The 288,358-nt window shown below is 39.8% G+C and overlaps 2 protein-coding genes and 2 non-coding genes across 6 annotated transcripts; 3 read left to right on the top strand and 1 right to left on the bottom strand.

Moving 5' to 3' along the window:
- The first annotated feature begins 28,691 nt into the window (after positions 1–28,691).
- Positions 28,692–35,767, top strand: SPINK1 (serine peptidase inhibitor Kazal type 1). Its single transcript, XM_061423908.1, has 4 exons — positions 28,692–28,819; positions 30,524–30,555; positions 32,082–32,188; positions 35,643–35,767. The coding sequence occupies exons 1-4, from the start codon at positions 28,765–28,767 to the stop codon at positions 35,686–35,688; spliced, it is 240 nt and encodes a 79-aa protein (XP_061279892.1). The 5' UTR covers positions 28,692–28,764; the 3' UTR covers positions 35,689–35,767.
- An 11,926-nt stretch (positions 35,768–47,693) lies between these two features.
- Positions 47,694–47,765, top strand: TRNAC-GCA (transfer RNA cysteine (anticodon GCA)). The gene has a single exon. It is a non-coding gene; the product is annotated as a tRNA-Cys (tRNA).
- A 33,482-nt stretch (positions 47,766–81,247) lies between these two features.
- JAKMIP2 (janus kinase and microtubule interacting protein 2) lies at positions 81,248–276,043 on the top strand. Of its 3 annotated transcripts, XM_061423905.1 has the most exons (22): positions 81,248–81,502; positions 204,156–204,431; positions 216,720–217,217; positions 220,670–220,879; positions 222,702–222,800; positions 225,198–225,344; positions 226,262–226,402; positions 228,486–228,542; positions 229,803–229,922; positions 231,157–231,285; positions 234,401–234,484; positions 235,161–235,223; positions 237,728–237,826; positions 239,027–239,125; positions 241,242–241,295; positions 242,368–242,433; positions 245,658–245,726; positions 248,585–248,662; positions 251,092–251,295; positions 259,696–259,761; positions 263,139–263,209; positions 270,347–276,043. In XM_061423905.1, the coding sequence occupies exons 2-21, from the start codon at positions 204,303–204,305 to the stop codon at positions 263,187–263,189; spliced, it is 2,463 nt and encodes an 820-aa protein (XP_061279889.1). In that variant the 5' UTR covers positions 81,248–81,502; positions 204,156–204,302; the 3' UTR covers positions 263,190–263,209; positions 270,347–276,043. The 3 variants fall into 3 exon arrangements, with proteins under 3 accessions (XP_061279889.1, XP_061279891.1, XP_061279890.1); XM_061423907.1 differs by lacking the exon at positions 235,161–235,223; XM_061423906.1 differs by lacking the exon at positions 263,139–263,209.
- Positions 207,883–207,954, bottom strand: TRNAA-AGC (transfer RNA alanine (anticodon AGC)). Its single transcript has one exon. It is a non-coding gene; the product is annotated as a tRNA-Ala (tRNA).
- Positions 276,044–288,358: the final 12,315 nt, after the last annotated feature.

Below are 288,358 nucleotides of genomic sequence, written 5' to 3'. Positions count from 1 at the left end.
ATGACTTCATAAAACTGTTAACAGAAGATCAAGATCAACAAGAATTAGTTACATAGGGCCAAATGATAATTTTTATGACTTTTTTCTTAAAATATTACTGGCTTTAATATTTGTTTTCCAGATACAAGGAAATATTTCTCCTTAAGCTAATTATGGTTTATAGCAATTTGATAAATTATATCTCTGTGAGCAGAACTAAAACATTTATCTTTTCTCTCTGATTCCTCCAGAATCTAGAAATTCTTAGTGAGATTCTTATTTTCATGACAATATAATTATTTGCATAAGTTTAATGAGAATCTGTTTTTCTTGTAACAGGGCATAATTAGAAATTCTGGTCGTATTACCATGACTTTGACTGGAATATCATTTTTGACAATGCACATAGAATCAGATAAGACCAGAAAGCTTTAAAAAACCAAGGTGGACTTTATGTGTGTTAGTTGCTCAGTCGTGTCTGACTCTTTGTGACCCACCAGGCTCCTCTGACCATGAGATTCTCCAGGCAAGAATACTGGAATGGGTTGCCATTCCCTTCTTCAGGGGATCTTCCCTACCTAGGGCTCGAACCCAGGTCTCCTGCATTGCAGTTGTACTCTACTGCCTAAACTTTATGAAGCCATAAAGGCCCTTGGAAAAACAACCTGGTACCTTGCTTACAGGGTTCCCAGAACCTGAGTGATAAATTATGTAATGATTGAAGTAAATAATGAAGGTCACTTTCTGGCAAGTACAGAAACCTCAAAATAGTTTGAGAACCCCAAGAAGAGATGAACTGATCACAAATCTGTGGATATTGTAGGTGAAATCTGATGACAAGTCCTTGATATGCTTCTCCATACCTTGAGAGATCTTTTAAAAGTTCAGTCTGAAATATCTTATGAAAAGTTCCAGCAAAGTCAATTTAAAAGAGCCTATATTGAGACTTCCATCACAGTCCAGTGGTTAAGACTCTGTCAAAAACAAAACAAAAAGCAAAACACAAACAAAAATAAATAAAAGAGCCTATATGATCACTTACACTTACATATATCATCAGGCCAAGTTTATTAAAAGCTAGAATTATTTTGCAAACAAATGAGTCTTTAATTGGCTATATTTGGTAGAAATGATGGTGGTAATTTAAGAGAGAAAAATTTTACATTTTGTATTTATTCTAAGCTTCACTTTCTATTAATAGATGGGTCCTTGTTACTATGTTGCATTATTACAAAGCTTAATTAAAATTTTAAAAGATACCCTAAGCTTCTTCCTAAAGCTTATCACACTAATATATTTTTGAATGAAGATCAGATGCTCCATGACCTGAAACCAGGAGATTACGTGCACTGGGAAAAGCATCACTTAAAGGACTGTCTTCCAACTATTAACAGACAGTTGACTCCTTATCAGGTACTCTTAACTAGCTCATGAGTAACAAAACTGAAGGGAATTAACTCACAAATTCATATTCTTCACTTAGAAAGGACTCCTACATTGGACTGCTCTATGGAGAGAACTGCTGATCTTGAACTCATCTTAATACTCTGAGGAGAAATGACATCAACATCAGCATGAGAAGAAGATGATATTAGAAGGAGACAGCTATCCCAAGATGCCAGACATGACCAGTAATTATTCAGAATGTTTTCTTTATTTCATGGACTTCTGCATATGAATAAAAATGTTTTTCTATCTTGAATATAATCCCATGCAAATTTGAGAAATCAATTCAAATGTCAGGTTTGTAATTAATTACTTACATCCAGTACTTCTGGTTTACCCTGGTGGATTTTTTTTATTGACAAAGCTCTGATTGGATGACCCTTAGAAAATTTATTTTAGAAGAAAGAAATTGTAGTTTTGTTCAGGCTGCTATTGATATTGCTAAATGGGATTCCCTCATTTGTCCAATCAACCATACTTGCTCTAACCCTGTCCATAAATAATAATTTTCTTTCAAGTTATTCAAGCTCAATCAGAGCAACCAGCTAATTTCAGTCAAAGAGTATAACTAACCAATTATCAGGAGGGACCCACCCTCAGTTATGGGATGGATTTATATGGCTAACATCAAGCTATAGTCAGTTAAGTTTAAGGTTCCCCTATGTTGGGAACAATTCAATCATACTGAGATACCCAGCATAATAAAACTAGAAAACTAGGCTATGTGCCTTATGAAAAATGCCAACATGTTTCCCCTAAAGAGAGAGACTGATATGGAACAAACTGGGTCCGGCAACCAGAAATATACTAGGTCACACCTAATGGAACTCACGGAGAAGGCAATGGCACCCCACTCCAGTACTCCTGCCTGGAAAATCCCAAGGACGGAGGAGCCTGGTAAGGCTGCAGTCCATGGGGTCGTTAAGAGTCGGACACAACTGAGCGACTTCACTTTCACTTTTCACTTTCATGCATTGGAGAAGGAAATGGCAACCCACTCCAGTGTTCTTGCCTGGAGAATCCCAGGGACCGGGGAACCTGGTGGGCTGCCGTCTCTGGGGTCGCACAGAGTTGGACACGACTGAAGCGACTTAGCAGCAGCAATAGCAGCAATGGAACTCAATGGCTTTCAGCATCAATCTGTGGCCCTAGCTTCCTCCAAGATGGAAAGGAAAATATACCCTAGGATTCCTTTTGTCTCAAGGCCACAAGAGTGCTAATTTAGATATAACTCTGGTGTAGTGGTAAAGAATCTGCTTGCCAGTGCAGAGGACACAGGAGATGTGGGTTAGATCCCTAGGTTGGGAAGATCCCCTGGAGAAGGGAATGGCTAACCACTCCAGTATTCTTGCCTGGAGAATGCCATGGACAGAGGAGACTGGTGGGCTACAGTCCATGGGGTCACAAAGAGTCAGACACGACTAAAGTGACTGAATACATACTGGGAAATATACCATTAAGTAATACCATTGATATGGCCATTTAGCACCTGTTTTTGTGCCTTCAGTAAGATTGGAAGATGTAATTGCCCACATTGAAGCCTTTATAAAATTCACCCAACAGGCCTTAAATAGTGATCAGGCTATCAGCCTACTGAATTCTGAGGTGACTTTGACTATAAAAGTGGTCTTACAAGATCATACAGCCCTCAATATCCTTCTAGCATCTCAATGAGACATCTGCACCATAATTCAAACTGAATGCTGTGTTTTTATATCAGATGAATCTTCTAATATAAAACATTTTATGACCCATATGAAAAATCAGATTTCTGCTTTAAGTGATCCACTTCCTAATATTGGTCATCTTCTAAAAAATTTGTTTAATTCTGGAAGCTCATGGCTTAAATCCCTACTTATGACCTTATTAATGCTATTAGCTATATTACTCATAATCCTATCTATTTTATGATTGTCATTTTTTTGCATGTGTAACTAAGACTCTGACAAAATTAATGATCACTAAATATCTTAAGGCAATTGATCACATATATAGCTCTGCTACTGCTACTGCTAAGTCGATTCAGTCATGTCCGACTCTGTGCGACCCCATAGACGGCAGCTCACCAGGCTCCCCGTCCCTGGGATTCTCCAGGCAAGAACACTGGAGTGGGTTGCCATTTCCTTCTCCAATGCATGAAAGTGAAAAGTGAAAGTGAAGTCTCTCAGTCGTGTCTGACTCTTTGCAACCCCATGGACTGCAGCCCTCCAGGCTCCTCCCTCCATGGGATTTTCCAGGCAAGAGTACTGGAGTGGGGTGCCATTGCCTTCTCCAATATATAGCTCTACATAAAATTAATTGTACTGGGGACTTCCCCGGGCAGTAGAGTGGTTAAGATTCTGTGCTTCTACTGCAGGAAGAAGTTCAATCTCTGGTTAGGAAACTAAGATTCCACATGCCATGTAGTGCAGTGAAAAAGAAAAAGAAAAGAAATTCTATGATGTACCTCTAGATATAGGAAGAAGCAATAAGGAAAACATTTTCTGGATCATATAAACTAGTAAGACATATGATTTTTCCAGTGGTCATGTATGGATGTGAGAGTTGGACTATAAAGAAAACTGAGGGCCCAAGAATTGATGCTTTTAAACTGTGGTGTTGGAGAAGACTCTTGAGAGTCCCTTCGACTGCAAGGAGATCCAACCAGTCCATCCTAAAGGAGACCAGTCCTGGATGTTCATTGAAAGGACTGATGCTGAAGCTGAAACTCCAATACTTTGGACACCTGATGCAAAGAGCTGACTCATTGGAAAAGACTCTGATGCTGGGAAAGATTGAGGGCAGGAGGAGAAGGAACAACAGAGAATGAGACGGTTGGATGGCATCACTGACTCAATGCATGGGTTTGGGTGGACTCCGGGAGTTGGTGATGAACAGGGAGGCCTGGTGTGCTGTGGTTCATGGGGTCACAAAGAGTCAGACATGACTGAGCAACTGAAGTGAAGACATATGATCCAGAGAATTTACAAGTTATTAACAAAGCCTAATCTAGATACAGGGGCTTTCCCAATGGCTCAGCAGGTAAAGAACCCTCCTGCAATGCAGGAGGCACAGGAGATGCAGGTTCAATCCCTGGAGAAGGAAAAGGCAACCCACTCCAGTATTCTTGCCTGAGAAATCCCATGAACAGAGAAGCGTGGTAGGCTATGGTCCGTGGGGTCACAAAGAGTTGGATATGACTGAGCATCTGAACACACACACACAATCTAGATATAGTACATGAATAGCCTATTGACAAAATCATCACCTGAACTAGGAATGAGCCTTCAGAGTGAAAGTTGTTCAGTTGTGTCTGACTTTTTACGGTCCCATGGACTGTAGCCTGCCAGTCTCCTCTGTTCATGGGATTCTCCAAGCAAGAATACTGGAGTGGGTAGCTGTTCCCTTCTCCAGGGGATCCTCCCGACCTAGGGATCGAACCCAGGTTTCCTGCAGGCAGATTCTTTATCATATTGTGGAACAAACCAATCATAAAATGTCTACCAAACCTTAGTAGAATTTATGACCAAAAGATAATAAGCTCTAAACAAAAAGAACAAAGAATGTCCTCATCATCTCCTTATACAAAGGGGTTTTTCATAACCCACTGCACTCACCGATCAACACTGATTGCACTCTGAGGGGAATTCAGGATGAAAAAACAGGAAGCTTTCTGTGCTTTGGATACAGGGCCCCTAGATACTTAAGATGCATAGCTAAGAAAGAATTTCAATGACCTCAGATTGTTACATCTTACTGGACATAGAAAGGGACTAAAACCATTAACTGGAGATGTCTGTTTTAATGATTAATAGTAATCCTTTAATGTTCAACTACATTTTTTCCAGCAAAAACTGCTATGTTTCCTAGTTCCTCCCTTACCTCTTTAGAACAGTTCCTCAGAGCTATCTAAGAGCCTGTCTTCCAGGCTATATTTCTCAGTAAGACCCCTGAATAAAACTGAAACGCACAATCTCACATAGTGCTTTTTTATTTCAGTCAACACTCTCCTATTTAAATACCTTTAATATATCCACATTAAAACACAAACTTTTGACCAGATAGCCAAGTAATATCCTTTCAAATCTGGGCTCTAGGATTTTGTTTTAGTTTTTACTAAAGGATTGTATATGTTCCATTTAAGCAGCAAAACTTGGTGAAAGGTGTGTCTCATTCATTTTCACATTTTCTCCATACTCAGTAGATGTTCAAATGAGGGAAAAGCAAATGTTTGGTAAAGAAATACTTACTGGAACATGCAGAGACAAAGGGACACAAAGAAATTTTAACAAAGACTTTGCTAGGTTCCTCCTCATTTACACACATAATTCCTAGCATAGTTACCTATGGTGAGAGCTCCCTTGCTGAAACAGATCCTCCATCTATATCCTTTAGGCAGTTATCGGAGAGATCAAAGTGTCTTCCTGAGTCTTTTGAGCCTTGAAAATAATCAGCCTAAATTAACTCTCATGTTAAAGAGACACAGTTTGGGGGAGCATATTTTGCTCCCATTAGTTCAGTTCAGTTCAGTCGCTCAGTCGTGTCCAACTCTTTGCGACCCCATGAATCGCAGCACGCCAGGCCTTCCTGTCCATCACCAACTCCCAGAGGTCACTCAGACTCACATCCATCGAGTCAGTGATGCCATCCAGCTGTCTCATCCTCTGTTGTCCCCTTCTCCTGCTGCCCCCAATCCCTCCCAGCATCAGAGTCTTTTCCCATGAGTCAACTCTTCACATGAGGTGGCCAAAGTACTGGAGTTTCAGCCTTAGCATCATTCCTTCCAAAGAAATCCCAGGGCTGATCTCCTTCAGAATGGACTGGTTGGATCTCCTTGCAGTCCAAGGGATTCTCAAGAGTCTTCTCCAACACCACAGTTCAAAAGCATCAATTCTTCGGCGCTCAGCCTTCTTCACAGTCCAACTCTCACATCCATACATGACCACAGGAAAAACCATAGCCTTGACTAGATGGACCTTTGTTGGCAAAATAATGTCTCTGCTTTTGAATATGCTATCTAGGTTGGTCATAACTTTCCTTCCAAGGAGTAAGTGTCTTAATTTCATGGCTGCAGTCACCATCTGCAGTGATTTTGGAGCCCCAAAAATAAAGTCTGACACTGTTTCCACTGTTTCCCCATCTATTTCCCATGAAGTGATGGGACCGGATGCGATGATCTTCATTTTCTGAATGTTGAGCTTTAAGCCAACTTTTTCACTCTCCACTTTCACTTTCATCAAGAGGCTTTTTAGTTCCTCTTCACTTTCTGCCATAAGGGTGGTGTCATCTGCATATCTGAGGTTATTGATATTTCTCTTGATTCCAGCTTATGCTTCTTCCAGCCCAGCATTTCTCATGATATACTCTGCATATAAGTTAAATAAGCAGGGTGACAATATACAGCTTTGACATACTCCTTTCCCTATTTGGAACCAGTCTGTTGTTCCATGTCCAGTTCTAACTGTTGATTCCTGACCTGCATACAGGTTTCTCAAGAGGCAGGTCAGGAGGTCTGGCATTCCCATCTCTTGAAGAATTTTCCACAGTTTATTGTGATCCATACACACACTATTAAATATTTGTTTGATTTTCTCCTGAAAATCTCTCCTACATGCTATTAAATATCTGTTTGATTTTCTCCTGTAACTTAATTCTCAGACAGGAAGAAGAATTCAAAAGGGCAGAAGTATACACAAACTTATTTACAAAGCAGAAATAGAGACACAGATGTAGAGAACAAATGTATGGAGACCAAGGGGGAAAGGAGGATACGGGATGAATTGTGAGATTGGAATTGACATATATACACTATTGATGCTGTGTATAAAATAAATAACTAATAAGAACCTACTGTATAGCACAGAGAACTTTACTCAATGCTTTGCGTGACCTGAATAGGAAGGAAATCCAAATGAGGGGATATATGTGTACATATAGCTGATTGACTTTACTATATGGTAAAAACTAGCACAACAGTGTAAAGCAACTATATTCCAATAAAAAAATTTTTAATAAAAAATGGTAGAGGCAAAATTTTTACCTCCTCCAAAAAAAAGCTTTCTTTTGAATAAGGTTAAGGACTCTGTACAGTTCCTATTGACCCATATCACACTCTGAATACGGATGTGCACTTTTCATAACAGTAAAAGAAGCTGTGTTTTTTGACAAGAGGCTAGTCAAATTTTCCTGTGTAACCAGAGCCTGGTAATACAAGGCATTACTAATAAAAGTTTGAGAAAGGGTAGGTGCAATACCTGTCAAGTTTTGTCAAACAACACACTCAAATGGTCACATCCCAGGCAGCCTTAATAATAAGATTGAACTGAAGTTTCCTCCTTCCTCTGTTAATCCAAATCTTAAGTGCCTTTCAAGGCTTACCTCAAAAACTTTTTTAATGATGTCTCAAAAAAAAAAAAAAAAAAGAAACTCTGGCAAGTATTAATTTCTACACTGTGCTGATCATTCATACGAGCTAATAGCTATCTTATTCAACACAGTTCTTCATTTTCTTCTAACATATCATTTCTGGGTCTAAGTCTTATATGACTTTATCTACCCTGAGGACCCATGAATATGGTTTCATAGCAAGTGATTTGTATGTTTTCCAACATAACGACTCAGTCCACGTTTGATTTCAATATGAACACTGCAACGACCAGTTTTGTGCACACTGACATCTCACCTTAGAACAATATTGTGCCTCTCGGTCTTTTGGCCTCAGAATCTTTTCCTTCCTCTAAGGAGCTTAAAAGCCAAGGCAGGAAAGTCCACTCTTCTGGAACCAACTCTTTAGCAATGGGAGTCAGAGTTCCATAGATAAATACTCTGGCTTCTGATTTTATATATGTTCTCCGAGACCTTTCAGTAGGGATTGAGCACCGATTGCCCTCTATGGTAATCAGGCCAATAATGCATCCCTTTTCTACTTTTTTTGTCTTACACATTCAGTTCCTTTCCTCCTGCTTACACCAAGTAAACTTCTTGTCTTAGAATCTGTATTGTCAGGGGGAGGGGAGGGTTTCGAGGATAGAAGTTTCATTATTTAATTCTTTATCCCTATTTTCTAGCCTAATTCATATCTGTAAGTTGATTAAAACTCACATAAAATTTTCATAAACCTATTTCATTACATTCAAACTAATAATGAGAAGCCAGCCTGCCCATTTTTCAAATAAGAACACAGTGGTTTGTTGCTATTATAAAGATTACAGTATTACTCATTCAACACAGTTTACTCACAGCCTCTCACTATACAGTCAGAGCACTAAGAAAGCACACAGAAAAGTTTTCTAAATCCATGTTTGGGGAGAGGGGCACTGATGAAGAATGGTTTCCCAGAAGAAGCGAAATCTAAACTGAGATGTGGGTGAATTTGGTCCACAAAAGCAGGACAAGTCCTAAAGGACTGATTATGCCATGTTGAGGAATTTTCATTTTATCGTAATTGTGAAAATGGAGTCAATGAAAAATTTTAATTGAGGGAGTTACATTATCATTCTGCTTCCAAGCAAAGAATAGATTAGATGACTTAAAAACTGGCAGGAGAAAAATAATTGATTCTAGGACTGAGGCAGGAAAAATGCAAGGTAGGTTTCAAGCATTTTGTAGTGACTGAAATTAAGTAAATACTCAAAAAAAAGAAAAGAAAAAGAACATGCCCAGGTGGCTCAGTGGTAAAGACTCTGCCTGCCAATGCAGGAGATGCAGGAGATGCAGGTTTGATCCCTGGATAGGAAGATCTCCTGGAGAAGGAAATGGCAACCCACTCCAGTATTCTTGCCTGGGAAATCCCATGGACAGAGGAGCCTGGCGGGCTCTAGTCCTGAGGTCGCAAAAAGGTGGACACGACTGAGCATGCAGGCATATACGTAGGGCTATAGGAACCAAGTGGAAATTACTCCCGATGGCAAAGCTGGAAGGGTTTTTGACCGACAAAATAAATTGCATAGTATTGGCTTATTTTAAACATAAATATTCATATTTAAATGAATATTCATTCATTAGACTTTGTACTTACTTATGTCAAAATCTAAACTGTTGGGGTTCAGGTGACCCATCACATTGCTTATTTTGAATTAAAGTGACTTAAGAAATGCCCAGTGTAGCAGGGATACTTTGATCCTCCTCTCTGTCTCCCTGAAAGTAGGAAATAAACCTCCCATGTGAAATTTCCCTCTCTGCATCTGAAAACGTAAGGACACCTGTATGGCCTTATCACCAGAGACAGAGAATTGGCACCAAACTGCCTGTATAAATAAAACTTGTCACCTCTTTAATTTACTACCCAAAGCCCAGACTCTCTTTAGAAGATTCACTAATTGAGCACCCAAAACCTAAGTTTCTTTGCCTTGTCAATTGCTCATAAATTTATTGTTTCTTTGTTTAAAAAATATAAAAGTTTCTTGCTTTGGCCACATTTTAGGCTCCACTTCTATGAGAACTTCATGCACACAAATTAACTTTTCTCCCGTCTATCAGTCTTCTGTTAAATTTATTACTGGTCCACAAAAGAAAGCAGGAGTAGCAATACTCATATCAGATAAAATAGACTTTAAAACAAAGGCTGTGAAAAAAGACAAAGAAGGTCACTACATAATGATCAAAGGATCAATCCAAGAAGAAGATATAACAATTATAAATATATATGCACCCAACACGGGAGCACCACAGTATGTAAGACAAATGCTAACAAGTATGAAAGGAGAAATTAACAATAACACAATAATAGTGGGAGACTTTAATACCCCACTCACACCTATGGATAGATCAACTAAACAGAAAATTAACAAGGAAACACAAACTTTAAACGATACAATAGACCAGTTAGACCTAATTGATATCTATAGGACATTTCATCCCAAAACAATGAATTTCACCTTTTTCTCAAGCGCACATGGAACCTTCTCCAGGATAGATCACATCCTGGGCCATAAAGCTAGCCTTGGTAAATTCAAAAAAATAGAAATCATTCCAAGCATCTTTTCTGACCACAATGCAGTAAGATTAGATCTCAATTACAGGACAAAAACTATTAAAAATTCCAACATATGGAGGCTGAACAACACGCTGCTGAATAACCAACAAATCACAGAAGAAATCAAAAAAGAAATCAAAATTTGCATAGAAACGAATGAAAATGAAAACACAACAACCCAAAACCTGTGGGACACAGTAAAAGCAGTCCTAAGGGGAAAGTTCATAGCAATACAGGCACACCTCAAGAAACAAGAAAAAAGTCAAATAAATAACCTAACTCTACACCTAAAGCAACTAGAAAAGGAAGAAATGAAGAACCCCAGGGTTAGTAGAAGGAAAGGAATCTTAAAAATTAGAGCAGAAATAAATGCAAAAGAAACAAAAGAGACCATAGCAAAAATCAACAAAGCCAAAAGCTGGTTCTTTGAAAGGATAAATAAAATTGACAAACCATTAGCCAGACTCATCAAGAAACAAAGAGAGAAAAATCAAATCAATAAAATTAGAAATGACAGTGGAGAGATCACAACAGACAACATAGAAATACAAAGGATCATAAGAGACTATTATCAACAATTATATGCCAATAAAATGGACAACGAGGAAGAAATGGACAAATTCTTAGAAAAGTACAACTTTCCAAAACTCGACCAGGAAGAAATAGAAAACCTTAACAGACCCATCACAAGCACGGAAATTGAAACTGTAATCAAAAATCTTCCAGCAAACAAAAGCCCAGGTCCAGACGGCTTCACAGCTGAATTCTACCAAAAATTTAGAGAAGAGCTAACACCTATCCTGCTCAAACTCTTCCAGAAAATTGCAGAGGAAGGTAAACTTCCAAACTCATTCTATGAGGCCACCATCACCCTAATACCAAAACCTGACAAAGATGCCACAAAAAAAGAAAACTACAGGCCAATATCACTGATGAACATAGATGCAAAAATCCTAAACAAAATTCTAGCAATCAGAATCCAACAACACATTAAAAAGATCATACACCATGACCAAGTGGGCTTTATCCCAGGGATGCAAGGATTCTTCAATATCCGCAAATCAATCAATGTAATACACCACATTAACAAATTGAAAAACAAAAACCATATGATTATCTCAATAGATGCAGAGAAAGCCTTTGAGAAAATTCAACACCCATTTATGATAAAAACTCTCCAGAAAGCAGGAATAGAAGGAACATACCTCAACATAATAAAAGCTATATATGACAAACCCACAGCAAACATTATCCTCAATGGTGAAAAATTGAAAGCATTTCCTCTAAAGTCAGGAACAAGACAAGGGTGCCCACTTTCACCATTACTATTCAACATAGTTTTGGAAGTTTTGGCCACAGCAATCAGAGCAGAAAAAGAAATAAAAGGAATCCAAATTGGAAAAGAAGAAGTAAAACTCTCACTATTTGCAGATGACATGATCATCTACATAGAAAACCCTAAAGACTCCACCAGAAAATTACTAGAACTAATCAATGATTATAGTAAAGTTGCAGGATATAAAATCAACACACAGAAATCCCTTGCATTCCTATACACTAATAATGAGAAAACAGAAAGAGAAATTAAGGAAACAATTCCATTCACCATTGCAACGAAAAGAATAAAATACTTAGGAATATACCTACCTAAAGAAACTAAAGACCTATATATAGAAAACTATAAAACACTGGTGAAAGAAATCAAAGAGGACACTAATAGATGGAGAAATATACCATGTTCATGGATTGGAAGAATCAATATAGTGAAAATGAGTATACTACCCAAAGCAATTTATAGATTCAATGCAATCCCTATCAAGCTACCAACAGTATTCTTCACAGAGCTAGAACAAATAATTTCACAATTTGTATGGAAATACAAAAAACCTCGAATAGCCAAAGCGATCTTGAGAAAGAAAAATGGAACTGGAGGAATCAACCTACCTGACTTCAGGCTCTACTACAAAGCCACAGTTATCAAGACAGTATGGTACTGGCACAAAGACAGAAATATAGATCAATGGAACAAAATAGAAAGCCCAGAGATAAATCCACGCACATATGGACACCTTATCTTTGACAAAGGAGGCAAGAATATACAGTGGATTAAAGACAATCTCCTTAACAAGTGGTGCTGGGAAAACTGGTCAACCACTTGTAAAAGAATGAAACTAGAACACTTTCTAACACCATGCACAAAAATAAACTCAAAATGGATTAAAGATCTCAAAGTAAGACCAGAAACTATAAAACTCCTAGAGGAGAACATAGGCAAAACACTCTCCGACATACATCACAGCAGGATCCTCTATGACCCACCTCCCAGAATATTGGAAATAAAAGCAAAAATAAACAAATGGGACCTAATTAAACTTAAAAGCTTCTGCACATCAAAGGAAACTATTAGCAAGGTGAAAAGACAGCCTTCAGAATGGGAGAAAATAATAGCAAATGAAGCAACCGACAAACAACTAATCTCAAAAATATACAAGCAACTCCTACAGCTCAACTCCAGAAAAATAAATGACCCAATCAAAAAATGGGCCAAAGATCTAAATAGACATTTCTCCAAAGAAGACATACAGATGGCTAACAAACACATGAAAAGATGCTCAACATCACTCATTATCAGAGAAATGCAAATCAAAACCACTATGAGGTACCATTTCACACCAGTCAGAATGGCTGCGATCCAAAAGTCTACAAATAATAAATGCTGGAGAGGGTGTGGAGAAAAGGGAACCCTCTTACACTGTTGGTGGGAATGCAAACTAGTACAGCCACTATGGAGAACAGTGTGGAGATTCCTTAAAAAACTGGAAATAGAACTGCCTTATGATCCAGCAATCCCACTGCTGGGCATACACACTGAGGAAACCAGAAGGGAAAGAGACACGTGTACCCCAATGTTCATCGCAGCACTGTTTATAATAGCCAGGACATGGAAGCAACCTAGATGTCCATCAGCAGATGAATGGATAAGAAAGCGGTGGTACATATACACAATGGAGTATTACTCAGCCATTAAAAAGAATACATTTGAATCAGTTCTAATGAGGTGGATGAAACTGGAGCCTATTATACAGAGTGAAGTAAGCCAGAAGGAAAAACATAAATATAGTATACTAACGCATATATATGGAATTTAGAAAGATGGTAACAATAACCCTGTATACGAGACAGTAAAAGAGACACTGATGTATAGAACAGTCTTATGGACTCTGTGGGAGAGGGAGAGGGTGGGAAGATTTGGGAGAATGGCATTGAAACATGTGAAATGTCATGTATGAAACGAGATGCCAGTCCAGGTTCAGTGCACGATGCTGGATGCTTGGGGCTGGTGCGCTGGGACGGCCCAGGGGGATGGTATGGGGAGGGGGAGGGAGGAGGGTTCAGGATGGGGAGCACGTGTATACCTGAAATTTAAAAAAAAAATAAAAAAAATAATAAAAAAACAAAAAAAAAAAAAAGAAAGAAACATGACAGCTGAATGCAAAAAAAAAAAAAAAAAAAAATTTATTACTGGTCCAATCAAAAGAACTCAAGAAGGGTAGAGGGGGAAATTTCTCCCTCCCTGAGAATACTGATATAAATTAATTATTGGACACAAAAACAAACAAATAAAGGAAAAGAGACAAGTATCTCTTGCTGCTGCTGCTGCTGCTAAGTCGCTTCAGTCGTGTCCGACTCTGTGCGACCCCATAGACGGCAGCCCACCAGGTTCCCCCATACCTGGGATTCTCCAGGCAAGAACACTGGAGTGGGTTACCATTTCCTTCTACAATGCATGAAAGTGAAAGTGAAGTCTCTCAGTCGTGTCCGACTCAGCGACCCCATGGATTGCAGCCTACCAGGCTCCTCCATCCATGGGATTTTCCAGGCCAGAGTACTGGTGTAGGTTGCCATTGCCTTCTCTGTAATAGACTGTGAAAAGGGAGGTAAAACGTAACTCTGTAGTTGAGGAAACTGGCCTACACTACTTGAACCAGGTGACCAAGTTTAACATCATCAGTGGCAAGTTATGTTAACAGCATGTTTCCGTGACATCCGATGAAAAGAGTATCTCATCATCTCTGTGATGTTTTTCCCCAAATCCATAACCCCAGTCTGATCATGAGAAAAATAAAAAACACAAACAAACCTAAATTGAGGGACATGCTAAAAAACACGTGATTAGTACTTTACAAAACTCAGGTATAGGAACAAGGGATATCCCTGAGGAGCCATCTCAGGTCAGAGGAGACTAACGAAACATGACTACTAAATGTGATGTCATATCCTGGATGAGATTCTGGGACCAAAAAAAAACTCGGCAGCAGTGGGAAGAGTAGCAAAATCTGAATAAAATCTGAAGTTCAGTTAATAGAAATATTCCAGTGTTGGTTCCTTAGTTTTGACAAAGCTACCAAGATAATGTAACAATATGGAAAACGAGGTGGGGGGTATACACAGACTCTGTACTATCTTTTCAATATTTCTATAAATCTAAAACTATCCTAAAATAAGAAGTGCACTGGGACGACCCAGAGGGATGGTATGGGGAGGGAGGAGGGAGGAGGGTTCAGGATGGGGAACACATGTATACCTGTGGTGGATTCATTTTGATATTTGGCAAAACTAATACAATTATGTAAAGTTTAAAAATAAAATAAAATTTAAAAAAAAAAGAAGCTCCCTTAAAGAAACAGCAGGATGTATTGAGAACAGTTTAGAGACTCTTTCAATGACTTGATAAGAGTCTGAATTAGAGAGACACTGTGTCAGCAGAGAAGAGAGTCAGGATTTTTAAAGCAGGTCGAACATGACTTGGTAACTGTGTTAGGGAAAAAGGGAATCTGGTGTATAGAGACAGAGGACAGAGAGAACCTTTTTGGTGAGTGGATGAGCCAAGTCATAAATCCAGGTCCTCTGCCCCTTTAAAACCATTAGATGCATAGCATATAGTATATAGGAGAGCCCACCTGAACATAGGGCACTAATCCATGCATGGAGCAGAGTGATAGGATGAGACTAGAAAGAAGGATGTGGATAAAAGATGAACTAGGAACATTGCAGTTGATTAGACTGAGTACCATGGATAAGTAAGGACCAAAGATGGCTTTCAGCCTAAGATCTGAAATGAGGATGACACTCTCAAGAGAATAAGAAAAGTTTAGAAAAGGAGGACTGACAAGAAAGATTATCATATTTGTTTGGTACAGTGTTTGGCAGAAAGCAAAGAGGAACTAAAAAGACTCTTAGTGAAGGTGAAAGAGGAGAGTGAAAAAACTGACTTAAAACTCAATTCAAGAAAAAAAGATCTTAGCATCCAGTTCCATCACTTCATGGCAAATATATGGGGAAACAATGGAAACAGTGACAGACTTTTTCTTGGGCTCTGAAATCACTGTGGATGGTGACTGGAACCATGAAATTAAAAGATGCTTGCTCCTTGGAAGAAAAGTTATGACAAACCTAGACAGCATATTAAAAAGCAGAGACATCACTTTGCCAACAAAGATCCATATAGTCAAAGCTATGGCTTTTCCAGTAGTCATGCATGGACGTGAGAGTTGGACTATAAAGAAGACTGAGTGCCGAAGAATTGATGCTTTTGAACTGTGGTGCTAGAGAAGACTCTTGAGAGTCCCTTGGACTGCAAGAACATTAAACCAGTCAATCCTAAAGGAAATCAACACTGAATATTCATTGGAAAGACTGATGCTGAAGCTGAAACTCCAATACTTTGGCCACATGATGCAAAGAAGTGAGTCCCTGGAAAAGACTCTGATGCTGGGAAAGATTGAAGGGAGGAGGAGAAGGGGAAGATAGAGGATGAGATGGTTGGATGGTGTCATTGACTCAAAGAACATGAGTTTGAGCAAACTCTGGGAGATAGTGATGGACAGGAAAGCCTGGTGTGTTGCATTCCACGAGATCACAAAGAGTTGAACATGACTAAGTGACTGAACAACAACAAAAGTGTTTGAAAATGATGTCAGGGCATCAATGGAAATTCTCCAGAGTAGAACGAAGCCACATAGAGTCTGGAGACATAAACCATAAATCTAGAGATGTGAGAAAGACTAAGAAAAGATCATTTGAATTGGCAAGAATTCATTATTAAAATGCAAGAGGTTAGTTTAACAGAAGTAGGACTAGAAGCCAGAATCTACTCCAATTGTTTTCATTTTCTTCACATTCTCTCTCTTGCTGTGCTTGTTCCACACCCATCTACATTTCCTTATTTGAAATATGGTTAGTCATCTATTGATCTTTCAACCTTAAATATACGCTTCTACCTTTAGCAATGGAATTTTTCTTGGTTTCCTTACACCATAAAACCATTTTGTTTTCTTCCAGTAAACATTTACATGTCTCAACTAGACTGTTTCCTTCTCCCCTATTTGAGCATTTAGTTAATCATTGCTGGAGAGGAATCACTGCCAGGTTGGGAAAAGAGCAAAGCTGCTGAAAATGAGGCTCAGGTCTCTGTCAACAAGGAAAGACAGAAGGGGTAATCTCCAACACTGATGGCTTGCCCCCTTTTTTATATATAATTTTTTATTTGGCTTGGGACACAAGAACCATCCCCCCCCCACCTTTAAAAAAAATTAATGCAAGAGCAGTTCAGAAGTTTCCTATTAATTAGATATACAGTGAAGAAAGATTTTACCAATTAGAGAAAAGAGAAAGGGCAGGAGGTTGATCCCAAATTTATCATAAGCTATAGTGTGTCAGTATTAGTAATAGTAACCATGTACTAAGCCCTTAGTGCCATGGGCTGAGCCATGAGCTTTACGTGCATCATCTTCTTTATTTCTCATGACAACTCCATGAAGTAGGTGTAGGTCCACAGTCCCTAATTCATTATACCAAACCATGCAGACTTCTGAAAACCAGAAATTTCTGTTGTTTTATTTTGTAACTCATTAGACAGAAAAATCTGTCAAGAGATCATGTAAGGCTATTTATTTTCTTTACATGTTTTGCTGCAGAATTACTAGTGCAGAATTACTAGAATTACTAGTCTAGGAAGTTGCTAAGAGCATAAATCTTTTTTTTAATTTAAATTTATTTATTTTAATTAGAGGCTAATTACTTTGCAATATTGTATTGGTTTTGCCATACATCAACATGAATCCACCACGAGTGTACACGTGTTCCCCATCCTGAACCCCCCTCCCGCCTCCCTCCCCATACCATCCCTCTGGGTCATCCCAGTGCACCAGCCCCAAGCATGCTGTATCCTGCATTGAACCTGGACTAGCGATTCATTTCTTATATGATATTATACATGTTTCACTGCCATTCTCCCAAATCATCCCCCCACCTCCCTCTCCCACAGAGTCCAAAAGACTGTTCTCTACATCTGTGTCTCTTTTGCTGTCTCGCATACAGGGTTATCGTTACCATCTTTCTAAATTCCATATATATGTGTTAGTATACTGTATTGGTGTTTTTCTTTCTGGCTTACTTCACTCTGTATAATTGGCTCCAGTTTCATCCACCTCATTAGAACTGATTCAAATGTATTCTTTTTAATGGCTGAGTAATACTCCATTGTGTATGTGTACCACAGCTTTCTTATCCATTCATCTGCTGATGGACATCTAGGCTGCTTCCATGTCCTGGCTATTAGAAACAGTGCTGTGATGAACATTGGGGTACACATGTCTCTTTCAATTCTGGTTTCCTCAGTGTGTATGCCCAGCAGTGGGATTGCTGGGTCGTATGGCAGTTCTATTTCCAGTTTTTTAAGGAATCTCCACACTGTTCTCCATAGTGGCTGTACTAGTTTGCATTCCCACCAACAGTGTAAGAGGGTTCCCTTTTCTCCACACCCTCTCCAGCATTTATTGCTTGTAGACTTTTGGATCTAAGAGCATAAATCTTTAAAAGTTCTATTACAAAGAAAAATATGTGCAACTTTGTCTGGTGACACATGGTAACCAGACTCACTGCAGTGATCATTTTGCAACATATAAAATGTCAAATCACTAAGTTCTACACCTGAAACCAATATAATGTTGTATGCCAATTATACTTCAGTAGAAAAAAATCATCTCAATTGATAACAATACAATAATTTTCCTTTATTACCCCAACGGCAAATACTTATCACTTGCCTTTCATGCATTGAATACAGAAAGGCTCTATAGAGGGTTTATGACATTATTTTCTTGCTACTCTGGTAAATGATTAAAAGAACTAGGAATTTTGAGTTTGCAGAAATTAGTATTTAAGAAATAGACTCACAGATATAGAAAACAAACTTATGGTTACCAAAAAGGATAGCAGAGTGGAGAGGGGAGAAATAAATTAGGAGTTTGGGATTAAATATATACAAATATTTGCACACTACCATATATAAAATAAACAACAAACTACTGTATAGCACAGGGAACTATACTCAATATCTTGTAAAATGGAAAAGAATCTGAAAGAGAATAAACATTTAAATGTATAACTGAATCACTTTGCTGTCCACCTAAACCTCAGTACTGTAATTTAACTGTCCTTCAATTTAAAAAGAAAAGAGTGTGTAGATTGAGCCTGATAGTTGTCTTCAAAAGTCTATATTTGAAGCACATTATTTCCAATCTTAAGACCCTTTTTGAACTCACGTCTACTTTCAGGAACCTATTCCCTACTCTCTTTAGAGCAAAAGTTCTTCAAATGTATGTCATTCTCTTCATTTCCATTTTCTCACATTCTCTTCACTTTCTAACTTACTTTGAATGTAATTTATATAATCCCTTCTACCAGCACCTAACACATAATAAGTCTGCATAAGTATTTGGTGAATTAAAAAGTACATCAGTTGTAAAACTTCAATGTACTAAGGAAGTGGTGAGGTTGAGGCACTTCCCCATCTGGTTCACCCCACATGAACTGATACGCTGAGTGTCAGCTAAAGGATAGGTACAGCACAGTGATCCGGTTTACATACAGTGACTTGCATGCTAAGTCACTTCAGTCATGTCTGACTCTTTGCAACTCTACAGACTGTAACCCACCAGGCTACGCTATCCATGGGGTTCTCCAGGCAAGAATACTGGAGTTGGTTGCCATGCCCTCCTCCAAGGGATCTTCCCGACCTAGGGATCAAGCTTGGGTCTCTTAGGTCTCCTGCGTTGGCAGGCAGGTTCTTTACCACTAGTGCTATCTGGGAAGCCCCAGTTATACACATACATGTATCTATTCTTTTTTCAGATTCTTTTTCCACATGGGTTATTATAGGACACTGAGTAGAATTCCTTGTGCTGTATAGCAGGTTCTCATGAGTTATCTCTTTTATATATAGTAGTATGTATCCATTAATCCCAAACTTCTAAGTTATCCCTCCCCCTACATTTCCTCTTCAGTAATAGGTTTGTTTTCTAAGTGTGTGAGTAAGTATGTGTGTGAGTGTGTAAGAGCGTGTGTAAGTTTTCTAAGTGTGTAAGTGTGAGGACAGAGTTTTTTTTTAAAGAAACTTTGGAATATCTCATGACGGGGGGTAAGACAGGTAAATTTTGTGTAGCAGAGTAAGTAAGAGTATAACTTTGAGTTGGAAGATAATTAACAAGATTTTAGACATGATTATTAGAATTTAACACATGGAGTGAGAGAAAGGTAACGATCCTCTAGTCCACTGAAGTGGTTAAACCATCCTGCAGTAGCATTCCAGATAATTCCCTTTAAAAAGCACAAAGACAAAATGGAACCACCCTGAGGAAGAAAAACTTGAAGCAATATCAAGTGCGAATAGTTGACAGACTGGGTTGGCTCACAGAAGAGGACATTCAAAGTGAACAATAGTCATTATTAACAAACATTTGGAGGATCAGGATGTGGCAAAACAGAACTGACCTGAGGTCAAGCAGTAGGATAAATAGATGGAAATTCCAGAAAAGGTTTCAACTCCATAGAAGAAACTGCCAGTCCCTGTCACCTGAAGTGTTTAAACATTGGCACATGCCCACTGTCAGACAGATGAGATTTAAACATCAGATAAAGAGTTAGAACAGATGATTCGTGTCTTCCCCAATCCCGTGGAGAACATGATTATTCTAGAGAACAGTGACAAACCCTGGAAAGTCATGTTGCGATAGCTAGCTGACATTTAGTTTGCCCTACAACTGTACTGTTACAAAACAGCATTCAGGTTCCCTACTTTTAACTATGAAACTTTTATGATGTGGATCTGCTGATGATGTTAAAACAACCAGTTGATTGGAATTCTGAGGAATATGTGAGCTCAGTACCGTGCTGACACCTATAAAACAAGGGTGCAACCCCACTGCCTTCAACATTCTTTGACGACAAAAAAAGAAACCCAAGAAAGAGAAGAATATTTTAACTCCAGTTATATTCTTAGTGGTAACAGATAAAGACCTATTTCAGTGAGACCAAAGTAATTGGAGAAATAGCTCAGGGTGGATTTTCCATGGCCACAGGATGGGCCTGTACAAAGTCACGAAACATTAGGCAATAGGAGAGATAAGAGGGGAAGGCTGCCATCTACTGCCCACCACAGTGAACAAAGGTGTGCATCTGTGAGGGGCAAGCAGGTATTGTAGAGAGAGAAGAACACATTAGATAAAAAATTCAGTATGGTATCTAAGCAAGAACAGACAGAAGATAATAGGGACCAGAAACTTACCCACAGTGGTTTCTGGGCAATGGTTTGCAACAAGGGTGATATGGCATGTGAGGGGAAAGTGCTGATTTCAGTAATTGAAAACGGATTGATTATCCACAAATCTATGTTAAAAAAGACTGAATCTTGACATCTATCTACATCATCTATAAAAATTAATTACAGTAGATTGTAGAACTTCTAGAATTATATAGAATATCTTCATAATTTTTCAGCAGGCAAAACTTTCTTAAACAGGAGACTCTCCCCCCAAAAAGAACACTAATGATAAAGGAAAAGATTGCTAAGTTGGAACCTGTTAAGATTAAGGACCTTTGTTCATCAAAAGATATCACTGAAAAGATGAAAATGTAAGCCACTCAATAGAAGAACATATTTGTAATACATGGATCAAAAGGAAACTGAAGCTGGAGGAGTAAAGAAACTTGAGGGTTGTCAGTGGCAATATTAAATTAGGAACCCAGGCCTCCTAAAGCTTAAGCTAGTGCTAACCATGTCACTATACTCAAATGCTCAAGCAACTGTTTCAAAGTGAAAAGTGGTGGGACATAAAAAAGTGCATTAGGAAGAACAAACAGGAGATTTGAAGTCATTTGTCAGATATACACTGCGTGTGTGCTCAGTCGCTCAGTGTCCTACTCTTTGCAACCCCATGGACTGTAGCCTGCCAGACTCCTCTGTCCATAGAATACTGGAGTGGGTTGCCATTTGCTCCTCCAAGGGATCTTCCCAACCCAGGAATCAAACCCCATTTCCTGCATTGCAGGTGGATGCTTTACCACTGAACCACTGGGGAAGCTCCAGATATATATTATATAAATATACATATGTATACATACACACATAGATATATAAATGTATGTACACATACACACGTGTATATATATCAGTTCAGTCACTCAGTTGTGTTTGACTCTTTGTGACCCCGTGGACTGACGCGTGCCAGGCCTCCCTGTCCAGCACCAACTCCCAGAGCTTGCTCAAACCCATGTCCATCAAGTTGGTGATGCCATCCAGCCATCTCATCCTCTGTTACCCCCTTCTCCTCCTGCCTTCATTCTTTCCCAGCATCAGGGTCTTTCCCAAAGAGTCAGTTCTTTGCATCAGGTGGCCAAAGTATTGGAGCTTCAGCTGCAGCATCAGTCCTTCCAATGAATATTCAGGGTTGATTTCCTTTAGGGTTGACTGGTTTGATCGCCTTGCAGTCCAAGGAACTCTCAAGCGTCTTCAGAACCGCAATTCAAAAGCATCAATTTTTTGGTGCTCAGCCTTCCTTATGGTCCAATTCTCACATCCATACATGACTACAGGAAATATGTGTATGTTAGTATTTGATCTCTGTGGTCAGAAACATGATAATTGAAATCTTTGTGCCTTAGTTTCCTTACTTGTAAAATGGAAATAATAATGCTATAGGGTCTTTAAATGATGAAAATAAAGTACCACAGTGCCTGGCATAAAGATTTGAAATTTTTTAGCCACAATGATTATAATTATAGTAATGATGATGATCTAATTTTTTTTAACTATTAAGTGATAGGTTTATGAACTTCTATGAGAGATTAAAGAGGAGGGGGAATTATAACTAATTGAATCAAGGACCATAGATATTTTAGCCAAGCTTTAGAGGATGGGTACAAAATCATTGGTACCTTTTAACAGAGTAAGCAGTATAAAGAAAAGAAGAGATCATTTAAGAAAAATCAGAAAAGTCCATGAGTTTTGAAAAATGAGATTTAACAGTTAAGATGCAGCTAAGTCAAAGAAGTCTTCAAGTGTCAGGTTAAATATATGAAGCTGAGTCTCTCCAATTTCTGTAATTTTTATACCTGTCAAACCTTGAGAACAGGATGTGAAAATTAACAGGTGTTCAACCAACATCCCCATTCCAGCCAATACTCTCAGCACCCATTACAACAGTTCTTTTAAGGTTTGTCATCGTTCTTTATTCAGGTGCATAATTAGTCCTTGACACAAAGGACAGTAGGTCATAGTACATTTGATTGAGTTCCTGATAATATACTGATGGATATGTATACAGAGAAGTAAAGTGAAGGAGGGACTGACACAAGGCTAGGCCATGTAAACACATTAAATATGACTAACAGTCTAGAACAGTAGCAGAATTGTTCCAACCAGTGCTCATCCCATCCTCTAGGGCACATAGTATTTATTCTAACAGTATTTATTCTGTCAAAACATTGATCATAAGAAGCTTAAATGTTTTACCATTATTCCAATCCACGGAAAAAGAGTGATATTATTACCAGTTAGCAATTATTATTCCAAGGGAGATGAAAGAATATTTTTGCACAATATTTATTTTTCTAGGTTTATTTTTACTCAAACCAAATATCTTATGAAATACATTTTTGTAGTTAAAGAAAATAATTTCCCCAGAGTTCTATCACAGTTGAAACAGCAGTGTTGTAATTAGAGCCAGGTTTGTCTCTTCATGTCCTCTTCGATTTGTGCCTCCAAAGAACCATCTCCTATCATAATTTAGGGCAGTTTCTAACTAGAATTTTACCCAGGTTCTTTTTTTTTTTTAATTTAAATTTATTTATTTTAATTAGAAGCTAATTACTTTATAATATTGTATTGGTTTTGCCATACATCAACATGAATCCGCCACGTGAATTAGAAAACAAGATTGAATGGAGTCCATGGGATTTCATTGTAGTAAAATGTTTTTCAAATTGCAAGTCAGGACTGGTGAACTATGAGATAGGACAGAATAAAATGTACCAAGAACCATCGTGTATCATAAGATTATGTTTTATTTCTTAACAGTCTTACTTGTCTATGACATACATGTGTGTGTATGTATATACTAGGCCATAACACAAAATCTGTGTTTTACTTTGGGTCCAGAGTCAAAATGTGTATTAATCAGTGTTTTGGAAAGAGCCTGGGCTTTGGCATCAGATGGTTCTAAATCTGAATGTTTTAATACTGCTATTATTATCTAAAGCGTTTCTGTCCCAGGGGATCAGGGTTGATGCACTGGATGACCCTGAGGGACGGGATGGGGAGGGAGATGGGAGGGAGGGGCAAGATGGGGAACACATGTACACCCATGGTAATTCATATGAATGTATGGCAAAAAACACCACAACATTGTAAAGTAATTAGTCTCCAATTAAAATAAATTTTTAAAAAAGAAAAAAAGAGTTACTGTCCCAAGTCAATCCTCTGTCCTCAGACTACTTGTGAAACCAAAGAAAAATTCCTTTTCCAATAAAATTCAAATATTAACAGCCCCAACCCTTTATGGTGGCTATTGGAAACTTCTTATTAACAATAAAACTAATGTTTAAATTATGATTTGAAATGAACAAAACTTTACTCATTCAGATGATATTTATAAATGCTTAGCCTAAACTCCATGAGAGCAGAAATCATATGGATTTCCTTTGCACTCAAGCCAGACTTTTTAAATAGCAAGGCTCTATGAATATTCAATTATAATAATGGCTGAGCAAATAAAAGACTAAAGAAGCCAGTGAAGGACTACTCTATTGCAGACACTGGAGTAAAAATGAACAAGGCATAAAACTGAGTCTTTAGGAAAATCAGATTTATACATGTACTACTCAACTTACGTTTTCAGTAAATATTTATTTAGAACCTACTCTTTTCCAGGTACTTTGCTTGCTACTACAGTAAACAAAACAACAAAATTTGCTCCCTAAAGGTGAAGAGATATTACATAATAATCATAAAAACAGCTATAGAATGGAAGTTAAGTGCTATGCAGGGTATCAGGAAATAATAAAATAACAAAAGTTAATATAGACACAGAAGAGAATTAGGGAATGCTCAGAAAAGCAGCTCCATGAGAAAATGTAGCCTGAATCTGAAGCTTAAAAGCTAGATGCTCCCCCACGCCGCCCCCCTTCAAGAGAGAACAAAGAAAAGACCAATGTAGACTGAGAGACTGAACTAGCAGGAAACTGATGGGAATAAAGTAAGAGATGTAGACAGGAGCCAAGCCGTTCACATCAACCTTTCCTAGGATGCTGAACCATGGGGAACTGGAGCACCGCATGATCACGCATACACTCTATAAAGATCACTGAATTATCCTATGGAAGGTAGCTTGGAAGATGAAATAACAGATGTTGTTGGGAAACTACCTGAAAGAAATTTCAGAGTGTCAAGGTGGAAATGATTGCATCATCTTAGATAGGACCGTGTAAGGGAATGAGAAGTGTCCAGAATTGAGGTTATTTTGGACACAAAGTCAAGAAGAGACCTTGGAAATGAATTAAGAGTGGAAGATGGCACATCAGGTGAAGGTGGAGGAAGGCATCAAGAAGAACACTTAGGTCTTGACCAAACAACTGGAGGAAAGAGAAGCAATTGGGAGGCTGAAGAGACAAATATCTGTGGTAAATGATTAAAACAGTAGTATAACATTAAATTTGAAGTGTCTATAGGATGTTCAAAATTTTCAGGAAGGCACTTAATATCTGGTATGAAGATCAGAGGAGAGATCTAGCAAAGAGATACATATATGAGAAATATATACAATTTTACATATGCAATTTAAATAAGGTAGATAAATGTGCTCACCTCAGTTCAGTTCAGTTCAGTCACTCAGTCATGTCTGACTCTTTGGGATCCCATGGACTGCAGCATGCCAGGCCTCCCTGTCCATCACCAACATCCGGAGCTTACTCAAACTCATGTCCATCAAGCTGGTGATGCCATCCAACCATCTCATCCTCTGTCGTCCCCTTCTCCTCCTGTCTTCAATCTTTTCCAGCATCAGGGTCTTTTCAAAGGAGTAAGTTCTTTGCATCAGGTGGCCAAAGTATTGGAGTTTCAGCTTCAGCATCAGTCTTTCCAATGAATATTCAGGGCTGATTTCCTTTAGGATAGACTGATTGGATCTCCTTGTAGTTCAAAGGACTCTCAAGAGTCTTCTCCAACACCACAGTTCAAAAGCATCAATTCTTCAGTGTTCAGCTTTCTTTATAATCCAGCTCTCACATCCATACATGACTACTGAAAAAACCGTACCTTTGACTAGATGGATCTTTGTTGGCAAAGTAATGTGTCTGCTTTTTAATATGCTGTCTAGACTGATCATAGCTTTCCTTTCAAGGAGCAAGCATCTTTTAATTTCATGGCTGCAGTCACCATCTGCAGTGATTTTGGAGCCCCCAAAATAAAGTCTCTCACTGTTTCCTTTGTTTCCCCACGTATTTGCCATGAAATAATTGGACTGGATGCCATGATCTTCGTTTTCTGAATGTTGAGTTTTAAGCCAACTTTTTCACTCTCCTCTTTCACTTTCATCAAGAGGCTCTTTAGTTCTTCTTCACTTTCTGCCATAAGGGTGGTGTCATCTGCATATCTGAGGTTATTGATATTTCTCCTGGCAATCTTGATTCCAGCTTGTGCTTCTTCCAGCTCAGCGTTTTTCATGATGTAGTCTGTATACAAGTTAAATAAGCAGGGTGACAATATACAGCCTTGACGTACTCCTTTCCCGATTTGGAACCAGTCCATTGTTCCATGTCCAGTTCTAACTGTTGCTTCTTGACCTACATACAGATTCTCAGGAGGCAGGTCAGGTGGTCTGGTATTTCCATCTCTTGAAGCATTTTCCACAGTTTGTTGTGATCCACATAGTCAAAGGCTTTGGTGTAGTCGATAAAGTAGAAATAGATGTTTTTCTGGAACTCTCTTGCTTTTTCGATGATCCAGCGAATGTTGGCAATTTGATCTCTGGTTCCTCTGCCTTTTCTAAAACCAGCTTGAACATCTGGAAGTTCATGGTTCATGTACTGTTGGAGCCTCACTTGGAGAATTTTGAGCATTACTTTACTAGCATGTTAGATGAGTGCAATTGTGCAGTAATTTGAACATTCTTTGGCATTGCCTTTCTTTGGGATTGGAATGAAAACTGACCTTTTCCATTCCTGTGGCCACTGCTGAGTTTTCCAAATTTGCTGGTATATTGAGTGCAGCACTTTCATAGCATCATCTTTTAGGATTTGAAATAGCTCAACTGGAATTCCATCACCTCCATTAGCTTTGTTCATAGTGACGCTTCCTAAGGCCCACTTGACTTCACATTCCAGGATGTCTGGCTCTAGGTGAGTGATCACACCATCATGGTTATCTGGGTCATGAAGATCTTTTTGTATAGTTCTTCTGTGTATTCTTGCCATCTCTTCTTAATATCTTCTGCTTCCTCATGCCACCTCTGCTTAATATCTTCTTTTTCTCCATAACATTTAGTATAATCTGATATACTTTGTAATTATTTGATTACTTTTTTATTCCCTATCTCTCTCAAACTAAAATGTCATGGAAGCTTCATGAGAACAGTGATCCATCACCATAGATTAGTACAGTTATTTTTTTTCTTTTGAATACAGTTAACATACATCATTACCTGGGAGGGTTTAAGATTTCACCCTGGTTGGAAGCTGACACGTTATTCTGCCACAGTTAAAGGCAGTCTGACAGAAAACACAGACTCCTGACTCAGAGAAAAGAGATGTAATTACTCAATAGCAATAGCCAGAGTCCCAGCGTTTGCTCTGGTTCCCCAGGCCCAGCCTCCATAGCGTGACACGAAGAGGGCCAAGGAAACATACAGAGAAAGCACAATGTGCTACAAGGGAAGGATGCCCAGCTTTTAAAAATCCCTAAATTTTTTCAAGGGCACTATGCCTGGAAATTCCCTGGTGGTCCAACAGTTAGGACTTGGTGCTCTCACTGCCATGGCCCAGGTTCAATCCCTGCTTGGGGAACTAAGATACCACAAACCATGTGATGCAGATACACAAAAAAAGCATTATACCTGCCTAAACTTTGCCCTAGTGAGAGATACTATCTTATACCCAATGGCAAACAAACCTCTCCTTTACACCAGAGAGAGAGACTATTCTACATTCCAAGGCTATTTCCTGTAGAAACACTCTTGAAAAGATTGTTTGAAACACACGCAGTCGATGTCTCTACCCATAAGACATGCAGAAAGATGAGAAAGAATTGAGAATTATCTCCCCAAACCACAAATCGTTCCAAAATATACACAAGGCATATTTTGGAATGAAAGATCAATTCTTTGAGGTAGGTACTGTTATTATTTCCATCCCCAGGTGAACTACTTGTCCAAGGACATAGAGCTGGTAAGAGGCTCTGGTGAGCCCACTCTACCTTGGAGTACACACACACACCTTAGGAAAGAGAGTCCTCCTTACCTCTAACCTGGCCCTCTGTCAGCTACTTTAGGCTTTGTGAATGGGTGGCAGAAAAAGACAGAAAACAGAGAAAGAATTTTAAAAGCTGAAGAAAAAGAAGCAAGAATGGAATTTTTTTAGATATTCATACCTCTTATACACCTAGAATTACAGAGGACAAGAACTTTTGAGTTCACCTTACAGATGAGAAAACCAGAACTTGACCATGGGCTTTCTCTCCATAGTCAGAGGAAGTTAGGGCAAGAACCAAGTAACCACTAGTAATCTCTTCCTGACAGTCTTTACCTTGCACGTTTACCTAGGAAGGCCTAGGGCATTCCTCTCCTACACCTTTCTTACACTGGTGGTGTGCCCCAAACCTGGAGGACAGGCTATACTACGGAGTCAATCAATAACCAAGGAGATCTGTGACGCAGAGCAGGAGGTGGAGACTGGAAGCCCACGCACACTATATGACCCTTCCAGTCCCAGGGTTCCAGAGCGAAGTGTAAGTTCAGTGCAGTTTTCGACTGAGCTCTAGAACCAGCATTTCAGCCATGAAGGTAGCAAGCATCTTTCTCCTCACTGCCTTGGTTCTGATGAGTTTATCTGGTAGGTGTCGTTGCTTATTTTTCTGATTTGAGTAAAACCTTTTTGACCTGTTGCCTTATTGAGCACATTACTTTCAAGACTTAGAGTCTACTCTTGGACAGATCTTTTGGTTCTAGGGAGGTGAAATAAGATCAGTAGATGAGAATTATATATCGAAAGAGGGATTTTAACATAACACAGGAAAACAATTTTACTAGTGCTCAGACATGAAATTTTTTTTTTTCAGGTAATGAAGCTGACTCTTCAAGAGATATGGTAGAAAAATGAAGGGATTATTTCAACATCAAGTACCCTTCTAACTCTGTACATGTTTAAGGCCAATTTACAAATTTTATGTTCTCATGGAATTGTAGAAATAGGTTACAATGGTTTCCAGTTATTCAGTGTACAGGGCAGAGTTTAAGAATTTGACTTTTGACCTACAGAATAATTTTAGAAAAAATATTCTTTTTGAATAGATGGTATGTGTATATCTTCAAACTGTCTTGATAATGCTGAGAGACGATCTGAACCCCCAGAATCGGCATCAGCTTCCTTTTTGTCTTTGGAAATGGATAACGTGTTAAATTTTTTATCAGATCTAGCAAAGAAACCAAATCAACACTTTATGAAAAAAGGAACAATGCTTGTTTGTTGTATTTGCTAAATATTTATGGGAGTGGTGGTCCCTTTTCCATTTCTCATGCATATCAATTAATACAGATAGATACCTGTGTGGCGATCACCTGCTCATTAAATCTTAGACTCAACTAGATTCTAAAATCCAGTGGGATTCTCACCACATCAGGTTCTGACTATTCCAGGGACCTTCTTTTCCAGGCCTGTGAGTGTCTTATGCCTTTTCAAAACATTTAGCTCAGGAAAACTACCTCCTTACCTAGTTGACCTCAGAGATTGTTAATAACAAAATCAAATCTGACCAACATTTCTTCCTTTAGAAGAAGTGACTAATACTATCAAATTAGTCCATCTTCCCTACAATGAGCTCACCCAGAGTCACCATATCCTACATAAACGTGATGTCATCAAGACCTGCTATTTTCTGGAAAATGCAGCATGACAATTTTAAGTATCTACCTGTAAATTCAAAAAATGTGAATTAAACTAATAGCACAATGCAATGGACGAAAAGAGGTCTTTGGGAACCAAAGTTTGAGTTGTCAGAAGATTCCACTTTTTTTAGTATCACTTACAAAAGAAGACTTATGTATAAATATAAAAGTTAGTTTTGCATCATAAGACCTGGTAATTGCTAGTGTTAACTGTTTTACTGGTTATAGAAACTCTCCATATCTTTATCTATAAACTTAAGATAGATACTTACATTTCCTACATCAATAAACAAGTTGCTAACTAGAATGTCAGTGAGTATTCAGAAGGTATTTGCTCTGTGCCTGAGACATCTGAAGCAGTAAGTACATCGTTTTTATTTTCAAGGAAACAAGTCAACTTGTCTTAAATATACAAAACTTTTGTCCTAATCAAATTTTTGCTTAATTTTTTTGAGGTTTCAGAAGGCAGGCTGTGAGTGAACAGCAGTGAGATGTCCTTGAGGAAAAAAGATGGAAATAAGAAGGGCTAGGTGGTGAAAGAGGCCAGCAGAGAAAACATAGACTTAAGTGCAAGCAGAAATTTCTGAATGAGAATACATCTGTCCTCTCCCATTCAAGACTCAACTTCACATGTCTGATTTATGTTTTCCAGGTAACAGTGGAGCTAACATCCTGGGAAGAGAGGTAGAGACAATTTTGTAATTTTTTTTACCTCCGGGGCTAAAAGTGTTTGTTCCAACCAAAGCATAGTCTAACTCACCTTTCAATTTAGCCTCAAGTTAATACAAGGAGTTTGAACGCTGGCAAGGCTTAACCTACTAAACGTGGGTAGTGATTGTAGTTCCCCACAGGTGCTTATGTTGAGGGACAAATTCTCAGATACACAGGCAATTTCTGTGTAGTCGTATTATGTTTGCTGTAAAGGGGTTTTTATATATAGTGGGGCTATCTTGTAGGACACGAATTTTAAGTGGAGACCAGCGGAAGAAGTGTCCTCTTTTCATTACATTTATATGTAGTGAGAAGGCCAATGACAAACCAAAAGTGCATGAGTAAATAAATTACTACATCTGTGATGTATTATAAAGAAGCTCTGATTCCATTAGCAACTTACCCTAGAGTTTCCGTGGTGGCTCAGTGATAAAGAATCCTCCTACCAGTGCAAGAGACCTGGGTTTGATCCACGGTTGGGGAGGATCCCACAAGCCGCGGAGCAAAAAACATGTTTGCCAAAACCATTGGCAAATGGGTTTCATGCTCTAGAGCCCAGGAACCGCAACTACTGAGCCCTCAAGCTGCCACTCCTGAAGCCCATGGGTCCCTAGACTCATGCTCCGCTACAGGAGAAGCCACTGCAATGAGAAGCCCACACCCGGTAACTAGAGAGTAGCCTGTTCTCACTGCAACTAGACAAAGTCTGTGCAGCAACAAAGACCCAGAGCAGCCAAAAATAAATAAATATTAGAGTCAAGTGGTGAAGAGCTAAAGTTCAGGACCTGGATTGACAGGGTTTAAATCCAGGAACCAGTAATTATTAGGTGTGTGACCTGGGATGATTTACTCCCTTTGTACTTCATTATCCTTACTAGAAGGAAAGTATGATAAAAAAGTTCATAGGCTAGTTGTGAAGTTTAAATATAATAATACATAAAAAGCATTTTGGACAGTGTCTGCCCTGTGAAAGTCATTTCATAATTACTAGTTCTTACTGATGGTAGAGAAAACAGGCTGTGCAAAAACTCCAAAGGTGGAAGGCACTGCACGTCTTTAAGTGACTTGGATAAGACCAAGGGAACAGGACTACTGTGTGCAAGAAAGAACATGCTTCAAGGTATGGCTGACCTGAGAGAAGCTGGCACTTGTAGTGACTGTAAACTTGAACATTCTCTCACTCACCCTATTCAAACCTCACAACACCACGATGAGACAGGTAGGAAAAAGGACAACATCATTCTTGTTTGGCAAATGAAGTGACTGTGGTTCAGAGACACCAAGAGATTTCCCAATGTCACACAGCCTGTAAGTAGCAGAGGCATTACTTAAAACCAGGTTTTCTGAACACAAATTTTGGATTCTTCCCTTTAGAACACTTAGTATCAGCCTTCCAATCCATTTTTAAGGTGATCAACTCAGGCAGATTTTAGAGACTGTGCTATAAATTCAAAGAATGAAAAATGATGGGAAATGATTCTGTTTCATTCCATTTATAGGCCAAGTGCACAAATGAAGTGAACGGATGTCCCAGGATCTATAACCCTGTCTGTGGGACAGATGGAGTTACTTATTCTAATGAATGCTTGTTATGTATGGGAAATAAGTGAGTACAAGCTTGAATTTCTTTTAAAATATATATTTTAAGCTAGATGTCTTCAGATTTTTATATATCTAAGACTCAGTGAATATGCCAATAACATGAATTTCACCATGTGAAAAACAAAATACCTAGTTTTCCCTCAAATATTCTTGATCTTTTTCTCATTATATATCTGTAAAGATTATATAGAAGTGTGTGTGCATTATGATAGAAGAGTATACATTGTGTCAAGCATTGTGCAAGGTATTTAATATTCATAATGACTCTATGAGGTAAATAATACTAAGCTTATTATGTCCAGGAGAAAATTGAGATTTAGTTAGTTTAAATAATGCTTAGCAATGAGTGACAGATCTGGTACGAAATCCTTGCTCTTTCCATGATAAAGTCAGGTACCAGCCTAAGTACATGTGAGATACAGAAGAAAATCCTCCAGGTTTTGTCTCCCAGTTTGCTTACGCTCAATGCTAACACAGTGGGGTCAGTGGTCGTGTAAGCAAAGTGCTCTGAGAGCACAAAATCAAAAAGAATTAATTATGCCTGCTAGGATTTTGAGAAGTTTGGAGGCTTTCTCTAGGACATTCTAAAGAAAGAGAGAGAAGTATTCCAATATGAAGAAAAAACTGAACAAAAGCCAGAAAGTAAGTAATAATATGGTGCAGTATAAAAGGTGTTTAAGAAATTACCAAGCAATAGAGGAGGTGAATGGCACCCCACTCCAGTACTCTTGCCTGGAAACTCTCATGGATGGAGGAGCCTGGTGGGCTGCAGTCCATGGGGTCGCTGGGAGTTAGACACGACTGAGCGACTTCACTTTCAGTTTTCACTTTCATGCATTGGAGAAGGAAATGGCAACCCACTCCAGTGTTCTTGCCTGGAGAATCCCAGGGACCTGGGAGCCTGGTGGGCTGCCGGCTATGGGGTCACACAGAGTCGGACACGACTGAAGCGACTTAGCAGCAGCAGCAGCAGCAGAGGAGGTGAAGTGTTTGAATGCTTCTTTCAATTATTTTTTTAAAAAGTCAGTTCTATGATAAAAAAACTCCAAGGTTAGTATAGTATGTATAGTATAGTATGTATAGTATATAGTATAGTATGGATTTTTTAAAGCTCACAATGTACCCCAAATTCCCTTATACTTAAAAAAAAACATTCTTTGCAATAGTAATCATCGTGTTTACTAAAGTCCTAAAATATGCAAAGGTGAATTATATTGATTAGGTGACCAAAAACATATTTTGGTAACACTTTTTTTAATGGATGTGAGAACCAGCCTCAGTGGAGTTTCTGAACTGACTGTAGGTGGCTAGTGATGGGAATCAGACTCACGAGCTCAGAGAAATAAATTTGCCACAGATATTCTGTCTTTGCTACTGAACACTTTCTGCCAAGCATTGTGCTAGTCTCCTCCACTTGTGAATATAACTAAGAGAAAATAGCACAAATAAGGTAATTTCTTGTAACTTGTGACAAATGCCGTTACATGGGTGTTAGCAATGTGCTATAGGAATGAAGGAGAGAGACAGATTGCTTCTTACTGAAAGGGTCAAGAAAGGATTCATGAAAAGGAAGTCATTTAAACAGTGGTCTGTTTTCATAGTATCACAAAAGCCTTCCAGGTTAAATAAAGATGTAGAATGGTCAAACAAAAGAGATTCCGCAAGGAACCTAGAAAATTCTGTTATTTTGGAACTGATGTGGTGTTAAGACTTTGATTTAGGCTCAAATGACTGCATGCACTTCCATCATTCCACTGCTCTAATTCACTGTATCATGAACCCTCTCTTTGATCTGCTTTAAATCATTTCAGAAAATTCTTGGTATTTAACAAGGATTGTGGAAATAGGTTCCCAGGGAGAAATATTTAATATCCTAAAGTTGTAGGCTGAAAACATTAGATTCTCTGCTTTTAAAAAAATCCCACGTTAAAAACTTATAAAAGAAAGTTGAAACCACCTGTTAATTTTCTCAAGGCCTATGTTATTGATGTTAAAGTCAAACATCATATTTCTGTCCAAGGGGAGGGGAAAGCAGTACAACAGCCTTGAGACTTGGGCGACTTCCAAGTGCCAAGATCAAACGGCCTAACATTTAGAGTGAAACACTGGAAAAATATAAGCATAGGGCTGGGACGCCCTGTTTCTTTAGATTTTAAAAATCTATCAGTCCTACCTGTTTTTTCTATTCTTCTAAAAATATGTAAATAAGGGGGCAATATTTGAATGCCCAAAAAAGTACTTCTATTCCTATAATTCCTATATTTCTCTAAGAAAGCAAGAGAGAGAAATGTGGCTTTTTCAAAAGTACCATTTTTTTAAAAATACTTTTAGCTGGAGGATAGTTGTTTGACAATGTTTATACAAGAGTGTGAATCAGCCGTAAGTATACATATGTCTCCTCCCTCTTGAACTGCCCCCACCTCGTCCCACCCCTCCAGGCTGTCACAGAGGACTGCATTGAACTCCCTGTGTTGTTCAGCAACTTTCTATTAGATATCTATTTTACATGTGGTAATATATATGCTTCAATGCTACTCATGTATCATTTCGCTTTTCTTTCTACTGCCCATCAAAACCACCAAACAAGTGTTAATATATTGTATGGTTAACTAGATCCAGGTTCTGACCCTAGTTGTTGAGTTTTGAGATGAGTAGAAGAACAAGGGCTTGCATCTCCTTGATCACTATGCTCCTGGCAGATATATTCAGTAAGAACTTTTTTTCTAATTACTCTATATCTTCTCAGGCAACCTACACTGGCAAATTCTTTTCTATAAACTAGCATTCTTCTGTAAGAACCTTTAGCGATGACGGAAATGCTGTCCAATATGGAGGCCTCTAGTCATGGCACCAGCACTTAAAACGTGGCTACCGTAACCAAAAAGCTGGACTTTTAACATTATTAAACTGATTTAAATTTAAGCAGCTATATGAGATCATGTTAGCTGTCATGGACAGCATAGCTGTGGAAAATAAGTCCAACCATGGGCTCTGTCTAGATGCTAACTAAAGCAACTATCCTACGAGATAAGGATATGATTTCCCTTTGCAAAATCTCACAGATGGGAATCCCCAGAGTCCTAAGGCAAAGATCCGAAAGTAGCCTGGGCACCTGCTAAGCTGGAAATCTGGTGGCTAGGACAATGACGTCAGCAGGAAAAGCAACAATGGATTAAAGATTAATTCCAAGGCTTTTAATGATGCCCTGCTAGATCTGTCAACTCTATAAGGATGAACATTTTTCCCTTCTGTTGTATTCTCAATATAGGTAGTAGTTCTCAATCAGTATTTGATGACTTAATAAGTGAATGAATATATGAATAAGAGAAACAGAAATGGAAGGAAATCTCAAACCTCTCATTTTAAATAAAGCTGAATTTTTTCCTTGTTTTCCCCCCATAGTCACATTTTCTCAGCAAAGTTTAAACTAATTTTTTTTCCCCCAATCTCTTCTACAGGGAACGTCAGACTCCTGTCCTCATTCAAAAATCTGGGCCTTGCTGAGAACCTAAGTTCTGAAATCCCATAAGTACACTACAATGCATGGCTGGCCTGATTGCTGAATAAAATGCATCTAAATACGTCCTGTTGCTCCTATATGCTTTTTCCTCAAAGGCATGTTTGATTATACCAAGAACAGAGGCTGGAGGCAAACTCAAAATAAACCGAGTTTTACAAAATACAGCAATCCTATAATTTTGGACAGGGTTTCTTTCAGGATGCTTTTCCCTTCCCCATCCTCCTCACATTCTGAGGACTCTGTCTCAGGAAATGTGACTGCAGACATTAAATGACAGGATGCAGTCGATCACAAATATCGTAATCCCATGGGGATTAGACTAGCATTTTAAGAAACAATTGGAAAGCTCTCAGTCCAGAAACATGTTGCCTCACACCATTCACTGACTGAAATAATTTCTTTAGGGTTCCTTGGAATTTAACTGAGCATCTGTTGTGCCTGGCACTGGTCTAGGCACAGAGGCATACGATTCTGAAATGCTGCCTGTCCAGTGGAATAGAGTTCAGTCTTAAGATTTTCCATATATCTCACAGTAGATTTGAGGTGAGGCACGACTTTCTCAAAGAGGCTCTAAATCATTGAGGAAACCAAAAGAGTTACATTTTCTCAGCTGTGTGGTGGAGGAGCCTTTGCATTCAGCCTTAATTCTGCCCCAGCAGAGGCTATTCCCCACTAGTTACTGAGATGAGTGGCAGTGATGGAGACTTCCCCATTTTCTCTGGCAGCCCAAGGACTCTATCTCTGGCTTGACTTGGAGATTTGCTTTTTTGGGTCTCACGGGTTTGCGCTGAGATGAACAAAGAGGAACTAAGACCTGATTCTGATTTAACTTTTGCCACCAAAGCACTCCCAAGAGATGATCTGCTGTGAAAAATAGGGACTTCAGACCTACAAGACTACAGATGAAATGGTCATGAGGCCTCTGTGTAGTTCACTTTGCTTTACCTATGAGCCACAATAACCCTGTGTAGTTAACCTTATCTCGTGAGTAAACTTAGCAAAGTTAGATAACCTGACTAATATCACCACCAAATAAAGTGGCAAAATTGGGCTTGTAATTCAGGACAGACTCCAAATCTAATGCATTTTAGTCGAAACCACAATCACCCCAGGTAGACTATCCCTTCCTGATTTCTACAGAAACTTTAGGTAACATGCTCACATTAAATGGCATATGTAGAAATAAGAAGTGCCTCAAAAGGAAAAATATATCTATAATCACAAAAATAGAGAAGGAAAAGCAGTTTGAATTCCTAAGCTCAGACAAAGAAGTAGCCCAGAATGGAGAAGTAGATAGAGGGTAAGATGACCCTGAGATGCATCAGGTTCCCTGATAAATAATGGAGAATTCATCACCCATTGAACCAAGAGTAGCCAATAAAATCTGTCCCACACTTGCAAAACACAGTTGTATGACACTTAAGGTTTAGGTTAATTTCTTGTGATATTCAGAATATACATGGCTTGAGGTTTAAATCTGACCACTAGGGGATGCTGTGGTCTACTAAGTGACTCAGGCAAACACACCTCACAGCTCACCAGGTTAAATTATGGATGCAAGATGGCTTCCAGCATCTTGTCTGTGATGCTAGAGGACATTTGAAGGGCAATGCTAAGCGTAAGGAACTTTGCTCTAGTAAACAGATTCAAACATTGAATGCTAGAAATTGTCACGGTCTGGAGAGAAGAGATTTGAAGATTACAGGCAGAGGCAATACATAAACCTAGATTGTCTACATTTAATGGTTCTGCTCACTTTCTGACTTGTTAAAAAATAAACTTAGGCAACCCACATTTCTGTCTGGCCATATTTTTGAGACCTCCAACCTAACTGTTGCTAGGCCAAATTCTTGGGACACAAGACACAGGAGGAAACAGCTGCCCCTGGAAAGAAAGGAAGGGCAACTAATGGCACCTGAAAGCAAATTTATGAGTCACATGATTCAAGGATCTGAAACAGAGGGATCCTGGAGGGCCCTCCTGGGTAGGAATCCTTTCCCTGTCCCATATTTCTCATTTGCAGAAAAAGGGCTTCAGCCTCCTAGGCCTTCCCTGAGTTCCAAATAGCACATTCAATCAGGAAAGTAAGAGAATGCAGAAACAAAGGAAGAATGATCAAGAAACTATAATTCAGTGATTTAAGCCGAGTCCTGGTTCTTCCTCAAGGGGTGTTGTTGCTGTTCAATTGCTAAGTCATGTCTGTGACCCCACGGACTGCAGCACACCAGGCTTCCCTGTCCTTCACTATCTCCTGGAGCTTGCTCAAACTCATGTCCATTGATTTGTTGATGCTATCCAACCATCTCATCACCCACTTCTCCTCTTGCCCTCAATCTTTCCCAGCATCAGGCTCTTTTCCAAGGGATACACTTAATGATATCTTTGAGTTCTTCTGAAGGAACTAAGGCCCACACCAGGGTGGAGGATGGTAACTTCAGGCTGAGCACAAAGTTCCTGGAACCACTCTGTTATCTCACCCACCAACCAATCAGAAGAGAATCACACACACTATAGCCCTCACCCCAAATTTTACCTATAAAAATTTCTCCCTAAATGGCATCAGAGAATTGGGGTTTTTGAGCGTAAGCCACCTCATGCCTGTTGCTTGGTCCTCCAGTAAGTTTCTGCTCCACACTCTGATGTTTTGGTTGTTTGGCCTCACTGTGCAATGGGCACATGACCTTATCTTCAGTAACAGACTGATTTCTTACAAATGATTTTTTCCTGCCAATCTGGATTTGGAAAGGAAAGGACAAAATGAAACCTACCTTCCTATCTGGAGCAGGCACCACAGATAGAAACAGTGATGAGCCAGCTGACTTTGGTATCAACTACAAATTGGCGCTTGCCATCTACCTATCTACTGCTGCAAGGATTAAGTTATATGCTGCTACGGGTGCTGACCTTCAACATCCCCTGAAAGGAATTCAGGGTGAAGATCAGAAATGAAGCACTCAGTTGCAAGGGTGGGGGATGGCAGGACAGGTCTTTCAGATAGATGATTTCAGGAGCCCAGTTCTTGTATCTCCCCATACCAAGAAAAGCACTAAAATCCTTCATGGTAATGACTGTTCCCTGTAATTAGCAAAGGCTTCACGAGACTAGTAGAAACTTTCTGGAAAAACATGTGCTTGATTGCATGTATTCCCCCTTCACCAAAAATCATGTATATACTGACCATTCCCCCCACCAACTCCTTGGAACAGTTTCTCAGAGCTATCTGAGGTGCTGTTTCCTGGGCTGCAGTTTTCACTCTGCCCCAAATAAAACTGAATTAGCAATTCTCACATCATGCCTTTTTTTTTTAAGTCCACATAACTATTCTTACAGGTTTCCCATGCTGCTAGTGGTAAAAACAAACAAACAAACAAACAAACAAAAACCCATCTGCCAATGCAGGAGACGGACAGGGGTTTGAGATCTGATTCGGGAAGATCCCCTGGGGGGAGGGCATGGCAACTCACTCCAGTATTCTTGCCTGGAGAATCCCATAGACAGAAGAGCCTGGTGGGCTATATAGTCCATAGGATTGCAAAGAGTTGGACATGACTGAAGCAACTTAGCACCACACAAGTATTCTCATCTTTGGCCGGCTCCTGCCAGATTTCCCTGGATCCTCTCTGCAGGTTCTGGAGAGAGTAGTGTGTCCCAGTGGCCATCAGGAACTTTAAAGAAGGAAAAAGAATTTTGCTTCTATCCTTTATGGTGAGTGTTGGCTGAGAAAACCCCATTTTCTTCAGGACACATCTTCTCAAAGGCATGTCATACATGGATAAGCTTTTCTAGCTTAAAAGTTCTCCACTGTGGCCGTTGTAATTCATAATTATCTTTGGGAAGCTTAACTTGCTTGTTCAGCCTTCAAACAAAATTTTACTTGCTGGAGGCCTTACTCTGGACCCAATCCAGCGTAAATTGGACCCGGTCTGATCTTCCACCGGGTCTGGTTTAGGGGTCGGACCAGGTCTGTCACTGGAAACAGTTCTATATCTGTGTCCCATGCCACCCAACTCAGGCCAGTTTGGGGATCCAGGCCGTGGGGAAAAAAAAAATCCTCAAAACGAAAAAAATGCTCACAACAGTGAACACTCCTAACACACAATCTATGGATGGAGGATTAGAGGGAACTTACCCACCACCTCCAGAGGCAGTGAGGAAGCAGCGACTCAAGGGACTCCTCAGGTACCTTCGCTGCTGTTGCTCGCTGCCGCTGAGGGCCGTCAAAGGTCTCCTTGTTTCTCTCTTCAGTCACCAGACCTGTGTTAATATAAACCGAGGCATATTAAAAATTCTGTTTGAGCAAAAATGGATTCAAATTGTGCAGCATCCAAATTAGCAGTTAAGAAGGAGCCCCAGGGGTCAGTGCAAAGTGGCATTTGCATTCAGAAAGGAGGCGGGACAAGAAGTTACTAGACAAAAAGCAGATTGAGTATTGTAGGGTTACTTTTCTTTAGGGGATGGTGGGGGTCTATCAGGCAGATTACTTAACTGATGCTGATTAGGCAATTTCTGATCACTAGTTTAAGATTCTATTTCTGGGAATGGAAACTAAAGTTAATTCAGTTGGTGACATGGGTCTTAGCCTAAGAAACTCCATTTGGGGCAAGTTGCCTTATTTTTAACAGACCCATCAGAAAGCATGTGGATTGCTATTTGATTTGCTGTTTCATGTCTGGTTGGTTCAGCAGCTCACGGGGGGAGACTCAAGAAGGAGGAGATATATGTATACATTTGGCTGATTCACAGTTGTCCTATAGCAGAAACTGACACAACATGGTAAAGCAATTATATGCTAATTTAAAAAAGAAATTTACAACTGAAATGTGTTTAGAGGAGAGAGGCTACCATGATAGGGAAGAATTTGCAACTTTGTGCTATGACAGATGGTTGAAAGAATAGGAAACTTTGGTCTGAGGAAAGGCAAACCTTTAGAAATCTGGTGGCTGTTTTCAAACAATTTAAGGGAGAGAGTGTTAACACCATGAAAGCAGAAACTCTCTTCTCAGTGCTGTATTACAGGCTGCAAGACAGTATCTATCATCTAGAAGGTGCCTGATTAATATTCTTTTTCTTACAAACAAATGAATGAAGAAGAGAAATTAACATGCTCTTTTTGGCCCCAAAGGGTAGAATTTAGACTAATTGAATAGGGATTAAAGGGAGGTTGATTTGGATTCAGTAGAAAATCAAATAGTATAATGGTTAAAATCAAGGACTCTGGGTTAGAGTCCTGGGCTGGAATCTAGTTTCACCACTGTTTAACCATGTGTCCTGGAAAAAGGCAGAGAATTATGTCTCAATTCCTTAATCTCTTATATAGGGTTAAAAATAACAATAACAAGTACATCTTAGGGCAGTCAGCACAATGCCTACCTTATAGTTAGGTGATCAAGAAGGATTAACTATTGTTGTTGTTGTTGTTATTCATCTCATAACCCTTTGAGCTCACTAAAGAGGTCTCCTGGTACATGATAGGAGGAGAAACAATTCACTACATCATTAAATTGTTATCTTACAGAAGAGATTCTTTAACTGGATACAAGGTCAGACTAAAATCTCTCTGCTTTTAACTGTAGAAAAATTCCAGAACTATAAACCACACCCCCAAAACAAGAACTCTAGAGTAGTGGCTGGGAATAAGTGTTGCGGAAGGAGAAGGTTTTTTTGGCCCTCATAAAAGATAAGGTAATAAACTCAACTTCCACTATTATAACGTTCCCCTTCTCTGGAGAAATAAGGAATGCAGGACGGTTTCCCTTAGTATTTGAAATTTAAAGCTATCAGACAAAAACAGTATACAAAAAAAATTTTTGTCCATTGGAGAAGTAAACTTGTTTGAAATTAAACTTTTTTGAGTATTTTTTTTATAGTCAATGATTTCTTATAGTTTATGGAGCCTCCTGAAGAATAGGAACATGAAAAACATTGAACATTTTATTTCCATTTCTCTTGCCCAGTTTAGCCCCTAAAAACCTTTGCTTATTCCAACTAAGTTAAAATAAAACGTATTTGCATAATAAAGGAGGCAATTACATAAAAATGTCCTAAGCTCTACACTGCCAACAATTTCCTTTGTTTTCATTCATTATGTAAGCAGTACCTAACTTTTAGCTAAAAATGTGAAAAATGGAGGTAATAAAATGATGTTCATGAAAAAGGAGTAATACAGATTTTTGCTTTTCAACAAATAGACACTCACTGGAAAGCCAACAAACATCAAAAATAAAAATGGCTATTTGGAGATCAGGTCAAAAAACAGATTGGAGGAGCTCCATTTGTGGCCATGCATTTTTTAAAAAGATGATAATATTATATGTTGCAGGGACAGGGACCCCTTCCAGGGCCCAGAACTGGGCTCTTGTCTAACACTCGGAAATGAATTGTCCAAGGAGACACGTGTGCTGACAAAGCAAGAGACTTTATTGGAAAAGGGCACCCGGGTGGAGAGCAGTAGGGTAAGGGAACCCAGGAGAACAGCTCTGCCACGGTGGCTTGCAGTCTTGGGTTTTATGGTGATGGGATTCATTTCTGGGTTGTCTTTAGCCAATCATTCTGACTCAGTGGGCTGGAGAGAATAGCTGCTGCACTGGATTCCCCTGTGGGACATCCCTGGTGGCTCAGACGGTAAGGAGTCTGCCTGTAACGCGGGAGACCCTGGTTCAATCCCTGGGTTGGGAAGATCCTCTGGAGAAGGAAATGGCAACCCATTCCAATATTCTCACCTGGAAAATCCAATGGATGGAGGAGCCTGGCAGGCTACAGTCCATGGGGGTTGCAGAGTCGGACATGACTGAGTGACTTCACTTCTTCTTTTGACTCAGAGTCCTTCCTGGTGGTACACGCCTTATTCAACCAAGATGGATGCCAGAGAGGATTCTGGGAGGTGGCTGGACATGTGGTGTCTCCTTTTGACGTTTCCTGAACTCTTCCGGTTGATGGTGGCTGATTAGTTCCGTGTTCCTTACTCAGACCGCCTGTCGTAAAACAACGCATGAAAATGGTTACTATGGTGCCTGGCCAGGATGGGCAGTTTCACTCAGTGTGTTTCCCCTAACGTTATAGATGACTGTTCTACTTATTGCATGTGTAGTGATGAATAAGGCATGTAAAATAAATTTAATACTATTTGGGGGGCTTTTTATTGTTCCCTGTTGAAGGAAGAAAAAGACTAACAGAAAGTGGCAGATTAGGAATCTAGTTGTGTTGTCAAACAGTTGTGTTAGAAACAGAAAAATAAACACAAAGAAAACAAGTGGGAAAATAAGAAAAATGCATACCTGTGGAAATTAGAGGAGCAAAAAGCAGAGGAAACATGTGTAGTATAAAAACAATAATAATAATAATAAAGATAAGCACCTAAATAGAAAGAGAATGAGAAGCAGAGAGAAAGACAGTGAAAATTTAGGAAGTTTCATACTGAATGTAATTCTTTAAAGCTATATTCAGAGTAAGTTATTATATTTTGAACTGCTTATGCTAAATATCAGGGCTTTTTAAAACTCTTATTTACTGAGATATATGTGTTTTTCTTTAAACTTACAGCTATATGTTTGAAATAAATTTTTTTTGGTTTCTGAAGAACTTTAAAATACTCAAAAAATGGCTGAATAGAAATCAACTTTCAAATCTTAACAATGTAAATTAGCCCTTAATGTCTTGTAAAGTTAATGAAAATTAATAAAGATAAGAGAAGCTAACTTGTACTGAGTAATAATCCTATGTCCCAGACCCTATGTTAAATGCTTCCCTTGCATTGTCCCATTGAATTCCCACAAGAACCACCCCCAACCCCCCAACCCACCCCCAGAGCCTCATTTTAGGAATGAGAAAACTGAGATTCTCATTCACTCAGGGTTATAACTAGTAAAACTGCAGAGTTCCTTGGCTTATCTGTCATGTTACACTCTATCCATCTCTCACTTATAACTGCTACTGCCTTGATCTATATCAGCATTTATAGCCTCCCCTTCTTTAAAAGTAATTACTCCAGGTTCCCTGAACCTACCATGCTCTCTGGCCTCTGCATTACATCTCTGAATTATCATTATTGCTCAACTCCCCACCACCACCACCACCATTCTATTTCTCTCTCTCTCACACACACATATTATTCCCACACCCTCCATCTGTCTCATTTTTTTCTTGGCTTATCAGATGAAGGTATGACCTCTGAGAATTCTTTCTTCATACAACTCTTCTTAAGTGTCCCCTCTTTTTGTTCCTTTTACGTGCTTGCCAATTTCTCAAACATTTTTTCAAGATCTCTGCCACTGCAGAAGCCCTGGTCTCTCCAAAGTCTTCTAACCTTTCCTCTTTTCTTGATTTTCTAGGCATCTAAAGCACTCTCAGGTATTTGAGTCAGGTCAGTGAATCCATTTCATAGCCAAACACACATCTCCTTCCCCAGTGCATGCTCACCAAGAAAATCAGTGGTATCTAGTAGAGGTAAAACGTGAAGACCAACAAAATTTTCCATAGAATTTGGACAATGGAATCCATCCCTAAAACACTCTCTCAAGTCTAACCCCTCTTCTCCATTTCCTCAAATACCACCCTCTCGAAGCCCAGCATTACTGCTGATATGACTGAATATAACTCACTAGGTGCTCTACCTGCCCAAGGTTATTCAGCCTGTCTTCCTTCCAATATATCCTCCTACTCTGTACACTTCATGCAAACATATGTGCTTAGTTGTTTCAGTCGTGTCCTACTCTTTACAATCTTATGGACTGTAGCCCACCAGGCTCCTCTGTCCATGGGATTTTCCTGGCAAGAATACCGGAGTGGGTTGCCATTTCCTCCTCCAGGGAATCTTCCCAACCGAGGGACTGACTGAACTTGTGTCTCCTGCATCTCCTTCATTGGCAGGCAGATTCTTTACCACTGTGCCACCCGGGAACCCTCGCTTCTAGACCACAAAATAATTAAAGTAGTCCTTTAATGAAAAAGCTGTAATGGCTACACATTGTCTACTAAAGAAGGTCCCAATTTAGCCTGGTGGTTATAAGCCCTTAATGTCTTTCTGCATTCCTTTTTTATCTGTCACTTTTACCTATTTAATAAACATCACTTAAGATATTGGTTCTCAAATTTTAGACTCAATGAGAATCCCCTGGAGAGTTTCTTTACAATTTTAGTGGCCTAACCTCACCTTGCAGATATTTCGAATCAGTGGAGTTGGGGGTGAATCCCCCAAATTCCTAGTTTACCTCAGTTTTTAAGCCTCCCATGAATTTTTTCCTGCTCTCCCAAACTGTTATCTTCCACTTTCCCATAAAAATATGTTGGTTCCTTTCTTATTATAACCACAGTCAATCTTGAATTATAAGAAAGTGTGCTAATCTTTATGTGTTTGTTGGAGTTTCCTAGGGGGAGTAATTGAGGCCTAAGTATTTCTGTATTCTGTATTACATAAACACAGCACTTTCTCTAATAAATGAAAGTTAATTTATATCAAGAATGCTGTGGTGACCAAAATTTTTAAAGAGTTGGGGTTCCTGCTTTCATATTATCTGAAAATTGAGATTTAAAAATTGACGTGTGGAGAAAGACAACTTTTCTTTATCCAATTATGTTCAGTAACTGGAGTCTACAAATTAAACTGATCTATAATGGCACCCCACTCCAGCACTCTTGCCTGGAAAATCCCATGGACGGAGGAGCCTGGTGGGCCGCAGTCCATGGGGTCGCTGAGAGTCGGACACGACTGAGCGACTTCACTTTCACTTTTCACTTGCCTGCATTGGAGAAGGAAATGGCAACCCACTCCAGTGTTCTTGCCTGGAGAATCCCAGGGACGGGAGAGCCCGGTGGGCTGCTGTCTATGGGGTTGCACAGAGTCGGACACGACTGATGCGACTTAGCAGCAGCAGCATAACAGATTGACAGGAGAAAAATGACTGATTCATATCCATATAAAAGCTAACAAAAAAGTCACTAGCTTATTAAATGGTTAAACTTAGAGGTGTATATGCTTAACTCAGTAGGGGAAAAGGAAGAAGAAGAAAAGGGATCTATGGGAAGAACAAAGAGATACAAATGGGTTTTTAGGAGAGCTGCTGCTGCTGCTAAGTCACTTCAGTCATGTCCGACTCTGTGAGACCCCATAGACGGCAGCCCACCAGGCTCCCTCGTGCCTGGGATTCTCCAGGCAAGAATACTGGAGTGCAAAAGATGAAAAAGTGCGTGATGTTTGTCTATGCTGGTGGGAATGGTCCTTCTGTCTTCTTCAGTGACTTACTTTCATTTACTATAGGTTTACTCTTCTTTCTGTTCCCTGTAGAGCTGCCCCAGAAAGGGAATGACAGCAGTCTTATCTCCCAGAAGTTGCCTGAATCTCTGGATGAGCTGTTGCTTCTGTTCAGTAGATAAAATCCTGCACATTTAGGATGGGAGAAAGGGCCACTATCCATGGAAAAAAGAAAGCCAGACCTTCGGAAGGTTAAGACTAAAAGACTGGGGGTTTTATGCCTGCTGCCCTCCTCTCTCTGCTTCCAGTGTAGGAGGCAGTGAGAACAAGGCTTCTTAGGGGTGAGAGGAAAGGAAATTGAAGCACAGGGAGATGGACCTAAGCATCAAGGAGGGTTATCTTCAAGGAAAAGATGATCACTGCTCTCGAGAGTGTCGTCCCCATGCTTGATTTGCCACTTGTTTCACACCAACATTCTCCCAAACCCCTGCCCAGTGTAAATGATGCTCTCATATCTTGTTCCTGCCTTTACCTATCTTGACCACATTTAGTTCTAGTTCTATTGGAAGACAGTGAAGTGTATCATGCTTACAAATTGTGTCTATGGGAACAAAAATGGGCATTTTGCACACCTAACTAGGAAGAAGGAGCTGTACTAATTGATAATTTTGGAAAGCAAGACAGAGTTTTCCTCTCAGACATTCAAAAACTCAAAGCCAGAAGTTACTTACCTGATAAAAAGTACTTTCAAGCAAACATCATTGAGAGAGACTGGTATCAATGATGTTAAGTTCTGAAAGAGAGAAGAGGGATAATTTGGTTTGTTCTGAGGAATCTGGGTGAAATACTCTATTTGAATGTTACTGGAGAAGAAAGAGAATGAGGCTGGGACAGAGCAAAGTCCCCTAACACCCTGCATCTGCTTCCTCAAGACAGCATTGGCTGGAAGTCAGTTCAAGTGGTAGGCAAGGAACTAAAACTTACCACTGTGAGAAAACTCACCACTGTAACAGGATCCTTTTAGCAGTGAGAGATCTGCGCTTTGGTCCCAGGAGAGGAAATTGTGAACTTCCCTAGAAGGGATAGAAGGAGAAAGCAGGAGCAGGTAGCTCTGCCCTCTGCACTCTGATCTGTGTGTCCTTGACAGTCCTGTACTGTCAACACATCTGCACTGAAGTGATGTTCCTCTTAGAACCCAGGATACTGAGGCGGGAAGACCTCAGCTAGGTATGATTCCCAGTGTGGCCCTGACACTTGCCCATGAAGTTGCTGTGTAGTTATCCACCCGTCCTTTCAGAACAAAGGGAATTTCAGGGGTCACTTTCAGAGGTTATTCCTTAAAAAGGAAAACAGTGGGTTGTGCATCAGATGGAGGCATCTGCCTCTGTATGCCTTGATTTCTGATTGCTACCATTAAATAGTCATCAAATTCCCCACCTAAAATTCCCCTTTAAAAACACAGAGTAGAGATGGTGTATATGTCAGTATCCCCTCTACGATGCATCCATGCCTCAGAAGCCACTGAAGTGTGCTCTACCACAACCATTTGAAATTAGTTGTGAGTGAGCAAGGTTTGCAAGGGTAAGTTGTTCCCCCTGAACTGGGAGAGCACATTAAATGTAAAAGAAGGGGAAAAACAGCTATAAGGGACATTGAGGACAAGATTGGCCCAATTGTATAAAGTAAGGAACAGAGTGAAACCAAATCAGGCATTAGAATAGGATTTCCCAGGGCTCAAATTATGCCTATATCATATTAATATTCAAATGATTTTTAGGGCTCCTTTCCCTTCATCCCTGGATTTCCCTGGTGGCTCAGAGGGTAAAGCATCTGCCTGCAATGCAGGAGACCCAGGTTCAATCCCTGGGTTGGGAAGATCTCCTGGAAAAGAAATGGCAACCCACTCCAGTATTCTTGCCTGGAGAATCCCATGGACAGACTGTCCACGGGGTCGCAAAGAGTTGGACACGACTGAGCAATTTCACTTCACTTCCCTTCATCCCAGCTAAGGTTTTCGGTTCTCTCTGCTAAGTCTCAGGTAGACCTAGGCCATCACCTGACCCAGCTTCTAAATCTTAATCTTCACCTGTTCATCCTACTGTTCTCGCCTGGTTGTATCTGCTGCCCAGGGCAGGCTCGGTGTAAGTCATGTCCATCAGTCTCCAGAGATCAACTTAATTTAAATGAGCATATCCTTGTTGTTGCAAACAAGAGGGGGTTTTGTTGATGTTTCTGGAAAACTGGGAAGGAGTCATTCTCCTACAAAAGAAGTACTGCCTTTATTTACTCAAAGCCACTGGAAAAAAAAGATTGATGGGCCAAGGTTTGCATTATACCATATGTGTAACACAAAGAGTCTGTATTCAGTGTTGCTATGTCTTGATGTGTTCAGTTCCGTTCAGTTCAGTCACTCAGTCATGTCCGACTCTTTGCGACCCCATGAATTGCAGCACACCAGGCCACCCTGTCCATCACCAACTCCCGGAGTTCACTCAAACTCACGTCCATCGAGTCGGTGATGCCATCCAGCCATCTCATCCTTTGTCGTCCCTTCTCCTCCTGCCCCTAATCCTTCCCAGCATCAGAGTCTTTTCCAGTAAGTCAATTCTTCATATCAGGTGGCCAAAGTATTGGAGTTTCAGCTTTAGCATCAGTCCTTCCAAAGAACACCCAGGGCCGATCTCCTTTAGAATGGACTAGTTGGATCTCCTTGCAGTCCAAGGGACTCTCAAGAGTCTTCTCCAATACCACAGTTCAAAAGCATCAATTCTTTGGTGCTCAGCTTTCTTCATAGTCCAACTCTCACATCCATAAATGACCACTGGAAAAACCATAGCCTTGACTAGATGGACCTATATTGGCAAAGTAATGTCTCTGCTTTTCAATATGCTATCTAGGTTGGTCATAACTTTTCTTCCAAGGAGTAAGCATATTTTAATTTCATGGCTGCAGTCACCATCTGCAGTGATTTTGGAGCACCCCCCCCCAAAAGTCTGACACTGTTTCCCCATCTATTTCCCATGAAGTGATGGGACCAGATGCCATGATCTTCATTTTCTGAATGTTGAGCTTTAAGCCAACTTTTTCACTCTCCTCTTTCAGTTTCATCAAGAGGCTTTTTAGTTCCTCTTCACTTTCAGAGAAGACAATGGCAACCCACTCCAGTACTCTTGCCTGGAAAATCCCATGGATGGAGGAGCCTGGTAGGCTGCAGTCCATGAGGTCACTAAGAGTTGGACACGACTGAGCGACTTCACTTTCACTTTTCACTTTCATGCACTGGAGAAGGAAATGGCAACCCACTCCAGTGTTCTTGCCTGGAGAATCCCAGGGACGGGGGAGTCTGGTGGGCTGCTGTCTATGGGGTCGCACAGAGTCAGACATGACTGAAGTGACTTAGCAGCAGCAGCAGCATACTGATTCGCTGGCCTATAAGACTATTATAAATGCTAATGGGAGATTCAAACTAAAGGGCTTCTTTCCAAAGATTCTTATGGCATTTGCGTATGATTACCCAGATTTTGCAACAAATGTACCCTCATGTTTAATTTGCTCTTGTCATCTCTGCTTACCTTTTCACCTGGGGTTCTCTTCCCAAATGCTTAACTGCAAGGAACCCTTTCCTATTCCAGAGAATATATTTCTAATGTGCTTTATTGCACCATATTTGGGGCATTTCCTTTTATTTTAGACTGGCAGAAAATTACATCAATGCCAATGCAGTGAGGTTTGGGGGCAAGGAGGCTGGAGTTTGGCTGTTTTTAAACTCTCTTACCTAAGTAGGTTCTGCAGAGTGTTTGAACTGTACTTCCTTGAAGAATAATTTTGTTTATTGTAAAATTGGTTAACAATGAAAATTGTTACTAGACCATGTACAGGCTAAGACCATCATTTAGCCATTCAAAATCTCAGGGAGCACTCCTGTCAAGGAGAGCCATAGAGCAAGACCTCAGGAGTCAGAGGGAGGTGACAGAAGGAAGGTTCTCTTTCATTTCCTACCTCTTCTAACTTCTGCTTTACTCATTTGCTATAAATGAAGTGTGCATTTCCTATATTCACTCACTTGTTCTTTGGCATCATTATCTTCACTTCAGTTCAGTCTCTCAGTCGTGTCTGACCCTTTTCGATCCCATGAACTGCAGCACACCAGGCCACCCTGTCCATCACCAACTTCCCAGAGTTCACTCAGACTCACGTCCATCGAGTCAGCGATGCCATCCAGCCATCTCATCCTCTGTCGTCCCCTTCTCCTCCTGCCCTCAATCCCTCCCAGCATCAGAGTCTTTTCCAATGAGTCAACTCTTCACATGAGGTGGCCAAAGTACTGGAGTTTCAGCTTTAGCATCATTCCTTCCAAAGAAATTCCAGGGCTGATCTCCTTCAGAATGGACTGGTTGGATCTCCTTGCAGTCCAAGGGACTCTCAAGAGTCTTCTCCAACACCACAGTTCAAAAGCATCAATTCTTCAGTGCTCAGCTTTCTTCACAGTCCAACTCTCACATCCATACATGACCACTGGAAAAACCATAGCCTTGACTAGATGGACCTTTGTTGGCAAAGTCATGTCTCTGCTTTTCAATATGCTATCTAGGTTGGTCATAACTTTCCTTCCAAGGAGTAAGCGTCTTTTAATTTCATGGCTGCAATCACCATCTGCATTGATTTTGGAGCCCCAAAAAATAAAGTCTGACACTGTTTCCACTGCTTCCCCATCTATTTCCCATGAAGTGATGGGACCGGATGCCATGATTTTTGTTTTCTGAATGTTGAGTTTTAAGCCAACTTTTTCACTCTGCACTTTCACCTTCATCAAAAGGCTTTTTAGTTCCTCTTCACTTTCTGCCATAAGGGAGGTGTCATCTGCATATCTGAGGTTATTGATATTTCTCCCAGAAATCTTGATTCCAGCTTGTGCTTCCTCCAGTCCAGCATTTCTCATGATGTATTCTGCATATAAGTTAAATAAACAGGGTGACAATATACAGCCTTGACATACTCCTTTTCCTCTTTGGAACCAGTCTGTTGTTCCATGTCCAGTTCTAACTGTTGCTTCCTGACCTGCATACAAATTTCTCAAGAGGCAGGTCAGGTGGTCTGGTATTCCCATCTCTTTCAGAATTTTCCACAGTTCATTGTGATCCACACAGTCAAAGGCTTTGGCATAGTCAATAAAGCAGAAATAGATGTTTTTCTGAAACTCTCTTGCTTTTTTGATGATCCAGCGGATGTTGGCAATTTGGTCTCTGGTTCCTCTGCCTTTTCTAAAACCAGCTTGAACATCTGGAAGTTCACGGTTCATGTATTGCTGAAGCCTGGCTTGGAGAATTTTGAGCATTACTTTACTAGCGTGTGAGATGAGTGCAATTGTGCAGTAGTTTGAGCATTCTTTGGCATTGCCTTTCTTTGGGATTGGAATGAAAACTGAACTTTTCCAGTCCTGTGGCCACTGCTGAGTTTTCCAAATTTGCTGGCATATTGAGTGCAGCACTTTCACAGCATCATCTCTCAGGATTTGAAATAGCTCAACTGGAATTCTATCACCTCCACTAGCTTTGTTGGTAGTGATGCTTTCTAAGGCCCACTTGACTTCACATTCCAGGATGTCTGGCTCTAGGTCAGTGATCACACCATCGTGATTATCTGGGTCGTGAAGATCTTTTTTGTACAGTTCTTCTGTGTATTCTTGCTATCTCTTCTTAATATCTTCTGCTTCTGTTAGGTCCATACCATTTCTGTCCTTTATCGAGCCCATCTTTGCATGAAATATTCCCTTGGTTATCTCTAATTTTCTTGAAGAGATCTCTAGTCTTTCCCATTCTGTTGTTTTCCTCTATTTCTTTGCATTGATTGCTGAGGAAGGCTTTCTTATCTCTCCTTGCTATTCTTTGGAACTCTGCATTCAAATGGGTATCTTTCCTTTTCTCCTTTGCTTTTCACTTCTCTTCTTTTCACAGCTATTTGTAAGGCCTCCTCAGACAGCTATTTTGCTTTTTTGCATTTCTTTTCCATGGGGTTGGTCTTGATCCCTGTCTCCTGTATAATGTCACGAACCTCAGTCCATAGTTCATCAGGCACTCTATGTATCAGATCTAGTCCCTTAAATCTATTTCTCACTTCCACTGTATAATCTTAAGATATTTGATTTGGGTCATACCTGAATGGTCAGGTGGTTTTCCCTACTTTCTTCAATTTATGTCTGAATTTGGCAATAAGGAGTTCACGATCTGAGCCATAGTCAGCTCCTGGTCTTGTTTTTGCTGACTCTATAGAGCTTCTCCATCTTTGGCTGCAAAGAATATAATCAATCTGATTTCGGTGTTGACCATCTGGTGATGTCCATGTGTACAGTCTTCTCTTGTGTTGTTGGAAGAGGGTGTTTGCTATGACCAGTGCATTTTCTTGGCAAAACTCTATTAGTCTTTGCCCTGCTTCATTCCGTATTCCAAGGCCAAATTTGCCTGTTACTCCAGGTGTTTCTTGACTTCCTACTTTTGCATTCCAGTCCCCTATAATGAAAAGGACATCTTTTTGGAGTGTTAGTTCTTAAAGGTCTTGTAGGTCTTCATAGAACTGTTCAACTTCAGCTTCTTCAGCGTTACTGGTTGGGGCATAGACTTGGATTACTGTGATATTGAATGGTTTGTCTTGGAAATGAACAGAGATCATTCTGTCGTTTTTGAGATTGCATCCAAGTAGTGCATTTCAGACTCTTTTGTTGACCATGATGGCCATTCCATTTCTTCTGAGGGATTCCTGCCCACAGTAGTAAATATAATGGTCATCTGAGTTAAATTTACCCATTCCAGTCCATTTTAGTTCGCTGATTCCTAGAATGTTGATGTTCACTCTTGCCATCTCTTGTTTGACCACTTCCAATTTGCCTTGATTCATGGACCTGACATTCCAGGTTCCTATGCAATATTGCTCTTTATAGCATCAGACCTTGCTTCTATCACAAGTCACATCCACAACTGGGTATTGTTTTTGCTTTGGCTCCATCCCTTCATTCTTTCTGGAGTTATTTCTCCACTGATCTCCAGTAGCATGTTGGGCACCTACTGACCTGGGGAGTTCCTCTTTCAGTATCCTATCGTTTTGCCTTTTCATACTGTTCATGGGGTTCTCAAGGCAAGAATACTGAAGTGGTTTGCCATTCCCTTCTCCAGTGGACCACATTCTGTCAGACCTCTCCACCATGACCCGCCCATCTTGGGTGGCCCCACCAGCATGGCTTAATTTCATTGAGTTAGACAAGGCTGTGGTCCTAGTGTGACTAGATTGACTAGTTTTCTGTGAGTATGGTTTCAGTGTGTCTGCCCTCTGATGCCCTCTTACAACACCTACCGTGTTACTTGGGTTTCTCTTACCTTGGATGTGGGCTATCTCTTCACGACTGCTCCAGCAAAGCGCAGCTGCTGCTCCTTACCTTGGACGAGGGGTATCTCTTCACTGCCACCCCTTCTGACCTGGAACATGGAATAGCTCCTGTGGGCCCTCCTGCGCCCGCACAGCCACGGCTCCTTGGAGGTGGGGTTGCTCCTCCTGGCCGCCGCCCCTGACCTCGGACGTGGGGTAGTTCTTCTCGGCTGTTCCTGCACCGTTGCAGCCTGGCACTCTTGGCCGCTGCCCCTGAACTCGGACATAGGGTAACTTGGCCGCCTCCTCTCGGGCATGGGGTCCTCCCGGCTTCTGCCCCTGACCTCAGACATGGGGTAGCCGCCTGCGCTAAATGTGCTGGTCACAGCCGCCCGCGCTTAGGGAACTCAATCAATTAGAGGAAAGAAACACTGAAAGAAAAGGGACAGTTCATTGATATTTTGGAACCTCTTTAATCCAGAACCTTGAGAGGCAAAGAAAAGAGAGCAAGGCAGCTCTTTGAAAGGTGGATTTTGATTTACTTAAGAGGACTGGAGGCAGAGCCCAAGAACACTGTTGTAAACCTCTTGCTGGGACAATCATTAACTCTGGACTTAAGTATAAAAGACACTTCGAGCAGTTCAGCTCTGAAGACTAAGGAGAAAAAGATAGTCAATAATTGCAACTGATTATAGGGACTCAGCTTGAATTTTAGGTGTACATTGTTTGGTTTGTTTTACATCTCAGTTACCTGACACACTATTACCCCCACCCGCCTCTGCACCCCCCCCACCCCCCCACCCCACCCCCCCCACACACAAATTAATGAAGAAATAACTGTAAGATGTGTTCCTTGAAGGAACACTAGAGACGTATCCAGAGAGGGACACAGAGTGAGTGTCTCATTGGACTCAAGTCCCACCATCAGCCTTGATTTCTCAGATAGGCTCTGGGCCCCAAAGACAATGCCTGGGCCATGTGGGGAACTCCAGAGAGGCTTCACAAAGTATCTCCTTTCACTGTCTTTCAATGCCCACCTACACCAAGTTCCTATAACAAAGAAAGGGTCTGAAATAAAACCCAGCCTTCTGGTATACCTGTCTATGACTCCATACATGCTGGGACTGAGAGCTACAGGAGAAGAGAACAAGTACTGGAGGTGCCTAGGAGACCACATGCCTTCTGATTCTACTTGAGTTGACTTGTTGCCCTTGGGAGCCTGTGATCTACAGTCACTGTTCAGTAGCTGAGGTGCTTATGAGAGACAGTAGAGCAGAGACCATAGAGGGCTCACATACTTCTGGGTACAGGAAAATGAAGATCTCTCTTCAGAATTATTTTTTTTTTCCTCTGGATCAAAAAGACTATTCTTAGACAATTCTTGGGGAATAAGAAAAGACTGCTTAAAATTGTCATTTGATGGCATCTTCTCATGCTTATCTATGGTCCTCTGCCATGAAACCAAAGAACAGGAAACTCTGAAAAGAGAGAATGCTCCTTCCTTTGGTTCTTTCTTTTTCACTGTGTCCCATGACTTGAACTTGAGTGAGTAGTCTGAAGAAGGCAGAATAGTTTAGGATATACATCTTGAATTTTCATTTCTCCTTATTTCAGCTAATCTTTTCCCATCATGCTGACTGTTAAAGCATCTCCAAGGTTTTCATTGAAAAGACTTTGCATTCATGCTAAGACATTAGAACTAGCCCACCCAGGAGGAAAGGATAAAATTATTCACGCTCTAAGTGTCCATATGTAACTGAGGAGGCTCTGACTTGCCATGGCCACCCACACCACAGTGGTGATGTCTGAGTGAAAATTTGGCAGATAATGACAACCACAGTGATGGTGCCTGAGGCCCAGGGGTCTGATAGGACAATTTGCCTCCTTTAATTTAGCAGTGGGAAACTTGGATGCATATAGCTTCTTAAAGTATTCTTCACAAATGGTCTCTCGTGCTAAGAACTGATTCATGAAGACTCTCATAGATAGCTCTGATGGGCTTAGAGGAGCCTGTAAGAAGCAAGCCTTTCCCTGCCTCATGACTCTGCCTTTAAGCATGAGTGTAAAGTAGACAAGAATCTCAAGGAATGAGGACATTAGTTGAGGCACAGAATGCTGTTTTTTTTTTTTGTTTTTTTCCCTTGAGGGTCTTCTCTATATGTCAGGGCTTAAAATAATGGAGAACAAAACCTGGGAATTCAGGAGGCATAATAGAAGATGCAGTTTAAAGTTTTACTCCTCCTAATTCTGCAACAATGAATTTGTCCCCAAATTCCAGCTATAAAAGCCCACTCCCAGAGTTCCCTTGTGGTCTGTCCAGTGGTTAGAACTCAGCACTTTCACTGCCATGGCCCAGGTTTGATTTCTGATTGGGGAACTAAGATCCCACAAGCTGCATGTGGTGTAGCCAAAAATAAGTAAATAACTAAATAATTTTTTTAAAAGCCCACCCCAGTTCTATGGTACTAAACATAAAGCATATCACACAGTTTACTGATCTAAAATTTGATGGTATTCTTCCAGAAGGCAGATTTTTAAAAATAAGTAAATAAACATAGCCTGAAGGTCAAATTTAGAGAGATCTGGTTATGCTCTTGGATGGGAAAGATGCTCATTATGCAATGTAGGGATCTTACATCTCATTAAGGCTGGAAGAGAGAGGTAGATTGTCTATAAATGTTCTTTCCTGGAGAGGGAGCTCATAATAATTGATTCTCACTGAAGATCCCAACACTAGTGAAAAATTTGCTGAGAATTTTATAGAAACTTCTGACCACAAGAATAAAGCATATAGCTTACTTCCTATGGAATAAAAGTGCCCCCTTTAAGAAAATGACACCAGGAGACATGAATACTAATGAGTCAGCATCCTGCCCACCTAAGAGGCAACATGAAGTTTCCTCTCCAGTGCTGAGTCTCTTATCCTGAAGCATGTCATGAAAGCATCTCCTAGAAAGCTCTGAAGGGTTGAGAGACAAGGGAGCATTGTCTCTCAGCTTCCGTTTCACCCTTCACTACTTTGTTTTGTATTATTAGGGCTGGGACTATGCAAACTCCACTGCTACTTGGCCAGTAAACTCTGCCAGTAGCCAGTGCCAAAGGGAGACTGGAAGATCATCATAAGAAGGGACTGGTTCTCTCCCACTTGCACCCTGTGTACTTGAGGTTCCTGTGAGCATCATTGTAGCAATCTGGGAGGAGCAGGGAGGACAGGGGAGAAAGAAAGAAATGAGGGGAAATAAGGGAGGAAAAAGAGAACTTACAGAGAAAAACTCAGACATTATGTTTGTTCATCTAAGTACCGTGTATATTTTCTAAAAGCAAGGATAATTTCTTTCACAAGGATTCAATTCTCAAAATCAAGAAATTAACAATGATAAATTCTAATCTATATACTTCATTCAAATATTGCTAATTATCTTCTTAATGTCCTTCATGGCAAGTTGCTTTATTTTGTTTTGATTCCCCAGGATCCAATCCAAGATTCCAAAGCATTTAGTAATCATGTTTCTAGTCTTCTCTAATCTAGAAGATTTTCTCAGTCTTTGTCTTTTATTACCTTGACATTTTTGAAGCATGTAAGCCTTATTTTGCAGAAGATCCCTCAATTTGGGTTTATTCACTTGTTTCCTCGAGGATTAAAATTGCTATAATCCCACGGACCGAGGAGCCTGGTAGGCTGTAGTCCATGACGTCGCTAAGAGTCGGACATGACTGAGCAACTTCACTTTCGCTTTTCACTTTCATGCATTGGAGAAGGAAATGGCAACCCACTCCAGTGTGCTTGTCTGGAGAATCCCAGGGATGGGGGAGCCTGGTGGGCTGCCGTCTATGGGGTCGCACGACTGAATTGACTTAGCGGCGGCAGCAGCATCATGTGTCTGGCAGAGATTTCTTGGAAGAGATGTTGTGATCTTTTCAGTTCATCATGTTAAGGAGGCACGTGAGACCTATTTGTCCTGTTCTCAGTGCTGTAATCACTTGGTTAGAGTTATCTACCAACTTTCATCACTACAAAGTTATTATTTTTGTCTTTGTAATTAAAGAGGGTCCTTGTGGTGAAACAGTTTGAGGTTCTGTAAATGTCCTCTTCCTCATCAAACTTTTACTCATTACTTTCAGCATCCATTGATGATTCATGCCTAAAAATATTGCTATGATGTTGACTAAATGACAGTTTGCCAAGTGATAGGTGATTCCTTTTACAGTTATTAACTGGCATCCTACTATAGAAGGGAGCTTTCCCTTCTCCCCTATTTATTCCATTTTATTTATTTGTCTATTCATGATGGCATGGACTCATGGGATTCCAATTTTATTCAGTATATTATATTCCATTACTACAATTATTCATTTTTATGCTGAAACTTTCCCAGATTTTGCTAGTGGGAGTTCTTTCAAGTTGGCTCCTTTGACTTTCTAAGTATCTCCATCATTCTTTGAATACTTCTTTATTCTCAATTAAGAGTAGAAAGGAGTATTGGGGAGATAAGTATAAGACATGAAGCAAAGCATTCCATGACTGCTCTTTGGCCTGCTCTCAGTGCTAACATTCTTGGCCATGATAGAAGGTGACTGAAAACAGGAATAGGATAAAAGAGTTAGCATGAATCTCTGTCCCAGTTGATTCTCCTATAGCAAATTTGTTCACCAAAGTATACATGTGAAAACCAGTCTCAGGCTGTTTAATAACATAAGACATAGGATATACCTATGACTGCCCTACAGTTTAGATGAGGTCCTGCCAAAAGGCATAACTGGAAAGATCTTGATCTTGGTGATTAGACTCAACAACTTCTGGGGATGGTCCTGGGAGGAGTGAGAGTCAGTGTTCTATTGATGAATTTTTAATCAAACCAAGACTGGAGGAAAAGTGAAGTGAGATGTATTCTAAAGGCCTTTCACTGGAGAACAAAAGTCCAGTGCTAGTTTCCAATTGCAGCTCCTATGCACAGTTACAAAGACTGAGGATTTTGCAGGGACAATCACGGAATCACTCCTCTACTGAGAGGTGAAGGTAGAGGGGAAATGTCCATATTAAAAGGACACTAGCAATGCTGGTGACATGTCACTCAAATATTTGTTAAAGGAAATGAAAAGAAACAATATCAGGATTCCTCTTCACGTTTTGGTCTCTCAGACTAGACTCTGAACTAAGAAAAAACCATATCATGTACTTAGAACTGGGCTTTCCTGGTAGCTCAGTGGTAAAGAAACTGCCTGCAGTGCAGGAGACACGGGAGACCTAGCTTGGAATCCTGGGTTGAGAAGATCCCCTGGAGGAGGGCATAGCAACCCACTCCAATATTCTTACCTGCAGAATCCCTGGACAGCAAGCCTGGTGGGCTATAGTCCATAGGGTCGCCAAGAGTCAGAAATGACTGAAGCAACTTAGCATGCATGCATGTACTTAGAATTATTAGTTTCAATCCTCTTCATTTTTTCATCCTCTATTTTATACATGAATGTGTCTGACTTGAAAACAGGGTGCCAAATGGAGGAAAATATGAGGACTGAGGATATTGCTTCATTCAGTTTTGTGGTATATTAGCTAAAGTTTATATACTAAAGAAACCTGGAAATCCCAGGAGATGTTGGTAGCCAAAGTATAAAGCTCCTTTTTCTTTATCTCATACCATCTGCTTCTAAAATCCTATTTATAGAGCCTTACCCACATTGATCTGAGAAACTGAGGCTCAGAGACTAAATTTAATATCTGTTACAAGCTTTGGTTTAAGAGGTAAAAAGGATTGTCATTATCACCTATAAGAGACCAGGACTTTGATTTCGTCTGATTTAGGTCACAGAAGCCACTGTAAGGCCTAAGTGTTCTTTCTGGGCTTGATATCTCATCCTGAGGTTTGGTACATGAAATAAACCTACTCTTGTTCTGTAATATCTGCATTTACCAGTCTCTATATAATGTCAGACCCAGGACATTTTCCAGAGGAAATGAGGACATTGCATGATCCAAAGCACTTGGCTCTTCCTCCTTGACATCCTCACGCTGCCGTGTGTCATCCTTCAGTCACTTAGTTGTGTCCAACTCTTCATGGCACCATGGGCTGCAGCACGCCAGGCTCCACTGCCCTCCACTGTCTCCTAGAGATTGCTCACATTTATGTCTGGTGCTATTGTGTTTTAGAGCCAAAATAGAAATGATGGGGGAAATGGAGGAAATATTAGAGACTCCATCACCTCTGATTCACTTAGGCTCTTTAATCCTACTAATTTTCTTAAAATATGATAGTCAATAGTCACTCCATGTATCAAAAAAAAAAAAAGATCTTCTCTCAATTATGAAAAAAGATCTTCTCTCAAAAATTCAGTTAGTAGGAACTATGAATTCCTACTAATTTTCTTAAAATCAGATAGTCAATAGACATTCCATGTATCAAAAAAAAACAAAAAAAAGAAAGAAAGAAATCTGAAGAATTACAGAGGAATGTGCATGAAGCACAATATGCAACTTCTCCTTTTGCATTTGTGTGTAAAAATTATTCCTGGTTACAGAGGCTGGGAATCTAGGGACATAATCACAAAGCAATGTGACCTACTCCTCCTGTCTGAGTGTCCAGTTATAGAGTGACTAAAGATTTAAAAAAAAAAAAAAGAAGGCTTGGAAGCTGAGATGTTTGGAGACAGAAAGAATGGACATTTTTTCTCAGTGTTTATTTGCTCCTGATGCAATGACTTGTAAAGCCTCCCCTAGGGCAATAGAGTAGCCTGAAAGTAGAGGTTAAGTTCCATACTCAAGGCATTCTTGTGTATCAGACCTTTCAGGAGATAAGAGGATGATCTAGTAAAAGAACAGTCTTGAATTCTACCACTGATACTCTGCTCTCATATTGAAGGCAAAACACCCCAAACTCTGGATAAGTTCCTGGCCCAGTTTCCCTTACTATAACATAAAATCTAAATCTGCCTGGGGTTGGCATGATGTAAGTGACCCCTAAGGAGACCTCTGTGGTGTAAAATTCATTGACTCTCTGCATTGCCCAGAAGCACAGCTATAACTCTATAGGGAATTGTGGCTACATGGTGTTAAGCTTTCTAAGAGGAGCTTTCTTTTGAAAGGGAGGCTAAAGAAGTAAGGTCCACAGAGTTTATACTTCTATTGAAAAGCAGAGGCATGAAGTCCTTCCCCCAGGCTGGATTTCTCATACTGACTCCGAGCCAGGAAGGCCTCTGCCAGACATTCTAAATAAATCAAGGGAAAGTAGTGAAACAAAATTTCCTCTCTTCTTGTGCCCTTCAGGAAACTCTCTTTTATGAAGACAAACAGTGAGATTAATGGGAATTTGGGGCATGAAAAAAATTACACAAGTCAAAATGTCTGTGTTTTCTACTGCTGCCCTACTCTAATGTGGAGACCGTGACGCATGAAAAGCCAGACAGATGACAGGGTGCAGCATGTGGCTGCACTGCGTTTCTGCAGCTCACTCTCAGTTTACCCAACTGAAAAGGGATGTGAGAGATTGGAGAAGGAACCTAAAAATAACTATTTGTTGCATAACCAAATTATCCTGACCTCTGATTTGCCTGGGTGAGTGAATGAGCCCCAACCTACTCACCCTGAAAGGTCACATTCCTGCCAAAAGCTCTCAAAGAGATTATTATATGAGCTCAAGAATTGGTGCCGCAGCCTCTGGTCTTTGCTTCTCAGGACCAGGTCTTCATCAGAGCCCATGAAGATGGAGACCCTGCTGCTTCCAGATGTCCTGCACACATGGTCTGTTAGGCTTCTACCACCCTGCACAGGTCTCTTCTCCTCCACACACAGTGGTTGCCTAAAGATGCCCTGGATCCTTGTCAGGCAGAAATGTTTAGCACCTTTCAAGGTAAGGAAAATTCACTCTCACCTCTACCTTTTAGGGAAGGAAAAAGCTCTTTCCCTTTATACAAAGATTTTTTAGTGAGTTGAGAACAATTCTCTCTGCTTTTCACAAAAGTGTTGTTCAGGCAGGAATACCTGGGCCCCAGTGTGTGAAAGTGTGAGCAGGAGGGATCTTTCAGTTTCCACACAGAGCACATCACCCCCGTGATAGGTCAAGACCGGTTCAAGCACCTGTGCCACGTTCTACCTGGAAACATTGCTGTCATCCATTCTTCTTTTTCATTCTTTATTTCAGTTACTTCTCTCTCTGCCATAAATAGAGTTGTAAAATGGGAGGATATTGTGAGAGACAAAGACATTGCATGAAGCGAGAACCCCCAGATTTAACTCTGGGTGTGTTGTGAGTCAGTGGATGAGGCTAAAAAATTATCTGGCAACACCAAGAAATGTTAGGAAGAAAGATATGAAATTCCATTTTTCCAAGTTCAGTTTCAGACCATTGCACCCTTATCCTGTGTGAGGTTTCTCCCATGAACAAGAGATTAATATTCATTCCATCTGTTGATTCAGGTGATACACGGGTTGGCTATTAAGACAGACAAAAAAACTAACCACTAGCTTAGTTTATTCAAGGTCATAAAGATCATTCCTGTGCATAAAATGTGCATCTCAACAGATGCTTCTGCTGACAGCATAATAAAAACTACTCTTTTCCTTTAATTTGTATATTCCCTATAAATATTTAGCTTCTCAAATGCTCTTTGGGCCAGTTTTAGCATATTACAGGGTCTCTGATTTAATAAATAATAAACACATGAAATCACTGATGTGTACATTTTGCATTTGCCTAAGGATCTTGATTTTACCTTTATCAAAATTATACTTCAGTAAGAGATAAGAGTTTACAGATTTATTTTAGAGCTTGATTGGGATTTTGTTAAGATCTGAGTAATATATCAGAAGAGAAATAGATGCTGAGAAAAGAGAAGGAATTTGGACTTAGGGCAAAAGAAAAGAGGTTTTAGTAGAGTTAAATAGAGAAAAGCTGTTTTCTTGAACTTTAACTCCCCTCTCTGGGTTTGGTCCTGCCTTAGTTTTGCCATCTCCATTCAGAATCAAACCCATTTGGTTCCCAAAAGGAAAGGCCCTTCAGCTTGTCACAGGTGCTAGAGCCAGGGACACATTAAAGAAGAGTACTACGTTGCCGGGGGGGCAGGGGTGCAGGGATCAGGTGTAAGCAATCTCAATGATTTCCTGCAAAATCTCATCCTTGGTGTGGGGAGGAAAAAAATCCCATGAAACTCAGATTTCTTCACTGTGCATTTCTCTAGCATGGAAGTGTTAGCAAGCTTCAAGTTTCCAATTTCACACTTCAGATCAGCTATAAGAAACAAATCAAAAAGTAATAAGATGTAAACACAAGGTGTAAATATTTAAAGAAAGTTGGCTCATAAATACGTGAGACAGAGCATGAATGCTATAAGTTTCATTTTTACAGACTTTCTCTCCTTTTGGTCCCTCTGCCCCCTGCCCTGTCAGTGGAAAGTAAGTACTTGGCCATTTAAGGGATATAAGGAATAGTACGGGGGTCAGGAGGTGGGAAGCATTAGAGAAATTGTCCAAGAATTTGGGGGCTGGGAGGAAAAGATTGGGGCTTTAATAAGAAAGGTTCAGGTGTGGAGGAGGAGATAATATAATAGAACAACTGGGACTTGTAGAGATCTTTCCATCTGTCAGGCACGGGCTAAGGTTTTTACAAACATAATTCATATGACCTTCATTCAGTAAGTCAGTAGGTTCAGTCACTCAGTCACGTCCGACTCTTTGCAACCCCATGAACTGCAGCACTCCAGGCTTCCCTGTCCATTGCCAATTCCTGGAGCTTAGTCAAACTCATGTCCATTGAGTCAGTAATGCTATCCAACCATCTCATCCTCTTTCATCCCCCTTTCCACCTGCCTTCAATCTTTCCCAGCATAAGGGTCTGTTCCAATGAGTCTGTTCTTCCCATCAGGTGGCCCAAATATTGGAGCTTCAGCTTCAGCATCAATCTTTCCAATGAATATTCAGGACTGAGTTCCTTTAGGATTGACTGGTTTGATCTCCTTGCAGTCCAAGGGGCTCTCAAGAGTCTTCTCCAGCACCACAATTCAAAAGCATCAATTCTTTGGCAGTCAGCTTTCTAAATGGGCCAAGTCTCACATCCACACATGACTACTGGAAAAACCATAGCTTTGACTAGATGGACCTTTGTTGGGAAAGTAATGTCTCCTCTTTTTAATGTGCTGTCTGGGTTGGTCATAGTTTTTCTTCCAAGGAGCAAGCCATCTTTCATGGCTGCAGTCACCATCTGCAGTGATTTTGGAGCTGAAGAAACTATTTGAAATAGCTCAACTGGAATTTCATCACCTCCACTAGCTTTGTTCGTACTGATGCTTCCTAAGGCCCACTGGACTTTGCATTCCAGGATGTCTGGCTCTAGGTGAGTGATCACATCATCATGGTTATCTGGTTCTTTAAGATCTTTTTTGTACAGTTCTTCAGTGTATGCTTGCCACCTCTGCTTAATATCTTCTGCTCCTGTTAGATCCATACCATTTCTGTCCTTTATTGTGCCCATCTTCTCATGAAATATTCCCTTGGTATCTTTAATTTTCTTGAAGAGATCTCTAGTTTTTCCTATTCTGTTGTTTTCCTCTATTTCTTTGCATTCAGTAAGCAAGGGCGGTTTTCACCCTGGCTTTGTGTATGAGGCAATGGAACTAAGAGACGATATGATTTCCAGGTCTCATGATTAGAAGGTGTCAGAAAGGAGTCAGCTGTTGTGGAAGAGAATGTAGTTTGGGAGGCTCAGAGTAGAGGAAGGCCATTTCTTATTGGCAATCTGCTTCTCAAGGTTTGAGGATTATCTGAGTTAGAATCGTTGCTTCTTCCAGGCCTCATCTATCCTATTCCAGCTAGACTGCTTCCACTAGAGTTGTCTAAGCTCAGTGATGATTTACCCAACATACCACCTGGTCGTTAATGCCTAATTCTCAAGGACATCAAGCCTGAGGATGGAGGGAGGAGGGACCCCTGGCAGTCAGGCACTCAGAACCCCTTTAAGTTTCCCCACACTTTTTCAGAGCCAGAGCCTTGAGGCCTTTCCCCACCACAGAAGGTAAAAACCAAACCTCTTCCATTTCTTCAAAATGGGGACTTTGTTGTCTACTTAGATGTTATTTGATATTCACCTCTTCTTCAGCCTCAGCTTCCAGAGCATCTGCAAGTCTTTGCAATGCCATCTCTAAAATGTACTTGTTTGATATAGTCCAATTTTCTCCATATCCACTGTGCTGTGCTTGTGCTTGTGGTGTTCTCAGTCACTCAGTCGTGTCTGACTCTTTGTGACCTCATGGACTGTAGCCCTCCAGGCTCCTCTGCCCATGGGGATTCTCCAGGCAAGAATACTGGAGTGGGTTACCATGCCCTCCTTCAGGTGATCTTCCAAACCCAGGGGTTGAACCCAGGTATCCTGCACTGCAGGCAGATTCTTTACTGTCTGAACCACCAGGAAAGCCCATGAATACTGGATTGGGTAGCCTATTTCTTCTCCAGGGGATCTTTCATACCCAGAAATTGAATCAAGGTTTCCTGCATTGCAGGTGGATTCTTTTCCAGCTGAGTTACCAGGGAAACCCATATCTACTACCACCACTCTAATCTAACTGCTCTCATGTTCAGCCTAGATGACCACAGCATCATAACTACATCCTAACTACACTGTTGCCCAGAAAAATGTCACTTCCCACAGTGCTTCAAATCAAATTTAAAGTCTTCAATGATTCTTTCTTGCATTTAAGAAAAACTCCAATTGCCTGACAGGGGGTAACTGCTGTTACCCCCTGTCAGGCAATGACAGGGGATGCTGCATACGTTGGTTCCTCTCTGCCTTTCCAACTTCCCCTCATGGCACATTCCCTCAGGGTTACCATATCCAGCTATGCATGCTTGTGAGTGCTCAGCCATATCCGACTCTTTGCAACCCCATGGACTGCAGCCCATCAGACTCCTCTGTCCATGGGATTTCCCCAGCAAGGATACTATAGTAGATTGCCATTTCCTTCTCCATGGGATCTTCCTGGCCCAGGGATTGAACCTGTGTCTTCTGGGTCACCTGCATTGGCAGACAGATTCTTTACCGCTGAGCCACCTGGGAAGCCCATCCAACTATGGTGACCATCAAACATATTTCTCCTCTGTGCTTTTCCTCTCGAAAAGAGCTCATCTTTCCATTGGAAACTCTCTTTTCTTAGCTTTTACTGGGCTGGTAGAATCCATACTTCATTTCTAAGTTTAAATGTCATCCCATAGTGAGTTATTCCCACTCTCTACTTCTCCATCCTTATCTTCCCCCAAGTCGTTCATTGCTTCATAGCACTTGTGAAATTTCGCTGTTTGTTTAGTGGTTGGTTTTCTTATTCTTTGGCTGCACCACCTATCAGACCCTTAAATTCTACCAGGACAGGAACTAAGACTGTTTTGTTCACAGTGGGGTACAGGTACTTACTGTACTACTTGGCTAAAGTCCTCTCAGCGCAGTAAGTAATGACATTTTGAGTTCCTAAGCACTGTAGAAATTCTGACAATTATGGTGCCTCCCATAGTAAAAATTAGAGAAAAATTAAAATAAAACTGTACATATACTGAAATGAAACTTGTAAATTTTTTTTTTTAATTTTTATTGGGGTACTAAGCTAGGTACTCACATAGAACAAAAACTGAGTAACATGCTGTGTTCTTTCACACCTCAGGACCAGCATGCACTTCCTTTTGTCTGAAGCCACCTGCCTCCACTATACTCCACAATTCCTCCAGGAATGGCTTTTCAAGGCTCTCAAATACGTTTATGTTTGGTTATGTTCTCCCTTTATATGCCATCAGAGTTTCTTGTAGTTCTCTTGTTTTAGCCCTCAATATCATTTATTTTTTAAAAAATTTGTAGTCTTTTTTTCTTTTTGGAGCAGAGAAAGGCTTATTACAAGGCCATGCAAGGAGAGAGGTGGCTTAAGCCCTGAAAAGCCTCAATCTCCCTGAAGCATTTTGGCAAAGCATTTTTAATATGTTGGTTGGGGGCAGGGGTTTCAGGGTACTTGATCAGCTTATGCACATTCTTTGAATGACACTACACTTCATGACAAATAGATGGGGAAACAATGGAAACAGTGACAGACTTTATTTTCTTGGGTTCCAAAATCACTGCAAATGGTGACTGCAGCCATGACATTAAAAGATGCTTGCTTCTTAGAAGAAAAGCTATGACAAACCTAGACAGCATATTAAAAAGCAGAGACATTACTTTGCCAACAAAGGTCCATCTAGTCAAAGCTATGGTTTTTCCATATAGTCATGTATGGATGTGAGAGTTGGACCATAAAGAAAGCTGAGTGCTGAAGAATTGATGCTTTTGAACTGTGGTGCTGGAGAAGACTCTTGAGAGCCCCTTGGACAGTAAGAGGATCCAACCAGTCAATCCTAAAGGAAATCAATCCTGAATATTCATTGGAAGGACTGATGCTGAAGCTGAAACTTCAATACTTTGGCCTCCTGATGGGAAGAACTGACTTATTGGAAAAGACCCGGATGCTGGGAAAGACTGAAGGAGAGAGGAAAAGGGGACGACAGAGGGTGAGATGGTTGGATACCATCACTGACTTGATGGACACAAGTTTGGGTAAGCTCCAGGTATTGGTGATGGACAGGGAAGCCTGGCGTGCTGCAGTCCATGGGGTCGCAAAGAGTCAGACATGACTGAGAGACTGAATTGAACCGAACTGAACCCTGAGGCAGCAGAGTGGCGTCACAGGGGGTTAACATTATCAGTCCTTAGTCTCCAGGAGGCCTGGGGCTAGGTGCTCATGGTCATCAATTAGTTCTTTCATTTGTGTGTGGTTGTGGGGAGGATTCACATCTGCTAAACAACTCCTATGGCCAACCACCTTATGGGTGAGTCTACACTGCAGGTGGATGGCCATAGGAAATTTGCATCCAATACTGTTGTTATTGTCTGCTCAAAATTCTCCAAGCCAGGCTTCAGCAATATGTGAACCGTGAACTTCCTGATGTTCAAGCTGGTTTTAGAAAAGGCAGAGGAACCAGAGATCAAATTGCCAACAACCGCTGGATCATGGAAAAAGCAAGAGAGTTCCAGAAAAACATCTATTTCTGCTTTATTGACTATGCCAAAGCCTTTGACTGTGTGGATCACAATCAACTGTGGAAAATTCTGAAAGAGATGGGAATACCAGACCACCTGACCTGCCTCTTGAGAAACCTGTATGCAGGTCAGGAAGCAACAGTTAGAACTGGACATGGAACAACAGACTGGTTCCAAATAGGAAAAGGAGTTCGTCAAGGCTGTATATTGTCACCCTGCTTATTTAACTTAGATGCAGAGTACATCATGAGAAACGCTGGACTGGAAGAAACACAAGCTGGAATCAAGATTGCTGGGAGAAATATCAATAACCTCAGATATGCAGATGACACCACCCTTATGGCAGGAAGTGAAGAGGAACTAAAAAGCCTCTTGATGAAAGTGAAAGTGGAGAGTGAAAAAGTTGGCTTAAAGCTCAACATTCAGAAAACCAAGATCATGGCATCCGGTCCCATCACTTCATGGGAAATAGATGGGGAAACAGTGGAAACAGTGTCAGACTTTATTTTTCTGGGCTCCAAAATCACTGCAGATGGTGACTGCAGCCATGAAATTAAAAGACGCTTACTCCTTGGAAGGAAAGTTATGACCAACCTAGATAGCATATTCAAAAGCAGAGACATTACTTTGCCAATAAAGGTTCGTCTAGTCAAGGCTATGGTTTTTCCAGTGGTCATGTATGGATGTGAGAGTTGGTCTGTGAAGAAGGCTGAGCGCCAAAGAATTGATGCTTTTGAACTGTGGAGTTGGAGAAGACTCTTGAGAGTCCGTTGGAATGCAAGGAGATCCAACCAGTCCATTCTGAAGGAGATCAGCCCTGGGATTTCTTTGGAAGGAATGATGCTAAAGCTGAAAGTCCAGTACTTTGGCCACCTCATGTGAAGAGTTGACTCATTGGAAAAGACTCTGATGCTGGGAGGGATTGGGGGCAGGAGGAGAAGGGGACGACAGAGGATGAGACGGCTGGATGGCATCACTGACTCGATGGATGTGAGTCTGAGTGAACTGCAGGAGTTGGTGATGGACAGGGAGGCCTGGCGTGCTGCGATTCATAGGGTCGCAAAGAGTCGGACACGACTGAGAGACTGATCTGATCTGATCTGAACCCTGAGGCAGCAGAGTGGCATCACAGGGGGTTAACATTATCAGTCCTTAGTCTCCAGGAGGCCTGGGGATATGTGCTCATGGTCATCAATTAGTTCTTTTATTTGTGTGTGTGTGTGTGTGTGTGTGTGTGTGTGTGTGGTTGTGGGGAGGATTCACATCTGCTAAACAACTCCTATGGCCTTACTCCTATGGCCATCCACCTTATGGGTGAGTCTACACTGCAGGTGGGTGGCCATAGGAAATTTGCATCCAATACTGTTGTTATTGTCATTGTTCAGTCGCTTGGTCCTGTCCAACTCTTCATGACCCCATGGACTGCAGCATGCCAGGTATCCCTGTCCTTCACCGTCTCATGGAATTGGCTCACACTCATGTCCATTGAGTCAGTGATGCCATCCAACCATCTCATCCTCTGTTGTCCCCTTCTCCTCCTTCTTTTAATCTTTCCCAGCATCAGAGTCTTCAGAGAGGAGCTAAAGCAGAGAACATAAAGTTCTTTGAAAAGTGTGCATAGCTGTGTTCTTGGTACCTAGTACATCATTAATGTATCAGTAAATGAATGAATGAGCAGTATTTCTGACCTCAAAATGCTTACAATCAAATAGAAAAGACTAAGAAATATTTATGGTTCAACATCATTACCTCCCTGTGCACGCATGCTCAGTTGTGTTGGACTCTGTGACCCTTTGGACTACAGCCTACCAGGCTTCTCTGTCCATGGGATTTTTCAGTTTAGAAGACTGAAGTGGGTTGCCATGCACTCCTCCAGGGGATCTTCTTGACCCAGAGATCAAACCCCTGTCTCCTGTGTTTCCTGCATTGCAGGTGGATCCTTTACCCAACATCATTAGCATATTAATAAAGATGTGACAAGGGACTGCAGGAATCTCATTTCTAATGCTAATCTCATGCTAATCCTAGTATCAGTGAGTCCCTGAAGGAGGTGATGGATAAATCTTGAAGGCTGAAGAATTAGGGTAGAGAAGGGACTTTCAGAGGTTATAGGGTGAGCAAAGGCAGAGTGTAGAGTCATCCACAAGGTGGTTGGCCATAGGAGTGAGGAGTTCATGGGAGAGTGCTTCTGATATACTTGCTTGCTGGTGGTGTTGATAAAGGACATGCAGTGAGATCAGAATGATACCTTAATGACCTCAAGAAGATCCTGGATGCTTCTGTTAGGTAGGTAGAATAGGGAAAAGGAGTCCAAAATGGCGGTGGCTAAAAGACAAGGAAGGTCGGAGGACCAGAGTGAAGACTTCAGGCAAAACAAACAGAACAAACAGCACTCCTGGCTAAGCCCAATTTGTATAGGGCAGGCCCAGGTGGAGGAAAAACATATAAAAGGAGGAGCCAAAGTGCTTTCTCACAGACTCTCTCTCTCCCGCGTGCGTGTGCGCGCGCTCTCCCTCCCTCTCTCTCTCTCCCTCCCCCCACCCCCCCACGCACTCCTCCACTCTCTTCTCTTTGAGTCTTGGATTCTTCTGCTATCTTCTAAATAAAATGGAGCTGTAACACTGATTTGCCTAAGAGCTGTAACACAGTTTGTCTAAGACCCGAGAGCTGTGATGCGCCGAGGGCTTTAATGTCCGTTGCTCCAAATCTTTGTTGTGATGAGACAAAGAACCGAGGAACATACACTCGCATGACATCTATGGTGCCGTGACTAGGATATAACCTGGCTGAAACAACCTCCACGTGGAAGAGGCCAAGCACAACAGGAGCCCAACTCAGTGAAGCTCCCGCATTAGAAGCGGAAGGCGAAGAAACCCATTGCAGGGGAAGGCCCATCATGCTGGAAACCGGGACAGTGAAAAACAAACTCAGCAGAAAGCTCACGCGGCCCAGTCTCAGATTCCAGAAGACCTCCGGTTAAGGTAAGAGGTCCTTGCTCCTATGGCTGGAGGAACCTTTACAATCTCTCGTTTCTTGTTTCCTTGAACCTCCCGCAAACAGGCGGGTGGCAGGGGCACAACTGAGGGACTCTGGAGAGGCTACTCCTCAGCATGTCCCAAAGGCATTCTGCTGAGCCCCAGTAGCTGTTACCCAAGCCGGTGGGGGTTCTTCTGTCCTTTCTCTTCTCTGTGCCAAAGATCAGACCAATGAAACTGTGAGCACTGGTCAGATATTTAGCAAATTTTCTGGCGGGCTATGAAAGGGATTCCTTGGCACGTTTTTCCCACTGCTTTTTCCTCCTGTCCTTCAGCTCTCTCCCGGGACTCAAGCCCAGCCAAAACTAATGAAACTCAGGCTCTGATGTCTCATTGCAAAAATTCATTGAGAGACAAAGTGATGAGAGGTAGATTTGTTAGGATCCAGAGAGAAGCCACCCTTCAGGGTATGAACCATTGCCGAGGGCAAGGGCTTCAGCCATGATATTACGCCTGGCTAGGTTTTGTGAGGGGATGGAATTCATATGCTAATGAGTGAGAGGATCATCCCAGCCACTGGGGAAGCACCCACTCCTCCCTCTTCTGACCTTGTGCCTTGGAGCTGTCTTGCCACCTCTGGGTGTGTCTGTTGGCTTATAGATTGGGGATTAAGGTTTACTTGAATTTGACTTGTCATCTTGGACCCAACTGATTTTAATTGGTTTACATTATAACCTTGTGCTATGCCATTCTTTCAAAGTTTGTGCTCTGCCCTCTTCCCTCCTGTTTCATGCTCTTTTCCTGAGCCCCATCCAGAACCACAAGGTTTCTACAATCTTCTGAAGAGACAACCAGAAAATAGTTGGCCTTGGGAGGGGAATACTCTATAATATTCAACCCCCTAATCCTACCCAATACTGGTCACACTGGAGATCTTGGGGACGCCCCAAACTTCAGTCTGGGGGGTCCCAGGAGGTCATCACACCTTGACCTAGGGATCAGTCTTCGAGAGGTTGTCATGGCTCAACCTGCTTGGGGATCCTCTAGTCCCAGGGGTCCCAGGAGGTCGTCACGCCTTGACCTGCCCGGGGATTCGATCTCTAGGAGGCTGTCACGCCTCAGTCTGCCTGGGGATCTGCACCCTGACCCGGGGATGCTTGGCTCTCAGGTTGCAACAGTTCTGGGTAAGATGAACTATTCCCGTCCACGGTGGGCAAACAAGCAATGAGTTACAAATCTCTTAATTCTACCCAGCACTGGTCACACTGGAGATCTTGGGGATGCCCAAACTCCAGTCCGGGAGGTCCCAGGAGGTCATCACGCCTTGACCTGCCTAGGGATCAGTCTTCGAAAGGTTGTCACGCCTCAACCTGTTTGGGATCCTCTAGTCCCAGGGGTCCCAGGAGGTCGTCATGCCTCGACCTGCCCAAGGACCCAATCCTCAGGAGGCTGTCACGCCTCGACCAGCCTGGGGATTCGATCTCTAGGAGGCTGTCACGCCTCAGTCTGCCTGGGGATCTGCACCCTGACCCGGGACGCCTGGCTCTCAGGTTGTAACAGTTCTGGGTAGAATAAGCTTTAGAAAGACTCACCCCTAACGAAGTCCACCCATGGAAACATAAAGAAGCCTGTTACTTGTGGGACTGTGCCCAGCCTCAGCAATAACTCAAGAGCCCAATGAGAACCCCATTGCCTTTCTGGAGAGGCTAAAAGAGGCACTCCAAAAGTTTACCAACCTGGACTTAGACTCTTATGAAGGACGGGTGATTTTAAAGGACAAATTCCTGTCCCAATGTGCATCAGATATCAGAATTAAGTTACAGCAGCTACAACAGTAGGACCCTGCTGCCTCTTTAGATGAGATGGTCCAGACAGCCACCAATACCTTTTATAACAGAGAATAGAAGGAGGCCAAGGCCCAGGAGAAGGAGAGAAAGAAAGAGACAAGGCATGCCCAGATGCTTGTCGCCCTCCAGAGAAGCCCTATGGCAAACCCCGAGTCCTTGAGGGACAAGGCATGAGACAGAGGCCTGATCTGTAGACAGGCGGGGCATTGGGCCAAAGAGTGTCCAAACCATGACAAGTCTCCTAGAATGGCTTGCCACAAATGCCATCAACTGGGACATTGGGCGGCACTCTGCCCTTGGGATCCAAGAGCCTCAAGGTCAAGCGCCAAGCCTACCCTCACGATGGTTCAAAACGACTGAAGCGGCCCACTCCAGCCAGCCCGCCTGTCACAGATAACCATCACAGGGCTGGAGCCAAGGGTGCAACTGGATGTGGCAGGTAGGTCTGAGCATTTCTTGGTTGACACAGGGGCTACCTACTCTGTCTTGATCTCCTACTCCAGAGCCTTCTCTTCCTAAACCTGTACCATTTTGGGTGCTACAGGAAAAGCAACTACTAAAGATTCACCCGAGCACTTCTTTGTTGCTGGGATGGACAAATATTTTCCCACCAGTTTCTGGTGGTCCCTGAGTGTCCTACCCCCTTATTGGGAAGAGATATACTCACTAAACTGGGGACCACCCTTGTGATTGGAAGTTTTTCAGCCCCTAGAGCTCTACAGCTTCTGGTTACTACTATAGAACCCATTACACCTTCAACAGAGAGGGACCAAAAACTATGGGAAGACAAAATTAACCCCCAGGTGTGGGACCAGGGGATTCCTGGACGAGCCCACGAAGCTGAACCGGTCATCATTGTCCTCCGAGATCCCACTCGGTTTCCTAACTGGAAACAATATCCTCTCAAAAGAGAGGCTCGGGAGGGACTACAGCCTTTAATAAATAAATTCCTTGCTTGTGGGCTATTGGTCCCCACCAGTTCACCATGTAACACCCCAATCCTCTCAGTAAAGAAAAAAGACGGAACCTGGCGAATGGTTCAAGATCTCCGGATCATAAATGAAGCTGTAGCCCCCCTCCATCCCACAGTACCCAATCCCTATGTAATCTTGGGAGAAATCCCACCCAGTGCCAAATGGTTTACAGTCTTGGATCTTAAAGATGCATTTTTTTGCATACCACTGGCTAAAGAATCCCAATACCTTTTTGCCTTTGAGTGGGAGGCCCCAGGAGAAAAAACACCAACAGATGACTCAGGGGTTCAGAGATAGCCCCCACCTGTTTGGACAGGCCCTTAGCTGAGATCTCCTAGATCTGGACCTGGGACCTAATGGGAAAATATTATAATACGTAGATGACCTACTAATCTGCTCTCCAGATGAGAAAAGCGCCCAACAACATGCAATTCAGGTTCTAAACTTCTTGGCAGAAAGGGGATATAAAGTCTCCCATGCTAAGGCACAGATGGTCGAGACAAAGGTCACTTACCTGGGAGTTCAGATTACACACGGGTCCAGGAGGCTGTCCTCTGATCGGGTACAAGGAATCCTCCAGTTGCCCTCCCCCACGACTCAAAAACAATTGCGAGCTTTCCTGGGGATAACTGGTTATTGTAGAATCTGGATACCCAACTATGGTCTAATTGCCCAGCCCTTATATGAAAGCTTAAAGGGACGAGATGATTCAATCCCACTGATGTGGGGAACTCCTCAAAAGGAGGCAGAGGCTACACTAAAACAGGCCTTAACTCAGGCACCTGCCTTGAGGTTGCCAGACCCAGAAAAAGCATTCCAATTTATGTCCATGAAAGAGGGAATAGCCTTGGGAGTGTTAACTCCAAGGTTGGGATCTGAGCCCCAGCCTGTAGCTCACTTATCCAAGAGGCTCGATCCAACTTCCCAAGGTTGGCCCTCCTGCCTTCGAAATCTTGCAGCTATTGCAATCATGATAGAAGATGCTTTAAAACTCTCCTTTGGGGGCAAACTAACTATTTTTACCAGCCACCAAGTAAAACAACTGCTAAATGGGAGAGGCCATTTATGGATGTCTGATCAAAGAATCCTCAGATATAAAGTAATGCTGATGGAAAATCCAGGCCTCACTATATCCCCTTGTGAGGTTCTTAACCCAGCCACTCTCCTCCCTACCCCCGAGGGCTCTCTCCCCTTTCACTCTTGTCTAGAAACCTTGGACCACTGGACAAAACCCCGAGAGGGATTGTCAGAAGATCCTCTGACCAATCCTGAGGAAATCTGGTACACTGATGGAAGCAGCTTTGTCTTGAATGGAAAAAGAGCTGGGTATGCAGTAGTCTCCAATTTTGAGACCATAGAGGCTAAGCCTCTGCCACCAGGTACTTCAGCCCAATTAGCTGAGCTCATAGCCCTGACTTGAGCTTTAAAGCTGGGAAAAGTAAAAAGAATAGCCATTTACACTGACTCCAAGTATGCCTTTCTGGTGCTACATGCACATGCGGCTGTTTGGAAAGAAAGGGGCCACTTGACCACCTGAGGGTCCCCAATCAAATATGGTGATCAGATTCTTCGACTCTTGGAGGTAGTCCATCTGCCTACTGAGGTTTCAGTCTCCCACTGTAAAGGACACCAAAAAGGGAACACGGAAGTGGCACGAGGTAACCAAGCAGCTCATCAGGCAGCTAGGAGAGCAGCATTACAGAACCATGACCTAATAGGGATTGCCACCTTAGTTCCACAGACTAATTTGCCAGAAACTCCTTCATATACTGAAGGTGAGATTCTTAAAGCTAAGAGCGAGGGCTTTCAAGAAGATCATATGGGGTGGTTCCAAAAGGAGGGACTCCTTTTTCTGCCTGGAAACCTCCAATGGAAGTTGGTTAACTCCTTACATGCCACTACTCATTTAGGAGAAAAGGCCCTCCAAAGATTACGAGAAAGGTCCTTTAGAGGAACAGGCCTCCAAACAACTATAAGACAGGTGGTCTCCTCTTGTCCCATTTGCCAGTTAAACAACCCTCAAGGAGCTCGAAGACCCCAGCTGGCCCAGCCCGTCCAATGATGTGGGGCCTACCCAGGAGAGGACTGGCAGATGGACTTCACCCAGATGCCAGTTTCTCAAGGGTATAAATACCTATTAGTTATGATAGATACATTCACAGGATGGATTGAAGGCTTTCCCACCCAGACTGAGAAGGCTGAGGAGGTGGTAAAAAAACCTGCTCCATGAAATCATTCCAAGATTTGGTCTGCCCAGGTCATTACAAAGTGACAATGGGACATCATTTACTTCTAAGGTCACCCAAGGGGTCTTGAAAGCATTGGGCATTACTTATTATCTCCATTGTGCCTGGAGGCCTCAATCTTCAGGAAAAGTAGAAAGAGCCAATCAATTCTTAAAATCAGCGATAAAAAAGATAACCCAGGAGACCTCCCTGGGATGGAAGGAGGCTTTACCAATAGCTCTCCTCCGTACCCGCATTGCCCCTAAGGAGCAGGTTGGTCTTAGTCCTTAAGAGATGCTATATGGGAGACCTTTTGTTTATGTCAATGACCTCTTCCTAGATCCAGAGGGTCAGACCCTCCAGTCTTATACCATGGCCATTGGGCAATTCCAACAGGATATACGCTTGTGGGGTATGAACCAGGACCCAAAAGATTCTAAAGAGTCACCACTATATGCTCCAGGGACTCAAGTCCTAATTAAAGTCTGGAAAGATGGGTCCCCAAAGGCTCACCTCCAGCCCACATGGAAGGGCCCCTACCCTGTAATACTTTCTACCCCCACAGCAGTCAAGGTACCAGGACATGACTCCTGGATTCACTACTCACGAGTTAGGCTGTGGAAGAAAACAGAAGAGGACACTCAATACACCTGTGAGCCCCTGGGAGATCTTAGATACCTATTCAGAACTACCAATGAGTGCCATTCTAATGAACACCCCCAAAATCTGGTTTCTGGGGATAAGATTTCTCAGGATAACTCTAAGGAGCCAACACAGCTTGACAGAGACTGTACTCCAAGACAGACAGGAGATAGATCTTCTGATCCCTGAACAAGGAAGGACTTGAGCTATCCTGGCGATGTGAATTTAAAATTGACCATGTCCCTACTAGTCCTTGTTATGCTATATTGATGATGCTTATGATTATTCCATGTACTGTCAATTGTCTAACCTGTTTTGTCTCTGCCCAGGTCAACCAGCTACAACATGCAGTGCCAGTTCAACAAAGATATAAAACTACAGTTGACCACGGAAAATATCACACACCCTTGGACACCACTATAAGGACTCTGAGGATGGAGACTAGCAAGAGGGGGAGGCCCAATACCCCCCGCCTCCCCAGTTCAGCAGGAAGTAGCCAGAAAGACCTCGACGCCTCTATTCCCAAAGAACTGGGCCTCGTATCTCTTGAGGGGGGAATGTTAGGTAGGTAGAATAGGGAAAAGGAGTCCAAAATGGCGGTGGCTAAAAGACAAGGAAGGTCCGAGGACCAGAGTGAAGACTTCAGGCAGAACAAACAGAACAAACAGCACTCCTGGCTAAGCCCAATTTGTATAGGGCAGGCCCAGGTGGAGGAAAAACATATAAAAGGAGGAGCCAAAGCGCTTTCTCATGGACTCTCTCTCTCCCGCGTGCGTGTGCGCGCGCTCTCTCTCCCTCTCTCTCTCTCTCCCTCCCCCCCCCCCACGCACTCCTCCACTCTCTTCTCTTTGAGTCTTGGATTCTCCTGCTATCTTCTAAATAAAATGGAGCTGTAACACTGATTTGCCTAAGAGCTGTAACACAGTTTGTCCAAGACCCGAGAGCTGTGATCTGCTGAGGGTTTTAATGTCCGTTGCTCCAAATCTTTGTTGTGATGAGACAAAGAACCGAGGAACATACACTCGCGTGACACTTCCATTTAATGTTCTCTGTAAACACACAATATGCTAAGAATCTCCTACAGAATAGAAAGGGAGAATAAACAGCAGTCACATCTATGATCCCTAGCTTGTTGCCCCTTCTGCCGGGGCGGGGGGAGGGGGTGGAATCAGGACATTGGCCTATCTCTGAGATAAACATCTCCAGAATGCCTCATAGTCTGCTGGCAGTTGATCTGCACTCATAACGGCAAGTTCTTAGAATAGCCTGGAGTGATCTGAGTGTTCTGTAAACACCTAGAAAAATGTGCTGTGTATAACCACAGTTATTAAAAATTATATTAATAATAATATTAGATAACATTACTTATTTATTACATGCCAAATACATGTTGGCTCTTGGCACACATGAACTTTGATTTTCAAAAGAAACTGAGGCACAGAGAAATTAAGCAAATTGCCCAAGGTCACTCAGAAAAGAATACAGTGAAGTGTGGACTCGGTCCAGGTAGTCTGTCTCCTGAGCTCAAACTTTGCAGCTTCCTCCCATAATGCTGTGGTTTCTCCTGAAAATTTAATGCCGCTTTTGGAGCCAAGACCCACACACGCCATCTACTTTTTCAGACATTCACACCATCTTTTTTCCAGACATAGAATTCAGAGTCAAACTTAGAGAGGTCTAAGGAGAGGTAGACAGTCTGGTCACCTTTAGTACTTCTGGAAAAGATGCTCTTAGAACAAAACAAGTGTTTCCCAAAGACCGCCAGCAATATGCTAGATGACTCTGAATTTGCGTGGGCCAACATTTCCATTTTAATAGATATATACTTAAAAATATGCATTAGATACACATTATGCTGATATGCATGTATACTAAAAGGATAATTACTGTAATTACTTTTTAATTTTTAGAAATATCAAAAATATTTAACTGGACAAATAATGTTATAATAACTTATTTATCCATAATTCAATGCAGAATTTTGATAGTTCATTTATTTACTGGCTTGTTCATTCAACAAATATTTATTGAGCATATAATATGGGTCAGGTGCTGTTCACAAATAAACTAACAAATATCACTACTATTTCATAGCTAGCATTCTAGTGGGGAGAAACAGATGAAAATTTTAAAACCCAAATAAATAACTTAGTATATTAAAAGATGATAGACACCATGGGATAGAACATGGTAACAGAGGAAATGCCAATAGAGAGAAGGAATGAAATTTAAAATTTTTTTGTTTTAACTAAAAATTCTTACAAATGAAGCTGAAATCTCTGTTTTAAAAAAATATTGTTTTACATTACATGCCATTCTCTGGGAACATTCTCTTTACTATGCCTAATTTTATTAATGTTCTGCTGAAGCCAGAGACAAATTTTCTTTTAAAGTAAATAAATAACAAATAATTAAAGTTAACAAAAATAAATATCACATAAACATCTAAAGAAAACTATTATTAAATAATGGTAACAGTACAGCATGGATATGGCAAAAAAAAAAAAAAAAAAGGGAAGAATACTATTTGAGTGGGCTTCCCTGGTGGCTCAGTGGAAAAGAATCCATTTGCCAGTGCAGTACATGTGTGTTCCATCTCTGGTTTGGGAACATCCCCTGGAAAATGAAATGGCAACTCACTCCAGTATTCTGGCCTGGGAAAAGTATTCTGGCCTGGGAAATCCATGGACAGAGGAGCCTGGCAGGCTACAGTCCAAGGGGTCTCAAAAGAGTTGGACACAACTAAACAAAAACTGCTTGAGTCATTAAATTATGGACTTATTCAAATAGGGAACACCAAACACGTTTCCCCTCCAATTGACTATATGTTGATAGGAAGAGAGAAAACTAGAGTTACTCACCACACCCAAGTCAGCTCTTGATACTCAAGATGAAATGCTTTCTCACAAGGCCTATGGGGAAGATTTCGTCACCTAAACACATCTGAGCTTCTACAGTCTGCAGCTTTTTTCTCTGCTTACTTACATGATCATTTCTGTGGAGACAGCAGATAAAATACAGAGAAGAATAAAAAAGCTAGACTATAACAAACCATTATTTTATGCTATACAACTATACCTACGTGATGCTGATGTCCAAGTGTGTATAGACTGTGCGATTGTCGAGGCTCTGATGGGAGCAGGATGCCAGCGTTCCCTCGAGGGGAAGGCAATGCCAAGTGTTGAGGATGAGTTGCAAGCCTTTCCTCAACCACCTAATTACCGTCAAGTCAACTTTGTTAGAATAAGGCCCTGATATTAAGTGTGAACCCAAGCAGGAAAAAGTCCTCTCCTATTTTAACATTACTTAAGAATGAGTAACAAATCATCATAGCTAACATTTATTGAACATTTACTATGTGCTAGATATGTGCTAATGCTCCACATGCATCACCCTATTGGATTCCCATGATGAGGTTCTATGATGATTTCCATCTCACAGGTGAAGAAACATAGGTTCAGGGAAGTTAATTAACATGTTTCAAATTATATCAAAAGTCAGTCAAGCCCAGATTGTCTGACTGAAATTTGTGCTAATCCTATGTGAATCTGTAAATAACCCTACAGGTTAAGAACAAAGGGTATCTCCAGGGTTTCCCTGGTAGCTCAGTGGTAAAGAACCGTTTGCCAGTGCAGGAGACACGGGTTCGATCCCTGATCCAGGAAGATCCCACATGCCATGGAGCAATTAAGCCTGTGTACCACAACTATTGAATCTGTGCTCTAGAGCCTGAGAGCTGCAACCACTGAACGAAGCCTGTGTACCCTAGAGCCCGTGCTCCACAAGAGAAGGCACAGCAGTGAGAAGCCCGTGCTTCCCAACTAGAGAGTAGCCCCCACTCACCACAACGAGAGAAAAGCCTACGTAGCAACGTAGATCCAGCACGGCCAAAAAATAAAAACAATTTAAAAAACTTAAAAAAGAGTACCTCTATTCCATGGAGAAGTGGCAGAAAATGTAATGGTTGAGAGAGCAAATGCTAGTGATAGAAGTGTCAGAGTTTTAATTCTGGCTCTGCTGTGCATTAGCCATGTGGATTTGGGCAATTTATTTAACTCTTTTAAGACTTACAACATCCTAACTTGTCACGTTTTAGAGAACTTTGAATCTCTCAGAGCCTTACTGTTTTTGCCATCGTCGTCACCATAACCATCATCATCAACATCACAGTTATCACACACTGTTTTCTCGCCTTAATTTTTTCCCATTCTGAGATTGTCGCGCTATTCCTTCAATCTCTTGGATCAAGGAGTGGCTACAATGTTCTACCACCACTACTAATAATAGTAATGAGTAAACATTTATTGTACGCTTACTACATGCCCAGTGCTTTAGTGCATTATCTCATTCGATCTTTACAAGTACTGCCCGAGATAAATACTAGTGTCATTTATAATTTATAGTTAGAATTCATCTAGAACACAGCACTGCTGCTTTCACGTCCTTTCTACCAACCGACCACCCAGACCACCAGCTGGCGTGGGACCTCCAAAAGGGCATACTTGAAATAGCATGGAATTTCCTGCAGGAAATTGAACACTTCAGGAGTCTGACACTAAAAGGGTTTGGAACTATCCACTGACTGACAGCCGTGGTTGCTCAAGGAATTTCTGTTTCCTCTGTTCTAACTTCCTTTGCCACAGGGGCATGCCAAACACCTCCAGTTCCTCTTAAGAGAGGGAGTTGGAAAAATAGTAAGACCAGTGACTCACTAGAGAAGAACAAGCAGAGAGCAGTGACAAGGAATCAGACTCGTAAACACTGCAAATTCCAGTCACTCGTTTTCCTTGTTAACAACCTTGAGTGCCTTTGAGTAAAAGATGCTATAAAAGACAAACGTATTTGGAGTGATAATAATCTCCTATTACATAATATAACTTTCTCCATATTTGCTATTATTTATTCAATGGCAAATTTAATAACATTTATTGGAAAACCATAGAAAATGAAAAAAACAGTTAAGCTGTCTTGTATGATTCAGTCTACATTTCGATTAAATTTAAATTATTCTCTTCCCATGGCTATACACCCTTGCCCCATTTTTAAAAACCTGAAGTCCACGGTAGGAGAGACCAAGAGCATCCCAGAGGGCAGCAGCACGAATTCACTCCCCTCCAGCCCCCGCAACTCCTTTCGCCCATCTCCCCTCCCCTTAGCCTGGTCGCTTGCCATTGGTGGTTGCCATGACAACCGGCAGCTGCCTGGGCAGGCAGCCTCTACCGCAGCAGGGGTGGGGTTTCGGAGGAGGGGGCAGGAGAGGAGGAGCCAGAGGAGGTGTCTGCTGCAAGTTCCTGGCTGCTTCTGAGCTCACCCCATCCTCCGAGAGGGAGGAGGCCAAGTGGTGATGCTGCTGCTTCTGCCGCTTCGACTGCTGATACTCCAGTGAGGGCTGGAAGGGTGGTTCCTATTAGCACCGTCGCCAACCGGAGAGGGAGGGGAAGAAATCCCGGCAGCCGCTGCTGATGTTGGGTTCGGAGGCTGCATCCGACTCGGTCACAAGGAAAATGGATTCAGTTTGCATCTCTCCTTCCTTTCAACAGCTTCTCCGGATCTCTGCATGGTAAGTAGCAGGGAGCAAGGTTCGCTTCTTGATTTAGCTGACTATTAAATAACCTGTGTATACATTTGTGGCCTTCATTGAACAATGACTCCCTCAGTGATGGGGAGGAAGATGTGGAGACAGTGATGGGGCTGGGAAGAGAGGAAGGTTGCCAGGGAGAGAGAAGTGAGGAGGCATCTGCTTGTGTTTAAAAAAATGTATATTTGGTGTTCTGATTTTATCTTGAACTGGCTCAGAATGCAGACTGAGCCACTTGGTTCCTTTCCTTCCAAGCTTAGCAACAGAATCAGGGGGTGGAAAAAGAGCTCCCAAGAAATAGATGTTATTGAAAGGAATCATTTCATTTGCAGCTCTCACATATAGGGTCGGGCCTTCCTTCAAAAACACATTTGGTGCCTCCTAAGCCTGCAGGCCCAATTATAAGGTGATTTTGTTTATTTCCTTCATTGCTAAGAAAAGGTAGCCCCAGAATTTAGCCTTTTATTTCATATTCTGGTGTGCTCTTGCTGAGAAACAATTTGCCGGATAGAATTTCATTTTTAGTGTACAGATTTGATTGTGATCACACAAATGGATACCCTGTGGATATGCATATCATCTATACACATGTTACTTAGCATTTATGAAACATATTTATATGCAGAGTGTGCTTTGCAATGATTTTTATGGGTTTTAAATGCCCTTGCATGCTTGGAGATAATTGCATATTTTTGAGACTATGCTTCTGGTTTGTATTATTATTCATTGACTTCATTTGGATTAATGCAAGATTTATTCTTGTTATTGTCCCTTAGTTTCATTGTGACCACTTAGGACAATCTGTATTATAGGCTGCCTTTTTCCTTTATTTTTAATTGGGGTTTGTGGGGGGTGATTTGAGAGCCCCGAATTTACACTGATGGGAAAGGGAGGTGGCTTGTGGTATTATTTTGTGTCCAGCATCTTGCCAAGTGAATGTTGAAAGACATCAGTTTTCTTGAAATTCTACCCCAACCCTTTCATGTTTATGTGTTGTGTCCCAGGAAGCACAGATGAGCTGGAAGGTGAAATGCATTCATTTTATTTACTAGTGCTGCTATTTGCTGTTCATTCCTTCAGTATCCAGGCACCATTTTACAGTTCCCTCAAGTGTTGTATTATGGATCTACTTCTCTGGGTGGTCAAGTAAGAAAGTGGGATGGTTTTGAACATCTAGGTGTTCCCAAGTAACCTAGCCATTTCCAAATTAGCCTGCTTGTACAACGAAATGAAACAAGCGAATGAGCAAAGCTCAGCTTGAGAGTGTGTGGCTTGTAGGCAAAATGGGGGGCTATTGTAGTTTACAAATGCTTAGTGGGATCTGCTTGATATTTTACTGTATCACAGCTTTAAGGCAGCTCAGGATACTAAAGATGCCTGAGATGAGTAAAGTACAAAGCTCCATTACCACCCAGGATAATGGATTTTGTTGAATTAAAGCCAGAAAAATCCTTGCAGGTAAAACTACATTAGTAACATTACATTTAGCATGTGGCCTATTTTTTATCCATCTCCCTCTTCTCTAACAATATCATTGTCAGTGCAAACATTTTTTACAATGTAAAAAAACACTTGTTTTAACCCTGCATTTTATTTTACACACTGCTCGACTTCATTTACAATTTTTACATGCATTTGAATCAGGTTTATAGTTTAATTTCTCTGAGAATAAATGTCCTGTTTGGTTTATATAGTGGAAGGCTCTTCAGCAACTTAATGGGAAGAATAGATTTAATATGCTCATGGCATGTGATATATAGATTCACACCTGCATCAAGTCATGCTACCGTGGGCCTTATCACAACTACATAAAGTAGAGCAGGGAAAGAGGTGCTGGACTTGTATGTCATAACAAAAATGGTATAACACGCTGCATCCTGAATCTTTAATGATAACTTTTGACTTGTAAGAAAATTTCAGCAAGCGTTAAAAAAAATTAAGACATGTTGTAGTTGACCCTGTTTCATGCAATGAAAACAGTTATCTTGGGCATTGTTTTATTTCCTTTGTTTTGAATTTTCATTGGGATGTGGTTTTATAGGTGAAGTTGGCACAGTTTGAGCAGAAGCAAATCACTGTAAGTCATGGACGGAGCTGTCAGCAGTGTTTCAGCTGTGTGGTCAGACCTCATGGGAACACATGTGTAGATTGGATCCTACAGCCTTGGATGATTATATGACCTTTGCTGAGGGCCACAGAAAAGTGAACTATTTTTAGTTTAGTGGGGTCTAGATACAAAATAATTCAAGAATCAATTTGATGTCAGAAAATACAAAATATATGGAACATATATACATGTTATTATTTAAATGTGCTGTTTATTTAGCAAGCAAAGTTAATTACCTTTTTCTCAAATACTGTCTTGAAAATGCCATTCTTGTAATGTTAAATATCTTGACTGGTATTTAAACTTTCATAAAGCTTGCTTTATTTGGGATAAACACATATTATCTAATTTCTCACTTTGGGATAGGATATTCCTTGTTTCTTCAAGTGGCCTCAGAACATATTTCAGTTTTACATGCATGCTTCAAGTTCCATCGGGGTACTTAGAAAATATCTGGAGAGTCAAAACTGTTTTCTACATTTCTCACGCATTCATAGAAAAATTATTACAATGTTTTTCATAGTGTTGGTACCTAAAATAAAACAGAATTTATCTTGGAAGTTTTAACATAAATCACTCAGTTGGTTTTTACTGGAATAAGTAAACTAGATGTATACTTGGGTGTTACTCTGAGAGGTCAGTTATAATTCCCTGTGTTTGCACATCCCAACTAATATCTTACCACGTGAAAATGTTTTTCCAAACATGATGAAGTAATCAATTGAAAAACAACTGTTTGTAGAGCTCTTATATGACTAGCACAATTTTCATATTCTAGCAATATAGAATTTCCTTACTGGCTATATAAGCTGTGCTGCTGCTAAGTTGCTTCAGTCGTGTCCGACTCTGTGCGACCCCATAGACGGCAGCCCACCAGGCTCCCCCCTCCCTGGGATGCTCCAGGCAAGAACACTGGGGTGGGTTGCCATTTCCTTCTCCAGTGCATGAAAGTGAAAAGTGAAAGTGATGTCTCTCAGTCGTGTCCGACTCCCAGCAACCCCATGGACTGCAGCCTACCAGGCTCTCCTGTCCATGGGATTTTCCAGGCAAGAGGACTGGAGTGGGGTGCCATTGCCTTCTCCCATATAAGCTGTACACACATGAAATTAGTTAATGATGAAAACAGTAGAGTTATAATTAACACCATCATTACACCTGTTCTTAATATACTCTTTTATAATTCTTAAAGACATTTTACATTCTTTATCTGTCATCTTATATCCCCCCAAATTCTATCATGTGAGTACAGGTAGTGCCATAATAATTATTTTACATAAGAGGAAAGAGGCTTGGGCGATTAGGCTTGTTCAGTTTTGGGTTTGGTAAACAGTCTAATTGGGCCCAAATTTTATTTGAATATTTTGGGGGCCATGGTATGTTCTTTGGTCACATTGAATTTCCAGATAGACTAAGTGCATTCTTTAGACATCAGCCAAAAAAAAAAAAGGGTCGAAACAGAAATTATTTTGGAGAAAACCTGGGAATCACGATATTTCATAAAACATAGAAACATCTGTCTGGGAAAAAATTAGAACTTTGTTGGACTGATGTGGACTTATTTTATGGCTGAGTATTGTTTTTATTTTTAATGACATGCAGTTGAGGGGAGTAACAATTTCTTGCTGTGCTGTGTGTGTGCTTAGTTGCTCAGTCACCTCTGACTCTTTGTGACCCCATGGACTGTAGCCCACCAGGTTCCTCTGTCCACAGGATTTTTCAGGCAAGGATACTGGAGTGTGTTGCCATCTTCCTCCTCCAGGGGATCTTCCTGACCCAGTGACTGAACCTATGTCTCCTGTGTCTCTTGCAGTGCAAGTGGAATGCGATGGCTTTCCCCACTGAGCCATCAAGGAAGTCTTTTTCTGTGCTTAGGACCAAATTAATTTCCTATAGAAATTAATCTGAAGAAACTTAGCTACACCTCCTACCTATATGTCCACGTATCTATGTTAAGCATCTCTCAACCTCCATGTTCTTAAAAATTAAAATGATATTAAATCATAAATAAGTGTACATAAGTTTAACAACCTTATGATATTTTCTGGACATTCATGTTTATGCTTTTCTAAGCCATCAAAAGTTAAATACTTTTCTCCAGAATATTCTAACTATTTGCTATCTCCCTTTCTTTGCTACCATTGTAGGGGCGTACTTTGTCTGACTGTTTAGTAATTCAGTGCTGGCCAAAGAACAAAATATGCCATCTGAACTGTCATTCTACAATTGCGAAACATCCTTTATAATTAATTAGCTTGCAGTACAAGTGAGATCTATCATATTAAAGGCATTCTGCTTTAAATCAGTATTCACCAATACAGTTAAATGTCCTTTTAATGTCCTTTTTTCTTTACATTTTAAACATAATATCCTCATTGTTAGAATAAAAAAAGATAAGGCAGAAATGTGTAAGAAAATCACCCATAATCTACCATCAAAAAGTAATTACTGTTAGTACTTTGAAATACTTCCTTCTAGATTTTTTTTCTATATGCCATTTCAGGTGGCATATAGATTTTTTTCTATAAACACACTCAGGTATATAATTTCGTAAATGGGGCCATACTCTGAGCACTGTTTTATAATTTTTTTTTTTAATTTTAAGTGGCCATCTTTCCATGTTAATGAAATATGCCTCTAGTAAATTTTTAATCTCTGTGTGCATTTATCTTGATGACTCAAGTTATTTTCCTCCACTTTGGGGTCTTCATTCTTTGCTTTTAATACAGGCAGCTCCTACTTCATTTACAGCAGCTGTGCTTTAAGCATTGTTTTTCACGAAATATGAGATCTGTTATTCTGACTTGCCATTGCATCTCACAATGGGTATTAAATTGACTTTGGTCTTCTTTTGTCTGCTGCTAAAGAATAAGTTTTGGGCCCAAGTCAGAGAAATCCAGGTTTGAATTGCTAAGAATTTCACCAGGTGCATGCATTAGCAATAACTACAGAAACAAATATCTCTTCCAGATTTGTGTTACTTTTCCTCATTATGGTAGGCGCACCCTATAGTCCTAACCTCTGTGACCAACTTAAATCCTTCATAAAACTCATTTAAACAACATACATAGCTATCACCTGACTTAGACTAAACTCAGATATATTTTTGGCACCTGTATTTTTCTTAAACCTATATTTTTAAATGAAAGTTTAAATGAAAGCCCAGTTTTTAAATGAAGTTTTTAAATGAAAGCCCAGTCTTCTGGCTCTTCCCCTTTTAAAATATGAATGGTGGTTGGATTATTATTATACTTTAAGTTTGAGCTTTAAATGTAACTATTGGGGACTTCCCTGGTGGTCCAATGGTTAAGACTTCGCCTTCAAATTCAGGGTGAGGGTTCAGTCTCTGGTCAGGGAGCTAAGATCTCACATGCCTCACAGCCAAAAAACCAACATAAAACAAAAGCAGTATTGAAACAAATTCGATAAAGACTTAAAAAAATGGTCCACATTAAAAAATTTTTTTTCTTAAAAAAGATTAAAAAAATGTAATTCCTTGGAGAGGTTTCCTTTAGTATATCTTAAATCTCTGCTATTACTCTTGTACTCTCTCTGTTTCCTTTATAGCATTTATCAAAGTTGTAAAGATAGAGCTACAGTGAAACCTAAGTATGAGGAAAAAGTCTTTGTTCCCTTTCTTTGTTTGGCATCGAAATTTAGATCATTTGCTTCAGTGCTTTAATTCTGGAGTCAACTGCAATTAAAACAGAGATGGAAAACCAAATGTGACTAGGTTTATTTGACAGTGTCTGTTTAGAAAACTATTCACTGGTATTATTTTCAAGAAGGAAATTTTGCTGAGATCATTATGACTCTGAAAAAGCCTTGTGAGCTTGTGCTTCAGAAAAGAGGGTGATATTGTCATCATGCCTTCTGATCCAAACTGGAAATGTTCTCTTGGAAAATGCTACCCAGCATAACCACAGTGAAAATGTAAACCAAGCAAGTGTTTCTCACCCACATCCCTTATCTGGCTCTTCCTTGTGCAGCATTTCATGGAGAGAGATACCTTCTAAAAATAAACATTTCATGGAGAGGTACTTTCCATGAAAGTACTGACCCATATATTTAAGGCCTGTAAACTATTCACAGGTCAGATATACCTAACTTTAGTATATTTTCCAAAACAAAAACTGTTTTTTTTTAATGCAATAATACTAATGAAAACAGCTAGATGGAATATTTTAAACGAGTCCCGTTCTGTAAAATTTAGAGTATTGTGTCATTCTACCAATAAAAGAATAGCAAGCCAATAATTTTATATAAAAGACAATTGTTGTTCAGTCACTCAGTCTGTTGTTAAGTCGCTCAGTCGTGTCCAGCTCTTTGCGACCCTATGGACTGCAGCACACCAGGTTTCCCTGTCCTTCACCATCTCCTGGAGCTTGCTCAAACTCATGTCCATTGAGCTGGTAATTTTATATAAAACAGTACCAATCTGGAGAGTTTATATTAAAAACCAACACTCTGAATTCACATGAGAATCCACATGATGGTAATTCTGCTAGAGGAGACAGAGAGAGGAACTTAGGTGTTTTGAAGATGTTATAGATCCCAGACTTGTATTCTTATGAATTTCTTAGATAATTCAGTTTGTAAAAATGGGAACTCTGGAATTACTGGAGTTTCTTCTCCATCATCTGCTCCCTCGGGTTACCTAGACCTGGAGGAAGAAATTCCTCCTATTCCACTGATTAGTCTTTGTCTCCTGCATCTCTTAAGTAGGAATTTGAGTGGTTGTTAACTAACAACAAAGTGAGGACGAAATCTTAATTTCAGAGGGCGTATGATTTTTTTGTTGTATTAATGAAGACATTTGAATTATGACTAAGTTTTATTTTAAAAGCACTTCATTTAATAAAAGTATCTATAAAGTTTAGAATTTACAGTATTTTGAGCCAGATGCCTGAGACATAATTAGCAGTCATTAAAAATAAACCATAGCTTTAAAAAAAATGAAGTAAAAAGGACTCCTTATTTGAACTGTGGTGTTGGAGAAGACTCTTGAGAGTCCCTTGGACTGCAAGGAGATCCAACCAGTCCATTCTGAAGGAGATAAGCCCTGGGATTTCTTTGGAAGGAATGATGCTAAAGCTGAAACTCCAGTACTTTGGCCACCTCATGCGAAGAGTTGACTCATTGGAAAAGACTCTGACGCTGGGAGGGATTGGGGGCAGGAGGAGAAGGGGACGACAGAGGATGAGATGGCTGGATGGCATCACTGACGTGATGGATGTGAGTCTCAGTGAACTCCGGGAGTTGGTGATGGACAGGGAGGCCTGGCGTGCTGTGATTCATGGGGTTGCAAAGAGTCGGATACGACTGAGCGACTGAACTGAACTGAACTGACCCCTAGTTAATTTTGCATGGAAGGAGCATTTGAGCAAGGCAATGGCACCCCACTCCAGTACTCTTGCCTGGAAAATCCCATGGATGGAGGAGCCTAGTAGGCTGCGGTCCATGGGGTGGCTAAGAGTCAGACACGACTGAGCGACTTCACTTTCACTTTTCACTTTCATGCATTGGAGAAGGAAATGGCAACCCACTCCAGTGTTCTTGCCTGGAGAATCCCAGGAACAGGGGAGCCTGCTGGGCTGCCGTCCTTGGGGTCGCACAGAGTTGGACACGACTGAAGTGACGTAGCAGCAGCAGCTCTCTTCTTAGCTAGACTGTCCACATTTGAGGCTCCTCAGGGTGCAGTGCCACACTCTGAAACAAGAGAGGAAAATAGCCTGCTACAAGGGAAATTGATTCTTCCACCACTGTGCAACCTTCCGGTTTTTTTACTCTATGGATTGAAAACAGCCCAGTCTCAAAAAGCATGCTTAAACATGCCTGATTCACATGAATGCTCTTATCTGGACAGGTGTAGCTACACACATTATCCAATCTTCTTTTTTTTAAATTTTATTTATTTTTGGTGTGCAGGGTCTTTGCCAGGGGGACATTTTTTCCTAGTTATGAAGAGTAGGGGCTACTCTCTAGTTGCAGTGAGCAGGTTTCTCACTGTGGTGGCTTCTCTTGTGGAAGACAGGATCTAGGGATCGTATGCTTACGTAGTTGTGGCATGTGGGCTCAGTAGCACAGGCTCAATAGTTGTGGTGCACTGGCTTAGCTGTTCCGTCGCACGTGGGATCTTACCTGACCAGGGATGGAACTTGTGTCTCCTACATTGGCAGGCAGGTTCTTTACCACTGAGCCACCAGAGAAGCCAGTGTCCAGTCTTTTTTAAGTATGGTGTGTGATTTTATATCTTAACATTTTTCACTCTGTTTACATTTTTTGAAATCAAACCTAAATGACTTAGCCAAGACCACCTAATGGTAGTAAAGAGACAAAATTAATATTTCTAGCTCAGTTCAGTTCAGTCACTCAGTCATGTCTGCCTTTTTGCGACCCCATGGACTGCAACACACCAGGCTTACTTGTCCATCATCAACTCCTGGAGCTTGCTCAAACTCATGTCCGTGGAGGTGGTGATGCCATCCAACCATCTCATTCTCTGTCATCCCCTTCTCCTCCTGCCTTCTATCATTCACAGCATCAGAGTATTTTCCAATGAGTTGGCTCTTCTCATCAGGTAGCCAAAGTATTGGAGTTTCAGCTTCAGCGTCAGTCCCTCCAGTGAATATTCAGGATTGATTTCCTTTAGAACTGACTGGTTTGATCTTCTTGCAGTCCAAGGGCCTCTCAAGAGTCTTCTCCAACATCACAGTTCAAAAGCATCAATTCTTCAGCACTCAGCTTTCTTTGTGGTTCAACTCTCACAACCATACTAGACTACTGGAAAAACCAAAACTTTGACTATACAGACCTTTGTCAGCAAAGTAATGTCTCTGCTTTTTAATATGCTGTCTAGGTTGGTCATAGCTTTTCTTCCAAGGAGCAAGTGTCTTTTAATTTCATGGCTGAAGTCACCATTTGCAGTGATTTTGGAGCCTCCCAAAATAAAGTCTGTCATTGTTTCCATTGTTTCCCCATCTATTTGCCATGAAATGATGGGACCGGATACATTAATCTTCGTTTTATGAATGTTGAGTTTTAACCTGACTTTTTCACTCTCCTCTTTCACTTTCATCAAGAGGCTCTTTACTTCTTTGCATTCTGCCATAAAGGTGGTGTCATCTTCATATCTGAAGTTATTGATATTTCTCCCAACAGTCTTGATTCCAGCTTGTGCTTCATCCAGCCCGGCATTTCACATAATGCATTCTGCATATAAGTTAAAGAAGCAAGGTGACAATATACAGCCTTGACTCACTCCTTTCCCAATTTGGAACCAGTCTGTTGTTACATGCCCAATTCTAACTGTTGCTTTTTGACCCTCATATACATGTCTCAGTAGGCAGGTAGGGTGGTCTGCTAGTCACTGGCCATTTGCTTACTGTACTTCCACGGACATTTGTATGGTTTGAAAACATTAACTGTCCAAATTTATTTTATATCATCCACTTGCTTTGAAACATTGATCTTTGACTGTATGGTCAACTGTAATGTAAGTGGCATTGATCCATTCCTGGTTCACATAGTGCCATCGCTAACCACATTCTTGATGTCCTCAAATGTTGTTTTCTTAACAAGAGGATCTTTATGACAGAGAATAGCTGATGAAATAGTAGAAAAGCATTTTGTTTAGGAGATAGTCATTTTGCAAAAGAGCACTTTCCGTTGGGTCAATCTGAATTTTTTTTCAGACTCGATGCTGACTCAGTTCTGTTCTTTAAAAGAATTGAGGACATCCATCGTTATCGAGTTTCCTTTATAATTCAAGTAAACCAGTTTATTCCAGCAACAAATGGAATAGTCTTGACCCTCTTAAAACAAAAATATCTAAAATGGTCAGGATATAAAAGTATAAAAAGAAAACTTACTTTTACAACTTACTTTTCAAAATTATCCAGAAAAGAACTAAATTCTTTGAGTACCTACTATGTATTTATTATGGGCTTCCCTGGTACCTCAGATGGTAAAGAATCCACCTGCAATGCAGGAGACCCTGGTTCAATTCCTCAGATTGGAAGATCCCCTGGAGAAGGGATGGGGTACCCACTCAAATATTCTTGGGATTTCTTGGTGGCTCAGATGGCAAAGAATCTATCTGCAATGCGGGAGACCTGGGTTTGATACCTGGGTTGGAGAGATCCCCTGGAGGAGGGCATGGCAACCCATTCCAGTATTCTTGCCTGGAGAATCCCATGGACAGAGGAGCCTGGCGAGTTATAGTCCCTTTATAGGAGATGATAAGGACATTCTTTGTTCTTTTTGTTTCAGTTCAGTTCAGTGGCTCAGTCCTGTCTGACTCTTTGTGACCCCATGAACCGCAGCACGCCAGGCCTCCTTGTCCATCACCTACTCCTGAAGTTCACCCAAACCCATGTCCATGGGTCGGTGATGCCATCCAACCATCTGATCCTCTGTCATCCCCTTCTCCTCCTGCCCTCAATCTTTCCGAGCATCAGGGTCTTTTCAAATGAGTCAGCTCTTCTCATCAGGTGGCCAAAGTATTGGAGTTTCAGCTTCAACATCAGTCCTTCCAATGAACACCCAGGACTGATCTCCTTTAGGATGGACTGGTTGGATCTCCTTGCAGTCCAAGGGACTCTCAAGAGTCTTCCCCAACACCACAGTTCAAAACCATCAGTTCTTCTGTGCTCAGCTTTCTTTATAGTCCAACTCTCACATCCATACATGACTACTGGAAAAACCATAGACTTGACTAGATGGGCCTTTGTTGGCAAAGTAATGACTCTGCTTTTTAATATGCTATCTAGGTTGGTCATAACTCTCCTTCCAAGGAGTAAGTGTCTTTTTATTTCATGGCTGCAGTCACCATCTGCAGTGATTTTGGAGCCCAGAAAAATAAAGTGGTGTCATCTGCATATCTGAGGTTATTGATATTTCTCCCAGCAATCTTGATTCCAGCTTGTGCGTCCTCCAGCCCAGTGTTTCTCATGATGTATTCTGCATAGAAGTTAAATAAGCAGGGTGACAATATACACCCTTGATGTACTCCTTTTCCTGTTTGGAAGCAGTCTGTTGTTCCATGTCCAGTTCTAACTGTTGCTTCCTGACCTGCATACAGGTTTCTCAAGAGGCAGGTCAGGTGGTCTGGTATTCCATCTCTTTCAGAATTTTCCACAGTTGATTGTGATCCACACAGTCAAAGGGTTTGGCATAGTCAGTAAAGCAGAAATAAATGTTTTTCTGAAACTCTCTTGCTTTTTCCATGATCCAGGGGATGTTGACAATTTGGTCTCTGATTCCTCTGCCTTTTCTACAACCAGCTTGAACATCTGGAAGTTCACAGTTCATGTATTGCTGAAGCCAGGCTTGGAGAATTTTAAGCATCACTTTACTAGTGTGTGAGATGAGTGCAATTGTGCAGTACTTTAAGCATTCTTTGTCATTGCCTTTCTTTGGGATTGGAATGAAAACTGACCTTTTCCAGTCCTATGGCCACTGCTGAGTTTTCCAAATTTGCTGGCATATTGAGTGCAACACTTTCATAGCATCATCTTTCAGGATTTGAAATAGCTCAACTGGAATTCTATCATCTCCACTAGCTTTGTTCATAGTGATGCTTCCTAAGGCCCACTTGACTTCACATTCCAGGATGTCTGGTTCTAGGTGAGAGATCATTGTGGGAGATAATCTAGGTGAGAGATAATCACCATCATGATTATATGGGTCATGAAGCTCTTTTTTGTACAATTCTTCTGTGTATTCTTGCCACCTCTTCTTAATATCTTCTGCTTCTGTTAGGTCCATACCATTTCTGTCCTTTATTGTTCCCATCTTTACATGAAATGTTCCCTTGGTATCTCTAATTTTCTTGAAGAGATCTCTAGTCTTTCCCATTCTATTGTTTTCCTCTATTTCTTTGCACTGATCTCTGAGGAAGGCTTTCTTATCTCTCCTTGCTATTCTTTGGAACTCTGCATTCAGATGCTTATATCTTTCCTTTTCTCCTTTGCTTTTCACTTCTCTTCTTTTCACAGCTATTTGTAAAGCCTCCTCAGACAGCCATTTTGCTTTTTTGCATATCTTTTTCTTGGGGATGGTCTTGATTCCTGTCTCCTGTACAATGTCACGAACTTCCATCCATAGTTCATCAGGCACTCTATGTATCAGATCTAGTCCCTTAAATCTATTTCTCACTTCCACTGTATAGTCATAAGGTATTTGATTTAGTTCATACCTGAATGGTCTAGTGGTTTTCTCCACTGTCTTCAATTTCAGTCTGAATTTGCTAATAAGAAGTTCATGATCCAAGCCACAGTCAGCTCCTGGTCTTGTTTTTGCTGACTGTATAGAGCTTCTCCATCTTTGGCTGCAAAGAATATAATCAATCTGATTTCGGTGTTGACCATCTGGTGATGTCCATGTGTAGAGTCTTCTCTTGTGTTGTTGGAAGAGGGTGTTTGCTATGACCAGTGCGTTCTCTTGTCAGAACTCTGTTATCCTTTGCCCTGCTTCATTTTGTACTCCAAGGCCAAATTTGCCTCTTACTCCAGATGTTTCTTGACTACTTTTGCATTCCAGTCCACTGTAATGAAAAGAACATTTTTTGGGGGTGTAAGTTCTAGAAGGTTCTTGTAGGTCTTCATAGAACTGTTCAACTTCAGCTTCTTCAGTGTTACTGGTCAGGGCATAGACTTGGATTACCGTGATATTGAATGGTTTGCCTTGGAAACAAACAGAGATCATTGTGTTGTTTTTGAGATTGCATCCAAGTACTGCATTTTGGACTCTTGTTGACTGTGATGGCTACTCCATTTCTTCTAAGGGATTCCTGCCCACAGTAGTAGATATAATGGTCATCTGAGTTAAATTCACCCATTCCAGTCCATCTTAGTTCACTGATTCCTAGAATGTCGATGTTCACTCTTGTCATCTCCTGTTTGACCACTTCCAATTTGTGTTGATTCATGAACCTATCATTCTAGGTTACTATGCAATATTGCATAGTAATATATTACTATATTACTACATAATATTGCATAGTAACCTAGAATGATAGGTCCATGAATCAAGCACAATTGCACTCATCTCACACGCTAGTAAAGTAATGCTCAAAATTCTCCAAGCCAGCCTTCAGCAATATGTGAACCGTGAACTTCCTGATGTTCAAGATGGTTTTAGAAAAGGCAGAGGAACGAGAGATCAAATTGCCAACATCCGCTGGATCATGGAAAAAGCAAGAAAGTTCCAGAAAAACATCTATTTCTGCTTTATTGACTATGCCAAAGCCTTTGACTGTGTGGATCACAATCAACTGTGGAAAATTCTGAAAGGGATGGGAATACCAGACCACTTGATCTGCCTTTTGAGAAATTTGTATGCAGGTCAGGAAGCAACAGTTAGAACTGGACATGGAACAACAGACTGCTTCCAAATAGGAAAAGGAGTTCATCAAGGCTGTATATTGTCACCCTGTTTATTTAACTTATATGCAGAGTACATCATGAGAAATGCTGGGCTGGAAGAAACACAATGTGGAATCAAGATTGCTGGGAGAAATATCAATAACCTCAGATATGCAAATGACACCACCCTTATGGCAGAAAGTGAAGAGGAACTAAAAAGCCTCTTGATGAAAGTGAAAGTGGAGAGTGAAAAAGTTGGCTTAAAGCTCAACATTCAGAAAACGAAGATCATGGCATCTGGTCCCATCACTTCATGGGAAATAGATGGGGAAACAGTGGAAACAGTGTCAGACTTTATTTTTCTGGGCTCCAAAATCACTGCAGATGGTGACTGCAGCCATGACATTACAAGACGCTTACTCCTTGGAAGGAAAGTTATGACCAACCTAGATAGCATATTCAAAAGCAGAGACATTACTTTGCCAACAAAGGTTCGTCTAGTCAAGGCTATGGTTTTTCCTGTGGTCATGTATGGATGTGAGAGTTGGACTGTGAAGAAGGCTGAGCTCCGAAGAATTGATGCATTTGAACTGTGGTGTTGGAGAAGACTCTTGAGAGTCCGTTGGAATGCAAGGAGATCCAACCAGTCCATTCTGAAGGAGATCAGCCCTGGGATTTCTTTGGAAGGAATGATGCTAAAGCTGAAACACCAGTACTTTGGCCACCTCATGCGAAGAGTTGACTCATTGGAAAAGACTCTGATGCTGGGAGGGATTGGGGGCAGGAGGAGAAGGGAACGACAGAGGATGAGATGGCTGGATGGCATCACTGACTCAATGGACGTGAGTCTCAGTGAACTCCGGGAGTTGGTGATGGACAGGGAGGCCTGGCGTGCTGAGATTCATGGGGTCACAAAGAGTCAGACACGACTGAGCGACTGATCTGATCTGATGCAATATTGCTCTTTACAGCATCAAACCCTGCTTCCATCACCAGTCCCATTCCCAGCTGGGTGTTGTTTTTCCTTTGGCTCCATCCCTTCATTCTTTCTGGAGTTATTTGTCCACTGATCTCTAGTAGCATGTTGGGCACCTACCGTCCTGGGGAGTTCATCTTTCAGTGTCCTATCTTTTTGCCTTTTCATACTGTTCATGGGGTTCTCAAGGCAAGAATACTGAAGTGATTTGCCATTCCCTTCTCCAGTGGACCACATTCTGTCAGATCTCATTGTTAGTTTCATTGAGTTAGACAAGGCTGTGGTCCGTCTTTTTGTTTAGATCTTGTTATCTTTTGGTCATAAATTCTACTAAGGTTTGGTAGACACATAGTGATTGGTTTGTTCCACAGTATGGTAAAAATTCTGCCTGCAATCTGCCTGCAGGAGACCTGGGTTCGATGCCTAGATTGGGAAGATCCCCTGGAGAAAGGAACAGCTACCCACTCCAGTATTCTTGCTTGGAGAATCCCATGAACAGAGGAGACTGGTAGGCTACAAACCATGGGGTCGCAAAGAGTCGGACACAACTGAGCCACTTTCCCTTTCACTATGAAGGCTCATTCCTACTTCAGGTGAGGATTATGTACTAAATCTAGATTGTGTGTGCATGCTCAGGTGCTCCGTCATGTCCAACTCTTTGTGACCCCGTGGACTGTAGCCTGCCAGGCTTCTCTGTCCATGGGATTTCTCAGGCCAAAATACTGGCGTGGGTTGCCACTCCCTTCTCCAGGGGATCTTCTTGACCCAGGAATCAAACCTGCGTCTCCTGCATTGGCAGGCAGATAGATTCTTTACCACTGTGCCAACTTGAGAAGCGGCTTTCATTCCACTACACTAGTTTCATTCCACTAGTTGTTTCCCAGTTAACTTTTGTTTTTGTTCTTTAGAGAAACATCCAGTTTTCATTAATATGGAAGCTGAAATGAGTTTAACCCAGTAGGTGAGCATTTGCTAAAAATGAACTATCTATATGAAATCTAATGCTGTTTATCTGGTTTGGGGGCAGTCACAGTGACATTTCAACCGGACAGTTTGTAGCTTAAAGTGTTTCCTCCCTGCTCCGTCAATTATTTGCTTTATCTCTTACATAATTAGTAAGCAAAGGCATTTTCACAATAACTAATATGTATTTAACACTTTATTTTATAAGTTACAAAGGACTTTTCATGCTTTAAATTTTCACAAGCATGTAAGATAGTAAGAGAAGATAGTATATATTATGTTACATTGTATTATATTATGTTACATTATTTTATGTTATATCATTTATAATCATTGTCAGGATAAAGTTCAGATTGTCTACCTGTGTCCAGCCTAACCTCACCACTGAGAGAAGCTATGAGATGCAAATCCAGATTTCCTTTCTTCAGAATTCTTTTGTTGTATGAGATGTGGCCCCACAGAACCAAAGGATCCATCAGTAATGTGAATCAGAGCCCAAGAACTATGACATGATCTGACCTGCACTCTAAGTCCTAACTCAGGTGCTAAGGAAATAAAGGCCACTTGGTTATCCTCACTGAGTCCTTCCTTTCATATATAGTCAGTGGGTGTGTCTCTGTATATGGAAGGAACTTTGGGCAGGGTTTTTAGAGGGATGGGGGATGAAAAGTTTCCACATGTGTATCCTTACCATCATCACCAATGCCACAAAAGCCTATTTGAAGGTCCCCAAAATAGAAAGCATTCATAGACTTCCAATTGTTATCCCTGGTCCCTGTCCAAAAGTAAAACTTCTGTTTTTTATAAGGAAAAGGGGCCAAATTTAATAGAATATTAGCACATGTAACACTTAGATGGAATTCATAAATAGCACTGCTGTTTTCAGCACAAGTCTTTGTTTTTGTGAAGTAACCACAGCGGCTTCTAGCTAATTGGCCTGAATTGTTAACACACATGTTGATGAGGATGGTTTTGAATCCTCATAGTATTCAATCCTATCTTTCTTCTCTGAAGATAAATGTTTCATTTGCTAAGCCAAATATAGTGTTTAGCTTAATAAATAGAGGTTATGAGGCACATTAATCTACTTTATGAACAAAATTCAGGTTAAAAAAAAACACTAAGAAATTGCTTTCCAAACACAATTGACTTTAATGTTAGTTGTTGTTGCCTTGTTGGTTTATGTTTGTTTTATTGCACTTCCTAGATGCCAAGCATTGCCCCAAAGTTGTTGCATGCATACAAAAACACGCTTTGGAGAAGGTAATAGTATCCCTATTTTATTCATCCCTCAACTAAGGTTTATTGATGTAAAGTAATTTAATACTGAAGATTAACTAATAACAGATGGAGCTAGATTCTGAACTCAAGGCTTCCTGACTCCAATGTCATATTACCTAATGAGCTAAACCTCTTCCTTCTTGCAGTGGAAACTTGATTGTGCTCCTGAAAACTAAATAAAGAAAGGCCAAATATATTTTAATATTATTATTGTTAAATATTAATCGAGACCCAATTCTTGCAAAGTAAGGATAGTAACACTCTGTTAAAATTGACACTCGAGAACAAAGTCCACATAACCATAGTTTCTTCAGTGAGGAATGAAAACAAAGGGTTGAATGAACACCAGTCCTAAAACCATTTGGAGTTTTTGTTTTAGTAACTCTTAGGAGATCATTTGTGAGTTACGTGTATTTGACAACATAATCTGGGATTCTCTCTTTAAAACAAATACCTGAATAGGTATTAAATATATTTTAATAAAAGAATATTCTCTAGTTTTCCTTTCTACTTTTTTGAAGCAATAAAAACCCCAGAAAACCTTGTATGCTGTGTTTTTCACAATTCTGTAAACTGTGAAATTTTCTTTTTCTCTAAAGAGATTCAGAGAGCAGTTTTACAAGAATTTCATTTCTGGAAAAAATCCTCAAATGTGAAAAGGACTGAGCAGTACAAATTCCAGAATTTAATACTATGAAGAGCATATTCCTGTGCTCTTATAGTTTCCACGGTTCTAAATTCATGCAACTTAAAACTTCTTTTGTTTCAGTTTTTTGCTTGTACTGAATAGTTGGAGTTTTGAAAAGAGTAAGTTTGGATGAAAAAAGGTTGAAACCTTGATTTGCCTGTCCCTGTATATAGATGAGATATATTTGATAAATTATTTGTGGCCTTTGCCAACTGTTGAATGTAATGAAACTCTCTAAGCAATATGTTGTAGGAAAAGGTTCAGTGACTTAGGAAAACATGTAAGATACCTCTTTTAAATTAGAAGAAAAAAAGAGTTCAAAAATCAAAAGATGGAATTTAACATCAGTTTTGTGAAAAGAGAAAAAATTCCATAAACATGTATATATTTTGTAAGTGCAAATCAAAATAGTAACAGAAATTAGATTTCGGTAGTAACTTTGGGGCTTCCCAGGAGGCGCTAGTGGTAAAGAGTCTGCCTGCAAATGCAAGAGACATAAAGAGGTGTGGGTTAGATCCCTGGGTTGGGAAGATCCCCTGGAGGTGGGCATGGCAACACACTCCAGTATTCTTGCCTAGGAAATCTTCTGTGGACAGACGAGCTTAGCAGGCACAGCCCATAGGGTTGCAAAAAGTCTGACCACCCAGCTGAATCAACTTAGCACACTAGTAACTGCGGATGGTGATTGCAGCCATGAAATTAAAAGACACTTGCTCCTTAGAAGAAAAGTTATAACCAACCTAGACAGCATATTAAAAAGCAGAGACATTACTTTGTGAACAAAAGTTCGTCTAGTCAAAGCTATGGTCTTTCCAGTAGTCATGTATAGATGTGAGAGTTGGACTATAAAGAAAGCTGAGCGCCGAAGAATTGATGCTTTTGAACTGTGATGTTGAAGACTCTTGAGAATCCCTTAGACTGCAAGGAAACCCAACCAGTCAATCCTAAAGGAAATCAGTCCTGAATATTCATTGGAAGGACTGATGGTGAAGCTGAAACACCAATATTTTGGCCACCTGATGTGAAGAACTGACTCATTTGAAAAGACCCTGATGCTGAGAAAGATTGAGGGCAGGAGGAGAAGGGGACAACAGAGGATGAAATGATTGGATGGCATTACCAACTCGATGGATATGAGTTTGAGTAAGCTCTGGCAGTTAGTGATGGACAGGGAGGCCTGGCGTGCTGCAGTCCATGTGGTCGCAAAGAGCCAGACACGACTGAGCAACTGAACTGAACTTTATGAGAAATTTCTTTGTTGGTTTTTTATGATTTCCAAATTTACTAAAATAAAATTTACTTATTTATCTAGTAAACTGTGGTGAATATTTTTAAAAGAAAAATTTGGTCATCCAAATTTGTAAATCATCCACAAATCCAAATAATTAACTGTCCAGAGTGACTTTACAGGGCTTCTGAAAGATAGAAGTTCTGCTCTCTCAGGATCAGAGGCTCCAAATTGGCTTCTATGGACAACCACAATGTCCCTGGTGAGCCAGAGACATAAAGGAAAGGCTGGGAGGATGGGGTCGTTCTGGCTTTCTAAGCACACACTCATACACACACAAACACAGATACCCACTGAATGTCATCCTAAAGTTTTGAGAAAAAGATCCTTTCACAAAATTGTTTGAGAACCCAATGATCTAATTAATATTATGTGTGCCCAAATATCTAATTTCTTTAAAAATTAATTTTTTTTAAATTTTCACTTGGATATTCATCATCTTACTTTCATCAGCCTCTAGTGGTTTTAGTTCACAGTGTTTATTTGAATTAGACAAAACTCCAAGCTTAACACCACGTGATTCATTTTCACTGAAGAGCTCAAATAAGGTTTATATGATGAGAGAGCATGCTGCTGCTGCTGCTAAGTCACTTCAGTCATGTCCGACTCTATGTGACCCCATAGAGGGCAGCCCACCAGGCTCCCCCGTCCCTGGGATTCTCCAGGCAAGAACACTGGAGTGGGATGCCATTCCTTGTCCAATGCATGAAAGTGGAAAGTGAAGTTGCTCAGTCGTGTCTGACTTTGAGTTGTGAAGGGGAGCAGTACTGAATGAGCACCTGTTGTGTGCCCTGTGAGGTTCTGAACACTTTGCAAATATAACACCTCGGCTGTGGGTACTGTTGTACCCCTTTCCTACTCCTGTAGTTGAGGAAACTAAGACAGAAAAATGTTCAACCAGCTAACAAATGATTTTCTGAATGGTTCCTAAGTATTTGTCTTTATACTAGGTATATGGGATAAAGATCGGGTTCTTATTCTCAAAAGGCTTATAAAGTACTTAAGGAGATAGATCTATAAACAAGAGTTATCAGTAAAATAAGAGTTAACAGTTGTAATGGGATGGCTTTCCTATTCAGCCACCAAAGGACATAGCCTCCAAAAAAAAGAAAGGAATACCTTAACCTTTGTCATCAAGATACAGAGTCTTATTTTAACTGAACTGTATTTGATCTTTACTAAAGAAATAAAAACAGAATTTCAAAGACTTTTTAGTGACTATTTCCTGTTGCTTTGTGTTACACCTAGTAATACTTACCTTTGATCATATATTTTAACACTACCTGACCAAACCCATCTAATTGATATCTTAAGCTAACTTAAGATCTTATTTCTTATGTAAGTTACTAACCAGAATTAAAGTTTTCTCTTCATGAAATCATCTGGTTAACCTGTGTAATTAGAAAGTAGGGATGTATTAGAACATTTTGAATTAAAACAGAACTTTAATATACTCTTCAAACCAAATGCAAATGAGTATTCTTTGAATTTACAGCCATAATTTTAATACAAAGGAAAATCATGTTTAAAAAATAAATCTGACACCTACGATGTATTCTTCTAATGTATATGTGTGGAGGAGTAAAGAGTGGGGAACATACAAAGATAAGTAAGACTGAATCCCAAACGTACACAGTAAGCATTTAGGCACTAAAATTATGCTGACAGACTCAGAGCCTTTATCAGAACATAAGAACATTTGAAACTGGATATCAAACATGTGAAAATCTATACAAGGAAATTGAGAAACATCTGTCAAGGAACATAAATGAAGGAAATGAGTAAATTCATGATGATTAAAGATTGAATTTATTCATCTGAAAGTGGAGGAGAGGCATTGTAACCTGCCTTTTCAAAAGGAATGTCATAGTGACATGGAATATCACTATATATATGGTGACCCCTTTACATGGAATATCTATATATATAGTGATATAGTGCAGACTATGAATTTTTAAAATAAAGCAAAACAAAATCAAATAATCACTTTGCAGCATGAATAATTTGCTGTGTTTTGAATTTTAATATACTAACTTTATCACTTGGGATGTATTAGAAAACAGTGTAAGACTGAGGTAAGAATGACTGTTAAATCCTGAAGAGAAAATTATGAATGGCTTCCTACAGTTTTTTTTCCCCTTTGAACCTTTCCTGGCGTGTGAATATAATGAGGCCACATACATGCACAGTAAGTATTGGAAAACATGTTAGATACATTGATTTCAGCTACAGTCAAGGAACTCTTTCCTGATTATTCTTTCTGTATTTAATACAGAAAAACATCACTGAGAAAGTGAGGGAAAACATAAATCCAGAGGGAAAAGGTAACTGAGTATTTAATGAGAGTATTGATCCTGATCCACCTGTCTTTGGTGTTTTTCCTTCTTTGAGCTGTGATTATCAGTACTCCAACCTCTGTATTAAATAATCTGTAAACTCTCTCTCTCTTTCTATGTAGTCAAATGCCACTGAGGCAGAGACCTATAAGAGCCTAGCAGATCTCTTAAACTTTATTTCTTTTTAAGTAAAAGGAAAGTCTTTTTTTTTTTTTTTTTTGGTGAAAAAAAAAGAACCATTCAAAATTTATTCTCCGACAGACAGACAGCATCAGCAGGTAAAAACTACAGGGGTTTCTCCGTAGATCATACATTCACAAGGCATTATTAAGCTTAACAAGTGAGAAAGCCTCTGGTCTATCTTCTGTAACAATATCCGCTTCACAGTGTAAACAGGCACTACCATTGTGTTCACTTACAATTCCAGAAGGAAAGGCACAACTTGGCAAAACAAAACAAAAAAACTTGGGGGGGGGATCCTAAAGTCAGGTGCAATTACCAAGAGACAAGACTTGAGAAAAGCCACAATCCACTCTTCCAGAGGGGCAAAGACTTCCCCACCCGGAAATGTGGGTCTTTCTCCTCGCTTGTTAAATCTTCAAGAGGAACGCTTCATCGTCTGCTTAATATCACATATACAAAAGGGGTTAGGGTTAGAAGAAGAAAAAAAAGAATCACAACATCATCTTGAACTTCCAGCTGCTCCCACCAATACATCAACTCTTAGGTTTACGATAGGGTCTAGGAACACTTCAGCGGTCATCCGATAGGAAAATAGAGACTATAGCTACAAAAATAACACAAAAAAATAGCTACAAAAATAGCTACAAAAATAACACAAAAAAAGGAAAGTCTTGGTGCTAGTTTATCTATAAGAATGACCCTTCCAGTTGTAATATGTTTATGACCCTCTGAGTGTCCTTCACATTTGCCATCCATCCTGTGTCGTAATAAATGCTTCCCAAGGTAATAAAACAATATTGGCTTTTTGTTATTTTTCTATTTCACTGTGTATGTGTGTGTATGTGATGTTGCCATTCAGTTTAGCAAAAAGGTCATTAAATACAAGTCATACAAATAAAAAGGCATACAGCATAGTATATGCAGGACTAATTAGATAGTCCAATGAATAAAAGTATTGACTTTACTTTTTCTTGGCTTCAGCCCAGAGTCTGTATACTCCATAAGTGCTGATGTTCAAGCACAAGGTGAGTAATTGACAGACAGAGGTATTATTAAGAGGTTTCCTAGGTTTTATAAGGGGCTGTATTAGATTATATTCAAGGATTCTTCCCACTCAACATTTTGAACCTATAGAAGTAGACCCTCAGGGCAGGAGCATTCTCTTTCCTACAGAATATTTACTCTTGTGCCTTCAGGAAGTCACTTTCTAGAGTTCCCCTTGGGGAAGCCAGTTTGCCATATGTGTGATGTTTTAATCAAAGTATGAATGTAGCTGGGACTTCCCAGATGGCGCTAGTGGTAAAGAACATGCCTGCCAATGCAGGAGACATAAGAGACATGGGTTTGATCCCGGGTCGAGAAGATCCCCTGGAAGAGGACATGGCAGCCCACTCCATTATTTTACCTGGAGTATCCCATGGACAGAGGAGCCTGGTGGACTACAGTCCATAGGGTCGAGAAGAGTCAGACACAACCGAAGCAACTATGACACATGCACACATGGACATAGCTCTGCTTGATCGAAAAACATTAAATGAATGGATGCAGGATTGTCCTTTTCATTCCCTCCCATTTCTCAGAACAGATTTTACTGTTGTATATCAGGTCAGTAGAATTCCTCACAAAATCAGAGAATTCTTTCACTTGAAAAGTACTCTCTTCTTACAGTCTTTGTCTTGATACAAAGTTCGCATATCCCAGCTACAATTTTTTTTAGAGTAGGGCTGTGTGCCACAGTGTGAAAACACAAAACTGGGATTCAGAAATCCTGGGTTTAATCTTTGTTCAGCCACCAACCAGCTGTATGACATGAGCAGGCATCCTGTCCATTCTTGATTTTTGTTTTTTCAACTGTGAAAAGAGAAAAAAATATTGCCTCTTATTTTCAGAAGGGTCTTTGCCTTCAGATGTGTAGGCATATTTGCAAGCTGATGAAGGAATTCTCTTTTGAAATCCAGAGTCCTTTTATTTGCCTGTGGTAGTGATTACAGTTATTTATGGACCTGGCTTTTTTTCCCTTTAGCCTCCAAGGAGACAAAGGAAGACAAGGGAAGTGAAGTAAGAAGGGGAGAAAAAGAGGGAGAAATAAAATCTAAGAAAAGGAATAGAATGGCAGATGGCTCCAAAATGCATATTAACATAATATTTAAATTTATAACATACAGCTATAAAAAGTAAAGCTGCATAAAATTGCCTTGACTGGTTGGAATATAGTGAAAATACGGGGAAAGAAATTACAGAAGGCCTGTGCTATAAACATTTTCAACAACATTATAGATAAAAAATTTTAATGATGTGGAAATATATTTAGAGTGTATTTAGTGAAAATCTAGATTTAAAAACACTGTGTTGAAAATATATTCACATATGCATAGGAAAAGAGACATGAAGGAAATATAAAAATGCAAAATGTGTTTAGGTGGTAGAAGTGTAAATGAATTTTATTTGTGAATTTTTGTTGATAAGGTTTCCTAGGTTTTTTTCCAATGAATATGTATTGCTTGGCTAATAAGACAAGAAGCAAACAAAAATAACGTTCTTGTTTTTGTTTTGTGTTCTTTGGTTTTATTTGTTTTGCTTTTCCTAGTTTCCTAGTGTGAAAGCTCCAGTGACAGACTCAGGACCTTTCTCTTTTATTGAGATATGGTTGATTTATAATGTTGTGTTAGTTTCAGGTATACAGCCAAGTGATTCAGTTATGTATGTATATGTATCTGTGTGTGTGTGTGTGTGTGTGTGTGTGCATGCTCAGTCGCTCAGGGCCTAGCTATAGTAATGTGTGTGTGCGTGCCAAGTCGCTTCACTCGTCTCCAACTCTGAGACCCCATGGACTGTAACCCACCAGGCTCCTCTGTCCACGGGATTCTCCAGGCAAGAATACTGGAGTGGGTTGCCATTTCCTCTTCCAGGGATCTTCCCCCTCAGGGATCGAATCTGTATCTCTTACATCTCCTGCATTGGCAAGTGGGTTCTTTGCCACTAGAGAAGCCTCTTTTATATAGTAGTTTCTATCTGTTAATACGATACTCCTAGTTTATCCCTGCCCCCTGCCTTCCCCTTTTGGTAACCATAAGTTTGTTTTCTGTGTTTTTCAGTATGTTTTTATTTTGTGTATAAATTCATTTGTATTTTTTTGATTCCACATATAAGTGATATAATTATTTACCTTTCTCTGTCTTACTTCACTGAGAGTAATATTCTCTAGGTCCAGCCATGATGCTGCCAATGGCAGTGTTTCTTTTATGGCTAATATTCCATTGTGTGTGTGTGTGTATATATATACATATATGCAATATTTTCTTAAGTCAGTCATCTATCAGTGGGCACTTGGGTTGTTTCCATGTCTTGGGTATTGTAAATAGTGCTGCTGTAAACAATCAGATGTATGTATCTTTTTGAATTAGAGTTCATCTTTTCCAGATATAAACCCAGGAATGGGATTGTTATATCATATAATAGTTCTATTTTTAGATTTTTAAGGAACCTCCATAGAGTTCTCCATAGTGGCTGTACCAGTTAACATTCCTACCAACGATACAGGAAGCTTCCCTTTTTCCCACACCTTCTCCAGCATTTATTGTTCGTAGATTTTTTGATGATGGCCATTCTAACCGGCGTGAGGTAATAACTCATTGTAGTTTTGATTTTCGTTCCCAAATAATTCGTGATGTTGAGCATCTTTTCATGTGCCTGTCAGTCATCTGTGTCTTCTTTGGAAAAATGTCTATTAAATCTTCTGCATTAGGTTGTTTGTTTTCTGATATTGTGCTGTATGAGTTGCACCCCTTGAGTTGCATCATTTCCAAATATTTATCCCGTTACATAGGCTGCTTTTTGCTTTTATTTATGATTTCCTTTGCTGTGCAAAAGCTTTTAATTTTAGTTAGGTCCCATTTGTTTATTTTTGTTCTTATTTCTTTTGCCTTGGTGGACTGTTCTAGGAAAATTTGGCCACCTGATGTGAAGAGCTGACTCATTTGAAAAGACCCTGATGCTGGGAAAGATTGAGGGCAGGAGGAGAAAGGGACGACAGAGGATGAGATGGTTGGATGGCATCACCGACTCAATGGACATGGGTTTGGGTAGACTCCGGGAGTTGGTGATGGACAGGGAGGCCTGGCGTGCTGTGGTTCATGGGGTCGCAAACAGTCAGACACGACTGAGTGAGTGAACTGAACTGATGTCAGAGAATGTTTTGCCTGTGTTCTCTTCTAGGAGTTTTAGGGTGTCATGTCGTATATTTAGGTCTTTAAGCCATTTTGAGTTTATTTTTGTATATGATGTGAGAGAGTGTTCTAACTTCATTGATTTACATATAACTAGCTAGCTAGATGAAGAAACTGTCTTTTCTCCATTATATATTTATAGATTAATTGACCATAGATGTGTGGATTTATTTCTGGGCTCTCTATTCTGTTCCATTGATCTATATGTCTCTTTTAATGCCAGTCTCACACTGTTTCGATTATTGTAGCTTTATAGTACAATCTGAAGTCTGTAAGGGTTATGCCTGTTATGCCTCCAGCTTTGTCTTCCAGAAAGGACTTTTTAAGTTGCCTCTACCTGAACATTTTAGAAAGTTTCTGATGGGTATTATAATATTATAATCTCATATTCTCATATTCTTTACCACTAAAATAAATTATTTCATTGTTTTCTTTCTTTAAAAAAATGAATTAAAATAATTATCAGTCATAAGTATAGGTAGGAAATGAAAGCCGTAGAATTTAGACAAGCCAAATGAAGACTAGCAATGCTCTCCTGCCAGTTGTTAGCTGTTGCAATACTGAAGGGAAAGTCATAAGATCAGGTTAAGCAAACCAGAGTGATTATAATACCATCACCTAATAGTTGTGCAAATTAATAATGAGGGTCATTTCTTTTTTGGAAAATAGGACCAATTGGTTTTTATTCATGGATCTTTTTCTTAATTTGCAAAATGAATTATAACAAACCAGTACTATTAACTATTAGTATTTATTCAGTAGATACTCATTGTATAATCCTTCTTAGTCATCCTAGCTATATTTTAATGTATCTATTATGAGAATGAATTGCTTTTTACATAAAATGTAGGTCAAGTGAAGGGTTTTATTTGTCACTTTTGCTTAAAAGTGAAAGTGTTAGTCTTTTAGTTGTGTCTGACTCTTTGCGGCCTCATGGACTGTAGCCTGCCAGGCTCCTCTGTTCATGGAATTCTCCAGGCAAGAATACTGGAGGGGTTAGCCATTCCATTCTCCAGGGGATCTTCCCAACCCAGGGATCGAACCCAGGTCTCCCACATTGCAAGCAGATTTTTTACTGTCTGAGCCACCAGAGAAGCCCACTTTTGCTTAATTTTATTCTGTACCCCTACCATTTTATTGTGTCTACTCGAGCATCCCCTAACCCAGACACCCCCTTTCAACATCTTTCCTCAGTTAGCTTCTCTGTTACTTATCCCAGATACCTAGTATGTAAGACCCAGCAATTTGACGAATCTTTCACTGGCAGAGTAGTTTGGTACTCTCAATTCTCCCTTTGTCTGAATTTCTATCAGACTTGTGATTACTACCACACTGTTTAGTGCATAACTGTTCTCTTTGTTTAAATGTTCTCATTTTGTCTCCATATCTATATTGAAAAGCTCTTGAAGAATTTATAGTCCTCCTCCATTTTCCAGAAGTGGAAGGAAGCCTCTGTTTTATGAGTGCATTCTCTATGCTGTGTACTATGCTGAGTATTTTGCTTGTCATCTCACTTAAGCCTGTTAACTCTTCTGTTAACTTGGTATTAATATCCTCATAAGTCCTGGAAGGAGACTAAACTCCTAGAGGTTGCATACTTTCCTGAGACCACACAGCTGGTTAGTGTCCCAGCTGTCTTAATCTGGGTCTCTAAAGGTTTTCCATTCCACTTTATTGTCTTACTAGTTGATAATATGTCGCTTTCGCATGATAGCTCATTGATCATGTTATTTAATTTTCTACTTTTCCATATTCTTGCTGTGTGTCTGACTTAATTGAGGTAAAATGTCATGGTAGAAACACTAAATAATATCTGCTCTTGGTGATTTGCTTTTAAATGCTCTCCCCCTATTCATGCCAAGTCTTTCTTCCTCTCTTGATGTCTTCCCCATTATGATGTTTCCACTCACCAAAACTGCATTAAAAACTTCAAGGTGCCTGATTTCATTGAACTGCTCCTCTAGTCCACAAACAATATTAGAGACATGAATACATGGATTGGCTCTATTCCCTGCAGGAAAGAAGCCACCTTCTCTGTATTTCAGTTTGAGATTCCTCCCCCCCTGTAAATTATTCTCCCAATAGTAGAGTCAGCACACTTGAGACAAAAGGCAATGAAGAGGAAGTAGTGATTCTGAACTTAATTCCCTGCAGTGTCTGTAGGATATTCAAAAGCCTGCAGTTACCTGACCTCTGCAGGAGACAGCAGAAGGGAATATTTACAGAGACAGTGCTGAGTAGGAAAAGGCTCCTTTCAAGTGTGTTAACTTACAGCAAGCTAGGAAAGACAGGCTCAGAGCCTTCCCCAAAGTAACCAGTATGTGCCTGCAGTCTTTTTGTCCCACCATTTTTCTGTTTGTCAGAGAGGCCTGGGTTTTATCTTCTCAATGCAATGTGTAGAACTAAAAAGAGTAGTTTAAAATAGAGCCAACAGAGATGCTATAGGAAACTCTTTGAATGCATCAACCCAGGCTCTTCTGACTCTTTGTCTTTCTAATGAAGTTCTCTCCAGATTTCAGATGGGACTGAAACTGTTATAATCTGGGGCCACACATCCCATATCATAGACAGTCAAGAGAATATTACACATGTATATTGTTCTTTAAAATGGCTGTGCTTTCATTCTCATTGTCTACTGGCAGAAGTTCGAAAGAAAAGAAGTTGTTTCCAGAAAACAGCTTGGCAATTCATACCAAAAGCCTTAAAATGACAGACTGTTTGACCTAGCAATTATGCTATTAGGATTATATCCTAGGGGAAGAATGATTGAATAAAAATCACTGTATCATTCGTCATCAATATGATTTGTACTACTAAAAAATTGGAAACAACCTGCAATGGTCTGCATTGTTTCCCCCACAAATTCATATGTTGAAACCCTAATCCCCATTGTGACTGTATTTGGAGATAGGGCCTTTAAGGAGGTAATTGAGGTTAAATGAGGTCATAAGAGTGTGTCCCCTAATTCGGTATGACTGGTGTCCTTAGGAGAAGAAGAAAAAGGTTATTCCAGGAATGTGCTGGGTCTTACATACTTGTCTGTAAAGCCTATTTTTTCCAATTAACATAGAAGAGAAAAGGCCTTCTAAGGACAAAATGAGAAGGCAGTTATCTGTAAGCCATGAGGAAAGGTCTCACCAGAAACCAGCTTTGCTAGCACCTTGATCTTGGACTGCCAGCCATCAGAACTATGAGAAAATAAAGTTGTGTTGTTTAAGCCACTCAGCCTCTGGTGTTTTGTTATGACACCCCTATCAAACTAATATATAACCTAATCATCCAGTAATAGAAGAAGACTACACAAATTAGAGTATAATCCCAACAATAGAATATGACACAATCATAAAAATAATAATTAATACCTGCTTATTAGGTGGTGCAGTGGTAAAGAATTTGCCTGTCAAGCAGGAGACACAAGAGACATGGGTTTGATCTCTAGGTTGGGAAGATCCCCTGAAGAAGGGAATGACAACCCATTCCAGTATTCTTGCCTGGAAAGTCACATGGACAGTGGAACCTGGTGGGCTATAGTCCAGGGAGTCACAAAGAGTCAGACACAACTGAGCAACTGAGTATACAGGCATATTGATAAAGACTGTTCTCCCAGTATGGTTTTAGTTAGAAAAGGAGGTAACAGGAAAAAAAACAAAAGACAAAAACATAGTATGATACCATTTATATAAAAATGTATTTATCTGTATATGTGTGTCTAGAATTACATGCAACAAACCCTCATATCCTTTCCAGATATGGTTTTCTTCCTCCTTCCCTCTCACCCTCTTTTCCCTCCCTTTTTTCCTCTTTTGCTTGTCTGTAAAGCCCATTTTTTCCAATTAACATGAATAATTTTTAACAATATGTATTCCTATGTACATTTCTATATATGTAACTTAGATATATGTTTTTTATCCCTGTCCATACCAAGTCTTAAAAATGGCTTTTATATGGAATAAATTATGTCCAAGTTGTACAGTTCTTGAGCTCAGCAACTGTCTTATAAATCAAGGCATATAATATCATTAAATAATTATCTTCATCATTCAATCTGTTCCATTATCTTGATTAAAAAATTTCCTTTCTATACCGCTTATCATATTTATTCAGCATTTTTGAGTGTTAAGACATGTAAACTTTTTACCTTTTCTGTTTCTAAAACCTGTATAGTATTAAGTGCTGAGAAAGAAAGATCCAGGTACAGCCACTTAATATAATCCTGAGAAAGTTATCTAACTTTCAAAGTCTCACCTTTCTTCTCTGTTCAGTATATAATAATATATTTCTCTTAAAATTTGTTAAGATGAAGTGAGATAGCATTCAAAACACAGCAGAGAGGTTCAGGGCAAGGATTCTGGTATCAGAGTGCTGGAGTTTGAATCTCAGCTCCCCAACTTTTTAGCTCTATGATTCTGGACAAGAATCTCTCTGTACTGCAGACTCCTCCTATGGGAAAAATGATGCTACCTACATAATAAATATTGAGTATTAGATGTGTTGATATTTATAAAGTTCTTAAAACAGTATGACACATAGTAAAACTACATGGGCATTTATTAACTCTATGAAGAATTAATATAGGGTTATATATAGTATTTACCATCAAAAGCACTGCATTGTCAAAAATAATAGTCCAGGTGTCTTTAATGTATCAAAACAACTGTATATTTGTCAACTCTTTTCTTGCTGTATAACTTTGTGAGGACACCTTGAGTAAAGAGCCTTTTTGAGGATTTGTTACTTTTAAAAATTTCTGTTTATTATGAAAACAGGTATTAAAGGATATAAGAAGAGGAAAATCCACTTAGTATCCTCATTTAACTCTTCAAACACTCCTATTTCCTTCTAACCTGGCTAATATGTATATGAGATTGTAGTTATAATTAGAGTGTTTATTTTTGCCCATGGATCTCATGCATTTCTCAGTGGAAGAGACTCCCTAAACCTGTCAAGGTAAAAGAGGAGCGTGTTAGTTTTGGATCTTATCCCCTCTCACCTGGACACCTGGATATTTTCTTCTGCAGTCATACTCTTTCCTGAATCATCCATTTTTCCCTCTCAGTTCTATTTCTTGCATCTTCAGTTCAGTTCAGTTCAGTTGCTCAGTTGTGTCTGACTCTTTGCAACCCCATGAACTCAGAAAACTAAGATCATGGCATCTGGTCCCATCACTTCATGGGAAATAGGTGGGGAAATAGTGGAAACAATGTCAGACTTTATTTTTTTGGGCTCCAAAATCACTGCAGATGGTGATTGCAGCCATGAAATTAAATGACGCTTACTCCTTGGAAGGAGAGTTATGACCAACCTAGACAGCATATTCAAAAGCAGAGACATTACTTTGCCAACAAAGGTCCATCTAATCAAGGCTATGGTTTTTCCAGTAGTCATGTATGAATGTGAGAGTTGGACTGTGAAGAAAGCTGAGCGCCGAAGAATTAATGCTTTTGAACTGTGGTGTTGGAGAAGACTCTTGAGAGTCCCTTGGACTGCAAGGAGATCCAACCAGTCCATTCTGAAGGAGATCAGCCCTGGGATTTCTTTGGAAGGAATGATGCTAAAGCTGAAACTCCAGTACTTTGGCCACCTCATGCGAAGAGTTGACTCATTGGAAAAGACTCTGATGCTGGGAGGGATTGGGTGCAGGAGGAGAAGGGGACAACAGAGGATGAGATGGCTGGATGGCATCACCAACTCGATGGACGTGAGTCTGAGTGAACTCTGGGAGTTGATGATGAACAGGGAGGCCTGGCGTGCTGCGATTCATGGGATTGCAAAGAGTCGGACACGACTGAGCGACTGAACTGAACTGAACTGAACTGAAGAGAGAGTAAGGGCTTCCCAGGTAGCTCAGCTGGTAAAGAATCCACCTGCAATTCAGGAGACCCTGGTTCAATCCATAGGGAAGTTCCCCATGGAGAAAGGATATGCTACCCACTCCAGTATTCTTGGGTTTCCCCGGTGGCTCAGACAGTAAAGAATTGGCCTGCAATGTGGGATACCTGGGTTTGATCCCTGGGTTGAGAAGATCCCCTGAAGGAGGGCATGACAACCCACTCCAGAATTCTTGCCTAGAGAATCCCCATATACAGAGGAATCTGTATATGGAGCTACAGTCCATGGGGTTGAAATGAGTTGGACACGACTGAGCAACTAAACACACACACACACACACACACAGAGTAAAAAAATGTCTCCCTAATGCCCCATCACAGTCTCTGATCTGTTAACAAAGTAAAACCTCAGGCAGAGACTTCATTTGTGAGGAGTTCTCTGCTAGAGAGAAGATGGTGGATAATTTGTATTCTTTGTCCCAATGGCGACTTCCATCCCTTGCTCCTTGGATTCTTCAATTTTGGTAGTAGTGTTATGTGTGAATGGAATGGGTCATACCTGGTGCAGTCACTAAGCAGAGCATACAAGCTGACCTTGACCGAGCTCTGCACCAGTCCTTTCCTTCATGCTTCTGCACTGTGATACATAAATTGGCTTGTTTCATGACCGGCAGTTTTAATTCACAGGGATTCTTTTGTTTCCTTTAATCAGATAGCATAAATTATGTGAAAGGCAAGAAGCTAAATATTTATTGAGTGCTTACTGGAAATGTGACAGCATCTAACAGTTTCTTAAACACAAAAAGCACCTGGAATTGTTCATTTTTCTTGACTTTCTTCTTTTATCTCCTACCCTCTGGACTTCTGGTGTTTTGTTTGCTGTTGCTTACCTTGTGTTAACAGATGGCAAACTCTAGAAACAGCAGCTACCAGCTGGGAAGGGTAAAGCACTAACTGTTTAGCTAGACAAGGCCAGTCGGAGGACAAATGTATGCAACCCTGAACTTCTTTGGTGACTTTAGATGACAGAGGGTGTCTGTCTGCCCTTCTTTTCTCTCAGCCTCTCTTCTCCCCTTACCTGTCCCCAGTCTCCATTGAATGGGGAAGAGTTCCCACAAAACAGCTGTCTTCAAGAGATTCATTAGGTCTTATTCGTAAAGCTTTTTCAATTCCTCAAACAAAAAGAAATGTAATACAGCACAGCACAGAAGAACAAGTTTGTTTTTTTTTTTTTTGCTTAGTGTTTTATAACCGTGAGAACTTTTCATGAACAAAGCCTTTCTGAATAGCTGGGAAGGTGGAGTATGTAGTAATTCTAAGGCTAAATAGTTAGACTGTTCTAACCTCTGCATGTACCAGGGTAAGGAGAGAGGGCAAGAGCCTCCTTGTTGGATTCTGTTGACCTTCACTGATAAATTATTTCTCCTATAGAGACAAAATGAATGCAAATTGTCTTTGATAGAGTGCTTTGTTCTAACGCTTTCGTCCCTACCTAGAAATATAAAGTGCTTTGAAAAGTAATTCTTTCAAAGCATTGTACTTTCTTTTAGTCCATTACAATTGGAACATTAGTAATCACAGTAACTTCTTTCTTAAAAAACGTTTAAATATTTATGTTGGACCTTTCTTTTTGCACTGATCTGTTTATGATACTTTTATATGAGTTACATGAATATAAGTAAGTTGTGTTCCTTTCTATTAAGGCCCTATAGGATATACACACCTATGTAGATTAAAGTAAATTATCTCAATTATCATTATGGATCCCCAACTGTAATATGTCCAGTTCTCTGATAGCCTGGTACTAGTGAATGCTCTGACCCACTAACCATTAAATACTTATATCTGTAAAAAGGAAAGAGAAGTTACTGTACCTTGGTTAATTTTAAACAATTAACTAAAATTGCAGAGGGACTGGAAAGATTTGTGCTTAGTATCAGGTTAAACCTTGTTCTTAACATTCTTGTGTAACTGTTACTGGTGTTGCTGTTGTGTCTCAGGTCTTCATTTCCTCTTATTTCCACACTTTGCCTGGGTGTAGATGATATCCCCCTTTTTTGTGGTTCCTAAATCTATGTTTTCAAGACAAATTTCCATATTCCCAGTTATTTCTTAGAGTTATCAATTTGAACATCCCTAGACCTTTCTCTTATGCTCTACCTTTCACATCAACATCTACTCAATTATTCAAGCCAGAATCCCTAGCATCACCAGTGATACCTCTCCTCGTCCCTTCCATAAATTCATTCTGAAATCATGTTGATGTTTCCCTCCACAACGTCATTTTACATCCTTATCTTTTTTGTCCTTACCGCCAGTCCCTGAGCTTGGACCATCATTGTCTTTTGTCTGCATTATTTCAATAATCTGTTAGCAGGTTTTCTAGCGTTTGATTTCTCCAGAGCTGCTTCAAAGCCCCTGAATTTATCTAATGAGCTCATTCTTGGTCATGAATTTTACAATCATCCAAAGAATCTTTGATGTCTATGAAGTAAAGCTTCAACTCTGCAGGCTTAAAATATGGATCCCATTTACAAGTCTTACATCAGAATATTCACAGTTGATCCCTACCTGTACCGTCTATTGCAGCACACATCAATGCAAGTTACCTTTATTCATAATAGACTAATCTCTAACGCTCAAACCAAAGTAGTATATATCTACATCCTTCTTATCCTACCTGGTGATATAGTGTTTAATAGCCCAAGCTTTGGAATAAAATACATATTTTGCTAATGACCAGCTATAAAGCCCTGGATAAATTACTTAACCTTTGTGGGCCTCTATTTCTTAATCTGGAAGATGGTCATTTTTAGATATGTTAGTTCACTAGATTGTTATGGAGTATAAGTCCTAAATACAGTATCTTACTCATAGTACATTTCTTATTCATAGATAATTGCTTGTGTTACCCAGAATGCACCTCGTCTTACACCTGAATTCTGAAACTCCAGCCATCCTTAAAGTTAGAGCTAAGTTGTAACCTTTCCTGTAGAGCATTCCTTGACCTAAACTTCTCCCAGCCCTGCCCACATGAAATCACTATTAATCATCCTTTTATCTAAGTTCCCAGAGCCTTTTGTAATCCTTCTATTACAGCATGGATCTCAATCTATTATTATTTATTGATCTGTTTCCCCCACTGGAACTGGAGTGCAGGACAATGGCTTATTCATTTTGTATCCTGGGACCTAGCACAGATCCTGGGATATAATAGAACTCAGTAATTTTTTACCAAATTCAATTTATTAAATACTTTCAGCATCGTACTTCCCTCCTTATTACACTTTTTAGTGGTAGTTGTTGCTTAAAATGGAAAAGATAAGCCAGTGATAGCATTTCTAATCTTTTTTTATGAAATTAATTTAAGTTGAAACCACCAATATACTATCCAGTCTCTAAAAAACAGATTTAATAACAAGAAGTGAATATTTTTTTAAAAAGGAAGAATTTGAAATCTCTAAATATCTTACAATCCTAAAACTGTAGGAATTGTTGGCACAGTAAGGTCAGCATGTTGCATCATCGCATTAGAAGGACTACACGAATTCATTAGCCACTCAGACAGTATGATGGGGGGTTTCACTCTAGGCATCAGGCAGATGTTCAAACCTCAGAGAATGGTTACAGTGTTCTAGACACAAAAGGCAAGTGCCTAGCAAAACCCTTAGCCATTGTAAGAAGCATCTTTAACAAAAAGTACGTTTGACTGAACACACAGGGACAGTGTGTTACACCAGATTCACCAGTAACATTTACTAAGGATTAGCTTTTCTCCTCACTAGAAAGGCAGTTAGTACACAGAGAAAAGTATGAGAGGTGCCTGTCAGGATTGGAATCTCTACTGATTGCTCTAGGACAATGTCTTTTTTTTTAATTGAGAGTTTTCACATTTATTTAAAAATGGATTTTTAGCTTCGATTGGAAAGTCAGACCTAGTAATATTGCTTTTTCATAGGACAAGCTTCAGTAGCAGCCAAGAAGCAACTGCCCACTTAAGGAAGGCAGTTATCTTACAGTACTTTTGACTGCTACATCCCATTAGTTGATACCTGCCTCCTCTTTACCCATTTCTATCTGACTCAGATCTGTAGGGCAGGCAGTTGTGCTTTTGATCCCTTGCTCTAAACCTCATCTCCAAATCTGTACAATTGGTATAGCAGCAACCAGCTTGCAGGATTTTTCTAAGGACTAAATAATGTAATTTATGTACAATACCTCACTGAGTTACTAATGTCATAATAAGTTCACTGTGAATGGTTACTATTTCTTCAGTTCCCTTTCAAACCTTTATTTATGGAGCTTATTCTCCATATCAGTGCTGGGCTGGCCGTGGAGATATAATGGGGTGCAGTGCAGGCATGGCTCCTGCCTTCAGCATGTTTATGGTTTAGTGTCCAGGGGAGTGTCAAGTACCATTCTACTGGCCACATGGGTTTTGTTGTGTTATGCACCAAAGAGGGAAAAGAAGTCATTGGGTTGCTTTGGGAATCACTGCACTATGACCAAAAAACAAAACAAAACAAAACAGAGAGGCTTTAGAAAAAGGCATTTCAAATTGAACATTTCTAACAGCTCTTCATTCTTACTGTTTCCACAAAGCTGCTCCTCTCTAAGAATTCCCTGTCTCAGTACAGAACTTTGTTATCTACTCAGTTGCTCAAGGCAAAATGCTAGAAATATTTTGATTCCTCTTTACCTCTACTCTCCCCCACCATATTGAAAAACTTCAAGATATTGTGCCAGCTCTTCTTGCAAAGCATGCTCTAGTTCACCTGCTGGCATCTGTACTGCTATCAAGCACTCTAGTCCAAGTCACCCTCATCTTTCCATTGGATGACTGCAGAGACTCATGATTAACCCCGCCCCCGCCCCCCCCCGCCACCCACCACTTCCCTTCCAGCAAACTCTTTCTACAAAGGGCCAGTTAGTCAGTATTTTAGGTCTTGTGGGCCATATAGTCTGTCACAAGTGCTCAGTTCTGCCCTTGTAGCACAAAAGGAGCCATAGACAATAAGAAGCTTCCCAGGTGGCTCAGAGGTAAAGAATCCACCTGCCAATGCAGGAGACACAGGAGACAAGAGTTCGATCACAGGGTCAGGAAGATCCCCTGGAGGAGGAAATGGCAACCCATTCCAGTATTCCTTTGAGAATAATCCAGTGGACAGAGGAGCCTGGCGGGCTACAATCCATGGGGTTGCCAAGTTGGACATGACTAAAGTGACTGAGCACACACATATGCAGAGACAATAATTACATGACTGGGCTTGACTGTGCCCCAATCAAACTTTATTTACAAAACAGGGTGTAGGCTGGTTTGGCCTGTAGATCACTGTTTGTAGTTAGATTCACTTAGCTTAAACCCCTAACAGTTGGTCAAATCTCAAAGAATCCCCAGCTCTCCTGATCATGTTCCACGTGGCCCTCTTGGCTTTAGTCTCCCTCTTTAGCCCAGTCATGCCATCCTTTATTCTGATTTTCAGACACCCTAAGCTGGTTCCTGCCACAGGGCCTTTACACTAATTGCCCTGATATCTGTCCCCGCCATGTTAGTGTGGTCTGACCATAGTTCAGACTCTATCCAAATTATAATGTGAAGTTATCCATTACTCTCTTTTATGATCTTTTCTGTACTTATTATGATCAGAAAATATTTTCTTTATTAATATGGTTAATTGCATATAGTGGTCTATACTTAACTACTCTTTTGAGGCTGAAGGCAGACACTCAGGCTGTTGATTCTCTGCGCTAACCACAGAGCCTCAAAAGTGTTAGCTGCTCAGTTGTGTCCGACTCTTTGCAACCCCATGGACTGTAGCCCATCAGGCCCCTCTGTCCATGGAATTCCCCAGGCAACAGAGCAGATCTCAAAAAATACTTCTGGAAGAAAAGTAAGAAAATGACCAGCCTTAATCAGTTTAAACAACAGTACCACTAAGCCTACAGAGCCTTATCAATCAGTGCTGGCCAAGGTTTTATTCTGCCCTCTTGACCAACAATCCATCAAGCATGGCTGGCCCCAAAAATGGAATTTTAGCATCCCTTTCAACCAGAAAGAATTTAAATTTCAGAAGGGCAGTGAGTTAAGTCCATGTAACAAAGAACCCATATCATTGCTAAGTTTATGCTGTTCCTGCGGTGTGGCTGATCTTTGTCTTCCCATGGCCCTTTGCCCATGCTTGATGTTGGCAGGGAGGTACTTAGAGTAGACATCCCTAATAAAAAGATACTTTATAAAACAAGTGTTATGTGGGAGGATGTTAATATTTTTTTCTTTTTGTCTGAAGTATGAAAACCAGGAGATCCAAACTCCATTTCCCAATGGACTCCTTAACTTTACATTTTTGGACTCCAAAGTCCTTTGTCCAATAAGCCATCCTGATTCTTTGTTGGAAAAATATAACTGGATTGTTATGGGAAGGCAGGAAATAATTTAATACAAATATTAGTCAGTGTATTAGTCAGTTCCAGCTGTCCTATTGGAATACCACAGACTAAAAGGCTTAATAGAATGGGAGAGACTAGAGATCTCTTCAAGAAAATCAGAGATACCAAGGGAACATTTCATGCAAAGTTGGGCTCAATAAAGGACAGAAATGGTATGGTCCTAACAGAAGCAGAAGCTATTAATAAGAGGTGGCAAGAATACACAGAAGAATAATACAAAAATGATCTTCATGATGGAGATAACCACAATGGTGTGGTCACCCACCTAGAGCAAGACATCCTGAAAGAAAATATGAAGTCAAGTGGGCCTTAAGAAGCATCACTACGAACAAAGCTAGTGGAAGTGATGGAATTCCAGCTGAGCTATTTCAAATCCAAAAAAGATGATACTGTGAACTGCTGCACTCAATATGCCAGCAAATTTGGAAAACTTAGCTGTGGCCACAGGACTGAAAAAGGTCAGTTTTCATTCCAATTCCAAAGAAAGGCAATGCCAAAGAATGTTTAAACTACCACATAATCACAGTCATCTCACATGCTAGCAAAGTAATTGCTCAAAATTCTCCAAGCCAGGCTTCAACAGTACGTGAACCATGAACTTCCAGATGTTCAAGCTGGATTTAGAAAAGGCAGAGGAACCAGACATCAAATTGCCAATATCCACTGGATCATCAAAAAAGCAAGAGAGTTCCAGAAAAAAACATCTACTTCTGCTGTATTGACTGTGCCAAAGCCTTTGATCATGTGAATCACACAAACTGTGAAAAATTCTTCAAGAGATGGGAATTCCAGACCACCTGACCTGCCACTTGAGAAATCTGTATGCAGGCCAAAAAGCAACAGTTAGAACTGGACGTGAAACAAAGACTGGTTCCAAATCAGGAAAGGAGTATTGTCAAGGCTGCATATTGTCACCCTGTTTACTTAACTTATATGCAGAATACATCATGCGAAATGCCGGGCTGGATGAAGCACAAGCTGGAATCAAGATTGCCAGGAGAAATATCAATAACCTCAGATATGCAGTGAAGAGGAACTAAAGAGCCTCTTGATAAAAGTGAAAGAGGAAAGTGAAGAAGTTGGCTTAAAGCTCAACATTCAGAAAACAAATATCATAGCATCTGGTCCCATCGCTTCATGGGAAATAGGTGGGGAAACAGTGGAAACAGTGAAAGACTTTACATTTTGAACTCCAAAATCACTGCAGATAGTGACTGCAGTCATGAAATTAAAAGATGCTTGCTCCTTGGAAGATAAGCTATGACCAACCTAAACAGCATATTATAAAGCAGACATTCCTTTGTTGACAAACGTCTATCTAGTCAAAGCTATGTTTTTTTCAGTAGTCATGTATGGATGTGAGAGTTGGATTATAAAGAAAGCTGAGCGCCAAAGAATTGTTGCTTTTGAACTGTGGTGTGGTGTGGACTCTTGAGAGTCCCTTGGACTGCAAAGAGATCTATCCATTCAATCCTAGAGGAAATCAGTCCTGAATATTCATTGGAAGGGCTGATGCTGAAGCTGAAGCTCCAGTACTTTGGCTCCCTGACTCATTAGAAAAGACCCTGATGCTGGGAAAGATTGAAGGCAGGAGGAGAAGGGGGTGACAGAGGATGAGACAGTTGGATGGTGTCACCGACTCGATGGACATGAGTTTGAGTAAACTCCAGGAGTTGCTGAATGACAGGTAATCCTGGCGTGCTGCAGTCCATGGGATTGCAAAGAGTCGGGCATGGCTGAGTGACTGAATTGAACTGAACTGAAGAGACTTAAATAACAGAAAAATCACTTTCTCATGGTTCAGGAGGCTGGTAGTCCAAAATCAAGGTGCCGGCAGAGTTGAGAACTTTCTCTCTGGCCTGTAAAAGCGTACCTTCTCACTTTGGTCTCCCATCGTCTTTCCTCTGTGCATGTGCATCTGATGTGTCCTCTCCAGATAAGGCCATGAGTCCTATCAGACCAAGGCTCCATTTTTATAATCTAACTTATAATTAGCTGCTCAGTTGGTAAAGAATCCACCTGCAATGCAGGAGACCCCGATTCGATTGCTGGGTGGGGAAAATCCGCTGGAGAAAGGATAGGCTACCCACTCCAGTATTCTTGGGCTTCCCTTGTGGCTCAGCTGATAAAGAATCAGCCTGCAATGCAGGAGACCTGGGTTCGATCCCTGGATAGTAAAGATCCCCTGGAGAAGGGAAAGGCTGCCCACTCCAGTATTCTGTCCTGGAGAATTCCATGGACTGTATAGTCCATGGGGTCACAAAGAGCCACACTCGAGCAGCTTTCACAACTCCTTACAAGCTGTATCTCCAATATAGTCACGCTGGGCTTAGAGCTTCAACATATGAATTGAAGAGCACGTAATTCAGTCTGTAATAGACAGGAACCTTCAAGTGCTGCAATTTCATGGATGTAGATTTCTTTTTTGATTAATTGTTAAATATATATATATATATATATATATATATATATATATATATATACACACACACAGTATTTGGTGGAAATCTGAGTAATATATTCCTTGGGACATTTATGTGCTCACTCTATTTTATCAACTGTAATATTTTACACCCAGTCTTAATTTTGCAACTCTTAATATATTAGGCATCCGAATTTCCTAATAAATGAGTTCTACATGTGAAATTCACTCTCTCAGTGAGACTGGAGAACAAAGGAAAACCTTCTCTGTAGGGCGTTTATCACACGTAACAGCACAAAGGCACCAGTGGGGACTGTGTCCCTTGGGTTAAGAATGGAGCTGTTTACCACAAAATGGTCCCCTTTTCTGCTAGTTCTCACATTCTTGGCCCTTTCAGGGCAGTTCTCCCTAAAGAGTTATTTATTTTTTGTTCATTCATCTTTGCTCAAATTTATTTCACAATAATTGGGGTCTTTCTGCAGAAAGATTGTAGATCTGGACAAAAGAAGTTGCTTGAATGATCAAGGAACTATTCTTTAATTTTTTTGACTTTTAAAAATATGGTAAGTTTTTATTTATGAAGCAAACTTTGCCGAGTGCTTACCATGTCTGAGTCACAATGCTAAGCAGCTTTATGAATATTTATATTGAATCCTATAAAAAAAAAAACTCTAAGAGGCAGTATTATTCTTGTCTTTTATTTGTATCTGAAGAAACTGAGATTTAGAATGGATAAATAAAATTAACAAAAATGTCAGTAAGCTTGGGTCTTGATTCCAGATCAGCCCAATTTCCAGGATGAGCCTCTTAACTAATGTGAAAGATATTTCTTATTCATTAGCCATTCTTAGAAGAACTGGACTCAAGCCCTTTGTCATTATAACTCAGTGTCAGTGTATATGCAAAACGTTTTCTGTGCAACATTTGATTGTTCATGATCCAGCTTCCAATATGAAATTCAATTCAGTCCAAGATTTATTAGGCATCTACTACTTGGAAGACACTGGTAGGTAAGCAATATGAGTGGGACAGAGTTCTGCTTTTCCAGTGATTGACAGGTTGGCAGTGGTGTCTGACAGAAGCACAGCTAACAAAGTGCCCAGTGACATAGAACTAGCTTTTGCTAAGAGAGCTGGAGGAACAGAAGAATAAGATAATAAATTTAGCTAAAAGTAAGGCAAGATACCACCATTTCAGATATGAATCTGGGTTTGAGTCCTAGTTCTGTCACTTATAAGTGGTGTGACTGAGTAAGTTTCTCTAAAGTAGTTTCCTCCTGTATAAAATGAGATAACGGTGGTCCTCAGTTATTATATCTGCTGTGCAGATTAATAAGATAATGCATGGATGGTGTTCAGTACCATACCTGGCACAGAGTAAGTATTCAACAAATATTAGCACATATGGTTGTTGTTGTTATTATTTACCCTCAGGAAAATCACTAAATTGGAAACAAAGACCACTAGTCTACCCTTATTACAGAAAATAAAATTATAGCTTTTAGTTCAGTTCAGTTCAGTTCAGTCACTCAGTCGTGTCCGACTCTTTGCGACCCCATGAATCGCAGCACGCCAGGCCTCCCTGTCCATCACCAACTCCTGGAGTTCACTCAGACTCACGTCCATCAAGTCAGTGATGCCATCCAGCCATCTCATCCTCTGTCGTCCCCTTCTCCTCCTGCCCCCAATCCTTCCCAGCATCACAGTCTTTTCCAATGAATCAACTCTTCGCATCAGGTGGCCAAAGTACTGGAGTTTCAGCTTTAGCATCAGTCCTTCCAAAGAAATCCCAGGGCTGGTCTCCTTCAGAATGGACCGGTTGGATCTCCTTGCAGTCTAAGGGACTCTCAAGAGTCTTCTCCAACACCACAGTTCAAAAGCATCAATTCTTCGGCGCTCAGCCTTCCTCACAGTCCAACTCTCACATCCATACATGACTAGACGGACCTTTGTTGGCAAAGTAATGTCTCTACTTTTCAATATGCTATCTAGGTTAGAGTTGATAGATTTATGTGTTTGTTCTAGATCTGGCACATATTTTCCCCATAACTTTGGACGTATTTTCAACTTTTCTAAGTCTCAGTTTCTTCATCTCATAAATGGGAATAATGAGGACATAAACCTTGTAGCATATAGGGAAGTATAATAGTAGCAGCAGCTGATACATTTATTGTAATTACAATGTGCCAGGAATTGTTCTAAGGGTTTTATGTATATTATTTCACATAATCCCTACAGTAACTCTGTTAGGTCTTAGCTGTATTATAACTGTGCCCATTTTACATATGATGGTACTGAACACACAGAAGGTAAATATTCTGCTGCTGCTAAGTCACTTTAGTCGTGTCCGACTCTGTGTGACCCCATAGACAGCAGCCCACCAGGCTCCTCTGTCCCTGGGATTCTCCAGGCAAGAATACTGGAGTGGGTTGCCATGCCCTCCTCCAGGGGATCTGCCCGACTCAGGGATCAAACCCAGGTCTCCCACATTGCAGGCAGATTCTTTACTTTCTGAGCCACCAGGGAAGCCTATGAATACTGGAGTGGGTAGCCTATCCCTTCTCCAGAGGATCTTCCTGACCCAGGAATCAAGCTGGGGTCTCTTGCATTGCAGGCGGATTCTTTACCAGCTGATCTACCAGGGAATCCCTATACTTGTTCCTATTGTTGTTATTCAGTTGCTCAGTCATGTCTGACTCTTTGCAACCCCATGGAATGCAGTACACCAGGCTTCCCTGTTCTTCACCATCTCCCAGAGCTTGTTCAAATTTATGTCCATCAAGTTGGTGATGCCATTCAACCATCTCATCCTCTGTCGTCCCCTTCTCCTCCTGTCTTCAGTCTTTTCCAGCATCAGAGTCTCTTCTAATGAGTCAGCTCTTTGCATCAGGTGGCCAAAGTATTGGAGTTTCAGCTTCAGCATCAGTCCCCCCATAAATATTCAGGACTGACTTCCTTTAGGATTGACTGGCTTGATCTCCTTGCAGTCCAAGGGACTCTCAAGAGTCTTCTCTGGCACCACAGTTCAAAAGCATCAATCTTTTGGCATTCAGCCATCTTTGTGGTCCACATTTCATATCCATACATGACTACTGAAAAAACCATAGCTTTGACTAGATGGACCTTTTTTGACAAAGTAATGTTTCTGCTTTTTAACATGTTGTCTAGGTTGGTCATAGCTTTTCTTCCAAGGAGCAAACGTCTTTTAATTTCATGGCTGCAGTCACCATCTGCAGTGATTTTGGAGCCTAAAAAAAATAAAGTCTTTCACTGTTTCCATGTTTCCCTATCTATTTGCCATGAAGGGATGGATGCCATGATCTTTGTTTTTTGAATGTTGGGTTTTAAGGCAGCTTTTTCACTCTCCTCTTTCATTTTCATCAAGAGGCTCTTTAGTTCTTCTTCACTTTCTGCCATAAGGGTGGTGTCATCTGCATATCTGAGATCATTGATATTTCTCCCGGAAATCATGTTCTAAGATCTTGCTAAAACAAACCAGTGGACTACCAGGTTACCAGTTATTAAGTTTATGTGAATAGCAGTAGTGCTTAAAATGTATGTAACTGAGAATTTCTGAGTAAGCATCATTTTTAGTAAACCCCAAAGTGTATATTTTTAACTAATGGATGGACAAATCAAGATGTATGTATAAAAATAGAGAAATATATAGAGTTATATAATTGACTGGTTTTCTGGCAGGTATTTAATGCTGCAGTAATGGAATTAGGTAATTCTTGAGTACTTTACATGTTTTGGACTTCATGATAATACTTTGCATATATATATTAAAATTATATACAGTATAAATTTATAAATGATATGTTTATTTAATACATTTATCATATGTTTCCTATATTTATTTGACTTATACATATTTAAATATTTATTAATAGTTTATAAGGTATAAGCACACCTAAACTCTTAGGAGAGCAATGGACTCCAGAAAATTGTTCTGACAGACTAGAGATCTATCTTGTGTTAATTCTACTACTATTTATTTTATCCATGGATACAACTTAGGTCTTCAGGCTTTTTCTAGGGAGGATTAGATGAGGAAATACCTCTATGAAGGACTTGTGAATGGCAGGCTATTAAGCAGTGCTTGGAGCTTGGTGAAACCCTGCATGACTTGGACACTCCAGAGAATCCTGAGAAGGTTATCTCTTCCCTATGGCCGAGTGTGATGCATGCAAAAGTCCATGTCTTTCTAACCCTGTATTTACTTTGGATTTTCTCAGCTTGGATTCTATATTCTCTGAATTTAAAAATTTTATCTCCCCAGCATTCATCTTTCTATAACCCTCATCTGTCTTTGACACAATAATCAGAAACAATGACTATAAATGCTTGTCTATATTATAAGCACATAACATTTTTTATTACACTATAATTTTATGGATGATGAATCTGAGGCTTAGAAAGTCTCCAAACAAGCAAAAGAAGAAAAATAAATTCACAAAAGTTCAGGTACTAAAGTTTATGACTTGTATCTTGAATTCATAATAATATTACCCCAAGGCTGTTTGTGTTTTTATTTTGGTTTTAAACACAGACCACAGAGTTGGTTCTTTAAGCTCTTCGGAAAACAAAAAATATAGGTCAGAGGAGAGTTTATTGTTTGCAGGCTCAGTAGCAGATGACAAATATAATTATTAACAATAAAAGGGCCACAAAAATTAGACCTAAGAGACAAAACCTCGGTCTGGAGTGATGAGGCAAAAGTGTGTATTCTTGTCCTCCTGGGTGGATGCTAAGAGAATAACATGGCCACAGCAAAGACAGTCACTAATCATTGCAATGATAATGCAAAGACTACAAGCCAAGACTTTGTTAATCTTGGGAGTCTGTTAAATTAAGCAAGGGGTGGTTGATCAAGCAGAATCTAACAAAATGCAAAACTTTGGGATGCTAAGAAAGTAGGTCTTGGATTGTCCAAATCATTACAAAACAGTTTTAGTCTTCATTTTCCTGCACTAGTAAATATATCGCTGATGTGCAGCCCTCAGGTCACTGGTCAGTTTGTTAGTGTGCATCTATGTTTGACCCTCCAGGTTTGTCTGCCTGTGCTTTCCATAGACTAGGTTGTTCAGAGAGCACTCAGTGGGTCTATAGTAGGGGCTAAGGGTAGAGCTCATTTCCAAAGGAGCCTCACATTTAAACTTTGATGCTGTGTCCTCTTGAGAATCTGTGTGCACAGAGCTACATTGACAGGTTTCAAAAGTGGCCCATCATAAAATCTAAAATTTTTGTCCAATTGCAAGACCTTACAGCCTTTAGTGAGCTATAATTTATTTTATATAATAAATGCTGTGATTATTTTTGTGAGGAACACAGTTATAATACTTTGTATATTTTGCTTTAAAACAGTATTGATGGGTTTAATATATGCAACAACTTTTGAAGAATTGTCTTGGACTTTTTTTTTTTTAATACAGCTGGCCTTTGAGAGTCTTTGGTAATTTATTTGTAATCATAGAATGTTTCTCTAGTACACTTTTTTAAAGAATTTTGAAAGTGAAAGTGTTAGTTGCCCAGACGTGTCTGGCTCTTTGTGACCCTGTGAACTATAGCCTATCAGGCTCCTCTGTCCCTGGAGTTCTCCAGGCACGATACTGGAATGGGTAGTCATTCCCTTCTTCAGGGGTCTTCCTGACCCAGGGGTTGAACCCAGGTCTCTTGCATTGCAGGAAGATTCTTTACTATCTGAGCCACCTTAGGTTCTTAATAATGTCATAGAAAAGGTCAAGTTGGAACCTGATGGCTCCTATTGTAGACGTAATGTCATCACAAAATATGACTTGACAAGCTAGAGAAGACTTGTTTTCCTTTTCTAAGAGTAATTGGGAAAATTTTCATTAACCATTCTAGGTCCTTGATATCTCCAGCTATCTTTTGGAGACAGGCCAACTGCCTGTATTGGCTTATTTGGTTTTTTTTTTCTTCTAAAAACAAAAGAGGCAACTTGCAGAGAGAAAGGAAGGAAGGAAGGAAACAAGGGAAAAGGGCTAGGCAGTAGAGGGAAGGGATATTAAAGTCAGTCTTTGATTAATCTTTGAAAAAGAAGAGTATACATGTTTGTTCTCTTTTGCAAAGCCGAGTCTTTGGGGAAAAACATCACTATGAGGTTAAAGACTTCAAGGGCCTTCTGCTAACTCTGGAGAATTCGCAAGGAAATTGGAGCCAACTTAGAGGTTAGCTAGACCAAAAACAGAAGAAGGAAAGCACGTCCTATAGACAGCCTCTCTACATTCAGTACGATAATAGGTGCTATAGAACATTCTCAGATAAACACTGAGAGTAGCTTTGGACTGTCCAACGAGGTAGCTCATCCAAGAATTATTTTCTCAGATCATGGAACGACATTAAGGATAATCTACTAATTCTGGTTTGTTTTGTCCAGCTTCAACTCATAAGTGAATAGAAGAGACTTTTAAATTATCTGGGATGTAAGTTTGCTTTGAGATAAAGTCTGATGCCTACATTTTATTGTGAGGAATACACAGATTCCAGTTAGAAAGCTTTCCTCTTCCACATACATACCCACTCAAGTAGTAATATTTGATAAGTGATTTTTGTACTTTGATTAACCAACCTTCTACATGAAAGCTATTTTAAAATTAAGTGGATAATGTAAGTACATCATGCAAAATGCTGGACTGGATGAAGCACAGGCTAGAATCAAAATTGCCAGGAGAAATATCAATAACCTCAGATATGCAGAAGACACTACCCTTACGACAGAAAGCAAAGAGGAACTAAAGAGCTTCTTGGTGAATATGAAAGAGAGTGAAAAAGCTGACTTAAAAGTCAACATACAAAAAACAAAGATCATGGCATCCAGTCCCATCACTTCATGGCATATAGATGGGGAAACAATGGAAACAGTGACAGACTATTTTCTTGGGCTCCAAAACCACTGCAGATGGTGACTGCAACAATGAAATTAAAAGACACTTACTCCATGAAAGAAAAACTATGACAAACCTAGACAGCATATTAAACAGTAGAGACATTACTTTGTCGACAAAGGTCCATCTAGTCAAAGCTATAGTTTTTCCTGTAGTCATGTATGGATGTGAGAGCTGAACCATAAAGAAAGCTGAGTACCAAAGAATTGATGCTTTTAAACTGTGGTGTTGGAGAAGACTCTTGAGAGTCCCTTGGACTGCAAGGAGATTAAACCAGGCATTCCTAAATGAAATCATTTCTGAGTATTCATTGGGGGGACTGATGCTGAAGATGAATCTCCAATATTTTGGTCACCTGATATGAAGAACTGACTCGTTAGAAAAAACCCTGATGCTGGGCAAGATTGAAGGCAGAAGGAGAAGAGGACAACAGAGGATGAGATGGTTGGATGGCATCACCGACTCAATGGACGTGAGTTTGAGCAAGCTCTCACAGTTGGTGATGGACAGGGAATACTGGTGTACTGCAGTCCATGGGGTTGCAAAGAGTCAAACACAACCGAGCAATTGAACTGAGCTATATTATCTATGTGTGTGAGAGTAATGACAAACACTGATCAGCTCAAATCAGATAACCTTGGCTCCAAGCATGTCCTACCTCCTATAAGCTGTGTGATGCAGAGCAGTCATGTAACCTCTCTGAGCATGTTTCCTTTCATTGCAGGAAGGCTTAATGAGTACTTTCCTTTTAGTGTGGGTATAAAGATTTACAAAATAATCATCCAGTCAGTTAACACAGCAACACATTTATTTGTCACAGCAAGCACTCAATAAAGTGGATTATGATTTTGGTTATTAATTGAAAGTTTTCTCACAAAGGGAAAGCCAAACACTGAGGACCAGGATAATGTGTGGAACTCTAAGAGGGTCAAAACTAGTTCTGTTTAAGGTTTTCAGTGCTGTAAGTCAACAAGCTTTGTAATACACCAACTCTGTGCCAAGTATTGTGCTAAACATTTTTCTAAGCCATTAATATCCGTTGTTGTTGTTCAGTTGCTAAGTCTTGGTGACCCTGTGGACTGCAGCACACCAGCTTCCCCTGTCCTTCACTGTCTCCTGGAGTTTGCTCAGATTCATGTTCATAGAATTGATGATGCTATCTAACCATCTCATCCTCTGTCACCCACTTCTCCTTCTGCCTTCAGTCTTTCTCAGCATCAGAATCTTTTCCAAGGAGTCAGCTACTTGCATCAGGTTGGCCAAAGTATTGGAGCTTCAGCTTCAGTGTCAGTCCTTCCAGTGAATATTCAGTGTTGGTTTCCTTTAGGATGGACTGGTTGGATCTCCTTGTAGTCTAAGGGACTCTGAAGAGTCTTCTCCAGCACCACAGTTCAAAAGTATCAATTCTTCTGCGCTCAGTTTTCTTTATGGTCCAACTCTGATATCTATACATGACTACTGGAAAAACCATAGCTTTGACTCAAGGGACCTTTGTCTACAAAGTAATGTCTCTGCTTTTTAATATGCTCTGTAGGTTAGTCATAGCTTTTCTTCCAAGGAGCAAGATTCTTTTAATTTCATGGCTGCAGTCACCATCTGCAGTGATTTTGGAGTCCAAGAAAATAAAGTCTGTCACTGTTTCCAATGTTTGCCCATTTACTTGCCATGAAATAATGGGATCGAATGCCATGATCTTAGTTTTCTGAATGTTGAGTTTTAAGCCAACTCTTTCATTCTCCTCTTTCACTTTCATCAAGAGGCTCTTTAGTTCTTCTTTGCTTTCTGCCATAAGGGTGGTGTCTTCTGCATATCTGACGTTGTTGATATTTCTGGCAATCTTGATTCCAGCTTGTGCTTCATCCAGCCCAGCATTTTGCATGATGTACTATTAATATAAGTTAAATAAGCAGGGTGACAATATACAGCCTTGATGTACTCCTTTCCCGATTTGGAACCAGTCTGTTGTTCCATGTCCAGTTCTCACTGTTTCTTCTTGACCTGCATATAGTTTTCTCAAGAGACAGGTAAGGTTGTTTGGTATTCCCATCTCTAAAAATTTTCCAAAGTTTGTTGTGATTCATACAGTCTAAGGCTTTAGCATAGTCAAAAGCAGAAGTAGATGTTTTTCTGAAATTCCCTTGCTTTCTTTATGATCCAACAAATGTCAGCTGATCTTTGGTCTTTTTGCCTTTTCGAAACCCACCTTGTACATTTGGAAGTACTCGGTTCAAGTAGTGCTGAAGCCTAGCTTGAAGAATTTTGAGCATTACCTTGCTAGTATGTGAAATGAGTGCAATTGTATGGTAGTTTGAACATTCTTTGGCATTGCCCTTCTTTGGGATTGGAATGAAAACTGACATTTTTCCAGTCCTGTGGCCACTGCTGAGTTTTCCAAATTTGCTGACATACTGAGTTCAACACTTCAACAATATCATCTTTTAGGATTTGAAATAGCTCAGTTGGAATTCTGTCACTTCCACTAGCTTTGTTTGTAGTAATGCTTCCTACGGCCCACTTGACTTCACACTCCAGGATATCTGACTCTAGGTGAGTGACCACACTATCATGGTTACCCAGGCTGTACTTTAGTAATTAATTTGCTCCTAACACAAAAACAGGGTAGGGATGATTATCAACTCAATAAATTAAAAAGGAAATGCATGGGGTATGGATGGGTAACAGAGTTAAGTACAGGCCATTATTTCTTGATGACCAGCTGGCTGAGCAAACGTAGGGTTGTGCATAGCTGTGTTCCTCACCCGCTGAAAAAGCATTTCCTGAGTGCCACCAATGCACTTTCCTGATAATGCGACGTGAGCAAACCCCATCTCTCCCTCACTTACCCTTCTTTATTTTGTCCTCTTAGTGCTTATCATCACCTGCCATACGGCATACTTGTTTTTGTTTGGTTATTGTCTGTCTTCCGTTTTAAGACTATAAGTTCCATAAAAGTCAAACTTCAGTGGTTGTTTCCCCTACCCCTGGCACATAGTAAGTTCTCAATCAGTATTTCTTGAATAAATGAAGGAACAAATGAATGAAAACAAACTTGCTGCTCGACACAGAGTAGCTCAAGAATGAGCTGACTTATGAAGACAGCAAGATCTCAAAGGGCATAAGTGCAGGAGGCTGGAGTTCACAGGGGGCTTCTTATTGTGTTTGCCAAAAAGTTTGTTCAGGAGAAAACCTAAATGAAATTTTTGTCAAACTCAATACATACTGCTGAGCTAGTAGTTCAGCACTTACTAGCCCTGCTTTTGAGACAGCTTAGGATGTTTCTAATTACCTTAAGGAACATGTTGCAATCCTACCAGAGTCTTGCAGAAAATCCACTAAAATATACAATAGTGTAAAAATACGCATGATACACTTGGCTTGTGGGGAACCAAGAAACAGTTACAGATAAGGCAATATTAAAGTCACAGGCTACAGTTTGACATTGCAGTTTGATAGTGGAAGAGCTGTAGTCTTTTAATATTCTGTGCCTGTGTATGTGTGCGTTCAAATGAAACCTTAATCTGAGCCTTATAATTTGATCATCATTCATGGAATTGTCACCTTGATTGTTATAGTTAGGTGACCTGGAACCACAGCAGAAGTTCATCTTGAGTGTTGTTTCTTTTCAACAGTTTTGCTGATGCTGTCATTCAGGCTCAGGTGTTGATTGTACTGACCATTGATTCTACACCAGTAACGTTAATTCAATACTTAATTACAGCTCACAGGCTTTCCCTGAAGGTAGGAAGAAAACACTTGCATGTGCATTGCTGAAATTATTTTCCTACAGTTAAAATCTAGAGTGAGTACTGCCCACCTCTATCAGTTTTCCATATATGTATTTTCTTTCATGGAGTAACATGTATTATCAAACTCTACAGACGATTGTCAAGTAAAACAAAGATTTCTTAATCTTCTGGTGAAAGAAGTGAGCAAAAGTCCTTGCTTCTAGAAAAAAGGTACATACGTATATTTATAACTTTTACTTTCTTATGTATTAAATTATATGTGTTCATTTTAGAAAATTTATAAAACTAAATAATAAAATTCAGAGGACTAGACACATAAGTGCCACTCACAGTTATATTTCCTAAGAAATAGCATTTTGGCAGTCACATGCTGAAGCAGGAAAATGTGTATATACGTATATATATATATATATATATGTATATATATGTATATATATGTAATTTTGACTGCACTGGGTCTTCATTGCTTTCTCTAGTTGTGAGTGTGGCTACACTTCCTTGCAGTGCATGGGCTACTCACTCAATCAATTTACGATTTTATTCCAGTGCTTCTCTTATGAGAAGGAGTCACAGCTCATTCTGGAGACAGTGTTCCTCTTCACCAGCCTTATATGTGACATTTGCTCTTCAGGATGGATTGCAGTCATGCTAACAAGCACTTTATTTTCCACCTGTCATTTATCGAGCACATCCTGAGTTTCATTCACTGAGCTAAGCTCTGGTTGTGGAGACAAAGCCTACTATCACAGCTTTGACTCTAGCCTGTTCATTATGCCATGTGATTCCTGGAAGGTGAGAGAAGACTCTGCAAGACAAGATTTCAAGATTATTATTACCACCCCATACTGCTTCTGAATTGTCCAAAAGTTTTTGGAAATGCAGATGTGTTGAGCATTGGTGGGGAAAGAGTTGGCATTGAAGGGAAGGCTCATTGGAACAAACCCTGGGTTCTTGCCTGGGAAAGGCTTTCAGTCAACTGAGAGTGGCTTATCCTTTAGGAACAAGACTATGACCAGACCTATTTGTCCCAGCTGCCATGATTAGCTCTGTAACCCCCAGCAAGGTGCAGTCTGGCTTCAGAGCGCTCTGACTATACGTTTACATATGTCATGGTGATCAGTCTTTAATTTCCTCTCTATATCTGAGTGATTAATATGTGTCTTCCATTCTGATTCTATAATTAGGCATTGGATCTTAGCGATACCTTACATTTTATTTGCCCTTATGTGATCTTGTGTAGGAGTATGTGTAAGAACACCTTCTGCATGGCGGCCTTTGGCCACAGCCAGTATAGCCAGTTAAGAGTGTGACTAAAGAGAAAGCGCCATGTGATTGCATGGATAAGGGTCTAGTGTTCAGGAAATAAGGTTTTCCAGTTGTTTAAAAGAGAGAGAGAGCTATTTATACCCTTAATCAGTTGTACTTTGAACAAGCATGGCTCATGGAACACATTCAAAACACTATATTCTTATTTTCCATTGCGCCCTTTAAAACTTACATTCTAGGCTCTATCTTTCTGTGACTGTGAGTGGAAAATGGGCAGGGCTGTGATTTTTCTGCTCGCTGTTATGTAACAGAAAGTCCTGTGATCTCTTTAAATCACACATTCTTATTTTGGAAATTAGACTGTCTAGTCCCAGAGGGTGATCACAACTCTGAACTTGATATGATGGTAGATTTTCTCTGACCAATATTGGAAGCAAGCGTCTTGCAGCGTGTGTGTATGTGTGTGAGATGTGTGGGGGGGTATCTCTGTGGTGGGCTGGGTGTGTGTGTATGTGGTGTGTGTGTGTGTGTGTGTGTGTGTGTGTGTGTGTGTGGTGGGCTGTGTGTGTATGTGGTGGGATGTGTGTGGTGGGGTTTAGGTGTATGTGGTGGGGTGAACGTGTGTGTGTGTGGTGGGGGTGTGTGTGCCTGTGTGTGTGGTGGTGTTGGGGATATGTGTGGAGGGAGGTGTCCTTGTCTTTTTCTCGCTCTCCAGGGTGTTTGGAACATTGAGGAAAGGAAGGGCAAGGGAGCATGTGGAAGCTTAAGTTAGTACTGTTTCAAGATGTTTCTCTTTCACTGTGGACTTTCTTTTTTCTTTTTCCTCCACAAGAGAAGAGTTCAAAGCTGTTTCTTGTGGACATTTTATTTTATTTTATTTTTAATTTTATTTTATTTTAAAGCATTCTTCAGAGGCTATTCTGTGGTCCCTGGACCTGTTACTGTCATGAACCAGGCAGTGTTGCCCCTCTGGCTGGCTACCCATTCATTGCACTGCCAGTTCTCTGGAGGGACACTCCAAATGGACTCTCATGGATAAAATCCCATTGCCCCTTCCAGGTGGCACTCTTGGGCATAATGAAACACTCCAAGGCCAGCTTCTTCTCTAATGTGGCTTAAATTTGAGGGTAAACTTACATATTCTTTTATCTACTGTTGGAAGGAATACAGTTGCAGGAGGAACTCTTTTTTTCTGTCCCAGTAAAGCAACTTACCAGCCTCTCTGCTGCCTTCCAAATTTCCTTGGAAAGTCAATTTCCAAACTTGACTCCATTGCCTTTGAGAGTCCTGGAGAGCCATATCAGGCCTTCTAGTGGGCACATGAAAGCCCCTCACTAGGTTTCAGTGGTGGGGATGGGTACTCACATCCTTTCCCCTTCGGGAAGGTTAAGGAGCAGATGTGACATACCATCCTCTGAAGCCTCTTTTCCAAAATCAGTAAACAAAGCCCTCCTCTTTCCTACCCTCCAACATTTTATATCCTACATTTTGTTTTAAGATACTTGGGTGAAGACCCAAGGACCATGGAACTGGTTCTCAGGACATAACACTGAAAGTGTACTGTATTTTGAACTGTAGCTTTCTTTGGCTTGCAACACCTATTATATCTTCAGCCTTTGTCAATATGTTAACGTTAATGTTCTTCTCCTCATGGTCATCTCGTGATGTTATTAAATCCCAGTAACAGTCATGTGAGGTGGCTGGTATTCTTTTTCTTTTTTTCCATTTTAAAGATTAAAACTTATTAATAGAAAAGTACCTGCCTCAAGGTCACACACCTGGTAAGTGGCAGAACCAGTAATTGATCCGAAGTTTTTCTCACTACAAAGCCAAGCTGTTAATCATCAACTTCATGTTGATTAACACACTTATTATAAATCTAATGGTTCTGTAAAGGAAGTGCTAAAATAGTGTTTTCAGTGCTAAATAATCACCTGACCTATACATTGATTTTCCATACAATGAATTTTCTTATAAAACACTCAACCTAAAATTCTCATCTTCAAGGCATTGCTATTTAAGCCCATCATATTAACATTTTAAAAATTGAGTATGTATGTGTATATATGTATATACATTCCATCACTTGTGTTAACTGAGACATTTAAGTCACTCAGCTTAATCAAGGAGAATCTTGACTGCCTTTAATGAGAATGTTATTTTCCAGTGGAAGAATGAGCATATTTCATGAGTGGAATCTTAAAACCAAGCAGCAGCTGTTGGAATCAATTCCTGTATAATCTTTAGAAAGCTAAAATTGGAGATCTATCACAGCTTAAATATATTCTTGGTCAGAATGTTTGCCCTAAAGATGACTTACTTTACTTTTGTAAAAGTAGGAGAATTGTGGAAAGAGCTTGTTCAGAGTGACATTTCCCACCTCCGATGGCTTTACTTCTAAATTTGTATCATTACCATCTCCGTTAAGGGAAATTAAAATCTCAGTGCTGTTTATTATTAATAGTAAGTACTTTCTTCTTTATTTCTCCCTATCTCCAGAAAAGAATACTTGAATGTCTTGATCTAAAAATGAAAAGATAAAATGTTACAACCTTCTTTATTTATAGTCCTGATTTATAACACCAGAAGAGCAAACAGCACAAGGAAAAGACTTGGTGATAATCATATGCCTTCTGCTCTATAATTAATTTTATTAGGAGAAGTTTTGACATTAAAGTGGGAAGTATTTTTATTTTGCAAAATCAGACAATACTTAAATCTAAGAAATTAAAGTTAAACACAGCATTCCAAATGTCTGTTATTATAATACGTATTTCTGGAAATATTCTGGCTTTTCCCCTAAATCTGTGTTCTTTAGCAGAGATTACTGGGCCTGCCTTCAGGTAATTGGCAAATCTTACCTAAAAGGGCAAATGCTCATCCCAGTAGTAAGAAAGGCAAATTAACACTTATAAGGTCTTAGAAATCATGTATCTTGTCAATGGGGAAAAAAATGCACGACCTGAAAGTTGAGAATTATGTTTTATTTAATACAGCAGACGAAAGTGCGGATTTAAGGCCAGGGCACAGCATCTCAGATAACTCTGAGAAGCTGCTCCAAAGAGACAAGGGAGGAGCCAGGATATACAGGAGTTTTTATAACAAAGGCAAGGTGGTCCAAACATCAAAATATTATTGTTTACTAAAGAAAGCCAGACACCTCAGTTAAGGCATTTAGCACTTTTCTGTCTATGGGAAGACCCAGGAGTCTGGGCTCACTGAAGTCACTTCTTTGATATGCGCCTCAGCTGTCTGGGGCCAGTATACAGTGCTTCTCATCTGGAGCCTCCTCAGGGGGCTTCATTGAGGGGTGACTGCTGAGGCTGATGACAAGGGCAGGCAGACTTTTTCTATCCTGCGTTCCCTCAGGGCTCACTGTTGGGGCAGCCATAATGTGATGGCTTGATGGCTGCAACATCCTTTTTTTTACTGATATGGCATGATAGGATGTGATATTTCATTCACAATCTCGTGTGATAATAGTAACTATGGACACCTCAAATCTCCCTCGGGCTCAGTGTCTCTTCTAGTCAACTTCTTTCTTCCCTGGGAACTCAGCTGAGGAATAGTAATTCTCAGCAGATGGATGTGAAGACTTGACCTTGAATGTTTTAAATTGTTGACAGTTACCAGAATCTCTTCAAAATTTTAACACTGAAACAATAGAGGGCTTACATGGATCTCTGTAAAAGATCCATATAAAGACTCAATATCAAAAACCTTTAAAATCTAGGGTTTTGATGAAATGAACTTTAAGATACGCCTTAATAGCTAAATGCTCTTTAAATCAAATGGATTAATCTTCCTAGAATGTTCTTGGTGATAACTGAAACAAAATTTTAATTTTAATTAATCAGGAAATTAAATGAACTAGAATATCACATCTGTTAAAAATGGTAGATGAGAAGCAGTTTACTATGTTTCTTTCTTAAATCAAGATAAGGAATAGGAGGTGGAAAAAAGCATTAGTTTATAGGAACTGCCTCATTTAATCTGCCCTGAGGCTCAGAGAGAATGACTTGCCCAGAGCGGTAATACGCTGGACTGCAAACTGAGACCAGAACCATCAGACTCTTTACTTCTTAACCAGTGCTCATTCTAGTTCACTGTTGTGACTTTATTTCACACAAGTGGTACCCGAGTTACCAACAACAGTGTTTCCTAGAAAGTATGATAGCTAGAAACATTTAGTACCATGCTTAACGAATGGAATTTTGAGGTAGCCAGTTATTATCTAATGCTTATCATTAACAAATATAAGCATTCAATTTGTGAAAATACTTGGGAGATGATTCCTGAAATAATAACAAGCAACACTCGAAGTGGGCTTTAGTGTTTGAAAATTACTTTCATATTCTGTAATCATATGTTATGATTTGAGTTTCTTATTATCCATTTTTTTCAGACAATGGAACTAAGACACTCTTGGTAATTTGACCGTGGTGACATTGTTGGCAGAGCTAGCCTTCAAACTGAGGTCTGGCAGGTGAAAAACACATCGAAATAGATACACCTGAATAGCAAGGATCTCCCGAGAGCCAACACCAGCATATGCAGATCCACGAGAGTCCATTTTCAGAGGACTTCCACTCTGACCCTCTGCACTGAACCTTGAAAAACTGGTAGGAAGTCCGCCTGGGAGAAGGCTGTTTGCTGTTTCTTGTAATAGAGCATTGCCTTCTTGTGCAGACGTCTGCAAGGGCCCTCGGGGTACCCCCCAACACCTCATCCTCTTACACAGAGGATAAATCAGACTCTGTTCACGCTCATTAGGGACAGAAAGCAGTTTATTAGCAGTTTGTTATGATCTGCATGTAGTTTGTAAATCTTAACCCCAGATCAATTTCTGTTGTTCTTCTTGGAAAGCAATCTGTTTTGTCAATAACCTTACTTACAAAGATGCTGAAACAGCAACAGCAAATGGAAGGATGGAAAGCATATCAAGAATAAATAGGAAAAAAAAAGGGCATGGAGATCAAAATGGAAAATACCAACACAAAAGGATAGTAATTAGAAAAGGCAAGAATAAGGTTGTACGGTAACAGCATAAACATAGAGACAGACTTTCTCCTTTGTTTCTTCCTCCCCTTGTCAGACAGAGTCTAGCATGGACTGCAACAGCAAATTAGTTTTTCTATACAGAGATGCTCTTACAGTCACAGTGAGTGATATTATCATGAGTAAGGTTTTTTCTTTATAATTCACATTTATTCAATAAGCATTACCTGGTAGCAACTACCTGTCAAGTACTATGCTCCTCAGTGGGGATGAAGTGATTGATAGCATCTCTCCCCTTAAGAACCTCAGTTTAATGGATTAAAACAAATTCTCGCCTCAACCATGGTTTAATTATGAGTAATCTCTTATCAATTTTAAATTCTGTAAGCATCATAAAGATTTTAATTTTAGATATTTCCTTGAAGGTGCTGGGAAGACAGAAGAATTCAAATGGAATATTGTAAGATCAAATGACAGGATGGTGTTAGGTGTGTCAGAAGTTCATATTATAAAAGAAATATCCTAGCATGAGATTAAGAGCAAATTCAAAGCTCAGGCAGATCTGAGTTTAAATCCCCAGCTTATGAAAAAGAACCAGCTGTGTGACACTGGCAAGCTACTTAACCTATCTAAGCCTTAGTTTCCTTACTCAATAGGACTAGACGGGTGAACACAGTGGGGGAAGGAGAGGGGGCAAATTGAGGGAGCAGCACTGAAACATGAAAATTTACACTGAAAATGTAAAATTTAACATATTTACCATATGTTAAATAGATAGTTAGTGGAAAGTTGTTGTATAACACTGGGAGCTCAACTCTGTACTCTGTGACAACCTAGAGTGGTGGGATGGAGGCGGTAGGAAAGAGGTGCAAGAGAGAGGGGATACATGTGTACTTATGGCTGATTCACGTTGATGTACAGCAAAAACCAAGACAACATTGTAAAGCAATTATCCTTCAATTAAAAAAAAAAAACACAAGACTGATAGTGTTTACCTCTTCAGCTTTTTGTGAGGATCACTGACACGATGCAAGTAAGATCGTTGGCACCTAGTATATGTTCAATACACAGTTGCTAGTAGCAGTGGTAGCAGCAGTAATAGCAGTATCACTCATTATTTTTGAAAAATAACATTAAACCCTATGTTTTCTCCTATATCCACCGTGGAGGCAGATAGGGAGAAACAGCCATATTTAAATTCTAACACACTCTACTTTTTATAAGAAATGGAGCCATCTCTTTTTTCTGTGATGATAATAGCAGCTTAGAATAGAACTCTGGAAGCCCCACAAACACATGGTAAAAGAGAAGGATGTTAAGAACTACACCAGCAAAATAGGGAAGGACATAAAAATGGCAATGATTCCAAATGAAGCCACTAATCTTTTTTATAGTTCTGTTGGGTGTTATGGGAACTACATGGAGTCACATGACCTATTCTCTTAGCTGCATTTAATCAAGCTGTATACAGAGTCAATTAAATGTGCTGAAAATAACATACTAAATATGGACTAGAAAGCTAAGGTGATTGGAATTTGGAGATGCAAATCAAGAGTCTATATTAATCACCTTTCTTAGAACAGCTCAGGGACAAGGAAGGAGGTTGTCCATGCAGAATATCACCTAACTTGCAGCTGCGCAGCAGCATTTAGGTTTTAAAACTCACATATTCCAACATGTTCCAAGATTTTCTGTAGTGATGCTTTGTCTGCATGACACACTGATCCTAATTGAAATGCTGAGTAGTTTGTTTCTCCGAGGTTCAAATTCTTGATACATCTTCTGAATATCAAATACCCAGAATGATGCTGCAACACTGGCAGATGTGCAGACAAATGTGTCATGTCAGGTTTCAGCCATGATACCAAGAACGGCTCATTTCAAAACCATCCCAGATGGCTTGAAACAAAGTAGTTTTAAAATTTAGGTGACCTATTTTTCAAAACTATTGTTGTGATTATCTTGAAGCAAAATAATCTAGATAAAAGGATGAGGGAAGCACTGCTGTGTTCTCTGAGGCTTTAACTAGTTAGTTAGTTAACTAGTTAGTTAATTCTAACTCAGAGGCTCTTTTTCCTGGGTAAGCATGAGCATAAATTTAAGAGATGATACAAAACCTCTAACATACAGCATGCTATTCAAGGATCTGCTGTTTTCACAACTCCTGTGAAAACCTCACCCAGAATCCTTCTAAATAAGCCCCAGTAATGTCAGGCCTCAGAAGTGTGTCAGGCCTTCAGAAGGGGAAAGCGGGTATAATTCCTTGTCCAGACCTGGATGCTTTTAGAGTGCTGTTAATAGTTACACCAGAGAGCAGCTATGAAGCAGATCTGTCTCAGGCAAACTGGAATATTATCATTGCTTCACTCAGAAGTTAAAATTATCTCACATACCCAAAGGACTTCTTTTATCTTTAATGATTTCTTTCCCCCTAAAAATTTCAAGCAATGCCCTTTGCTGCCAAACTAGATCTTTGTGGCTTTATTGACATCTCTCCCCCAGATCATTCAGAATGAAACTGATACAGTTCTTGTTTCTGCATCACATTGCCCTGTGCATCTGGTCTGAAACCTTTACCTTCCTTCCCTGTTCATTCACTTTGTTCCAGTCTAACAAACACGCCTCTATTCTTCCCAGCATCTCTCTCTGCTTGCGTTTTCTATTAACTTAAAATGACCTGAAATCACTCAGGCTTGGCCCACAGTTAGGAAAATAAACACAAGCGTATTGGTAGGAAATCACCCAAGCTACCACTCTGCAGAGACCATTTATTGAGTGTTTTCTATGTGCCAGGCTCCCTGCCAAACACAATGCCATATGTTATACATACATTACTTGTATTAATTTTTGCAACCATATTTTCAGGCAGCTGTTATTATGTTATTATGGCTATTTAATTTATTTATTTTAATATTTATTTATGTATTTGTATGAGGTCTTAGTTGTGGCATGCAGGATGTTTCCTTGCGGCATGTGAGAACTAGTTCCCTGACCAGGGAGCAAACCTGGGCCCCCTGCATTGGGAGAACGGAGTCTTAGCCAGTGGACTACCAGGGAAGCCCCTAAAATGGCTATTTTATAGACAAGAAAGTGAGGCTTAGGGAAGTTAAACAACTTCGACAGTCTTGTAGATGATAAAATGGCCAAACCCATTTCAAACCACATATGTGCATGTGTGCTCAGTCAGTAAATCATGTCCAACTCTTTTGTGACCCCATGGACTGTAGCCTACCAGGTTCCTCTGTTCACAGGATTCTCCAGGCAAGAATACTGGAGTGGGTTGCCATTTCCTCCTTCAGGAGATATTCTCTACCCAGGGATCAAACGCGTGTCTCCATTGTCAGGTGGATTCTTTACCACTAAGCCACCTGGGAAGCCCCCAGCCATGTACAGCTGACCCAAATTCCCCTTCCCTAACCCTTGAAATTGCTGCTTCCTCACTAAGGAGAAATTCTTGTGTTTCTGTCTCTGCTGGGAAGGTTTTTCAGGGAATAAACATTCCTCAGAACAAAGCTTTTTATTTGACAGCATCCAGCCCTGCCTTAGCCTTTTGACATTATAACACTTTAGAGGGGTAAACCTTGCTGATTTGGGCGGGGGTGGGGGGTTATTGATGATACTTGAGCATATCCTTTTGGTTTCCAAAGTGCTGTCTCAAAACATTCTCTCACTTTATCTTCCTGAAAGTGAGGAGGTAAGCTAGGCAGGATGGAATTAAGACATTATAGATGAGCAAGCAAATGTAGACCTGCTAAATACCTTGTCAAGGTCATGCATCTGTGAGTAAAACTTATGTTGACCAACTCTTAATTCAGGGATACCCTTTGTTATCACGTAAGAGTGCAATTATCTATCTAGACAGTGATTTAAAAAGAAAAACTGCTGATCCAGCTCTTTTACAAATCAGTTTAAAATGCTTCAGCTTGTGAAAACATCATGAAGATAGAGTGGCACCAGAAAATCTTCCTTCTTTATCACTATTTCATGTAGCAGAGCTGAGTTTGAGTTTGAGCTGAGCTTCTTATTACCTGGTTAACTCAAGGGATTTAGGAAATCACCCTGAATCTCATTTCTTCTCATTAAATTCAAATGATGAACCTAATAAGAGTTTTCCAGATGGATTTAAAGCAATGATGCCTATACAGCGTATACGCAGTGCCAGGCACACAGTAAGGACACAGTACATTAGATAATTTTCTTTTTATTGTTGTTATTGTCACTGAAAAGCAAGAAGGACATTAAAAATACTTGTCTGTAACACCTTGTCTCATTATATTAAGCAGCAGGTGTGGTAACAAATAAGAGGAAGACGGCAAAAATAACATTGCTAGAAAATACATATCTGACATGTTTACAGTGGGCCTTCATTTATGAGCATATGGTACATTAGATGGTAAAAGGAAACTGCCTTGCATTGTAAGTATTCTAGAATTTGTAAAAAATGCAAATTGAGGTCAAGTGTCTTGTATTCTCAGGACTTAGCTCAATGCTTGACAAATAGTGTTTTTTAAAAATGTAGAATTATGAATAAAGGGATAGTTTGTTTAATTAACTTCTCATTTGTTTTTTAACCCTATTGTCTTCCAACAAGCCTGCTACAAAATCAGGTTTTAATTAAGTATCGTAAAATGGATTGTTCTTTATAATAAATAACATCTTCTATTATTATATGTCAGATCAAATTTGATTGAAGCCCCTTTGGAAAAATGAAAATACCTTCCCACAGGTAGTGGGAAATTATATGATCATTTTAACACAGCATCTCCCAGGTATGTTATGCATCTTCTTTGGGGTTTAGACCATTCATTACATGTTTTAAAGAGTTAATGTGAGACAGCCATAGCTCGTGGATAAGATAGAATGAGCACGTTTTAAGCCACGTGCTCTTCTTTTCTGTAATGTCTAATGATGGTTTATACAGACTGCATAATGAATGAGACACAGGCAGAGCTGTAATTGCTAAAAATAACTACAGCAAAGGGTGTAGAAGAGTAATAGAGAATCATCTTGTGAATATTAAGGAGTATCAACTTTTTACTATATTTGGATTAATAATTACCTATTTTATAAAAATTCTCTATGATTGAATACCCAACATTGAGAGAAAACAAATTTTGTTTTATTTTGAAAGCAGTGGCCAAACTTCATCCCATGACACTGCCCAAAATTAATATTAATAATCCAAAGGGGTAGTTTGTAAGAGACCATACTACCTAGAATATATAAAGTCATTGTGTTAAATTCTTCCCCTATTCGGTTGAATAATTTTTTTTTTTAAAAATCACACCCATGTTTCCTACTTTTGGAAGAGCTATTTTACATGGTCTCTATATTCCAGTTAGCATATGTGAGAGTCTACTAATTTGTTCAATTTAATTGTATTTTATTCCCTAAAATGAGATCTTCTGTCACAAATTAAGTACAGATATGGAACTGTTTTATTTCTTCAAGATTTACGTAAGCTAGAAAGTGGGTATTAAAATCACAGTATTATATGCTGGCTTATAGAATGTTTAGTTAGGATACTCAGTGTCATATAATTCAGTGTATAAAATACACATATTTCTGTATGTGATTATGTGATATGTATATTTTTCTCTATGTATAATATTAAAGTGGCAGTAACATAATGCTGGAGAGGGTTTGGAGAAAAGGGAACCCTTCTACATTGGTGGGAATGTAAATTGGTGCAGCCACTGTGGAAAACAATATGGACATTCTTTAAAAAACCAAAAATAGAGTTGCCATATGATCGAGCAGTCCACTCCTGGGCATGTATCTGGATAAAACTAATTCAAAAAGATACACGTACCCCAGTGTTCATAGCAGCAATACTTAATAATAGCCAAGATGTGGAAGCAACCTAAATGTCCATCAATAGATGAATGGATAAAGAAGTTGAGGTATATACATATATAATGGGATACCACTCAACCATGAAGAACAATGAAATAATGCCATTTGCAGTCACATGGATGGTCCTAGAGATTCCTATACTAAGTGAAATAAGTCAAAACAGAGAAAGGTACTACATGATATCACTTGTATGGAGAATCTAAAATATAATACAAATGAACTGATTTACAAAACAGAGACAGACTGATAGACATAGAAAACAAACTTAGGGATACCAAGGGGGAAAGGAGGTCAGGGAGAGACAAATTAGGAGTTTGGGATTAGCAGATACAAACATCTGTATATAAAAATAAACAGGGTCCACTTTATAGCACAGGGAAGTATAGTCAGTACTTTGTAATAAACCATAATGGAAAAGAATATATATATATATATGTATTAAATACATCTGAGACACTTTGCTGTACAAAAGAAACTAACACAACATTATAAATCAACTACTTCAGTCAAAAAAAAAAACCAAAATGAAAGTAACAAGGCATAAAACCTGAGTAGCTTAGAAAAGTCAACCCTATTGAATTATAAAATTTGTGGAGTGTAAATTCCCACTATTTTCTGTAGATTCAATACTATGCTAGTGATGCATGATTAAATTTTTCAAAATTCAAAATTAGTCACATAATATTCATATTTTTCCTCTCCCAGAAATGCTTTGCTGATGCTGTGTAACTAAGTATGCTAGCACTGTGAAAGTAATGCATTCTCTCCTACAATAACAACATGAAATGAGATTGCAGGGCAAAGAAAAGAAGAGTACAAATGGAAATGAACCATATTTTCTACTTTTAATATTTCAAAGTAGATAATTCTTTGAGAAAATTAGCTATTGTGGCATTAAAGAACCATAAGTTACAGCTAGATTTATCAGACAAAATGACAAACTTGGTATCTTCAGCATCAGATGATTTTGTTTCTTATTTATTTCACTTCTAATCTAGCCTAAATATTGTCACCATTCTCCTATTACTAAGATGTTACCCTTTCATTAGCTATACTTTGCTGGGGCTGGTAACATACTTAAAAAAAAAAAAACACCTCAGATCAAATTCTCTTTATTCTATGAGATAAAAAAGAAATAAGAAATTTCCTTCTATGATATTCTGGAGCTTACTGGTGTAAATCCTCAAGGATTTAGAAATTTGGGAAATCATAAAGAGGAATGTTCCAGGAGCAGCCTCTCCTTACTCAAAGAACCTGCCATATGCAAAGCACATAATCAAAAACAAAGAAAAAAATAAATGAGGGAGAGGTAGGAGAAAAAGGGAGAGAGAAGAGAAGAAAGAGAAAGAAAAAGGTGAGAGAGACAACTAAAGAGAGCAAGGAGGCAACCCCGAAATATGTGGCAGCAAGTTATAACAGCATCCTTGAAAGATTGCACAGATATATTCAGTTCAGTGTGATAACGTCAACAAACAGCAAAATACTAAGATTAGTCATTTGCAGCAAAGTTGGATAGAGAGTAAAAGTAGCAGTTAGCAATAAAATGTTAAGCAATGGAGGACCCTTTAGAAGTCATTTATTTCATTGGCTTTAAACTATTGCACCTTTACATGATGTTGATTAGGTGGCGCTAGTGATAGGAGAAGGCAATGGCACCCCACTCCAGTACTCTTGCCTGGAAAATCCCATGGACAGAGGAGCCTGGTAGGCCGCAGTCCATGGGGTCGCAAAGAGTCAGACACGACTGAGCGACTTCACTTTCACTTTTCACTTTCATGCATTGGAGAAGGAAATGGCAACCCACTCCAGTGTTCTTGCCTGGAGAATCCCAGGGACGGGGGAGCCTGGTGGGCTGCCATCTATGGGGTTGCACAGAGTCGGACACGACTGAAGCAACTTACCAGTGATAAAGAACTCCCTGCCAATGCAGGAGACGTAAGAGACCTGGATTCTATTCCTGGGTCCGCAAGATCCCCTGGAGGAGGGCATGGTAACCCACTGCAGTATTCTTGCTTGGAGAATCCCATGGACAGAGGAGCCTGGCGGGCTACAGTTCATAGGGTCACAACGAGTCAGACACCACAGAAGTGACTTAGCACAGCACATTCTTCAATTTTAAAAAAGAAAGATCTAAAAAAAGGTAGCTTTGAGAGACTTGGCAATCTATGATCATTCTAAATCTGATTTTGTTGATTTGCATATTCAAATAAATGCAGATACTTTCAACGTTTTTTTAAAAAATGATGCACTCTCATATATTTTGGTATTGTAAACTATTTATGAATACCTAGGATAAATAGGACCCATTGAAAGTATGGTAAAACATGATGTTACATAATAACAAATACCTATCATTTGTCATAATACCTCTAGGGGAGGTATTAATCATTTGACAAATACCTCTATGGGAAATCCTTCCTAGAGGTACGAGCCATGGGGAAAAATAAGCAAAGTGACATCCATTTCCTCCCACACTTTAGTATGGAAGAAATAGGATTTAAAAATTGTATCACTATTATTTTTGCCTTGAAGGGGCTATCTTTTACTTGGAGAGGAATATTTTAAAAAGGGAAAAAAAGACTCCCAGTGTGATTTGGTATTTTCCATTTCTCTTTATACTTTAGTCAAATTTTGCTTTGTGCTTTTTTGAGGCTATGTAGATACATACACACAAATGTAGGGTTGTTAAATCTTCCTGGGGAATTTGAATTTTATCATTAAAAATGTACCCTACTCATCTCTAGTAAAATGTATTTTTCTAGTGTGAATATAGCCACCACAACTTTTTCTATTTTGTTTTTATCTTACATAAAATAAATTCACATAAATATACAATTTTTAAAGACTATTTTACTTTCTTATAGATAGGAATCTTTAAATTCACATATGATTTTGGATTTTTTGTTTGTTTGTTTTTCCCAGTGTGCTAATTTTATCTTTTAATTGACATATTTTATTCATCCAAATTTAATGTTTACTGATATTTGGATTTATATCTCTTCCTTCATTAAATCTTTTGTGTTTGCCCCAGGAATTCTATATTATTTTTTTCCTTCTCTATTTTTAACTTCTTTTGTATTGATAGGAAGTTTTGTGATCATTGACTTTCTTCTTATTAATTTAGAAGTTACAGATTGTTTATTCTGTTCTTTTAGTTCTAATCCTAGTAATTATAACATATTTTTGACTTACCAAAGTCTAATTTTAATCTGTATATCTTATCCTCCTTCTCATCCTTAAAACTGTACTTACTGTTCTTGAATTATAGAATTATATGCTTTTTTGTGAGTTATAATTATATAGATTTATCATAAACATATTCATATTTTAAAGTAATCAGTGTTCATTTAGAATTTGCTTAGGCTTTTATCAGTTTTTCTGTTCCTTATTCCTTCTTGTGTCATTTTCATTTTGCCTGTAGAAAACTCTTTGAAATTTTCTTTGGTGGTGGTAGTGGTATAGTTGCTAAGTGGTGTCCAACTTTTTTTTGCCACTTTATTTTTTTAATTGAAGGATACTTGCTTTACAGAATTTTGTGGTTTTCTCTCATACATCAATAAGAATTAGCCGTAGGTACACCCATGTCCACTCCCTCTCAAACCTCCCTCCCATCTCCTTCCCCATCCCACCCTTCTAGATGATCACAGAGTCCCTGTTTGAGTTCCCTGACTCATACAACAAATTCCCATTGGCTATCTATTTTATATATGGTATTATAAATTTCTATGTTACTTTCTCCATCCATCTCACCGTCTCCCTTCTCCTCTTCCCCTGTGTCCTTAGATCTGCTCTCTATGCCTGTTTCTCCATTGCTGCCCTGAAAATAATTTCATCATGACCATTTTTCTAGATTCCTCACATATGCATCAGTAGATATTTTGAAATCTGGTCCCATCACTTCACAGCAAATAGATGGGGAAACAGTGACAGACTTTATATTTTTGGGCTCCAGAATCACTGCAGATGGTGACTGCAGCCATGAAATTAAAAGACACTTGCTCCTTGGAAGAAAAGTTATGACCAACCTAGACAGCATATTAAAAAGCAGAGACATTACCTTGCCTACAAAGGTCCATCTAGTCAAAGCTCTGGTTTTTCCGGTAATCATGTATGGATGTACGAGTTGGACTATAAAGAAAGCTGAGCACCAAAGAATTGATGCTTTTGAACTGTGGTTTTGGAGAAGACTCTTGAGAGTCCCTTGGACTGCAAGGAGATCCAACCAGTGCATCCTAAAGGAAACCAGTCCTGAATATTCATTGGAAGGACTGATGCTGAAGCTGAAACTCCAATACTTTGGCCACCTGATGCGAAGAGCTGACTCATTTGAAAAGACCCTGGTGCTGGGAAAAATTGAAGGCAGGAGGAGAAGGGGATGACAGAGGATGAGATGGCTGGATGGCATCACTGACTCAATGGGCATGAGTTTGAGTAAACTCCTGGAGTTGGTGATAGATAGGGAGGCCTGGCATGCTGTAGTTCATGGGATCACAGAGTCGGACATGACTGAGCGACTGAACTGAACTGATATGATATTTATATTTCTCTTTCTGACTTGCTTCACTCTGTATAATAGGCTTTAGGTTCATTCATGTCCAACTCTTTGCGACCCCATGGCCTGCAGCCCTCCAGGCTCCTCCCTCCATGGGATTTCCCAGGCAAGAATACTGGAGTGGGTTGCCATTTCTTTTTCCAGGAGATCTTCTGGACCTGGGCATCGAACCCATGTCTCCTACATTGCAGGCAGATTCTTTACCATTGAGCCTCCATGGAAGTCTTGAAATTTTCTTTAGTATGCACCAAAAATGTCTTTATTTTACCTTTATTCTTAAAGGATATTTTCAGTGGATACAGTGTTCTCATTTGGCACTTTGCTTCACCTTATTGAAAATATCATTCTACTGTCTTCTGCTTTCCATGCTACTGTTGAGAAGTTAGCTGTCTGGACCACTGTTCTCCCATTTCTCTTTTTTTCCAACAGCTTTTAAGATTTCCTCTTTATCTTTGATTTTTGTTGGTAATTATTGAGTCTGTGGATTGGTATGTTTCAACAGTTCTGGAAAAAACTTAGCCATCATCTCTTTTAATGTTACCTCTGTCCCATTCTGTCTTTTGGATCTTTCCATGACTCTGTTGAATGTGCCCAGACTTTTGCTCAAAATCCTGTGTCTTCTTTTATCTCTTGAGTCATTTTCCATCTTTCGATCTCTCAGTGCTTTTGACCTACCTTTCATTTACTCATTCTCTCTTCTTTTGTACCTAAAATGTTAGTGGGCTTATCCACTGGTTTCTTAATTTTGATTGTTTTTTTTTTCAGTTTTAATGCTTTCTAGTTTATTCTTCCCCAGATCTCCTATATCACTTTTTATAATTTCAGGTTGCCTTTCAAAATTTTTAAAATCGATTTTTATCTCCTTGAATTAAGTATGCATAGTTGTTTTACAGCGCCTTTCTAATAATATCACCATATTTGAAGTCTTCATGTGTTTCTGTTGTCTCTTACATATGCTATTTTGTCTCCTAATATGTTTGGTCACCTATGATCGTATGTTGAGCATGGTATTTCAATAATTGTTAATAGAAATTATTTGAGCTTTTGAAGTCAGTTTCCCTTTGCCTTTCCCAAATTCCTGAGGATAATGGCAATTTGGGCTTACCGAACTCTGTATTTGGGGTTTGAGATTTTCTAGATCATCCAGATGACTCACAGCCAGCCTGGAGTCTTTGTGAGTACTCAATTGCTTGTATTTCATCTTTTCTTTTAGTGTGCAGCACTCTGAGGTCTCAACCCAAAGCACAGACGGTTTACCTGGACTCCAGATTTTTCCCTCTAGACTTGATAGTATATCAAAAACTCAGTTCAGCCTCTTAGCCATTCTCTCCTGAATCAACAAATATAGTCAGACCAAAAGCCCCAGGGTACTGTATGTTCTTTTCTCTGAGTGCTATTTCTCCTCAGATTTCAGACCACTAATTCTTTTAACTCTTACTTGTTTTTTAATGCTTTTTAAAAATTGGGATTTTTCCCCAGCCTTTTAAATTGTGTTTATTGGTTGAGAGTTGGTCAGAATTATCCAGTCTGGCATTAATTAAGTAGAATCTTCAAGGTACTTATAAATTTACCATTTTTCCTGTGATTAATTTCCTCAGACACTTCCCATTCTCCCTCTTAAGTCAAAGCTTAAGCAGTAACTCCTTTGAGAAAACAAAGGATTGAAATAGTCTTTGTTATGCTGAGTTCATAAATCCAAGTAATTCTAGTTAGGCAGGACTCCTTTAAGGAATGTGGCTAACAATTTAGGTATGTGTACAAGGAGGGGAGAATAGTGAGAGGAAGGGAAACTGTCAAAACTGGCAATCAAAATACAAAAGGAGTTCCCTGCTCCTTTAAAGCGTTTTAAGTGAATTGATGCATGTAATGCCCCCAGAATAATATATGGTACTCAGTGAACATTCAGTAAAATTTAGCTTATATTGTTTTCCCTAACATTATTGCTGTTTGTTAAAAATATCTCATGTGAAAAATGAAAACCTGATATTAAGGAAGGCTCACATTTGCAAAAAGACATAGTCAACTGTCAAAAAATTAAATGAATGTTAAGCAGTTTTTATTAGTATAATAAAGACATACTAATTCTACAATCTACAGTCCTTGAAGTGAAAACAAATCTGAAATACATAGCCAGGGATATAAAATGCAATAAATTAAATTTATACAGTGGATTGTTAATCTTTAGGATGTGGTTTATCTTTGGAGATTGCCAGTTTTGACAGTTTCCTTTACTCTAACTCTTCTCCCCTTCTTGTTCACATATCTAAATTGTTAACCACATTCCTGGAAGGAGCCCTGCCTAACTAGAATTATTCGGACTTATGAACTCAGCATAGTAAAGACTATTTATTTCAACCCTTCGCTTTCTCAAAGGAGTTACTGCTTAAGCTTTGACTTAAGAAGGCAAATGGAAAGTGTCTGTGTTTGAAGCTGAAATGTGTGCCCTTCCATTTTTGCTCTGAAACATTCATAGGCATGGCCACTATTGCCATCAGAGGGGAAGCAGTGGGTGCTGGGTGCTAGGTGCTGTGTGGTCATGATGTCTAAATTAAGATGGATGAGGGAGCAACTGAGTGAAACACCCAATTCCTAGCTTTTGAATGTCCCATCGCCCCCTCCACTAACTGATATTGGCAGAGCAATTTTATAATGTGAGAAAGCCACACAAAGAGAGGAGAAGAAAGCCCTGTGTAAGCATTATTAGTGGAAGGACACTCCAAAATTTTCCTCCCTGGCTTGTGTGTTCCTACTGTTTCAGTAGATTTCATAGGATTTTACAAAGGACTCTATGCAAAATATGATCATTTTCACAACAAAATAAAAAAAAAGAAACAGGAATTTATAAAATGATGGATACAGAGGCATTTTCTAGTCAAATCTTGTCATTTAACAACATGTACAAAATGAGACCTAGGGAGCATAATTTTCTTTATTACAAATAAAATTGGCTTAATACCTTTGTCAGGATGGGGCAAACCTGGTGGGACTCTTGATCTGATGAGTAGGTGGAAAACATGGCTTCTGTAGCTGAGTGTGGATTATGGCCAAGAAGGAAAGCCCAGAATAGGAGGAGCAGTTTCAAACATAGGTCTCAAGGTAGGTATGACGTTAGAGACCTAAAACAAAGCCAAAGGTCAGAACTCAGAAAATTGGATCAGAAAACTGAGTTGCAAGTGCAACATGGCATACATTTTAGAGATCTGAATTATAGATAAAACAAGGTTCTTTGTAGGTTCTAACATGGCATAAATAAAGAATGTTCAACTGGTCTACGTGTAGTAAGAATTTCCTGTGTATTACACACTATGATTTATCTCCATTGTTCCAATTAATCTTCTAAAATATTTATGACATCAGTGATAGCACTATTCCATTTTTATCCATGAGGATACTAAGACTTACTAAAAACTAATGTTGTTGTTCAGTTGCTAAGTCATGTCTGACTCTGTGACCCCACTGACTTTAGCACACCAGGCTTCCCTGTCCTTCACTATCTCCAGGAGTTTGCTCAAATTCCTGTCCATTGAGTCAGTGATGCCATCCAACCACCTCCTCCTTTGTAGCCCCCTTCTCCTCCTGCCCTCAATCTTTCCCAGCATTAGAATCTTTTCTGATAAGTTGGCTCTTCACATCAGGTGGCCCAAATACTGGAGTTTCAGCTTCAGCATCAGTTCTTCCAATGAATATTTGAGGTTAATTTCCTTTAGGATTGACTGGTTGACCGCCATAAGTATCTCTCTCTTTAAGCTGTCTGCCTTCTCACCAACATGCTGCCCTGGTCCATGTTCTTTAAACATTTGTTTACTCTGCCTGATTGAAAAGTCTGGGAAGGAAAGAAACCTATCCTTTTTATTTACTACTGAGTCTCTACGTCTAAGCTCAGTACTCAGAGCAAAATAAATACTTGTTGAGTGAACTAATAAGTGAGTAAATGATAGAATATATATCATTTTATCATCACTTTAGGAACTACATCAGACTAGGAACTACCTCATTATGATTCTAGGAAACTGCAGCTCTGGGTTTGATGTATGCTTCTCCTTATAATAGGCACAGACATCTGTTTCTTAGCAGTAATAGCCATATTCTCTTTTGCCATGAAGCCCGTGTTCTCAAAGTCTCTCTGAAAATAAAAGTAAAAAAATGATATTTTTAAAGGTAGACCCATGTATGTCTCTGCTGTCACAGCATGTCATTTAATATGTTATCTTTTCAACATTAGGGACTAATTTTCAGAAAGACTTAAGAACATGATTAAGAGTTTTTAAGACAGAGTATAAAGATTTCTGTTCCTCTCTGTTCAGATACATTAATTTGTTACTTAGACATTTACTACTTGAAATGTATCCCTCTAACTGATTCAGAAATCTGCATCAAGATGTAAGATAATAATATTACCTTACATTTGCATAATGTAATTAAGCTTTCAGAGCTGCTTCCCATCACATCTATCATTTTATTTTATGTTTCTCTTTAGCAGAGCCTTGGTGCATTTTGAATTATTGTGCCATAATAATATATAGCTGAATACCATTAAAACATTGGTATTGAGGGATGAAACAACAGCGTTCGTTTGTACAGCACTTTATAAACTGCTATCACTTATGTTATCTTAATGGACCTCACAACAACCCTAAGAATGAGATAACGTTGGGATCATAATCTTTATTTTACCAGGAAATGGAGCCTCAGAAGTGAATTGACTTGTTTCTGAAGGTCACCCAACTAGTAAATAACAAAACCCAGACTAGATTCTAGGATTCTTGACTTTTAAATGAAATAAACGATTCACAAAATAACACAAATTGTATTTTCTACTTTTCCTTGACACTTCACTGTATGTATAATGCATACCTGTTAGTTTTAGATATTTTCTTTCAATTTTCTTTTGTTGATAGCTAATATATTTAATTGCCAACAAAGGTCTGTCTAGTCAAAGCTATGGTTTTTCCAGTAGTCATATATGGATGTGAGAGTTGGACTATAAAGAAAGTTGAATGCCAAAGAATTGATTCTTTTGGACTGTAGTGTTGGAGAGGACTCTTGAGAGTCCCTTGGACTGCAAGATCAAACCAGTCAATCCTAAATGAAATCAGTCCTGAATATTCACTGGAAGGACTGATGCTGAAGCTGAAACTCCAAAACTTTGGCCACCTGATTGTGAAGAACTGACTCATTTGAAAAGACCCCGATGCTGGGAAAGACTGAAGGCAGGAGAAGGGGATGACAGAGGATGAGATGGTTGGATAGCATTACCCACTCAATGGACATGAGTTTGAGCAAGTTCCAGGAGTTGCTGATGGACAGGGAAGCCTGGTGTGCTGCAGTCAATGGGGCTGCAAAGAGTCAGACATGACTGAGTGACTGAACTGATTTGAAATGAATATATATAATGGAACAAATGATAGTGTGTCACAGCAGAATCTATATATCTCCATAGTGTTTTGGAACACTATTTTTAAAGTAAATATAAATATTTATTTATATTTTTGAAAACTACAAATATGCCAAACAAAAAATCTCTAAGATCCCTTGGAGGCTAACTAAACCAATTCTGTAACTTAAGGGTGAATAAACTAGGTTCCAAGGAAATTAAATGACTTGCTCAAGATTAAGGAGGTAATTAATAAAAGAGCTCAGAATGGCGCTCGTGTTTCCTGACTCATCTATTCATTTAGTACTTCTTCTGATTTTATTAAGCCTCTGTTATACGCAGTTCACTCTATTAGCTCCTGGAGTATTCAAAGATTCGTAGAATTTAGATTATTTGCAGTCCAATGGAGAGCAGAGGCAGGCATGTTGATAAAGTGCAAAGCAGAGTATGATTTGTTCTTAAGAAAAAAATGCAAACAGGAGAATAAGAAATGAAAGACTAGAATAATATTTTCACCTCCTATTTACTTTTATTGATTTCAGAGTAAGTCATTAATATGTGACTTGCTCATTTAAGATAGACTAAGAGTCGGACACAACTGAGCGACTAAGCACACCACAGCACAGCAATTGCAGGCGTGTTTGTATATATAATCAAAGCTGTGTACATAAACATTTGAGGGGTTGTTTACATGTACATTTTCTTCTGTGTACAATTTAAATTTTCCTGTCTTATGGAGATAGAATTGACATGTAACATTATATAAGTTTAAGGTGAACAACGTGATTTGATATGTGCATGTATTGCAAAATAATTATCACATTAACTTTAGTCAGATTCCATCACCTCACAGAGTTACAAGTTTTTTCCTTGTGATGAGAACTTTTACGATCTATTCTCTTGGCAGCATCCAAATATGCATTACAGTCTTGTTAACTATAGTCAACACGCTGTATATTGTATTTTATATCTGAAAATCTGTTCCTTTTGGCCACCGTCACCTGTTCTGTCCACCCTCCATCCTCCACGCCCCTCACCACACGCCCTTCATTGTGATCTCTGTTTCTGTGAGTCTGGGTTTTATAGAGTTCCCAAAAGTAAGGTCATAACAGTATTTGTCTTTGTTTTGTCTCTTGTATTTTCAGAGACAAATGTATTTTCATACACAAATACATACATGCAAGTACATATAACAGTTTCATTATGTACGTCCTTAACATTCTCAGCGAAAAGCTAAAATCATCTCAATGCTCCTAAGATAATTAAATTTTCATAACACAGTCTTAAAATGTCATTTAAACATTGAACAACTCCATGAGTCTAAACTATTTATATCATTCAGTTGGTAGATCTTATTTGCTGCCACAGTTAAGCTCCTCAATTTTTTCAAAATACCTCTTTTTAGATTCAAATATTATTCTTGGACCTTTCTGCATCCATCACCAATACCAACCATTGGCAGTATTTGGAGGCTGATTTTCATAAGGAAGCAAAGTGGGCTATTTTTGGAGTGCTCATGGGTTTCATCGCTTTAGAAGAAGCACTGCGTTGCTAAAGAATGCAGTTGGGATCTTAGGCAGTTGCCTGGATCACCAATCACCAGTCACCTCGGCTACACTCTGCTTTCAAGATACTCACAGTTCAAATCCAGAATCCACAACAGCGCGGATGGCCTCTGATGTGGACCTTTGAGGTCACTGCAAATGTTTAATGAGATGTTTCATCGAATGTCCTTTGATTAAGATACAGTTCACTGTGTTATGTGACATTGATCTTTTTATGAAAAAAATGTCAGTTGTAAGAAGTATCTGAGTTTCAGCAACATAGTAATGTGAGAGTAGGGGGAGTTCATATTAGAATGGAAGGAACAGGAGTTAAAAGTTTGAATGACAATAAGTTTCAAGAGCAATTTATTCTGCAGATTGGTTACTAAACTGATGATAATTAATCTGTGTGTTGGTAATCGTAATTCTGGCTTGTCCCACCTCGCACGTAACTAGCTCTTGGTTAAGTCAGAGTTTTGGAATGAACTGCATATCTGAACCACCTGAGAGCTCACTGAAGATAGACTCCCCGATCTCACCGGAGAGCTCCTACTTCAGAATTTATAGTGATGGAACCTAACTTCTGAATGTTCAGCCACCCCCAAGAAGACACTCATTCTTTTCAAGTTTTGAGAATCAGTGTCTAAAACCAAGTGTTGAGAGAAATGTGACTCTTTCTTTGGTCTACATTCCTTATTTTATGTTTTATTTATTTATTTTTGTTTCTTTGTTTTATTGTTTTCAAATTGACAGCATCCTTCCATTGTCACTTGAACCCTCGTTTGTTGCTGGGCTCCACTTGCTATTATAGATACACATTTCACCATGTGTACTTAAATGTGTAAAATATTTTCATATTTTTGACTCAATAATTACACACTCCCAAAAATGTCTCCTAAAGGAAATATTTCTTGATATGTGTATAATAATATATGGGCTTTCCAGGTGGCGCTAGGTAAAGAACCTGCCTGCCAATGCGGGAGATATAAGAGATGCAGGGTGGATCTCTGTGTCAGGGAGATCTCCTGGAGGAGGTCATGGTAACCCACTCCAGTATTCTTGCTTGGAAAATCCCATGGACAGAGGAGCCTGTTGGGCTACAGTCCATAGGTTCACAAAGAGTTCAACACAACTGATGAGACTTAGCACACATTCATAAAATATATATTTAAATCTCCCTTCTCTCTGACTTAGTGTCTTAGGAAACCTGACTCGGAAATCATCCATAGAAAGCTTAAGCTTTGTTCTGACTTTCCTCAGACCAGTCAATGTAGCCTACATCAGAACAGCCAAAGTTCTGTTCTGTGGGAGCATTTGGTGCAGATAACAGCTCCTTGCCAGCAACATCTTGATCCAATTCCATTTTTCTAAAGAAGACTCTTACTATTTCTCACCTGATTTTCATATCAAACATTGACTCACCACAGATTCAGTATCACAAACCCACTGTTACATATCACATCAACAGGCTGAGTCAAACATTTAAAGGAGAGTGCATGATGGAGCATGTAAATGTCTATCTATTTTGGAGTGGAATATGTCACCAGGGAATATGCACCATTGCTAGCCAAACCCTAATAGCTACATATTGCATTTCTATGAGCAACAGCATCATAAAATTGAGTGAGAGAATTTCATGGAGCAAAGGAGGGACCCTGTCACTCTGCCTTAATCTAGCATTAATCCAGTCATTCCCAAAGTGTATGGTTAGATGAGACATGCATTGATTTTTTTTTTTTTTGGTAAGCAATGTATTTACTGTTGTTGTTGTTATTGCTGTTTAGTTGCTAAGTTGTGTTCCATTCTTTTGTGAATCCATGGAATGTAGGCCACCAGGCATCTCTGTCCATGGGGTTTTCCCTGAAAAAATATGGGAGTGGGTTGCCACTTCCTTTTCCAGGGGATCTTCCTGACTCAGAGATCAAACACATATCTGCATTGGTAGGTGGATTCTTTACTACTGAGCCACCTGAGAAAGCCTGTAGTTATTGTTCAGTTCAGCACAGTTCAGTTGCTCAGTCGTGTTGAACTCTTTGCAACCCCATGGACTGCAGCACGCCTGGCCTCCCTATCCATCAGCAACTCCCAGAGTTTACCCAAACTCATGTCCATTAAATTAGTTATACCATCCAACCATCTCATCCTCTGTCGTTCCCTTCTCCTCCTGCCCTCAATCTTTCCCAGCATCAGGGTCTTTTCCAGTGAGTCAGCTCTTCACAACAGGTGGCCAAAGTACTGGACTTTCAGCTTTAGCATCATTCCTTCCAAAGAAATCCCAGGGCTGATCTCCTTCAGAATGGACTGGTTGGATCTCCTTGCAGTCCAAGGGACTCTCAAGAGTCTTCTCCAACACCACAGTTCAAAAGCATCAATTCTTCAGCACTCAGCCTTCTTCACAGTCCAACTCTCACATCCATACATGAACACAGGAAAAATCATAGCCTTGACTAGATGAACCTTTGTTGGCAAAGTAATGTCTCTGCTTTTGAATATGCTATCTAGGTTGGTCATAACTTTCCTTCCAAGGAGTAAGCGTCTTTTAATTTCATGGCTGCAGTCACCATCTGCAGTGATTTTGGAGCCCCCAAAAATAAAGTCTGACACTGTTTCCACTGTTTCCCCATCTATTTCCCATGAAGTGATGGGACCAGATGCCATGATCTTCATTTTCTGAATGTTGAGCTTTAAGCCAACTTTTTCACTCTCCACTTTCACTTTCATCAAGAGGCTTTTGAGTTCCTCTTCACTTTCTGCCATAAGGGTGGTGTCATCTGCATATCTGAGGTAATTGATATTTCTCCCGGCAATCTTGATTCCAGCTTGTGTTTCTTCCAATCCAGCATTTCTCATGATGTACTCTGCATATAAGTTAAATAAACAGGATGACAATATACAGCCTTGATGTACTCCTTTTCCTATTTGGAACCAGTCTGTTGTTCCATGTCCAGTTCTAACTGTTGCTTCCTGACCTGCATACAAATTTCTCAAGAGGCAGATCAAGTGGTCTGGTATTCCCATCTCTTTCAGAATTTTTCACAGTTGATTGTGATCCACACAGTCAAAGGCTTTGGCATAGTCAATAAAGCAGAAATAGATGTTTTTCTGGAATGCTCTTGCTTTTTTGATGATCCGGGGGATGTTGGCAATTTGATCTCTGGTTCCTCTGCCTTTTCTAAAACCGGCTTGAACATCTGGAAGTTCACGGTTCACGTATTACTGAAGCCTGGCTTGGAGAATTTTGAGCATTACTTTACTAGCGTGTGAGATGAGTGCAATTGTGCAGTAGTCTGAGCATTCTTTGGCATTGCCTTTCTTTGGGATTGGAATGAAAACTGAACTTTTCCAGTCCTGTGGCCACTGCTGAGTTTTTCAAATTTGCTGGCATATTGAGTGCAGCACTTTCACAGCGTCATCTTTCAGGATTTGAAATAGCTCAACTGGAAATCCATCACCTCCACTAGCTTTGTTTGTAGTGATGCTTTCTAAGGCCCACTTGACTTCACATTCCAGGATGTCTGGCTCTAGGTCAGTGATCACACCATCGTGATTATCTGGGCCATGAAGATCTTTTTGTATAGTTCTTCTGTATATTCTTGCCACCTCTTCTTAATATCTTCTGCTTCTGTTAGGTCCCTACGATTTCTGTCCTTTATTGAGCCCATCTTTGCATGAAATATTCCCTTGGTATCTCTAATTTTCTTGAAGAGATCTCTAGTCTTTCCCATTCTATTGTTTTCCTCTATTTCTTTGCATTGATTGCTGAGGAAGGCTTTCTTATCTCTCTTTGCTATTCTTTGGAACTCTGCATTCAAATGGGTATATCTTTCCTTTTCTCCTTTGCTTTTTGCTTCTCTTCTTTTCACAGCTATTTGTAAGCCCTCCCCAGACAGCCATTTTGCTCTTTTGCATTTTGTTTTCTTGGGGATGGCCTTGATCCCTGTCTCCTGTACAATATCATGAACCTCCATCCATAGTTCATCAGTCACTCTGGCTGTCAGATCTAGTCCCTTAAGTCTATTTCTCACTTCCACTGTATAATCATAAGGGATTTGATTTAGATCATACCTGAATGGTCTAGTGTTTTTCCCCATTTTCTTCAATTTCAGTCTGAATTTGGCAATAAGGAGTTCATGATCTGAGCCACAGTTAGCTTCCGGTCTTGTTTTTGCTGACTGTATATTGTAGCATACACTAAAAAATATTACCAGCATACAAAACTTGGTTTTACTTGGATTGAGGCTAAAATTGTTAGAATTTAAGGGAAAAATGAATTTATTTAAAGAAAAATAATGAAATAATATCATAGTATCCGTGTAGATATAGTGAAAATCATGAGAGAAGAAGAAAATACCTGACATTGGGGAAGCACTGCATTTGTCAATACTAATTTCTTATCTATCAAGGTCAGCCAGCATCGTTTAGAGAATGTGTCCCATTGTGTCGTAAGACTCTATAGCTGGACTGTACTTTCCTGGGACTTAGCACTGTTCATGGGACAGAGGATTAATATAAATTAAATCAGAATGCTTTGTATAAGGGCTTTCTAGGTGGCGCTAGTGGTAAAGAACCTGCCTGCCAACGCAGGAGACATAAGAGATGCGGGTTCAATCTCCGGATGAGGAAGATCCCCTAGAGGACAGCATGGCTACCCACTCCCTCCAGTATTCTTGCCTGGAGAATCTCATGGACGGAGGAGCCAGGCAGGCCACAGTTCATAGGATCACAAAGAGCTGGACATGACTGAAGCAGCTTAGCACTCACACAAGCACACACGCTTTGTATAAACTGTTTCACTTCTTGAATGAAAAACATACACAGGCCCTCAAAGAAGGCCTAGGGGTACAACATATAGGTGAACACGTACATGTAAGCATTCGCAGCAGAATGGATGAAGCACTAATTTCAACCCCTCGCTAACTCATTCTCTGAGTAAATTATTTAAGTAATTGAAGGCTGACTTTTCTCATATGATAAATGAAGAAAAACATTTAGGTAGATTACAGTTTTTTTGATAAATGGCAGGATCTATATAAATTTCCAGTCATACTGCATGGCACATTGTAGGTACTCAATATTATAATTGTTATTATGTTTTTTAAAGAGATTTTATTAAAAAGTTTTATAAATTTTTATTATTTATCAGGTGACTAGAACATGTTAGGAAAAAATTTGCAAGTATTTCTGATAGAAAATATTAACACAGAGACAACACTGGTAGGGGAACAACTGTAAGAAGAGGGGTAACATGGGGGTGACATCATGACTGGATACCTCAGTCAGAGTCCCCAGGTTCCATCCTTGCCAATGCTGACCAAAGAGTTTGCTGCTCAGTTCTTCATTGAAATGTGTTAATGCTTGCCGGCCTTAGAATGATTCCTGACACTCAAGTTTTAAGGAAAATTTAAAAAGCTAGCATCAATTTTGATCTTTTCTTAAATCAGTCAGCTAAGGTCATTCACTTCTGCAAGTCTTTGCTTATTAACATATTTTAAGATTTTTCTTCCAGAGTTACCTTTTATTTGTAAAATTTGCATGATATTTCACTGTAGATTTTTTCTCATAGATTCTGATATTTAGGTTGTTTCTAGCGTTTTGCTTCTACAAACAAAGCTATAATAATTACCTTCATACAAACATAATTTCACATATGTAAGTACATGTATAGCATAAATTCCTAGAAACAGAATGTCTAAATCAAATGGTGTGTATATTTTCAGTTATTAATTATGTTGCCCTATTGCTCTTCAGAAGGCGCTGGTTTACACCCCTAATACAAACTAGGAGTGTTTCCCCATAGCTGTGTCCAAACAGTACCTTTTAAAAATGTTATCTTCTGACAGGTAAAAAGTGGAATTGTCTTTTTAAATTGCAAGTCCTTAATCATGCGTAAGGTTGAGCTTCTGCTCTCTTCCAGTGCTTTATATCTATCTAACCTAATGACCAACCTCCCAACCACACACTATCCTGAAGTTAGAGTCACATCGTTTCTGCTCTGGAATTGACCGTAGTTTTCACTTAGTCCAGCTCCCTCATTCTACATACCTGAGAGTTGAGGCCCAAAGTGAAGAGGAATCTGCCAAATGTCACATAGTACCTCAAACATGTTCTTACTTACCAAGCGACCACTCATTGTCTCTGAGTTCAATCCTCTTTGAATTCTCTTCTAGATCCAACAATCCACTGCTTACAGTGCAGAAAAGATGTCACATATAGCGAACTCATATAAAACTCTGAGGTTTAAACACAGCTTGAGTAAGACAACCAGTCCATCCTAAAGGAAATCAGTCCTGAATATTCATTGGAAGGACTGATGCTGAAGCTGAAGCTATAATACTTTGGCCACCTGATGTAAAGAACTGACTCATTTGAAAAGACCCTGATGCTGGGAAAGATTGAGGGCAGGAGGAGAAGGGGATGACAGAGGATGAGATGGTTGGATGGCATCACCGACTCAATGGACATGAGTTTGAGTAAACTCTGGGAGTTGGTGATGGGCAGGGAGGCCTGGCTTGCTGCAGTCCATGGGGTCGCAAAGAGTCGGACACGACTGAGCAACTGAACTGAACTGAGCAAGATATGTTTTTCTATACATTCACAATGGACTTAGACATTCCAAGGAATCAAGAAATCAGGACAATTATCTTTCAGAGCAAAGCATATTTTCTCTTGCAGCACCAATGAGCCAATTTTAAAGAGATTTCACTCTTTCATCTTGGGCATAGCAGATGATGAGATAAAATTATCCCAGCTGATTTGTGTGTATGCAGATGTTTGATGTTTGCCTGTACCTTGCTTTTCACACTCTGTTATGTTGTTAGTGCTATTTTCTCTCTCTGGTTCTGTCCAATAAATGCTGTGTCTTTTGGAGAAGTGAACAAACAGTTCCGGCGGGCCTCTGACTGCCTGCACACACTATACAGTGAGATGATGATGTTTCTTCAGGGAAGCTTCCTAACTCCACCCCAGAACCTTTCTCCAAAGTCAGGGTCATCAGCAATATCAAGCACAGATGATTATTGATAGCCAAAGATGTTTCGAAGTTAAGGAAGCTAAACCTCTGCCAGGCTTCTTTATTGAGAAATGGCCTTGTTAGTTATCATGGAGAATCCAGTTCATTTTCCATGGAGAAGCTAATGAATTATTAACAGATAATTTAATCCCCAGGGAAGAGTGACTCCTTCCTCCCTGCTTGCCTTTCCTCTTTGTTCCACCGCTGATGTTGGAGACTCTTCCTCTTGTCCTCTCTAGCACCAAAAGCTTGAGTAGGGGGGAGGCAAGGAGAGAGGGGGAAAGTACAACCCCATCTCTTATCTGTTTATGGATTTTGGGTCCTCAGTGCTGTACTCGGGGTTTCTCTAGTTGCAGTGATGGAGGGCACCACCCTTCATTGCAGTGCTGGGGCTTCTCATTATGGTAGCTTCTCTTGTGGAGCATGGACTCTATAATGAGGGCTTCAATAGTGGTGGCACACGGGCCCAGTTGACCGCTGGCATGTGGGATCCTCCCAGACAGGGATCAAATCAGTGTTTCTCATTGCTGTGGCTTCTTTGTGGAGCACAGGCTCTAAGGCACCCAGGCTTAGTTGCCCCGGAGTGTGTGGGATCTTCCATGACCAGGGATCAAACCATGTCCCCAGCATTGGCAGGTGGATTCTTAACCACTGGACCACCAGGGAAGCCCCCATCTCTTCTTAAAAGAAGACAATATGGGAGACATGGATTTTAGTAGTAGATATACCATGAACTGACTACAGAACGTAGAACAAGGCAAAACATTTTCCTGGGTATCTTTTTTATCTCTGAGGTTCTATACTAGCTTGAGATTCTAAGATTGGCTTTTTTTAATGCCTTGTAAAGCTCCTATTTTATTGCAAATAAGTTCCATCCATTTCAGATTTTGCCAAGTGCAATGGCACCCCACTCCAGTACTCTTGCTTGGAAAATCCCATGGTCGGAGGAACCTGGTGGGCTGCAGTCCATGGGGTCGCTAAGAGTCGGACATGACTGAGCGACTTCACTTTCACTTTCCACTTTCATGCATTGGAGAAGGAAATGGCAACCCACTCCAGTGTTCTTGCCTGGAGAATCCCAGGGACGGGGGAGCCTGGTGGGCTGCCGTCTATGGGGTCGCACAGTGTTGGACACGACTGAAGTGACTTAGCATAGCATAGCATGCTTTGACAAGCACCAGAAACACAGCTCAGACTGATGTAAGCAGTAAAGGTGATTCATTATGTCATGCAAATGGAGAGTCTGGAGAGAGTTCTACACAGGCATGTTGTCGGTGCTGTTTTCTTTATGTTCTGTCTTGCTGATTCCCAGTATTCTTCCTCTTAGGTTCTGCTGCACTCTGTTAACTCTTGTGTTGGCAAGGTAGCCACTACCTGACCCAGACCAATATTCCATCAATTCAAGCAAAATAATTCCATCAAAAGTCCTGGAATTGAGTTTTTGTGTTTATCCTAGAATCAGTTGCTGTGGTCAGTTCTGGATCATGTACCAATATTTTGCCAGGCAAGTAGAACAGTAGAAGGGAAAAGCAATTGACTCTACTGAAATCACATTAACTGGGGGTGAAAGAGGGATATTTCCTTCAAGGAGATTCCTGTTATCAGAAGACTGTAGAGATGATGAACAAACAAAATGAGTGGGAGTAGATTTTAGAATCACTAAAGTCTAACTTTTGCTAACAAGAGGATTCTCTCCTTACTTTTCCAGTAGACTGCTTTTCATCTTACTTGCACTAATCATGAGGCTAACAATAAAGAACTGGTATTCTCTTTATCTTTAAAATACTCTGCCTTTATCACTCAACAAGAAAACAGTGTCTGATGGCAAAGTGAATTAACTTGTTCCTCTGTCTTTGGATCCAAGCTTTCTTCTTCAATATAATCCCAGGATATACTCTCCTTACACCCAGGATCATATTCCTTCTCTGTTTTGGCTCTGTTCTTAGAATTGTTTTCATTCATGATGTTGGTCCTTAACATATTTTGTCCCTACGGTTCTTGTAAAACTGCATCCTTACTATAGCCTACAAGGTTCTACATATTCTCACTCCCAGCACCAACTTCTTTCTCTATTTCTTTAGCTACAATGGGCCCTTCATAATGCCCTAACCAGCTGAATATGTGTAACTGTGCAAGAAGCCTCCATAATTCTGCCTTCCTGCTAGAATAAAGTAGTTCGTGACAGGTTCATACTCTCACTGAAAATAACTGGGAAAGCTGGATATGTTACAGAAGTCACATTTTAAAGGCTCTAGAGAGCTGCATAAACAAGGAAGACTAGAGGAACTAAAATTCCACAGAGGTGATCTGAAGATCTGCAGCTGCTTTTTGCCCTTGGAAAGTTGCTAATTCTTGGTTTGGGCTATAGGCTAAGAATCTCAGTTTGGTCCTGATTAGAGCTTTTAGCAGTGACACAATGAGGAAACACAAGCACACAGCTAAATTTCCTTCTGGCTAAATTCTCAAATGACCATTGTTTCTTCAAATATTACTTCTCCCCAGATTTGTCTATTTTCTCCTCCTAGAGATATCATGTCTCAGACGGTAAAGCATCTGCCTACAATGTGGGAGACCCGGATTCAATCCCTGGGTTGGGAAGATCTCCTGGAGAAGGAAATGGCAACCCACTCTAGTATTCTTGTCTAGAAAATCCCATGGACGGAGAAACCTGGTAGGCTAAAGTCCATGGGGTCGCAAAGAGTTGGACACGACTGAGCGACTTCACTTTGCTTTGGAGATACTATGTAATATATACTAGATTTCCTTACTATAGATTCCATATGTCTTAATCTCATATATGTTTTTTCAATCACTTTTTGTTCATACTACTGAGAACTTTCTTCAATTCTACCTTTCAATTTGCTAAATGTTTCTTCATTTGTATTTAACCTGATATTCACCACCAACTTAGTTTTCAGCTATATTCTTTTCTATGGAAAGGTTTGAGTTATTTTTATTTGTAAAAGTTCAATTTTGGAACTTCCCTGGTGGTCCAATGGTTAGGAATCCACCTGCCACTGCAGAGGACATGGGTTTGATTGCTGGTCTGGGAAGTTTCCACATGCTGCTGGGCAGCGAAGCCCCTGTGCCACAGCTACTGAGCCCACTCTCTAGAGCGGCTAGCCACAACTACTGAGCCTATGCGCTGCAAGTATTGAAGCCTGTGCCCGCTGGAGCCCATGCTCTCCAACAACGGGAAGCTTGTGAACTGCAACTAGAGAATAGCTCCCACTTACTGCAACTAGAGAAAGCCTGTGCACAGCAACAAAGACCCAGCACAGCCAATAAAATATTTTTTAAAAGTCATTTTTTAAGTTAAATTTTGGTTATTTTATAAATCTTGTTTATATGGTTATTTTCATTATTTTATAAAAATTTTGTGTTTTTATAACTAGCACTTCATATTCTTAATCCCTTACCTTATTTTAAAGTATTTTTAGCATACATAATTTATGTAATATGCCTGAGAATTTCATCACTTGAATCTTTGTTCTTCTGATTTTGTTGTCTGTGCCTTCTCAGTAAACTTGGAACTTTATTTGGGCTAATTCTTTGAAGTTTATGTTAAAGGTATGTTTCTCCAAAGTGTTTTTGAGTTTGCTTCTCTCTGCTCACTTCTGGTTTTTCACCCAACATGTTTTTATCTAACACAGGTAGTTAAACAGAGATAGTATACATTCAGGCCACACATCCCCATGGAGGATGACATCTGATTCCATCTCAGGGAATTGTTAAGTTGGAAACAGGTGTGCTTGCCTTCGTGTTCTTCTGATAGAGAAGGTTGATTTTTAGTTTTCTTTGGAAATTTTACACAGGCACCTTCATAAAGGGTAAGACCTTACTCGTGGCAAACACTAGGGTTTATTTCTGGTCCCCAGTGCCCACATTTTGGCAGATGTTCCTAGGATAAAGCCATCTGTGGTATTTATTTACATTTCTGGCGTCGCATTTTTATTCTATTGTTGGCTGCTGCTATGGTTGATCTGTAAATTTTAGGTAATTTTTATGTGGGTAAAACTTCCAAGAAAACTAGCTCACTGTATGGATGGAAAAGAAATTCTCCTTAATTTCTGTCTATTACCCAAGCCCCTCAGCCCTATTCCCGCCTCATTGTCTTTCTACCTACTCTCTTTAATCATAGTTTTATTCTTAAAAGACTCTTTCTCTAATTGTCTTTTTACCAATGTAGACATCTTCCTAGAATGTGTCTGTCAATTACCTTTCCTTACTCTGGAAATCTCACTACATCTATTGTTCTCCATATCCAGTGTAACTAGATCCTTATTGTGTCTTATTTAACAATTATAATAATTTTCTTAGCAAACCCATTTGTCTTACTAATATACAACTCTGCTCATATCATGCACCTAATCAAACCGTTAGCAAATCCTACTAAATAAGGCCTTTGGCCTAAATTACCTTTCCAGCTCTATTCTCTTTTAATTTCTTTTACCAATACCCAAACTTGATGTGCCTTAGTGTTTTTCCTACCATATGTCTTAGTTGGGTATGTATGTATTATCCACTGTATTAGATGGGCATCACACCACCATGAACAAAGACAAGAGGGGCAGGCTAGTTACAGCAAAAGATGAGATGAGTAGCAAATAGGTCTTTTACAGCCACATGTTAGATTACACAGATGGTTATAAATGAGGTTTGGGCCAGTTTGCAAAGAGCTTTTAATGCTGAAATGTAGTCATTATTTTGTGGACCACAATGCACCAATGAAAGACCACACTGCATACATTTTTGTATCACCACTTTGCACAGTGCTGTGCAAATGTCACTGGATGTCACACACCAGTGACATCCCCTGAAGCTATGCAGCATGTCAATCTCAATAAACCTCATTTCATGTAGAAACAAGTCTTAAGTATGGCTGGCATTCATTATCTGCTTACTAAGTTTTGTCCAACTTCCACAGGGATTTGTCTTAACATTGTTTTTGTAATTAACTAACCTTTATTGAGATAAGAATAGTTAAGACAGGTAACAGGCTGTATATTGGGAAGATCGCCATACAATAGTGTTTCACAAAAAAAAAAAAAAAAAAAATAGTGTTTCACTTTTGTCTCTCCTTTAAAATGGAAGCAAATTAACATAATATTATATTCAGATTTTAGATACTGGATCCATTGTGGCTTTAAACTGTACAGTATAATTATGTATTATTCAGCATAACTTTTCCAGAGAAATAGTTTTGATTTTATATAATTTATGTCTCAAAGTCTAGTAAGTCCTCAATTCCTATAAATTAGTGTGCATTATATGAGTATAAATGAAGAAAAAAATCCCCTGCACTTTCTCTCTCTTTCTTTCCCCTCCCTCTCCCTCTACCCCTACAAAAATAGACCTTCCACTTCTATAACATAGGGGAAGAGAGAAACAAGCCTTGCTTTGCAGGTCACAAGCTAGGGAGGAGCATACATACCTGGGCCCAGGCCACAGGCGAGGGCTGCTGCATTTGCTGGTGCTGTTTCCATTCGATGATGCATAGGAGGGGTTCCAGTGCCTCTAGCACTCTAGTCTGGAGAGGAAATACAGGAACTGCTGTAGCCAAACTGCAGACTGTAAGAAACCATCATAAATTTCACCCACCTTGAATCTAAGGGAAAAAGCCTACATCCTTGAGAGTCTTCTTCCTTGTGGAGTCTTATCAAGTGGGCATCCTGCTGCTCACTGCTTACAAAATCAATTATTAATACATACTCAAAATGTCAATAGAAAGGAAAGGCACTTTAATCAGAATGTCGGCAATCTGGAGAGATGGTGGATTCAGCGTACCCTAAAAATGCTGAAGATCCTGCTCAGCCATGAAACTTTTAAAGGGAAACAGGGAAATAATCTCAGTTAACCGTTGAGACAGGGTGTCACAGTCATCAGCATCCCTCCATTGCCTGCAGGCTTGTCGACATCTTGTGATATTCCCCTAGGTGTTATCTTGCTCACACAGGTTGCTCACACAGTTTGTTCCAGAGATCACTGAAAGGGAAGCTAAGAAAGACATCTGGTCATCTGTTAATTACTTATTCTTCATACCTACTTCTTTGATCTATGGAAAGAACTGACAAGTTAGGCAGATATTGTGTGATTAAAAGATTTGAGAAGTGTGCTTGGCTGGAGATGAGTAGAGCATGGGAGTGCCTGGTTAAAAGTTAGTTACAATATAGCTTTGCTAAGGTGACAAGCAAAGGAGCTTGTTGCTTAAGGTAGTTTCCTGCAAAGTGCTGTGTAGAAATCCCCACTTGTCAGAACATCAATCCATTTACATGGAATTAGTGGCAAGGTCCATCTTCTGTAAATTCTTTACACTGACATAGGGCTCTTTATTTTTGGCTGCGCTGGATCTTTAATGCTGTATACGGGCTTTCTGTAGTTGCAATGAGTGGCAGCTACTTTCAAGTTGAGGTGTTCAGGCCACTAATTGCGATAGCTGCTCTTGTTGCCAGAGAAGGCAATGGCACCCCACTCCAGTGCTCTTGCCTAGAAAATCCCATGGACAGAGGAGCCTGGTGGGCTGCAGTCCATGGGGTCGCTAAGAGTCGGACACAATTGAGCGACTTCACTTTCACTTTTCACTTTCATGCATTGGAGAAGGAAATGGCAACCCACTCCAGTGTTCTTGCCTGGAGAATCCCGGGGACGGGGGAGCCTGGTGGGCTGCCGTCTGTGGGGTCGCACAGAGTCGGACAGACTGAAGCGACTTAGCAGCAGCAGCAGCAGCTCTTGTTGAGGAGCATGAGTTCTAGGGCCTGCAGACTTCAGTAGTTGCAGCATGCAGGCTTAGTTACCCTGTGGCATGTGGAGTCTTCCTGGACTGGGGATTGAACTTGTTACCTACATTGGCAGGTGGATTCTTAACCACTGGATCACCAGGGAAGCTCAGAGTGGAAGGTGCTGACATGGGTCTGTGACATCTCTTTACTGACCTTTAGTTGCCCACTTACATTATGGGCAGAGCAAGGTGCAATTATTTTGATACCCACAAAGATATAGATTACTGTGAGCAGTGATCTTAATCCTACTCTCTTGAGGCCAGTTCTTAGAATTGTACTAAGGCAATGGCACCCCACTCCGGGACTCTTGCCTGGAAAATCCCATGGACGGAGGAGCCTGGTGGGCTATATAGTCCATGGGGTCGCTAAGAGTCAGACACGACTGAGCGACTTCACTTTGACTTTTCACTTTCATGCATTGGAGAAGGAAATGGCAACCCACTCCAGTGTTCTTGCCTGGAGAATCCCGGGGACGGGGGTGCCTGGTGGCCTGCCGTCTATGGGGTCGCACAGAGTCGGACACGACTGCCGAGACTTCGCAGCAGCAGCAGCAGCCATAGAATCAGTACTACACAAGATGGAGCAGCTTATGTCATGGCAGCATCTGGTCATCATGCAGTTAGCTTTTTGTCTGGCAGAATTATAGTATTTGTAAAACAACTCAAGAGTGTGCACCAGACGCTGAGTGTCTGTCTCTCTTGTCCTAATCATTAACTGCTTGGTGGGGGCCCTGCAGTGTTCTGCTCATTCCATAAATATTGAGAAAACTTGGCAATTGGTGCCATTTTGCTTTTCTTTATTATTCTCTAAAGCAATTGTATAGGCTTTTCTTTGTTTGAATGTGAAAGTGAAGTTGCTCAGTCATGTCCGACTCTTTGCAACCCCGTGGACTGTAACCCACCAGGCTCCTCCGTCCATGGGATTCTCCAGGCAAGAATACTGGAGTGGGTTGCCATTTCCTTCTGCACGGGATCTTCCCAACCCAGGGATTGAACCCAGGTCTCCCACATTGCAGGCAGACACTTTAACCTCTGAGCCACCAGGGAAGCTTTCTTTGTTTAAAGCTTGTGTTAGCATTTGATTTAATTGCATTAGTAGCTGTCTATAAACTGGCAAATTTAGTATAAAAATTATATGTGAGTCCAGAGTGCTGATGTGGAGAAAAGAGAACCCTCGTACACTGTTGATGGGAATGCAAATTGGTGCAGCCACAATGGAGAACAGTATGGAAGTTCTTCAGAAAAACTAAATGTAAAGTTACCATATGATCCTGCAATCTTACTCCTGGGCATATACGCAGACAAAACTATAATTTGAAAAAATACATGCACCTCAGTGTTCATAGCAGCATTATTTTTTTAATTTATTTATTTTTAATTGAAGGATAATTGCTTTGCAGTATTATATTGGTTTCTACCAAACGTCAACATGAATCAGCCATAGGTTTATCCATGTCCCCTCCCACTTGAACATCCCTCCCACCTCCCTCCTTTTTCCCACCCCTCTAGGTTGTCACCGAGCCCCAGTTTGAGTTCCCTGAATCATACAGCAAATTCCCATTGGCTAACTATTTTACATGTCGTAATGTATGTTTCCATGTTACTCTCTCCATACATCCCACCCTCTCCTTCCTCCCTGCCAAGGCATGTCCATAAGTCTCTTCTCTATGTCTGTGTCTCCATTGCTGCTCTGCAAATAGGTTCATCAGTACTATCCTTCTGGATTCCACATATATATGTTCCGTTCAGTTCAGTTTAGTCACTCAGTCATGTCCAGCTCTTTGCGACCCCATGGACTGCGGCATGCCAGGCCTCCCTGTCCATCACCAACTCCTGGAGTTTACCCAAACTCATGTCCATTGAGTTGGTGATGCCATCCATCCATCTCATCCTCTGTTGTCTCCTTCTGCTCCTGACCTCAATCTTTCCCAGCATCAGAATCTTTTCAAATGAGTCAGCTCTTTGCATCAGGTGGCCAAAGTATTGGAGTTGCAGCTTCAACATCAGTCCTTCCAATGAACACTCAGGACTGATCTCCTTTAGGATGGACTGGTTGGATCTCCTTGCAGTCCAAGGGACTCTCAAGAGTCTTCTCCGACACCACAGTTCAAAAGCATCAATTCTTCAGTGCTCAGCTTTCTTTATAGTCTAACTCTCATATCCATACATGACCACTGGAAAAACCATAGCCTTGACTAGACGGACCTTTATTGACAAAGTAATGTCTCTGCTTTTTAAATATGCTGTCTAGGTTGGTCATAACTTTCCTTCCAAGGAGTAAGCATATTTTAATTTCATGGCTGCAGTCACCATCTGCAGTGATTTTGGAGCCCCAAAAAACAAAGTCAGCCACTATTTCCACATCTGTTTGCCATGAAGTGATGGGACCAGATGCTGCCTTCTTAGTTTTCTGAATGTTGAGCTTTAAGCCAACTTTGTCACTCTCGTCTTTCACTTTCATCAAGAGGCTCTTTAGTTCTTCTTCACTTTCTGCCATAAGTGTGGTGTCATCTGCATATCTGAGATTATTGATATTTTTCCCGGCAATCTTGATTCCAGCTTGTGCTTCATCCAGCCCAGCGTTTCTCATGATGTACTCTGCATATAAGTTAAATAAGCAGGGTGACAATATACAGCCTTGATGGACTCCTTTTCCTATTTGGAACCAGTCTGTGGTTCCATGTCCAGTTCTAACTGTTGCTTCCTGACCTGCATACAGGTTTCTCAAGAGGCAGGTCAGGTGGCCTGGTATTCCCATCTCTTTCAGAATTTTCCACAGTTGATTGTGATCCACGCAGTCAAAGGCTTTGGCATAGTCAATAAAGCAGAAATAGATGTTTTTCTGGAACTCTCTTGCTTTTTTGATCATCCAGCAGATATTGGCAATTTGATCTCTGGTTCCTCTGCCTTTTCTAAAACCAGCTTGAACATCTGGAAGTTCACGGTTCACATATTGCTGAAGCCTGGCTTGGAGAATTTTGAGTTAGTATACAAATATTTTATTCTATGCCTTCAAGTTAGCCTCTGTTGTAGAACCTTAAAAAATACAACATTTGTCATAATTCAATAAGCTCTGAATATATACTTTTCTCCTCTGACTTACTTCACTCTGTATAATAGGCTCTAGGTTCATCTACCTCATTAGCGCTGACTCAAATGCATTCCTTTTTATCGCTGAGTCATATTCCATTGTCTCCTGCATTGTATATATGTACCTCAGCTTCTTTATCCATTCATCTGTCGATGGACATTTAGATTGCTTTCATGTCCTAGCTATTGTAAATAGAGCTCATGACAGCATTTTTTTACAATAGTCAAGATGTGGAAATAATCTATTAACAGATTAATGAATAAAGATGTGATATATATATGTATATACTGATATATATAGCACATATATACATATATTGATATATGTAATACATACATATATATATATATATATACACATGCACACATAATGGAATACTGCTCAACCATAAAAAATTAAATAATGCCATTTGCAGCAGCATGAATGGACCTAGAGATTACTGTACTAAGTGAAATAAACCACATACAGACAAATATCATATGATATTACTTACATGTGGAATCTAAAATATAATAGAAATGAATTTATTTATAAAACAGAAACATACAGATAAAAACTAGTGGTTACCAGTGGAGGGAGGAAAGGGGGGGAGCCAGATAGGGTAGGGGATTAAGATGTATAAACTACTATGTGTAAAATAAATTGTACAGCACGGGGAAATATAACCATTATTTTGCAATAACTTGGAGTCTAATCTATAAAAATACTGAATCACTATGTTGTACACCTGAAACTAATATTATTTTGTAATGCAACTATAATTTTTAAAAAGAGTTCTGAGTGTTAATACTGAACATCAGCTTGGTATGATTCTAAACTTGATCGTGAATACTCATCTTTAGTCTGAATTTGAGAATGAGGGGAGAAAATCCTTCTGGTCCTATATCTAAGAATGGTCACCTAGTGAAACAAATTGGCTTGCTTGCATATACTTCTGTTTTATTCTGTTAGGCCTTCAAGTTAGCCTCTGTGGTAGAACCTTAAACAAACACAAGCTTTGTCATAATTCAATAAGCTCTGAGTCACATATTCATGTATTATTCCAGTCAGAAGGCCAAAAGGACATAAAACTTGACTTCTATGCCTGTCAAAAGAGTTTAGTTCTCTATATTTTATTTTCTTTTATGTATCAGTTGTTTCCATCTTTACTGTATTTTTTCAAAGTTGAACTCTGACTCTCAGCAACAAAGAAGGATGAATCTGAACAATTTCTAAGAGATAAGAAAGGCTTGAGAAAGATGCAGTCTCAAAAGGAGGTGTAACATGAAGGCACATTCAGGGAGGCAGGAGAGACTAAATTACATGTCAGACTGCAAAAGCTGCAGATAGAAGTCGTCAGCCACAAAGAGGGAGGGGGAGGATGGCAAACAGTGGCTTTGACAAGCGTGGCGTATCCGTTTTCCAGGCAGTGGTGGGATCTGTAGTAATCTTGTTGAGGTGGCTCCTTTTCCTGTGTGGTCTCTCCTTCCCTCAGGAACTTCTGGCCTGAGGTAATGACTACATGTGATGTAGGCAGCCCACCAAGGAGTTGTTTCTATTTCAGTTGCCCATAATCTGAATGTGATCCCCAAATTAACCACAAAGTCAAGATAGGAAGCACCCTAAAAGAAAGCAAGCTGCTGGCATCCCTCTCAAATGAACTTCATCTTCTCTAGCCAAAATGGAACTTTAAAGGAATTTTTTAAAGCTCAGTATTTTTCCAGTATGGTTTTAGCAACTGCCAGCAGACAACTCAACATTAAATCTGAGATCAAATGAGAGTGATCCTAATTTGACACCAGGAGAAAAGCTAAGTTCTAATGTGGCTATTCTGATTATCAGTTTAAATATATTAAATAATTGGCCATAAAATCCTTTAATAAACTAGTTATTGAAAATGTTGTTAGAAGACAGTATTTCTTTGAGAAGGAATGAACACCACAGATATGCTTGATGGACTTGATTTTGTACTGAAATCTGATTTGTGTGAAATTAATTATAATTCTGAGTCTTTAAACCATTTAAATCATTCTGCTAACCTGAGTTTTTAACAGTCCTTTGAAATTTTGCCTTGACAGGCTAAGACTAAAGTGCAAAAATTTGAACTTAAAAATTACCATCAAAATAAATTAATGTCTTTAAAAGAATGCAAATAGGGCATATTAATTTTAGTTCCATTTCTTTGACGTTTTATGTCCCTAACCCCCTCACCAAAATAAAAAGATTAATTAAGCTTTCAGTGCTTCTTATTACAAAGAAATGTGTTTGCAAAATCTCTTTGCCATCCCTAACCCCACGCATCATTCACCAGTCTATTTTATTCATTGCTTTTTAATTCTGGAAGATGAATAAGAAAAATGATTTGTAATTTGTAGCTATGACATAAATAGATGAGATTATTTCAGTGACTACTTTCCATGGTCTCATCAACTGTCAGATGTCTAATAGTAATAATAATGCTAAAATGTATTGAGTTTTACTATATGCCAATTACTATTTTATGTTTTTGCATATATTAGCTTATTTCATCTATGCAACAGCCCTTTGAGACAGAAATTAAAAGCTGGGAAGTAGAGGAGTTAAGTAATGTGTCCTAGGTCACCCACTACGTGGTTAGAGCTGGTTATCAAGCTTGGAATCTAACTGCAGAGTTCTTGCCCTTAACCATTATGCAGCATCATTTTCCTGTACTATTTAAGATATATGAGTATGTGATGATGTTTATAAATAGCTAACACTATTTATTCACTAGCTAGGAAAAAATATATATGACTTCTATTTTCATTAAACAAAAATCATCTACCATTTTCAATTGTATACAAAGTTGATGGTACAAATAATTGTTATTGTACTGTTTCATAAGATGGTGAAAGAAAAGCATCCACTGTCTCTAACTTAAAAGAAATCGTTTGTTTTTATTTTTTCACAGTTTTACTGTATTTATCATCAGCGTTGGTGTTGACAGTTTTTCCTGTTATCGTGAACTATTTTGTCAGTCTTATCAGTTCCCACAGACTTTTAAAAAGACAAATGTTGTGAAGCTAACTTGACAAAAGCAAGAAATCAGACCAAGATTGAGAGAGAGAGCAAAATAAGAGAAAGTTAGAGCTTCATTTTGTTTTCAGATGGATGCTTTTTCCGTAGTCCCAGGCCAAAAAACTGCAAGTGCTGTTCTCTCTTCTAGTCGACCCTCAATCCATTCAGCCTTTCATTTAAAAAATATTCATTGTATACTGTGCTGTTTTTATGCTAGTCACTACTGGCTTTTTTTTTTTTTTTCTCACTAGTGATCAAAACCCAACACTATCCATTTTCATAGGGCTTCCATTTTAGTGAGGTATAAATATTGATAAAAAAACAAACAAATATATAACCACATGCTGTGATATGATTCTGTTTAGAAGAAAATAGCTGATGCTGTGAAAACCTGTACTGGATGAGCCTGGCCTGTTCCAGAAAACCCAAGACTGCTTCTGTTGTAATTTCCTAAGGCAGCCGTGATGACCACAAACTTGGTGGCAAAGACGACAGACATGTATCCCCCTACAGTTCTAGAGGCCAGCAATTGGAAATCAAGTTATTAGTAGAGCTGGTTCTTTCTGGAGGCTCTGTCTCTTCCAGCTTCGGGGGGTTTGCTGCCAATACTTGGTGTTCCTTAGCTTGTAGAGGACTCACGCCAGTCTCAGCTTCCATTGTCCAGGCCTTCTCTCCTTTGTATGCATGTGTGTGTTTGTGGGTAAATTTTTCTTTTCTTGAAAAGGACATTAGTCCTTGAATTGGGCTCACCCTAATCCAGCATGACCTCATTGATTACATCTGCAGTGACGCTATTTCATAAGAAAGGTCACAGTCATAGGTACTGGACATTTGGACTTGACCATATCTTTCTTAGGGAGCACAGTTCAACCTACAGCAGCATCCTTGAGTCACATTTGACTTGATATCATTAGACTCTAAAGAAGAGAGGACCTTAACAGAGGGAATGGGGGTGTAAGGGCCCTGAGGCAGGAAGGGGCATTGTATTTGGGGAAAAAGAATTCTACTTGAAAGAAGGACACAGAAACAGATACATGTACAGGGGGTTTGAGGGTGACCAGAGCCTCCTTCTGGCCTCTTTTCTCTCCCTCCTTTGTCACCATCTTCCAGCCCAGTGTCTCACTTAAGAGGCACAGGTGCACACAGGCTCCCACGTGGAGTCCCCTCCCGCAGGTGTGAACAGTACAAGCAGTTCCAGGGCTCCTTCCCCTGCTCCCTCTTGTTCAATCAGTGCTTCTAGTACCCTTGAGCAGAAAGAGGGAAACACTCCCCTCTTCTGGGAGAGGCTGTAGGAGAGAAAGTCTAGGCTTGGGTTGTGATACATGAACACAGAGTTCAGAAGAGGACAACTTAGGTTACATCCCAGCTCTGTAGCACCAACTTCATGCTTCCTAGCCTCAGTGTTGTCATCTATAAAGTGGGGAGCGTAGTATCTATCTCAGAGTCTCATTGTGAAGTTAAATGAAATAAAGCATGTTCAAGCACTTTGTAAGCTTATAAACTTGTTTAAAAAATGAGGAAGAAGAAGAAGAGACAGAGAGAAAGAATGCTTGGCGGTGCCAGGAACAAGGATGATTAAAAATCCTTGGCCTTTTAAGCCTAGCGCAGTTCATGCAAATATCTTCCCAGTGACAGAATGAGCAGGGCTGGAAAAGGGGGGTTTATTAATAGAATTTCCTAATCTGTATACCTTGGAGGAGGTGAGAAGGTTAATAATAACAGTAACATTTAATCTGTGTACAGTGGAGAAAGTGGAGTTTTTTTTTTAAGTTGAAGGATAATTGCTTTACAGAATTTTGTTGTTTTCTGTCAAACCTCAACATGAATCAACCATAGGTATACATATATCCCCTCCCTTGTGAACCTCCCTACCATCTCCCTCCCCATCCCACCCCTCTAGGTTGATACAGAGCCTCATTTGAGTTTCCTGAGCCATACAGCAAATTCCCATTGGCTATTTTACATATGGTAATATAAGTTTCCATGTTACTCTTTCCATACATCTCACCCTCTCCCCATGTCCATAAGTCTGTTCTGTATGTCTGTTTCTCCATTGCTGCCCTGTCAATAAGTTCTTCAGTACCATTCTTCTTGATTCCATGTATATGTGTTAGAATACGATGTTTATCTTTCTCTTTCTGACTCACTTCACTCTGTATTATAGGTCCTAGGTTCATCCATCTCATCAGAACAGACTCAAGTGCATTCCTTTTTATGGCTGAGTAATGTTCCATTGTGTATATGTACCACAACTTCTTTATCTATTCATCTGTCAATGGACATCTAGGTTGCTTCCATGTTCCAGCTACTGTAAATAGTGCTGCAGTGAATAATGGGATACGTGTGTCTTTTTCAGTTTTGGTTTCCTCAGGGTATATACCTAGGAGGGGGATTGCTGGGTCATGCTGCTGCTGCTAAGTCATTTCAGTCATGTCCTACTCTGTGCGACCCCATAGACGGCAGCCCACCAGGCTCTGGTGGTTTTATTCCTAGTTTTTTAAGGAATCTCCATACCATCTTCCATAGTGGCTATATAGATTTGCCTTCCCTCCAACAGTGGAAGAATGTTCCCTTTTCCCCACATCCTCTCCAGCATTTATTGTTTGTAGACGTCTTGACGATGGCCATTCTGACCAGTGTGAGGTGATATCTCATTATAGTTTTGACTTGCATTTCTCTAAGAATGAGCAATATTGAGCACCTTTTCATGCGTTTGTTAGCCATCTGTATGTCTTCTTTGGAGAAATGTCTGTTTAGATCTTTTTCCCACTTTCTGATTGGGTTGTTTGTTTTCCTGGCATTGAGTTGTATGAGCTGCTTGTATATTTTGGAAATTAATCCTTTGTCAGTTGTTTCATTTGCTATTATTTTCTCCTATTCTGAGGGTTGTCTTTTCACCTTGCTTATAGTTTCCTTTGCTGTGCAAAAGCTTTTAAGTTTAATCAGGTCCCACTTGTTTACTTTTGTTTTTATTTCCATTACTCTAGAAGGTAGGTCATAGAGGATCTTACTTTGATTTAAGTCATCGAGTGTTCTGCCTATGTTTTCCTCTAGGAGTTTTATAGTTTCTGGTCTTATATTTAGGTCTTTAATCCATTTTGAGTTTATCTTTGTGTATGGTGTTAGGGAGTGTTCTAATTTCATTCTTTTACATGTATCTATCCAGTTTTCCCAGCACCACTTATTGAAGAGGCTGTCTTTGCCCCATTGTATATTCTTGCCTCCTTTGTCAAAAATAAAGTAGCCATAGGTGCATGGGTTTATTTTGGGGCTCTCTATCTTGTTCTCCTGGTCTATATTTCTGTTTTTGTGCCAGTGCCATACTGTCTTGATGACTGTAGCTTTGTAGTATAATCTGAAATCAGGAAGGTTGATTCCTCCAGCTCTATTCTTCTTTCTCAAGACTACTTTGGTTGTCGGGGTCTTTTGTGTTTCCATATGAATTGTGAAAACTTTTGTTCTAGTACTGTGAAAAATGCCATTGGTGATTTGATAGGGATCACATTGAATCTGCAGATTATGTTTAGTAGTAGAGTCATTTTCACAATATTGATTCTTTCTACCCAGGAACATAGAATATCTCTCCATGAGTTTATGTCATCTTTTATTTCTTTCATTACTGTCTTGTAATTTTCTATGTATGGTTCTTTTGTCTCCTTAGGTAGGTTTATTCCTAGATATTTAATTCTTTTGGTTGCAATGGCAAATGGGATTGATTCTTTAATTTCTCTTTCTGATTTTTCATTGTTATTGTATAGAAATGCAAGTGATTTCTGTGTATTGATTTTGTATCCTGCAACTTTGCTAAATTCACTGATTAGTTCTAGTAATTTTCTGATACTATCTTTAGAGTTTTCTATGTACAGTATCATGTCATTTGCAAACAGTCAGAGCTTTACTTCTTTTTTTCCATCTGGATTCCTTTTATTTCTTTTTCTTCTCTGAATGCCGTAGGTAGGACTTCCAGAACTATGTTGACTAATAGTGGTTAAAGTGGACACCCTGTCTTGTTTCTGATCTTAGAGGGAATGCTTTCAGTTTTTCATTATTGAGAATAATGTTTGCTGTAGGCTTATCATATATGGCCTTTACTGTGTTGAGATAGGTTCCTTCTATGCCCGTTTTTTTGAAGAGTTTTAATCATAAATGGCTGCTGAATTTTGTCAAAGGCTTTTTCTGCATCTATTGAGATTATCACATGGTTTTTATCTTTCATTTTGTTAATATGGGGTATCACATTGATTGATTTGCATATATTGAAGAATCCTTGCATCCCTGGAATAAACCCAACTTGATCATGGTGTATGAGCTTTTTGATGTGTTGCTGAATTCTGTTTGCTAAAATTTTGTTGAGGATTTTTGCACCCAGGTTCATCAGTGATATTGGCCTGTAGTTGTCTTTTTGTGTGTTGTCTTTGTCTGGTTTTGGTATCAGGGTGATGGTAGCTTTACAGAATGAGTTTGGAAATGTTCCTTCCTCTGCAGTTTTTTTTAAAGAGTTTTAGAAGGATAGGCATTAGCTTTTTTCTAGATGTTTGACAGAAGTCTCCTGTGACGCTATTTGGTCCTGGGCTTTTGTTTTTTTGGAGATTCTTGATCACAGCTTCAATTTCAGTACTTGTAATTGGGTTGTTCATAATTTCTATTTCTTCTTGGTTCAGTCTTGGAAGATTAAACTTTTCTAAGAATCTGTCCATTTCTTCCAGGTTATCCATTTTATTGCCATATAGTTGTTCATAGTAGTCTCTTATAATCCTTTGTATTTCTGCATTGTCTGTTGTAACCTCTCGTTTTTCATTTCTAATTTTGTTGATTTGATTCTTCTTTTTTTCTTGATGAGTCTAGCTCAAGGTTTGTCAATTCTTTTTATCTTCTCAAAGAACCAGCTTTTAGTTTTATTAATCTCTACTATTGTTTCTTTCATTTCTTTTTCATTTATTTCTTTATGATTTATTTCCTTCTACTAATTTTGGGGGGTTGTTCTTCCTTTTCCAGTTGTTTTAGGTGTAAAGTTAGGTTGTCTATTCGATGCTTTTCTTGTTTCTTGAGGTAGGATTGTATTGCTATAAATTTCCCTCTTAGAACTGCTTTTGCTGCATCCCATAGGTTTTGAGTTGTCATGTTTTCATTGTCATTTGTTTCTAGAAAAGTTTTGATTTCCCTTTTGATTTCTTCAGTAACCTGTTGGTTATTTATAAATGTGTTGTTTAATCTCCATGTGTTTGTATTTCTTACAGTTTTTTCTTGTAATTGATAACTGGTCTCATGGTGTTGTGGTTGAAGAAGATGCTTGATATGATTTCAATTTTCTTAAATTTACTGAGGTTTGATTTGTGGCACAAGACGTGGTCTATCCTGGAGAATGTTCCATGTGCACTTGAGAAGAAGGTACCTTCTTCTGCATTTGGATGCAATGTCCTGAAGATATCAATGAGATCCATCTCATCTGGTGTATCATTTAAGACTTGTGTTTCCTTATTAATTTTCTGTTTTGATGATCTGTCCATTGGTGTGAGTAGGATATTAAAGTGTCCTACTATTACTGTATTACTGTCAATTTCTCCTTTTATGTCTGTTAGTGTTTGTCTTATGTATTGAGGTGCTCCTCTGTTGGGTGCATAAATATTTACAATTATTATGTCTTCCTCTTGGATTGATCCCTTGATCATTATGTAGTGTCCTCCCTTATCTCTTATAATTTTCTTTAAGATCTATTTTGTCTGATATGAGGATTGCTACTCCAGCTTTCTTTTGCTTCCCAGTTGCATGGAATATATTTTTCCATTCTCTCACTTTTAGCCTATATGTGTTGAGGTCTGAGGTGGGTTTCTTGTAGACAGCATATGTATGGGTCTTGTTTTTGTATCTATTCAGCTAGTCTGTGTCTTTTGGTTGGAGCATTTAATCCATTTACATTTAAATTAATTATTGATATATATGTTACTATTGCCCTTTTCTTAATTGTTTGGGGTTGATTTTGTAGCTCTTTTTCCTTCTCTTGTATTTCTTGACTATATAAGTCCCTTTAACATTTGTTGTAAAGCTGGTTTGGTGGTACTCACTTCTCTTAACTTTTGCTTTTCTGAAAAGCTTTTGATTTCTCCATCAATTTTGAATGAGATGCTTGCCAGGTATAATGATCTTGGTTATAGATTTTCCCCTTTCAGTACTTTAAATATATCCTGCCATTCCCTTCTGGCCTGCAGAGTTTCTGCTGAACAATCAGCTCTTATGCATATGGGGTTTCCCTTGTATGTTACTTGTTGTTTTTCCCTTGCTGCTTTTAATATTTTTCTTTGTGTTTAGTCTTTGTTAGTTTGATTAGTATGTGTCTTGGTGTGTTTCTCCTTGGGTCTATCCTGTATGTGACTCTTTGTGCCTCTTGGACTTGATTGATTATTTCCTTTTCCATGATGGGGAAATTTTCAACTATTATCTCTTCAAAAATTTTCTCATACCCTTTCTTTTTCTCTTTTTCTTCTTCTTCTGCTGCTGCTGCTAAATCACTTCAGTCATTTCCGACTCTTTGCGACCCCATAGATGGCAGCCCACCAGGCTCCCCCATCCCTGGGATTCTCCAGGCAAGAACACTGGAGTGGGTTGCCATTTCCTTCTCCAATGCATGAAAGTGAAGTCGCTCCATCGTGTCCTTCTCTTAGCGACCCCATGACTGGGATCCCTATAATATGAATGTTAGTGCATTTGATATTGTCCCAGAAGTCTCTGAGACTATCCTCAGTTCTTTTCATGCTTTTTACTTTATTCTGCTCTTCAGAATGCCACCATTTTATCTTCCAGCTCACTGATTCGTTCTTCTGCTTCCTTCTAGAGTGCTTCCTTATTGATTCCTTCTAGAGTATTTTAATTTCAGTAATCGTGTTGTTTGTCTCTTTATGTTTATTCTTTAATTCCTCTAGGTCTTTGTTAATTGATCCTTGCATTTTCTCCATTCTGTTTTCAAGGTTTTTGATCATCTTTACTATCATTATTCTGAATTCTTTTTCAGATAGTTTGCTATTTCCTCTTCATTTATTTGTACTTCTGTGTTTCTAGTTTGTTCCTTCATTTGTGTAGTATTTCTCTGCCTTTTCATTTTTTTTTTTTTTAACTTATTTTGTTTGAGGTCTCTTTCTCCCAGGCTTCAAGGTTGAATTCTTTCTTTCTTTTGGTTTCTGCCCTCCTAAGATTGGTCCAGTGGTTTGTGTAAGCATCATATAGGGTGAGATTTGTGCTGAGTTTTTGTTTGTTTTTCCTCTGATGGGCAAGGCTGAGTGAGGTGGTAATCCTGTCTGCTGATGATTAAGTTTGTATTTTTGTTTTGTTTGTTACTTATATGAGGCATCCTGCACAGGGTGCTACTGGTCGTTGGGTGATGTGGGGTCTTCTCTTGAAGTGGTTTCCTTTGTGTGAGTTCTCACTATTTGATACTCCCTAGGGTTAGTTCTCTGGTAGTCTAGGGTCTTGGAGGCAGTGCTCCCACTCCAAAGGTTCAAGGCTTGATCTCTAGTCAGGAATGAAGATTCAACAAGTACTTTGTTATGGCGTTAAGGCTTGATCTCTAGTCAGGAATGAAGATTCAACAAGTAGTTTGTTATGGCGTTAAGTGAGATTAAAACAAATATCCAAAAATGAGAAACCAAAGATGAACCCCAAACAAATGGCAGTTACATCAGGCAAATAATAATAAAAATAATAGAATGTACACATATATATATACACCCATAAGCAAAATCAGAACAGTGCAACAAAAATAAAGTACAGTAGATCGACCTGGTGAACAAAGGAAACCAAAAATTACATCTATCAGAACAAAATTAACTAAAGCACAGACTGGAAAACAAAACTAAGCAAGGTGCCAATTGGGGAATAAAGCAATGAAAATAAAACTAACAAATATGTTAAGGGGAAAGGAAAGAAAGAATAGATATGCAAAGTTAAATAAAGATAGATAAAGACATATACATTAAAGATTAACTGCAAGGGGGAAAGAACAGTAGGAAAAGCAAACAAAGGAATAAACAAGAGTTAATACTAATCATTTTGATAACTGAGTTTATGTACAGGGGTTTATGGGTAACACTAGTTTTCTCCTATAAAATCTCCCTCAATGCTTACATCTCCTAAACCCCTTTTCAAAATAAAACTCATGTATCAGTGGGGTGGGAGCATCTGTAAACACAAACTATCTGCTAGCATGTTGGCAGGAGTGATTTATCATGTTTACGCTTCTTTGGAAGGCTGAGTGGAGTGAAGCACTGGGCCAGAAGATGGTGACAAAGGAGTATGAGAAAAGAGGCCAGAAGGAGGCTTCCGTCACCCTCAACCCCCCAGGAAAATCCTAGGAGACAGGAAAGAAACAGAAGAGATTTTTTTTTCACCCAGGATTGACCTGTCCACTCTGAGGGTCTCAGCTTTCCCAGAGACAGATTAAAGCATGTCACTGTCGTCAGGGTGGGGCTTATCACACAGAGGATGACACAGTGTTTCTTGCAATGGCCACACTGCCACACAGCTCTGGAGAATGGCCTGCAGACTAACCCACATTTGAGAGGGGAGGGGTTGAGTGATCTTCCCCAGAGGGTTTGGAGTAAATAATAGGAAGCATGCAGGACACCTTTTTGTTTTTGTTTGTTGTTTTTGTGGGGGTTGGCCATACCACGTGGCTTGTGGGATTTTAGTTCCCCACCCAGGGATTAAACCCAGGCTCTCAGCAGTAAGAGCACACAGTCCTCAACATTGAATTGCCAAGGAATTCCGTAGGAAGCCCTTTTGATTCCTGAACAAGGTGGAACCCTTCACCCATATCTTTCCAAAATGTATGGTGATTTCATATACATACATGTGCACATAAAGTATATGTGTGTGTTTATTAAAAATTACACTTATGTTTCATTCATCTTGCTTTTTTGACTCAATGATACATCTTGAAGTGCAGCTAGTCTCATTGGTCATTATATCTATGTATGTATGTTATAACTATTGCATACAAGCTTATAGATTGGATACGTTGTTGTTTAGTCACTGAGTCATGTCTATCTCTTGTGACCTCACAGACTGCAGCACGCCAGTCTCCTCTGTCCTTCACTATCTCCCAGAGTTCGCTCAAATTCATATCCATTGAGTTGGTGATGCTGTCTAACCATCTCATACTCCTTTTGCCTGCAATCTTTCCCAGCATCAGGGTCTTTTCCAATGAGTCAGCTCTTCCCATCAGGTGGCCAAAGTATTAGAGCTTCGATTTAAGCATCAGTCCTTCCAATGAACATTCAGGGTTGATTTTCTTTAGGATTGACTGGTTTGATCTACTTGCAGTCCAAGGACTCTCAAGAGTCTTTTCCAGCACCACAATTTGAAAGCATTAATTCTTCGGCACTCAGCCTTCTTTGTGATCCAATCCTTAGATCTGTACATGACTACTGGAAGAACCATAGCTTTGACTATATGGACCTTTGTCAGCCAAGTGATATCTCTGCTTTTTATTATGCTATCTAGGTTTGTCATAACTTCCTTTCCAAAGAGCAAGCATCTTTTAATTTCATGGCTGCAGTCACTGTCCACAGTGATTTGGAGCTCAAGAAAATAAAATCTGTCCCTGCTTCCACTTCATAGCTGTGGTGTACTGTCCTCTTAGATTTAAGCTCTCCAAGTGGTGCGGATAGCTGCAGTGCTAGCACAATGCCTTTCTTAGGGTGTTTACTCAGTCACTTGAGATTCCTTGCAACCCCATGGACTATAGCTCACCAGGCTCTTTTGTCCATGGAATTTTCCAGGCAAGAATACTGGAGTGAGTTACCATTTCCTTCTCCAGGGGATCTTCCCAGTCCAGTAGGAGCTTAATAAATTTCACAGACAAATAGTATAGTGAACTCTTTAATGCTTGAGTCAACCCTATGTGACTTTGCATCTCAGCTTAGCAACTGATTGGTTGTAATTTTGACCAAACACCAATTCAGAAAGGATTAACAGCAGTTTATATCTGGTCCCTCTTACTAACTCTACATTTCCCACCCTGACCTAAATCACCACCATCTTTAAGCTGGATTTTTGCAGAGGCTTCCAAGGCAGTCTCCTTACTATCCCTCTTATGCAAATTCTTCTACTCTAACCACTGGAGTCAGTGAGATGCTAAAACTGAAGCCAGATGAGGGCACCCCTCCCGTCGAATCCTACAGTGGGACCTCACTCTGAGTAAAAGCCCAAGTCGATGTAAAACGGCCTAAAAAGTACAGTGTGGTTTGCACACACTGCCCTCCCATTAATGCCTGCCCTCAGCTTGGCTGCTGTCCTAATTTGCTTATTCCCTCCAGCCTGGCTGGCCTCCTGCCGTTCCTGGAACTTGGATGTCTGTACCCACTGCAGAGCTCCTGTACTTGCCCTGCACTCCTGGAACACTTCTGCCCAGGCGTCCGAGTGGCTCACCCCGTCCAGTCTTCAGCCAGATAGCGCATGCTTGTCTAGGCTTTCTGTTATCTCAAATCAGAACCCGCATGAACACTTCCCATCACCTTCCGTGCTTTTATTGTTTCCCATAAAACTTTGTCATAATCTAGCAGAGTACTTACTTATTATGCTTACTGTGTGCCTCTCCCAACTAATACATTATCTCCATGAGCTGGAGACATATGTCTGTTTTCATTTATTTACTCAGTGCCAAGGCCAGTGTTCAGCAGCTATTACGTGTTCAATAGACATTTGCTGAATAAACCAACATTTTAAAAAAGCTCTTACTTGATGCATACATTGCTAAACACTTCACCTGCATTATTCTGTGGACTTTTCACTACCACCCTCCAAGGGAGGCCTGAATGACAGAATGAAGACATGGGCTCTACAGTCAAACATCTTGGAATAAATCTTCCCCCGTCAGTACTTGCCAGCTCAGAGCCGAATAAAGGTCAGTCATTCATGTTCACTAAGTCACCGGTAGACCATCTGAATGAATACAAGGGAAATATTACTGATTACTTACCATTGGTTGTTTTTTGTCAGACTGTCTGAAGCAATCAGATCAACATTATAAGAAGTTTTTCAACCACAGCCCCAGATTCAGGCTTCCAGTACCATCTTATTTAATTATCTATCTCATGTGATCATTTAAGACTTAATAGCTATTTTGTGTGCACTGTTTTGCAGGAGTAAAGCACTCCCTTGTCTTACCCTATTTCACACAGGAAAAACGTTAACTGCTAGGTTATAAGCAACCTGAAAAATGGGATTTATCTGTGAAATGCCCTAAGTGACTACTTCAGTCAGGGCTCAGTGCGTTGCTACAATAATGATACACAACCTTGTGTTAAATCTTTTAAATGCTCTGGATAAGAAATGTGTTTGCAACCTTATGCTTTGATTTCTATAGAGCAGGACTTGTTTTTGATTCATCTGAGAATTTTAAAGCTAATAATAGTTATAGAACAGGAAAAAAAAAAAGATATTCCCTTTCTGATTCTCAAGGAAAGACAAGTGCTGTGTATTAGTTAAAATGAATGTTGTTGAATCAGGCTGACCTGATGTTAAATTCTGTCAGACACATTTTAGGTTCTAGAGAAACAACTGAGTCAATGAATGGCATAGACATACACTTTGTACAGTTGCACAAATTTTCAGTTTTTAATTTCTTCTCTTGTGCAATGGGAAAATTATATCAACATCATGAGTGTGTTTTAGAGAGAGACTATATGTGCAGTGGTTCATACTGTGCTTGACCTGTAGAAAAATTTCAATGGAATTATTGTTAAACAGGTTTTCAGTCTATAGCTTAGCATGTGGAACCCTTCTCCCCAAAATTTAGTGTTTTAATGAGGTGTAAGAATAGAGACAAGCTCAGTAAAGATACAAAAACGAGCCCTTTCAAAATTCTCTCTTTCTCCTCCATCCTCCCCCTAACTCCAGTTAAGCAATATTCTTGGCATATCTGTAATTCTTACTAAATCTTCTCATATGACATTTATTCAGCTCTTCCTCATTTCTTCAACCACATGACAAATCCTCTGTCATCTTTCCAGACTCTGCTCAGCCATCCCTTCTGTTAGCAGTGCTGGCCCTCCCCAGGGAATTAGATCTCCTTCTCTGTGCTCTGATAGTGTGTGGATTGCTTTCTTCCTACAGCACTCATTACATTTTCAAGCCTGCAGTTTATTATCCACATGGCAGTCCCTCCCAGTGGGGAGAGTTGTAAAGAGGATTCGTAAGTCACAGATTTGAGGCTGGGCTAGATGACTTGTACACCCACCTCAGAGCATTAAAAATAAAATGCATGTAAATAGCCTAGCACAGTGGCCAGCCTAGTTAAACAGTCAGCAATAATGAGGAGAAAGATGGTTAGTAGTCTTAGTAGTACTCATCTGTCACAGTATGAGGTGAGTAAGTGGATGAACTATAATAATTATCTGTACAAAATCTATGATAACCTAGAATATTATAGGCCAGCACTCCAAGGATTTAAAATATCACAGATTGCTTACCATACAGAGAGGAATACTGTATCTCAGAACCTTCCTTGTGGGTCTGTGTGGAGAAAAACAATTTGCACATTTGAGTTTGCTTTTCCTAACAAAGTTGTATATTGAAATACTTTGAACTGTTAAGTGAGAAATTGTAGCTCCTTTCTGTGCCATGGGGTAGGTAGTAAGCCAAAGAAAATACTGGGAAAAAGTGTGTTTCTCAGATGTAAATTGCTTACACGTGAAATTATCTTGCTTAAATTTCTAAGTACTTAGATACTGTTAATATGTTGCAGAGTTTAATATGGGGTTAAAATAACATTGTTATTAAGTCAATGATAAATTACACTTCCTCCAATAGTAGTTCATATTTTGGAAGAATAACACTAAGACTTTGTGAGTTTAAAGAGTTCTTCACAAGAAGGGGCCCTACATACAGTTTGTTCCCCTTCTGTTTGATTACCATTGTCAGGATTTGCGGAGTGGAAAATTGTGCTGTGACTCTCAGTGCCCAATGGCTGGTTCTCTCTTCAGTGGAGAGGAGAGGCGTTTGAGTCTGAAGCATTTCAGATTTAGAAATGAGATCTCTATGCTTGAATTAATTCCAGCTTTTCGTGATGTGTGTTGAAAGCATGACAATAGATTCCAGCTTCACCCCTAGCTTCAGCTGGTTATTTACCCTTGATTTCTCTTTGCTCCACTTTCCTCACTGAATTCTTCTTTTTTTTCCTCAGGAATATTATTTCATTTGGATTATATTAAGTATGCAATAAATATTATATTGTGTAATTTAACATACAACTGATTGTATATTAAAGCAAATAATAATAATAAGAAGAAAAGCCAAACTTAAGTTTAAATTAAGACCTCTTACCATGTACCACACAAAGAGAACTATTGCTATTTGAACATCAGTCTCTATGTATGTGTACATCATTACTATTTACTTAAACTATTGCCTTTTGAGCACCTATCTTTATGTATGCGTATGCAAGTGGCTCAGATAGTAAAGAGTCCGCCTGCAATGCGGGAGACCCTGTTCAATCTCTGGGTCAGGAAGATCCCTTGGAGAAGGGAATGGCCACCCACTCCAGTCTTCTTGCCTAGAGAATCCCATGGACAGAGGAGCCTGGCAGGCTACAGTCCATGGGATCACAAGGAGTCTGATACCACTAAGTGACTAACACTTTCACACAAGTACTATTCACTTAATTTTAAATGTCTTAAATCTTATTTTGTTGAAGTCTATTATTTCTATAAAGTGCTTAGAAATTGTTTTCAAAGAGGTTGTGTAGTAAATTTTAAAGATAGATAAACCAATCAGTAATGAAAAGACGGTACTGCTGTCCTTCAAGTGTGATTTCTCTAAAAACAAACTGGAGTGTTTCTGCTACAGAATCATTACTGGATTTATAGACTTTGGGATATGACTGTCTGTGTTATGTCCTAACTTGCCTTTTTACTACTTATATAATATTATACAATTCATAGTTCTTTTCTGAGACTCTTTTTCCTTTTCTGTAATACTTATAATGTTGTGGTTTAAACAAGAAAATGAGAATCATTAAGCATAATTCCTGGGTTATACCAAGGACCTGAAAATATTAGCTCTTGTTATATTTAAGCACAGGGCTTACCAGGTGGCACTAGTGGTAAAGAGCCCACCTGTCGATGCAGGAAGCATAAGAGATGCGGGTTCAATCCTTGAGTCAGGAAGATCCCCTTTAAGAGGGCATGGCAATCCATTCCAGTATTCTTGCCTGGAGGATCCCATGGACAGAGGAGATTGACAGGCTACTTACTGTCCAGGGGGCTGCAAAGAGTTGGACATAACTGACACGACTTAGCACAGCACACCTGTGTGTCTGGGTGCACATATGATTCCTTTCATTCCAATGAGTTTGTTGATACTGACATTCTTCCAACATCCCATGCACCCAAGGATTGGGTGTCATCTTCAACCTTCCCTTCTCTCTCTCTCACTGCTTCCCAACAATCAGCACTTGTGGGGACTCTTCAAACATCACAGATCAGCTGGAGAGAAGTGTAGTGGTTTCAGTCCATAAGAAACTTCAGGCTCAAATACATCTTGACCATGTCACCTACCTAGCTCTGTGACTTTGAGTGAGAAGCTTGACCTCCTATCACCTCAATTCTCTCATCTATAAAAAGGAATAATAAACACGTATATCTCATAGTCTTGTTTTAAGTCTGAAATGGAAGGATGCATGTAAAACGCTGCATTGTAAACCACTTTAAAAAGTGAAAGTGTTAGTCACTCAGTTGTGTCCAACTCTTTGCGACCCTATGGACTGTAGCCCTCCAGGCTCCTCTGTCCATGGGATTCTCCAGGCAAGAATATTGGAGTGGGTTGCTGTTCTCTTCTCCAGGGGATCTACCTGACCCAGGGATTGAACTTGGGTGATGATGATGAAAATGATGATGGGAAAGAATTTTTCCCATCTTTCCTTTCTTTGACTAGGAGAGAAAAAGGCACTTCTATTTTTCCATCCTAATCCAAACTTCTTCTCTTTGTATCTGAACATTGATAATGGATCCATATCTGGACCTCTAACCTCTAGTTTCTTTACTTCATTCTGCTTTACATATAATGACAAGATTAATCGTTTTTAAAAAAAAATTGCATCATGCCTCTTCTCTTAAAAATATTTCTCAGATTCTCAGTAAGTTTTTAACAAAATGTAAAATCAGTATCTAGGCAGTCAAGACATCATAATTTACCATCCCTTTGCATTGGTTTGTTCCCCAGGATAAACCTTCCACACCAGATATTGTAGTCTGCAATTTATTCCTTCGCTTGTCCTACCTTTCTGCCGTTTCTTAATCCCTTCTAGTCATCCTTCATGTTCCAGCCTTATCATAAAGCCTTTTCTTCTGGTGAAGTCATTTATTTAATTAGAAATATTTATTCAGAGTCTATTTTGTGCCTGGCCCCACTGTACTAGGCACTGAGATTCAACAAGGAGCCAGACAGACATAGTCCTTGCCCTCGTGCTACCGTCCCTTTGATTCTCCTGCATGTGTGTGTGTGTGTTTCCTCCTTTGGCACATGGCATATGCAGCCTTGTTTGACAGATACATGTTGTACTATCTTCAATGTTAACACAATAGCTTGCACATGATTATGGTTCAAGAAGTAGTTGCTGATCTGTGATTTTACAGTGATTTACCTATAGCATATGGCTACACATTGGGGCTAGATTGACTAATTTCCATTAGCCAACCTCACTATCTTGCTTCCAAGATCTTACCAATTTTAAAAATATAGTTAAATATTGACCTCAGGAACAGAACTCAAAATAGGAATCTAAATGATAAAAAAAAATCATTTCTATATTCTGTAATTTATTATACTATTGGTACATGATACCATATTATAACATAGGGAAGATATTATAATAGAACTGTACTGTATATCCAATATTTATTATATGCAAACTTTACATGCTTTTACTCAAGTAATATTAGTCTGTATAAATCTTTATACAGAAATTGTCCTCTTTTTAAATAGCAGGTTATTCATTTCTTATCCTATATACAGAAATTTCTGCTCATGTTTGACACTTTGCACATGTGCTTTTATGATAGTTTTTTTAAAATGTGTGGCCTTTGAGAGCAGTCACCAAGGAAACGATAGCATAAGGTATATGTGTTTCACATATGCCTAAAATAGAAAGGCTTGCTCTCAGTTATAAATACACTTTCTCTGAAGCTCACTCCCTCTAGTGATCTGGGTATTTTTCTTTAATTTTACATACCAGTTTTTTTTTTTTTTTTTTTTTTAATACTGTACAGATGAAGCAAGTGCCTACTTTAGGCAGAGGTTTCTCTGTCTGACCTTGAAAACTCAGTGATTTCCTGCTAGTTTGATATTTCTCCCCCATGTCCAATGACATTGGTACTCCTCATTCTACAGTAGCTGTAAAATACTTTCAATCCAGAAAGAAAGAACACTGCATTTAAGACTGTATAGCACTGAGTAACTTACTTTGCTGAACTCATCCTTCAAAGTCCTCTAAATCCAGTCATAGTAGTACAATGCAAGATAACTTACTCAGTGCCGAATGAAATTAAACTCGATTTTATTTGAATATGATGAATAGCAGCAAGGGTCATGAAATCTCAGAACACGGCTTAAATGAAAACTTACTTAACTTTATTGTTTACTTAACTGTTACACCAAACTTTTACTTTTGCCTGAAATCAAAACAGTCATTCAGGCGCTTTCACAAAGCAAAAGAAATTTTCCATAAGAACTCTTATTATAAGTCATTTTCGTTGAAATTGTGAAATATGTTCCTCGTTCTCAGTGTTTTCCTTGGATCTGGACCAGTGTTAATGAAACTGAGCTTCGTGGTGGTCCTTGTGACAGGTACTGTGAGTGCAAAGATGAATGAGACAGTTTTACCCTCACGTGGGCTCAGTCACCTGAAGAATAACTATGCTATAAATGAATCATGGCCATCGCCTGCTGAATGTTCTTGCACTGTCTGTGTTTAACCCTGCAGTCCGTTTCCTTCTCAGTTGCCAAAGGACTGTTTGTTGCTCAATCGCTCAGTCGTATCTGACTCTTCGCAACCCCCTGGACTGCAAGCAGGCCAGACTTCCCTGTCCTTCACTATCTCTCAGAGTTTTCTCAAACTCATGTCCACTGAGTCGATGATGCCATCCAAGCATCTCATCCTCTGTCGCTAAAACCAAAATGTGATAAGTCACTCCCTTGTATGAAACTCTGGTGACTACACATTACTGTGGGGATGAAGTCCGAACCCTTTAACATAATCTATACTGTTTTCTACCAACTGTTCCCTGTCAACCTCTCTAAGTTCATCTTTGAAGTTTTCCCATATTTTTCACCAAGATCTTGTCTATGTTTTTCTCCAGAGCATCATTTATATTCTTTTTTACCCCTGGACCTTCCTATTCAGTACTCCCTCTACCTAGAACATGGTTTTTTTTGTACTCTCTTAGCTAGCTGATTCTTTCACATCTGACAGATCTTTGTTACAGATCACTTTTCCTAAGTCTTTCCTGATTCCCATCTCTTATTATGTGTGCCGTTATCAGACTGCATGAAATTGCTGATTCCTCCTCTGGGAAGAACAAGGACCCTGTCTCTGCATCCTCCCTCCAGATGTTTCATAAATACTTGTGAATTGATGAATCATTAAATTAAGGGAAGAGTGATGAATGCTATAAGAAGTGTCTTTAAAGTGCAAATAGAAACCCAAGAGAGGGAGTAATTTATGCCACCCAGGGAATGGTGCAGAGGTGTGAGGGAAAGTGATATGTGATGATCCTGGATCTGACCCCTAAAAGATGAGTAGGATGGAGTTCACCAGAGAGTTGAAGAGGAGAAAGGAAGCCAAACAAGGAACTGTATTAGTGGAGTTTGCAGAGTAGTTTAGTTCTGGAAGGATCCTCCCACCTGCTTTGCCTTAATTTTAAACGTCACTTCTACCAAGCCTTCCTGACAACCCCTCTGAAAGAGGTTACACATCTATTGTATGTGTGCTGAGAATGATTTTACTGCATTTCAGGGGGTATATTTCTAATATGAAGATTTAAACCTGAGATATAAAAAGCAAATGCATCAGGAACAATAGGTTTTTGGTCGTATTCAGTTCAGTTCAGTCACTCAGTCGTGTCCAACTCTTTGCTACCCCATGAACTGCAGCACTGCAGGCCTCCCTGTCCATCACCAGCTGTGGGAGTTCCACCCAAACCATGTCCATTGAGTCAGTGATGCCATCCAACCATCTCACCCTCTGTCGTCCCCTTCTCCTCCTGCCTTCAATCTTTCCCAGCATCAGGGTCTTTTCAAATGAGTCAGCTCTTCACATTAGGTGGCCAAAGTATTGGTTGTATTACATTCTTTCATATGAAAAATTTATGTATTAACTAAATAATTTATAGTAATAAAATAATTGCTATTATTATATGTGATAAAGAGGGTAATTGGTGGAAGAACAGAAGAGAGAAAAAATAACACAAAAAACCATACAAGCCTGACACCTTGCAGTCCTAAAGATGCTTAGCTGATACTATGTTGAATGCTAGCATTTTAGATTCATTTTCTTCTAACAGATGTATAAAGGGTTAAAATCTTTTGACCCAATAGCCACACCACCACATTCCCTTTATATAGGAAACTAGAACTCCAGGTTTGGACTAACTTAAATAGCAGTCCCCCTTCTTTTAAAAAAAACTGTTTATTTTATATTGGACATAGCCAATAAACAATGTTGTGATAGTTTTCAGGTGGAGAGCAAAGGGACTCAGCCATTCATGTACCTCCTCCCATCCAGGCTGCCACATAACAATATTGAGCAGAGTTACCTGTGCAGTACAGTCGGTCCTTGTTGATTATCCATTTTAACTATAGCAGTTCCCCTCCTTTATATTAAATTTCTGTGTTAGGTTCATGAGTGCACAGTTCACGAATGTATTTTCCTACATAAAGAAGGGCTTGGAGAAGGCAATGGCACCCCACTCCAGTACTCTTGCCTGGAAAATCCCATGGATGGAGGAGCCTGGTAGGCTGCAGTCCATGGGGTCGTTAAGAGTCGGACACGACTGAAGTGACTTAGCAGCAGCAGCAGCAACATGTCTCTGCAGGTCACTGGGAATAGAATCTGTTAGTTTAATTCATCCGTTTTAAACACTAACAACATCTAATTCTAAAACATCATCTTTGGAAAAGAAGTGGGGGAAGGGCTTAGCCAAACCAGCAAGGCTTTGGTGCAGTGGATGTATCAAAGTGTTAATTATGGAGAAGTGTTGCATACACATGAACTCTAGTTAATTTTATATTACAGTTGCTTTTCAAATCATAACTCAGAGGCAACAGCCTTATTGGAAACTCTTAAGATTAATAACAACCTTATTCAGTTTATAGCTTAGGGCAGAACCATCTGCAAAGCCGAGACTCCTGGGAATACTGACCTTGCCAGTGCAGATCTTATTTTGCCAAAAGCATAAGCAAGAATTGCTTTAGTCTTTTCAGGGATCTCTGTGCCTTTCCTGGTCTGTCTCTTTTAGCACAAAGGAATGATAAATTGTTTCTTCTTCCCTTGAAATCTAAGCTGGCTTTTCTTGGATAGTTCAGTCCTGGAAAAAAATGATAACAATGATAATAATTTCTAATCATTTTACACACTTTAGCTCATTTATCCTTGCAAGAGCTCAGTGAGGTAGATATATTTGTGTCCTCATTTTACAGTAACAGAAGTTTAGAGAGTTTAATTTCTCAAGAATAGACATCCAGGAAGTGTGGCTCAAAACCAGTTTGTGTGATTTCAGATCCCAAGCTCCTAACCACCACATCCCACAGTTCTGTTTTGTAAGTGCCCACTGATATGTTCATGCCTTTGCCGTCTCTTGAGCCTACTCACGACCAGAGCGGAAGAATCCAGCCCTTTCTTCAAGTATGTATTATAATAGCTAAGAGGCTTTGGAGACTGACAGATGTGTGTTTGACTTGCAGCTCTGGCATTTAATTTTTCTCAAGTTAATTAACTTCTCTGAGCCTCAGTTTTCTTACCTAAAAAACGTAATAAGAATAAATATCTGAAGGGGTTGACTGGGATAAATTCCTGTACCTAAGATGAATGTACCTTAGCCCAGCGCCCGGCCCAGAGGCAGAACTCAGGAAATTAGGTAGCACATTCAGCATCAGCATCATTCAGGCTCAGCTCACCTCCTCTGTTGTCTTCATGCGTTTGCAGTCTGCTCTAAGCTACTCCCATAGCATTTGCCAACTGTATCATTCACTGCTTTCTAGAATTTGTTTCCTCTCGACAGATGTTTGCCTCCCCTTACCATCCAGAAACCACTGGCAGGTGGGAATGAATGATGCTTGCAATTGTTTGCATCTATGAAAAACCAAGAACAGTGCTCCATAAATAGTGGCCATGCCTTCTTGACCACATTTCTGATAAAGAATTTTAGGTATTTTAGGATGTGAGAGAAAATAGAAAATGTAGTTGGACATCATATTGGGATTTCTAGGATATTTTTACTTTCCTGGACAGACTGTGTAACCAGAATTATAACCAAAGAGCAATAGCACAGATTCAACATATTTAAATATCGATGAACTGATTTAATATCAATAAATGTTTCCAATTTCTTGATTTTAATCTTGAAATGTGTGTTTTTAAAATCAATGATGCTCCAAATAGAAATTTTTAAAAATCCATTTTTATTGAAATATAGTTGATTTACAATGTTGTGTTAATTTCTGTTGTACAGCAGAGGGATTCAGTTATACATTATTATTTTCCATTATGGTTTATCACAGGATATTGAATATATTTCCCTGTGCTATAAAGTGGGACCTTGTCATTTATGCATTTTATATACGTGCTCAGTTGCTCAGTCATGTCCGACTCTTTGAGACCTCATGGACTGTAGCCCACCAGGCTCCTCTGTCCATGGAATTTTCCAGGCCAGAATACTGGAGTGGGTTGCCATTTCCTCCTCCATCCATTTTATATATAATAGCTTGCATATGCTAATTCCAAACTCTCAATCCATCTCTCCCTACCCCTCCCCTTGGCAATTACAAATCTGTTCTCTATGTCTGTGAGTCTGTTTTTGTCATATTTTAGATCCGATATACAAGTGATATCATAATGGTATTTGCCTTTCTCTTTCTGACTTACTTTACTTGTGATCATCTCCAGGTCCATCCATGTTGCTGTAATGGCATCATTTCATTCTCTTTATGGCTGAGTAGTATTCCATTGTTTATATGTACTACATCTTCCCTATTCAGCTGAATGGACATTTTTAAATCTGGACATCTTGTTATAAAAAATAGATATTGAGGTTCCCTAGTGGAGAGTGCAGTCCACGGGGTCACTGAGAGTTGGACACGACTGAGCGAGTTCACTTTCACTTTTCACTTTCATGCATTGGAGAAGGAAATGGCAACCCACTCCAGTGTTCTTGCCTGGAGAATCCCAGGGACAGGGGAGCCTGGTGGGCTGCCATCTATGCGGTCGCACAGAGTCGGACACGACTGAAGTGACTTAGCAGCAGCAGCAGCAGTGGAGAGTGAAAAAGTTGGCTTAAAGCTCAACATTCAGAAAATGAAGATCATGGCATCGGGTCCCATCACTTCATGGGAAATAGATGGGGAAACAGTGGAAACAATGTCAGACTTTATTTTTTTGGGCTCCAAAATCACTGCAGATGGTGACTGCAGCCATGAAATTAAAAGTCGCTTACTCCTTGGAAGGAAAGTTATGACCAACCTAGATAGCATATTCAAAAGCAGAGACATTACTTTGCCAACAAAGGTCCGTCTAGTCAAGGCTATGGTTTTTCCTGTGGTCATGTATGGATGTGAGAGTTGGACTGTGAAGAAGGCTGAGCACTGAAGAATTGATGCTTTTGAACTGTGGTGTTGGAGAAGACTCTTGAGAGTCCCTTGGTGGACTGCAAGGAGATCCAACCAGTCCATTCCGAAGGAGATCAGCCCTGGGATTTCTTTGGAAGGAATGATGCTAAGGCTGAAACTCCAGTACTTTGGCCACCTCATGTGAAGAGTTGACTCATTGGAAAAGACTCTGATGCTGGGAGGGATTGGGGGCAGAAGGAGAAGGGGACGACAGAGGGTGAGATGGCTGGATTGCATCACCGACTCGATGGACATGAATCTGAGTGAACTCCGGGAGATGGTGATGGACAGGGAGGCCTGGCGTGCTGCGATTCATGGGGTCGCAAAGAGTCGGACACGACTGAGCGACTGAACTGAACTGAACTGAAACTCTAAAAGACATAAAAAGGCTAAAGCTGGGAGCAGATGATCCCAAGATTATTTCAAATGCAGCATCCCACTGTTACTCTCCAGAAGTGGTACCTGAGGGAAAACCATGGCGAGGGAAGAAAAAGTGTCATCTACTCATATTATTGTCACTCTCCCCCTCTCTGTGGTTTCTCTCTCAGGGGTTTGTACCAATGCCTAAATAAGTCTGTAGAGGATCAAGAATAAGAATGGCTTTTTAATATTTGAGGCCTTCCATAAGTGTGGCACTTGAATTATCATTATTTGTAATATCCCCTGTCATTTTAATTCAAATTAAGCATCTTGAGAAAAGCACCTATTGCCTAGTTTGTTTCCACCACCTTAGCCAGTAGTTGAAAATGAAAACACTCAATAAATGTTACCTCTCCTGCATCATGAGCTGTGTGAGAGCATCTTTTACATTCTTTCATGTAATTGTCAAACAATCCAATGCCATAGTTCTACGTATTCCTGCACCTCTCGCCCCCATTTTGGAGATGAAGGGTATTGAGAACCCGAGAACTAATGATTTATCCAAGATCCACATCTACTAAACACACAGGTGAAATTGAAAATTAAGTCTGTCTGACTCCATAGTCCATACTCTTCCCCAGGAGTTCTCAAAGATGCCTGTGCATCAGAATCACCCAGCAACTACTCTATCAGAATCTCCAGAGTGGAGGTCCAATTACTAAAGCTGTCTTACAGATTTTAATAAAACCAGACCAAAAATTTGGGAAGCTTTACTCTCAAACACTACACTGTATTTCCTCCTCAATAAATGTCTATGGAGTGAATGAATGAATGATGGCCAAAACTCTTCCACTGATAATATATTCCTTCATTAAGATTTGCTCTCAAGCAGTGATCCTTATTTTAAAATGCAACTGCTCATAAGAGCCTGTCTCTAAATTTTCTGATATCTTTATCTAAAACTTGGTTGCAAGGAAACTCAGCCTTGGTGGCTGTGGGAGGTGCCTGATTAATGACAGGATAGGACCAGAGGATAAGCTAAAATTCTCACCTTTGATACCTCCCAGTGATCCCTGGGGTCAGCACTGCCATCAGCAGCTGAAAGCTGGAAACCTAGGGCTCATTTAAAATGCCTTCACATGGTTTGAAGTGGAGAAGCCATCACGCCCTCCTTCCTGATAGATTGGCCCATTGTTGAAAGATACTTCTGTCCCTCCTCCAGGTCTTCTGTTGCATCAGGTGTTATCAATGACAGAGGCTCTGAGGGTGGTCCAGAAACATCCCATGCATCTGCAGAGATGTCTTAGAGCTCTCCCTTATGCTCTGGAGCACACTCCTTTGAGGGGCCGTGTCTCTCTGCATGTGGCAGCCTCTCTAGAAGGTTGACCTCAAACTGCTTAAGCAAAGGCAGCACAAGTGCCCATCAACTGACAGAGGAATAAATAAAATCTAGTTTTAGTTATGCAATGGAATATTATTCAGCAATAAGAAGAAATAAAATATTGATACAGGCTATATTATGGATGACTCTTTTAAAGTAGAATAAGCCAGTTACTAAAAATAAATCCACATATTTTATGATTCTGCTTACACAAATATCCAGAATAGACAAATCTATAGAGACAAAAAGTAGGTTAATGATTGCCTGGGCTGGGAGAGTTTGGTGGAAATGGGAAATGACTGCTAATAAGTATGGGCTTTCTCTTTGGTATGATAAAAAGTTCTAAAATCAGTTGTAGTATTGGTTGTACAGCCTTGTGAATATGCTAAAAAACAGATGAATTTTATGATATGTGAATTATATCTCATAAAACTGTCCAAAAAGGGGAAGGGGGAGCACAAAGCAACAGAAACATTTTAGTGAAATTACATATGAGAATCACAAGATTTCTAGGCACCCATCACAACTGGAAAAGACTTTGAAAAATTGCCCTCCAATAGAGGGTTATATGGGCTTCCCTGGTAGCTCAGACGGTAAAACGTCTACCTGCAGTGCAGGAGACCTGGATTCGATCCCTGGGCAGGAAGATCCCCTGGAGAAGGAAATGCACCCCACTCCAGTATTCGTGCCTGGAAAATCCCATGGACCGAGGAGCCTGGTGGGCTACAGTCCATGGGGTGGCAAAGAGTTGGACACGACTGAGCAACTTCACTTCACTTCAGAGGGTTAAATAGGGCCATACTTATATGAGCTGTTTACAGTAAGGTAGGTGTCTATAAGTTGATCCCATCCTCAACTTCCTTTCATATTTTTTTCTCTCTGAACATGTCTAATTTATTAATCCTATTCTTTTATCTGGCTCTTATGGGACTTAAGTTCACAATAATTTCCAGACTAAAAATGTGTTAAGTCAGGCACATATGTTATATTTTGGGGAAAGGATTGTAAATTAAAATGTAAAATATGGCTGTTGCTTCTCACATTTTTGCTGCAAGCAGTGACAGAGTGCTGGTCCTCGTTATTTACAACAGGAGAGAAGAATGTAATGTTTAAAGGTAGGATGTGATTCCATCAACATCTCCAGTGTCAGAGTTGCCGCTTCCTTTTTCATCCCTATGGCTGGCCCCATTTAGAACTGCATTATCTGTCGCCTGGACCACTGAAGCAGACTCACTGATTTCCTGCTTCCAGTCTCTCCCTCCTTAGTAACTCATCCTCCATCACACTGCCAGAGTTACCTCTCTAAAATGCAAACATGAGGCAGAGTAGCCCAGGGTAGACACCTTGAGTCTCAGTTTCAAACTGCCTGGATTTGAATTTCAGCCCCACCGGCTATCCACTCAGTCATCCTAGGCAAGTTACTTAATCTTTCTGTGAATAGTTTTATTCCCCACTGCATCTTTAGTGCACATTAGATTTGAGCAGTATTTTAAGTGCTGAATTCAATGATGGGCTTATAGCGATTGGTCAGTATAACTTATTATTATTATTACATTTACATTCACATACTGCCATGTTTCTCTGTTTCTGCATAATGAAATCATTTTAAATTAAATTTAATCATCGATTGTGCAAGAGCCTGTGCAATCTAACCCTGGAGTTTTTCCTCCTAGTTTTATAACCTTCTCTACATACATCAATTGTGTGACTCCAGAGTTTCTCTCAAGCTTCTGCCTCTGTCATTTGAGTATGTTGTTATTGTTTTTTTAGTCGCTTAGTCGTGTCCAACTCTTTGTGACCCCGTGGGCCGTAGCCTGCCAGGCTCCTCTATCCATGGAGTTTTCCAGGCAAGAATACTGGAGTGAGTTGTCACTTCCTCCTCCAGGGGATCTTCCTGACCCAGGAATTGAACCCACATCTCCTGAGGCTCCTGCGTTGTCAGGTGGATTCTTTACAACTGAGCCACCTGGGTAGCCCCCATTTGAGTATCTCCAATTGGAAAAGCCCATTCTTGGCTCAGGGAATCTGGAGGGGTGATCATCTGGCTTCCAAAAGTTGGGACATCTACTGGGCTAAGGCATAGCTGAAGAGGGCTAGCTCTAAAGAGAAGAGTCCCAAGCCCACACAATATACATTCACTCCAACACATACCATGGAGTCGACCACGGTGGAAAGTACTGGAAGACCCATCGCAGTGATGTCTGCAGGTAGCACAATAGTGAGAGGAAATTAAGGATCATTGAGGTCAGAATTCTTGAGGTTATGTTGAAAAGGTTAACAGAGTATGGTTTCATTCAGGCACAAGGGAGAGACCCCTCCAACTGATGATGGTAAACAAACTAACCGATAAATCTCAATCACCTTAAGCTTCAAGACAAGACATGTTTGTGGGACGTACCTGTATTTCACTTACCCTTTTAACCTACATAGAGCCATTTTGAAATGGCTCATTCCTTTTAAAGTTGATATATACCTCCACAGCCCTTATAGGCTTCCTTAGCTTTGCTCATCCTTTGGTAGATAGTCCCATTATTAAATTGTCAGTTGAACAGGACTACCTTTTTCTGCTGCAGCTCTAACTAATGGAGCCAATCAACTGTGAGCTCCTCCAGGGCTATATGATATATCTCTGAACCCTCAGGACTGTTTACTGTAGCAGGTAAATTGTAGATGCTAATAAAGGTTTGTTTGCATTGGGGAAAAAAGAGAAAATGAAAAGCCTATTCTTCATTCAAGACAACAATATGGCTAGGAAGCTTTTCCAAAATGGCTTTTCCCTGTGTTGTGACAGCACTATAAAGGTCTGATAGAAGTTGACTATAAAGTGAGTCATATTTTATAGGTAAAACAAACCAGACTTCCTAGTGGACTGGATAGGGTATATAGAGGATAAAAAAAGAAAGGATGACTTCTAAGCTAAGATCTGGAACAACTGGGCATGTGATTGTGCCATTTATTGATATGGGAAAACTTGGGGAGGATAACGTTTTTGAGGGACTAGTTAAAAAAAGACATCTGTATTTGTTCGGTTAGGTTTGAGATACCAATAGGATATCCAGGTGGATTTGGTAGAAGGAGTTGAATATATAAGTCTGGGGTTTGGGGAATGGTCAGGGCTATGAATATAACACAGGGGGTCATAAAACCTATAGGTGGGACCAGTAGAGATAACCTGGACAAAGCCTGGGGGACCAGCAACATCTAGAGAACAAACTAGAGGAGATACCTGTTAACTGTATGTATGGGAGTTTTCTCACCCAAAACCTGCTTGGAGTTAAGTACTATCTTACTTATCTTTGTGCCTAGTGGTATTTGTCATACAAATTTTCAATAAATGCTTGTTGAATTCATTTCAATTCTAGAAACAAAGAATTGTAACCACTTAGAATCTCTCAGCCATAAAATTTAATGATTTTGCAACATTTGCAAAATAAGCATGAAGGAGCACTCCAACATCTAGCCTAGATGTTGGAGTGGTGGACAATATGGTGGACAGTTCCATGACTGCTGGCAACAGACTGATCTAACTTCCTAACCTTTCCCTATCCCCTTTCCCTAGAGACAGTCTCTAAAAGACATGGCCCCAGTGGTCATGGGTGGATGGCAGAAAGCCCAGGATCCCAGCATGGTCCTCAAGGCTGAATAGCAGGGGTCTCAACAGAGCAGCAGCTACTGGAACATATGGATCATCAGTAGGAATTCTGCTTAGTTCTAGAGATACAAAACTCTCAATTTTCTGAAAGGTTGCATGGGAAACTCTCTATTATCTTCTTTATCTAGTCATGATTTTTGCACTGACTTTAACAGTTTAGGATTTATATTTTTCTTACCTCCTTGTTCCTATGACACATTTAAAGATTTGTAAATCAAGAGACATCATTTTTTTTTTTTTTTTGTCTTCTCACTGCTGTTCTGATTGGGTCTACATCATCCTTCACCTTGGAAGTTTAGTGGCCTCCCTTCCTCATTCTCTCCCTACTATGCCACCAGAACAACCACACCAAAGCACTGCTCTGTTAGGGCACCTACCTGCCAAGAGCTTCAATAGCTAGCTTCCTTGTTACCTACTGGGGGAAAAATAATTCCAAAATTCTAAGGATGGCATCCCAGATCATCACATAGGGGACTTCCTTTCACAAAACTGAATTAAATAGCTAATATGTCCAGTCCCTGAGATGCATTCTGAGAAGCAAGTTGTAAATATGAACAACACATTCCTGCCCTCACAAAGCTTACAGACTCATGGAGGTGACCACACTTAAAAAACAGGGATCTGTATTTACCTGGAGTGGGGTGGGTTGGGGTGGGGGCTTCCAGGAGGAACTGACTTACCAGCTAAGACCTGAGGGTTGGTCAGACTAAACTGTCTGTGTGGCAGCTTGTGAGGCTGAGGACCGTGTGAGGAGGCAGGGCAGAGATGGGGGGAAATGAAAAGTCCTTATGGGAAGAGAGAAAGAATCAGAAAATTAAAAGACACTCTCTACGCCCAGGATATGTGAGTGATGTGGAGGAAGTAAGGCTAGGAGAATGGGCAGGTTCGGGTGTAAAGAGCGCTCTGAGATGTGAAAGATACACTTGTGTATGGACTCATAGGTCTTTGAAGGATTTTAAGCAGGGCACTCACATGACCAGACTAGCCCATTGGGAAGACAGCCCTAAATTCATGTGCCAAGTGGTCGGCAGCCCTTAGGAGGGGGCTCTCGCAGGCAGCTCAGGCTGAGTGCCTGACGGGTACGCGGCCAGGTCTCGGTCGTGGCAGTAACTACTGTCTCTGCCTCCCCAGGGCTTCCAGGGCAGTGGCTGAGGAGACCTTCCCGAGGGGCAACACGCAGTAGCTGCTGAGCCATCGCACCCAGGAGAAGCCGCAGGAACATGGCAGCCCCTGCTTGAGAGGAATTCAACACCAACAGACTCTATTCAGAAGGGAATAATGTCCAAGAAAGGGCGAAATAAGGGCGAGAAGCCCGAGGCGCTCATTGTCGCCCTTCAAGCTGCCAACGAAGACCTCAGGACCAAGCTCACAGACATCCAGATAGAGCTGCATCAGGAGAAGTCCAAGGTGAGTGGGGCTTCCTGAGGCCCGCCTGCCGCCCTGCCTCAGTGGGCTCTTGTCTGCTGGTTGCCAGAGGGGGCAACAACCCCTGCACTTGGGGAGATTCCCTGTGTGTGGCAGAAGGGATTGAGCACAGGATACACACAAAATGAGAAAACCCTGTTCATGAGCTCTGCCTGCCCAGGAAGCCAGATGTAAAAATTGAGAGCATACTCCCCCACCACCACCACCTCTGGACAAATGAATAAGCATGTGGCCTTGATGGGTCCCACCCTTGCCTTCTGTAGTCATTCCCCCGAGGCATTTAGAGATATCTTTGTAAAGCATGTCCATCATGTCATTCCACTGCTCAGAACCCTGCAAGGCTGCCCACCTCTCTCAGTCACAGGACTTCCCCCACCACGTCAGGACCTTCCCCCTCCAGCTGTCCATCATCTGACTCATCTCCCACCACTGCTGTCCCCAGATCACTCTGCTCCAGCCTCTTCACTGAACCAGGAGACACACGCCCATCACATTTGGGCCTTTGCCCTTCTTCTTCTCCAGCCAGCAGCATGCTCCTTCCACACTTCCTGCAAGTGTCAGCTCTAGTCAAGCATCTGACTACAATCTCCAAAACAGAGCACTTCCTGGGTCCACACACTCCCTAAAGCCTGCCTTTTCCTGGTTCATCTCAGCGCAGTTTTTGTATTTATATGTTGATTTGTTTAATGCTTCTCTCCCCCAAGTCAAGTGTAATCTCTGTGACAGCAGTCTCACTTACCTCTCTATCAGTGGAGCTTAAATAAATGTCCAGGACTGAAAAGCTCAACATATATTTGTTGAATGAGTAGATGAATGACTGAAATGTGATTTCTATCCTTATACCTTACTATTATCCTGTAGAGCTGGGAGGAGGTTTAAATTAGACACGTACATAAAGGAGTGATGAGGAGTATATGAGAAAATTCATATCAGATGCTCAGAGAGCTGCCTGGCACATAGTAAATTCTGAAAAAAAATTCATAGTAATATCCCTTCCATATCTGGTATGCTTGAGTCAGTTGCTAATTAGACTTAGGGAAGTTTCTTTGCTTCTGAGTCTCATCCATTAAATGAATATGCTAATGCTTCTCTTATTAGAGCAGTATGGATATCAAACAGAGTCATGGACAGGAAATCATTTTGAAATATGTGACAGGCGTAAGACATTTTTGCAAAGTAGAGACAATCATGTCAGTGTAAAATTACCTTAAAGAGATAACTCTGTGTGCAGTAAGGAAATGTTCTTAATCAAGTCACAAACAACATATATCCTTACTCTTTTTTACTGCCTCTTCTTCCTTGACTTTACCATTACATTTTAATTAGTTCTTTTCTCCCAAATGTATTTCTCCTGGTTTGAACAATAATAAAGCTTGGATTGGCCAAAGCTCCTGGCCCCCTGTTTCAGTTAATCCTTGACCTTGGATAAGCAGCCCCCAGTGTAAAGTTTATGAAGGGTATTTTTCACTTTCCATAAAGTTAACAAGAAGGTGGTGTCATAAAACAAAACAAACAAAAACAAAGTCAAAAATGTTTGTGTAAGAGTCAGAAAACCAGAATATTGCCTTTCTGTCTCCCCAGGGACAAATTTCAATTTCTCAGTGTGTCGATCTGTAATTCAGATGACTGAGTCTGTTTCTCCATATACTTGTCTCTCAAGCATCACTGGAAATTAGAATAACCGGAGGGAACTTATTAAAAATTGAGATCCCTGGGCCCAGAGTCCAAAGATTCTGATAAAGTAGGAGTGATGAGGCTCAGGACTGCAATTCCAGCACACGGTCCAGACAGTCCCTGTGGAGGTGGTTCTTTGACTTTGTGTTGACAAACACTCCACCCCGCAATTCCTTCCAGGTCGACAAGCTATGAACATTTCATTGGTTTTAACTTTCCCTGGGGCAATGTAGCATTTCAAGGGAGGCAGGCTGCTTTAATTGTAGTAACAGCAGGATGACAAACTACCTTCATGGAAAGAAGGCTCTCCGTCTGGGTACTGGGAACCATAACCTGCCCCTGGTTTGCAGAGAGCAAGCTCATGAGATTTTAAAGAGGCGGAGGCCCTGCAGATCCCAACCCTGCCATTTCCCATATGTGCTAGCCTTTTAAAAGGGGTAACTCTTGACTGTGGACAGAGCTGTTTATCTTGCCTGTTTATCCAGGGCTGGGCACTGGTGTCTAAGCCAGCAGTCAGGGGTCATCTCTCTTTCTGACAAGAGACCAGAAGCCAGGCTCTGAAATGAAAGCACTGCCCTTGTCGTCCACCCTCTGCCCCTCCCCCAGACTCCCTCTCCATGACAGTTAATTAGAATCCTAGCACAGGGGCGACAGCAAAGCCTCACCGCCTGTCAGCAGCATTCCCCAAAGAGCAAAGGGAATTTAGAGGGCAAACAAGTCATAAAGCAGTTTTATTAAAATAAATACGATTGTGTTACCAAAGGCCCAGGCTCTGAGAGAGAGAACATGAACAATGCCGACATGTGAATTCACAGTCTCAGTTTGACTGCAAGGCTAGGATAACAATTTAACCTCAGGGGAATGGACTAGTTAAAGAGTGGAAACCTTTGGAGTGATGGGATATTATTCATTTTTCCAGAAAGACAAATCATCCCATTGACATTTACAGAGAATATTGCAGATAGAGCAGGGTCACAAATGCTGGACTCTATTGACTGTTTACCACCTGTCACACATGGTAAGAACTGCGTTTCCTCCTCACATAATCCCAGCTCTTTCCCTTAGCGCCTGAGTGACCCTGTGCAGGTTATGAAATACCTGTGTATTCCTTTGTCACATGGGGTAATAGTCGTGTTTACTTCCTAAGTTATGTGTGTGTGTGTTTTGAGCAGATATTATCAGATATGTTGTGTTATAATTCAGTTATCACATTTCACCCTCACTACCATTCTCTGAGGTAGGCACCGTCATTATCCACATTTTACAAATGCAGAAACTGAGGCTCAGTGAGATAAAGCAGGTCACTCAGAGCCACGTGCTTGTTGGTGACGGGGCTGGGTCTTCAACTCCCCTCCCCTCTCCTCCCACGTCTGTGCTCTTTTTCCAAATGTTTTCCCCAGTCTTACTGAGATGTAATTGATGTACAATATTGTGTTCATTTTATGTGTGCAACATAATGATTTGATATATGTATAAATTGTGAAATGATTGTCACAATAAGTTTAGTCAATAGCCATCACCTCACAGAGTTGCAAAGTTTTTGTTCTTGTGATGGAAGTGAAAGTGACAGACTCTCAGTCGTGTCCGACTCTTTGTGACCCCGTGGACTACATAGTCCATGGAATTCTCCAGGCCAGAATACTGGAGTGGGTAGCCTTTCCCTTCACCAGGGGATCTTCCCAAGCCAGGGATTGAACCCAGGTCTCCCGCTTTGCGGGCAGATTCTTTACCAGCTGAGCCATAAGGGAAGCCCTGAAGATGGAGATACTGGGGATTGAACCCAGGGCCTCGTGCATGCTAAGCATGTGCTCTGCCACTGAGCTATACCCCCAGCTGCTGTGATGAGAACTGTTAAGATATACTCTTTTTGCAATCTTCAAATATTGTTAAGAGGACTGTTAACTATAATCATCATGCTGTACATTACATCCTCAGAACTTACCGTGTAACTGGAAGTTTGTACCTTTTAACCACCTTAACCATCTCCTAACAATTCTGCCTCTGGTAACCACCAATCCATTCCCTATATCTATGAGCTCTACTTTTTTTTTTTTTTTAATTCCGCATATAAGTGTGATCATACAGTGTTTGTCTTTATCTGGCTTATTTCACTTGGCATAATGTTGCAAATGACAGAATTTCCTTCCTTTCTATGGCTGAATATTTCACTGTGTGTGCATAGGAGGTGATAGATCACATTTTCTGTATCCATTTATTCATCAGTGGGCATTTAGGTTGTTTACATGTTTTGCAGAGCCAGTGCTATACTTAAAACATGTGAATGTCTGGAAAATACTGAAAACCATAGGCAGAGGAATAGACAATGTCAGAACTTTTCTTTATACTATTATGCAAATTTCAAATGGAGAAATGAAGTGTGTGTGTGTGTGTTGGGGGAGGGGGCGGATATGCCCCTCTCCTTCTCCCATAGATGCCTGCATTTCCACTGCAGGGAAATGAAACTAAAATATTAGACACAGCCAACTTCTGGTGAGTAAAAATTATCTGAAAGATTTGTAATGCACTGATAGGAAAAAACATGGAGATATGTAGGTCATTTTGACTGGACTCCAGTCATAGGGGCCAAAAGGATGTAACTATGGGGCCTGTGGTGGAGAGGAAAGAACACAGGTGGGGTCTCTCTGCTGGATGACCCTTCTTGGCCTGCATTTGTGCATCTGTAAAATGAGCAGATTATGGATAACATAAAAGAGCTAAGGTCCTTTCAAAATAGTCGAGATTAGTCAGGAAAGGAATCTGCTCTAGCTCTTCAGGGCCCTTCCCTGATCACCAAGTTACATGACACTGTCCCTTCATTCCATGTACTCTATCTAGCACATCGCCCTGTGGTGCTTTTATCATAGGACTCTGTACTTATGAAGAAAGTGAAAGTCTGAAACTTACGTCTGAAGTTACTTTATTTGTTTGTTTGCTTGTTTCTTGCCTGCTATCCGTGCTCTAATGAAATCTATGCTTCCATGTCTGCTTCAGGGACCCCTAAGTAAGGGATCCCCAGTGTTCACAGTGCTGCCCAACATGTAGGAGACACGTCCTACTTGTTGAGCGAATTATCATGATTGTTTTTAAAACATTCCCCAAAACCCCATGGCATAAGTACAATATAGTATTGATTGAGGCGGGCCACCCCAGGCTTGGGTGGAGGAAATATTTCCACCAGGTCTGTCTTTCTTGGACCAGCACTGAGCCATTAAGCCATGGTATTTTCCTGTGTGTCTCCTCCGTGGACACTGATCTGCTGCCCGGGGTGTGTAAGCACACCAGGGATTGCTGTGAGATGTGAAATCCACCCACCCAGTTCTCCAGGGTTTCATTCTCTCCCGCAGAGGCAGCCTACAGCTACAGTGAAGCCCACAGTCACAGAGGGGATGAAGCAGGAGCAGAGGATAGGCCTCTAAGGGTCAAGTCTGCAGGGTGGCAGGCCTGGGATGCTTGCTTTGGGCAGAGTCAGCTCCAGAAAGGAGTTTCCACCCTTAGAACAGCCCTTTAGACTGCAAAGCAGTCCTCACTGAGAGCCTGGGACAAAGGCAGCATCTGATTACTTTCTGATTTCACTGAGAAAGAACACAAGTTCTATGTAATTCCTTTGCTCCCAGTGACACAGCTAGAGGAGGAGCCAAAACGGGAATTCCCATCTTCTCTAAGGCTGTGGTCAAGGTGGTGCTTTCTTACTCCACTGCCCTCTGTTGCCTCCAGGGTGCTCTCCAAAAACCAGCCAACCTTCTCTCTCCTCAGGCTAGTACTCTAGAGTTTGCAGGTTCAGGGCCCACACTGGCCATCCAGTACTTCTTGCTTTCTGCAAATTTAGTTTTGTTTTCAGGAAACCTAAGTAGCTAAAAGCAACAAATGAAAAGAGAGAAGCTTTTATTACTTCCCCAGGTTGTATAAAATCTCCCTTATGCTGTGTTGTGCTTAGTTGCTCGGTTGTATCCAACTCTTTGGGATCCCATGGATTGCAGCCCGCCAGGCTCCTCTGTCCTTCAGGATTCTCCAGGCAAGAATACTGGAATAGGTTGCCATGCACTCCTACAGGGGATCTTCCCAACCCAGGGATCGAACCCAGGTCTCCCACATTGCATGCGGATCCTACCAACTGAGCCACCATAGAGCCCAAGGATACTGGTGTGGGTAGCCTATCCCTTCTCCAGGGGATCTTCCCAACCCAGGAATCAAACTGGGAACTCCTGCATTGCAGGAGGATTCTTTACCAGCTGAGCTACCAGAGAAGCCCTTATGAGCCCCATTCCTATGGCGGCAGCCTTTCCCTCTTCCCATCTCCTTTTGGAGAATTACTTAGTGCCCATGAAAACCCCTGCCAGCCCTGTGCGTTTAGATCTCTGGCTACATCTGATGCAGATAATCCAAGCTGAACCTTTTCCTGGCTTGTCTTTTCTTGATAACCTCTCAACCCTCCTTACCTTTAATAGGCAAGTCCAATGTTTAATCCTAGATTTCTAAGATCACATTAAAGCTCAAACATCACCCTCTTAACAGAATTTACAGTGGCATTTTTCAAAGGCAAAACTAGAATTAGGACAAAAGAAAAAAATATAATGGGAAGCCTGGGAAGCCAGTCATGAATTTTCTTTCTTCTATCATAGCGGAAGCAGGATTAAATTGTCCTAATGATTTTTTTTTTTTTAACCTCTGGGGTAAAAGGGATATAGGAAGTCTTTTATTCAAATCTCTGTTCAGTGCTCACCCTCTGGCCCTGTCCCACCCTACTCCCTATAACTTCTTTGTATACATTAAGCAGTGTCTTCCAAGTTAAGATGAGATGTCACCAAGAAACTCAGGACATCTTGAGGAAACCCAATTTTATCTTTGAACATCTCTATTAGGAAAATAGTTACTAAGGTCTTATAATGTAATAATAGTAGCGCTCATCTTACCACCATAATATGGGTATTTAGGTTTATGTTCTTCCTGGTATTAGTATACATTGCATGATAAAATATTAATGTGCAATAATGCTCATCAAATTAATATTTAATATCTACCATGTATTCAGTTCAGTTCAGTTCAGTCACTCAGTCGTGCCCGACTCTTTGCGACCCCATGAATCGCAGCACGCCTGGCCTCCATGTCCATCACCATCTCCCGGAGTTCACTGAGACTCATGTCCATCGAGTCAGTGATGCCATCCAGCCATCTTATCCTCTGTCGTCCCCTTCTCCTCCTGCCCCCAATCCCTCCCAGCATCAGAGTCTTTTCCAATGAGTCAATTCTTTGCATGAGGTGGCCAAAGTACTGGAGTTTCAGCTTTAGCATCATTCCTTCCAAAGAAATCCCAGGGCTGATCTCCTTCAGAATGGACTGGTTGGATCTCCTTGCAGTCCAAGGGACTCTCAAGAATCTTCTCCAACACCACAGTTCAAAAGCATCAATTCTTCAGCTCTCAGCTTTCTTCACAGTCCAACTCTCACATCCATACATGACCACTGGAAAAACCATAGCCTTGACTAGACGAACCTTTGTTGGCAAAGTAATTTCTCTGCTTTTGAATATGCTATCTAGGTTGGTCATAATTTTTCTTCCAAGGAGTAAGCATATTAATAATTATTAATTGCCCATGTGTTCTAGCCTATCCAAAGGACTTTGCTGGATTATGGAAGTCAGTCCTTTCAACAATCAAATGAGAAAGATATCGCCAATCGTAGTTAACACATGAGTAAACAGAGGCTGAGTCTGGGGCCCCAGCTTGCCAAAGCTTTCAGAGCAAACTAGGAGATCTGAGATCTACCCTGACCTGGCTCCTGGCCCACCTGGACCCTGATCAGCCTTCTTTATGTTGTGTGTTGATAGGTGTAAAGCCTTTAAAAAAGTGCCTAATTAATACATAGTAAGTTAAGCCCCCGATAAATGCCTACTATTTTTTGTGATGGAGCTGAAATTTTTGTCCATATAACATTTCCGCAAGTAAAAATTCATTATCCCTTCAATCAACTAATTAATTTTTACCTTTCAAAATATTATCTTCACATTTTTTCATATTACTCAGAGGTAGTTCTTCATTTTTTAGTATACTCATTTTCATAATTTACATTAAGTTTTTTTTACATTAAAATATTAAAATCTATTTCTTAGTGGTACAATCTAAGCTATAAATAATTTTCAGAAAATGTTTTTACTACAAAATTTTTATTGGCTCTTTTTTCCTTCCAGATGTCAGTCACATTCTTTGTATCTCCTTCATAGCGAAACTCTTTTCAAGTTAAAAAAAAAAAAAAAACACCATACCTAGAAATACTGCCAAAAATGACAGTTTCCATGACAACTGAATAAATAGACATTAAAAAGTGCCAAAAGTAATTCAATATCTTTTCTTTTTTTCGAATTCTGTGCTTTCCTTTAAGTGATGGACGAAAATGCCAGTGTGTGTTCCTATTTGTTTTGTCTTCATGCTGGAGTATATTTTCACCTTTTTTTTTCTTTTTCATTCATCTCTTCTCCAGTCTACACATAAAAGATTAGTGTTATAACTTGAGAGAAATTACAGAATCACAAACTTGTACAATCTAATACACCTGCAGAGAACTTCACATAAATAATTTCAGATCATGAGTATTTCCTCTTATATCCAATATAATATTACCTTACATTTTACAGTACTTTACAATTTAAGCTACTTTCCCATTCATTATCTAATTTAATCCTAAAAATATCTCTTTTACAGGTATTTTTTAAAGTGTAATCAAAGATCCTCAGGATAAAGCAACTTTCTTAAAGACAGTTGATGGTGAAATCAAAATACAAACCCAGAATTCATCACCCTTTATCCATTTTTACTACAGCTTTTCATTGTTTTAGGAAGAGCTGCTAAAATTCCCCTAGTAACTCATTACCTATCTGCTCTTATGGTCATGATACTGTTCCAAATGCCTAAGGAACGTAAATACATCCTGCTGAAATTGAAGATGATCAATTTCATCTTCAATTGAAGATGATAATTTCCTATCACTTGAGTTAATTTCCCCAAGGTAAATTAGATGGAAGGTAAATTATCAGAGATTCTAACTCAGTGAAAAATAAGGCCCCTCTTTTCAAAAATTACATTATATAAAAGAAGAATCAGCAAACATTTCTGTGAAGTACAGAATAGTAAATGTTTTAGGTTTTGTGGGCCAGAGAGGTTCTGTGAAACTACTCAGCTTCATTGTAGCATGAAAGCAGCCATAGGCAACATGGAAATGGATGGGCCTGGCTGTGTGCCAATAAAACTTTATTCACAAAGGGGGAGGGGGCGGGAAAGATTTGGCTCATGGGGTACTGTTTGCTCACTCATAGTCTAGAAAGTCCTTTTTCAGTTCATTGTAAAAAAAAAATGGAAGTAAGATTTAGGCTGCCATTACTGAACATTGGGAGAAATATCAAACAGAACACAGGCAGACATTATATGTTGGGGGTATTTTTCTTTTATTGTTTTATACAGGGAAGGGATGGATGAGGGCTACCCTGGGTAACAATGCAAGCCCATGTTCTCTAAAATGTGTGACAGGATATATTATTCCTGCCTCTGGTTACGAGGCCAGCCAGGGAAACATACCGGCTTACATTCTTTAATTTCACACATGTTCTTTGTCTTCTGTGTTGTGCTGACAACCACTGGGTAGACAGATGAACAAGGCTCACTGGCAGCCTTCTAGGAGTTTCCAATTGAGGTGGGGTAGGAGAGGAGATGGTGAGGACAGACAAGTGCGCAAAAAAAAAAAAAAAACAAAAAAAAACCAGCATAAAGAAAAATGTGGAAGAGACTGGCAAGGAGGTGTCAGCAAACTGCACTGAGAAGACAAATGCAGGAGAGATGAGCTTGGTCCTGGGTGATCAGGGTGATATGACCAGAGAGGGTAGCATCTAGCTGGGTCAGGAGGAATGAGAGGACCCCAAAAGGAACTGAGTGAAGGGCAGATCAGGAAGAAGAAACTTAGGCAGGCGCAGAGGTGTAGAGATTCAGGGTGTGTGCAGAAAATAGAATACTGCCCTATGCCTGAGATGGCGAATGAGGAGTTCAAATGGGGCTGAAAGTCCAACCAAGTCATCTGAGAGCTGAAAGGGGCAGCTGAAGTGTTGGGATTCTATTTCCCAACAGGAAGAAGCCCTGGCACATAGATCATAACAGGATTTTGCTAAGACAATGTCAGCAGCAGTGTGACAAAAGCTCTATTCGTTAAATGAACCTCCAAGAACTCTGAAGTAATGCTATCCAAAAGAAATATAATGCAAGCCACAAATCCAAGCCACATATGTGATTTTAAAACTTCTTGTAACTACAATTTTAAAAAGTAAAAATAAGCCAAATTAATTGTAATAGTATACTTTATTTTACCTAATTTATCCAAAATACTATATATAGTTTTGGACTTTCCTGGCAGTCCATTGTTTAAGACTCCACACTTCCAATGCAGGGAGCATGGGTTTGATCCCTGCTTGAGGAAGATCCCACATGCCACAAGGCCAAAAAACTTCAAAATATTATAGTTTCAACCAATATAAAAATTATTAATGATATATTATTATTTACCTCATACTAAGTCTTAGAAATGGGATGAGTATTTTATACCTGGGGCCAGGCTCAGTTTAGACTTTGCAGTATCACAAGTGCTCGCTGTGGCTAGTGGCCACCATGTGGGATAGCGCTGCTGTAGAATGTATCCGCTAACAGACACTTGGGAGGGGACCTGGGCTGGGCTGGAGGCAAGACCCGAGAATAGTCGTTTGGGGGTGCTTGGCTGTTTATTTCGCCAAATCTCCTTGTGTCCTGAGTCCTTTTAGAATAACCTACATGGGAATAATTGTTGTACCTTTAAAATCAAATATTCATAGAATGCCATGTGGACTTAGAAAATCCTGTTCTAGCTAAAGGTAGGTAAACCATTAAGGTAAGTAAAATCTCAGACACTTTACGTCATAATTACAATTGTTTCAATAAAGAATTTGGATCTTACAATTTTTCAGTTGGAAAGGCTCAGCAATTATTTTACAAAATGGTCTAATTTTACAAATGGCAAAGACTCAGTGTCACTCACCTAGGTATTACTCCTGGGGCTGCCCGATTTTTCCCTTTTTCTAGGTTACTGCCTGTGTGTATATGTGTGCAAAAGACTGAGACAGAGGAACAAAGACAGGCAGCAGCAATGACAGTAGGAGGAGGACAGTACAGGAGCCTAGTGAGGTTTTTTTAAGCTACAGATACCAGGCCACACTCTTATCTACTAAATCAGGGACAAACTCACAGCCAAATTAAGGCAGTGCTGTTGCTTATCTATAAAGACCTGTATTACCATTGGAAATAGTACAAAACACAGGAGAATTTTTTTTTCTCCTTGCTAGTAAAATGATTAGAAGCAATACTTTATTAAATTCCTCAGAGTGTTGACATAGATGGGGGAGAGAGGGAGATAAGTGTGCAGGTGGTGAAGAATTCAGACAGACACCCATGTAGCCGAAATAACAGCCACTGACCTCCTGTAGCAGAGAGGTCCTTGTACTGCAGGGGTTTTTGCTGGTGTGTGTGTATCTGTAAAAATTGGGGGTGGGGGGGTGGAACCAAGTTGCTATAGTAAGGAAGGTGAAGTTGAGGACATATCAACCATCTTCATTCCTCACTTCCCCCTTAGCAGCAGTTAACTTCTCTTCAAAAAAAGAAGAAGAAGAAAAAGAAAGGGAAATGTTTTATGCTATCACTTTAGACACCAGTTTTTCAGTCTGATCAAAATATTGAACTATGGACTGTCCTGGGTGTCCTGGGACATGCACAGTTCTCAGTTTAGACCTCACTAGGGATGTGTAGTCTAGAATGATCTCCAGATGATCTATTTTGAACTCCTCACCAAGATGAAAAACATTAGAGCACAATTTCCTAATTTTAATGTGTATGTCAGTTACCTGGGGATGGGTTAAACTGCAGGTTCTCATTCACAGATCTGGGGTGGATCCCCTGCATTTCTTATAAGCCTCTGGGTGATGCCTGTGCTGCTTGCCTGAAGACCACACAAAATAGTAAAGCCCCAGAACATCAAACATTTGTCTGAACAAAGTATTGGAAGCATCCTTGGGTATTTCCTCCTTTCACATAATGTGAAAGTTAAAGTGGCACAGACTTGTCCGACTCTTTCTGCCCCATGGACTGTACAGTCCATGGAATTCTCCAGGCCAGAATACTGGAGTGGGTAGCCTTTCCCTTCTCCAGGGGATCTTCCCAACCCTGGGATCAAACCCAGGTCTCCCGCATTGCCTGCAAAGTCTTTATCAGCTGAGCCACAGGGGAAGCCCAAGAATACTGCAGTGGGTAGCCTATCCCTTCTCCAAGGGATCTTCCTGACCCAGGAATCAAACCGGGGTCTCCTGCAGTGCAGGCAGATTCTTTACCAACTGAGCTATCATGGAAGCCCTCACATGCTGTCCTCCCTGCATAAAAAGGCCTGTGGTTTTCCGCGGGCACCCTCCCTCCTTCCACTGCGGGCTAGAATTTGAAAAGAGATGAGGCATTAGGAGATCGCAGGGATCTGAGCTGCTAATCATGCCTAGGAGCACATCTTTCTGATGAGGCTCACCTCTCTTCCTCCTTTCGCCTCTCAGGTATCTAAACTCGAGCGAGAGAAGACTCAAGAAGCCAAGAGGATCCGCGAGCTGGAGCAACGCAAGCACACGGTCCTGGTGACGGAACTCAAAGCCAAGCTCCACGAGGAGAAGATGAAGGAGCTGCAGGCCGTGCGGGAGAATCTCATCAAGCAGCACGAGCAGGAAATGGCCCGGACAGTGAAGGTGCGGGATGGCGAGATCCAGAGGCTCAAGTCAGCGCTGTGCGCGCTCCGGGACGGCAGCAGCGACAAAGTAAGGACAGCGCTCACCATCGAGGCCCGTGAGGAGGCCCGGAAACTGTTCGATGCCGAGCGCCTTAAGCTCTTACAGGAGATTGCGGACCTGAAAACGGCCAAGAAGCAGGTGGACGAGGCGCTGAGCAACATGATCCAAGCGGATAAAATCAAGGCTGGGGACCTCAGGAGTGAGCATCAGTCCCACCAGGAAGCCATCTCCAAGATCAAGTGGGAGTCGGAGCGGGATATTCGGAGGCTGGTTAGTAACCCAGGGCAGAACCGTTCTCTTTCCAGGCTTCAGGCAGCCGTGGGGCTTGCTTTTCCAGGTGTTTTTTCGTGAGTGGATTGCTAACAGTGCCCTCCTGTCTCGTGCTGTTCAAAATATAAGATAAGTCGATAGGTAAATAGGTGCGCCCAGGCCAAAATTGGCATTGTAAAAGGTAGAAGATTTTGAAGTCATCTTTCTCATAAAGATTGAATATTTCTAGCCTCACACGTATGGAGAGTTACTATTTAATGGCTACTGTTTCCTTGGGTGTATATGAAAATTTTCTGAATGATATACTCTTCCAACATCGGCATGTTTTGTAGGCTTTCCATTTATAAAATGTTTTTACAGGGGTGGGGGGATTTTCTTTGGCTTTCAAGGTGTCTGAAAATGGCAGCCACTGGGAACATACTGAGGGATTCACGTGTTTTCTCCCCAGGAACCATGTCTGAAAGCAAGAAGCAGGGCTATAAAACCTCTGGTCATTTTACAAATAGATCTTCTTCCCCAGAGTAAATGGAGGCAATTCAAAATAAGGACCATTATAATTCTTAAATTGGTTGTCATTCCTACCTAGCTTACTTGCTATTACCAATTTCTAAGACTTACTTCAACCCCTACTGAGTTGAAGCTTTTTTTTTAATATGTATGACCAAAAGCCACATCAGTCTTTTCACTATGCTTAAAAGTAAATAGAATTACTGTGTGAAAGCTATAATGTTGCAGATTGACCTTGTCTTAGAAGAAGTGTTTATTTGCATCTGTATTCAGAATGTTTAGCATCAGTTATAGCTGGGTTATATATTATCAAATTATCACCTGTTCAAGTGTACTTTGTGCTTCTCTAAAAATATTTTCTTAGAAAAGAACTTAAAAAACACTTTTCTTCTTGTATCTGTTGATTCTAACTATTTATATTCTGAGAATTCTAATTATGTCCCTTGGACGATATCTCTAGGATTTCAATTTTATGTAAAAAGTGGTTATCAGAGGACATATTAGACAAAATTAAATATGTGATGTTCTTTGTACTGCAATACAGTGTGACTGTAAATGTTGCCTTTGCCAAACTTCGCAATTTTTTTATCCGCAATTCATGCTATTGTATTGGTTGACAATAAAGACCAAACGCAGTGCAGAAATATTGGTCCCTGCCCTGCCTTTGGTTTTTAAAACACCAGTGGCTGTTGAAGAAAGAATCAGGATGTGAACTCTGGAGTCAGCAGGTAGGTAAATGAAAAGGAAGCTTTACATTAAATGTTTTTGTTTGTCAATGGTTTCAATGTAAGTCTACAAATATATCCACCCATCCATGGTTATAATTTTTTTCATAACTTCTTTTCACTGGCACATTGCAGAGACAGACATGATATCTCTCTGAGTAACAGTGTAAAATCTAGTTTCTCTGAATATTAGTTCAAAAATTCAGTGCAAACAGAAAAACAGGAAACTTTTTCAGTAATACAGATGTACTTGTCTTCATTTTTTCCTTCTAATCTTGTTCTTACCCCAACACCCAGTTCCATTTGTGGAACAGAAAGGAAGAGAAATGGGAGTGATCCTGTGTAGAAAATTTACCCGGGAAATTCTGATATGTACCCTCTCCCTACTTAAGAACTAGGAATTTGGAAGATTTTCAGTATTCTGAAACCAGAGTCCATGATTATAACCAGTATACAATTGAGACTCCTTGACACTAGTTACTTGATAGTCTACAGAAAACCACTTTGAGAAAATGCTGGAAGGATAATCTTGGCATAAGTATAGCACAGTGCCTAATAGCATGGGCCCGAGGGTCATAAGTCTGTATTTTAAATCAGGCTTCATCATTTATTAGCCATATGACCATGATCAAGTTCTTTACCCTTTGGGTCCTCAGTCATCACCTGAGAAGCGATGATAACAGAATTACATAATAGGATTGTTTTAAAATGAGATAAGATATGTAAGACCCTGAATGCATTGAATGTATTAAAAGATCAATAAATTTCAGTTATGATGATGAGAATGATTATATGGGTGTGATGAGGTGATTTCCCGGCAGGTTTATTTATGTAGAGTACATCAAAACCAACTAGGAACATGCAGATCTAGAGCTCTGGTAAACTGTAAATAAACCATGGATGACAGATCTAACAAATGAACATGCTACTTAGATAAGAATAACACTGATAAGAGTAACACTAGACTTGTCTCCTACAAGGAGATAAAAATAAAGACAATGCCTTTACTCCCAAATTAACAGGACAGTGTTTGATTACTTGCCAAGTTATCAGATGATATCCCAGGACCATGACCTCCCCAAAATGATCTAAAATTTAATCATGTGACTTGGAGGCAGTAGCTCACAAATAGTTACATGTGGGGAAATGTGATTGTATAACACAATTTCTGTCCCAAATGTGTTCAAAAATGCATTTTGGTCTTAGGAACACAGCAAAGAAATATTTATACAAAGTGATTTGTTATGTGTAAGGAGACATTCTTATAAAGAGGAGAACAGCATAATATTATTTATATTAAATGTGTCTACTTGCCTACTCTATTTCCATTTTTAATATTCTCATAGAATATAATGAAATGAGAAGAAAGGCTTTACCCAAAGGCTATGCTTTCTTCAAAGATTGTTTATAGACAATAATTTCACTAGCCCTCACCCAGGGATGGCAGAAAGTTTTTGATCTGGTGGAAATCTGATCAACGGGTACTAAATACTTTTGGCCTTTAGTTGAGAAGTTTATCTGAGACCATGCTCAGACTTAGCAATAAATATATCCCACAGATACAGGTGGGAAAACAGTGGCTAATATTGCTAGGTATTTTCCATTCCTGTTCTTGTCCCAACCATGATTTTCTGATGGTAGTAATAAAATGGTTGCTAAGAACTAGCTGCTCTGGAAAATGGATAGGAATGAAAGGAGCTATATAATATGAACCATGGAGGGACAAATTCACCACCTGAATGCAAACATACTGGCCTTAGAAAATGATGAGGCTACTAGAAATACTGAAGCTTCTTCAGTTACAAATGAGCTGTTCATTGTTGTTACTGCTTTTTAAAAGGAATTCAAAGATCGTTCCCCCAAATAGGAAGTAACATCACACATTGTCCTGGGAGACATTGTAGTAGAATATTTAGTATCTGTCTTTAATTAACACTAATAACCTGTCTTTGAGTTAACTTTTGCTTTCTATAACCAACCAACCCAGACTATTTCAAACAATATACTGAATCACAGCATCTACACAGGATATACTAGAGAGAAAAAAATTACCCTCCTTGACACCAGTTTTACCTTATTCCTGAATTAAATATACTTGTCATATTCATGATTCTTTTTTCCTGTTTCAATGAGCAGAAAGAAGTTAAGCTCATACCATTGTGAAGATGCATTTCTTTGCAGCATTGTTAAATAAAATGTCCTGGGTGTCATTTAATTCAGATGGATGAGATCAAAGCCAAGGACAGGATCATCTTTTCTCTGGAAAAGGAACTGGAGACCCAAACAGGCTATGTACAGAAGCTCCAGCTCCAGAAGGAGGCTTTGGATGAACAGCTCTTTCTGGTCAAGGAGGCTGAATGTAACATGAGCAGTCCGAAACGAGAAATACCAGGAAGGGCAGGAGACGGCTCTGAACACTGCAGCAGTCCAGTAAGTCTATTCAAGTTGAAGTTAAAGACTCAGGAGTCATCTTTTATTTAGTACCTAAGTTTTACTTTTCACTTAAGCTCTTTTCCTGTTTACTACAGAGAAATCAATTCTATCTCCTGCTATAAAACCAGGGAGTATCTTGGGAGCAGGGTTTTCTATCCTCATAGACAACAAAATGATCTGAACTGCTATTAGCTGATCACAAGAGAATTACAGATCTTTTAAAATTATTCATAGAATTTTTCTAGCCAAATGATACCTGTCCATACATCAGTATTTTAAGAATCATCAATTAGATGAAAATACTTTGCTTCTTGCCAAGACTGGAATTTTCCCTTGTATGAACAATTGAGTTGGAAACTGGTAAAAATGGTTATCATGTACAGGGGTCAAAATGTATAACTGTGTAAAAGACTAAACCATTCGTAACCATCATCTGAAAACTTCAAGTCTGGTTGAGTTTGACACTTATTTTCCTGTATTTTCATCATTTTATATGAGAAATTATTTTTAGAAATTTAGTGATAGAAATCAGCTTGTATATAGTTTACTTTCATATCTTTTATCTCTCAAAGTATTTATCTGCTAAAAAGATAGCAATGTATTATTTAGGAACAAAGATAGATATTTCAAAGTATTGCTAATACTTAGAACTCAGTAATGAATAATTTATGGATATATATCCTAGTAGGTGGGAGAAAGAATACTGAACTAGATTTTAGCAGATGTAAGTTTTAGTTCTATCACTGACACCTACCTGCAGTGTAGCAAAATTGTCAAGAGAATATGTTCTGAAGTCATACCCTTTAGTTTAAATTCTGGATCTGCCATTTGTTGTGTGACTTTAGCAGATCCTTTGACAGCTCAGAGTTCCCTCATCTGTAAAACAGAGGCAATAGTGGTACTCCGCAGAGCTAGTCTGAGGTTAGGAGAAAAGATATGCAAAATATTAAGCATAGTGTCTGGTGCGTAGCATCTAATATATACTAGTTATTGAGCTACTGATAGAGACCTTGAACAACTTAGACCTCCCTAAATCTTCTCAGTTCTGCAAAATCTTCCAGGATACTATGAATCTAGAGATATAATGTATGTGGAACTGCTTTGTCAACAGTAGAGCACTATCAACATGTAAGATGATAATGGACATGTAAGTGTGTAATGGTCCTGTGGACTCTAGAGCACAGAATTAATCTATGATTGCTATGTGTGAAGTGATTCCATGTCTGTCACACCAGTGTGGAAGCCAGCTGATCTGGGCAAAATCTACCAGCAAAGTCTGTCCATTAATCTACTGTGTCTCATATATGGAGGTAATGCACTAGCCTTCTGAATCTGACCTTTTTCTCCAAAGGTACGCAGGAATTTGCAGATCCCATCCCTACCTCCTATTCTATACTCTCTTTGGCTAAATGTAATAACAGGACACCTATCTAACCTGTGGGAAGCACTGTGCAGCCATGACATAAGGGATGCTCCTTGAACCTCATGTAATCACAGCATGACCCTGATCTCACAGCTCACAGGTCTCATAAACTGATCCAGCTTTCTACCACTTTCTTTGTCAGGAGTCAGGGCCCCAGGGAGTATGTGCCACATAGAATTCATTTGCAGTTTCAACCAGGCGTGATCTTAAACCCAAGCAGTTAATTTGGGGGTTTGGAATAAGGTAAATATTTACTCTCTTCTGAGTAAGAGGACATTTTACTCTCAACTCATAAGCCAGATGAAAGGAATTAAGCCTATTACTTTTAAGAGCAGTATTCTAAAACTTTGTGAAAAGTTTTATTGAAGAAATTCCCATTTTAATTTTCTCGTGTAGGATTTGCGAAGAAATCAAAAGAGAATAGCTGAGTTGAATGCAACGATAAGAAAATTAGAAGACAGGAATACCTTGCTTGGAGATGAACGAAATGAACTGGTGAGTTCTAAGCAGAATTTTTACAAATTTTATTATTTTTTAGGCATTTTGTCATAGTAGTATGTCCACGTTCATTCGCTCAGTCATGTCCAACTCTTTGCAACCCCATAGCCTATAGCCCACCAGGTTGCTCTGTCCATAGAATTGTCCAGGCAAGAAGTCTGGAGTGGGTTGTCATTTCCTACTCCAGGGGATCTTCCTGACCCAGGGATCAAATCCTTGTCTCCTGCACCGGCAGGTGGATTCTTTACCACTGAGTCACCTGGAAAGCCCCTATAGTGGTATATATGATGTTATAGTACAGAATAGTAAAGAAAAGTGCACAAATAATAAAGGTACAATTCAATAACTATGCCCAATGTGTAGTACTCATATAACTACTAGCCAGATGAATAAGTGGAAGACTACCAGCATCTCCAAACTTCCCCTTCTTGAGACCTCTCTCAATCACCATCCTTCTAAAGTTAACCATGGTACTGAATTCTCTTACTATAGATGTCTATCGCCATTTTGTGTGTGTGTGTGTGTGTGTGTGTAATAAAGTTTTATTAAAGTATAAAGGAGATAGAGAAAGCTTCTGACATAGGCATCAGAGGGGGGCAGAAAGAATACCCACTTGCTAGTGTTAACAATGAAGTTATATAATCCAAAGAATATCTGGAGGTTGTAAAGACCTCATCAGACCTACTCCCATAATTTACATTTTAAGATAACACTGTCCTCAGGCAAGATACATCCTTGTAAAGACCAGGTCTACTCCCATAATTAACATTTTAAGATAACAGAGGGTTGAATCCAAAGACTGTCCTTAGGCAGGATACATTATTGTTATATAATCCTAAGGAATGTGGAGAAAGAAAAAAAGTTTGTCCTTTCTTCCTCCTTGAGAATTCCAGACCCCTCTCTCCTTGGGGACCCCTAGACTCCCTATCAACCTGCCTAGGAACTGACTCTCTCATTCCCCCCTTTTCTTTTAGGAGAATTATGTTGCCTAGGGAAAAGGGGTGTTGTTCTCATTCCATAACTACTTCCGAGCTGACAAGGGGCATTGTCCCCTAAATTGGTGAGGCAACATATTCTCCTAATCCTCATATTGAGGATATCTGATCCAGGGGCCCCAAATAGTAGCTGGAGGAAGCTACAGCAGTAGCAGGAGTTTGAGCAACCATTTGTAACTTAAAAGCTTTCATGGGGCTAGAAACAAATCCAGTTACACAGTTACAGATGCAGGGAGCAAACAGCAAGAACAAAACAATAAGAATTATTGTAATTAAGTTGTTGGCTAACTTTTGGGGACGGCCCTGTTTGTTCCCAGCATATAGAGGCAGTAGATATTAAACGTCCTTTTTCAGGAGTTAGCCATGTAACCTCATCCCATATTTGGTAAACGTCAGGTAAAAAACCATTTTAAAAATGTGTTGTAGGGAATTCCCTGGAGTTCCAGTGCTTAGGACTCAGTGCTTTTATGGCCAGGGCCCAATTTCAATCTCTGATCAGGGAACTAAGATACCACAAGCTGTGCAGTGTGTCCAATAACCACCAAAAAAATGTGTTATAAATGGAATCATACAATAATTATCCTTGTGTGTCTGGCTTTTTGCTCGGTGTTACATTGATGAGAGTCATTCATTGTGGTGCATATAGAATTCATTCATGTTCACAACTCTATCCTATTTGATTATATGATTATTATATATTTATTATAAAAGTCTATGGTATATATATATATTATTATAAAAATATATGGCACAATATGTATATACAATTATATGTGATGAGTATATGTAAATATTTATTCATCTATTGTTAATGGACATATCTGTTGTTCCATGATAGTTTAAAGTTGTTAATGGTTCTATTACGTCATGTCCTGGTGAGAAAATATATTCATGTCTGGGGGGACTATACCAAGGAGCAGAATTACGGGATCATAGAGTATGCATGCAGTCAATTTCAGCACTTATTACCAAACAGTTTTCCACAGTTGTTATGACAATTAAACTCCCTCAAATAATATATGAATTGCATTTTCTCCTTGTCTTTATAAACATGCAAAGATAATATTATAGATCATTTTAGTCATTTGGTGGGTGTGAGGTATATTCTTATTATAGAATTTTCATATTTATTTTCCTTCTTACTAATGAGTCAGAGTAACTTTCCAAATATCTAGCGGCCTTTTTGATCTCCTGTGTACTTTGCCCTTTGTCTTTTGCCCATTTTCTTTTGTGCTGCTTTCATTTGCTTTTTAGTAGTAGGAATTTTTTACATAATTTTTAGATGTTTATGTTTAAAATAGCCTGTCGTATAGTTTACACTTTTTTTGGTGGCTGTTGCTATAATGCGGTTATTTTCAGACTCTAAACAGAAGGGACACATTGTCTTATGTCTTCCCAGTTAAAGCGTGTGCGGGAAACCGAAAAACAATGTAAACCTCTTCTGGAAAGGAACAAGTGCCTCGCCAAGAGAAATGATGAACTGATGGTGTCTTTGCAGCGCATGGAAGAGAAACTAAAAGCCGTTACCAAGGAAAATTCAGAAATGGTGTGTATCACATACTCTGCAAAAGTGCAGCTTCCTTGTTTTTATTATGCCACTAACCTGACTTCTTGGTCTTTCCCAGTTTATTTTTAAAATATTATATAGTGCTATCTGTGAAGGTTTAGATTTTTCCCTTATGTAAGCAAGGAAGAACCCATAAGGAAGAAATCAAGAGAAGGCTGCTGGCTCTGAATTTTATGGAGTTTCTAAATTTTGCAGAACGATAGGAGTACTTCCAGGAATCTGCACACTCTCCAAAAGCTCCAAGATAGAGAAGCAGAGTTCCAACCTGTCTCCTCAGCCATGAAAGCCTGCTTCCAGGACGAACAACAAGGCCCTACTACAGCACAGGGGCCTGTATTCAATATCCTGTGATATTACAATTATCCTGTGATAAACCAGAATGGAAAAGAATATAAGAAAAGAATACATATGTATACATATGTATAACTGAGTGACTTTGCTCTACAGAAGAAATTAACACATCATAAATCAAATATAATTCACTAAAATTTTTTAAAAATAAAGTGTTTTAAAAAGAGACCCCCCTTCCAAGAGTTTTACTAATGTTTTCTTTATAGAACAATATAGTAAGTACCCACATCTTCTAAGATCTTGCATAATAACTGGAAATAGATGCCATCATTTGCCTTATATAGAGAGGTGATGTGCTAACGTACTCTGACAAACTTCTAGTCCAGCTGTAGAGATCTTCAGACATTCCCAATGATTTCCACCTACTATAGCAGACAAAATATACGTGAAGATGTTAGTTGGTGTGTGTGTCTATGTATTGAAGCTAGGCAGTTTTCACATTTATCTGGAACCTCATAAAATTTCTACAGACATTTTATATTAACCACTGAAGTTTGGGATTTTTAGTCTCCACCTATACTTTCTTTTTTTTTTTTTCAACTCAGAGAGAAAAAATCACATCCCATCCACCCTTGAAGAAATTAAAATCTCTAAATGACCTCGATCAAGCTAATGAAGAACAAGAGACAGAGTTTCTAAAACTTCAGGTCATTGAGCAACAGAACATTATTGATGAGCTCACAAGGGTAGGTCTTGGTTAATCTGTAAACTCTAAGCTGTTCTCAAGGACGAGTAAGCAAGAAATCAACATACACTAGAAGCACTTAATAATTTTGAATTAGCCCCAAAGGTCCAAGTTCATGTGATCAATATGTAAATAGGTTCAAGAGACTATTCCAAAACTCCTTTATATCCTTTAACTGTTTTCTATCTTTTCAGTTATAATCCTTTGTTAACTAATTTGGTAACTCAAATAATAGCTACAGAGCACATTAAAAGAATTTCCAAATGTATTATATATGAGTAGGTTGATGGCGTGATGTATCTTGTAATTACCTTCTAGTATCAAGATTCTGAGGCTCGGAGATTAAATATTTTGCCTACAATAACGGGACTATAGGCCTCTTATTTCCCAATACCTGATTCAGTGTCTGGTAGTTTAATAAATATTTGTCGCATGAACAGCAATGTCACAATGACATGACAGCTGAAATTCCAGTCCAGATGTTCTGAGGACTTTAGTACCTGCTGAAGTAGGTCAAGCAGTTGTTACTCCCATCTGCATCTGGCTGAGACCTATGTTACGTGAAAGTCACTCAGTCGTGTCCAGCTCTTTGAGACCCCGTGGACTATACAGTCCATGGAATTCTTCAGGCTAGAATAGTGAAGTGAGTAGCCTTTCCCTTCTCCAGGGGGGTCTTCCCAACCTAGGGATTGAACCCAGGTCTGCCGCATTGCAGGCAGATTCTTTACCAGCTGAGTCACAAGGGAAGTCTGTGTTACCAACAGCTTTGGACTAAGACCTGTATCTGCATTTGGGTTTACCCCTTTGCCTCTATGTCTTTATTCTGCAAGTGACATCTGTGATCACTCTAACTTCATGACCAAGCCAAGGCTTACAGAGGTGAACTAGTGATGGGAGAACTTCAGACAGTATTCTCCAGAATAGGGTGAACAACTTGATTTACTGCTATTGAGGACAAAAAGGATTATAAACTCTGCTTATAATTATTTATGGTTCACCCTTTAAATGTTTTCTATATTGAGTGTATGTTATAATGCATATGCCACATTAAGGAGAGTCATCTAAGTATAAATTTTTAAAGTTTTGAATATATTGAGATTGGATGATCAAATTATTTTTGTTTATAAAGGTGGGGAAAAATTAATACCACTGGCTTAATCTAGGTTATTTGTTAAACATGCCCTTCAAATTTATATGCCCCTCACTTCAGTTCCACATCCTTAATAACTAACTCATAAATCTCACAGATTCACTAGTCTAAGAATTTGCTTGACTTTGAGTATCCTCAGTTTAAACTAAGTTTCTTACAGAATTTTGAGATGTTGAGGCATTTCTACCAGACTTTCAGACAGACATAAGTGTTACTTATTTCTTCCACTTTTGAATTTGTACGATAACCATATGGAATACTTAGAAGGTGAACATCAAATTCCCAGAGTATCTCCTTTCGCAAAAAGAATGAATTAAGAAATCAGTCATTATATCTGGGCTTCCCTGATAGCTCAGTTGGTAAAGAATCCACCTGTAATGCAGGAGACCCCATTCAATTCCTGGTTCAGGAAGATCTGTTGGAGAAGGAATAGGCTAACCACTCCAGTATTCTTGGGTTTCCCTTGTGGCTCAGCTGGTAAAGAATCCACCCGCAATGCGGGAGAACTGGGTTCTTCCTGGGTTGGGAAGATCCTTTAGAGGAAGGCAAGGCTACCCACTCTAGTATTCTAGCCTGGAGGGATCTGAGGAAACTGAAGAATCCTACTTTAGGAGAACAATGAATAGCTATTTTATACTTCATTTCAAGTATAAAACAAAGGATGCCAATTAGGAGCACAGTGTACTTCCTGACTCTGAGGCTCTCAGATCCATACAGATTATCATGAAAAGTTGTAAAATATTCTTCCTTTGAAAATACTTAAGTATCAAATCCAAAGTTGCCAAATTTTACAAAACATAATCTTATTTTAAATAGAAATATGTCATGCCTCAGGGAAAAAACAACTCTGTCTTTCAAAACAAACAAACAAAAAAAACCTATAGGGAAATATGTACCAACTCAAGATCTGAAAAGCCTTTCATCTGTTTTCCAGGACCGGGAAAAGCTCATTCGTAGAAGAAAGCATAGAAGAAGTTCCAAGCCAATTAAGGTAATGAGGAAACTAGGTTATCAGGCTTTGGCCACACACAAGCACAGCCAGAGGAGTGAGGCTTGCCAAGGCATCTTCCTGCAAAGACATGATAAATCATGTTCCTGAACTGCAGCAGAGCATGGGGTTTATTTGCCAGAAGAAAATCTTTCCTCTTGACAGTTCTTAGAAGTCCAAAAATGATTGTGTTGTTGAAAAAAATAATTGTGTTATGGATTTTAAGCTGAAAGTGTTTGCCTTAATACAGGTTTTCTGAGTGAAGAACCCACTAGATTTGATGTAGAAAGGGTTATCTGTTATCTGACAAGGTGGAGAGTCATGCTTCAAGAACATGCAAAACATATGATTTGGTATCTCCCATGAATAATATTAGCATCTGATACCCATCCTATAACTGATTAAATTATATTTTCATTATTCACTTGGGAAATATTATTGATAATGCCAATTCTACTATCTGTATAGCCTCTTAAAATCCACAAAGTTTTGCTATTTAATTTGTCAATTTGTTTGATTTTTTTTAAACAATTGCCTCCTTTGATAACGCACATTGAGGTACAAAAAAATGGGGGCTGAAATCTACTACCAGTGAAATGTACAAATGTTTCCTACTTTCTAGAAAGATAGAATGACAAGATGTATCCAAAGCCTAAATACATGTTTATTGTTTTAATCATAAAGTCTTCTAAGAAAATTAATTATAGACTTTGCAAAATATATGTAGTAGATATGAATCACATTATTTATACTTTAAAAATAGTAATTAAGTAAAAATTATAAAGCCACTTAAAATGATGCCATTGAATAATGAAGATATGGGAAAATGTTTATAATTTTTAAAAACACAAAAAACAGTTGCCTCATTTGATTTGAATGTGGAATTAGATGATAGGATTTGATAATCCCCTTCTCATAGATACCTGAACTTTCAGAATTTCTTGGTTATAGCTTAAATACCCAACAGAAGAAATCACATAAAATCAGCATGATATAAAATGTAACATAAGAGAGGATCCAAGGTTTTTATGAAGAGAGCCAAATATGAATGAATCTTCCTCCAAAGTATCAAAGTGAAATAACACAGAAGAAGCATTTATTGGAATTATGGTGTTCATGCTTAATATGTTTATTTTATCAAAGAAGCATTGAAGGAGCTGTGTGTTCTCTGTTCATTGCATGTCTGCAGTTGACAGCGTGTTGGTAATGTGCTGACTTTCCCCACTTAGTTCTTCTGGTAAATGTGTACTGTCCCTCCATTAGAGGCCTGTTTTGGACCCATTTATTGGCTATGATGAGGACTCCATGGATTCAGAAACATCATCCATGGCCTCATTTAGAACAGACCGAACACCAGCTACTCCTGATGATGACTTGGATGAGGTAGGTTTTTTTACTTTTCTCATCTTTTCTGATATTGTCACATCTTTCCTTGAAGGGAGGGAAAAAGCATTTCACTTTTTATCTCTTTTATGAAAAGCACATACTCTCATAACAGTGACCAGTTTTGAGATCTTGCCTGGCTTTGTTACCTCTTGGAAAAGAGCTTCACCTATGTTATGTAGCCCTTGTAGAAACTTCTCTGAAGTTCAGCTCTGTAGTTTGAAGATTTTTTTCAAGATATATATAATTACTCTTCTAAATTCTTCATCCAGAGAAAGTGTGAACCAAATGACAAGCTTAGAAGAACAAGCTTTTTTTTTTCTGATTTGTTTTTATTTATTTATTTTTTACTTAAACTTTTTATTTTATATTGGGATATAGCTCATTAATAATGTTGTAATAGTTTTAGGTGGACACCAAAGGGACTCAGCCATATATATATATATATGTACCTGTTCTCCCCCAAACTCCTCTTCCATCCAGGCAAAGTTCTGTGCGCTATATTACCATATATTACCATAGGTCCTTGTTGGTTATCCATTTAAAATAGAGCAGTGTGTACATGAACATCCCAAACTCCATAACTATTCCCTTCCCTCTCCCTTCCCTCCAACAACCATTAGAAGAACAAACTTTTAAATTTAAGTCTAAGACTGTTTAGCAAAGTTTGCTTGCTAGGCCACCTTCATCAGAACTATCTAGGGTGTTCAGTTACTGTGAAAGTTCCTGGACCACACAACTCCTGACTTAGGATCTTGAGGGTGGAATCCCCAAACCTCTCTGATGATTGTGTTACATTCTCAAGTTTGAGACCTAAAGCTTTAAAACTATGTTTTGTGATTTACCTGGGGAAGAAGTTGTTAGATATGAATATATTGCAAGGAACTGAGACTAAAATTCTGATTATCATCTCCTCAAATTTGCATCCAAAATCTGGGTATAAGTTTTTTTATCATTTGAGTCCAAAATTTTCTGTAATCCAATCCCAAATGGGCAATAATCAGAAATATATAAATAAGTAAATGCTTCTTTTATTCATAAATACTTAAATATTTCTGCAATTTGCATCTTAAAAGTGTTATAGTGTTTGTGCCTGTAACATCCTTTAAAATTAAGAATAAAATTACATAGAATCGAAAATCATGCAAACTTTTATTTCTCTTTAAACAATTTACATGGACACAGGAAGTGAACATAACATAATTATTTTTTGGCTTTTTTTTATAACCTCAAGAGTTTGGCAGCTGAAGAATCTGAGCTGAGATTCCGACAATTAACAAAAGAATACCAGGCTCTCCAAAGAGCATATGCCCTCCTGCAGGAGCAGACTGGAGGCATCATTGATGCTGAAAGAGAAGCCAAGGTTAGTGTACATCTGCGAGAGTGCCCTGAATGGGCTTGCAAGAGCCACAGCATAAAAGTACCACAGACATAAAAGTATCAGTAGGATAGCTTTCCTTGTACCCTTCTCTCCAACGCAGCTTTTGAACTGCTTTATCTTTTATGTCAACAAACGTTGGACTAGAGACATTAGAGCCAGCTTAGATCAATGCTTTTGTTCCTTTAAAGACAGTTGAGTGCCTAGTTTTCACTTATGCTATTTGAAACCTTATACTTTCAAAGTTAGACAATGCTGAATTTTTATAATCCGTTTTTTTTTTTTAGTTTCTTGTTTGAAAAAAAAAAAACAACTCATCTTTCAAAAGCAGTGGTTAGCCAGTTCCTTTTCTTAGTTCATAAGTGCCCAGCATTACATTGACAGCCTACTGAGAATTATCACTGATAATATCTCACTTAACCCCTGTGCCAGCCCTCTAAGGTAGGTATTTTATAAAAGAGGAATTTGAGGCTCAGAGAGGTTAATTGAATTGCTCAAGATCACACAGCTAATAAATGGAAAACTGTTGATTCCGAGTCATATTTTACTAGGTCAGTTATTTTTTTCCATTATCTTGCAACTGCCTCACATAAATCTATTTTTTTAAAAAAACCACACACAGTACTAATACTTGACATTTACTGAGTCCTTGCTGTATTTCAAGCATTGTTCTGAGTATTTTATACACATTATCTTATATAATCCTAAAACAACTGTATGTTAGATGCTATTATTAACTTCTTTCTAGAGGGGAGGAAATAGTAGCTTAGTAGAAGTTAAATGTAGCTTGGTTATGTTAAAGCCAGGATATGTAGCTTATAGGAAAGCTAGGATACGAACCTTAGAGAAGGCAATGGCACCCCACTCCAGTACTCTTGCCTGGAAAATCCCATGGATGGAGGAGCCTGGTAGGCTGCAGTCCATGAGGTCGCTAAGAGTCGGACATGACTGAGTGACTTCACTTTCGCTTTTCTCTTTCATGCATTGGAGAAGGAAATGGCAACCCACTCCAGTGTTCTTGCCTGGAGAATCCCGGGGACAGTAGCCTGGTGGGCTTCTGTCTGTGGGCTTCCATCTATGGGATCTCACAGAGTCGGACACGACTGAAGCAACTTAGCAGCAGCAGCAGCAGCAGGATACGAACCTAGTCCTCCTGAGTTCAGTCATCACCAGCATGCCATAACTGCCTCATATGCTAGTTTACATGGGTCAAAAATGAATGTGACTATCCAGTGATTTTATCTTACTTCCTTATTAGAAGGTCTACAGTGTACTGAGAAGTGCTGTAGGAACTATGTTAAGTTGGTTAGTGGAAAAGGATAGATATTATAACTATATATGTTTAAATGGTAGCATTCATACATACATACATGCACATACACATACCTAAAAGAGCAAACTTTTTTTTTTTTAACCCATGGTGAACTGAAATAAACAGATCAGCAGTCATTAGGAAAGGGGGTGTGTGTGCTTTCATGTCTATGCCCTAATACTGTAAGAGTTGTGGATTCTTCTATCAGTATTTACTACCCATTCTTATGAGCATAGGACTGGTCAATGAAAATAATAGCATATGCCTTGTTTTTTGGAGAGGTGATGATATAGAAACCAGTTCTCTCTTTAGTCTCACTCTCCCATCAAAATACAGGTTTAGAAATGTTTATGGCCATTAGAGTAAGAAAACTTACTATTCTGAGCAAAATAGTCTAAAACAAATCAACATGTGGGAAAAAGAGTAATAAATTCAAAGAAAATAGAAATACAAAAATAGTCAATATAGATGAAAAAGTTATCAGTGAAAACAGAAGACAGTCGTTTCAATACAAGAAATAAATAGGTTAAAGTTAACATAATTATTAGTTAAAATAATTCATTCAAAGTTAAAATAATTCTTAGCAAGCTAAGTTTCAAATTTTTAACCTGATAAAGGTAAATATAATATTTAACAGTTCAAAGAAATATTCTCCTCACAGTGAACAATAAGAAAATAATCCTTACCATCGCTGATTTTGTTCAACTTTGTACCAAAGGACCTATCCATATCATAAGACAACGAAAAAAAAAATATGTGTATGGCCAGAAAATAAAAACAAAGAAAATAGAAATACAAAAATAGTTAATATAGATGAAAAAGTTATCAGTGAAAACAGAAGACAGTCGTTTCAATACAAGAAATAAATAGGTTAAAGTTAACATAATTATTAGTTAAAATAATTCATTCAAAGTTAAAATAATTCTTAGCAAGCTAAGTTTCAAAGTTTTGAACCTGATAAAGGTAAATATAATATTTAACAGTTCAAAGAAATATTCTCCTCACAGTGAACAATAAGAAAATAATCCTTACCATCGCTGATTTTGTTCAACTTTGTACCAAAGAACCTATCCAGATCATAAGACAACGAAAAAAAAAATATGTGTATGGCCAGAAAATAAAAACAGATAATAGGATCATATAGAGAGAGAATAGAAGAGAATCTAAAAAATAACTATACTAAATGAAATAAGGTCATTCCATACAAATCAGTGTCCCAAACTGCTGATGTGCATGCATATGCACACACATATCACACACACACATCACACACACACATCGCACACACACATACACACACACAAAGCACATGATAGATACATACATAAATAAATACTTACACAGATTTGGATTTAGACTTACATATAAGGCACAAAATTGGCTTTGAAAGGTTTTGGAGAGGCAAACGGGAGAAGACTTTCCAGAAGGGCCCTTGTTCAAAGAAAGAAAGAAATGGAGAGGTTCAAGGCATATTTAGGAAACAAGGAGATCACTAGGCGGTAAGGAGTGGACCCTGCACTGATGAATGGTGGGGAAAGATTGGAAATAGAAGACCAGTTCTCGAATCCCAAACTAAAGTTTGAATTTTAACCTGATGGTAAAGGGAGCCATTGAAAGTTATATGCAGAGAATTTAGAATGTAAAAAGAGATTTTAAAGTTTCTTCAATGGTAGAAAATTATTTTTTCTTCTCTCTCACTTGTTGAGTTCTAATCAGGGAACATGACGGGAAGAAAAAATGTAGAACTACCATTTTACTTACTGAGTTCTGGAATTTTGATTTCGCTAGGCTCAAGAACAACTCCAGGCCGAGGTGCTAAGGTATAAAGCCAAAATAGAAGATCTGGAAGCGACTCTGGCTCAGAAAGGGCAGGTAGGCATTTGGTTGCTCGCACTTCTGCAGATGCAGACGATTCAATCTGACCTTCCACTAGATCACCCTGTGCCCATTCAGGACACGGCTTGGCTCTCCACAGTGATCTTCTCAAACTGTGTCCGAATGTTGAGCTCTCTGTTTCTGTCCCTGGTGTTTTGCTGGCCAGAGTGTGAACCCAGCTACGAGAGCGAATGAGGCTGGGCAAGAGAGAGAATGCCCAAGGAAGAAGAGCACTGCACACTTAGCCTAGAGTGATCATGAACTGCTAAGACCAAGACCCACCCCTCAAGCTGCATTCTTTGCCTCTATGCTACATTGATGGTTCTGCATTTTAATGTTTTCCATCCATATGTATCTAGCCTGTGTGCATTCTGACCCCTTTCACTTTTTGCCTGTGTGGTCACTTCTGAGTCCCCAGAAGGCTGGTCCTGGATTATTCAGACTGAAAAAGATAGGGTTAGCGAGTGACAGTGTAAAGGGGGTTAAATTTTCCTGGCAACTTTGGCCCCAACATCTTAGAATGAGGAGCTGGCTGGGGTGAGTGACATTTACCAGTTGCTGGCAGGCAAACAAACCGGGTGGAGAGAAGACAGCTCTGGCAAAGTGGTTTGACGACACATGCTCTTTCGTGCCACTCTGAAATGCTGACTGCGCGATATTCTTTGTCAAACAGGATTCACACTGGGTAGAAGATAAACAACTTTTCATTAAGAGAAACCAGGAGCTTTTAGAAAAGGTATGTGGGGCGCAACACCCTAATGGGGCAGAGGAGAGACTGATGAGAGATCCAGGAGCAGCAGGGGGTCCTCTCAGGAGTGGCACAGGGGCTAGGGGACGGGGAGGCTTTTCCGGCTGTACTCCCCTCTGCTGCGTGCCCAACCGCATCTCTGTCACTGCCATCACCATCAGTTGAGTGGCCCGTGGTGTGCATGGCTCTGTGCTGGGCATTGTGCCGACTTGAAAGATGTGATCCCTGAAACCTATTGATTTGTTGCATATATATATACTGTATATTTACTGTACATATATATATAGCCATACGCACACACATCCTATGTGGTTGTCCATCTACAAGAACACTTATGAAAAGGACTGATGATTTTGTACAAGGAAGTGACTCCAAGACATGCTACAGCCTAGCATTGACTGGGTTCTCACTGTTAATTTTTTGCTAATCTTGGCTGCTTATTTATGTATTTATTTTATGAAAGAACATTTCAAAAGATACATCCAAAGCACAAAGGAGCATGTCCCGGAGGTTGTTCAACAAATCAAGTTACAGAGGCATGGTTTTGGCCCAATAGATAGAATTAATTTGGTTTAGCTGAATGTAGGCTTTTGATTTGGGGCAGTGAAATACAACAGAGATCATTTTACATTCAAACATGGCTTTTCCTTTGGTATTAACATTTGCCTTTAATTACATGAAATGATTACAAAATAATCTTACATTATTCTTGACAAAAAGAGAAAGACCATGTGAGTAAGGGAAGTAATTCTGAAGGGGGACGCAGAGTTATGTAAAAATTATTATAGAATTGTTTCTACCAATATTCACTGGCCTTGACAAGTAATAAAAATGAACTGCAACACCCTGGTAAGCATGGAAAGGGAAAGACGATGGTTGTCCTTCCTTCCCGCTGGTCGTGTCTCACTTTCTGCATGATGAGAGACAGAGCTGATGTATAGAAGCAGGGTAGGGATTCCAGGATTGAGGATTGGTACTCTCAGAAAGGTTAATGATCCCTGTAAAGAAACTTTATGGACACTGGCCCTAGTTTCTGAATTGCAGCCACCTGTGAACCATTAATATGATGACTGGTGCTACGCACCAGATCCAGGAATTTCCCCAAATATCCCATCTCTGATCTCAATCCAAGGCTCTAGGAAATAGTCGACTTTTAAAAACTTTCAAACATTTACTAAACCACAGAAATCTAGTGTAAAAAACTTGGTTGACTACATAAATTAATGTCATATAGTATCTCACTTCCCCCTGTATTTATTTTTCTATATCAGGAGGCTAAGTGAAAAGAGAATTTTAGTAGTCTCTGAGATGCCCAGTAGTAAGTGTTATCACACTGTTTATCATCTAAAAAAAATAACTCCCATTATGTCTGTCTGATTTCCTTTAGTCTATAAAGGAAATTTTTGAGCCCAGCCTTCTAAGAGTATAAGAAAACCAAAGCGACAATAAAACTAAACACTCTACTTCAGGTGTTTACACTTGAGAAAGTAAGATTTACTCTAGGTTAAAAAGCCCTTGATTTTTTATTTCCAAATTCAAAATTTTAAACAGTTAGTGTACAGAAAGCCCACTGACACAGCTAATATTGAAGGCAGCGCCAAACCGATTGCAGACCATGGCAGTGTTCTGATGCCTTGTGGACATGGGTTCTGTGTATATATACAGTATGTATACAGGGCAAGGCAGCTTTGTACACAACAAAGTGAATGGCATACTTCATCAGGTTATACTAGACACCCTACAGGAAAACCCTATGGGAAAACAGAACGGAGAGGTGTCATTTTGGATTGAGGAGCCAGGGGAAGCCTCTTATGGTAGGAGATGTCATGGAAGTGTAGGATTTCCTCACATAGAAAAGGAAATGGGAGAGCCCTTTTCAGGCTGAGATGAGCCGACAGAGCTCCTGGAGTAATCAGAATATAGGGTAGATCTGGGTTTCTAGATCCAAGTGCGTGTAATCGCATGTGAGTGAGTGTGTGTATGTATGTAGACATGACAGTGATAACACCTAAATATGATGAGCAGATTATTAAAGTTTTTATTTCCATATTGAGACTTTGGCTTTATTCTGAAGGTAACTGGAATTCAACAAAGTTTTGTGTAGGATCAGAGCTGTCTTATAAAAAATATTTCTTCAGCAACTTGTAACTCCAGAAATAAGAGGTGTCAGTCTCCATTGTTTGCACCATGTAATCTAGTTCTTGGACACTGTCCCTGACCACGTGGGACAGATACGTTTTTCACAGGGTCCCTAGACTTGATCTCAATGAGTGGAGTATCCTCCAGCATTTTCCTTTATGACCCAAACAGTTCAACCAAAGGATAACTAGAAGGAAAGCCAAAGATTTATTTTATTCATATGTACTTGGGATTTTTTCTTCATGATTTAGATGATTTATTCACTGAGTAAATGAATGCTGTCCATGCTTGCTTTGCAAAGTTGTAGATGCTTTTTTGCAATGTCCACCTAACTTGAGGATTTACTTTATTAGATAGAAAAACAAGAGGCAGAAAATCACCGGCTCCAACAGGAACTACAGGATGCCAGAGACCAGAATGAGCTGCTGGAGTTTCGAAACCTAGAACTAGAAGTAAGGAAATGATGATGATGATAAAAATAATCATAACAATTAACATACACTGATCCCACTCTATGTGTGAGGTGCCGAATTAAGCATTTCAGATACATACACTCACTGGACCTCACAGCCACAACCAAGATTTGACTGAGGAGGCAACTGAGGTTAAGTAACTTGTCCAACTCCTGTGACTAGTCAGTGGTGAAACATTGATGCAACTCAGAATTGTCTGCCCAGATACTGTACTTTACAACATGGTTGCCTTTATGAATAAGACTAACGAATAATTTTTAAATAGTCTAAGTAGATTTCAAACTTTGTAAATATTTCATTTCTTTTACATAATCATTTCCATCCTCCATTGAATCCTGACTCAGAAAATTTTCTTTTATATATTTCAAATTAAATTTCAAAATGTACTATATACAAAAGTATTTTATTGTTAGACTCTTGAATTTGTAAGTAAACTTTTTATTCTGTAATGCATTATGCAAAAGGCTAAGAAGCAAGGTAATTTGTTTTAGGAAATACTCTGGTTAACCTAAGTTTCAGAGTCTATATTTTTAAAGTAAAACATAATCAAATCAGATTCTGATTGTCTCATGCAGAATCTGGCTTAGGGTCTGGTTGAAGTATGCTGATATGTAAAGGATAAGAAAATTTCCCATTTGATTTCTTTGTTATTTTGCCAGCAATTTCTTCTTGAAGATATTTCACATTAGGTTTGAATAATATCAAACATTAGGTTTGAATAGAGTTTGCAGTTGGTATGCTTCAGTGAAGAAGTCATTTTGGTAGCCCACTTATCTTACTCATCAACCTTAAGTGAACTGAATATGCAAAAGGACCCTGAGCTGCCATAAAGCTTCATGGTCAGAAGAAGATTCTTTGTGACACCTGAAAGCTCTAAATATTCATACAGTTTAAAATGGAACTCTACTTCCCACATTTCCCTGATCAAAAAATTTGCAAACCTGGATGACACGGTGATAAATTCTTCTCCTATAACTCTCCATTGACTAATCAGTTCTTTTCCATTACATTGAAGCATGAACATCTTGAGTTCAATTTCCTTTTTTTAATTTTTTTGCCAAATGGCATATTGATAAACTGCTGAATTAGCGTAGAGAACACAGACAACTGGTTTAGTGATTAATCAGTTGTTGCTTTTTTTTTTTTTCAATTCCTATATATTCTTCACTGTATTTCAAGGAAAGAGAGAGACGATCCCCTCCATTTAATCTGCAAATTCACCCATTCTCAGATGGTGTGAGTGCTCTCCAGATCTACTGTATGAAGGAAGGTGTCAAGGTAGGCAGATGTTTCCTTGTGGGTGTTGTAGACAGTAGACGATCTGGGAACCGGAAAAGGGGAGGTTGCTGGTCACCGTTTGGTCTTTCAGTCACTGGGTGTCATTTTGATACAAACCATGTAGGAACTGAAAATAGTCACATCTATGGGAGAATTAATAGAATGTACACAAATAAATGTGTGACAGATATATGAACAGTAACAGCAAAAAAAAAAAAATAGGAAGCAATGATTATTTTAAAAAGAGTGATATAGAATCAAAATATGTGTAAAGATAATTACCCTTGATCATCTAGAGGAAATATTAAATAAATTTCAGTGCTTGAATAAACATATTTCAAGGATGTCAGATAAAAAGGTATTTGTTGTGCTGTTCTGATGGCTGTGGAATTCATTATCTTGGAATTTCAGTATTAGAAGAAATCTAGAAATCATCTCACCACCGTCTCTTTTGCTGTGAGTGTTTTAGGTAGGATTTCCCTTTTGGGTTTCCCTGGTGGTTCAGACAGTAAAGAATGTGCCTGCAATGCAGGAAACCCAGGTTTGATCCCTGGGTGGGAAGATCCCTCAGAGAAGGGACTGACTACCCACTCCAGTATTCTTGCCTGGGATATCCCACTGACAGAGGAGCCTGGCAGGCTACAATCCATGGGGGGTCACAAAGAGTCAGACACAACTGAGCAACTGACACACTCCCTTTTGGAAGGCTTTAGGGATTATAACATGCTGTTCACTTAGACATAGTATATAATTTTATTTTTAATGATATTGGAATACATTTTAAATGTTAAGGTCTAGCGGAAGTGGCTCCGTCTCCTGGAAAATATATTGTCCTTGCATGTGACAAAATCACGTAGCAGCTGTCTGTTCCAGATGTAAGGCTAGGAATCCTCCTGCTCGTGCCTTCTGCATGGCCCCTCCTGCTCCCACTCTGACTGCCAAATATACCTGCTTTAGTTGCCTTCTTTTTACCTCTGAGACTGAGCTAGACTTTTGTATTTCTGTGGATAGGGATCTGATATACTGTTATCTATGGGCTTCCCAGGTGGGGCTAGTAGTAAAGAACCCACCTGCCAATGCAGGAGACTTTAAGAGACTTGGATTTGATCCCTAGGTTGGGAAGATCCCCTGGAGGAGGGCATGGCAACCCACTCCAGTACTCTTGCCTGGAGAATCCATGCACAGAGGAGCCTGGAAGCCTTCTGTCTAAGGGTCGCAAAGAGTCGGACACAACTGAAGTGACTTAGCACACACACACACATGCTGTTATCTGAACATAAGTGAGAGGAGAAAGTGGTACTAATGGAGAAATCGGGTAGAAAATTGTGCTTCCTTGACTTCCATCGTAAACCATTCTCATGTTGTTTAAACTTCTGGCCTTCCTGGACTACATGAAAATTTGTAAACCAAAGCAGTTTTTTGATTCAACTCTAAATGAGAAGCACTTCACCTGTCTTTTCCTTAGATGTTTTGTTTTTAAATAAATCACAGACAACCTAATCCGACGTATGTAATTTATACCCAACAGCACTTTAAATAGTGCAGTTGCTTCAAACTGACTGGGGTGAAGCGATATAACAAAAATAAGCTGTTTCCCATAAATGGAATCAATACTAAATACCCCAAAAATGAAACTGCACTGTAGTTTTCTATGCAGCTGTCAAAATCTCAAGCAGGTCAGATCCCATGAATTAGAGTGAAATTGGCTGGTTATTTAAATTTATTACTGTTACTTTTCTTTATACTTGAAATCTATCAGAGTTGGAACAAATTTTCAATAATCATGAGAAAAAAATTTACTGAGAAAATTTGGAGTTCTTATACATCCTAGACCCTTTTATATACAGTCTCTTTATCCTCAAATCAGCCTGTGAAGGAGGAATTTATTATCTCCATTTTGCAATGGGCGGAATTGAAAATGCATTGCTAAGTTTTGCCAGGTTCACACAGCTCATAAGAAGCAGAGTGGAAATGTAAAACCAGTTGTGACTGATTGAAAACAGCTCAAGGAGGTACAGGTCTTAAAATGTCCTCTGTCCTTTAAGGTTAGGGCACTGATAGAATGGTTAAGCCACTGTCGCACCTTTGACTTGAATGCAACTCTTTGATTTTGCAGGATGTGAATATCCCTGATCTCATAAAGCAGCTTGATATCTTGGGTGATAATGGGGTAAGTAATGAATAAAGTGCAGTAGAAATATGAATTTGTCTAAAGAGAAGCAAGAAATACTTGCCAATGCATCATGTGTAAAATAAGAGCAAGTGAAGAGAACTCTACTCAGTAATTTGTAATAACCTAAAAGGGAAAAGAATCTGAAAAAGAATATATATGTGTATAACTAAATCACTGTACTGTGGACCTGAAACTAACACAACATTGTAAATTGACTATACCTGAAACACATACATACTTACATATGTACCTAAATTGAAACAAACTTAAAAAAAAAAATGACAAATGAGACTCCAGGTTCGCTTAAGCTTACGCATTCCGGAAGAGAATCAACAATTTATCAGATCACTCAGTTTAAGGATTATAAGGGTCTCTGCAAGGTAGTGGCAGAAGTGGGAACGCAGAAGGTGCTTTTCTTGGGCAGGTTTCAGGTTGGCATGCTGACAACATCAGTGGTGATTAAAGCTAATTACCTTCTAACTGTTGCTGGGAGGCATCCGGCATAAAATTAATCAGTCATGCAGTTGCAAATACTGCTAAATAGTAGGGTTGGTGGCAGACCCATAAAAATGGACCAGGAAACTATAATCCTTTCTCTTTCTGAAACACCTTCCTGACAGGGTCAAGGCATATTAATTCAGTGGGAGGACCATTCATTGAAATACTCAATGAATGACACATGTAGGTTGAAATAGTCATGCTATTTTTTTCCCTTGAAAAATTATCAAAGCAGAGAACAAAATCAATTAAATCATATCAAACTGCTCTGAAGAGATTACTTTTTATTTCATTTTGGTTTCTGCTTTTCTTATGACTGTTAATGAAGTATGTTTACAGTGAAACATAAAATCGAATCAGGACTAGAGAGAGATAAAAGCATCACATTTAATGTACTTTTTACAGGTTTTGAATAAACTCTTTGTTAGGAATTATTACTAAATAGAATAGACTGTTTGTGAATGTTCCATGCATCTATATGTGGCAGGCAAGTTAGGTAGTATTTTCTAACAGTGTAAATGTCAAAAGTGTCTTCAGCTTATTTTCTTTCTCTCCCCCTCACCCCGCACAGAATTTAAGAAATGAAGAGCAAGTGGCTATAATTCAGGCCAGCACTGTGCTGTCCCTGGCAGAAAAGGTAATAAATTGTACTAACATTCAAATCATCTCAATGTCTGACTTAAAACCTGGGGTTGAAGGACATTCTCTTTGCCCCTGATTTTGCATTATTGAATACCTAATAAATATTATATTCTTAACCCAGCTAGAATGAGAATAAACAAAATAAGAGTCTACACACTGATTTGGGGTGGGTACTTTGAAGCCTCTTAAAAATATGTGAAAATGCAAAACCTGATTTACATTACTGAAGCCACTGTTTTACCAAGCTGGGAAACCAATAATGAAGAAGTTTTTGTTAAGAGGTGGAAAATTGGAGTAGTATGGCTCTTTCTACGGGTTTTTCCTTGGATGTGTACATAACCAGTTCCAACTGATTTTGTAACTTGGTGGTGGCTCCCTGCAGCCTCATTCAGAAAACGTTAACTTGGGGACTGTCAGAAGGGCAACCCTGAGCGTTCTCTCGCCCCCTTGTGTTTAAATCTGGTAAATGCAAGGGAGAGAAAAAGGAAAGAGCCAAGTGAAGAAGCCTGGTAATTGGCTGTACTCGGGGTGCCTTGAAAATTGGCACATAGTTAACTGGAGCACACAGTTGGATAAAGTGAGAACTGTCATATAAGTTCCTTGAGATTTTTTTTTTAATTTCATAAATGCATAAAAATCATGTTGTAAATTAAATGAAACCATGAGCAAGCATTCACCTTGCTCCAATCTAGTTACTCAAACAAAATAATGACATCAAGAAAAAAATGGCAGAGGTAGAAAGATTTCTATAACATAAAAAGATACTTAAGAAATATTGAAACGATCCTTTTTTACGTCTTGATTCAAGCAAACCAAGTGTGAAAAAAGCAACATTTTGCTGAAAACTAGGGAAGTTTTAATATGGACCAGATATCAGATGATAAAAGGAATTAACGTTAAGTTTGCAGTGTGGAAATGGCCTTGTGGTTGTATTCTTTTTTAAGACCTGAAGTGTTTGGAATACATCCTGAAGTATTTCATGGGAAATATCTGGAATTTGTTCTTTAACTCTGTCTACCTATACATATTTCTACCCCTTGGTCCTTTCCACGATTGGTTTTGTCAAGCTTTCCCTTCTTCCCTTTTTTACCTTTGTCTAGCTAAATATTAATCATCAGACCCTCCCATACATGGGGAAGCCTTCCTACTCACCCAAGTCTAGTTAGGTCTTCTTTCTCTGTGTTCCTACAGTGACCTGTGCTTCTGTCACCCTAGATTTTCACAACTATAACACAAACACCTTTTTTCTTTTTCTTTTAACTTATGCTGTTGTTCACTAGATTATGAGTTCCATGAGGGCAACTCTGGATTCTGTTTTCCACTCTTTGTTTTCCTGGTTTTCCAGCCCAGCATATTTAGTAAGAGATCAATCAGCATTTACTGAATGAGTGAATTCATGAAGACACTGTTCCAGTGATACAATAATAAAGAAAACACAGTCTTACCACCAGTTCTGCTACATTTATTTGGCAGTGATAGCCAGAGCATTTCATCCAGTTGGGGTTGTAAAGGGCTTTTCTCTATTGAAAGAAAAGTCACTTTAGGACTGCAAAGAAAACTTGGGGAAGTTTCTATGAAAGGCAGAGACTACTTCATTTGACAGGTCTCTTAAAAACATGATGTACAAGAGAATTTGTTTCTCAATGGTAAGTGGGCAGCAAGCCAGAGGGAGCATTTTAATAAAACTGGGTGGTACACAATTGCAATATGAGGCTGTGTACAAGGAACCCATGACTTTGGACTGAAATTTGTTTCATGAGGGAAGTTCTGTGTATGTTGAAGAGCTGAGAGACTAGCATCTCTCCAGTCTCCATGTCTTTTTGTATTTCCCCATGTTCCTTACAGCCAAACAGCTGTTAGTGGTAGCCCTTGTGAATATCAAGGCTTTAATATATAGAAAAATGTTCAGTACACCGCATAATTTATCACAAATAAACCAAGAAAAATAGCGAGTAGTGACGCAAATTTCTAACAGTACAGAAGTACAAAAATGAATGTTAACAAAAAAAAACTAGAATCCTGTTGAGTACCTAGTAGATGCAATACACTGTGAATAGGGCCTTAGGTTAATTACCTTCTTTACTCTTCACATTCTTATTAATCCCATTTCACAGATAAGAAAGTTGAGACTAAGAGTAACCAGGTAATGTTTCAAGCCCACACAGCTGTGAAAAGCTAAGATTGGGATTAGACCCAAGGTAGCTGGGAAAGATTTGAAGGCAGGAGGAGAAGGAGATGACAGAGAATGAGATGGTTAGGTGGCATCACCAACTCAATGGACATGAGTTTGAGCAAACTCCCGGGAGATGGTGAAGGACAGAGAGGCCGACAGGGAGGCCCAGCAGTTCATGGGGTTGCAAAGAGTCTGTCATGACTTAGCGACTGCGCAACAACAAAGTTAATCTCTAGGACCCACACACTTAACTATTTTGCCTGGTTGCCTCCCAGGGGGATAAGCTGTTGGTTAACTTCATAAAGACCCATTATAATAATTTATTCTCTGAGACCATATATGTGGTAGGCTCACACTATATTATTCGAAGTCTGAATTTATTCAGGGTGTTGATCAGTGCTAATATTAATGCCATCTAATGTTTATGTTCTAATACTTAGAACAATATATTCTAAGTATTAAGAAAGTAAATTCTCTGTGTGATTTAAAATGTGTCTCTACTCAACAAAATGATTCTTCAACCTGTAGCTGTGATCAGTTTCATACACTGAAAAACTGCCATTTCTCCATCTCACCTGTTGTTCTTTCTTTCCTTGTGCTCCCTCCAGTCATGGAGAATTAGACGTACCTTCAGCTTGGAACTTGCCCCTCACTTTTGCCTGGTCATCTCTGACTCATTTTTTACACTTCAGTGCAATGTCACTTCCAAGAAAGCCTCTCATGGCAATCTCCAATGAGGGCAGATTCTGTGTTTCTTATTCACCCTCACATCCCTGGTACCTAGCGCACTGCCTGACACATGGTGGATAACAATGAAGGCATTTGTTGAATGAATAGTGAATTAATGAATGAGGGGAAAATTATAAACTTGCTTCTGAGCTAAGAGATAAAATGCACCAAGATAAAATGCACTTAGTAGATAGACTAAGAACTTCAGTTCTGAGTCTACTTTCTGAGATAGCAGAAAAAACAGCAGCTCAGGAGACAGTACCATCTAGACCACATCAAGCAGTCATGTCAAACCCTGTGTCTGCTTCACTCCATAGTGGATCCAGCAAATTGAAGGAGCAGAGGCTGCCCTGCACCAGAAAATGATGGAATTGGAAAGTGACATGGTAAGTAAAGATGAGGTATCATAAAAACAAAGAATAATTGAAATACCCCTCAATTTCAAGCTATGTTCTCTAAAAATGTCACATTGTAATTTTGTAGTATTTCCAAAACTAATGCTGAAGAAAATCCAGTTAGATGTTTTTTTCTTAGGCTAAATAATTTTTCTACTATATATAATTATAGTAAACATTACAGAAATTATGGGTATGACTTTGGTATTAAAAATCTCCAAGCCATCTCGCTCCCGTTAAGATGGCTGCTACTAAAAACAAAACAAAATGGTAACATACAATGATGAAGATGTGGAGAAATTGGAACCCTGTGCAATATTGCTGGGAGTATAAAATGGTACAGCTGCTATGAAAAGCAGTATGCTTAGTGATTGCTCAAAAAATTCAAAATGGAATTACCATGTGACACGGCAACACCACTTCTGGGTATATACCCATAATAATTGAAAGTGGGCTCTTGAAGAGATTTTTGTGTTCAAAAGCAGCATTATTCGCTATAACTTAAACATGGAAGCAACCCAAGTGTCTGTATCAGTGGATGAAGGGATAAGCAAAATGTGGTATATACATCCATGGGATATTATTCAGCCTTTAAAAAGGAAGGACATTCTCCTACATGCTACACCATGACTGAACTTTGAGGACATATGCTAAGTGAAATAAGTCAATCACACAAGGACAGATGCTGTGTGATTCTACTTACATAAGATACCTGGAGTAGTCTAATTCATAGAAACAGAAGATACAATAATGGTTGTCAGGAGCTAAGAGGAAGAAACGGGCACTTGTTTAATAGGTACAGAGTTTCAATGTTGCAGATAAAACGAATCCTGGAGCTTGGTCTCATAACCTTGTGAATATACTTAACACTACTGAACTGCACACTTAGAATGGTTATGATTATAGAGTTTATATTATATGTATTTTGCCACAGTTAACTTTTGTTTAAATCACCCAGCCTGGGAATTGGTCCTTATTAACAAAGAGCAATGCACAGAATTTTATAATAGTACCGTCATTACTGCTGTCACTATTACTAAAAAACAGGCAGCAATTCCTGTTAGGTTGGAAGATCTTATAGTAAAAACAACTTGAATTTCTATAGCATGTGACAGCTTGCAAATTTGTAAAATTTGCTGATATTTTACACAGAACTTACATTTTACCAACCGGTTAGGCTCTAAAGTCTAAAGATTTAACAAGCACTGTCTATATGCAAAATACCCTTGAACACTTTAAATACAAAAATTTTAATTAGGCAATCAGATTGTTACAGGCACTGTTCTAGGCACTGGAGCTCAGATGTAATCAGCTGGAAGTCAACAGCAAAACTGCATGCAGACATATGCTCTCTCGAAATCAATGCAGAACTTCTGTGGTGGTGCAGTGGATAAGAATCCCTGCCAATTCAGAGGACCCAGGTTTGATCCCTGGTCCAGGAACACTACACATACTGCTGAGCAAGTAAGCCCATGTGCCACAACTACCGAGCCTGCGCTCTGGAGTCCAAGAGCCGCAGCTGCTGAAGCCCCTGTGCCCTAGAGCCTATGCTCCGCAACAAGAGAAGCCACCTCAATGAGAAGCCTATGTACCACAACGAAGAGTAGCCCCCGCTCACCGCAACTAGAGAAAGTCAAGGTGACCCAGCAACAAAGACCCAGCACACCCAAAAATAAAAAATAAAAACAGGAAAAAAAAAAGTTGGTGCAGTCAAGTTTACCTTCAGCATTGGAAGAGACCCTTGTTCCTTGTTAAGCATACAAAGAAAGAATTAACTTGTGCTTAGGGCTATGTTCTGTACAAGGATATATTTTTTAATGCAAATGACAGGATACTTGAAATATGAGAACCACACAGAAACTGAGGACAAGCAAGGTAACATCACTTTACATCTCCTGGATCACCCTGGCTTTATAGCAAGAGCAGACACTCACTCATTAAGTAGCAGTGTGGGTGGAATCGCTCCCACTCTCTGAATTACTATCTGGCTTTGCGTTTGCTAATGATAGTTGAGTTTGAATAAATTAAGTTTCTTCTTATACAACTCTGCTCTATTACATTTCATAACATTCTTTTAAAAATATACTATCATAGTATATTTACACAGATATGCTTATCAGTTAGCATCTATAGCATTTATCTTGGAGAAGGCAATAGCAATCCACTCCAGTACTCTTGCCTAGAAAATCCCATAGGCGGAGGAGCCTGGTAGGCTGCAGTCCATAGGGTCGAGAAGAGTTGGAGACGACTGAGCGACTTCCCTTTCCCTTTTCCCTTTCATGCATTGGAGAAGGAAATGGCAAGCCACTCCAGTGTTCTTGCCTGGAGAATCCCAGGGACGGGGGAGCCTGGTGGGCTGCCGTCTATGGAGTCACACAGAGTCAGACACGACTGAAGTGACTTAGCAGCATCAGCAGCATAGCATTTATCTTGTCAAAAATCTATCCTTAGGGACTTCCCTGGCAGTCCATTGGTTAAGACTCTACTTCCACTGCAAGGGTCTCCTGTTCGATCCCTGGTCAGGGAAACAAGATCCTACATGTCACGCAGTGAAGCCATAACAAACAAAAAAAATCTATCCTTAGTGGCATACTCTTAAATTGATATGAAAATTCTTTGAGACATTCCATGTGGATTGTCATTTTATGCTTCTTTCCACTGATTTTTACATCCCCTGTGTGAAATTGTAAAAGTTGAAGTATTTCCCTGAAAGATAAGATCTCTGACCCTACAAAGACTAGTGATTTGTCTTACAGTGGAATTAGAGAAAACGTTAATCAATACAATTTAGATATCACTTTCTTGTTAACTAAGCTGACTCTATCTACTAATGTGGACATTTTTTCTAGGAACAATTCTGCAAAATCAAAGGCTATCTGGAGGAGGAGCTAGACTACAGGAAACAAGCCCTTGACCAAGCATATATGGTAGGTACAAGAGACATTCCAGATACCCTGAGTGTGGATGGTTATATGCTCTGTAGTAAAGCATCCTGTGTAATTTGTCATGTCATGTATGTGAATAGACCGCAACATGCAGCTCGCTTATCCAGTGGTTTCCAGTTCTCATTTTAGACCAAATGTACATCTCTAGCTGTTTGCTGTTATAATACTATTATAATAGTTAATAAATATTTCATTGTAACTCATTTTTCAAACAGTTTAATTATGTTGTTATATAATATTTAAATGAAAGACAGACTGGACAACAGTGTTGATTACAGAGAAATTTTATTAAATCTGATTGTTGGGGATCCTAATCTAGGGGTAGAATAATAATGTATGTAACATGATACATATTTTCAATTCATTTATTTCTTACAACAACCCTATGAGGTATAGGGAATATTATTATTTCTATATTGCATATGAGAAAATGAAGGCTTAGAGAGAGGAACACCTTGGCCTAGCTTGGAAAGTGAGTAGGTAGTGCTTAGGTTTGACTCCAGACATTGTGGCCATAACTACCAGAATCCAGCCACAGTGAGTAAGGCTATATGGGGGAAATGGGCTGTACCTTTCTCTCTCCTCCAGATTATGCTGACTCAGGAGCACATTTGATCCACTCCCCTGTACCAAATTCATAAAGCATCATTCTTAATGCTGGACTGCAGCTTGGATTTCTTCTCTCTGGGTGGGTACCACCCCACCCCCCACCGTAACACAGTGTAATGACTCAAGACAAAAAGAGGAAACTTAAAAGTTTTTCTAATGCTTTCCTGGAAGCAACCTGAATTGCTCTTGGGAAAAGAGTGAAGCACTTAGCCCCTGATGATAACAAAGATGAGTTGGTACTCCCCCTCCAAGTTGAGTAAGAGATTCTGAGTGCTGTGTGATGGGGAAGGGGAGTTGCCCTCTGCTTAGAGAATAAAGAAGGAGGTGATTTTTCCCTCCCTTCCTACCCTTTCAACCTTGCCTCCTCTACCTACACATGATAACCTTAGACCATGTGGGTGTGTCCCAGGACTGAAGACTTTAACTTTTAAAAAGTAAGGCAACCTACTTAGTCCAGGACAGGAGCCTGGAGGACATCCCTTTCCAGGCAATGTCCTTTCACCTCTGTCAGAGTCAAGGGGATAAGATTATAGATTGTGGTAACTGTATCTGAAGCATGTGAAAGAAAAGAAAACTGGGCTGTACAAAGCTGTAGACTCTTCATCTAAAAAAGAAAAGCCTCGAGGAGGCATTTTACAGCTAGCTGCTGCCGCTGCTAAGTCGCTTCAGTCGTGTCCAACTCTGTGCGACCACATAGACAGCAGTCCACCAGGCTCTTCTGTCCCTGGGATTCTCCAGGCAAGAACACCGGAGTGGGTTGCCATTTCCTTCTCCAATCAATGAAAGTGAAAAGTGAAAGTGAGGTCGTTCAGTCATGTCCGACTCTTAGTGGCCCCATGGACTGCAGCCCACCAGGCTCCTCCATCCATGGGATTTTCCAGGCATGAGTACTGGGGTAGGTCGCCAGTGCCTTCTCCAGCTAGAGCAACTACAAATCTCAGAGTATTAAAAAACAGACCAATTCCAAAGGGTCTTAGGCTCTATTTCCCAATTTTTAAGAAAAAAATGGAGACGCTAAAGCCATCTTCAGAGGTGTGTCATTTGGAGAGAGGTGGCACTATGTATGTGAGTGTGGAATACTTCCAATTTCAAGTATTCTAACATGGACCACTTTGCAGTGTTTATTTCTAAATAATATACTGCCACAATAGATATCTCTAAATATCTGTCAAATGAAAGAGAGAACAAATTTATTCTCAGCTACCTTTGAGAATAGAAGGACATACGGTTATAACAAGGTAAGGACTTCCTGAAAAGGAAAAGTATGTGAAATAGACAGGATCCAGAAAAAAGAACAAATTCCCCTCCATCAGGGAAGTTTACATATTGGCTGCTGCTGCTGCTAAGTCACTTCAGTCGTGTCCGACTCTGTGCGACCCCATAGACGGCAGCCCACCAGGCTCCCCCGTCCCTGGGATTCTCCAGGCAAGGACACTGGAGTGGCTTGCCATTTCCTTCTCCAATGCATGAAAGGGAAGAGGGGAAGGGAAGTCGCTCAGTCGTGTCTGACTTGTAGCGACCCCATGGACTGCATCCCACCAGGCTCCTCCGTCCATGGGATTTTCCAGGCAAGAGGACTGGAGTGGGGTGCCATTGCCTTCTCCGTACATTTTGGCTAGCTGACCCTTATTGCATCTTATAAAGGGACTCAACAAAAGGATATTTAAGCTGGATAAGCTTTGACATTCATTTTGTTGCTATGGTCATGTGAGAGTAAAATAATATATCCCTCCCCATATACACACGTGTATGTTTATACACCACATGTAAGATACTAAACTCCAAAGTTTTCTATTTTCCAGAGAATCCAGGAACTAGAAGCAACTTTGTACAATGCTCTGCAGCAAGAAACTGTTATTAAATTTGGTGAATTATTAAGTGAAAAGCAGCAGGAGGAGCTGAGGACAGCAGTGGAAAAGTTACGGCGGCAGATGCTGAGGAAGAGCAGAGAGTACGACTGTCAGATTCTTCAGGAGAGAATGGAGCTCTTACAGCAGGCCCATCAGGTGAGGATGGAGTTACTACATCTGTGTTGGATGGTGCTAAGCACATGGGACCTAGTTCTTAGTACAGAGTGTTGATGTGGGTATGAAGAATCCTGAGAGCTAGAAGCTGTTTTCAGAGAGTAAAACAAATAGCTGCTGTTTTATACCTACACTCAGAAACAGGGTGATGGGTTCTTAATGAATTAATCTGAAGAAAATTGGCAGTTCAGAAGCACTGTGTCATGCTACTGTTTTTGCAACAACTTTGCCATGAAATAATACCCTTTGAATTTCATGGAACCTGATCATGTCCCTTTTCCTGGGAAGGGACTCTTCGGGATTTTTTCCAGGACAGAGATCATGCTGTTTTTCACCCCAGTCCATAACCAAACCTGATGGAATCATCAGAAGAGGGTGAAAGGGAACAAGGGCCTTTCTCTTTATTCCCAGAATAAACAGCAGCAGCAACAATAAAGCCTGGAAGCCACCTCTGATTTACTGGCATTTGCTGTAGGTCAGAAACTAAATTAAGGGCTCTCCTTCCATCATTTTATTTAATCCTCACAACAGCCCACAACTGTAAGTATTCTTATTATTACAACGTAAAGAGATCATGGTACTGAAGAAAAAAGTGCTTAAGTCATTGCCCAAGATGACAGATAGCAAGCCACAGAGCAAGAATTACAACCCAGATCAACCTACCTGCAAGGCTAGTGCACATAAACGTTGCACTGTACTGTCCACAGCTTGAGTCACATCATTTATACAACTTTTCTAGACCAGCAAGGCTCAAAATAAACACCCAGTATTAACTTATAGCCAGCATTCTTAATTTCAACTATTTGTTCATATCAGACCTTGGCAGGCAAAGACTAGGGTCCTGGTCAAAAAGCAGATTCTGTAATAATTCCAGAATTGAAAGTTCTAGGCTAGTGTACTTGGTACTCATAAGCTGTAATAAGCAACTGGTATGAAATCCAGATGGGCTATACAAGAGGTGAGAATCATGTGGTCATTAGAGATCAAGGTGAGTAGAAAAGGAACAGGGGTTATTTTATGACACCAGTAAGAACAGTTTATGAGGAACATGACATTTATCACACTTCAGTTGTAGCCAAGAATTTTGTGGATCTTTATAGGCTAATAAATTTCCCAAGTGAACAGGAAACTCTGAAGCCATTTTGTTCCAAAGATAATAAACACGTGCATTGGTTTCTTGAGATTCCATCATAAAGTTTTGGATTTCAACTCTGAAGAGAGTTTTTAAAGCATTTAATAATAGACTCAATAGAATCATTGCTTCTCTAAGGGAATGAACTTATCCTCTAGATAAATATTTCTTTGAATGCAATAGCATTTAATTAATTTCAGCAAAGTGGGAGGTGTGTCATAGAACTGTAGAAGTGTTTATTTTTAAGATGGACAAATAGTTATCTAGATGTATTTATGATTAAAACTTTGTCAATGCTTTTAAGTGTCTCTTCAATCAGCTAAGGTACTTTACTCCCAAAAGAGAAGGTTCCATTTAAGTTAATCTGGTCTGAGCTGTTAGGCGCATTATAATTTTAAGTTTCTGTTGCCTTTTACCAAGGAGAAAAGGAAAGATATATCCATCTGAATGCAGAGTTCTAAAGAATAGCAAGGAGAGATAAGAACGCCTTCCTAAGTGAACAGTGCAAAGAAATAGAGGAAAACAATAGAAGGGGAAAGACTAGAGATTTCTTCAGGAAAATTAGAGATACCAAGGGAACATTTCATGCACAGATGGACACAATAAAGGACAGAAATGGTCTGGACCTAAAGAAGCAGAAGATATCAAGAAGAGGTGGTAAGAATACACAGAAGAACTATACAAAAAAGATCTTGATGACCCAGATAACCACAATGGTGTGATCACTCACCTAGAGCTAGACATCTTGGAGTGTGAAGTCAAATGGACCTTAGAAAGTATCATCACGAACAAAGCTAGTGGAGGTGATGGAATTCCAGCTGAGCTATTTCAAATCCTAAAAGATGGTGCTGTTAAAGTGGTGCACTCAGTATGCCAACAAATTTGGAAAACTCAGTGGTAGCCACAGGACTGGAAAAGCTCAGTTTTCATTCGGGTCCAAAAGAAGGGTATTGCCGAAGAATGTTCAAACTACTGCACAATTGTACTCATTTCACATGCTAGCAAAGTAATGCTCAAAATCCTCCAAGCTAGGCTTCAATAGTACGTGAACCAAGAACTTCCATAGGTACAAGCTGGATTTAGAAAAGGCAGAAGAAACAGAGATCAAATTGCCAACTTCCATTGGACCGTAGCACTTCCCTGGTGGCTCAGATGGTTAAGACTCTGCCTGCAATGCAGGAGACCCAGGTTCCATCCCTGGGTCGGAAAGATCCTCTGGAGAAGGAAATGGCAACCCACTCCAATATTCTTGCCTGGAAAATTGCATGGACAGAGGAGCAGTCCATGCAGTCTCAAAGAGTTGGACATGACTGAGCAACTTTCACTTTCACTGGATCATAGAAAAGCCAAGAGAATTCCAGATAGACATGTACTTCTGCTTCATTGACTACACTAAAGCCTTTGACTGTGTAGATCACCTCAAACTGTGGAAAATTCTTAAAGAAATGGAAGTACCAGACCACCTTACCTGCCTCCTGAGAAACTTGTATGCAGATAAAGAAGCAACAGTTAGAACTGAACATGGAAAAACAGACTTGTTCATAAATGGAAAGGGAGTGCGTCAAGGTTGTATATTGTCATCCTGCTTATTTAACTTATATGCAGAGTACATCATGTGAAATGCGAGGCTGGGTGAATCATAAGCTAGAATCAAGATTGCCAAGAGAAATGTCAATAACCTCAGATATACAGATGCCACCACCCTTATGGCAGAAAGTGAAGAGGAACAAAAGAGCCTCTTGATGAAAGTGAAAGAGGAGAGTGAAGAAGCTGGCTTAAAACTCAACATTCAAAAAACAAAGATCATGGCATTTTGTCCCATCACTTCATGGCATATAGATGGGGAAGCAATGGAAACAATGACAGACTTTATTTTCTTGGGCTACAGTATCAGATGGTGTTCAAAGATGGTAATCAAAGTCAGATGGTGACTTCAGCCGTGGAATTGAAAGATGCTTGCTTCTTGGAAGAAAAGCTATTACAAACTTACGGTATTAAAAAGCAGAGACATTACTTTGCTGACAAAGATCTGTATATTCATAGCAGTGGTTTTTCCAGTAGTCATGTATGGACCATAGAGAAGGCTGAACACTGAAGAATTGATGCTTTTGAACTGTGTGGTGTTGGAGAAGACTCTTGAGAGACCCTTGGACTGCAAGGAGATCCAACCAGTCAATCCTAAAGGAAATAAGTCCTGAATATTCATTGGAAAGACTGATGCTGAAGTTGAAGCTCCAATACTTAGGCCACCTGATGCAAAGAACTGACTCATTTGAAAAGACCCTGATGCTGGGAAAGATAGAAGGCAGGAGGAAAAGGGGACAACAGTGGACAAAATGTTTGGAAGGCATCACCAACTCAATGCACTTGAGTTAGAGCAAACTCCAGGGGATGGTGAAGCGCAGGGAAGCCTGGCATGCTGCAGTCCAGGGGGTCACAAAGAGTCAGACACATCAGAGCAACTGAACAACAACAACAAATTTTTAAGTCTCATAATTTCATTGACATTTTCTGTCTCCCCAACAGATATTCATTAGAATATGCCTTTCCAGTTATTTATTACTCTTTTTTTTCCCTTTCAATCAGTAGCTTTGATTTGAGAGAGTTATTCCAGCAGACATTGGACAGGATTTGTCATACATAAATTTGCAAGGCAGTCTAAATTATACAACCTATCACTCACCACTTACTAGACATTTCTATTTGAATGTTTCAAAGTGAACTCATGCGAAACATACCTGAACACGCGTTCTTATCTTTGCTTCTCTCTTCTCTCCCCATCTGCCTGTCTTGTTTAGTGGAACTACCATATCTCAAAGCACGCAGGCTGAAAACGCTGGGGTTTTCCTTGTCCTTCTCACCTTTTCTGATGGTACCTTCTTCCTCAAAAGCTTCCATGATCCCACTTTCCAGTTGAGTCTAGTCATGCAGAAATCTCTAGGTCCTTCAGTAGCTGGCTGCTGCTGCTGCTGCTGCTAAGTCACTTCAGTCGTGTCCGACTCTGTGCGACCCCATAGACGGCAGCCCACCAGGCTCCCCCGTCCCTGGGATTCTCCAGGCAAGAACACTGGAGTGGGTTGCCATTTCTTTCTCCAATGCATGAAAATGAAAAGTGAAAGTGAAGTCGCTCAGTCGTGTCCGACTCTTAGCGACCCCATGGACTGCAGCCTACCAGGCTCCTCCGTCCATGAGATTTTCCAGGCAAGAGTACTGGAGTGGGTTGTCATTGTCTTCTCTGAGGGGGTGGTCAGTAGCTGGCTACCCCTCCCCTAAAAACTGGATTTAAGACGATCTCCAGAGCTTACGTTCCTCTGTTTGTGCAGAACTCTTCCTTTACCCTTGAGGCTATGATTTTCCACTTCTAAGCCTTCGTTTGCCTGACTACTGACCCCCAAATGCCCTTCAAAGTCGGCTGCATTTATCCAAATGTTCTCATTTTTCTAATCCCAGTGTAAGGTCTATCTCCTGCAGGATGCTCTCCCAGATGAAAACAATGGATCACTTATTACTGGAAAAATATATATATCCCATACCCTTTTATACACTCGTTCAAGACCAGTTACTGAGGGCCTGCCTGTGCTGGGTGCTGGGAATGTGATGTCGGACAAAAACATAAAGGTCACTTCTCTCACGTGTCCTGCAGGTGAAGAAAGACAGAGTGACAAGGCAAACAAGCACCGGCCAAGGCAGTTTCAGAGAGTGCTCTGAAGACACATGCATGTGTCCCTGTGTGTGTGTTGTGTGTGAGAGAGCGAGCTTGGGAGTAGGTTTAACCACTCTAAACTGGCTGGTCTGAAGATGTTGAAATCCCAAAGGGTCAGCCACACAGAGATCTTGGCAAGGTGGCCAGAATTTAGGATCAGCAGGGGCTAAGTCTCTATTGTGGGAATGTTTGGGATATTCAAGGAGCAGAGAGAAGGCCAATATGGCAAGAGGTCGTGGAGCTGAAGAAAGGTGACTGTGAGGTGAATCTGTAGAGGTAAGACAGGGCTAGATCGAGCTGGGCCTGACGAAGTTCAGGTTTTATTCTAAGAGCAACTTGGCTGACTCTCCCTTCTTCCTCTTCCTTGCCCCTTAAAACTCAAGGACTGCTGTGATCATTTCACATTCTTTATTTTGTGTGTGTGTGGTATTTTCTTGGCTGTGGCACGTGGCATATGGGATCTTAGTTCTTGACCAGGGATCGAACCCACACCCTTTGCATTGGAAGCACAGAATCTTAACCACTGGACTGCCAAGGAAGCCTACCATTTCCCGTTCTAAGAGTTTATACTGGCTGCTGTAGATGGGTGTAGGATGGAGAAGATCAGAAGCAGGAAGAGCAGGCAGTAACCTCTCACAGGTCTGATGGGGAACTTGGTATACTTCAGAGCAGTAGAAAGTTTCCTACTTGGTAGAAAAGAGATCTGTTTTGGACTCTACAGGGTTTGCTCTTAGATCAGATGGCAGTCTGGGAAAAGTTGGGAAGGAAAAATAAATAAAGCCCACAGCACACAATGGAGCAAACCTAACTCATTTAATACATATGTATAGGCAGCTCCTTTGTGCAACTAAGCACTGTACGAGGTATTAGAGATTGGTGATAAAATTATGCTTAGTTTTGCCCTGTTTTCCCTTTCTACATAATCTGTTTTTTCCTGTGTTTTCCATTTTTATCTCCCCATCTGGATGTGATGGTTCTTTGAGATCAGGAACTACGTGACACCTTGCTTGTGTTCTCCATTACATCCAACACAATCCTGAACATTTAAGCAGGTGCCCAGCAAGCACAGACTTGGAGGCTGAGTAGAGACTACACTAATCTCTCATGCCCATGATTTAATTGATGTACGGCTTGCCTCCACATCCAATAGACTATATCAAGAAAATACTTGCACGCTCAAGGTAGAAATATCTAACAAGTTTATTCTTTCACTGTGTAGCTTTGGAGCATAAGCAGCACTGTGGAAATACATACAAACACACACATCACACACATTTATTTGTCATTCATTGTCACACACATCAGCATTCATTGTCACATAATTTCACAGTCCTTCTAAAAAAACACACCCTCCTCTCCTGCAGAAACCTAACCCCCTTTCGTTTAAAGCAGGATTTCTCAATCTCAGCCTGACTGACATTTTGGGTCTGATGATTCCTCTTGGTGGAAGTTGGCGGGGAGTGATCTGTGTACTGCAGGATATTTAGAGCATTCCTGGCCTCTGCCCCTTAGATGCTGGTTGTCACTGGTGATCACATGTGATTTGAAACTGTCTGGATAATTATTGATGATGGTTGCACAACTTTGTGAATATACTAAAATCACTTTAACTAACTTAAAAATGTCCAGATATTGCCAAATGTCACCTGGGGTGCAAAATCACCCCTAGTTGAGAACCACTGTTCAGAGAGAGGGGATATAGTTTCCGAGTTCAACTGTTCTTTGTTCCAGCTTACGTTTTTGTCTCCCCACGTTGCGCTGTAAAAACTGGCTTTCTATGTTATCACATCATTTAGCTTCCATTGTTTTCTTCTTGGACTCCAGTTCTCCATTTTCTAATTATTCCCAAAAGAGGCACTAAATTACAAGCCTACACTGTGTAACCCTATGCTATGAATGTATTCAGTTCAGTTTAGTCGCTCAGTCGTGTCCGACTCCTTGCGACCCCATGAATCACAGCACGAAGGCCTTTAATTTGCCAGAAGGAAATTTGAAAACTTTTATTCACTTACAAATTCAGTTCAGTTCACTTCAGTTCAGTCGCTCAGTCATGTCCTACTCTTTGCAACCCCAGGGACTGCAGCACGCCAGGCCTCCCTGTCCATCACCAACTCCCAGAGTTTACTCAAACTCAGGTCCGTTGAGTCAGTGATGCCATCCCATCGTCTTATCCTCTGTCATCCCCTTCTCCTCTTGCCCTCAATATTTCCCAGCATCAGGGTCTTTTCCAGTGAGTCAGCTCTTTGCATCATGTGGCCAAAGTATTGGAGTTTGAGCTTCAACATCAGTCCTTCCAATGAAGATTCAGGACTGATCTCCTTTAGGATGAACTGGTTGGATCTCCTTGCAGTCCAAGGGACTCTCAAGAGTCTTCTCCAACACCACAGTTCAAAAGCATCGATTCTTCGGCGCTCAGCTTCTTTATAGTCCAACTCTCACATCCATACATGACCACTGGGAAAACCATAGCCTTGACTAGACAGACCTTTGTTGGCAACGTAAAGTCTCTGCTTTTTAATATGCTGTCTATGTTGGTCATAACTTTTCTTCCAAGGAGCAAGCGTCTTTCTATTTCATGGCTGCAGTCACCATCTGCAGTGATTTTGGAGCCCAAAAATATTAAGTCTGTCACTGTTTCCACTGTTTCCCCATCTATTTGCCATGAAGTGATGGGACCGGATGCCATGATCTTTGTTTTCTGAATATTGAGCTTTAAGCCAACATTTTCATTCTCCTCTGTCACTTTCAAATTAGTGTCTATGTAATGTTGATTTCAAATCTGTGCTATTCAAATTACTGAAATTTTGTTATAGTTTACTGTAATTTCAAAGACATGTCTGAGCATTTTTTATCTTCAGGGTTGCTTGTGCTATTCTTGTAATGTTTGTTTTTTCCCCTAAGTTATCAGTTCCTTCTTTGGATTTTTTTTTTTTTTGAAGTGTAGTCTCTAATTTTGTTTTATGAAAATTGATCAGTTTGGTTTTATGAGAAGATCGTACCCTGAAACAAATTTGAAATAAGGTTGAAAAAAAAGTAGAACAGCAACTAATGGCATTTGTGTGAGCCACTTTTAGCCATTTTTAAATGAGGCAATAAACAATCAAAAACCTTAATCCAAATGGTTTACAACAAAGTGTCTTTCTTTCTCTGTAGCTCTGGGACACACAGCTGTCTCCACAAAGAGGTGACTTTCCCACATCTCATTCCCAACTCATGTTCCACTGGCCAAAACAGGTCTACTGACCAAGCTCAAGGACAGTGGGGTGAGAACCATACCTCTGTCACAGGGAAGAGGTCTGCAGAGATAGATTGACCCAGAGGAAAAAGAATGGCAAATATTTTTAAAATACAGTCAATGACAATCATTTTGAATATGAGTATAGGCAATTTTTGAAATATGCAATAACCCACTGGGTATAGAAAAATGTATACATGACATTTCCAGATGCTAATGTTTTTATGGGAAGTTCTGTGTTTTAGGTTGATGAATGGTCTTGTTTAACTTAACACCGTTTAAAGCATTCGGGTTTTTTTCCCTTTTTTGCAGAGAATTCGTGACTTGGAAGATAAAACAGACATCCAGAAAAGACAGATAAAGGACCTAGAAGAAAAGGTATGTGTGAACTTCAGTGTGTATTTCAATCTTTATTTTTTAGATCAGACAGTAGTCTTGGTTTCACTCACTATGTTTTCCTTCTTCTCAGCTATTGTGTGTTGTGTGTAGGCAGGTATAGTTAAGCTCTGCCTGTAGTCAGGCACCAGGGTTCTGGCAAAACATCTGCTTTCAGTTATACATTTTTGTCTTTTGTTTTGATTCCTGTTCTTTTCTGTAAGTGTTTTCTTTCCTCAGTTTTCCCTTTCCCATCTTCACATCTTTTCCAAAAGTTTCTTCTAGTTTTATTACTCTGCTTTCCCCTTCCTTTTTGAAATAATGTGTTCAGAAATTTAGATTGACACAGGAAAATTTTGCCGTCATGTCATTTCCCCAGTGGTCCTAAAGAAGAACTGCTTCTTCCTAGTCAGCCAAGACTCCTGGGGAGTAAAGATGGCATTTGGAAATGTGTGTGCTCTGGAAGAAGGGAGAGGACTAGCACAGGGGTGCTGCTTGGCTGCAGTGAGTTTGCCAGTCTTGCATAATTAACACAAAATTGTCCTGCCTCATATGCCAGGAGCCCCCTGGGCCTGAGGAGGGACACAGCAGAGATGGCAAGAGGCATTCTCTGGAGTTCTGATCTCATTGACTGGAAGTAGCTGCCTGAACCGCTGTGTTGCAAAAAATCATGGTTGTTTTGCAGTATCTTCCATGGGCACCCAAGGAGCAAATAGTAAACCACCCGCCATTTCCAAGATAATGATTAGAATTTGGTTCATCCCAAATTGCTTTTATAGTTGTCCTTCTCAGAGGAAGTTGGTAAGGTCCAGTAGCTAAACAATCAGACCCCTAGATTCTTATGTAGGCTGAGTCTTCATGTATTTATTTAAGCTTGGGTAAGTGACTTTACCCACCATGTGTAAGCTGTATCTACAATATAGGGGTGGTAACACTCTCCCTCATCTCCTCTCATCTGTTCCATGAGGGAAAAAATGAAGTCACTTACATGAAACTTAGGAAACGCTAAGAAAGTATAAGTCAAATTAAAGTATAATTTTTAAAATTTCTAAATGTGGAGTGCATATCTTATGTAAGCTTGTAAGTTTGAATTTTCCTCATTTCTGAACTGTGCTATTTAGTTCTGTGGGATTAAATGAGGCAAAGGCAAAGTGTAATAAGCTAAAAGCTGAGTCTGGTTTCCTACTGTTTGGTAGAAAGACCCAAAGAAGGCAGGGATTATCCACAGTTTCCATGGCTGTCAAAGGACACCGCTGATGCCTTCCATTTCCCATGTGTTTGAATGGCTACCCTTGTCCTAGTCACTCAGTCCTGGGGTGGCTCCGGGAGGAAATTGCAGAGAAGACAGCTCTGCCCGAGTCACTTCACTCAGTTCAGTCCCATATAACTTACGGAAAACAGAAAAAGGAATTATTTTTATATCTAGTTATGTCGCCACCCTAGCTGAAGTAGGTGAACTTTTCATTCTACAGGTCTGAACTTCCTAAATATTTATAATAGGTTAATGTACTTAACAGAAAATGAGGATTATTTAGCTATTAAATCAGCAAATTCCATATATAGTACTAAATTAAGCCATTTCAAAGGCAATCCAGTTGGTTTCTGATTAGAGGTTTGAATGAGAGATGAGGTTGTTAAAGCGACTTCTATTCACTTGACCTCAATTCTGCTTATCCACAAGCATAGTAAAAAGGCTAACGATCACTTATGTCAGAGATAGTCTTCATTCTTTCCTGTGGGGTACGTGACCACCCCCTCAGGACACATACAATATTCCTTCTTTGTCCTCAATTCGCACGCACACAGCTAAATTGCTTCCTACATGCTGCTCTTCACTTTTTCCAAGGCACTGCCAAATTCATCATCTCATTTGATTCTCCTGATTATTGAGACAGACACATCAGATATTATGTTCCCTTTTTATACAGATAATGAAAAAATGGCTTGGAGACATTAAACAACTTTACAAAATCATATAATCCATCCATGGCAAATCAAAAGCAGAGGTCAGGTGTCTGACCCTGAGGCCCACAGCCTGCCCACCATGTGGCATAGAATTTAGACTCTTATTGTAAATAAAGTGATAAGCATCCCTTATGCCCAGAAAGGTAGCCCTGATACCTGACCATCTCATGGGAATTGTGGAAGCCTTCCATTCCCCTCCTTCATCCACTCTCACTGCAGGTGACATCCTGTCACTACACATCTTCAAGGAATGGGAAAAAGAAAAGAGAGTGTCTGCTCCTCATTCTATTAGACTGGTCACTAATACATAGCTCTTCACACCATGTTTATAACTTGTTCATGCAATTTTGCCACCATGAAGCAAGAGCCTTGTGAGCAATGCCATTAAAGGAAGTAGGCAAATAATATGCCCAATATAAGACTACCATACAGGACCTATTCAAAACTATCATGTCCAACAGAATGCTCCTGAAGGGTTATAACAAGCCAAAAGACTTCATGACTCTGTAAGAGTAAATCCCCAAGGAAATCAGTATTTGAGAAAACTGATCTGACCTATAAGATTTTATTATACAGTTGGTTTTCTACCAGTGCTACACAAAGCATGTTTTCCATCCAAGTTTTTGCTTCTCTGGTGAAGGTTCTTGGTGGAGAGAGACAGCTCGGACTCTGTTTAACTTCTGTGAGTCAAATAAGGAGATATCTATCTCAGAAGCATGACAAGCTGGAGCAACAGCATACGTTCACTGTCTGAAGCTATCTCTGATGTAGAAACGTAGTTCATACCAGTGGGAGGACCACATACCCTCACTCACCCAGGACAGACCTAGGTTATGCCTGGTACCCCAATGTAATTACTAATACTGTTCCATTTCCCTTCTAGGAGTGCCCACCATGGATAAGCAATCATATGTTTACCCTGCAAAGTAATATTCTTCCTGCTCTGCCATAGTAACCAAATAGTGATAGTGTTGAGTGATAAAGCATACACTTTGATCACTTTTAATTACACTCTCACACATTAAAAATAGAGATAATAACACATAGCAGATTAGGACTCGGGAGGTCTAAGCTCTAGGCTTCACAGTACCATCAAATTGTATGCAATTAGTCTGTTGATTAACTGCTCTCTGTTTATTTTCCTCACTTATAAAATTTGGAGCTTAGACCAATTACCTGTAAGACCCTCTCAGAATTCTAAAATGTATCAGTCGATGTTAGCTGAACACCAGTTATTCATTGTATTGCTTTACCAGTGAAGAAATAAAAGGTATGGTTTTTGTAAATAAAAGGTACTTTGTGTGTATGTGAGAAATGATCAGATTTGAGCAATATGGAAAAGCTGAGGTTTTATACAACCTGAATTGCACTACAGAAATTCAGATTTACATAATCCTCTTCTTTTTCTTCTGCAGTTTCTGTTTCTATTCTTGTTCTTCTCTCTTGCCTTTATTCTATGGCCTTGATGTCAAGGTGCCTCTTACAGGTAAGACTCCATTTAATTCTCAAAATGTGCTTCTAATACTTATTTGATAAGAAGAATGCTAGCATGTTAGTATGCTCATGTTAAAAAAAAAAACAAATACATTTGGTATTTAAATGCCAATCTTAAATGCCATAAAATGAGAAATCAATCCAGTCCATTTGGGTGATTATTAAAGAAATGAAGCATGATGAAAGTCAAGAATCTTTTCCTAGCTAAGTGTCTTGCTTTGGAAAGTCGTGATGTCTGTGAATCTCGGAATTCTCATTGTAGCCTCTCATTACACTCAAAGAGTCAGTTCTGTATCTACAAAGTGAAAAAACAGGAGTAGGTTTTCAGTGTCTCCTCCAGCTTGAAAATTGTGCTCCTATAAATCTAACAAGTTAAAATGACTGATTTTTTTAACCCTTTCTCCTAGTTCATTTTCATCAGAATTCAGGAAAACAGGATATTTAGGAAAATTGATTCTTGTTTTCAAATAAGATAGTTTTCAATGTCAATTTAGAAAAAAAAAAGAAGACTCAATATTATTATATTATCAGATCCATTTCTTATAAGTGGATGTAAGTAAAAAGAATCTTAGACAGTGATTCCCAATTCTTGTAAAAATAAAGAATTCAAAGCCTTACTACCAATTTAATGAAACAGATTACCGGACATGGAGATGAGACAGAGGATGAGAGAAGTGGAGAATAAGATTGATCCATATTTTTAAGAAGCTAACCAGGTGATTCTAATGTCTACCCAGGTAGAGAAAGCACAAACCTTAACACCATTACTTAAAAATAAAGAAGGGCTACCTGCTGTTCTAAATCCGTTTACCACGGTCTGTGTCTACTTTGGTTATCTTATTAAGTTATATTATACAAGGATCTTTTCCCACCCCATGTTACTTAACATTCTATAACAAGTTGAAAAATGGAAGAGAGATGCTTTCTGTCTCTGTGGGTATCAGCTTTGTTACCTGGATGTTGAACAGGAAAGCATGACCTGACCCAAGAAAGAAGTAAAGCAGAAATGCCCATCAAGTGGTATCCTTATAGGACCAATTCCCTGGCTTTATTCCTTACTCCAAAAGATTTTCTTTTAAGACTGAAAATTATCCTTTACCTGACAAGAAGAGTAGTAGCCTTGCAGCACATAAAGAAGAGCACTTAATCTCTTAAACTGAATGAGAATATCTAAAGAAAAATGGGCAAGGTTCTCTAGAAAAGGATCAAAATGGCCAGAGCATCAGAAAACAAGCAGTTCCCACCCCCAAATAACAATCAATCAACGAGGCAAATAAAGTTCAGTGAGGCACAAGTACTACATGGGGGTGTAGGGAAGAAAAATCAAACCTCGTAAACTCGTAAATACTAGCTAGAAAAGGAGTAAGTTTGAACATTAATATCAATAATGACTAACAGCTACGTGCTAGATGCTGTTCTAAGTAATAGATACATTAATCCTCACAAACCCCTCTAGCCAGTAGGTATTGCTTTTATTTCTTTTTTTTTTTTTTTTGCAATTGGAGAAACTACAGCATGTGACTTTCCTAGGACCACATAGCTACAGTGGACAGGTGTAGGATTTGTACCCAGGCAGCCACATGCCAGAGTCCACTTTTAACCCCGTTGTGCCTCACACATGGAAGAGGGCTTTCTCTCACATTCTGAGCATCACTTACGTGTATATTTATATCAGCAATCAGAGGTGTCTTCTATGATCTGTATACTACTACATAGCTCTTGGGATTTAAAATTGCTGTATGCTCATCCCCCATACCTTTTCCCCATTTTTTTGAGGGATATACAAAATTTGATTTGCTTTTCCTCTAGAGTAGCTCATAATTGATACTTTGGAGTGGTCAAATGAAAAAAATATAATTAATAGTAATTATATAACAAATTCCTGGTACCATGAATCTGGATAATATAAAATGTATACAGGAAAAAGTCTGAGTAGTTTAACATGTATGGCTTTGAAGTTAAATATACTGTTAAGTTTTAATCCTGCCATATACTAGTGTGTCATGGTAGGTTTAGACCAAAATTAGGTTTCCTGTTCCATAAAATGATTGTGACTGTATTAACTACATCATGGTATTGTGTTGAAAGAATTAAATAAGATTATGCTTATAAAGAATTTGCCACATGGACTGGCACATGGTTCAGTAATCAGCAACTCTTAGCTATTATTATGAAAAAAAGTTGGCTATCACTGTACTGAGTTTGCAAATATACAAGTTTGAAAATAAAACCTCTAGTACTGCCAAGTACAATAGTTTAGGAACTAAACCAAAGTGAGTAGTTACCTTTTCATCCCTTCTCTTCAGATAATAATCTGGATTTAAATAATACAAGTGAATAAGGCATTACTGGCAACTGATTATTTCTACTTATATGCCCAAAGCAGGTGAGACAGAGGAAGGAGGAAGTAAGGAAGAAAAGGGCTTCACTTATTAGCAGGTAGCAAAAGCATACTGTAAATAACCATACAAATATTTGTCCTATTAATGATTTATATTCTATTCTGTTCTTAAACCAAAGACTAACTTAAATTATATATAAAGATAGCTACCTTAAAATGAAATGACTTATGCTTCTTTCCTTTTAGCAATTACCTAAGTCATTTTTGTCAAGGATGATCTAGAAGCTGTTGCAGGCTCCCAAGAAGGTACTTCACTGAAGGTGCTTTCAGTGGTTGCTGACTAAATAGCTCAGTCCCATGCATTAGACTGGGACTTTTACCTTAAAGGATTCCCTGGTAGCTCAGGTGGTAAAGAATCCACTTGCAGTGCAGGAGACCCCGGTTTGGTTTCTGGATCAGGAAGTTCCCCTGGAGAAGGGATAGGCTACCCACTCCAGTATTCTTGGGCTTCCCTGGTGGATCAGTTGGTAAAGAATTTGCCTGCAATGAGGGAGACCTGGGTTCAATCCCTGGGTTAGGAAGATCCCCTGGAGGAGGGCATGGCAACTCACTGCAGTATTCTTGCCTGGAGAACTCCTATGGACAGAGGAGCCTGGTGGGCTACAGTCCATGAGGTCGCAAAGAGTCGGACATGACTGAGTGACTAAGCACAGCAAAGGGGAACCCCACATAGTTTCAGGAGATACCATGTGCTTCATGCATTCATTTTTTCCTTTCAGTTTTATTGTGATATAATTGACATACAGCACTGTATAAGTTTAAGGTGTATGGCGTAATGATTTGATTTACATACATTGTGAAATAACTACCACAGTAAATTTACTGAACATCTTCAAAATTAAAGAAATAGAAAGTGTTTTTATTGCAATGAGAATTCTTAGGATTTGCTCTCTTAACAACTTTCATATATAACATATAATCACATAAATTATATTTGTCGTGTTGTTCATAATATCCCTAGTACTTATTTATCTTATGACTGGTAGTCTGTATAACAGCTTTTGACTACTCATCCAGTGTCCCTTCCCTCTAGTCCTCACCTCGGGTAACCACAAATCCAATCTCTTTCTCTATGAGTTTGTTTGATCTTGACACATAATGCTGAGCGTCTTCTGTGCAACAGACAAGGCGGCAGGTACTTGGATACTAGAGTCCTAAGTCAGCAGTGACATAACTGTATTTGCTGACTTAGCATGTCATAAACTCAAAGCTCAGCCCTACAGGGCAACACATTCAAAAGAATCTCTGAGGCTCTGTGATATCCAGAAGTGGCTTCTGAATCAAAGGTGAATTTGTGTTCTCTACAGTTTTAGTTATAGAATACTGACCCTTAACTCACTGAAAACTGCTCATCTATACTGACCTATTAGATAATACTTCAGTTATTCATAATGCCAGTTTGAATAAACCTGGCTTTGCTGTAGAATTCATAGTTCCTTTTACAGATACTCAATTTACAGAAATGTAACATTCTGGGAGATTGCCTATAAGTCCATTTGCTTTTTAAAGCCAACATGATTTTCCTCAAATGATGGGCTTTACTTTAGTTGTGATGGGAAGAAATGGTGCATATGTGCTTTGAAACAGAATTTAAGATTTATTTCTGAGGTTGACTTAGATAATTGCTAAAAGGAAAGAAGCATAAATCACTTCATTTTAAGGTTCAGTTCAGTTCAGTTCAGTTGCCTAGTCATGTCCGACTCTTTGCGACCCCATGAATCACAGCACGCCAGGCCTCCCTGTCCATCACCAACTCCTGGAGTCCACATTTTAAGGTAGCTATCTTTATGTATAATTTAAGTTAGTCTTTGGTTTAAGAACAGAATATAAATCACATAGGAAAAATATTTGTATGGTTATTTGCAGTATGCTTTTGTTACATACTTATTTTATATAAAATACACTATATGTGTGTATACATATACAGAGAAGAGAGAGATGCACACACCTAATGCATCTTTATACACACTCAGATTAGTTCTCTTCTTTACTGAGGACCATGGGAATACTATAGGGCTGAACTGGTGGCTCAGGCAGTAAAGAATCTGCCTGCAGTTTAGGAGATCTGGGTTCAGTCCCTGGTAGGAAAGATCCCCTGGAGCAGGAAATGGAAGCCCACTCCAGGATTCTTGCCTGGGAAATCCCATGGAGAGAGGAACTTGGGGGCTACCAGTCCATGGGGTTGCAAAGAATCGGCCATGACTGAAGCGACTGAGCATGCGCTCCTTTGTGCCAGCACCACCAATCTCTATGCCTTTTTGGCACCTACACCTCCCTCCCACAGTATACTCTCATCCCGATCTCTGTACTTCCTTCCTGCTCACTCTTCTGTGACTTGGTTGCTCTTTCATCTCAGTCTGATCTGGCCTTTGGGAATGAACCAGGTGATTCTGCAAATATGAGTTCCAAATACTTGTGACTTGCACCTGTGGCAGAAATTTCTTTGAATCTCTGATTTGCCTCTGTATGTGAACTGGAAGCATCCTTAAGATACTACATGCCTCCTTTTCCACCACTTTGCATCTTTGTCACCATTTCTGGAGTACCATTAAATTCTGCTACAGAATTAGTATCTTTATAGATGGGGAAATTAAGCCTTGGAGAAGTTAAATGGCTTTTTCATGGAAATTCTATTTTCTCCATCCATGCCATTCAGACTCTAAAGTTCACGTCCTTATGCAGTAAATGATAAAATGTCCTCTGTGCCATTTTCTGGCTTTTATTAGAGGAGTGGATTATGTCCTAAGCTTCTACCCAAGCGAAAACCCAGATACATGGAATTAAAGAGGGACGGGACTAGAAGTATTGACTGGCACAGTCCAGGGAAATGTCTTTTCAGAGATACTCTGGGACCAAACAGGAAACCTGTGTAGCAAAATTCCCAGGGAATCCTCAGATCAGGACTTGGGGATAGAGACCATCTGCCATTAAACAATGTTGTTGGAGAGAAAATTTGACATACAAGTGAGTCAGTGAACCTGCTTATAAAGTAATATTTCATGTGAGCAACAAGGACTTCATTTCAGTTCAGTCGCTCAGTCGTGTCCAACTCTTTGCGACCCCATGGGCTGCAACATGCCAGGCTTCCCTGTCCATCACCAACTCCTGGAGCTTGCTCAAATTCATGTCCATTGAGTCGGTGATGCCATCCAACCATCTCATCCTCTGTCATCCCCTTCTCCTCCTGCCTTCAGTCTTTCCCAACAAGGGCTTAATTTCCAAAATATACAGAGCTCATACAACTTAACAGCAATAGCCCCCCAAAAAAGAAGTTGAAAATGGGCGGAAGATCTGAATAGACATTTCTGCAAAGAAAATGAATTGCAAATAGGCACTTGAAAAGATGCTTAACATTACTAATTATTAGAGAAATGCAAATCAAAACTACAATGGGGTGCCACCTCATACCTATGAGAATGTCCATCATTAAGAAGTCTACAAATAACAAATTTTGGAAAGGATGTGACAAAGAAGGAACCCTCTTATACTTTTCCTGGAGGAGGAAATGGCAACCCACTCCAATATTCCTTCCAGGAAAGTCCCATGGACAGAGGAGCCTGGCGGGCTGCAGTCCATGGGTTCGCAAAGAGTTGGACACAACTTAGCAACTGAGTATGCATGCATGCCTACACTATTAGTGGGGATTTAAATTGGTACAACCACTATGGAAAACAGTAAAAATATTCCTCTAAAAATAGAGTTGTCATATGATCCAACAATCCCACTCCTGGGCATATATCCAGACAAAATTATAAGTCAAAAAGATATATGAACCCCAGTATTGAGAGCAGCACTATTTACAATAGCCAAGATATGGAAGCAATGTAAATGTCCATCAACAGATGAATGGATAAAGAAGATGTGGTATATATACACAATGGAATATTACTCAACCATCAAAAAGAATGAAATAATGCCATTTGCAGCAACATGGATGGACGTAGAGATTCTCATACTAAGCAAAGTAAGTCAGAAAGAAAAAGACAAATACCATATAATGTCACTTATATGTGGATTCTAAAATACAATGCAAATTAACAAAGCTACAGAACAAAAACAGACTGAGAGAGAGAACAGACTTATGGTTGCCCAAGGGGGTTGGTAATTAGGGGAGGGAAGGAATGGGAGTTTGGGATTAGCAGAGGCAAACTACTATATATAAGATGGGTAAACAACAAGGTCCTACTATATAGCATAGGAAACAATATTTAATATCCTGTAACAAAACATAATGGGAAAGAACATAAAATATGTATGTATATATATTATAGATATACATACACATACATCTGAGTCACTTTGCTGTACAGAATAAATTAATACAACATTGTAAATCAACTATACTTCAAAAAAATTTTTTAAACTTAAAGTAATATCTTAGTTGAACTTCTGAAGGTGTTGGCTTAGAAAGTCCTAGAGAAAAAGACAATATTGATAATAGCTAATATTTCAGGCCACTTAATATGAGACAAGAATTGTTCATTGCTTTACATGCATTACATTGCAGCAACCCTTGAAATAGATACCTCTGTTCTCTCATTTTAAAGAAAAGCAATTAAGCTTAGAGACTTTCTTTACATAACACACACAAGATTATACTGTTTCAAGAGGTGGTAAAGAATAAAAAATGGGGTTTTTTTAATTAAAAAAAATAATTTGTGCTTTTTTTTTCCTGTTTCAGCTATTGACTGAAATGATGATTAAAGAATTTCTCCCTCTGTTTTACAGAGAAACCGAAAACATGGATAAGACCGCAGAAAAGCAAATACTTCTAAACCTTCAAAGATGGCAGAAATGTTTACAGCAGTGAAAGAGAGATCAAAAGCTAAGACCCATCCTGTAGCCAGGACTACACCCGTGTATTTTAAAGCCATTATTCAAGGTTTCTTACTTGACAGTTCCTACATGACCCTGTTGAAAATCTACAATATATGCTGCATTTAACGAAACCTGTATATGTCAAACCAGAAGGAAAGAACTATAGACATATATTGTGTGAAAAAAACGATTCAGCAAGGGAAACAGTTTCAGCAGATCAAGCAAAGATGTGTCTTGGGCATGGAACCAAAGTTACAAAGAAACATTCTACCCCTGCTGTGCAGGGGGGGTCATTTTAATGTAACATGGGGTGCCATGGAAATACTAGTCCTGAAATAAACATCATTTAAAAAAAAAATCAAAACAAAAAGATAAGGGGGGTGGGGATCGAAGCACGAGGAATACCTATGAGGAGCTGTTTACAATAAAATGTTTGATTTGAAAAGTCTGGTTTCTTACTACAGGGATTTGCTTTTCTGTCTTTATTATTGTTTAAACCTCAGGAACAGAGACATCTGCAATGTGAGTGAGAAGAAAAACAATGTCCGGTTTTTCTGCAAACAGTGGAGCTTGTGGAATGCATTCCACACATGACAGATGAGAAGCGGATCACAGTGACCCCGACTAAACTGGCAACCAGTGTGAAGGATCCAGGCGAATGCAACATAAGATGCATAAAAGCAGATGCTTCCTTGGCCTTCTGTGGTCCTCCAAGAACAACAAACTGATCTCATTCTTACTGAAAATTAAGAAGATGATGCTCTAGATCACAAGCTCCCTGACTTAGTTCTGTCTAAGAATGACACCGACCATAGGGCCAGAGGCATCTCTGAATCTTTCCATTTCCAAAATACTGGTCTTCAAATGGCTGCTTAAAATTGCCTGCAAATAACATGTGATTTGATACAAATAAAGGCGATAAGTAAACTGCTATCAACAAATGAGTTTTCCACAGAGATGTGACTATTAAGTGAAAATATGATTATTTTTAGAAGTATCCTGATATGCTTAGAGCATTCTGACCTCTTGTCATTTAGACGGACAATTTTTTTTTCCCAGAGATATGACAGCAACAAGGTAGCTCTACTTTTTTATATAAAAGTAACATTGTGTTACTGATAAGGTCATTTTCTACCATAGACAATTAGAAGACTGGTACTTTTCCTAAGTTATGTAATACTGAGTCTTGGATTCAGCTCTGAGAGCAAATAAAAGTTCCTGAAAAGCTAATTTTAGCCTCATTTACTGTAGATAACAAAACAGCCTCAATTTTTCAAATTGTCAAGATTTTATTTACAGGGCTAGCATTCCCGTGCATTAAGAATGTGTGTAGGGAGCCAGAAACTCTTTCTATGAAATGCTACACAAGTCTTTCCATATGTGGATTCAGTACCTTACTCTTCAGGTTTGGCGCTGGCATTTTTAAAGCCAGAACAGTAACTGAAGAAAGTACAATTAAAGCTACAACGCAGGGGTCCCACTTTTTGTTCTTATATTTACTGCTGACCCAGGTATCTTTGGCCCAGTCACTTAACCTCTCTGTGCCTCAGTTTCCTCATCTGCAAAATGAGGTTAAAATGCTTTTTCATAAGGTTTTTCTTTCTTTTTTGCAATTCTGGAACAAGAGGTGCTTCAAGTAGCACAAAGTGCTTTGTAATTATGATGACTGCTATATCTGACTTTCTAGTGTTGTTGAGAAAAAAAGTCCCCTGTGTAATAAAATAGTGCTTCAGTTTCATTCAATCTAAGCACCGCGGTACTGAAGCTTTCCCATCAATTACTAGCAATAAAGATTGAGCGATCCAGAACCAGGAGCTCTAATCACCTATAGTAAATAGATCATTTCATGCTATTTAACAAGATAGAAGAATGTGTCATTTCAACAATAAGCATCTTCTAGCTCTCCTTACTGCATATGCATGCCATAATACAGAAGTCCTTCCTTATCATAAGAGAGTCAGACATGAAATTAAGGTTTGGAGTGAACTGAGAGTATCACATAATTAGTCTGATGGATATCCCTTTCATTTGGGGGGAGGTATTGTAGATGTCCTACTGGGGATGTACAATATAACCATCCTTCTGCTGGATTCTCTGCTCAACAGGTAGTTTCCATATTAAGTATGCTGAGTATGTTCGCTGTGCAAGCAATGTACAAAAGGGTGCTACCACAGTTTGTGACCCAACACTTTCAAATCTCAGAATGTATGGAAGAGAATAAATTACCCTCCCATATTTTAGATGACTTTTCTCTTCCATTGGCCATCCCAGGGCGCATCTGAGAAAATTCATACTCCATCTGCTCCACCAAGCCTACTTCCTTCCTCTTCATCTTGCTTTCCCCACCAAGAAACTTGTAGGTTAAGTTTTATATTCAAGCACTGACTATGGTTTGGGTGATGAGAAATATTTATTCAAATAATGTAGCTTAATCAGGTACCTTATCTGCAATAAATTGGATTGTGTCACATACACAAAGTCATACAAGAGCAATCCCCTGGGATGACCATCTAAGCAGCTTTAGATATGTTTAGGGAAAATGCAAGGGAAAAAAAAAGGAATTTTTTCTTTTTGCTTAAGATCAAGGAGGTTAGTAAGTTTCTCTAAGATTTTAAGCTAAAAGATGGTATTTTTACCATACTTTACTCATGATCTTCAAAATTAACAAATCTTTAAGTAAAGCTAAGTATTTTGTTATGCATTTCCACGATTATAAAAATCATCAGCAAAATTGTACATGTATTTTTCAGTCACTTGTGGATCCAAGGAAATAACCCATATCCAGATGAATGCTTCCCTTGCATGTCATGATCAGCAAGAGTAAAAAGAGTGTCTCAGCAGTTGAGAGGTTGACTGTGGCTCTACTTCTTACAGAGATCAGATGATCCCCATTCCAATTTTTAATACCTAATTTCTTCATCTTAGCTATCCTGACATGTTTGGCCAATGAATGAGGAACAATCAGAACAGCATTCTTCAGGGTTCATTTTACTTAACTTTTCCTAAAGTCTTCATCTCTTGGAAAATAAACATAACTGAAAACATTAAAAAATAGTTTGAGATAAAATGAAAGCCCCAATTTAGCATAACTATTCAGAACAGGAGAAGTTTCACAAGAAAAGGAAAAGAAATTGAAGACTATATTTGACCGTAAAACCAGAAAGCATCAATAGATGCTGAATTGGCTGTCTAATTTTTTTTAACACCACCCAAGTTTTGTTTTAGGTAACACTAGAATTTGCTAAAAATAGCTACAAAATCCCTTTTAACTTATGTCATATAAATGAAATTTTTGCCAATAGTGAAGTTTTAGTGGTAGAAGAATAAATTTTGCTTTGTATTTTAAAAAAAGAAAAAACAACACTGCTCACATAGGTGGCATGGATCTTCAGGAGGACAGAGATGATGTGGGGCTCATGGGTCATCACTGAAGTAGAACAAGTATATTCTCCACTAGTAATAGAACAAATAAAGTTTTGCCAAATGATTTTTGCTACAGTATTTTATTTCAACTTACTCTGGTGATTTTCAGTTTAAAGCTCTGGCCAACTTGTTCTTTTTTGCCTATTGATTGTCAACATTTTTTGTAAGCCCATTGTGTGATTCATGTATTCAGTGTCTTCAACTTAATTCATAAGTTCATTGTTTTAAAATGAAGCATGTCTTTTTAACCTTCCTAGGTTTTCATGGAAGTTATAAAAATAATATTCATCAGTTCTGTGCTGATGCAAAATAACTGGATCTTATGTGTTATATTACATCAAAATAGATGCACAGCATAGACATTTTAAAAAAAATATTTAATTGCATTTTTTGATCTGTCAAAATGGGCAACATAGACATTTTGTTTTTTAAATATTTAATTGTATTTCTTGATCTGTCAAAGAATGGCACAGCATATATATATAGTCATATATATGAATGTGTATATATGTACTTATCTACTATACTGAAATGGCTCAGTATAACTTGAGAGATCAGTTATCAGAGCAAGTCTTGGATGACTGTTTGCCGTGAGTTGGTGCTTCCAGGATGGCCCAATCCTCCCCTTAAGTGGACTCCCACTTTCTAAAAGGAAGAAAGTAGGGCACAAGGTCTTAAGCGCCAAACACTTCCATCCTGTTCAGCTGCCTTGTCATTTCTATATAATATACTGTCTTAAGACTGAGCCGCAGGCATTGTGGCAGGAGGATTCAGACATAATACAAGCTGAAATTCATCCTTTATGATCCCATTTCAGTACTGGGCAGAGCAGATTCACATTCCTTTACTGCCTTTTGTTTGGCAGTTTAGTTCTTTCTGAATACGTCTTTTATTATTGAGAGTTTAAGTCCAATAAACTTCAAGGGGCAATGTGGCAAAAATAGGATTATAATTTGCTATATTCAACCTAGTATATCAAGCTCAAAGGTACAGGTGGTTGGTTGGGTGAAGTTCCCTATTTCTGTCTTTGTAGTTTTGCATTGAGGTCTTTCTTCCCATGCTTATATTTCCATCCTTGTAATATCAAAGTTCTGTAGGCTGAGAGTGCTGTAGATGAACAACTTGGAGTCTAAATTTGCCTACAGTCAAGCCTCCATGAACTCACTATAGTGTGGATGAAGCAGTTTTCCAAAACAAGGTCCCCAGCATCCAGTGATAATAGCAGTCACTTGTATTTGATTGATAAGTCACAAAATGTGCCTATTTCCCCCCATTAACCATAACTTCCCACAATGAGGCAGATCACAATCCAAACACTTTTATAAATATGTGATGTAGATATATACACATATATATTCTGTATATAGTATGATGGTGTGAGTGCTTACAGAATGTGTACTTCTGTCCTAGGATTGAGGAATTGGGAAGGGGTTTTCTGAGGCTGCTGGGTAACACGTTTTTGTTCAGCGTCTGATATCTGTGTTCTTCCCCTCCTTGCTTGTCTCTCCTCCCTTTTCTCCACCTTCTGTCCATTTCTACTATTCTCTGTTTCTGACTGAAGCAAAGAACTACTCATTGGTTTTCCAATTACTCAGACCTGCCAACTAGCCTTCTAATAATGCCAGTGGTCTTCTGGAAAGAACAACAGAATCCAGCACAATCTACAGTATTAACATTAGTCCAAAGTCCCATATTTGTATCAGCTAACAATCTCATTCCAAAAGCGGTTCATGCCCACCTGAACCTTCAAGATCCAATTTTGCAGGGACTCAGTAGGACTTAGGTAGTAGAGTATGGTAGAGCCAGTGCACAGGAATACCTAATTCCCCAGGTATCTACTGTGTTAATACAGCCAGGGGAGTCCATTTCTCAGAGCTTTCACTCAATCATCTACTTCAGTTGGGATTCTTTCTCTCCATCTCATTAGCATGACTCCATTGATTGTTTCAGTGCTTGTTTATTAATGGAAGAAAAATATAAATTGAGTTTCACCAGAACGATCCTTTGAAGTACACTGAACATGTACATGTACTGTATGTATTACTGTAGAGACTGGAACAAACTTATTGTATGTAAAGTTTTATGAATGGTTATTTTATAATTTATGTATTTAATATAGGAATCAATAAGCTCTGGTGTTTTAGTTTATACAAAAATAAAAAAACTGCATTTTTAAAAACTTTACCTTCATTGTCCATACGTTTCATTTTATGTGTGTGTGTGTGTGTGCGCACACACGCGCTCAGTCATGTCTTACTCTGCCACTCCATGGACTGTGGCCCACCAGACTGCTCTGTCCATGGAATTTCCCAGGCAAGAATACTGAAGCAAATTGCAATTTCTTTGTCTGGGGGATCTTCCCAACCCAGGGATCCAACTTGCCTCTCTTGCATCTCCCGCATTAGCATGTGGGTTCTTAAACTAGTTTTGAAAAACGAGGTGACAGAAATCAGGGTTATCCCTATAAATGTCAGAGAACAAACTCTATATCAAAGATGGTAAATAGATTTCTTCTCATCTATCCACTCTGAACTTTTTATTGTACCTGCCAAGGGGCACCGTGGTGAGGAGTAAAAGGCAGAATAGGCTCCAGTCCATGGGGTCGCTGAGTCAGACACGACTGAGCGACTTCACTTTCACTTTTTACTTTCACACACTGGAGAAGGAAATGGCAACCCACTCCAGTGTTCTTGCCTGGAGAATCCCAGGGACGGGGAAGCCTGGTGGGCTGCCGTCTATGGGGTCGCACAGAGTCGGACACGACTGAAGCGACTTAGCAGCAGCAGCAGGAGAGGTTTATGGTCATTAGCATACCTGCTCTGAATACAGTTGGGGGAAGAATCCTGCCAGCTATTTGTCATTCTTATTTAGCTATTACTTCTTTTCCTTTATCAACCTTTTTCTCTATCTTGTAGACCCACTAGACATAACAAGTTAACTAGAGTCTGTTATATGAGCATCCCTCATGTTTACACCCCTGTGTTCTGGTATGAATGGTTGACACTCAAAGAGCTTCAGTTTTCGTGAGAAACAACCCATGCATACATGAAACAAACAATAGTGTACAACAGCTACAGTTCAGTTGCTCAGTCGTGTCTGACTCTTTGTGACCCTATGAACCGCAGCACGCCAGGCCTCCATGTCCATCACTAACTCCTGGAGTTCACTCAGACTCACGTCCATCAAGTCAGTGATGCCATCCAACCATCTCATTCTCTGTCGTCCCCTTCTCCTCCTGCCCTCAATCTTTCCCAGCATCAGGGTCTTTTCAAATGAGTCAGCTCTTTGCATCAGGTGGCCAAAGTATTGGAGTTTCAGCTTCAACATCAGTCCTTCCAATGAACACCCAGGACTGATCTCCTTTAGGATGAACTGGTTGGATCTCCTTGCAGTCCAAGAGACTCTCAAGAGTCTTCTCCAACACCACAGCTCAAAAGCATCAATTCTTCGGTGCTCAACTTTCTTTATAGTCCAACTTTCACATCCATACATGACCACTGGAAAAACCTTAGCCTTGACTAGACAGACCTTTTTTGGCAAAGTAGAGTCTCTGCTTTTTAATATGCTGTCTAGGTTGGTCATAACTTTCCTTCCAAGGAGCAAGCGTCTTTTAATTTCATGACTGCAGTCACCATCTGCAGTGATTTTGGAGCCCAGAAAAATAAAGTCAGCCACTGTTTCCACTGTTTCCACTGTTTCCCCATCTATTTGCCATGCAGTGATGGGACCGGGGGCCATGGTCTTAGTTTTCTGAATGTTGAGCTTTAAGCCAACTTTCTCACTCTCCTCTTTCACTTTCATCAGGAGAATGAAAAGTTCTTCTTCACTTTCTGCCATAAGTGTAGTGTCATCTGCATATCTGAGGTTATTGATATTTCTCCTGGCAATCTTGATTCTAGCTTGTGCTTTTTCCAGCCCAGCATTTCTCATTACGTACTCTGCATATAAATTAAATAATCAGGGTGACAATATACAGCCTTGATGTACTCCCTTTCCTATTTGGAACCAGTCCGTTGTATCATGTCCAGTTCTAACTGTTGCTTCCTGACCTGCATCAGATTTCTCAAGAGGCAGGTCAGGTTGTCTGGTATTCCCAGAATACCAGAAAAGAATTCTGAAGATTCTTTCAGAATTTTCCACAGTTTATTGTGATCCACACAGTCAAAGGCTTTGGCATAGTCAGTAAAGTAGAAATAGATGTTTTTCTGGAACTCTCTAGCTTTTTTGATGATCCAGCAGATGTTGGCAATTTGATCTCTGGTTCCTCTGCCTTTTCTAAAACTAGCTTGAACATCAGGAAGTTCACGATTCACATATTGCTGAAGCCTGGCTTGGAGAATTTTGAGCATTACTTTACTAGCGTGTGAGATGAGTGCAATTGTGCGGTAGTTTGAGCATTCTTTGGCATTGCCTTTCTTTGGGATTGGAATGAAAACTGACCTTTTCCAGTCCTGTGGCCACTGCTGAGTTTTCCAAATTTGCTGGCATATTGAGTGCAGCACTTTCACAGCATCCTCTTTTAGGATTTGAAATAGCTCAACTGGAATCCATCACAAAGTAAAGTATAATTTTATAGGTCACTGTTGAGAACGATTAAAATTAAGATTAGTTTTTAGGGTTTGGCTTGAAAAATCCTTGCTAAGAATGGTTCTCCTTTCAGTTGCAACTTCTTATCTTTAACTGGCAAAAATTGTCACTCATCAGTTCATTACCAAGTCCTGTTATCTGTCCATAGGAACCATCCCCCGTGGCATGTCAAATCCCTAAAACAGAGAATAAGACATTACCTCAATCCTCAAGACATCATGTCTACATCACCTGATGAAGACTTAAAACTGCCTGAGTCTCTGAGAAAGGTACCAAGCATATCAGCATGTCATGATTCTGTTATTGTTATGAATTTTGTCTAATGTTATAAATGAAAACCTCTGTTTTGATGAACTCCAATTCTGGTATATCACTCAAATATGCTATCCTGTCAACAGCTCAGCTGACTTCTTCTAGCTCAGAATTTGGAAGTACCCCATGTTGGAGTAGGGAATGGCAATTCACTCCAGTATTCCTGCTTGGAAAACTCCATGGACAGAGAAGCCTAGCTAGCTGCCATCCATGGGGGTCACAAAGAGTCAGATACAATTGAGCAACTGAGTTTGCACACACGCAGTGTCTTTTGGAGACATTAATAGGGGTAAGGACTCTTCCTACCTAGTGCCAATTGGACAACATCCACTCAATTCTTACAGAGCCCACACACAGAGACTCCTCTTGCGGGCTCAGTCCACACAGCTCTGCCTCTGACCTACAGGTGAGCAGCTGTCATAGGGGTGCAGATGTGTGATAAAGTGTTTACCCACCCCCATGGATAGAGACTTGTGCCCAGCGGCTGATAAAGAATGCTTATTTTACATAAGCTAGTTTGTAATTACATATGGAATGTGAGAATGGATGATGAAGACTTTTTTACTCACTGAAAATACTCCAAATAAAGATGTGTTTAACAAATGCATTTTTGCATGCAGGTATACATATAAATAGGACATCATTGGCTTTGATCAATAGGCTCTATAACAAAGAGGTATTGGGAATCTGTACCTGTAATTACTGTAAAAATATTGAGAACAAGGGCCACTGCATCTTTATCATCTTCATAAAGCTCCACATGACACTCTTTTTTTAGAATTTAGAAGGAGAAGGAGGAAACATAAACAACAGCCACTTCAGGAACTGGATTCTTCTTCCTTTAAATAATTTACTGTGTAAATTACTTTGCCCTGACTGACTAGAAATGAATGAACAAATCTAATATTCAATTATGGAATCATCAATTATTTCTATTTTCTTTTTACTTTATTGATTTTTACTCTTTTGCCTTTAATTTACACTACCTCAAATGTATTTTTGTACAGACACAGGATATAAATGCAATATTTCTTAAATGCACATTAAATATTCTTAGAGCCACTATAGGGAAATATGTAGAAAATATTCAGAACTTGGAAATAAAGCAAAATGATGAGTATTTGTCTTTATAATTTCATTTCAGGATGGTTTCTGTCAGTTGAGAAAAAGTCTTTTGACTCTGGGGAAATGCATCAGTTGATGGCAGCCCAGATGTTTTACAGCCGTGTAAAGTTAGAAGCTAACTTGCAGAAAATTGATAAGGTAAGACTTTTGTTTTCTTTTCTCTTGATTAAAAAACTCAAAGATTAGGGATCTGCCTTACATGCAAATTGACTACTTTGGTTTCTAGCATCTTATCTTCATTTCTCCATACTTTGCCCCATTCTTCAAATCTTTTTGAATCAGGTCATTCTATTGGTTTCTTTATATAATGAAGTTCATAAAACTTGGACGTGCTCATTAATTTTTATGAGAATGACATTTTTAACAATTTGAAAGGAATGTTTTTCAAAAGCCATCCTAAGGAATATGAGACAAGATATGTTCCTTGTTCTCAGTGGCCTTCTGGTAAAATAAAACAATTAAGTCCAGAAATAACGAAATAGCAACCAACATAGGAGGGTTAAAAGCCTTAGGGGTACCACCATCCACTAAGTATCCTGAATTAATCTTTCATTCCAGATCCGCTCCCTCTCCTAGTTCTCCCAATCAGGGAGAGATGTTAGATGGAGTTATGATAGATTCGTGGGCTTAACTCTCTCCTGCTTTTCCCTCACCCTCCATATCCAATCCTTCGCAGGTTCTATTGATTTTAGCTCTCCCACCTATCTTCTATTCCCCATCACTTCTATTAAGAGCTTCTCATCTGAATGAACCCTTGCAGCAACTTCTTAGCTATATTAACCGCTTCTAGTTGTATCCTCTTTGTGTACACACACCCAACTTGCTTCCAGCTTGATTTTATGTGGCAATCATAGCTGCTTGTTCTCATCTTTGAAATTACTCCTTGCTTTCTCTTGCCTAACCTGGGTTAACTCTCAAATGCCTACGGAACTAAACTCATAACATAAACATGGGATTTGGGACTTGGATAAGACCCTGCAGCCAATACAAGGCTCTTATTTTGCTAACCCAGCTGTAGGAAATAAGACTCAAACTCTCAGCATGGCCACTTATGTCCTGGATATTTTTTCTTCTAACCCTTGAAGTTTCAGCTTAGCTATTATTCTCCTCATTAGTTGGGCACAATATCCTTTGTTTTCCCAAAGCATTCTGCATGTACTCATCCTGTCATTTTACAGGTAATTATAATTATTTGTTCTGTTCATTCCCACTTATACACCCAATGAAATCTGAGTTATTTGAAAGAGAATATGCATTTCCCAGTTTTCAATCTTCGGCATCTAATACATTTCCTAATACCTAACAGAATCTCACTAAATTATCTTAATTCTATTGCTTATATATTAGGTGGTGGAGGGAGTTCTTTTTCCATTTTCTTTATTGAAGTGGAGTTGATTTACATTATGTTTCAGGCATATAAGAGACTTAATACTTCATAGATTATAGTCCGCTTAAAGTTACTAGGAAATATTTGCTACATTCCCTGTGCTGTACATTACATCCCTGGGTCTTATTTATTTTATACCCAGTAATCTATACCTCTAATCCTCTTCCTCTATGTTGCCCCTCCCCCATCTCTTTCCCCACTTGCAACCACTAACTTGTTCTCTGGGAGCCTGTTTCTGTTTTGTTATATTCATTTGTTTTATTTTTTAGAAGAGTATCACTTCCCATTTGGACTGTAAAAGAGGGCTCCATGAGCGTGGAAATAGGTAAACTGGGCCATTTTTTGGAAAGTTTTTTTATTGTTGCTGCTGGGTTTTTGTTGGTTGGTTTTGTTATTTCTTCCTTTTGTTACCTTATTTTTTGAACAGTAATTCTGGCCCATAAACCAAACACTCTTCAGAAAACAGGCAAAAGACAAAAACATTCCCTACTCGCTTCCCTTAGCCTCCTGCTGAAGTTCTCTATTCCTCTGTATTCTACTCTCTGCCCACAGGAGGGAAGCATTTGTCTAGAAGTCCAGGGGAAAAGTGTCAGCGCAAAGAAAATCTGAAGTTGATTTTATGGGGCATTTTAACCCTTGGTTGTGTGTTTCTCTTCCACATGTCCATATGAAAGCAATAATCTAAGTATAAATACTGTCTTGTCTGCTCTTCTGACGTGATTTTTTACTATCTTGGCTTTTTTTCAGTCTTTACTTCAGAGAAGCTGAGTTGTTGTATTTCCCTGAGGCAGCAAATTCATTTGCAAACACAAAGGCTCAGGGAAATTTGCGCCCTATTACACAGTCTCCAAATATTCCAGACTTGCTAAGACTCCAGTCGAAAAGGGTCAAGGCAGTTCATCAGATTCCCTTCCTAATTCTCAACTTCCAAAGCAAGTTCTTCCCAGAGCACAGACAAAGGAAGGTATGTTATTGTGTCTAGAGTTGCTGTATGTGAATGCACTTGAATTTTTTTAAATAACAGTGTTATATTTAAATGTCTTTGCTACAACATGTCTCCTAAAGGAATTTTTAAAGAAAAAATAGGTATTTATCCTTCAAAAACATTTACCACCCAAGAAGCACAAGAATGGAAAAAAGCAATAATTTCTGATTGTTTGTACAAAACATTGGCTAGATAAGCTTTTATTCCTTTGGTCTGCCATTCTTAACTATATATGGCATTTTATACGTCACTCTACAATTGACAAAAGATCCCTGCTTAGTGCTGGCATCTCCGCAATTCTGCCCGGGCTGCTGTTGGAAAGGATAGTTCGAGACAAGCCAGGTACTTCCATTTTATTTACCAAGGGAAGTAAAGCAGAATCCCAGTTATGTTGGTCTTTTCTCTTTCTGGCCTGCTTTTCTTTCTACTCTGTTATGAGAGATAATATGTGTTTAGAAGACAATGGGCTTCCCTAATGGCTCAGTGGGTAAAGAATCTGCCTACAATCCAGGAGACATAGGAGACAGAGGTTCGATGTCTGAGTTGAGAAGATCCCCTGGAGGACGAAATGGCTACCCACTCCAGTATTCTTGCCTGGAGAATTCCATGGACAGAGGAGTCTGGCGGGTTACAGTCGATGGGGTCACAGAGTCAGACATGACTGAGCCGCTAAGCATACACGCCTGTGTTTAGAAGGCAGCCTGAGTCCCAGTCCTAGCTCTGCCAGTCAGTATGTGTCACTGAGTTACTGAAACATTTGAAGCCTTCCTTTCCTTTTTGTAAAATGGGATAAATAAGATAATTTCTCTTGTTGGGGCTGTTGTTAGAACTAAATGATATATGTAGCAGGATTAGTACCAAAAGTTTCAATGTGTGGCTTGAGATAAAAGGACTGGATCAACAGCAGGCTTCATAGGTGACATTTTAATTATTTGTAATGTTTTCAGTTCATTTATAAAAGGATATAGTTCAAAAGGTCAATATAAGACCATAAACCGTGAAAGAACAGTATATGCATCTTACCCTCAGACATCCCTGCCTTCAAAATCTTTCCTGACTCCTGGCACTATCTAACAAAGCCAAGCAAAAAGTATTCTGCCAGAGCATTGCAATATTATGTGGGTAAGCAGGCATTCAGGTAGAGTACTATGCCAAAATCTTACTCCTCAGTTCAGTTCAATTCAGTCGCTCAGTTGTGTCCGACTATTTGTGACCCCATGAATCGCAGCACGCCAGGCCTCCCTGTCCATCACCAACTCCCGGAGTTCACTCAGACTCACATCCATCGAGTCAGTGATGCCATCCAGCCATCGCATCCTCTGCCATCCCCTTTTCCTCCTGCCCCCAATCCCTCCCAGCATCAGAGTCTTTTCCAGTGAGTCAGCTCTTCGCATGAGGTGGCCAAAGTACTGGAGTTTCAGCTTGAGCATCATTCCTTCCAAAGAAATCCCAGGGCTGATCTCCTTTGGAATGTACTGGTTGGATCTCCTTGCAGTCCAAGGGACTCTCAAGAGTCTTCTCCAACACCACAGTTCCAATGCATCAGTTCTTCGGCACTCAGCCTTCTTCACAGTCCAACTCTCACATCCATACATGACCACTAGAAAAACCATAGCCTTGACTAGACGGACCTTTGTTGGCAAAGTAATGTCTCTGCTTTTGAATATGCTGTCTAGGTTGGTCATAACTTTTCTTCCAAGGAGTAAGCGTCTTTTAATTTCATGGCTGCAGTCAGCATCTGCAGTGATTTTGGAGCCCCAAAAAATAAAGTCTGACACTGTTTCCCCATCTATTTCCCATGAAATGATGGGACCGGATGCCATGATCTTCGTTTTCTGAATGTTGAGTTTTAAGCCAACTTTTTCACTCTCCTCTTTCACCTTCATCAAGAGGCGTTTTAGTTCCTCTTCATTTTCTGCCGTAAGTCTAGGGTTAATAGGCTGCAGAGGAGGAGCAAAGACCCGGCAAGGCAAATCCTGGACGTTACTAGGAAGCCTGTGCAGTAACCCTTGCAGTATCCACTAATGACCACAGTGGGTCGCTATAAGGAACCACTGTGTTCTGGGATGCCTCTGACTCGGACTACTGACAATGAAGTTTTCATTTGAGCATTAACTAATTCTTCACCACAATGAGAGTCATTTTTTAAGGCCCAGAAGAGATAAACATTTACTTTCATTTGTTTATTCATTTGTTTATTTCTTCATTTTTCAACAAATATTTATTGAACAGTACCATGTCTCACTCATGTGTAGGAGAATTGTATGTGAGTGACTTGCCTTTGCCAGAACTAATAAAGAGCAGAGCAAACTGTGGGCCAGATCATCCAGCTCCAAGTTTAGTCAACCTTCCACTTAAAATATGTATAATTAATTCATGTAATTAGTGCATTCTATAATGTATTATGGGAGAAGGCAATGGCACCCCACTCCAGTACTGTTGCCCGGAAAATCCCATGGACGGAGGAGCCTGGTAGGCTGCAGTCCATGGGGTCGCTAAGAGTCGGACACGACTGAGCGACTTCACTTTCACTTTCCACTTTCATGCATTGGAGAAGGAAATGGCAACCCACTCCAGTGTTCTTGCCTGGAGCATCCCATGGACGAAGAAGCCTGGTAGGCTGCAGTCCATAGGGTTGCACATAGTCCGACACAACTGAAGTGACTTAGCAGCAGCAGCAGCAGCATAATGTATTATATAACCCTATATATTATGATACATAATTATATTAACAATTATCAATATAGCTAACCTGTAATTAATTATATATTAAGTAAATAACAACATAACAATGACTGAGCTCCTACCAAGTGTCTAAATTTTTTAATACATTTTTCATAGTCTATATGGACTCCAGAGTGGTCTTTGGAATCCCAGTTCTATTCCCCATTCTCTCTATGACCTTCATCAAGTTCATGAATGTCTCTGAGGCTCAATTTTCCCATCCACAAAATGGAAATGATACAACCTGCCTGGCAGGGTTATGGTAAGGATTAAATTTAAATAAAGTAAAATGTAAGTATAAAAATAGACACAAAATGCATGGTACAGGATAGGGGCCCAGTTCTTATGGTTTGTGCTTTTAACAACTTTGTAGTTACTAATGAGTGAACCAACACATACAAGTTTGGTAACTTGCCCAAGTTTATTCAGCTAGTAAGTCATCAGGCTAGGATTTGAACTCAGGTCTCACTTGAAAGTATGTGCTCTTTTCACTGTTCTGTGTTGCCAATGTGCTCTTTGTCTCTAGTCAGTGGGTCCTTGAGGTGAGAGAACATTTAATACTTCCCCATGGCACCCCACTCCAGTACTCTTGCCTGGAAAATCCCATGGATGGAGGAGCCTGCTAGGCTGCAGTCCTTGGGGTCGCTAAGAGTTGGACACGACTGAGTGACTTCACTTTCACTTTTCACTGTCATGCACTGGAGAAGGAAATGGCAACCCACTCCAGTGTTCTTGCCTGGAGAATCCCAGGGACGGGGGAGCCTGGTGGGCTGCCATCTATGGGGTCGCACAGAGTCAGACACGACTGAAGTGACTTAGCAGCAGCACGGTGCCTGCGTTAGGCTATACATGTTAACAGTCCACACAAGTCTGCTAGGTGAGCAACATACTTAGACAAGGGAAGAGGACAGATTAGCAAAGTTTCGTTTTTGATTCTACTCTTTTTCTGTCTACAAGCAAATATACTAAGGGTACCAGGAAACATAGCCTACTTGTTGACTAATGATGAAAGGATATGGCCCTTCATTATATACATAAAAGCTTATGAAGCCACTGTGAAATCTGCAAAGAATCATTTTGCCTTTTGACCCATTTTCAAGTAGAAAGCAAAGTTCTCTTCCCAGTTCCCATCATCTGCCTCAAGAGAAAGAATTACTGAACTCCCACTGCCTATAGAGAAAAAATGGGACTGGGGGAGTCAAGGCAGTGCTGACCTGCCTGGGACTCTCCACTGCCTGCTGGGTGAGAATGGACAGGGCACTCCAGACCCTTTTTCTATCTCCACTACCCCTTCCACTGCCTGTCTCTCTCACTCCCCTAAATGCTCTCTTGGAGTTAAAAATAAATACATATTCCAGAAAGCCCCTGGGCAAAATGAAAGTGAGTTACTGAGAATGTTCATAATTAAGGTATTAGAATCCATTAACAGAAAATTCTTTTTTTTTTTTTTAAGACTATCTGGCTGCCTAGTCTACAGCCCTGAGGACAAAAGCATCATCAGTGACAAGGAGAAGTCCTGCTGGGGAGTAAGATTTTACCGAGACCCAGTTGAGGAGACATATGTGGGGAACTTGGATCGTCTGAGACAAGCTGTCAATGCCAGGCAAGCAGCGATATGCGGTAAGCAGGCTAAAGGAAGGGAGAGTGAGCCTTGGCTTACACTCTTTGCAGATGTCTCTGAGGCAAATGCTTCCACCATGGCTAATTTCAAGCTACCAATGATGAAATGCCTGAATATTTAACAGTTGGCCTTCAGGGGTGGTACGAGCCAGCTCAAGCACATCCTACCCAGTCATTTTGGAAAGATGAGGTCACTTCCTATCAATTTGTTACCATATGAGTGATGATGTGCCTTTCCAAAGTAGGTACGTGGTCATCCCTATGAAGTGCAGTATGCTCTGTACCCTAACTCCACCCCTATAATAGCAGTGCTCACTGAAGACTAAACAGAATTAATATGGGGAGTCACCACAAATCAGTGCCTGTCAAAACTGGTGAAAGTGGAATCGAGTGTGTAGTTTTTATCGTACTGAAGTCAGTTTCCTGGCTTTGCTATTATACTATAGTCATGAGTTGTTGCCATAGGGAGAAGTTATATGGGGTTCCTATTTTCCCAACTTTGTGTTTATAATTATTTTAAACTATTTATATTTGTTTATTGGCTATGCTAGATTTTACTTGCAGCACGTGGAATTTTCAATCTTCATTGCAGCATGCTGCATCTTTAGCTGGGGTTACAAACTCTTAGTTGTAGCATGTGGGATCTAGTTCCATGACCAGGAATCACACCCAAGCCCCCTGCATTGGAAGCATGGAATCTTAGTCACTGGGCCACCAGGGAAGTCTCTATAATTATTTTAAAATAAAAAGTTTGAGGGGAATCCTCAAAAATATGGGAAAATATACAGATGAGAGTAAAATTTCCCCCAAAATTATACCACACAGAATTATCATCTCATTAGGTGACCATCATCTTAGACATTTTTCTTTGTAAATATTCAGGTGGAAGGAGAAGGGTCGAGGCTATTTTTAGGAAAATAGAGTCCTTTGTGTGTGTCAGTCACTCAGTCATGTCCGACTCTTTGCAACCCCAAAATACCTACTCCAGTATTTTTGCCTGGAGAATTCCATGGACAGAGGAACCTGGCGGACTACAGTAGGTAGCCATTCGCTTCTCCAAGGGATCTTCCCAACCTAGGGATCAAATTCATGTCTCCTGGATTGCAGACAATTCTTTACCATCTGAGCCACCAGGGAAGTCCAAAAGCGTCCTATGATAGATCCTGTTTTTAAACACATTTGAATAATTCAATTGTATTTGAATGTAACAAAAGAACCTGATGTTAAACTGTAAGGATTAGTGAATTTCAAATACATTTGCTGTGATTATGCACATGTGCATCACACACACACACACAATGGAGTATCAGACTTCTTAAATGACCAGGCCAAAGCCTGTGGGGCCATTTCTTTGGCCCTAAAATTAAGGCCCTTAAAATTATGAGTTCATCTATTTCCTGTTACTGAAGATCAAGCAACTAAGAAAGAAAGCCAACGGTTGAGAGAGCCAGCCCACTAAGATTTTAGAACATAATATAAAAACACTGAGCATTAACCTTTCAAAACAGCTTAAAGCCTTGAACCACAGCTGTGCATTCTGAATTTGACTCCTTGCTTCATTTCACACCTAGAGCTTGTGACCTTCAGTTCAGTCGCTCAGTCGTGTCTGACTCCTTGTGACCCCATGGACTGCAGCACACCAGGCTTCCCTGTCCACCACCAGCTCCCGGAGTTTGCTCAGACTCATGACCATCGAGTTGGTGATGTCATCCACAGTGATGTGACCTTACTGTCCTCTTTATATCTCTTAAGAGTAGTA

This window comes from Bos javanicus, chromosome 7 (assembly GCF_032452875.1).
Source record: "Bos javanicus breed banteng chromosome 7, ARS-OSU_banteng_1.0, whole genome shotgun sequence".
NCBI lineage: Eukaryota > Metazoa > Chordata > Mammalia > Artiodactyla > Bovidae > Bos > Bos javanicus.
This window is presented reverse-complemented; position numbering and strand designations above follow the sequence as displayed.

Excerpts from the sequence above, each read along its gene's own strand:
- SPINK1 (XM_061423908.1), top strand. The coding sequence starts at position 28,765 with ATGAAGGTAGCAAGCATCTTTCTCCTCACTGCCTTGGTTCTGATGAGT. Across the intron at positions 28,820-30,523 it reads GGTTCTGATGAGTTTATCTG|GTAACAGTGGAGCTAACATC; the intron begins GTAGGTGTCGTT and ends TATGTTTTCCAG. Across the intron at positions 32,189-35,642 it reads TTGTTATGTATGGGAAATAA|GGAACGTCAGACTCCTGTCC; the intron begins GTGAGTACAAGC and ends TCTCTTCTACAG.
- JAKMIP2 (XM_061423905.1), top strand. The coding sequence starts at position 204,303 with ATGTCCAAGAAAGGGCGAAATAAGGGCGAGAAGCCCGAGGCGCTCATT. Across the intron at positions 204,432-216,719 it reads TGCATCAGGAGAAGTCCAAG|GTATCTAAACTCGAGCGAGA; the intron begins GTGAGTGGGGCT and ends TTCGCCTCTCAG. Across the intron at positions 245,727-248,584 it reads TGGAATTGGAAAGTGACATG|GAACAATTCTGCAAAATCAA; the intron begins GTAAGTAAAGAT and ends CATTTTTTCTAG.